We start from the raw sequence: 237,869 nt of genomic DNA, 5'->3' as shown, positions 1-237,869 counted from the left end.
TACTTCAACCACGCCCACAACGTTGTGGAGCCGGGCCTTCGGGCACCTAAAGGGGCAGTGGAGGTGCCTCCACACGCAGCTGAAGGTCGGGGTACTCAAAGTGCCCCAGGTGGTGGGCGCCTGTTTCATCCTCCACAATGTTGTGGAGGGAAAGGGGGATGCCTATGTCCCCGGGGGGAACCTCCAGCCAGCACCAGCTCCGACCAGCTGGGCACCACCCCCATCCACCAAGCCCACCAGGATGGCCACCACTTCGGGTTGGCCCTCAGGCAGGCCTTTGCCAACAGCCACCTCTGACCCGCATGCACACCCACATCCCACACACATCTGCCACCCACCGTCCCAGCCGCCCCCACTCCCACCAGCACCACATCCACACATCTGCCACCCACCACCCCTCTGAGGAGCACAGCACAGAGTGGTGAACATTAAAATAAACATTTATCTACACTATTCTTGATAACTATGTACAGGGAGTGGGAACCTAACTTGGGGGGGGTGCTCATTCTGGGGCAGGGGTCATGGGCCGTGAGCACCGTTGGCCCCTGGAGCCCCTGCCTCCTCAGGTGCGAGGTCCCTGGAGGGGAGGAGAGGGTGTGGGTAGCACTGACAGGTAATGCCAGAAAGTGCACCTGGTGGGGGCGGAGGGTGCGGGCTCAGTGAGGACAGGGGGTGGGGGCAGGCTCAGTGGGGGCAGAGGGTGCAGGGTCAGCGGGGGGAGCAGCCGGGGAGGCCAGGAGGTGGGCAACATTGGCCGTATGGTCCTGAAGGGTGTGGCCAATGCCCTTGAGTGTGGTCAGCTGCCTCTACCAGGCTGCCCTCCACCACTCCATCTTGGGCTGGGCGAGCTGCAGGTGCTGTTCAGCCATCTTGGCCTGACACTGGCTGGCTGGGTCCTCCTCGGCCCAGCAGGGAGCCCTCCAGCCACGGCCCCGACAGCATGCCACATGGGGTGGCATCCAGGCGCCTCCGAGGGCTGCGGGGGGTGGGGGGGACTCTCGGGGACAAGGGATGGTGCAGGGCTCTCCCGGCCCGTGGTTGGTGCGGCTGTGTGGAGAGGAAGACAGCATGTCAATAACGTGCCCCAGACGGAGGGGACCTGGCTGTGGCCCACCCACCCAAGTCTACCCCATGGGGCCCCCACCCCCAAAGGACACCGACCCCTCCAAGGGGCACCGACCCATCCCCCCCACAGGCTGGGCCTCCTGGCCTGGGGGGTGCATCCAGGGGTCTCTCATGCAGGTGGCCCTTCCCGGCCTGCGGTGTGCAGGCCCCAGGTGCTGCCTGGCACTGACCAGCCGCTGACCCTGTGCAGCTTGCAGCCCTGTCCACTGAGGGCGGGTGCTGGGCATCGTTGGTGAGCCACCGTGAGGTGCCGCATCCCATGTTGGGGCTGGCCTGTGTGCGGCCCGGGATCACTGGTCCTGTGTTGCGGGCGACTAGCTGTTCCATCTCTCCCGCCCTGTGGAGCAGGTGTGTGCCCCTCCATGTACGTACCAGAGGGTCCCTTGGTGACTTCCAGGGATGTCTGGCTCCCAGTCACCCAGCTGGAGGAGCGGGAGGGGAGGACGATGGTGAGGTCCCCCTCCTCACTTGACCACTCCGTGGTCCCCTTTCCCTCCTGGGTCCCTGGTCCAGGTTGCGCCTCCTCCTCCGGCTGCAGCTCCTCGGCCGAGGTGTCCAGGAGTGACGGGGGTGGGGAGATGTCCTGGGGCCCCAGGGTGCCCTGGAGCTCCCGGAAGAAGGGGCATGTGACTGGAGCTGCCCCAGAGCAGCCGGCCTGGTCCGTGGCCCGGGCATAGCCCTGCCACAGCTCCTTTACCTTGGAGTGTACCTGCTCCGCAGTACGCTCCGGGTGGCCCTTGGTCTGGAGGCCCTGCACCAGGCGGCCGAAGGCAGCAGCATTGCACTGCTTGACACCCATCTTGTGCAGGACCTCCTCCTCCTTCCACAGGCCGAGGAGGTCCCACAGCTCCTGCTCCATCCAGGAGGAGGCCCTTTTTTTTTCCTCCCCCTGGGAGCCCTGTGGGGGTTTGGAGGTGGGGGCCGTGAGGCTCGGGGGGTGGGGGGGAGCTGACTGCTGGCCATACTGTGGCGCTGGAGCGTGGGGCTGGAGCACTTACAGAGGCTGCTCCTAGCACACTCATGTTTCCTGCGTGCGTGCAGCTTTAAGGCAGCTGGGGGCAGGGACCATAGAGTCCTGCTGCTGCTGGCTGGAGCAGCCCCGCGCTCCAGCTGACTGGCGCCATGGCCGACCCGTATTTCAAAAAAGCAGACTGTGGAGCATCTACACGTGTACTCTTTAGATATAGTATTTCGAAAGGGGCGATTTTCCTGATCTGGGATCAGGGTTTGGATTTTGACGTCTGCGCCCCGTTCTTTCGATTTCCTTTTGAAAGATGGTTTTACACATGTGGATGCTGCTCCCACTCTTTTGAAAAAGGGCCACTTATTTCAATGTTTTGTTCACGTGTAGACACAGCTATTTTGTTTCACACTCTAGCTGAGGAAAACATCCGATTTTTGCTTTTAGAAATCTGTCTTCTACAACCAATTGTCCATTCCAACCATTTTAGTTGTACTCTATGTAATATTTTTCTGCATCAATGTGTACACAAAGACCTAGACTGTTAATAATTAAAGGTCATGTGGAGATAAATAATATGTATTCTTCAAAACAGGTTTTCACTTTCCTGAGTCTATCTTAGTATTACTTACAATTTAATTTACTTGCATACCCAGAAAAAAACATTTTATATAGCTGTTACTAAACCCGTAAAATCATTGACTTTCAGAGTCATAAAAAGGGGATTTATTGTACATTTCCTGTTGCAGGATAGATTGTGTTACAGCTCCCTCAGGCAGAGAAAACACAGGAGACTATTAACTTACTTTAATAATCTTGCAAGCTTCTCCTTGGACAACTTACAAATGGAAAGGAGTAAGAAAAGGTTCTTTTCATACAGTCTTTTTCCCAACAAATAATTTTTCATACTATTCATTAACAACCATCCTCTGCCTTCTTGGTCTTAGTGCATCACAGATTCAGATTTTTCTTATTAATTTTTCATCCGTCTACGTCCTTCTTAAAAAGACAAGATGAATATGATTTGTCCCAGAACTCCACAGCCTTTGTTACTGTTGAAGTTAATATTCTGGATTTGGAAACATGCCAGGTTACATTTAGCTCTACACGTAACTGACAAATATTGCAAAGACTCATTGACAGTGACAACAGTCCTGTGTACCAAGAGAGAGCAGAACTTGCTATTGAAGAGTCTACTGTAGCCTATTCTAGGTGAGGGCATACATACACACATGCACATATCCCATCAATGTCTAATTTGGCAGAGTGAAAAATGTGGGGTGCTCGTGGCCCTCCCAGATTTTGCACCCACTTATAGATTTATAGCTTCTTGATAAGGTTGCCGAGCTGTAACGCAGATTTTCAACATGGACACGGGGCTCTGTTTTGGTTAGCCTGTATAAATTGAGAGCAAGACTCTTTATGCAGTGTTTATGCTTTTTGTGGCATTTGGCCACACAGGGAAACTTCCACCAAAAATAAGCAGGTTGGCAAAGGGACACAACTCCTTTGACGACAGGCACACCTTTATCCCAAACACAGGTGCCAGAGATGCAGTAACTTATTATGTTTCAACATTGTTAAAGAATCGCTCCATTTTACAAGGGTAATGTATTAGTGCCTAGATTTTTTCAAGGTATTTAGGCAGTTCACTGCTGCTGTGCCTAATAACTTAAGAGTCTAAGTCTCATTTTCAAAAGTGATTTAGGTTCTTAGGTTCCTAAATCCCATTGACTGTTAATGAAATCTTGGCTTTAGTCCCCAAACTCTACTAAATCCCAGACCACATCAATATCTTAAACCGTTTTTAATTCCTTACATTGATAGAGAAGTTATTAAATTTGGATTCAGACACCATCCAAATTAAGAGTTATGATCCAAAACTCATGGATTTTTCTCCCACGGTTTTGTATCTCACTGCCTTTGCTTTAAAAAAGTTACATAATTCCATCTGTGTTATTGTAAATGGCAATTTGAAGGGAGTTAGGATGAAGCAAATTAAACTGGCCAAAATTCAGGGCAGACATTTTCTAATTTCATTCTTAGAAAGTGTATCATATATGAATAGTACATTTCCCAGTGAGAAAATTGCTGCCAAAATAGATATATTCACTTTACATCTTTGCAAACATGAGATCTAGAAACATGAGTGTCAGCTATTTTTGAGGCTGTGGTTAGCATTGGCTGTGTCTACACTACAAAAATAAATTTGAAGTTGCTTACTTCGAAGTACAACTTTGAAGTAAGCAACTTTGAAGTAGAGCATCTACACACAGCCTACTTCGAAGTTAAACTTCGAAAATAGGGCACCACTCCATTCCCGAGAATGGAGTAAGGACTTTGAAGTTGGACTCCCTACATTAGTAGTAGGCATCCTTCGATCCCAAGGGATCATGGGTTTGCGCCCCAGTTTGACTGATTTGAGCAGCGTCTTCTGTGGCTGTGCAATCCAATCTGGGAGTGGCAGTCCTTTCCACACTGTGAGCAGCAGTAGGCAGATGTCGCTCTGGTATCACGGGCATGGATCTTCCTGAGGGCTCTCCTGTCCTGCTTCCTTCACCAAGGTAGTTTCATACATAGCAAGAGCTTCCTTCACTCCCTGTTTCCAGGCATGCCTGTCTGAGGCGAGTGAATGCCAGGTGTTCACGCTGACAGAGAGAGCGCTGAGGTCAAGCTTGCATGTCTCCTTGTAGCGCAATTTAGGTCGCCCTTTCGGCCTCTTTCCAGATGCCAGTTTGCCAAAGAGGAGGTCCTTGGGTATTTGGCCATCCGTCATGCATGAGACATGGCCCAGCCAGCGCATACGCCTCTGTTTGAGAAGGGCGAACATGGAGGTGGTGCCTGCCCTCTCAAGCACTGCACTATTGGGGACCTTGTCCTGCCATGACATACCGAGTATGCGCCTAAGGCAGCGCATGTGGAATGTGTTGAGCCGCTGCTCTTGTTTTGAGCGCAAAGTCCATGTTTCACTGGCATACAGCAGTGTGCTCAAAACACAGGCTCTGTAGACCTGCACCTTGGTGTGTACAGTGAGCTTATTGTTAGAGCCATTATAATCAAAGAGGCTGACAAAGAGGGTTTTGTAGTCATCAAGAATTTTTCAGACTATGAACAGAAGATGACCAGGCAACTCTCCAACACCACATTCTACAGGCATCTTTCCTGTGATCCCACAGAGGAATACCAAAAGAAGCTACAACATCTGCTTAATAAACTCCCTGGTTCAGCTCAGGACCAAATTCACACAGACACACCCAGCCAGGAGTTTTCTATCTGCTATCAAAGATCCATAAACCTGTAAACTCTGGATGTCCTGTCATTTCAGGTACTGGCACCCTTATTACCAGACTATCATTCTATGTTGACTCTTCTCAACATCTATGCTACCAGCACTTGTAGCTATCTGAGACACCTCTGACTTCCTGAGGAAAGTACAGAATAATCGTAATCTTCCTGATTTTTATACTGTAGACACTAGCCTTGACACCATGGATATAGATGCTTTCTACACCAATACTTCACACAAGCCCTCAAGAAAACCATCCGTAATGATGCACATCTGGTGGTTGAACTATATGGCTTTGTCTTCACCCACAACTATTTCTGATTTGGGAACAATTTATACCAAGTCAGCAGCACTGCTATGGGCATCCACATGGCCCCACAATATGCCAACATTTTTATGGCTGACTAGAAAAAAGTTTCCTCAGCTCCTGTCTGCTAACACCACTTCTCTACTTGTGCTACCTCAATTACCTGTTCATCATATGGAGCAATGGTAAGGAGACTCTTGAAGAATTCCACAGAGATTTCAACATTTTGCACCCCACCATCTATCTCATCATTAATCATTCCACATGCTTTAACCTCCCTGGACACTTAATCAAGGATTTGAAAACAGCCATTCTCCTACAAAAGGGTTTTACCACATGATTACAAAGGCGGACATCTGAATTGGAATTCATTTGCAAGTTTGACACATTTAACCTTGGGCTTAACAGAGATCTCAACTATATTACACATTACAAAGGCAATTTCCCCATCTCTGATATTCGTGGGAATGGCAGACATCCCATAATTTACTTCTTCCACTGGTCCTATTAGTGACATGTGACTTTTCCCCCAACCCTTTCCTGCCCCCACTTTCTTCTTCCCCAGCTCACTGTATAAACTCTGGATTTTTATTCTCTGCTCCAAATCTGAAGAAGTGGGTCTTACCCATGAAAGCTCATAAGTAAATTTGTTAGTCTTTAAGATGCTACAGAATGGTTTGATTTTTCCTCAGGGAGAAAAAGATACTTGCCACAATGATTAACACAGGATGAAACAATTTGTTTTAAGAAAGCAATCAAAGTTTAAAATACAGAGTTAATTAACAAAGTTAAAAATCAGCTTGTGTCATTTCAATAAATCCAGACAGATAAAAGCCAACCAATGGATTAGAATTCACACAGATCTGCAAGATATCAAAGGGTCACATTAGTGAAGTGGCATTCCACATGTTTAATTGTCGTCATGAGTTGGGAAGCTGAGGCAGTACCAGAGAGCAACAGTAAGTCGGCTGTGGTAACATCTACACTACAAAAATAACTTTGAAGTGCAACTTGGAAGTAGAGTGTCTGCACACAAAAAGCACCTCTCTTACTTTGAAGTCGGCTCCCCCTCTACTTCGAAGTAAAGCGTCTACACACAACAACCCTGACTTCGAAGTAAGGGGCCAGGAAATTATGCAGGCAGGGGGTTGTATGGCTGACAAGCCCTTCCGGGCTTCCAGACAGCTGCCCCTTAAAGGGCCCCTCCCAACACCCCCACTCTGGGGAAAAGTGCCAGAGAGCCTGCCTGCTCCCACCCTCCCTGAGGACGATGTCCTTTCCACCCTGGCCAGCCTGATGGCCATGCTGCTCACCCTGCTCTTCCACCAGTGCAGCTAGGTTGCCCGCATGGGACCCAATTGCCCAGCCCTGGCCGCGGCCCTGCTGCCCCTGTCCCTGCCCCGGGCCTCCCTGATCTCGCGCCAATGGGCCTTTGGCACCAGCAGCAAGTGGTGGGACTGCCTGGTGGTGGGGGACTGGGATGATGAAAGGTGGCTGAGGAACTTTTGCATGACCCACCAGACATTCGAGGACCTCTGCCACTGGCTCACCCCAGTCCTCCAATCTTGTGGAGGGCTGACAAGAGCCCTTCATCCAGGGCTGGGCTGCGGACCCAGGGGCCAGGTACGAACATCCGCCCACTGCCCCCTTCCAAGAGGCCCAGAGAGATGGGGTCGGGGTCGGTAAGCCTTGTGCCAGGCCTTTATGCAGGACCTGCCCTGACCCTCCAAGCCCCACAGGCCCCACACTCCCCCATATCTCACATTCCACCACCAAATGCACCTCCTCCCACTCCCCCTGCCACTCTACCACCACACACCAGGGTCTTGGGGTTAGGGCGGGAACAATAAACTTTACTTTGAGGAATACATGTAACTGAAAAACAAAACAGAACGTGTTAAACTATTTACAATGTATGGGGGGAATGGGTCACAGAGGAGAGGCAGGGGCTGGGTGGGGGGACTGAACTTGGGAGGTGGGGGCTGGGATGGGAGAAGGCTCAGTTGCCCAGGGTGGGGGTCTGGGAGCCACAGCAGCCATGGCTGCCCCTACCATCCCAGGTCCAGGGCCCCCTGCAGGGCTGCAACAGGGCCAAGACCACTAGGAGGTAGGGGTGGGTGGTGGTGCCTCCGCAGGGGACGGGCTCAGCCTCCACAGGGTGTGTGTGTAGCGGCACTGGGGCTGGGCCAGATGCGCCTGCCCCAGCCAGCAGCCACCAAGGCAGCTCGATGTGGGTGGCCAGAGACAGGTCCGCCATGTGGTGGGTGGCTGTGGGGAGGGCAGCTGCAGGCTAGGCTGGTGAGGGGGTGGGAGGTTGTGTGAGGCAGGTGGCCAAGGCCCAGGCCACAGCATCCAGGCTACCAGCCAGCTGCACCCACACCTCCTGCTCCATCATCACACAGTCATGGAGCACCCTGGTAATCTCCTGCACAACTGCCCTGTTGCTGGCCGCCCCCTCATCCCTCCAGCATCGTCCCTGTGAGGCCCAGCTGCAGCCGCAGGGGGATGCAGACTGGGGTGATGGGGTGGCCTCCCCAGCCCCGAGGCTGCAGCCTGCTCCAATAGGCTGGAGTGGCTGCTCGACGATGGACCTGTGAAGACAGAAGGGGACAGGGGGGTTGCCCGTGTGTGCTGGGTCCCAAACCCAGGGGGGCAGGACTCCTGCTCTGCTGGCCCCCACTTCTCTCCTCTACTACCTGATGGGGGAAGGGGAGAGAACATGGCCATCCCCAGGCATGTGGGCTATGGGGCTGTTCTAGGAGGGCCCCGGCCCCAGCCCTTATGACATCCCGCTTGCCCCATAGGTACCAGCTGCAATCTCCTCAGGCTCGGGCAAGACTCAGCTTGATAAGGTTTGGCTGGGTGTCCTGGAGGGGAGGGTGATGACTAGGGTCCTGTTGCTGTCATCATTGCCCTTAGTCTCAGTGGGCTGGTGCCCACATGGAGGACTGGTGGTGCTGGATGGGCCCACCTCCTCATTGCTGTCCATGGAGCAGGGGATGGGGACCAGCGGTGTTGACAGGGTGTTCCAGGGTAGCCGCCTCCCTCAGCCCAAGGAGCTTGTGCAGCTGCCAGTGTCCCTAGCTTTCACCTATGCCTACCTCAGTGCTTTCACCTAGATCTGAACGCTGCTGCCAGTGCAATCGGGGTGGCCTCGGGTGGCAAGCTCACTGGCCAGCCAGTCGAAGGCCTCGGTATTCCAGTGGCAGGCACCAGTTTGCTGAAGGACCTCCTCCTCCTCCCCCCAAAGAGCAAGGAGGTCCTTCAGCTCCGCCTTGGTCCAGGAGGGCCCCCTCCTGGCAGGGCCCTTGCCCGGGCACAGTGAGCCCTCAGAATCATCATCATGGGCTCCTGGGTGGACAGGGGGTCTGGTCCTGGTGTGCTGCCATGGTGGGGAGGGGGTGTGGAGGCTGGGTGGGTGCATCGAGCAGGGGAAGTCTGAGTGGGAGCTTGTGCTGCCCCTGCTTGTGGCACTCTCTCAGTTCCCTGGCAACCCCAGGCAGGAAGCTGCTTTCTCTTAGGTGGCCAGCAGGGACCATAGAGCCCTGCCTGGGCTGGTCAGAGTGTCTCCATCCTCTGGGGGGCGGGAGGAGCACACCTCCATGGCAGACCCCTTACTTTGAAGTAAGTTTGTAGTGTAGATGCAGCCTGTGTGTTTTAAAGTAAGATAAACTCAGTAATCTCAAATGACCTGTTTTAAAGATCTGAGATTATGTTTAAAAAATTGCTATAGCAGATGCCTTTCCCAAACTGTTCTGAAAAGGCTTTAAGTACCTCACGATAAAGTGTCTGACAAATCAACACTGAGGGGATTTGCAAAAGCACCTGCACGAGTTCAAGGCTGAAATAACTATGCTTACAATGTTTTCGAAAATGCTGCCTCAAAAGGCAATGGAAGCCTTCCCCTGCGCTTGTCCTCCCGAGGTTCCAGGCCAAAGGATTACCCTCCCGTCACAGTCTAGGGTGTTTTCTCTTTAGAGAGCTACCCTCCACGTCCTTTGCATTTGGGTAGGGTAATGCACCATCTGCCTCAGTGGCTGCCTCTTTAGCAGGAAAAGGGTGTATTTTAGCTAACACATGATGACCAACATAGGTTAAAACTCCAGGCTAGATAAGGGAAGATGTGGTGAAGGTATACCTGTGGCTCCCATTACCACTAGCTAACATATTAAAATTAAAACTTGCCTTGGTTACATTGGGATTTCAACATGTCAGCTAGCACATGTCAAAGTACACCTTGTACCCAAGTGTAGTGAAGGTTAGAGAGTCTTGCAAAGCTTACTCAACCCTTTATCAACCTCTGCTTGCTAACAGAATAGGGATTTTAAGGCAAAGGAGGACAGCGCATATGGTTACGTCTTACCCAACATTTCCATATACACCCTCCGTAGAAATCATTTCAAACTAAATCCAAAAAACAACACACACTTCAGGCCATTACAAATTAAGACTTATTTCCCACCAATGGCAGGACCAAATTCTGCCCTCATTTGGCTCCAGCAGTGCCCCATTATCAGAGTAGCATTGTATGACAGATCAAACCAATTTCTAAAATCAGCTTTCAGGGTATAGTATAATCCTGAAAAATGTTACAAACCTGCCAAGTGCCACCAACTTGAACGGGAATTGACAGCTCAGCACTCAGAGGCTTGTGTCTGAATATGAGAACGTAGAGTTCATGACTATTCGATAAATATTTGTTTTCTGAAGTTACCCATCAGATCCTTTGCACTGGGACGGAGGGTCAGTGGACCGAGGAGTATGCTTTTGTGTTCACTTATTATCAGAAATGGTTAGGGAGAGCAGTCTCAGATATGGTCAGCCTTTCAATCTTGGACTAATAATTGCCACCTTGCTGGGTTTGTGATGCACTGAAGAAGTGTGGTGAGAGAGGGGTGCCGACAGTCAAAGAGAAGCTGCAAACACCAGAACGTTGCTCTCTGGAGCTCAGATGTCGGCCAGTCTAATCCACGAAGCAAGCTTGTTACCTTCCGTAAATAAATATAATGTTCAATAATGTTATGTCTGTCTGCAGCTGGCCGGTGTGTAGAAGAGCCACAAGAAAGGGTGTTGCCAAACAGGTCTGACTTCCCAGCAGTAAAATCCGGCTATCTGTGGTTGAACTGGAGAAGGGATATATATATGCAGCAGTCAGGACTAGAGAATGTTAGGATTTAAAATATCACCAACCCAGATAAGGTACCAAAATGACCAGTAGAGAATGGGCTAATTAACATGAAAGCAACCTTTAAACATGCAAAACACTTGTTTTCCTCCACACTGATCAAAATTAAAGTTGAACACAGCAGATTCTTGAGCAGATTTTGACAGCAAAGCTCAAGACATACAGTGTTCCCTCATTTCTTCCATCCATAGTGGGGAAAAAGGTTTTTTTTTTTATGTGCACCGTCAGTACACACACATGCTGCCAGCTGCGGGAGTTGGGGGCATTCTGCTAATCATGGTTTTAGCAGCACTCTCTCAGTTTCTACATTTTCTTTTATTTTTCTCTTTAGAAGTTCATTGTCCCCTATAGGTGCAATTGGTGTTGATATGCACCAGAAATACAATTTTTGTATTGTAAGATCAGTGGCATTCAGCTGAGGTTTCCTGTGTTCTTCAAATTCCTTCCTCTGAAGATTTTGTAAGTTTTCTACACCATCTGCAGAGTTCCACACAAAGCTAAATATTAAAAAGTCTTCACATGGAAGGATTAAGGGTCCGTATTTAATCAACTGAGAACTGCAAACCAATGTACAAGATCAGTGTTAAAAATGTGCTAAGGATACAGTAAGATTTTAACTGTAATTTTACATTAAAAATAATTCACCAACATGTAATACAGTCTAGTGTTTATTGTATGTTATGGAAGGTACACTTGAATTTCAAAAATTTAAAACATATAAAAAGTGATTAAGGGCTAACATTTTTATCAACACCCGATAAATGTGTAAGAATGTTTATTATACAGCAGGGTACAATGGTAGTGTTAATGCCAACAGGGCACCATGGAAATTAGTCTAAAAATTTTCCCACTTAACTTTATACAAACACCACCACTTGCTGTTGTTTAGGAATATTGGGAGAGGATTGCTGTCTAAGGATAAGCACTCCTATAACATTTTAATGTTATACAGTATCATAGTGTTCAGTGAATGTTTCAAAATTAAGGGAAGTAGAAATGCTGTAATTACTTCACAGAAATGCACATCCAATTCTGGTTTTCAATAAGAACAACAGGTACAGATTATAACTTTCCCTATATGAAATAATTTACACACAGATGAAAACTATAACACTATCTAAAATAATCACTAAATACATTTTTCATCTTTGAAATAAACAATTATGGTTTTGCATGATCAAATATCAAAAACATATAGCAGAAGTAGTGTTTCTCTTTTAAAGGTAACCAATACTCTAAAAATAAAAAAGGAGTATTTTCCATGAATTAGCAACCTAAAATCAACCAAGCTCAAATTGTAGTACAACCATATTAAGAAACCACTAATCAGAAATACAACCTTATAGAAGAAAGTTTATAATCCACAAAACTGTTTGTCAGGCCATAAAGTAAAATAACTCCACAGTTTACAGGTAAAATTGAGGCAACGTAAATTCGTGCTATGTCTTCATTAAGTAGATATTTATGCAGAGGATGTGACACTTTGTTTGTAGACAGCATGGTATGCATTTCTCAGCAGGACATAAGGGAAACAAGACTCCAGAAGATCCATTGTCAGGAATGGTGACTCCTGCACAATCTGAAAAATATCAAAAATGTATCAAAATTCTCTAATGTACAAAAATAAACGATCAGTTGAGACTCATCCAGAGCCTGCACCACATCAGCATTCATATTTCTTAGTCTGAAAAGTGAAAAGGTAAATACTGTAGTATGTTCATCCCATAAAGTCCTTTCAAGCATAAAATTTAATCAAACAGATACAAAGCTTTTCAATGTTAGCTGCAAATATTTCAAACGGGCTTGTGACACTAAAAGGAATGCTGAGAGCAGACTCTCTCATGAGCTGTCCTCTCAATTTAAATTTTCACGAATTTAATGTGACATCAGTATAAAGTTGTATCCAGCAATCAGTCGTGAAAATTACTTAAATACTGAAACAGCCTTGTCTAGCATTTCAAGGCAACACAAAGAAAGAATACTCAGTAGTAAATACATATGTGGAGTGATAGGAGAAAAAAGTTAAAAGAATGTCAGTTCTTAATATCATTCATATCTATCAGTTCTTAATCCTGTTATGTCAAAAAGTGTTTCTATTGGTTGATGAGTTACAACAGCAAGGGTATCTATCAAAAAGGCCATTGATGTTAGGAATAAAGACATGAGAACTTACCATGTCTAGCAGTAAATAAACAGATTCTCTGTTCCTTGTAGTAGTTTTGTCTGTCTCCTGACCAATTTTCAATAGACTAGATGATGCAAGCTACAAAAAAATTTTAAAATGTCAGATTTTGTGCTCTACTTTAAGTTGGTCTTTTTTTTTTTGCTCCTTTTTTTAATTTAACTGATAAATAATCTCCCTAAACCCTGCAGTTATTAGCGTAACATAATACACAAGGGAAAAGAAATACCATGACTATATTACAAGCACACTTTCTGCGCATTATGTTTAGCTCTGCTAGGCATATGTCTTTTTGGTAGAAAACAAAGGGGCTTCTAATTAGCACTGTTTCACAAGAACATTTGAGGTGAGAAAAAAAGGTTATTTGTTGCACAAAATTTATGGGCGAAATCCTCACTTTCATGAAGTCATTAGGAGTTTTGACACTGACAAATGTCTCCATCCAATATGTATGCAAGTTTATGTCCTTTTCTGGCATGATTAATAAATAAATAATTAATGATTAATTTATCATTCCATATCCTGGGTCACGTGATGGAGAGGAAAACAGTATCAAAAGTAGTATCTAATACTACAAATAATTAATGAAATGTATATTTTATTATTTCACCCAATTGTTTGTTGAAGTATAGGCAAATCAAACTACTCATTTTAGCAACAAAGGCCCAGGTACCACAGAAATGAAAGCACCTGCTTAAATCTTTGCAAGATCTGGGCCACAAGGTTCAATAAATTATGTTGAAAATAAATGAATTAAGTTTATGTCTGTATTTTGCCTTTCATGAAGATGAGGTTGTTCACCTTCCTGAAGCAGACTTTTCAGCCTATATTTCATGACAATGAAGCAGCAGTCCCCCTATTTCTTACCTGCTTACAAATCTAAGTTTCTGTGTTGGGAATTTTCACTTTAAGGAAAAAAATAAGTCTATTTTTAATCTAAGATGACAGTATTCCCATTTCAAAAGACCGTTTAGAACATTCCCATGCTTAATTTCAAGGTGTAAGAACACTTATTTTATCTTATCCATTCCTTTATCACAAGATAATTATTTTCCATAGTATATATTCCTGGGTTCCAGGCCTCTTTAGGCTAACCATGAAAAAAATCTTGCAAGATAAGAAACTGGAGGACAGTAAGGTCAGTGACTATTATAATTTACAGTCTCAGCACTCTTAACAATGGCATACTGTTTTTGATTACATGATCATAAAATAAATTTTTGCACAAAAATATTTTTAAATTACATGAACTGCATTGGTTTCCTCTGCTTGTCAAGCCTACACAAAACTTGACATGATCATTCTTCTTTTCATCTTTTGCTCCCTGCATTTGTGGCAGACAGTATCAACTCATGATGTCAGAGGGTTAAGATGTTTTTTATTCCCACAAAGTAACCACAAGTGAGAGATCTTTTGCAAAAAGTACTGTTCACTGTAACTCTCTAACTGCAACGACAGATTCCTGCTTTCCCAAATTCACACAAAAATACACTTAACATACCCAAGTAAGGTTGTGAACTCTGTCTATATTTCATAAAGTCAATGATCCAAAAAGATTTAAAAAAGTCAATACCACTATTTTTGAATATTTACATCAGACTATATTCGTGGCAGTTTGTCATTTTAATATTAAGGACCTCTGAAGTACTGAGAGCCAATTTTTAAACTGAATTTCTGTTTTAAAAACATAATGAAGTGTGCTAAAACTCGTAACAAATCCGTAACCATGACCATAGATTTATTTATGCGATAAGTTACAAAGATCATATTCTTAAGCAGGTTAGTGTTGTAAACAGCTTTCTGAGCATGATAGTGAGGTTGTTCTGGATTAATTTGAATATACTAAGCTAAAATATCATATATCACAGGTCTGATCTGGATTTCCAGTTCCCCCCAATGGCACTAGTAAATCTCATGCACAAGTTTTCTTGGCTGTCTAGAGCTTTATAATCCATCAAAGGGTTACTGAACAAACAAATAAAATTCAATGTCAGAAGTACAATCCAAAAGATACAACAAGTTAGGGTTATTTGTTATGACTAACATAATAAACTGAAAATATATCTGGTGGAAAATCTCAGTGCTTCACAAGGATATAACCACTGATTTCACATACACTATATATAAATCCCTCCAATCTTGCATAGCTAAGTCTAGGAGATCATGGAGAGTTTAACACTTATGCATGTTACATGTGCATTTTACGTACACATAAATATTACACTATAAAATTGCTGAGAGTTTCAGGCTCAAGCTTAGCCTTCATATCAACTGACCAAGGTTCAACCACCTCTTGTAAACATCTTACATTTAATCTTTACCTAAGTCGTTGCACTATTTATTTTCATTTGTATTCTGTATATCAAAATTAAGACAATTTATGAGTTTAAATAAGTGAAAATAAAATAAAATTATACTTATCCACTCGACACAAAGTTTAATAAAAATGTTCAATCTTCAAGAAATACTTGTGATTAACAGAGCTGGATAATAAACTGCTCTGTTTTTTTTTTTTTGGTTTGGCCAACAAATTGAAAAAGTCAGAAAGATAACTTGTTTTGATTCCAGAAACATTTGACATTTGTCAGCAAATTGGAAAAGCCCATTTCTGGGTCAGCAACATATATGCACATCCTGTAATAATCTTTGGCCCAGAAGTTAGGGCTGTTGCCAAGACACAGAACACCTAGGGATTGAATTACTGTTCTGGAACAGGTTGCTCAATCACTCCTGTGGAAACTGTTCAATCTGTAAAAAATTTTATTAGTCATTGGCCCAAAGAGAGTATGATGATGATTCTAGTCCAATTACTCAGGCATTTGGTTCGAAGGTAAGAGATTTAAATCCCTCTTCTGAATCAGGCAAAAAGGTGGTTAGGATGCTCACCAGACTGCAAGAAATATGATTTGAAGTCTCTGCTCCAGAATGCAGTCAAACGTAGGTGTCTCAGATCTCAGTACCCTGGGTGCTTGACTAAAGATCATAAAGGAGGTCGGGGGGAGGGGTTATTTACACACCCTCAAACCTCCCCCCTGCCCACCTGCTGAGTCCGAACAACCTTTTTCCAGACAGTACTATTGGGTTGAACTAGCAAATGGTTTCAGACTGCCCAAAGGGATATTTTACCCAAAAATTTTCACCCAGCTTCAATGATTAGCTTGTTGAAGATTTTAATGGTTAACACTGTGCATGTAAAAGCTAACTCTTCTGACTTGCAACAGAGACTGAGTTTTGGTTTTCAGGCTGATTTTTGTAGCAACCAACTCTGGCTATCAAATTGTACGTACAGCCAAAAATTCTTTAAGGCGGTCTTCAATGCTTCCCTTGTGGATGGTAAATAAAGCTGCAGCAATCTGATTGATAGCTTTTGCCAGGCAATGTATGTTGTTGCAGTGCCCTAAACAAAACACAGATATATTATTACTTTAGCAACACTTCTCAAAACCAAATGATTCTTTGAATGTTTTAGCTGACAGGAACGGGACACATAGCTGGAACAGGGTCAAAGTTTTGCAGTGAACTAACTTGAAATGTACTAGTAATTGTGGTGAGTGCTTTGGGCCTGACAGCCACATTCAATGAAGAGCTTATAAGAGAACAGGTTTAGAATTAATACAATGAAACATATTTTACTCTGATATTGCAGGTAAGCCACACATGGCACGTTATCACAACAAAGGGTGCTATTATACAGAACTTGCAAGGGTCATTAAAAATCACAAGGTGAGAGGATTTCAGTATTGTATAGATTGAACATGAGATCGTATAGACAGTGAAAAATTCAAATCCCCTCCCTGTCAAAGGCTATGGCTACCCCCATGCTTAGTAAAAACCCCAGACATTCATGGAATGAAGGGAACTGAAGTGTCTGCAAAAATAAAATATTTTGTAATTAGCTGGTCATGTACACACAAGAGTCTTTCAGGTTCAATGAGCACAGACGTATTCACGGTCCATGTGATAGCTGGAGGACAAAAAAAAGAGATCTCTTGACTGATGCAGGGGAAAGACCGCCACTCGGGATTGGGATTTCACACACAAGTGGAAAAGGAGACCAGTCCAGGATAGGGTGTAAAAAAGCCTGTCCTCAAAAAACCAGTCAGGAACCCTCAGGGTTCTTTCTGCTCTGATGGGTAAGCACCAGTAACAGCTTTCGGAATGAACAGTTTGCATGTCAAACTCAAGAGGGATTTCCTCTTCTTTGGCTGGAAGTGAGTGAGTGAATAGGTGGCGTGGTAAAGACAAAGACCAGAAAGGAGATTTTGACTGTGAAATTAGCATGAATGATCTCTGGCTCTATCAGTGGGAGGCTAGTCCAAGTTTTCAGGAAAAACTAATCTCTGGCAATTAGTTTGAGATTTGACTAACTGTCAAGATCTCAGTCTTCTGCTAGCAGGAGCAAATATGAAGTTCACTTTGGGCCTGGCTCTGTGCCAGGAAACACAGAAGCAGCCCTGGGTCGTGGATAAACAAATGGGAGGTACTCAGACATGGCTGCAATATCCATTTTAATGTTTCCCTCTTGGGAATGGAAACCACAACTTTTTTTGATTACCATAGCCAGGATATTGCCAGAACTTAAGGACACTAAAAGGAACACAGCAAATAAGAATGGCCATACTGGATCTTTGGTCTGACCCATCTAGCGCAGTATCCTGTCTTTCAACAGTGGTCAATGCCAGGTGTCTGCGGAGGAATGGACAGAATTGGTAATTATCAAGTGACCTCTCTCCTGCCATCCATTCCCAGTTTCTGGCAAACAGAAGCTAGCAACATCATCCCCACCCATCGTCACTAGTAGCCACCAATGGACTTATTCTTCATGAATTCATCTAGTTTGGGGGTCTGCAATCTGCAGCTCTTTAAGGACTTCTTTGTGGCTCCTAATGCTATAATTGCGAAGTGAAAAAAGAAACCCTTCTGATTATTTTCAACAAACAGTGAACATGTAAAAGCCCCAAAATGAACAACTTATATCTAAACAGCAAACAATGTGTGATCTGAAAACACTGGTTAACTCCTCTCTAGCATTCTCCAGAAAGAGACACGGTTTGGAGTGAAAGTCAGGAAGACAGTGCTACAAACACACAAAGTGTGAGGAAAGAGAATATGTAAAAAACTTGCGAATGTCCTGCAGTAAACATGTATTGCATTACAAATTGTTGTGTGCATGCTATCCTTAAAATAGGGGTTACAAAGAGTCTGCTTTGACATTATCTACTAATGGCCGTCTTGTATTCCCATGCATTGCAGCTCTGGAATTATTGAGGTTTTTACTGAATTGGAAAAAATGGCTCTTCTCACTCTTTTGGTTGCTGACTCTTGATCTAGTTCTTTTTGAACCCCATTATAGTTTTGCCTTTCACAACATCCTCTAGCAAGGAGTCCCAGGGGTTGACTGTGCACTGTGTGAAGAAACACTTCCCTTTGTGTGTTTGCAACCCACTGTCTATTCATTTCATTTGGTGGACCCCACCCTCCAGTTCTGGTGTCAGGAGAAGTAAATAGCACTTCCTTCTCTACACCAGTCATGATTTTGTAGACCTCAGTCATATCTGACCTATTCAACTTTTTCAAGCTGAAACGTCACAATCTCTCCCTATACCCCAATAATCTTTTGTGGGCAAAGGCCCGCTTCGTCAGATATTTTCTGTTGTTAAGATTATCCCATAATGATTCCCAGCATTCAGTTTGCTTTTTGGACAGCTGCTGCACATTGAGTGGATGCTTTCAGAGAACTGTGTACAGTGACTCCCAGATCTCTGAGTGTTAAGAGCTAATTTAGACCTCATCATTCTATTTGTATAGTTGGGATTATGTTTTCCAATGTACACTACTCTTTGCACTTATCAACATTAAATTTCATCTGCCAAGCAACCAGTATTGAGACACTCCTTTGTAGCTCTAAGCAGTCTGCTTGGAACTTAACCATCTCGACCAGTTTTGCAAATTTTGCCACATCACTGTTTACCCTTATTTCCAGATTTATGAAAATGAGATCGAGAGGTTGAATATAGCTGTAGTTTACACCCTGAAGAATGTCATCTGGTTTTGGATTGTAAAACACAGACGGGTATGAAATGATAGAAGGGGAAAAAAAGCACCTAAAAATTACTGCACCCCACTTTTACCTTTGACTAACTCACGTAGTGATTCAAGAAAAGGAAGCCCAAGGCAGAAGATGGAGACATATTCCCTCTTGTCAAGGATTGCTTCTGGATCAGAGGTTTGCTCCTGCGAGGGTCCTCCCCCAACAAAAAAATTTTTTTTTGGTTCTGTCACAAGACTGAGGCACCCACCTGAGGCCACAGCAAATTTGATGTTTACCATTCTGATCTTGTACAGTCTCAAGATAGTATTTTTTGCTTTCTAAGTAGGACCGCTTGAGTTTGGGAAAGGTCATGCATTTACAGCTTTCCCCTTTTTAAGGAGCTCCCCTAGGGGCCATCAGCGTTGCCTGACTCCTTGCCAGTGTTGCTTTCAGGCTCCAGTTGCAAGAGAAAGCAGCAAGAGAAGGTATTTTCTAGTGTAATTTCTCAAAATGTATATAAGTTCTGTTCTTGAACAAAAGTGATCAAAAATACACATGCCACCCCTCTTACAAAGACCCCATATAGGATAGTCAGTCACCATGATTCAATTCCCATCTCTGGTTCTTGGTCTGTCTTGTCTCTTTTAGCATACTTTCTGTTCCTCTCTTGCCTGTGCCCTGAACACTGTATCTGGGAAAAGTTCCTAGCCCTTACTGGTTTTGAAAAAAACTTCCCAAAATGGAACATAATGCACTTTTGGCTTTCAAAATGCGCTGACAGTCTGAAGCTATAGCTTTGAGGGTTATGAACCATTCATCCCATTCACCTAAGTAAGATGTTGACATATAAATTCATCATTAGGCTACATTTAATTTCTGTTAATTACAGCTAATCCCAGAAAAAACATATATATGTGCAGAACTGACACTACTTTACACTTACTATCTAAACATTACTATGCATACGTCTTGATAATTAAAGAAAATGTGTCCCCAACAAGGAAGTTAACACTGTTGAATGAAACGGAAAATTGAAATATGATTTCCACAAAAATGTGTGCGTAAACACTAATGCATGGCAATTGAAATCTTAGGGGTCTCCACACTTAATTGTTGTACTGCACAAGTGGCTAGTGAAATGCACAAAGATTTAAAACATTAGGATCTTGAGCACCTAAATTATTACATACTATATTCTCTTTTATTTGGTATTCAGAGCTTTAGAAATGTTGGCCTCTCTCATGCTGCTTCTGCTAAGCCTGTGGGAGGTGGGGAATGAAATGACGGACAAGCTAGAGAGCCTATGTAAATTAAGCTGTGTCTTGCACAGGATATAGAAAGGATTCTGTTAAAGACATAAAATCTGTGGGTCAAAGTCAATGGGCACAGATGCCACATATTTCTATCTGGACCTTAGTACACAGCCCCGAAGGCAGTACTCTGAACTGCCAAGAGGAGATTTGTGTGTGTGTTGCAGTAGTTTTGACAATCTTTTCTGTTGAACTTGGTTTTGTTTGAAAGAACTAAACATATTTTTGTGGATTACAAGCAAAGCATTTCCTTGAGGTATTTATCCAATGTGTTAATAATAGATTAAGAGTTACTAAAACAACACATATGCTAATCAATATAAATTCTTAGACTAATCAAAATAGAAAAGATATGTTAGGTCATGTGCTTCATGAGTTACACACATTAACTCCTAAAGTGCATATTCTAGAATTATGTCTAAAATTTCAGAAGGATTATATTCATTTTACTACATCACTGTTTCAAAACCAGATTAAGGTAAATAAATTTCCAAACAAGTTCCTCTTGGGAGTATAGATTCAATTGATAAAACAAATGTTGCCACACCAAAGAGCAAGCGTTTCAGGGGAAAAACATGGAAAAGATAACCAGGATGTTTTGACAAGAAAATATTCCTACAAAATGTAACAAGACTAAATTGTACCTTCAATGGCAGGGCTATACTGAGACATCACGTTACTGGCCAAAGTTGGCAAGGAGACTGCAACAAAGACCATGAGAAGGCAGGCTATTTTATATTCCTCTTCTGGACTAATATTTTCTGAAAAGAAGAAGAAGAAATTCCTTCAATTTAAAAATAAAAAGACGAGAATTTATTTTCAACTGCAAGGGGACAAGCATAGAAACTGTCTGGTTAAGTTTCAACAACCACCAAGAGCAGTCACACTATCAGGTTTCATGAAAGATTTTCTGGACAGTCTTGGCAAAAAGGGGCTCAGACTAGGCTGGAATTGTTCTGGTTTTCTTTTTGTCAGAATAAGGCAAAAGCAGTGTCCTTCCTTACTGTCACTGCTAAACTAATTCATTGAACTTTAAAAACTTTTGGCCAAATTCTGAGTTTTGTTGTACTGGTGTAAATCCAGTAACTTCAGTGAAGACAACAAAGCTACTCTAGGATTTATCCCAGGACAACAGAGGAGAAAGTCACCTTTTTTGGTTCTCTCATTACTCATGTCACGTTATCCAAAATATTGTTGCTGTCATCCTTCAATGAGATTATCAATTTCGAGTAGAGTTGTGAATTTCAGTACTTACCACACTACTGATGGACAGCACACATTGGCTAACTGATGATCAGAGCCCTGCACAGATACCAATTTTGTATTTGCAGTCCCATCTGCATCTGCAAAAATGATCTGCTGTGACAGGGTCAGGCCAGAGGGCTAGCTTACAAGGGAAGAGGGGCAGCTATATACAAAGTAGAGATGGCCTGGCTAATTAGGAGAAGCTTATTTCAGGGCAGCGGAGGAGCAGCTGATCTGTGGGAGCTGCTGAGAAGGGGCGGCTATAAATCAGTAAGGCACAACTGATCTCACTTGAGACTGCCACAGAACCTTTTAAAAAGCTTCTTTGCTTGAAGAAAGGAGAGGATGGCGGAAGAGGAAGTTGGAGTGAGGTGAAGAGACTATAACACATAAAGAGAGAGTCAGACAGCTGGTAAGAACACCAGCGTTGACAGAGACAGCAAGGGAGGTGAGGAGTTCTCACAGTGAACATTTGGGTTTCCTTCCCCAATGCCCCCGAGAGCTGCCACAGGCTCTCTGAGGGCATGGTGGGAAAAGGGTCCAGCTCAGTGCACCGGCAGGGGCGTGGCCTTTTGTGGAAGGTGTGACGCCTGGGGCATTCAGCACTCAGCAACACTAGGACCCCCACCCCACCAACTCCCTCCCAGCTGCACACAGCCGGAACTGCACTGACAACAAATCAAAAGGGGCCTGGAGCTCCAGCAGCTGCAACTGCTACTTTGGCAGTGGTAGCTGGAGTACCAGGCTATCTGGAAAGGCTGGCCATGTGGGCAACTGCCCCCTTTGTCATCACCCCTCCCCTCGCATGGGCAGGCCTGCCTTTCCCCCGGTAACCTCAGAGGTCAGCCGGTGACTGGGGAGGATTGTTTACCCATCCCAGGCAAAGCAGGGTGCACTTACCCCAGCACTCTTTCAGCCAAGGGACAAAAGTTCAAACCACAGGTAGTACGCTAATGATCTGCGGGACTGTGAGCCAAACAAAGTCTGCAGCCCAGGAGTGAGACTGACCCTGCCACACATGGGATCCACCCTGCCAGGGTGGGATCCTCTGCTGCTGTGAGACCCCACAACAGATCAACAGAAGGCAGATAAAGCTGCCCCTTTGAGAAGGAAGAAAAGCAAGATGGAGAACATAGCAAAGACACTTGTAAAAGCTACCGCAGTGCAGCAGGGTTATGCGACACATCATCCAGGACTGAGCCACCCTGCAGGAGCTGATAATACAGCTGAAAGCTCTGACTGCCCAGGCGTACAGCTCAGACTAGACTCAACCCCTGTGGGCCAGCAGTTACCTCCAGAAGATGACATGGCCATTCAAAGGACGGCCCTATGGAATGCTGTCTGAGTCCAGTGGACTTGCATCCTGGCCCAGTAGGCCTTTTTCAATATGCCCAAGGAGAGGGCTGCTGAGTGCACCCAACTGATGGCAGAGATCCTAGCCAGGTCCAGAGTGACAACCACCATCAGAGCCCAGAGTGCGCAAGAGTGGAAATACCAGGAGGGCAAAGCACTAAGGTCTCAACTATTTGACCTGATCCACTTAGCCCAACACACAGCCCGGAGAAGATTGTGGAAATCATCATCCTGGACCGGTATATCAGGGGGCTACCACCTGACATGAGATGATGGGTCAGCCAGAATGACCCCTCTTCACATGACAATACAGTGGCCGCCAAAGAGAGACATTTAATGGCTAAAGGTCTCTCGTGGCCCCTTGGGGAAGAAGTCAGGCAGCGTAAGAGGCTTGCCTCAGTCCAGGTTTTGCATGGGGAAAGGATATAGAAGAGCAGCCAGAGACCCTGAAAGGACTTGGGGACTGGGGGAAGGAAGGGTGGGGTAAGACTCAGTACCCCAAGAAGTAGGGGGATGCCCTATGCAGGGTATTAGCGCTAAACAGTGCGAAGACATAGGTCTGAATGGAGAAGAACCCATGCAATATGCCCTTAAGGACTTAAGGCACCCCTGTGGTCTGATAAAAATGGTAGGCACAATGACCCCCACATCAGTATACTTGACGCATTCAGATGAACAGCATAAAGATCACGGCACTGGTGGACTTGGGGAGTGCTGTCACATTGGTTTCAGGGCAGTTGATGGGGCAAAAATCAGACTTCCTGCACAAAGTGCACAGGAGTATCCTGGGTGCATGGAGATGTGGGCTATTACGCTGTTGTACAGACAGAAATCCGGGGGGGGGGGGGCCGGCGGGCGGGCAGGCGGGGAAAGCAGCAGAGGTAGTTGCAAGATTGTGATGGGCAGGACTTTCCCGGGTTTAGTGACCTACTGCCTCTGGACAAGATGAGAGTAGAATGGCTACTCCTGATCTGCCACAAGCTTGCCCAGGACCCACTTGCTGAGTCTGGGGAACCCTGGAAGTTGAGGCCTGAAAAGAGGGTAGTCAAGAGATTGGGCATGCGAATCCTGGTACAGAAACTAAGGCAGGCCCTGGCTGTGGGGGAGGCTGAGCTGATGGGGTGGGAAGGTGACAGAGGAGGTAGGGTGAGCATGAGGCTGGGCCCTACTCAGCAGGGCATCCTGGGATGGAAGAGGCAGAAGGCCCCTTTAAGCTCGGACATACAGGATCTTCGCTTGGAAATTCTGAACATGACCAGGACAATGACTCAGTATATCAAAGTATATCCAAGGAGGAAGCCACGGTAAATGGGGTTCCAGTAGAAGAAAGGATCAAGGTCCCTAAACCACACTACATGATCATGGGAGATCTACTGTGCTGAGTAGTGCAAGTTCAGGACCAGTTCTTGGTGCTTCAGAAACATTGGAGAGCCATGCTAGACCTGGCCCACAGCCATCTATTCAGAGGCCACCTAGGGGTTGATAAAACCCAGGACCTGGTCTTACAAAAGGTTCTTTTGGCCCAGGATGTACATGGAAGTCTGGTGATATTGTGCCTCCTGCCCCAAGTGCCTGGTACATGGGCCCTGACTGCATCTGTGCGCCCCTGCCCATTATTGAGCTCCCCTTTCAGTGGATAGCTAGGGAACTAGTTGGTTAACTAAAAAAATCAGTTTGGGGATACAAAAACATATCAGTGGTCCTGGAATATGCCACCCCAATACCTGGAGGTGGTATTCCTGTAGAATACCAATTCAAAGATGATAGCATGAGAGTTAATCCAGATTCTTCCAAGGGTGGGAATAATCAAGGAGATCCTAAAAGATCAAAGTATTCCCTCTGTCGCTATGTTGAAGAAGGGCTTGTGTGCACTGCTCCACATGCAGGCCATGAGGAGGTCAGTTTATCACCCACAGACAGATGGCCTCATTGAGTGGTTCAACTACACCCTGTAGTCTACAATCCCAAAGTTGGTGAGCTGGGACAGGAAAGACTGGGATACCCTACTCCCATAACTCGCATCTACCATCTGAGAAGTTCCTCAGGTGTCCAATGGATTTTCCAGTTTGAATTGTTGCATGGGCATAAACCCCAGGGAAGCTTAAAGCGTTGAGTACACCAGTGGAGGTGGGGTGTGCAGGGTAGGAGGCACCATTAAACCTACCAAAGAGGCCTGGGAAGAGCAGTCGAACCAAGGATGCATTATTATTGAGCATGTCCTCCAAATGAAGGACAGGATTGTTCAAGTTACTCCCATCATGAGACAGCTCCTTGAAAAGGCCCAAGAAGCTCAAAAAACTTACTACAACCATCAGACAATGGTCCAGAGGTTCCAGGTGGGAGATCAGGTGATGATACTGGTCCCAACAGCAGAAACCAAGCTCCTGGCCTGGTGGCAGGGACACTATAAAGTGGTTGAGGTCCTAGGAGAGGCAGATTACAAAGCATGACAACTAGACCACTGGAAACTGAAACAAATCTACCACATTGATCTGTTGAAACCCTGGGGGGACCAGGAAGTGCAACTAGCCACCCTGGAGATGGTGGCTCCAGAAGAAAGCTAATAGAAGCAGGTGGGGATCTCCCCAAACCAGCGGGCATAAATTCTCAACATGCTGAAGTGACAAGGATGTGTGTTCTTGACAAACTCTGGCAGGACCACCAGGGTTGAAAATTCATACCACAGACCCAGGAGTAAGAGTGAATGTAAGGCCACACCAGCTCCCAGAGGCAAAATGGGAGGAAGTCCAAAAGGAATGAAGATACTGGAGCTAGATACCACTGAAGAGTGTCACAATCAATGGTCCTGGCTGCTCCTCCTGGTGCTTAAGCCTGATGGCAGCCTCCAATTCTGTAGCTACTTCAGAAAGTTAAACAAGGTGTTCAAGTTTGACACATACCCCATGCCGCAAATAGATGAAATGATTGAGAAAGGCTTGGCTTCTATCCACCCTCAACCTGACTAAGGGGTACTGGAAGATTCCCTGGGCCAAGAAAACCAAAGAAAAGATGGCATTTTCCACACCAGATGGTTTAAATCAACACACTGTTCTCCCTTTCGGGTTACATGGGGCCCTTAAGACGTTCCAGCGACTTATGGATAAGTTACTGCATCCACACCCCCTACACATTGCAGCTTATCGCTATGTCATCATACATTGACCAGACTGGGGGGGACACCTAGAGAAGGCTGAGGCCATGTAGGACACGCTGCAGGAAGCTGGACTCACTGCAAACCCTGCAATAGGACTAGTGGGAGCCAAATATCTTCAATATATCATGGGAAGGGGTGTGGTGAGGCCCCAACTGGATAAGGTGGCACAATAAAGAACTGGTCCCAGCCAGTCCAAAAGAAGCAGGTCCAGGTGTTCTTGGGACTCGTGAGGTACTACCGGAGGTTTCTCCCTCACTTTGCTTCCAGGGTGTGTCCCCTGACAGGTGTAATGAAAGTCTGCAGTCCAGACATGATGAAACATACCCCTGTGGCAGAGGAGGCATTTGTCGACCTGAAAACAGCCCCTGCCTTTGAGAGTGAGCTTTGGCTACAAGCTGATGACTCTGAAGTCAGATTGGATGCCATACTATCCCAAATGGTCTGGGAGGAAGAGAATCTCATCCTGTACCTGAACCAGAAACTCCTCTCAAAGGAGTGAAATGATGCCATCACCGAGCAAGAATGCCTTGCAATGAAGTGGGCCATGGAGACCCTGAGATATTACCTCCTTGAACAGAAATTCACTCTCATTACAGACCATACACCCGTGCAGAGTATGCACCAGAACAAGGACAGGAACGCAAGAATAACATGGTGGCTTCCTGCCCTTACAATCATTTCAGGTAACGAAGGGCCTGAATCCAACATGGTGATACTGATGGCCTGTTGAGGATGCACTGCTTGCCAGCCCAAGTAGCCAAACCCCATAGTTTTCAGCAGGAAACAGGGATACGTGACAAGGTCAGGTCAGAGGGCTAGCTTAGAAAGGGGAAGCAGCAGCTCTAAACAAAGCAGAGATGGCCTGGCTAATTAGGAGAGAATTAGTTCAGAGCATGGAGGATCAGCTGACCTGTAGAAACAGCTGAGAAGGGGCTGCTATAAAGCAATTAAGGCCAATTAATACCATTTGAGGCTGCACAGGACCTTTTAAAAAAGCCTTCCGTACTGGGAGAAAGGGAGAAGAGCAGAAGAGGAAGTTGAAGTGAGGTGAGGAGACTATAAAAGATAAGGGGAGCACCAGAAAGCTGTTAAGAATGCCATCATTGCCAGAGAGAGCAGGGGAGGTGAGGAGTTCTCACACAGAGTGCTTGGGCTCCCTTCCCCTAGGTAACCTCAGGGGTTATTCGGTGGCTGGGGAGGACTGTTTACCCAACCCAGGCAGACCACCCTTTTAGCCAAACTCCGGCTAGGACACAGGGGACCCATACTGCAGTACCCAAATTATCTGTGGCACTGTGAACCGAGCCAGGATCTGGGGCCCAGGAGTGAGATTGACCTTGCCACACGGTGGAGACTCCCCTGAAAATGAAGTGCACATCTGCAAATCCGCAGAGTTCTAAATACAAAATTTGTATCCACATCTGCAAAAATGAGCCACAGATATCCACATCCGTATCCATGGATATGGATACAGATATCTGCAGACATGCAGGGCTCTAGCGATGACAGACATTTATACTATTCAACTGCTGAAACAGATGAGAATTAAAATACAAGATCTTAATGCAAAATGGAATGAATTAAAATAAAACGCTGTGCCCTGTTCACACCATTTAACTCTTTCACAGTTACCGGAATATGCTGTAGTGCAATCAAACCGTAGCAACTTGAGGGCCTCCATTTTGATTCAAACAACTTTGGAGGACCTCCTGCCCTGTCCCTCTTGCCCCATCACTCCCCTCCCTCTGTTACGCACTCTCACCCACCCTCACTGAGCCGGGACAGTGTGTGGGGTTTGGGGTGCAGGAGGGGGCTCTACACTGGGGCAGGATGTTGGAGGGGTTTGGGCTCCAGGAGGGGATTCTGGACTGTTGTAGGGGGTTGAGGTGCAGGAGGTAGTTAAGGCTCCCTGTGGTGCTTTGCATGGGTCCCAGGAAGCAGCTGCCAGGTCTCTGAGGTCCCTAGGCACACAGACTGCCAGGAAAGCTCTGCGCACGGCCCCTGCAGCTTCCATTAGTTACAGTTCCCAGGATGAGGGAGCTGAAGAGTCAACACTTGGGTGGAGGCAGTGGTTTGCGCATTGGCCGTGTAAACGCAGGGTTGTGAGTTCAGCCCTTGAGGGGGAACTGTCAAGGGTCGGGGGCAGGGATGGTCATAAGTGCTGTTGTGATTGCAAGGGATTGGACTCAATAACCTTTCAAGGTCCTATTAGATACGTATATATCTCCATGTTTCAAGTGTACAGAGCCTCTCTGGCTGCCCATACATTGATGGTCTACAAGGACCCGATAACCTCTTTCAGGAGTTGCTTAGAAGCAGGGCAGGCAGGGAGCCTGCCTTAGTCATGAGATTAGGGAGGGAGGGGAAGTTCATCATCAGGGCCATGGACCCCAACTTGAAAAACCCTGTTGTAGCTAGAACTATCAAGGGAAGAGATATCAGAATCAAACAAATGTCAAATAGTTTTACTAATGACATTTTAAATAGCCATTTGAGTAGTCTGAAGCAAACACATCATTTAATATTAAAATAACACTCATAATTAAAATTTGTTTACCCCAAAGCTACCTCTATCTGAGAAAATGGAAAATAACTTTAGGTAGGATCTCTAACAGTTCATGATCTGTAGATATCCAGCAAGTAGCAAGAACAAAGCAAAGAAGATATATTCATAGATGTGTTACACTATTTCCTCTGCTTCTTCTTCTGCATGGAATAATCAAAATGTCTGATAAAAAGGGAATAAAATTAATATCTGAAGTTCGTAAAGATATTTGGCCTTAATTTGTATACCTCTAAAACAATATTGTCAATAGTTTAAAAAATTGGAAAACTGAAAGGATTTGAAAGGCCCTTAAAAATGAATGATGTAAAATCTGAAGTCATTCTTCATATGCTTTCAAAAGCATAGTTTAAAAAGTTTTCTTTTGTTTGACTTCATGTTAATGTTTACATAAAACACCAGCTTCTATATTTCACAATACTGATCTATTAACTACTACTTAAAATTTGACATTTTAAACATTAACAGTTGAGAAGAGAGGATTTAACACTAACTGCATCAGAAAACAGACTATTTGCCTTCTGTTATCAACACACAACCCAATATTTTGCTCTCCTTAAATGAAACCAGTTTTTCCCAAAACTCCAAGCCTACATAGAAAATTCTTGAGTTTCAAAGGCAGCAAAAAGAGGCCTGACAATATACACGGCCCATCTGAGGCAATACAGAAGATCCAACTGTCCACCTTACAGCTCTTTGCCTACCAAGGAGAACATGTGCAAAAACATTTCTTGATTTTTTTTAAAACATCAAGAAGAGTCAGAGTACATTGCTAAATATATTTTCCAAATATGACATGACTTGTTACCTGATTTTTGGGATGATAGTGCCACAACCAAGGCAGGATCGATCTCACATGGCAGTCCGGCAGCAGATGAGAGCTCATATACGTTCATTGCCACCTGAAACACAGAATCAGTTATTACAAGATGAAAAACATCAAATGTTTTCTAAAAATCTCATTTCTGAACACATCTGTAATGAAATATTTACACTCCAGAGCTAGATAAAAAACAGTTACTCACCACTGTAACTGTCGGCTTTGAGATGTGTGGTTCACATCTATTTGAGTTAGGTGTGCGTGCACCATGTGTACAACTGTTGGAAAGTTTTACCCTAGCTGCTACCTGTCAGGTTGGCTGTGAAGCTGCTGAAGTGGTGTTTCTGCAGAGCCGTATATTTGACCCTGCTGAGGTGACTGCCCCTCAGTTCCTTCTTACAGCTCATGCTTGCTCGTTGGAACTGTGGCTAAGCCCATGTCTACATTACCTAGAAGATCGACCCAATCATACCTGGATTGATTGGTTTTTGCAGGGCTATTTGTTTTAGGCCCAGGTGGCTTTCACCAGGGAAACTCTGGACAGCTAGTACATGCAGCACACGCACACCTAACTCAACATATAGGAGTGAGTACCTGAAGAAAACTGGGGAATTTCTGAAATACAGTAAAGAGCCTTTGGGATTGTATTATGTCTAACTTACGCTGAACAGTAGGTTCAGTACTGGACATACTAGCAAATTATCATTTCTTGCTATCAAGTCAAAGATTTTGTAACTCTCCTCAACTGCCTCCCATAGAAACATCTTTACATCTCCCAACTGAAAGGAAAGATGCAGAAAGAGAACGTAAAGCTTGAACATATGTAACACACACACACACACACACACACACACAGAGCCAATTAACAACATATATTGCAGTGTTACGAACTCAATGCACATGAATGAGGAATAAGTTATTATAATATAAAGTTAGATGATGATTTTCCAAGTGACAAGGGATTTTGGGTGCCCAACCTAAGTTATCTTAAAGGATCCTCCTTTTCTGAGGATGGGTATTCAGAACTTTCAGAAAATTAGGTACACAAAATACACTAGATACTTTTGAAAAAAAAATAGCCTTAGAAATGTTTTACATCCTATATATAAACCAGCAGTTCATAACTTGTTTTTGTTGAAGACTCCCCTGTAGGGCAGATTATTAGGAAAACGCTCTGCTTCCATATTCCTTTACACCATGTTCTGAAACATTTTACTGTTTTCCCCATTAATTTTTTAATTTCTCACTCCCCCAATTCTTTAATACCCATTTAAAAGTAGATTTACTATCCTTCACACTTCTGATACAATAGCAAATTTTAAATCAAGGCCAAGACCTTAGTAAAATTAAAAAAAGGATTCAACTTTAATATGCATTATGAGACTATAAGGGTTAAATTTAGCATTTAAAAATGTTTTTCCTCAGAAAGACTAATTTTCATTCTTCTGGGGCATAAGCCAGGCAGTCTTCCTCTTTGAGCTACTCTGTAAATGCCCACTACTGAGTTCTTGGCATCCTAATTTGAAGCATCTGGTACTAGTTATAAACCATTTGACCAGATGGGCTTCTGGTCTGATCCAGTATGAAAGTTTCCAGCATCCCAGGAGAGTTTGCATATACTTATAAGAAACGCAGTGGCTTCATTTTCAGCTTTTTTTCAAAACTTCTGCAAGTAAAGGATCATACTCTCTCTTTATTGGTTTGTTCCTGTCTCATTCATCTACCTGTTTGAGCACCACTTCTTCTGATATTTCAACATATGGAATCACCTGAAGTTTGTTTCTTAAAATGAACAGGCATCTTTCAAACATACTTTGTGAAAGCCAATACAAAGAAATAATTTAGGTTTACTGCAATTTCCCTTATCTTTTTTTTTAATCGCCCACCTGCTCTCGCAGTTGAGTAGGCCAAACATTTTTCTCAGAGGCATCCTGCTTTTAATATGCTTAATACATTTCATATTATTTTATGTCTTTCAATATTTGTTCCTTTAATTCCTTTTAACCTTCCTCATTTTTAATCTTACATGTTACTTGCCAGAACAGTTAATGTTCCTTTTACCGTAGGGCTGGCTCTCCATTTTCTGACAAATTCCTCTGGGGATTGAATAACCTCTTGAGCTTTACCATAACCAATGTTATTTTTTTCTTGCCCTTTGCTCTTGTTTGTGGGTGAGTGTACATAACTTTTGATATTTCTATTGTAACCCACAATTTGTTTTAAACACTTCTAGTCTGTAAAGCTTGATATCACAAGATTTACTTAAGGTTTATCCAGATGTGTACAGTTTGAAGGCAAAATGTTGCACAATTTTTTTAATTACAAGCTAGATATTAATAAAGCACATGCATTGGAAAAGTTACCCTATAAAGTGTCCACCTTCAATAGTGCTCCTTAACAAATCTTAAACACACTTGAGCTGTAAAGCTTCTTCTCAATGACAACATTACTGTTTATCCTCAACTGATCCTAGTTGGTTAGATAAACAGGGAACTCATATAAATCATACTTTGTTACATTTTCTCTTTCCTACATCGAAACACAAAACAACTCCCAGTTTATTCTTTCCAGTGCTGAAACAGAGTTCAACATATAGTTTATCGAGTGCATCATTTGAAACACCTAGAAGATAATAAGCTTAAAAAGAAATAGCATGTTTAATTTTTCAGAAACAAATCATGCCAAACCAACCTAATCTCCTCCTTTCACAGGATTACTGTCCTGGTGAAGAGAGGCAGGGGAGAGGGATGACTATAGAAGGTAGGACAAGAAAAAAAATGGGCTTAATCTGCAGCAAAAGACATTTAGGTAAGACAGTAGGAAAATGTGCCAACTGTAATGGGTATTTAAGCTTTTGAGTAGACATCCAGAAGAGACTGTGGAATCCTCATAAATCAGTGGTCCCCAAATATTTCAGGATCATGCCCTCTCTTACCTCTGTTTGCACCCCCACCGCAGCAGGGCCATAGCTCCCGGTCTGAAGAGGAACAACGAGGGGTAAGGCATGTAGGGCCAGAAGGAGAGCTGGGCGGTACTCCCCACCATAGCTCCGCTGCACCACACACCCCCAAACAGTCTTTTGTATCTCCTCAGGGAGGCCCATACCAGTGGGGGAAACTCTGCCCATAACTGGAGGCTTTTAATAACTGGAGCTTTGCACATTCATGCCATTGGAGGTGATTCAGAAGTCCAAACTGAAGGTGGATATAGAGTTTTATTTAAACAGGGACTGGAAGATCATTTGTCTAAATTTGGCATTGTTTTTAGACTAGGGAGTAATCGGGAAAGCAGCAGCACAACTGGAACTGAGACTAGCAAAGAATGTGAAGGTAACAAGAAGGATTTCTACAGGCATGTTAACAATAAGAGGGTTATCAGGGAGGGTGTGGGGTCATTACTGGATGAGGGAGGCAACGTGGTGACAGATGATGTGGGAAAGGCTGAAGTACTCAATGGTTTTTTTGCCTTTGTCTTCACGGACACAATCAGTTCCTAGACTTTGGCTCTAGGCAATGCAGTATGGGAAGGAGGTGGGCAGCCCTTGGTGAGGAAAGAACAGGTTAAGAGCCATTTAGAAAAGCTGGATTCACACATATCCATGGGTCCAGATTTAATGCATCCAAGGGTACTGAGGGAACTGGCAAATGTCATTGCAGAGCTTTCGGCTTTTATCTTTCAAAACTCATGGAGCTTGGGAGAGGTCCCAGATGACTGGAAAAAGACAAATGTAGTGTCCATCTTTTAAAAACGAAAGAAGGACAATCCAGGGAACTATAGACCAGTCAGCCTTACCTCAAGCCCCAGAAAAATCATGGAGGGGCTCCTCAAGGAAACCAATTTTGAAGCACTTGGAAGAGGGGAAAGTGATCAAGACTAGTCAACATGGATTCACCAAGGGCAAATCATGCCTGACCAATCTGATTAGCTTCTATGATGAGGTAAGTGCTCTGTGGACATGGGGAAGTCAATGGATGTGATGTACCTTGTCTTTAGCAAAACTTTTGACACAGTCTCACACAACAGTCTTGACCATTAGTTAAGGACACATGGATGGGATACATGGACTGTAAGACGGACAGAAAGCTGACTAGATGGTGAGGCCCAATGGGTAGTGATCTATGGCTCTACGTCTGGCGGGCAGTTGGTTTCAAAACGGAGTGCTCCAAGGACTGATTCTAGTGCCAGTTTTGTGCAACATCTTCATTAATGACCTGGATGAGGGGATGGATTACACCCTCAGAAAATTTGCAGATTACACAAACCTAGGGTGAGAGTAGGGAGAGGGTCGAGAGGGACCTGGATAAATTGGAGGATTGGGCCAAAAGAAATCTGATGAGGTTCAACAAGGACAACTGCAGAATCCTGCACTTGGGACATAAAAATCCCAACTATTGTTACAGGCTGGGGACTGACTGGTTAAGTAGCAGTGCAGCAGAAAAGGACCTGGGGATTACAGTGGATAAGAGGCTAGATACGAGCCAGTGTGCCCTTTTAGCCAGGAAGTCTAATGCCATGTTGGGGTGCATTAGCAGAAGCATTTCCAGCAGATCTAGAGAAGTTGTTATTCCCTTCTATTCAGCATTGGTGAGGCCTCATCTGGAGCATTGCATCCAGTTCTGGGTCCCCCGGTACAGAAAGGATGTGGAAGCAATGGAGTGGGTTCAGTGGAGGGCAATGAAAATGATTAAAATGCTGAAGCACATGTAACCTATGAGGAGAGGCTGAGGGACTTGGGGTTATTTACTTTGCAGAAGAGAAGACTGAGGACCAATTTGATAGCAGCCTTCAACTTCCTGAGGCGGGCTAGAAAGAGGATGGAGTGAGGCTGTTCTCAGTAGTGATGGATGGCAGAACAAGCAGCAATGGTCTGAAGTTGGAGAGGAAGAGGTAGAGGTTGCATATTAGGAAAACTACTTCACCAGGAGCGTGGTGAAGCACTGGAATGCGTTTCCTACGGAGGTGGTGGCATCTTCATCCCTAGAGGTTGTTAAGTCCGGACTTCACAAAGTCCAGGCTGGGATGATTTAGTTAGAGTTGATCCTGCTTTAGGCAGGAGGCTGGACTAGATGAGCTCCTGAGGTCCCTTTGAGTCCTAGGATTCTATGATTCCATGGTGTGAGATTGATAGTGAGAAGCATACATATGAAATGATGACCCAGCTGCCACTTGCAAATGGAGAGCGTGAACAAGAAAAGCTGGAGAAGCTGCTTTGGATCTACTTGAATGACTCAGAGGTATCACATTAATTAACAGGAAAGACAACCAAATTCAATCAGATATCCAAGATGAGTTCCTTGGGCTTAGGATACTTGGCAGCCTTTCACTCTGTCCAGAAATGTGATGAAGGGTTTCACTGAACACCTAGAAGGCTTAGCTCAGTCAAGATAAAAAGCAGCCTTGCCTCACCTTTATGACCAACTTTGAGGAAAAAGGCTGACAAAAAGATCATTTTGCCAGTATCAAGACTGGAAACCATCTTAGTAAGAAAACCTGGTTGAGCATGAAGATAAACTTTGTGTAGAAAACAGTATATGGAGGATCTGATATCAATGCCCTCAATTCCCTCCAGTCTTGAGGCTAATGTAATAGCCATCAAAAATGACACCTTGCTAAAAGCAGGTTGCTAGAGAATCAAAGGGAAAAGTCATGGGATTTGCTAAAGCTATGTCTACACTCATCCCTCGTTTAACAAGTACTTGCTAAAACAAGGAACATACATACCTACCGTTATTCACTATGGCTAGGTCTACACTTACAGAAATCTTTGAAATAGCCATGCTAATGGCCATTTCGAAAAATAAGAATGAGAAGCTGAAATGCACATTCAGCGCCTCATTAGCATGCCACCGGTCACGGCACTTGGAAATTGACGCTTTTCACTCCCTTGCGACTCATCCAGATGGGGGTCCTTTTTGAAAAGACCCCCCTAACTTCAAAATCCCCTATCAGCAGATAGGAATAAGGGGATTTCAAAGTTAGCGGAGTCCTTTCGAAAAGGATCCCCATCTGGACGAGCCATGCGGGAGCAAAAAGTGGCAATTTCTAAGTGCCTCAGCCAGTGGCATGCTAATGAGGTGCTGAATATGCATTTCAATGCCTCATTAGTATTTTTTGAAATAGCCATTAGCATGGCTATTTTGAACATTTCTGTAAGTGCAGACATGGCCTATATGAGTGAACTACCCCTCGCTTATATGAGTGGGGTACCTGGCTGGGGGGCAGGGAGACCCACACACCCGCAGCTGGAGCCTTCTCCCTCCCTTTCCTCAGACATGCAGCTATCTGACAGCCCTGCGACTGAGGGAAGAGAGGGAGAAGGCTCTTAGCCTGGTTGCCTCCCCCGCACTGGTGGGAACGTGAAACTGACCAGCCATGAGCTGATCAGTTTCCCGGCCCCACAACCCAGGGGAGACTGGAATCAGCCTGCCCCTGGTTCCCAGCTGCTGCCACTCTGGGAGCCAAGAAACCGACCAGCCTGGTGGTTCCTGGCTCCCCTTCCTTTGCAGGAAAATTTGAGTTATCCAGGGGTTGCAGGAACAATGCCTGGGTACCTAGAGGGTTTATTGTATTAGTCCCCCTACCCGCCCCACAGACCTCACCCTCAGCCAGGTTTTAACCCCCCCATCCCAAACTGCCTCTGGCATTAGACCCCCCCAGCAGCCACAAACCACCCCCAGCCTTAGAGCCCCTCCAGCAGCTCCGAACTGCCCCCAGCATTAGACTCTCCCTGCAGCCCGAAACTGTCCCCAGCCTTACAACCCCACTGCTGCCCCAAACTTCCCCTAGTCTTAGAATCCCCCCCGCATCCCTCAACAGCCCCAGCCTTAGACACTTCTCCTCCTACAGTCTCTTCACCAGGGCTGCTATGCTGGGTGGCTCCCCCAGCCCTCCTGCTCCTAGCAATTAACTCAAGTGTTAAAGACAGCGCCTAGGCATAAGGAAATTGCTACCCCTAGTGATAGAGATAGCTGCCATCTCCAGCAGCTATCGCTATTGATAGATATCTGCCTGAGGCAGCAGTGTTAAGAAACTGCAAATGGCTTCTTTAACAGCCATGTGCAGCTGGGACTGCCCAACTGGTGACCTTCTAATGGGACCCCGTTTGGGTCCCGACCCATAGGTTGGGAATCCCTCTCTATATACATCCACTACATCCTATTTCTGGTGCCAAACTATTCAAATACATCAGAAAAGTACCTAAACTCGACTGTTTTATGTCGTTACAAGCATTTGGAACAAATTGGAGATTTTTACATGTATTTTAAGAGGATTTTAGTGTCACTCTTATGAGTTTTTGCCTATGAGCAGAAATTTGGGAACCAATTGTGCTCACATAGTGAGGGATGAGTGTACACTACAGCATAAAGTTTATTTTTAAGGCACTTTGCAGTGAAGACAGTTACACTGTAAAATCGAGCAAATTCCATTAAGTTGATTTTAAGGGGCACTAAGGCTGCCATTCTTCCGTCAACCCTCTGATGCAGTGAAATGCCAAGTTTGAATGTAAAAAGGGCGAATTAATGCTAGTGTAGAAACAGCGTTACTTCAAATCAATTTTATTCCCCTCCAGAGAAGGCCCATTGGTATCCCTCAATGCCCCTCAGGTGTTCATTCTAGCTGCTTTCACCTCTGCTGTTCTCCAGGTAGGTAACAGGAAGCCTGGGAATTTGAATCTATTTTCTTGCTGACCAGCATGGAGCGCACTTTAGGAGCTATCTGTCGTATTGCATCTAGCCATCATGACTTACTCAGGATTCTCCTGATCTGAGTTCTCAGGGTTGCAAAAGAGCTCCAGCATGGAGCATGGATCTCTTTTCAGTGTGGGTTGAAGAATCAGTGCTGAGCAGACTGCAAGCCAGCAAAGCAAATGGGGACATTTATGAGAAGACTTTGCGGGGCATGAACGAAAAGAGGTATGCCCGGGGCACTCAGCAATACCAGGTCAAAATAAAGGAGTTCCAACAGAATTACCAAATAGTGCAAGAAGCCAGTGGGTGATTTGGGTCATCTCTCAAGATGGGTCACTACTACAAGCAGCTCAATGCCATCCAACAATGCTCCCCGAGGCTAGCACAGATTCTTCATGAGACTCTCCTCATGTCTCCAGTAAGAGTCAAGAGAAGGAGCAAGATGCGGAGAAGGATGAAGAGGATACTAACAGTCAGCAGGCAGTTGAGGAAGCTGATCGTGCCTGGAGCCAATCCCTCATTGACACCTGATGTTTCAAGGTCCAGCAATGAGAGCTCTTCCAGTAAGTAATTTTTTTTCGAATGCTACAAGCAGGTTGCAGCTGGGTTGGGGAAAAGGTTTACATGTGTACAGCATGTTTTTTGAACTGCTACCAAGGGGTTGTGGGCTAGGCATGATAGATTTATGCCCCTTGGAACAGCTTAGAACATTTCTGGGAATAGAGCACTTACCCTTTTTGGAGAGTTCCATAAAGGTCTACGCCATGAACACTTATTTTTCGTGTGAGGTTTTTGTGGAGGCCTGATTTACTGTGGCTTCCATGATAACATACCTTGATACACCACTAATTAATGTGTATCAATGCACCACACAGCATTCTGGCAAATTTTCTAGCCCTGTACTCACACAGTATGAGCATATTTTCTTTTTCATTCTCTGTTATTCTTAGGAGACTGATATTTCTTTTGGCAACCTAGAAGCAGCATAGGAAGTTTCATTAGAGTTTGTCCCCTTAATATTATCACTCTGCTCCCTGGCCACGTAAATTTCCCAGGACTGCCCTGACACACCACAAGGCTGGCAGTCTCTCAGTCTCTAGACATCCACCCCCTGCGGGATGTCCTGGCTCTCCTCCATCCTGCCCGCCATGTGGCTGGTGGGCTTCAATGCCTCACCACCACGCAGCTGATGGGCTGTGCAGACCCTGCTCCCAGCCACTGGCATGTCCAGCACAGGCTTTCTATGCTTTAAGTGGGTTTTTCCCTTCACAGAATTTATGGGGATCCATCAAGGAAGTTTTTTTTCTGCACTTTACACTTTAAAGGGCTGATGTTCCCCGCTTCCCCTGCCAGCCCACCATGAGCTCCCAAAGAAATTTTTTCCGTGCTTTACAGTTTACAGGGATGAACACCGCCCAAGCCTGCCATGAGCCACCTAAAAGCTTTTTTTTCCCCCATGCTTTAAAGTTTACACAGCTTTGTTTCAACTACCCACCCTGCCATCTTTAAGCCAGAAAGATCTTACCATGTCCACAATGAAATGATCTGAATAATAACTTTTGTTCTACAGAGGTTGATTCATTGTTATCCTTAAGCCAAAAGAGGCCTTGGAAAAGAAAAGTTGCAGTGATTGTCGTTCAGAGATTCATTCATTCTATGAGTAAACACTTTGTGCCACATTTAAAAATTGTATCTAAAATTTTGACCTTCACTATCTTCAACAAGCCAGTGACAGAGAGAAGTGGAGGACCTTTGCTGCTGCCCTACATGCCCACAGGCGTAAAGGACAATGATGATGTACGTCTTCAACAGGCAGCGTTGAGTGGGAGAGGCAAGGTTGCTACAATGAGGCAAAAAAAGAGATCCAAACAGGACATCATCCTGCAACAGCTTGAGCAGGCAGACAAGGAACAAGCCAAAGCTGCCACTGACAGACGATGGACCCAGCAGAGAAGACAAACCATGCTCCAGTGCAGGAACAAGGACTTAGCAGAGCTCGACAGCTGTCAGGGAGCAAACTGATTATCTTGCATTCCATGCTGGAGCTGTAGAGGGACATCCACTACAGGACTCATTATGTGGCCTCCACACCCTGTTGCACAGCCCCATCTCGATATGACTCAACCCTCCCCCCTTGTTCAGGTCCTCAGATGCAGGAGGGAAGGGCAAGGACAAGTCTCATGCTCCACCCCATGACCCTCCCTCACTGCAAAAGGCTCACATTCCACCACACGTCAGGTTTTCCTTCTTTTTCCTACTCCTTAATCTCCCCCCCGACCCAAAATAAAAACAATCTTTTTGTGAAAACCTCAGTGTTGTTTATTGGTTCCCATGGAGTGCGGTGCAGTTAAAGGCACTTTCGTAAAGGTCAAGCACACATCTTTGTGGGGAGTGAAGGTGATATCACAATAGTTAAATGCAGCAGATTTACGTGGCTGTTTGCTTATTCATAAAGCTATTTTTCAAAGCCTCCCTGATTGCTGTTCCTTCTGCAGGTGAATTGGTGAATGTTCTTATGTCTGGCACAGCTGAGGGCATCTGCCTCTGCAACCCAGGCTGTAATGCAATTTTCCCCCTTGGATTCACAAATCTTATGGAGAATACAGCATGATGCAACCATGGTGGGGTGTTGGTTTGACAAAGGTCTAAACAGGTCAAAAGGCAACTGAATCTGGCTTTTATGAATCCAGAGGCACTCTACCTGGAGTTAAAATGCTCCTGGCTGTAGTCCAGGGCACCTGTGTACGGCTTCATGAGCCAAGGGAGCATAGGGTAAGCAGGGTCTCCCAGAATCACCATGGGCATCTCCATGTCACCAATCTTGATTTTCTGATCTGGTAAGAAAGCTCCAGGATGGACCTTTCTGCAGAGACCAGAGTTCCTAAAGATGTGCATGTCATGTACCCTTCCTTGCCATCCCACACAGATGTCAGTGAAATGTCTTTTGTGGTCCACTAACACCCACACCACCATGACGAAGTACTTCTTCTGGTTTATGTACTCTGTGGCCACTTGATCTGGGGGCTGGATGGGGGTGCACATTCCATCTATCAGCCCAGAGCAGTTAGGAAACCCCATAGCAGCAATGTTCCGCATATTTCCCAGAGTGGCGCTCTTCCACAGCATTTGGGCACTGATTGCCTTGGCCACCCGGAACATGGTAGCCCCCACTGTCCGGTATCTGTCAAACACTGCAAACTTCCGCAGAGCAATTGCTACTCACTTGTGAACTGTCAAAGCAGGTCTCATTCTGGTATTGCTGTGCTGCAGGGTGGGGGACAGCAAATCATAAAATTCCACAGAAGCGGCCTTGCACATGTGGAAGATCTGCAACCACTGCTGGTCATCCCAGACCTCCAAAACAATGCTGTCCCACTAGTGTGTGCTGGTTTCATGTCTCCGGAACTGACACTCCACTGAAAGCAATGCATCCAGGGCAGCCAGCAGCTCTGCATTCCTGTTCCCCAGTTCTTCAATATCATCTGAATCATCTGTATCCATCTCCTCCTCCCCCTAGCTTTGTCTAATTAAATACCGCACAACACTTCAGAAAGTGGTCATAACACACTGTGCAATGACGCTAAGCTGTTCAGAATCCAAGCCAGTGACCTGCAGCAGTGTGAGCCAGGGGCAGGCTTTGGGAAAATGGCAAAAAGAATGGTGCAAAATTCCTTGCAATGGCTGTTTGTTTTCCAAAGGCAGCGGGAGGGCTGGAAGAAGCACTGCACTCTGGGATGACGACACTGGACATCTACAAGAACTTGTGGCACTTTTTTCCATAAGCCACTGGCACAAAACCCCAGAATGCAACGGGGCAACAGGAACTGTGAGATAGGCAATGGAGACATGTTAAGTTGACTTTTTGGACATTTGTGGACACTCATCTTTGACTTCATAAATTCTAGTACTAAAAACTCAACTTCAATAAATTCTACTTTATTTCATAGTGTAGATATAGCCTCAGACTAAATTCAAGCTCCATGGGGGCATGAGATCCTGCACCTGCAGAAATAGTTTGGGGGAGAAACCAGAGGACTGCAACCATGAAGACTTCTGCACAGTAACAGAGGTAGCTGTGTTAGTCTGCATTCTATCAAAAACAAAAAGAAGTCATGTCGCAGTTTAACGACTGACAAAATAATTCATTAGGTGACGAGCTTTCATGGGACAGAGCTGAAGAAGTGGGTTTTGACTTCTGCACAGTTATAGTGAGGCCACGTAGTGAGCAACAGAGTAGGCCACATCAAGACCAGCCTGCAGAGGTGCTCTAGAAGCAACTTTTCCTCCTCCATCATTGCCTGAAATTCTTGCTTTCTGTATGCTATGAGCTTGGCCTTAAAGAGTTAAAATTGTATCACAGGACAAAATCATAGTGCTGCAAGAGAGTTTGCTGGTTCACGGTATAAAGCTGTGAACTTCCTAAAATATATAACTTCCTTCCAAACAAGTCCAGTTTCTTAGCCTCCTGGGGGTAGGAGATGACAAAGTTCAGGTGACCCTGCCCCTTTCTGTCATTGGCACCACTGGTGAGTCACGAGTGGTCATAGGGCTGCAGGAGAGCCATGGGCAAGATGCAGCCCCCATCCAATAGCATGGAGCTCACCATGAGCTGCAGGCCAAGCACCAGGCATAAAGGGGCTAGTGCTACTGCAGCAAGGGAGCTGCTAGTGCTTCTTCATAGCAGCTCAAACTATGGAGGTAGAACCCACTGAAGGGTGACTGACTGATTCAGGTACTTTTACACACTGTTTCATTTTACAATCTGATGCCTTTCAAAAACAGCAGTCTGCCTTCTGGTTGTCACATCTGGTGGAAAATATTTAATTCAGGGGTAGGGAACTTTTCTTGGGTTAGGGGCTATAGTCCAGGGTCACATACAAGTGAGAAGCAAAATCAAAAACAAACAGAATCCTCACTGATGTGGCCCTCAGCTGAGAAGAAATACGTTCCCCTCACACTTTCCCCTTGAATGGCCCAGGCTAGTAGATTTTGTGTGCTCGAGCCCCATGAGGGGATGGTAGGACGTTAGAGCTCCAGCATGGCTTCCTCAGTGAGGGGGGGAAGCCCTGAGTCTCAGGGGGCACGTCTAAATAAAGCCAGGGGCTGCATCCATCCCTCTTGGCCTTTCACAGTACACAGCAATTCTAAATATTTCCATCTGTAATAATTAAATTATCTATAGATAAGGAAAGCAAGAAAAATGCAGCTTGAGAACTTGTTAGAGTTAAAAGTCAATGATACAAACTTCTGAACTGGGCTTGTAACAAATGGATAAGTGAATGAATAGTTAAAACAACAAATCATGTCTGGTACTAGGGTACTTCTTTTGTATATCTTGATATGTGATATAGTAGATTTTGCTGTTTTGTTGTAGTTCTTATTGGTGCCTGGATGAAAGCCACAAAGCAAGCGAAGTAATATCTTTAATTAGACCAATCTCCTTGGCGAGAGAGGCACCTTTAGAACTCCTCAGAGCTCTTCTCCAGGTCTGTTAAGCTCAAAAGGGCTAATCTCTCACCAGCCAAAGCTGTTTCAAAATAAAAAAGATATTTTCTCACCCACCTTGTCTCTATGTGTTTGAACAGCATTAAAGCTGGAACTCCTTGCATCTCAACGTCATCTGTCATTAAAGATTATCAGACCTCACACCATAATTTCCCACAACTTTGAAAATTATAAAAATACAGAAAGCTTAAAACATATTACACAAAAGTTATAAAAAAAAAAAGTGCATGCCACTAAGCCTTTTTATGAGCCAGAATAGCAGGGATGAAACACTGCAGAGGGGATGGGGCAAAGCCTATAATTCCACTAAATTCATCTGAGTTTAAGTGCCTCATTGAAACTGCAAGTCACAACAATCACACCTCACCCTTACAGAGAATGAAGAAGGTTTGTAGGTTAAAATGGAGCAAAGAAAAATCCTTGCTCCTAAACTTGGTGCAGGAATAACACTGTTCTCAGAAATTTGTTGGGTTGGGGGCTTTAAGAAGGCCCCCCGACCTGAAAAATGTCAGCGTATGGATACATACAGCTTGTAGTGAGAACATACACAAAATCTGAGGGTTTGGCAAGGTCATCAAGTATTCAGTGGAAGGTAAATGTGTTTCAGCCATCCAGCCACACACCACCCACTGTGACTCATTTCCCCAGGGGTCTCCTGAGAGAGCTGATTTTGGTTACAGTTATCTCTTCTGCACCCACCCACATGCCTCACATTAGGAAAGCAGAAGCAGCAGCAGCCCCCCAACCACCTCAAAAAAGTGAGCAAAACTTCTAAGATAGTCACAGAAGCAGGAGGACAGAACCAACTGCTGGTAGTGGAGGAGCACAGTTAAAAAGTTCCTACCTCAAAACTCAAGTGTCATACCCCACTCCCCAGTTTGTAGCCCAGTCCTCGTCCTCAGCCCCCGGTGGAGCTTAGGAGACAAAGGGGGTGAGCGTAGACCCAGACCACCTCTACACTAACACACACCCAGATAGCAGGGTTACTCCAAACCGCAGCTGGCCAGCACAGCACAGGAGGGAAGCCTCCCTCCCCCAACGCCAAACACCAGCCAGCTGGAACTCCCTCCCTCCCTCTCCCACTCTCTCTCCTCCCCCCCGCCCCCAGCAACCTCATGCAACCACACTGAGCCTCTTTCAGCACAGCCTGTCCCACCCTCTTCCCATAGGGCTTCCACAGGGTCCCTCTGTCCCAGGGCACATGAGGAGCCCCTGCCCTGGGCACCCACTTTGCTGCTGCTTCCACCAGAACAGAGGAATTACCTGAGACAGAAAAAGTGCTGCAGCTGTTGTCCTCCCTCCTGGATTTCCCCTCCTACCTAACTGGCTCACCTGCAGGTAAAGTCACATGTGACTCTTCATATGAACTCCCCTCAGCACATCACCTTGGGCAACAGCCTTGCTCACTAGGGATGGTAGATACTGCAAAGAAACTGTTTGGACTTGTGTACACTAGCCCCCTCCTTAGAAGGGGGCATGTAAACCAGTCCAAGCGGAGAATAGCAATGAGGTGCTGTGCTGCATATGCAGCACCTTACTAACTTAATTCTCACCGCACAAACTTCCAAGTTGCAACCTCTGAAGCGCTGGCAAGCTGTGTAGCTGCAGGTATGTTGAAATACCCGCGCAACTTTGAAGTGCCCTTACTCCCAAAATATTTTGAATGAAGTGTTATTAAAAGGCTAATAAAAAAGGATCTTCTTCGGCAGGGTCATTGTGCTTGTTGGTTATTTTTTAAAAAAATTGTCACTGCCCGATGATTGGATAATGTGCATGTGCAGCTGTGCTTTAGGAAAGTGGAATACTGGCTTGTGGGGTGATGAAAGTAGCGAGTAACTAAATACTTTTGTAAATGGCAGGTGAGTAAAAAGTACAGTGTTTCTTAAAAAAAAAAAAATTAAGTGAAAGTAAAAGTTCCATGAAAATAAATTATTTGGATAAAGTAAAAATCCTGAAAAAAATGTACTCGGGCAGTTTACCAAACTATTTCACCTTAGTTACTTTACACCTCTGCATGAGAGTTAATTATTCCTGTTATAAAACAATGCAAGTACCTTTGGTCAAAATTACCCAGCTCCTTTTTACGTCTAGTTATAGTACCAGAGCTATCCCCTTGTTCTTCTACAATAAACTAGCATTAAAAGCAGGGATTTATCAGACATCACTATATCCTCCATAGCTCATACTTTAATTAACCTTATGTTGAACTCTTACCTTTTCATGGCTAAATAATCCTATCATTGGCTCTGCACTTGCACTCAAACTCCTGATAAACTGAAGCATTTTTTTAAGCTTTCCTCTAGGCCTTTTCAATTTCAGCTACATTTTTCAAGTGAAGACACCCAGCTGAAGCTATTTCTCCAAATGATACCATATCACTGGCCAAATATCACAATAGGCATGCTTTTTTAACCCATTGAATAGAACATTCTACTTGCTCTGATATTTCCCCAGTTTGTGGCTGCAATCTGCAAACTGATGACAACTTCACAAGTTCCTGCCAATTTTAAATTCAGTTTTCATAATGTGTTTATTCATTTACCTTTTGCTTCAATCCTATAACATGCTTAAATCCACAAAGAGGTTTTGCCTTTTAATAGCTAAAACAACGTAAGTGTCATCAATAAATTGCATCAATAAATCATTAACAAACAAGAATAGTCTTTTTTCTGTTGCTTAACCTACTTTAAACACATGACAAGACTTACTTTTTAACTGGTTGTTACATAGTTCCATAAAAGTCTTGTGTGACCATAGTTATCAAACACTTTAGAAAGTAGTCTAACTTATTATGTCTACTGGGTCACATTTACTTACTACTGCATAATATTTTTCAGAACATCAAGAGGTTAAAGGAACACAGTAGCCTAAATTCACAGTATGTTCTTTGTTTCTGGATTTTTCACATCAAGAGTTAATGTTTTTGCCCAATTAACATTTCTAGTAAACCATAAAAATGACTAGCGCCTTTCAAACAAAAACATTACCTTCATATCAGTTTCCCTTGGAATGTGATCCTTAAAGTCTTCAATTGAACTTACAAGGAAAGGAATGTGGTAGGATAAGACCTAAGAGACAGACAAATATGAAACTAGAAAATTCTTTCAATAAAAATTTTAGACACTAAATTATTACTGTTTTGTCATGAGCTGTCTTATGAATATCAAAGTTAATTAATCTGAGCAACTAAGAAGTAAATACATTCAAAATTGAGCTGTGCATTGACAAAGTGCAAAAGTGCTTTTAGACATTAGAAAACTAAATGCTGACATTGTCAAAACTGTCCTTCAAATTCTAACACTGGCAGCAAAATGGTTCTGAACAATACATAGTAAATTCTCTAAGTGCATATTTTATCTTGCAGAATTGGGAATTTTGAAATACGTATGTTTCTGTACATTCCCATTTTATGTTCATGGCAAATTATTTTAAGTTTAGTTTTATAAAACCCACGATATCTGAATACCAAGACATTTAAATACAATATTAACTCATTTTTTTAATTTATCACAATGCAGAATAAATTTAGTTATTTCTTACGTCTCTAAGTGCTTCCTGTGCCAATGAGCGAAAAGACAAGATTACGCCAATTATAGTCATCCTCTTCAGAACACTATCAACAGCTGAATTAGAAGAAAAATAGTGAACTAGAACAACGTTTCTCAAAATAGCCCTGGCTTGTGGGGGAGGGGGTAAGGTTGAGTGGGTCGTGAGATCAACGTTTTCCTTGCTTTCAGTGCTAGGCAGCTGACTAGGCACCCAGTTCTGAAGACACTGCTACTGCCAACACCACCACAGAAGTAAAGATGGCATGGTATAGTTACTTAGTTCTGTAGAGGTCTACACTGATACTGTGAAAGCTACATCTGGTACCAAAGGGGTAGAAGGTATCATCACAGATATTTACAATAGGCAGCCCAGCAGTAAATAAAGAACCTCTGACCTAGAATCTATCCCAAAATTAAAAAACAAGCCTTTTCAAACATTCTGCTGCAAATCAGTATGAATAGGAAAGGATATAATCAAGCTGAAAGTATCTGAAATTCTAAAGACATAAATCACACGAAAAAATGGTTACCACCCTTGTTAACTGTTGTCCTTTGAGATGTGTTGCTCACATCTATTTGAGTTAGAGGTGTACGTATGTGTGCACAGCTGTCAAAGTTTTTCCCTAGCAACTATAAGTCAGGTCAGCTGGGGAGTCTCCTGGAGCGGCACTGTTGCAGAGGCTTATATGTTGTCCTGTCGACCCGGCTCCCCCTCAGTTCCCCTCCAGTTCTTTCTTGCCTTCCATTCTGACAGTGGGGAAGGAGGACGGATTTCGAATAGATATGAACACCACATCTTGAAGAACAGTTACAATGGTGAGTAACAGTTTTGACTTCGAGTGCTTGCTTGTATCTATTCAAGTTAGGTGATTCAGAAGCCAAAACCCAGAAGGAGGGGGTCAGTCAATGCATGGCTGACTCAAGTTCAGTGGGCCCCAAAAGAGGCTGTGCAGCACTTCAGATGGAACACAAAAGCACGGTGGATATAAACATGCATACAAAGGACTATGTTGCAGCATGACAGATTTCCTGGAGACACACATGGACCATGAAAGCACAGCTGAATAGCAGTTGTGTAGAGTTGTTGTAACAGGCAGCAGGATAACCTTAGCGAGGTCATACCACCTCTGTGCATGGGACATGATCCAGAAAGAGATGTATTGCGACAAAAGCCCCTTCATGTGATCAGCAATAGCTACAAAGAGCTGTGAGGTCTTGCAGAAGCATTTGTTTTATGTAGAAGGCTGGAACTTGCCTCCTTTCGACAGAGCAGCTGCTGCTCCTGTTGGGAGCCAGGAGGTTTAGGGTAGAAAACAGGCAGGGAAATGTCCTGCTTAGTATGGAAGCCAGAAACCAGTTTCAGCAAGAAGTCTGGGTGAGTGTGGAGTTGGACCTTGTCCTTAGGGAACACCATGTATGGTGGCTCTGACACGAGGGCGTGGAGCTCAGACAGCCATTGGGCAGAGGTGATGCCACGGGAAAGGCGACTTTCCAGGAAAGGTAAAGGAGGAAATATATGACCATGGTTTCAAAGGTGGGGGAAAGTGCGGCATAAGTACCTGGAGCACCAGGTTAAAAAGTCCTAGGCTGGAAGTGGCCAATGAACCAGGAAGTGAAGGCAGTCCATGTGCTTGAGAAGGTGCCCCACAGTAGGCTGTGCAAAAATAGGTCACCTGCCCTCCCTGGGATGGAGGACCAAGACGGCCATATGGTGAGCCTCTGGGAAGGAAGAAACAAGGCTTTGGTGCTTCAGGAAAATAAGGTAGTGTAAACACCTGCAGTACAGAAATAGACAGGTATGAGGTTGTGCTGGCTGCAACAACAAGAGAAGTGCATCCACTTGGCCAGGTACAACCGTCGTGCAGACAGCTTGGGGCTGCGAAGATGGACTTGCCACACTGGTTCCAAGCATGCCTGCTCAACAGGGTTCAACCATGAGGTGAAGGGACCAGAGGTCTGGGCAGCGGAGGCGATTGCGGCTATTTATGAGGAGGTCTGGAAGCATGGAAATCAAATGGGCAGAAGCACGGAGAGCTACATCAGCAAGGGGTATCGGTACTGAGGAGTGCAGTCAGGGCTATGAAGATAATGTCTGCCTGGCTGCTACAAACCTTAAGAAGCACCATGTGCAAAAGGGGCAACAGAGGGAAGGCATAGAGCAGCCCCAGGGTCCATGGAACAAGGAATATATCCACTAAGGAGCCTGGGATAAGGAGGGTTTGGACTGGCCACAGCTGGCCCCAGACTGCTGGTGGTGAGATTTGCGACGAGCATAGTGGGGCCTGCGTTAGTAAAAATCTGAACCACCGCAGGGTTGAAATGGCTTGGACTGCAGCTGCAGTTTAAAAGGTTTCCATTGCGTAGCTGGGGTGAATATGCCCAGGGACTCTCCTAGTACTATGAAGGTGGTGATGCCTGAAGCGATAGCCCAGGCTGCCATGTCCCCCACGCCCAATGCCAGACCTTCTGGCTGATCAGGTGGAGTATGAGGGGTTGCTTCTAGAGGAGTGGAAGGATGAGGATCTGGAAGGGGGCACCTGGCATTAGCCTCAGGAACCTAAGAAGTAACCAAAGCATGCAATCAAGCAGGAGGTATAGTGCCTTGTACTATGCCTAGGGCACCTGGAACTGCCACTGGGAAGGAGGCCAGTGGGAAGTGCCTGAGCTCTGGTCCAGGTGGGGGTGTCTCCTTTGGATATGTCCAAAGCCCCTTGAAGGGAAGTAGCTATGGTCAAGCAAGAAGGCCATGGCAAGGCTGACCCTGCTGGAGCCATTGCTGGAGCTTGACCAGCATTCAGCTGAGAGCATGAGAGCCCATGAAACTGATGAGGTGAGCAAGACCAGTGAGAGTGGTGCTGGGATGAAGGCAGGGATGAAAGCCAGACCAGTGCCAAGCTGGAGACCAGCATCAAGAAATGGAGCAGTATACCATGATGAGAGAGCATGTGGGGAGCAGGAACAGCATTGAGCCAGGGACTGGTAACGAGAACAAGACCAGTGCTTAGGAAAAAGGTGGTGCCAAGGGTTGGTGCAGTGCTGAGATAGAAGACCAATGCCGAGATGGGGACCAGCACTGGGAGTGGGAACACTGAGAACACAAAAGCCTTGCACACAGTAAATGGATTCTGGAGTCTGAAGCTGAGTGTTGTCAAGAGGGAAGTAGGCCTGGTGAGGCATGGTACCAATCACTGCTGCTGGGGGTGGGGGCTGGAATGCGCAAGGGGCAGGGGCTTCAGTCTGCACCAAGGAGCTCATCATTTCAATAAGTCTCCACACCACTGAGTATGTATCAGGCGCAGATGGAGGGCCAATCGGCATGAGTTCATCATTGGGGGAATCCAGGAGGATGGGGCTCAGTGTGTGTGATGCTGTGGTATCAGGATCATGAGGCCTGAGCGCCAAGGTTGATGGAGCCAGTGCTGATGACTTAGGCACCTTGGAGGCGTGCCGGAGGCTTCGGGTGAGATGAGCCCTTTTTCAGTGCCGATCCCAGAGCAGAGGACAGTATGGTACACACTCAAGGAGGGAGTGCAGAGCTCTGTCACACAGTTTAAAGTGCTGACTCCACGAGCAGCTGTCGGAATGGAAAGTCACAGTCCTTGGGAGTCCAGGGCTTGAAACCCCTGCAGATATAACACTTATCTGGCTGATGAGCTTCACTCAAACAACAAAGGCAGGAGTCATGAAGGTTGCTCATTGGCATGGGCTTCAAGCAGTCATTGCACTGCTTAGGGCATTGGGACTTTTTCATGCCCCTTAACCCTCAAAGGGGAGAGGGTAGGAGGAGATCTTCCTTACCCCATGACTGCCTAACACTAGCTAGAAACAAAGGTTATGTTAAAGACTACTATTTAAACAAGAAAAGCTAGAGAGCTGTGGTGTAGCAACACGTACTTGATCACAACACGAACAGCTTCACACGGAGTAAGAAAGGACCTGGAGGTGAGTTGAGTCAGCAGGGCCCTACACAGTCTCTGCAGTGGCACCACTCCAAGAGGGTCCACAGCTGACTCAAATGGTAGTTGCTCGGGAAAAGCTTTCAAACAGTCATGCACACACACACCTAACTCAAACTGACGTGAGCAAGCACTTGAAGAACCAAATATACCTCACACTGTTTTTTGTATGGAGATAAGTGTATTTGGCAACAAATGTATATACTACTATTGACTGCTTCAAAAGAGAGGTAGCCGTGTTTTGCTGGTCTTTAAAGTGCTATGTTTCTGATGCTTTGTTTTACTTCAAAAGAGTGAGACTGTTTACATACAGATATCAATGTCTGGATACTAGCTCTCTTCTCTGCATAGTTTAAAATACTCCAGTTTAACATTTACTTTTAAATCCCCTTCCCTGATTTTCCTAAAGGACACAGCAATATACCATGATGGAAACAAATCTGAAACTCTGAAAACTCTTGCAAAACTCTTCAAGTTCTATGTTTCACACATGTACTTCTACATGCTTATAACCCTGAGGAATTATGGTTATCGTATTTGACAGCTGGATGACAATATCTGTTTTCATCCCACTATTCATGACTACCTCTATCCTTGGCAGAAATGCATCATATTTTGCACCTCCCTCCAATGGTGCTGGAACAATTTTTATAGAGAGGGTCCCAAGAGCCATTGAAACAAATTGCAAATCCTGTACATAATGGAAAACACTTCAAGTCAGGAGCTGTTTCAAGAACAACCTGGATAAGTTTTAAAATGTACTCAGTTCACACACATTATAACTAAGCTCTAGTGAACGTAATGTACACTTCAACACTTACATACATTTAAATCAAAGAGGATAGTTTTCAGTTTTATCTATGCAAACAAGCACAGGGACAAAATACCCACAAACAATATTTCTAGTTACCTACATGATAATCTTTTAAAGAGTGCTGCCATCTGGTCTGGCTTGTCAAAGCTGGTCCTCATTTGTGTCAGCACTTCAACATTCTCCACCACTAGTTTCTAAAGAGAAGCAAGACCTCAGGTCAGCTGTGGCTCTCAATATGTTAAATAGATAGGCGCATGCTTTAGGACATTTCACTCTGGCAAGCAGGAAATCAGCCTCATAGAATCCAGATGTTCCCACTATCTTTCTTCTGAAGGAACTACAGTATTATTCTGGGAAATCCTGTGTTCACCAAGGAATTATGAATGACTAAGAGTGGAAAAATTGGTGTAATTATTTTCAGAAGCATGTGCAATGTCACAAAATTAGTTGAATGGATGTAGAGTAAAATGTCACACAATAAACCATTTGAAAGACACTATACTAATTCTATTCAACTCCAATAATGTTCTTATCATTCACATCTCAGTTCCCCTCCTTCACCCCCATGGCCCACTCCCTTGCTTTTATTTTTTTTAATTAGATGTATGCTTTGGTAACTCTTCGATTGCAGTCAATTTAGGACTCCTCCTTAACTGGGAAAGCAGTGTTTTGATATTTTCACATTTTAGTCTAAAATGACTTTTTAAAAAAATAATTTTCTCCTCGTAAATAAATTCATTATTATGGATGAGTGCAGCTTTCCTAAGATTTTCTTTGACTCCCATCATGAAAATAAGTATTAAAGAAAAAGGAATATTAAATTATTTAAATCTATGCAATTCAGTCTCAAGCAATAAGTCAACTTTAAAAGAAGCCAGAATTCTTCTGCACGTCAAACACAGTTTGGCTGAAGTAATAGGTAAAGGAAGTGTTTTTCTTTAATCCTTAAATACATACACATAACCAGAGAGCTCTGTAACAAGTATGTAAAAATAATTATTCTCCAGATATATAACTTATGGGATCTGAAAGACTGTGAAGATGCATAACCATAGATATAAAGATGAACACTACGGATCCAATAGGGCGTGTTTTGTACCTCTTACTGAGGAACTTACCTTAAGCACTCCAACCACAAGCAAGAAATAGTTATTTCAGTCTTATGAAAACAAAAGCTATAGTGGAATGAATGATAATCCTTTTAGCTGCTTTTATCTTCAAAGACAAAATTGTCTTACATACTGATTGAGCTTCTTACGGACAGGCTAACCTCCTTGTAGCACTGTACACAACTAAAGGTACACCTACAACACAGGGAAGACCCTGCTGTGGTCACCCTTCTGGAGTTCAATTTAGCATGCCTAGTGGAGACATGCTACACTGAGTTTATAAGGCACCCCCAATCAATTGTGGTACTCCTGACCCCCCTTTAGGAGTAAGGGAAGTCAATGGGAGCACAGGGAGATGGTAAGGAACCCTACATTAATGTTTGTCAAGCTTAGCTACATAGTTAATGTAGCTGAAATTGCAGACCTGAATTCAACCTTCCTCTGTAATGCAGACCTGCCTTAAGGGGAGGAAAGATAATGCCCACTGCTTTCTAGAAATCATTTTGTAATGATTTCAGAGACTGTTTGGTGCTTTATGTCCCTGATAATACTGCCAAACCTGGAACATACAAGGAAGATAGGACACGAAAACAGGAAGATGGAGGAAGGGACATTCAGACTTATCATCAGCCTATGTCCAGCATCACCAGAGATCTAAAACACCATCAAGGTGGGAAGAGTGAGTCTGAGATGGAGCCCAAAATGGCTACTTAACTGTCCACAAGCAGTAGCTACTTCAGTTGCTTTCATGTAGTCCACCTCACTGCCCATTACTAACAGCAATGGTTCCAATGCCCTGAGCCATTGCCTGCCTACTCTACTCCCCAAGCCTTGCATCATGAAGACAGGAGAAAAGGGTGAAGAGGAAATAAATAAGTACCCTTCCACACACAAGCTGAAGGGGGAGAGCAAAGGATACACACTAAGCGCTGCCTTAGCTACTTCTAGCTGAAATCTTTGCAGATATCTCCACTACTAGCCCCATCAAAGCTACACTTTGGTTAGCGAGTTGAGCATTTTTTCTTTATTTTGCTACTAAATATGATACTATTATGAAGGCTGAGGAAAAACTAGAATAGACCCTGAGAAACCCCATCATTAGTAGCCTCAGAACACCTCTCATAACTACCAGCTCAACCACTTGAAAAAGAGAAGTTACCTGTAGTAACGATGGTTCTTCGAGATGTGTCCCCGTGGGTGCTCCACAATAGGTGTTGGGCTCGCCCGGCGCCGCAGATCGGAATTCTTCCAACAGTTTCTATTGGATCGTGCATGCGCCAACGCGCACCGCTCCCTTGCGCGCCCCCGGCCATGTGCACGATCCGGTCCCTGCCAGTTCCTTGACCAACTGCCTCGGATGCTCCTGAAAAACATCAGACAGAGATTCCGAAGCGGGGAGGATGGGCGGGTGGTGGAGCACCCACGGGGACACATCTCGAAGAACCATCGTTACTACAGGTGAGTAACTTCTCTTTCTTCTTCGAGAGGTCCCCGTGGGTGCTCCACAATAGGTGGCTACCCAGCAGTAACCCAAGTAAGGAGGTGGGTAATCAATTCATGTGCAGCTTGCCCCTGAGAGGACTGCTGTCGACAGACAGGTATCCTCCTCGAATACCCGCTGTAGGGCATAACGCTTGGCGAAGGTGTCGTAGGATGGCCAGGTCGCCGCTCTACATATGTCTTTTAACGCGATGCCCTTGAAGAAGGATGTTGACGACGCCACCTCCCTGGTGAAGTGAGCCCTAGGCAGGGCCAGCAAAAGGGTCTTTCGAAGCTCGTAGCACATTTTTATACAGGACACGATGTGGTTTGAAATTCTCTGTGAAGAGAGGCCTTCCCCTTTTGACCTAGGAGCGAGAGACACTAGAAGCCTGTCCATTTTCTGAAATGACTTAGTTCTGTCTATGTAGAAGGCCAACGCCCTTCTCACATCTAGGAGATGTAGGCGCGCCTCCTTGCTGGCGCTGTGAGCCTTCGGGTAAAAACTATTGGTTCGTTAAGATGGAACTCCGAAGAAACTTTTCGAATGAAGGCTGGGTGTAACTGTAAGGTTACCGCCCCCTTTGAGAATACTGTGCAGGGTGGGGTTGCCATCACTGCTGCGAGCTCGCTCACCCTGTGGGCTGACGTAATCGCAAGGAGGAAGGTTGTTTCATCGTAAGGAGTCGGAGGGGTACTGTGGCTAATGGTTCGAAGGGTGGTCCTGATAGCGTACTGAACACCAAGTCCAAACTCCACGATGGTGGAAGCGGTTTTCGAGGAGGGTACAGGTTTACCAGCCCCTTCAAGAACCTTGTGACGATAGGGTGAGCGAATACAGTGGGCCCTTCCTCTGTATGCCGAAAAGCTGATATAGGAGCAAGGTGGACCTTTAGCGAGGATAGAGAAAGCCTGTCTCGTCTGAGGTCCAATAGGTATTCTAGTATTACGGTTATAGGAACGTCAAGGGGAGCTAACTGCTTGGCGGAACACCAGGCTGTAAATCGAGTCCATTTCTGTTCATAAGTCCTCCTGGTGGAGGTCCTTCGGCTACACTCCAGGACTTGTACTCCCTCCGTACACGTGCTCTCTAAGGCGCTGAGACATGGATTAACCATGCTTGTAGACGCAGACCCTGAGGGTGTGGGTGAACTATGGACCCCTGAGCCTGCATTAGTAAGTCCGGTGCCACCGGTAGGGGAAGTGGTGGGCAATCTGACATGCGCAGAAGCAAGGGAAACCATTGTTGCCGGTCCCAAGTTGAGACTATGAGTATCATGCGAGCTCTCTCCCTTCTGGCTTTCTACAGAACCTTGTGGATAAGCGTTGTGGGGGGAAACGCGTAAAGTAGAGGGCCCTTCCATGAAATCATGAATGCGTCCCCCAGGGACCCCCGCCCTATTCCTGCTCTGGAGCAGCACTGGGGACACTTCTTGTTGTACTGGGTGGCAAACAAATCGACTTGGGGAAACCCCCATGTACGAACTATGCGCCGTAGCAGGTCGGAGCGGATCTGCCATTCACGCATGAGTGCGAAGCGCCTGCTCAGCTGATCTGCCTTCACGTTGTGAGCGCCCAGCAAGTACGAGGCTTTCAACGTTATGTTGTTGGCGATGCACCAGTTCCACAATCGGACTGCTTCCATACATAGCGCACGGGATCATGCCGCTCCTTGTCGATTGATGTAGAACATAGTGGAGGTATTGTCGGTATTGATCCCGACTACTTTGCCATGCAGGTAATCTCGAAAATGTCTGCACGCGTTGAACACTGCTCTGAGCTCCAGTATGTTTATGTGCAGTGTCTGTTCCGCAAGGGACCATGGCCCTTGCATCACCTTGCTGCCCATGTGCGCTCCCCATCCTATGTGGGAGGCGTCGGTGGTAAGAAAAATAGAAATTTGTGGTTGGTGAAAAGGCACCCCCACTAGCAGATTCTCGGGGTTTTCCCACCACGCTAAGGATCTGCGCACCTCTGTCGTGGGTGACACCACCTTGTGGACAGAGTGGGATGCCGGTTTGTAAACACTCGCCAGCCAATGCTGCAGGCTTCGCATGTGTAACCTGGCATTCTGTACCACAAACGTCGCTGCCACCATGTGGCCCAACAGCTGTAGGCATGTTAGGACCAGCACCGTGGGACTGTATGTCATGACTTACACCAGTGAGCTGATGGCACAGAAGCGGGCGTTGGGCAGGTATACTCTTGCTGTGATAGAGTTTGTGTGTGCCCCTATGAACTCTATATCTTGTGTGGGTTCGGTCTTTGACTTTGCGAGGTTGATAACTAGGCCCGGCAAAGACCTCTGCCTTTGAGGCCCCTTTCAGCAGGCAGTCATCCAGATATGGGAAAATAAACACCCCCTGTCTGTGCAGGTAGGCTGATACCACTGCCAGGGTTTTGGTAAAAACTCTGGGAGCCAAGGATAGGCCGAATGGAAGAACCCTGTACTGGAAATGTTCCCTGCCGACCGTGAAGCAGAGGAAGCGTCTGTGTGCTGGGCAGATTGTTATATGAAAGTAAGCATCTTGTAAGTCGAGGGCTGCAAACCAGTCTCCATCGTCCAGTGCCGTAAGTATGGTGGCAACTGTGATCATCCGAAAGCGTTGCTTGCGCAAGTAACGGTTGAGGCCCCGTAGATCCAAGATCGGCCTCCAGCCTCCTGTTTTCTTCTCTGTTAGGAAGTAGCATGAATAAAAACCTTTCCCCTGGAATTGCTCCAGCACTCCTTCCACCGCCCCTATGAACATAAGGTGATCCACCTCCTGCTTGAGCCTCGCCTCGTGCGCAGCGTCTCTGAGATGAGGCCTGGCGGGAGGCTTCGTCGGTGGAAGTGACTGGAAGGGGATCGTGTAACCCGTGGCTATAATCTCAAGCACCCATCTGTCCATGGTGATCTTTTGCCATTGGGAGCGGAACGGTTTGAGGCGATGATGGAACATGAGATGAGAGTGGCATTGAGCGATGGTGTTGATAGTGCAGCCCCCGACATACCCGTCAAACTTGTTGTCTTTGGGCCTGCCCCGAGGGCGTACGGCTTTGTTGAGAACGTCGCCTGGGAGTTCTGTACTGCTGCTGATGGCGCCCTTGGTCGTAGCCTCGCTGATATTGAGCATGCTGTGGTTGGTAAGCGTAGCGTCTTTGCTGAGGATAAAATTTCTTCTTCTTGTATGGGGGAGTATAAATGCCCAAGGTTCTAAGTGTGGCCCTCAAGTCCTTGCTGGAGTGGAGGACCGAGTCGGTTGAGTCCGCAAACAGCTTTTGTTTATCAAAGGGAAGATCCACGATCTTCACCTGCAGGTCCCTGGGGATACCAGACGTCTGGAGCCAGGATTCCCTACGCATGACCACTGCTGTAGCCGTTGAACGTGCCGCTGTGTCCGCCACGTCCAGGGCAATTTGGACTTCCGTCCGCGACGCTGCATAGCCCTCTTGAACAAGTGCCTTTAACACTGGCTTCTTGTCTTCCGGGAGTGAATCCATGAGGGGAGTAAGTCTGGAGTAATTGTCAAAGTTGTGGTTTGATAGGTGTGCCACGTAATTTGCCATTCTCAATAATAGGGTAGAGGAGGAATATACCTTCCTGCCAAACAGCTCTAGCTTCTTAGCATCTTTATCCGATCCCCCCGATTTGTACTGAGACGCCTTCGACCTCTGCTGGGACGATTCGACCACCAAAGAATTTGGTTGTGGGTGACTAAAGAGGAACTCCATGCCCTTGGCTGGGACGAAGTACTTCTTATCCGCTCTCTTGTTCGTAGGTGGAATAGAGGCCGGGGTCTGCCATATGTTAGTGGCTGACTCCATAATGGCTTCGTCCAGCGGGATAGTGATTTTGGATGAAGCCGGGGGTCTCAAATTTTTCAGGAGTTTATGATGCTTCTCCTGCACCTCTGCTATTTGAATGTCCTGCAGAAAGCTACTCTTTTGAACAGTTCCTGGAATTGTTTAAGGTCATCCGGGGGGGGGGGGGGGAGGGGGGAGAGAGACATCCCCGGGGGCGATGGCCTCATCTGGGGAGGATGAGGAGGAACCACTGGGGTAAACCTCCCTCAAATCCTCTGGTTCCCGTGGTCGATGATATACTTGCTCCCTGGAGGATTGTGAAGGAAGGTCCTGGGATTCTGGACCTAACTCCCCCTGAGACAACTGTGTTCCCGTCCCAGAGCGAGTGTGTACACAGGGGTACTGAAAAGCAGGGGAGGACCTGCCCCTGGATCTAGACCTGCGGTGTCTGTGTTCAGCATGATGAGGACGACCATAGCAGCATGGGCAAGGGCCCGGTGATGGAGACCTGGACCACGATCGGAGAGTGTACCCGTGATGTCTGGGAGAGTGGGACCTCCGCGACGACATAGATAGTAGTGAAGCTGGTTTGTGATAGTACTCAAGGGGATCCGTGCCCAGAAATGGTGAAGGTGGCCCAAGCCACGGCGAAATTGGTTGGAGCAACGGAGAGGGAGGTCCTAGATAAGCCGGTGGAGTCACAGCCCGCCGGTGTGGCGTGTGTATCTCGGGGGGAGGGCTAGGTGATAAGGGCAGCACAGCCCTGTCTGGAGATGGACTGCAGTGCCAAGCTTTTGCTTTTGCCTTGCCCCTCCCCTGCGGGGTGGGCGCCGCCCCTTCCCATGCTGGGGATCTCGACCCCATTGTCAGCGCTGCGCTTGGCACAGTCAGCTGCAGTGCCGCGCGGGTAGCTTCCTCCGGCACCGGTAGTCTCCGTGCCAGGTGCCCCTGCGCCATGGGTGCCGCGGGGGCCGGTGCTGCCTGAGTCAGCACCGCCGATTCCGGCGCTTGCCTCGCTGGTGCTCACGGTGCCTTGCGTGCTGTCTGTTGTGTAATCAGAGGCTCAGCCTCTGGCACATGCGCTGCTGCGCTGCCGCTTTCATGAGCTCACGGCTGGGGACTCTGCGTTCCGCTCGTCCCGCCCGCTGGGCCCGCCGGCAAGGATCAAGCCAGGGAGAGTTTCCTCCTCTTCTGCACCGAGGGGGTCAAAGAGGCTGCCTTCCTCTTATGCAACCCAGAGGGCCCTTCTGCGTGAGGCTTCTCCGGTGGTTCCGGCTGGAGAGCTTTATCAAACAAGAGCATTTTGAGCCTCATCTCTCTGTCTTTCCCAGCCCTGGCTGTAAGCTTAGCACAGTGAGAACACTTCTGGATAACGTGTGATTCCCCCAGGCAGCGAATGCATTCACTATGCCCATCGGAGGCCGGCATAGCTTCGCAGCATGACTCACACTTCTTAAACCCCGAGGAGGCTATCACGGTGAGTCTTTACTGTTAACAGGGTACGTAGCCCATAATCAGTGCCTTTTTACCCCAAATAATCACCAGCCTGCGGGGCAGCGGACGGCTTAACTAGCCTTCTTGTCCATCCCTCTCTCCTTCGTTCCTCTTCTTTCTGCTAGCTGATAGTCTCTCTCTCTCTCTCTCTTTTTTTTTTTTTAAGTGACAAAACAAACAAAGTACACGTAAAAACAACTCTTATCTGACTCTGGCTTTAGCCTGAGCGGATTCCGTCTGCAGCCAATGGCGGTTGAGAAGGAACTGGCGGGGACCGGATTGCGCACATGGCCGGGGGCGCGCAAGGGAGCGGTGCGCGTCGGCGCATGCGTGATCCAATAGAAACTGCTGGAAGAATTCCAATCTGCGGCGCCGGGCAAGCCCGACACCTATTGTGGAGCACCCACGGGGACCACTCGAAGAAGAAGTTGCTTTGTGGCTGTATGAATGTATTTTCTGACACACAGCTACACGAACTTTGAGGAACTGTTAAAAGAGGATGCTACCCAGTGGGACAATGTTCATAAATGACTACTGTTCATGATTCATGAGCTATCTGGCTCATGTAATGAGACTGTTGCATCATTCCCATTAACTAATGGATAGTTATTTAAATAACAACAACCATTCACTATTAAGCACTGCTTGCCACCTAGAAAGCCTCAGAGAAGGTTTATCTACGCTATATATGACTATATATATCCTAGATATGTGGAACTCTGACAAGGTGTACCAACCCCGCACTAGCCAGAGGAGGTGGGGCCCAGGCTTGCTGGGTGGAAAAGGCTTGTCCCCTGTAGCGCTGCAAGGCACGCTCCAACTACAGCCGCAGTATAAAGGTCAAGGAGGCCAGTCAGTTGGGGCTGGCCACCAGGGCACAAAGAGCTCCTGATACAGTTTGGGAGCAACACCACAGGTGGAGCTGCCACTGCCCGAGCAGCTGCAGTAACTGCAGCAGTGGCAGCAGCTCAGAGTGACACAGCCAGAGCCGGGACAGCATGTCATGTATGGAATGGGGTAGGAAGGAGCCCAAGGGAGGGGAGGTGTCCAGAGCGCACAGCATGTTGTGGTGGCAATCCTCAATGAGCTGGTGGTTGGGGAAAGACATCCACCACGAACAGGGCTCTGAGCTGAGCTCAGTGGAGAGGAATGGCCCAAGCTCCCCTACCCCTACCTGTAACCCAAGGAAGGGGGAACACTGACCTGCCAAGGTGTAGCCAGACAGAGTCTCCCCCTTACAAGCCAGCTAGCTCGTTGCCCCCCCCCACCGAGAAGCACACAGGGCACGGAAACGGCTGCTGACAGCACAGTCTTTGATGCCCTCATTGAGGCCCAGATATGCTAACTTATCGTGACCCTGAGAAGCAGAAAGTACAGCTAGAAGGCTAACAGGCCAGACTGTCAACATGAGGGGGGGGACCCTCAAGAAATCACCCCAGCTGGCATTGATCAATATGATGCACACACACAATCACCCAGAAGGGGACGTGCCCCGCCCGCACAAAAGAATGTCCTGTACTCCTAAATTGTTTATCTCTTGTCTTACAAGTGCAAACTAAGTAGAAATGCCCTTGTAACAAACTGGGGTCACAAAGACAGACCAGTATGATCTGGCACCATAGATAAGAAAGAGAATACGTAACCCAAAAGGGGTATAAAAGATGGGTCCAGCAGAACTCTAACTTTGAGTGCATCTCCACCAACTACCTACTGGTCAGGTCAGGTGATTGCCTCCCGAGGTCCACAGCTAGGGACACCCAACCTCGTATTCGTCTTTCCGCGGAACTGAGTGACCGATCCGGCTTGGCTACGCTGGTATCGAGAGACGCAGAGAGGGTAAGATACACCCATGCTAGGTCTCTGACTTTTTTTTGTGCACAGCTAAAGAATTAGAGCTCTGTAACTAGTATCAAGATATCATTGTGTTAGATGGTAACAGATATCTTTGTATTGGATTGTAACGTAACTTGTTAACACCTGTACTTTGCTAGCATATAAGAAGTAAACAATAGCCTTTTGTAACCGCACGCTTATAACTGTAGCTTAATAAACTTGTAACTAGTTAAGATCCAAGCCTAACTATTTTGTTAACCCTTTTGTTACTGCAACACAGCCGGCACAAGAAAAGAACTTTAACCGTTTGGTTACTACAGCCTGGCCGTGGGTGAGAGAGAGCTAGCAGGTCCCTGCTCTAACAGTAAAAAACTGGGTTGCTTAGGACCCAGGGGAATCCGTCAGCCTGTCTTGGCTGCTTGCAGCGACGAGCTCTCTGCTCTTGTGGTTTTAAACTTGGATGATAACAGGGGCATAGTTGGTACCTCACCGCACATTACCTGGCCACCGGCTAACACAAGGTCAACTAGGTTGCCGAGGCCTGACGAGGCCACCAGGCCTGGGAATATTGACTAGGCCACTTGGCATGTGAATACCGATTAGGCTGCAGAGGCCTGACCAGGCTGCTGGGCCTGACTGAATGGACACAGACTAGGCAATGGAGGCCTGAGGACAACGTGAAAACCCTCGGAAGAGGCCTGGGACTGGGGGCCCTGCTGCAGGAATCGATGTATCTAAGATTGACTTATCTGGCCATCCTCACTGAGGGAGGTCAATGGGAGAAACTCTCCTGTTGACCTCCCTTTCTCCTTGCAATAATGAGACATACAGGGGTTGACTGTCGACCCAATAGTTCAATAATGCACATCCTCGCTAGTCACACATAATCGAATCCCAGAAGTTTGACCCTGCGCCAGCTGATCTCCTGGTAAGTTTAGATGCACCTTCAGTGTAAAGGTCAACAATTTGAATCGGCATTAAGAAAGCTTGCAATCTTTCTGCATAACTTCGTATTTTACAAGAGTAGCATACATCAGTGGTTCCCAACCCTTTCAGTAACATGGCAAACTTCAATGAGACAATTCCACAGCATACTCACTTTCTTCAGCCAAACTGATTGCTCATAAATGTCATATTTATTCACATTTACTGTGTTTACAGTCTTACTGTAAAGGTATGCAACACAGTAGCACATACAATGAGCTAAACAAGGATCAAGTGCATTAATGTTTCAAATCCATCACAGAATACAGTCTTAGACAGTGAACACACATTTTCAAAATCTGCTCCACACCATGCGAGGGATGTGAGTAAATGAGTAAACACTGAAAGCAGGCTCCCCTCCCCACCCCCATTTAAACCACGTCCCATCTCCAACAGGCTCCCACCTTCCTTCCCTCCCCCTTGCCACAGCAGGAAATGAGGTTTGCTCCCCACCAGCTCATTCGCACTGGAAAGCAGCATTTCAGCTGCCTCCCGGCATGACCGTGGTCCTGCAGGGTCAGCATTTCCCCTCAGGGTGGTTTTGCTAAGGGCCACTACAGGAGGGAAACTGCATCAGCTGGGACTCAGGCAGTCTTGCTGCTTGAGCCCCAGCTGGTGCAGGGCTGTCAATCTCTCCCCCTCCTGCAGTTGTTCTGCAAAGCGTTACAGGGAGGGGAAGCTGATGAAATTTCACAGCACACTTGGACAGTCCTTGCAGCACACTGGTTGAAAACCATTGGCATACACACTGCCAATTCAATATCACTGAAATTCATGATTATTAATGAAAATGAAAGAGAAAAACGTATGTGTACACACTTTAAAAGGATTGTCAGATTCTAAAAGAATTTTTATCAAGAACAAATGTCATTGGAAATCAAAAATTCTTAAGGTTTAAGCCAGGCGTGTCCAACCCACGGCCTGCGGGCCGCATCCGGCCCTGGACAGCTAGTAATGTGGCCCCACAAGATCGTCAACTTTTAACATTATTATGTCATTTATATACTTTAACTATATTATATATTTTATATGTGGCCCAAGACAATTCCTCTTCACTCAATGAGGCCCAGGCAAGCCAAAAGGTTGGACACCCATGGTTTAAGCTATTCGTTTTTTAAAAACAGTAAGCCAGAGTCTATTACCACACAGTCTTTTCCAAACAAATGGAAACACACCACATTAACTGGTTTAAAAAAAATGAAAATGACTAAATATGGCTACTTAACTTATTATATTATTAGAAAGGTCAGTCATATGAACAGCATAAGTTTTTATAGCCCACAATCTATTGGCATAACCAGTCCACTGCCTAGCAAAAATATCAGAATAGTATTAGATACTTAAGAGTGTTCACCCACAAAAAGTTCGTAGAAATACGCATTACATGTACTTTTTCACTAGCAGGATTAAGGTTTGTGAATTTGGATGCATATATAGGAAACTTTCCATTTACAGTTTTGTGTATTTCCATTCAACTTTTTCAGAGTGCCACACCAGATGTATTGCTTTTGTATCAACAGTGTACATACCTTGCCATTTTAATGGGTGCACTCCTTTCTCCTCTTTGCTAGGGCGCAAGAGCACCAATCACCCACAATCTTGGCAGCTGTGGTGGCTGCACATGGAAGCCTGCCTGCCCCAGACCTGTCCATTCCACCTGCTTGCCCACCCCTTTTATGGGAGCACACAGCCACCACCCCACACTTTACCCAAGGGCTGTGGAGGCTGTTAACGCTCCTGGAGAGGAATGAAAGATAGAGGGAGAGTTGGAGTGCAAGGCCACCAAGCATTTACTCCTGCAGCAGCAGCTCCTGAACCACAGGGTTGGACCTGGATCCCTGCTCTGGGCATAACAAGGCACACGGATTTGCAGTGTTACTCAGATTTGACATGGCAGCCTGGCCCAGACCTAGGGAACAGGTTCTGCCACTGCAGGGTTTTTATGGATACATCTACTCAGGAACCCTGGCTAGCCCTTGCCTTGTATACTCAAATGGCAATAATGAATTGTACTACTGGTCTTAGCAGTCAGTTGGAAAGCACTGTAATAATGAAATTTCAAACTATTCAAATCCTTGAGAACGACTTGCATTTGAGATGGTATTTCAATTACCTGAACAAGTCTGAGAATCTGCTTTAAAGGAAAATCAAACCAAAATAGATAATTGTCAAAAAATTAGAGCTAAAAATAAAACAAAAAATAAAGCCTACTTGAAATAAAATGCAATCAAAATGAGCATGATAAATAAACATAGTAGCTGGCTCTTAAAGTTAATTTAAAGGAAACATCTTTTAGAAATGTGGTGTTTTGGACATAGTCCAACCATTGAGAGAATATAATACAGAGATGTGTTCAAGAGTACTGTATGTTCACAGATGACTGATACGCATGAGAATCAACAGCCATCTGTTTTCAGTTTTGGTGTGGTATGGTAATACTCAGTGCATGACATCTAAACCATAGCTCTTGGGCACTATAAATAAAATGTGCATAGGGAAAAATATCAAAATATAATTACCTTAAGTTCAGCAACCTGTGAGGAAATGTGCCACATAAGGCTTTCACTTAGGAACTTCATGCCATATGGTCCTAGCAATTCAGAGAGAGCCCTCATTTCTAAGGAAGAAAAAACAATTGACTTTAAGCTGACATTTATTTTGCAGTGATTTAACAACAGTAATACATCTCGCAATATCATCATTCTATTAGAGCAATCTCAAAGTTAGATATAAAGTAAAGCTTAAGTTACAACAACATTAAGGTAACCAAGTTTACCGCCTGCATTTACTTATAACAAATCACATATACATAGTTAGTAATTGTTTCAACAAGAACAGGAAAAAATTGGGTACTTGCCTCCCTTGGGTAGCAAAATAGAAAACCAGCAAGGAGAGAAAACATGAGAAAAGCAAATTATTCTGTATTATAGAAGATTTCTTTAAAAAACAGGATTTTATTCCACAATCTCTCTAAAACTCGATCTTAAGCAAATGGGAAACAACCAGACTTCAGAGGGAATACTTAGACACGTTACAGATAGTTCACCTGATATGTCAGAGTATTCTTCAGCATTAAATGTCAATTCATTTTCTGTGGGCAAGTTCACAAATGCCTTCATTGCTGGGAAATATGCTATATGTCCATTGCTGACTTGCCTTAGCAAGGTTTCCAAATACCTTAGCAGAACCAAAAAAAAGTAAAAATGTTAGTTCAGTGAGAACGATACGCTTAACACTAAATAAGTTTCACTATTCTTCAAGAGGAAAGAGAAGAGTGGGGAGGAGTGTGTCAACCTCATGGCTGCGGTACTGCCCATCAGGACTACTGCACAGCAGCCGCGGAGATGGGGTAGAAACTCCAGACAGGAGAGGCAAACAGCCCAGAGCTTGTGCATGTAGTACCAGTCCCCTGGATCCAGACAGGTGATGATGGTGCCCAGAGACACCATGCAAAATTTGTGGGACACAACAAACTTGTTGAGTTGCTGGAGGTCCAGGATGTGTCACAGCCTGTCATTTGCCTTTGGGACAAGGAAGTACTGGGAAAAGAACCCCCGGGCCCTGTATTTGGGGTGGGAGGGGGACACCTCTGCCACTACCCCCAGGTTCAGAAGGACTACAACTCCTAGAGCAGCTGCTCATGAGAAGAGTCCCTGAAGCGGGACAGGCAGGGGGTTAGACTGGGATGGAAAGGGATGGCCTATCCAGAAGAGAGAGTCCTGAAGACCCACTGGTATGATGCAATGGCCAAGCAGGCTGGGAGGAAGGGACAGAGACTGTTGCAAAATGGTAGGGTAGGATCCAGAGGTGCAAATACTTCAGTTTTGAATGCACTAAAAGGAGTGTTTGGAGGAGGACTTGGACTGGCCATGACTGGCCCTGGCTTGTGAGAGGGAGGCTTGCGGCAAGAGTAGTGCACCTTGCTTTGGAAGAACTCCAAGCATCCACGTGGTTGAAAGAACTTGGACTACTGTTGGTGTTGCTGTGCCTGGGTTGGGTCAACAGACTCAGCAACTTCCTCCACGGGGAGGTTGAGGTTGGTGTCCCATGATAAAGAAGCACTCTGAAGTCTGTGGACAGAGGCACCAAGACCAAAGCACCTGCTAACACCTCATCTGGAGAGGAGCTGGAAGATGCCAACAGAAGCATCACTGGTGCCAGGTGCCACCTCATGAGGAGGGAAAGGATGAAACTCTCAATTTGGGGTGCTAACAGTAACCTCAGGGGTAGCTGTTGCATGTGACCGAGCAGAGGCCATGGTGCTCTGCAATTTGTGATACACCCATGCCATCCAAAAAGACCACTGGGAAGGAGGCCATTGGGAAGGACTGGAGTTCAGTTCCAGGCCAGGAGGGTCCAGTGCCAGGGAGTGAAGGAGAGGCCAAACGGGAAGGCCAAAGTGGTCTTGCGGGACTGATGAGGCAAGTGAGAGCAGTGAGGAGAGTGGGACCAGTACACAGATGAAGGGTGCAAAGGGCCAGACTGGTGACAAGGAGAGCAGTGTTGTGCAACAGAGTGGTACCACGATGGGAAAGGAAGAGGACAGGCTGACCAGCACAGGGACAGGGACAGGGACCAGTGCCAGAAGTGAGACTGGTGCCCACAGCCTTGTCGAGAACTAGCACAAAGTTAAGAGCAGGAACGGCATTGAGAGCAGAATCAGTGCCAGTAAGGACAGTGGCAGCAAGAACAGAACTGGTGCTGAGACAAGGACCAGCATTGAGAGTGGGACAGCGTAGGGAACTGGACCAGTGCTGAGATGGGGACCTGCACTGAGAGCGAGATCCGTGCAGGGAGTTGGAATGCCAGGGAGGCAAGGCCTTGCACACTGCAGAGGGCAGACGTCGAGAGCCCAACCCATGAGCGTTTTGATAAGGGGAGCCAGATGGGAGTAGGGAACATGACTGAATTCCAGAGTGGAAATGGAGTCAAGGCACTTCATCAGCTGCCGCAAGACAAAGCTGATAAGAATGAATTCTGGAGCCCAAACATGAGTGTTGAGGAGAGGGCATTGGGATTGATGAGGCACAGCATCACGCATCAGTGCAGGAGGCAGAATGTGCCGAAGAGGCAGAAATGGATGTACCTGTGATGGAGATCCTGGATTGTGAATGGGCCACTATTGAATGGGATGGAGGAGGCTTTAAGTGTGATTAGCACACCAAATTGGACCAGTGACACCTCAGAGAGCTGTGCTGGGACTCAGAGCAGGCTTGAGACTTTGGGCAGTAGGGCGATAGTGCCTGAACAGGCATAGTCAGAAGCGCAATAATTGCTGAGAGGCAGGGCCTCTACACACTACAGCTCATCATTTCCATGAGTCCCTTATGAATTGGGTGTCGATGAAGAATCAACAGGAACTGGATCCCCTCTGGGTAAGTCCAGGAGGATGGGGTTTGTTACGCATGACACCGGGGCATCAGGTGCATCTGGTACCTTCTGCACCAATGAAACTATGTTGGTGCCAGAAACTTGTACCTCTTGGACGTGTACATTGGAGTGGGAGAGGTGATGTGCTGGAGCTTTCAGGCAAGTCAAGGCCCTTCTGGATACCGAGGATGGTGTGCTGCATGCCAATTATGGAGGTGTGGAGCCTTGCTGTAGCGGTTGGAGTGCCAGCTCCATGAGGAGCTGTCAGAACTGAAAGTCAGGCTCCTTTGGAGTCTGGGGCTTGAAACTCCTGAAGATATGTCACCTGAAGAAATGGTTTGATGAGCTTCACCCAAACAATGAAGATGGAAGGGTTGCTCACCGGCACGGACTTTAAGCAGTCACAGCATTGCTTAAAGCTCTGGGATACGTTCATTCCCTTAACCTCCTGAGGAGAACATGGCGGAGAAGAAAGACCTCTCTTACCCCAAGCACTACCTAACACAAACTGAACTAAAAACAATGGTTATGCTAAATACAATTATTTACAACTTACAACAGAGAAATAGGGAACTGTGGCATAGCAACAGGTACTTAAGTCAAACAAAAGGAACAGCTTCATGGTAAAAAAGGAACTGAGGTGTGTGTGGGGAGGGTGCTGGGTTGGCTGGGTCATATATAGGCTTCACATAGGCACCACTCCAGGGGGTTCCCCAGCTGACCCAACTGGTAGTTTCTAGAGGAAAAACTTCACGACAACTGTGCACGTGCATGCGTACACCTAACTCAAACAGATATGAGGAAGCACTCTAAGAAGAGCCAGAAAAATTTCACCTTCAGTGAATTTTTAAAACTTTTTAACAGCTATTGGGAAAAACAGCAAACCTGTCTTATTTGATATTTGCAAGTGTTAATGCCATACACAATTATAATTTCCTGGTGCAGGCTATTTGGTTTAATTTGATTTTAAGTGGATTTAGACAAACAAAAAAAGTCACAATAGATGTCCATACACTAAGTTCTTACCAATTTGTGTACAGACTGGTAATAGTTGGCTCCCCGTGACTATCCAAATGCTGGGTTTGCTGAAGAAGAACATTATTAAATACTCTAGTGATATCAATCTGCACATAGTTTTCAATTGACTGGAGTACTGTCATGTAGGCTCTTACACTTGTTAACAGCTCTGAAGGTTTTGCTATCTCTTGCGTTGCTTGATTATACATAGTCATTCCAACAATTGACCTTTTAAAGAGAAAAGTGTTACCTTTGTATATTAATTAAGAAATAGTACATTCTTCTAAGTCTTTATAAAGGATAGTGTATTCAAACTCTTAGCTGAATACTTCAGTGAGATTTAAAACAGAATAGCACATTTCAGAAACAGAAGTCAACAGAAATGCTGTACTCAAAATGCACACAAAATATTTTGGAAATTATAAACACAAACACTTAGGGAATAGGAAGAAACTCAGAGAACCATGCTCTATCACCAAGTGAATGACCACGACCAAAAAAAGTGTAAACCACAAGCAACGTGGTCAAGAAAACACTTTAAAAGGCTCCTAAAATACATTTGCAAGAGAGAAACTAGCTGTAATTATCACATAAACACATACTTAGGCTTAAAAGGAATCATCAGCCACTTAGCCTATATCCATTCTCAGGAGTACCATTTAGAACAAACTCTTTGTGAAAAGTTGTTACAATTTGTGTCCATTTCTATATATTTTAAAAGGGTTTAAAATAAAGTATATCATTAAAATAAACACAAAAGGAAATTTAAGTAACAACCCAATTTAAAATACAAGAATTAACTCATGCTGGGGCCTCAGATTAGTTTATGATGCAATATGCATGCACTGTAAAATAAAGACAACTTAGCAAGTTGAACAATTTAATTTCATGAATCAAAACAATGTATTAGTTTAGAAACAGAGTCCTATTAAATAATCAAATCAAGAGCAGGATTATTCTCAAGATTAGAGCACCTCTATAATTTGTTGAAATTAATTTTAATAGCCTCATTTAATGGATTTTCTACTACTGCTCTTGCAAAAATATTACCATATCTCACTGGTAGGAAGTTTTCCTGATCCTAATATTTTTAATGGATTAAAAGATACTTCTGCATGAGAAAGTGACAGCCTACTATGCTATCTTCAGCTGTATTAGTTAGCACTGACTATTTTTTTCCTAAGCATTTGTCAGTGGACTCTGCATATGCGTTTCTTGGTTAAACGATTTTAACTACAGAAGTGCTTTTTATATCCTACTTAATTCTGAAAAATACATGACTCTAAATAGCACCTTCCATCCACGGATATTAGAATGCTATATATAAGCCAAGTAATCTGTATTAAGGATACAATTCTGCCCTTCAATTCCATGAGTTTCCAGATTTCTCTGACACTTTCTGGGGCAGGTCTGGAGCATCTATCAGCTCCAGGGCCACTGTAAGAGCATAAAGGGGCAGGGGGATGGGCAGTACACTTGAACTGTTAACTGTAAATTCACGTGCTTTTATGAATTTTGGTTTATTCCCTGAAACCTGACCATGGATTCTTTATTAAAAATACCTATGCTAAAATCATCTTCTTAATAGTTATCCCTAATTTGCAGATAGAGAAACTGATGTAAAACTTGATTTTTCCAAAATTCAATGATACTAGGCATGAACTGTCCATCAGTCTGATTCACAGTCCCATGATGCACCCTCAGCACCACTGTACATTTACGCTCCAATCTTGAAAGATGCTGAGCATTCCGCACTCCCACTGACTTTAGTGGGCATAAATTATGCTCAGCACTTAATGGACTAGGCTTTTATAGAGTAAATATTTACTGTATAATGCAGCAGAGTAAGTGCTGTTACAGAATAAAGCTGCCATATAGCAATATAAGCAAACATTCAACCATGAAAAAAATATATATGCTTAAAGTAGTAAAAATTAGCATGTTTATCTTCAAACAAAGATAAAACTGCAGGGCTTTGCAAGAAACACCACTTAAAATCAGAACCAAAAAAATTAAGACATTGCAGTCTTCAAACAGCACATCCCATGGCTAGCTTGGAGAGGTCATGCTCAAAACCATCAGTCAGCATTTTTGTGAATTTGCTACTCATAAGGCAAAAAATAAAAATACAGAGAAAAATGGGGGGGTTTAGGGTCTTAAACCCAGAACGACTTGATGAAAAGTTAACCATTTTTGCCCTATGTCATCAGCTCATCCCAGTGTATCAAAAGAACACTCTGGACAGTATCTTGATCAGCAGAGGTCCTCTAAAACCTTTTGTCAAATACAGAACACACAGTTAGAATCTCTACCAAAGCTGGCAACCCGCATGATGAAAAGGGATGGCTTTTACAATGAGACATTCTCACCAGATTCTACCTTTTGTTACCCCACCCCCACCGCCATGCAAAGAAAAACCAAGCCGAGAATCTACCTAGTAGCAAGTGCACTAAGCAACCACTACACAAGCCCCCAGCACTTTTTAAACAAAATGTCTGAAGGTTTCCTGGGCTCCTTGGCAGGTCTTGAGTTCATATTTATAAGCACCCCTTCTCCAAATACTGGTAAAATCCAACATCGGAAACAAGGTTCAGCACTGCATGGATGTGGTAGTGTGAAGAGAATCCCTGTACTATTAGGATTTGTAGTCATGAGCTCCCATGAAGAATATGGAACAGGAAACCCAATGTGGGAGGTAAGCAACGGAAATATATTTTCATATATTTTGTTTTAAATTCACTTTAGATTTCTAACATTTTGTATGCCAACATACGTAGTCTAATGGATTTGGAAATTTAATTCTTAGAAGTCACTATCTTAGAGCATTATAGTTCACCTTTAAAAGTGGTTTTGGGAAACAGATACACAGTATTTTTAATGTTAGAATAAAAATGTAACTCTTTTCCTTGAAGTAATTTTGCACTCTTACTTGGTAAAACGAATTTCCAGGTGAGATGTTAAATACTCCCTTGGGGTAAATGTATGTTCCCAGACAACCATGTTTGGTACGTAATTGATGGAGAAGCACAGCTCGGAAAGTGCAGTGTGCAGTTTGTCCAGGCTTTAAGAAAAATGGACACAAATTACATAAGAAATTACAGAAGTATTTCAAACAAACGTAAGTAGACATCATTAGTGGGAGTGCTGCTGACAATTTTTATTTAAGTAAGGTCAACAAATTCCACCCTTTGAAAACAAGTTAAAAGGTTGCAGTGACTGTGGAGGCAGATTTTCACAGTTAGTTAATTTAAACACCAGATTTAGGGATAAAAGAAAGGTTCAGCTGCAAAAAGCTGCAGCTGTGTGTTGCTCTATACTGCACAGAAGATAAAGATCTTGCACAACTCAACAAAATGAAAAATTTCCTTAGGGGATTTCTTAACATATTTTGGTCCCTAACAAATCACCTCAAGAAACTATGGCCATGTCTACACTAGCCCAAAACTTCGAAATGGCCATGCAAATGGCCATTTCAAAGTTTACTAATGAAGCACTGAAATACACATTCAGCGTCTCATTAGCATGCCGGCAACTGTGACACTTCGAAATTGATGCAGCTCGTCCAGAGGGGTTCCTTTTTGAAAGGACCCCGGCAACTTCGAAATCCCCTTATTCCTATCTGCTGTTACGGCAATTCGAAGTGCCACGGCTGCCGGCATGCTAATGAGACGCTGAATATGCATTTCAGTGCTTCATTAGTGAACTCTGAAATGGCCATTTCAAAGTTTTGGGAGAGGTAGACGTAGCCTATATGTTATAATCCTGATATTAAGTTATTAAAATTCTTAACACTAAAAACAACAAGAAGTCTCGTGGCACCTTATAAACTAACAAATGTTTTGGAGCATAAGCTTTCGTGGGCAAAGACCTGCTTCGTCAGATGCATCTGAAGAAGTGGGTCTTTGCCCACAAAAACTTATGCTCCAAAATATCTATCAGTCTATGAGGTGCCACAAGACTTCTTGTTGTTTTTGAAGATACAGACTAACTCAGCTAATCATCTGATACTTAAAATTAACACTAATTTAATAAACTAAGTAAGTCTTCTCCCTCAGCCCCCCCTCAAATGCTAGCCATCTGATGCTCCACTTTTGTTACTATGGCAACAAGCTTTCCTTCACAAAATGCTCACAAATACTCAGCACTTCCAACTGAAATGGAAAGTCCTATTACTTCCTTTCCCCCTCATCCTGGTATTTTTGTCCCCTTACCACACACATACTTCTCTTGCTGTGTTCCTACCCATTGCTTTTCTCTCCTGTTATTCACAAGCTCCAAGAGCACCTTCCATTTGTCTCCAAACTCAGTCTCATCTTTCAGAATTATGGGAGGGGAAATAGCTTTCAACCCCTTATGGCAGCACAAACTTCTGTGACATGGGGGCCCAAAGGATGGAAGGAGATTAATGAGCTACACAGACGTCTTTGCTCACTTTATTTAGCTCTTCAGTAAATCAGGACATCTAATGGTAGTCTAGAGGAAATATGCAACTAACACTGCTTTCCTGCCTCACAGGATAGCCAAAATCCTGAGTAGGGCAGAACAGCCAGGTGAGACCATGTTACTGAAGAGAGAGAATGCTGATGGGGCAGATGTAAGTCCAAGACCCACCTTCTCCACACAGCCATTGGGTTTGGGGGACAGACAGAAAGGTAAACATCCTTTTTATATACATGGCTTCAAATTTACTCAGATCATTCTAAAATTGCATTATTACTGGTCCTAAAATTAACCATGTACATCAACAAAAAGAAAATATCACTGTTTACACAAACTGACTGGGGAGAACATAAGAGGAAGAAGAAGAAGAAACAGTAAGAGAAAGTGCTCACTTGGTCACTACCAATCTGTTTTTCCTCATGCTTTCTACTCCTGGTTTCTCCCTCTCTGGTTCCCCTTTTTTTCCGGTCTGTTTTTTTGACTTTTTGTTCACTGCTTGACTGATTGTTTTGGCACAATGCTTTGGCAGCAGCTAAAAAGGATGAAAAAAGTCTTAGCTGATATTAAATTCAAAATTGTGTTTCAGGCAGAGTTTTCATCACAAAGCAGCACCCACTTTATATGTTGAGCATACAATCCTGGTTTAGGAAAGTTCTCCATCCCATCCTGATCCATTTTTAAGATACATCCAAAAGAAAAACTGGTTAATTAGGAATAAATCCATGCAAATGAACTCAGAGTGACTGAACACTTAGAGAAATAAATAACTGAGTAACTTGATAATATGAAAAAAAAGCTGTATCCACCAAGAGGTGGGCAACTAATTCATTTACATCCTATAGCATTTCGGGAAAAAAATTCAGGTGGCATCAAACAAAGTGAAAATTAAAAAAACCCAATAAATACAAAAGTCAACAAAAACTCATTTATATTGAACATTTTATTTTGTTTGAGCTGGATTAGATTCACAAAACAGTAGAGAGAGGACGTTGAGGACTCCACTTGACAATCTATAGCAAAGAGTATAGCCTACTCATCCAAGTTTAACCCATGTTAATTCTCTCCCTCTGAATGATTAGACAAGGTCTCTAAATTTTGGACTGCAGTCTCTGCGTAGAGTGACATATGTCCCAGAAAAATGTATGTTTTGATTATCAAAGTCATGAATAGTTTTGGGTTGATCTACTCTTTACTTCCCAGTGAATAAAGTACTAGTCAAAAAATTTCACCAAACTTAATTTATATAGGCTCTGTAGATTTCTCAGATATATCATGAACTATCAATCCATATTACATAAATAGAAGGCAGTGCACATATACATATAATGAAGTGAATTTTCAAGACACCTGGCAGAAAAGTTTAAGTTGCAACCAAACTAATATAGCATAAACTTATCCTAGAAGATTTCAAAACCAAGTATTTGTTATTTCCTTTTCATTTTACTTGCTGAAGCTCTCTAATCCAGCAACATCCATAACCCGGCATGATTTTATTGAGCTGGACAACCATTTATGTATGTGGTCAAGTTTCCCATGATCCCATAAACTTTGGTTTCATTCACCAGTCCTGGCTGTCAGTGATCTGTGCTGTTATTTACCTGCAAGTAGCCCCTAAATGTCTTCTAAGAGCCCAGTAAGCAGTGAAAGTTTTGGTAATGTACTATTAACCACCCATGGTCTGGCAAATTCTTTCATCCAGCACTGGTAAGGTCTCAAAGGTGCTAGATTAGAAAGGTTCTACCTGTATTTGGCAGTGATGGGAAACCCTCTTCACCAAAGTGCCAGCCTCACCTTTTCCACATTAATCACCTCTTCCTAATAAAATCTTTGAACAAATCATCTCTTCTCTTTTTCTATACTTCCTAAATATAGCCCATCAAAATTACATGCCAAATTCTGATGCTCCCACTCTTAAGAGTGATCTCCTTCCCCAATCAACAACCTAACAATACTTAAACTTGCCCCTGATCTTGGCACCTTAAGCCCATATTATACACAAAAGCTATAATCCTGGTCTCAAGTCCAGTGAATTACTCAAAGCTTAAACAGATATGCATTCAAAGATATGTGTTGCCAGTAATCTTTGGAAATGAAGGAGTGGTATGGCTTTAGTGTTAATTACCCCACTATGTCCTCTTCCTAATAGTGATTTTAAATAACAAAATTCCTTCTCATTACCTATTCCTGCTTTAGGCAGGGGGCTGGACTACACGACCTCCTGAGGTCCCTTCCAGCCCTAGAATCTGCGATTCCATGATTACCTCCCAATCCTTCACCGAGACCCATCTTTGGAAGACACTTCTACAAGTTTTACTTAGTAACACTTCCTCTTTTTCCTCTATCACCACAATGAATGAAGAACATAAACAGCCCTTTAAGCAACTCCAGTACTATTGTGACAGTGTAAGCCCCCTTTTTCATAACTTACAGTATATAAACTCACAAAACAACCAAATTAACAGCCATGAAAAAAAAACATCATAGACCATGAAATCTGGCCTTTTGTGTACTTTAATTCTAGGCTATATATACTTCACAGGAGGAAACCAGAATTTCGCAAACTGGGGATTCCACCCAGGGTTCCCTGTAAGCAGACAGAGTGCCCACCACATCCACAGCTGGCAGTATGTGTTTCTACTGGTGGTGCACATCAGCATGTCTCAGTGCACAGAACAAATTTATTCTGCACAAGGATGGTAATAAAAAGAGGGGATACTGGTCCAAATCTAGAAGGGGATTGGCAAGGTTATTGTGGGGGACTCATGGTGCTGCTACCCCTTACTTGTGCTGTGTGGCTGGAGAGCAGCAGTTGCTATCTAAGCCCCCAGCTCTGAAGGAACCACCAAGCCATCAGCAGCAGAGAAGTAAGGGTGGCAATATCATCCCATGCCAACCTTACTTCTGCAATGCTTCCTTCACAGCTGGACAGTCAGAGAGCGGTGGCTGCTGCTTAAGAGCCAGCTCTGAAAGGTACAGTCAGTATTAACGATAGCAACAGCATACTATGACACCTTACTTCTGCAATACTGTTGTTGGTGGCGCTGCCTTCTCAGCTTGGTTGCCAACTAGCAGTTCCTGTTCTCTGGGTGCCCAGCTCCAAAGGGAGCACCACTACCAGTAGCAGCACAGAAATAAGGGAAACAATAGCATGACCTTGTGTCCAGGGAGCTGAGCTAACAGGAGCAGCTAACAGGGAATTTTGCATGAGAGTTTAGAGAGGGAGTTTTGCAGGGTTTTACATTTGGCACTCTTTAAAACTTCTCAAACTAAAACAAAAACTACCTGATTTAAATAAAAACTCTATCAAGAATTTAATTCTCTGTAGGAGGAAATGCAGTCACTGCAGAGTGAGGGTTTTCCCATTTATTGCACCCAATGCACCATATATGATTACCCGCCTTATGGCCCTCGGAGACTGCTTTTGGGCTTTGGAGGCCAGGGTGGCTGAATTGGAGGAGTTAAGGGAAGCAAAGAGGTATGCAGATAAGGCTTTCTGGGGCACTGTACAACTGCCCCACCTCCATTCAGACAGCCCTTGTGTTGTTGAGGAGAGTGAAAGTCTCAGGGAAGAACATTCATCCCATAGTTGGGATCTGCCTTCCAGATCATGCTGTGGTAACCTCTGCCACTGAGGCTACCTCTCCATGGGAGGGAACTCCAGTCACCAGGAAAATGCAGGTGCTAGTAATGAGGGATTTGATCACTAGAAACATAGATAGCTGGGGTTTGCGATGACTGGGAGAACAGCGCAGTGACTTGCCTGTCTGGTGCGAAGGTTGAAGATCACTCAAGACACCTAGACAGACTTATATGTAGTGCTGGGGTCGAGGTTGTGATACATGTAGATACCAATGATAATGGGAAAGGTAGGTGAGAGGTTCTGTATGCCAAACTTAGGCTGTTAGGAAAGAGATTGAAACCCAGGACCTCTATGGTAGCATTCTCTGAAATGCTTCCAGTTCCCTGGGCAGGATCAGGTAGGTAGGCAGAACTTCAGAGTCTCAATGCCTGAATGAGATGGTGTAGGGAGAAGGAGTTTAGATTCATTAGGAACTGGGAAAACTTTTGGGAAAGAATGGGCTCCATCTAAACCACCTAAACTAAAATGAAACCAGGCTGTTGACACTTAACATTAAACAGTTTGTAAACCAGTTTTTAAACTAATGGCTGGGGGAAAGACAATGGGTGCAGAGGAGCACATGGATTGGACAGAGGCATCTCTTATGGAAGAGCCTGTAAACAGGGATACTCTATGGTTTACTAAGGAGAAAAGTATTGAAGATGATAAAATATGAGTAAAATCAGATGAGAAACAATCAATTGAAAAAGAATCTAATACACCTGGAAAAGGAAGACAGATAAATAGTGACAAATTTTTAAAGTGCTTCCTACACAAATGCCGAAGTCTAGATAATAAGATGAGTGAACTAGAGTGCCTTGTATTAAAAGAGGATATTGATGTTGCTGTAACTCGGCCAAAAACAAACAAAGAACCTTAGTCGGTTTGGCTATATTCAGCCTGGTCAGTGGTAAGGTGCAGTAAAAGCTGGGCGCTGAGTCATGATGCCTCCACGGAGCAGACTCTTGGGGCACCCGTACCCGGCCATTGGCAGACAGCATCACAGAAACTTGGTGGAACAAGCACAATCAATGGAATACAGTCATACCAGGGTACAAGACATATTGGAAGAAGAACTAGTCATGCTGGTGGGGGAGTGGCACTATAAATAAAAGAAAATGTAGAATCAAATGGAATACAACTTTTAGATGAACCAAAATGTTCCACAGAATATGGACAGAAATTCCATGCGCAAATAAGAATACAGCAGCAGGGATATACTATCTACCACCTGACCAGGATAGTGACAGCGACTATTAAATGCTAAGGGAGATTAGAGAGGATATCAGAATACCAAAGCTAAGTGATTGGGCAACAAAATGGCAAATGAAATTTAATGTTGTAAAGTAATGCACATTCAGAAAAATAATCCCAACTATACATACAAAATGATGGGGAGTAGTTTAGCTATAACCACTCGAGAGAGATCTTGGAGTCAATGTGGATAGTACTCTGAAAACATCCACTCAATGTGCTGCAGCAGCCAAAAAAGGCACACATAATACTAGGAATCATTAAAAAAGGGATAGCGAATAAGACAGGGAATATCTTATCACCTCTATATAAATCCACGGTAGACCCATATCTTGAATATTGCATACAAATGTGGTCACCTCCTCTCAAAAAAGATATATTGGCACTGGAAAAGATTCAGAAAAGGGCAACAAAAATGAATGGGGGTTTGGAATGAGCTCTATATGAAAAAAGGTTTAGAAGACTGGGAACTTTTCAGTTTAGAAAAAAGGAGAATGGGGGGGGATACAATAGAGGTATATAAAATCATGACTGGTGTGAAAAGAACTAGAGATCAGATTAAATTAATGGGTAGCAGGTTTCAAACCAACAAAAGGAAGTTCTTCTTCACACAGCACAAGATAGGCCTGTAGAACTCCTTGCCAGAAGAGGTTGGGAAGACCAAGACTGACAGGGTTCAAAAAAGACGTAGATAAATTAATGGAGGTTAGGTCCATCAATGGATATTAGCCAGGACAGGTAGGAATGGTGTCGCTAGCCTCTGTTTGTCGAGCATGGAAATTGATGTCAGGAGAGGGAATACTTTCATGATTACCTAGTCTGTTCACTCCATCAGGATACTGGGCTAGATGAACCTTTGGTTTGACCCAGTAAGATTGTTCTTATGTCCTCCGACAATAACCTTGCAAACTCCTCACAGTTCTCTTTTGGGGTAGGATCCTTACAATTACAACACAAATTTCAGATTTAAATATCTGAAATAATTATATTTATAATTTTTAAAATCCTATAGCCATGAAATTGATCAAAATAGATTATGAGGTTGGTAGGGCTACCTATTTATGAATACCCTATAAATACTGCTGAGTTGCCTATACTAAATACTACCCTATAAATACTGCCGAGTGCCTACAAATATATAAGTAAAAGTGAAGAAACAGGATTTTAATCCAATTTAACCATAGTGGCCTAATTCAATATTTAAGCATTATTGTACTGTCTCAAATGAATAAAGCCTATTTATAACAAAAAATTAATTCTTACCTGGTCACTCAGTGTACACTGTTCTGTGCAGATATCTGTGATAAGATTTCGAGCCTGCTTAGCCATTTCATCCAAAAACATGTTACACAAGGAAAGACTGCGATCTCCAATATGATGTCGCTATTAAAAAAGGAAAAAACAGAAATGATTTTCCAAATTTTGCTACTCCCGCAATATACCTGCAACAAACCTATGTACTGCAGACTGGGGAATTAGGACAAAATTCTTGGTCTTTTAGCTCCAAAACTTAAACTTCCAGCACTGAGCTAAGGGAGATATTACTTCACTGCAGCAGTAGAGAAGGTCACTCACCTGCAGTAACTGACCTTCTTTCAGATGGGCATCCCTGTGGGTACTCCACGTAAGGTGTTCTGGTGCCCTCCACTTAGAGAGTCAGAAGATTTTTAGCAGTGGTACCCCCAGTCACAGCACATGCAAGGTATGTAGCAGCTGTTAAGCATCATTTGTTGCCTGCCATCCCTCAGTTCCTTCTCTACAATGGGCAGAAGTTGGAATCTGAAGTACGGGGGAGGAGGAATGGATTGTGGAGCACCCGCAGGGACACCCATCTCGAAGGTCAGTTACTACAGGTGAGTAACCTCCTCTTCTCTTCGAGAAAGTGTGTGCTAGCAAATACATGTTTCTCTATCACATAGTGCTTTGTAATGCATCTACTGATGTCCTCCTTGCTGCTTTACACGTCTTCTAATGGAATGCTTTGCAGAAAGGCCCAGAAAGCAGCAGTAGCTCTGGTGGTGTGTGTCCATGCTTTCTGCAGTACACTTATGTTGTCTAAGTCACAGCAAAGTTCTATACATTGTGGTATCCATTTGGAGAGACATTGTTTCAAGATGGCTTATCCCATAATGCTTATCTGCAAGCATTTGGAAGGTGGTAAGGTGCTAGGGAACAGCCAGCATGGTTTTGTTAAAGACAGATCGTGTCAAACCAATCTAATAGCTTTCTTTGATAGAATAACGAGTCTTGTGGATAAGGGAGAAGCGGTGGATGTGGTATACCTAGACTTCAGTAAAGCATTTGACATGGTGTGACATAATATAGTTATCAATAAACTATGCAAATACAACTTAGATGGGGCTACTATAAGGTGGGTGAACAACTGGCTGGATAACCGTACCCAGAGATTAGTTATTAAATGGTTTTCAATCCGGCTGGAAAATTATAACTAGTGGGGTTCCGCAGGGGTCTGTTTTGGGACCGGTTCTGTTCAATATCTTCATTAACGATTTAGATATTGACATAGAAAGTACACTTATAAAGTTTGCAGATGATACCAAGCCGGGAGGGGTTGCAACTTCTTTGGAGAATAGGGTCATAATTCAAAAGGATCTGGATAAACTGGAGAAATGGGCTGAGGTAAACAGGATGAAGTTTAATAAGGACAAATGCAAAGTGCTCCACTTAGGAAGAAACAATCAGTGTCACACATACAGAATGGGAAAGGACTGCCTAGGAATGAGTACAGCAGAAAGGGATCTGGGGGTTATAGTGGACCACAAGCTAAATATGAGTCAACAGTGTGATGCTGTTGCAAAAAAGGCAAACATAATTCTAGGATGTATTAACAGGTGTGTTGTGAACAAGACACGAGAAGTCATTCTCCCGCTCTACTCTGCACTGGTTAGGCCTCAGCTGGAGTAGTGTGTCCAGTTTTGGGCACCGCAGTTCCGGAAGGATGTGGAGAAATTGGAGAGGGTCCAGAGGAGAGCAACGAGAATGATCAAAAGGTCTAAAGAACGTGACCTATGAAGAAAGGCTGAAAGAATTGGGCTTGTTTAGTTTGGAAAAGAGAAGATTGAGGGGGGACATGATAGCAGTTTTCAGGTATTTAAAAGGGTGTCATAAGGCAGAGGGAGGGAACTTGCTCTTCCTTGCCTCTGAGGATAGAGCAAGAGGCAATGGACTGAAATTGCAGCAGGGGAGGTTCACGTTGGACATTAGGAAAAAGTTCCTAACTGTCAGGGTGATCAAACACTGGAACGAATTGCCAAGGGAGTTGGTAGAATCTCCATCACTGGAGCTATTTAAGAAGAGGTTAGATAGAAGGCTTTCAGGGATGGTCTCGAAAGTGCTTGGTCCTGCCATGAGGGCAGGGGGCTGGACTCAATGGCCTCTCAAGGTCCCTTCCAGTCCTACTCTTCTATGATTCTATAAAGCCCTCTGTGATGGAGACAAAGCATCTTGGAGACATAAAGTGAACTATTGTTCTTTGCAGATAAAATGCCAGTGACCTTCTGACATCCAACTTGTGGAGTCTGACGTGTTCAACATTTGCATGTCGCTTTGGGAAAAACATGGGTAAATATGTAGGTTGGTTAATATAGAACAATTATGTGATTTTAGGCAGAAAAATGGGATGTGGTCTTAAGGTGACAATGTCTTTTTGCAATAGTGTATACGGTGGGTTGGCCATGAGGGCTGCCAATTTTCCTACCCTTCTGGCTGTAGTTATGGCCATTAAAAATGAGGTTTTCATAGAACGGTGTAATAATGAACACTTGGCCATCATTTAAAAAGGTTTTCCCATTAGTGTGAGGAGGACCATGTTTAAGTCCCATGCTGAAGGGGGCGGTTTTATAGGTGGGAATGTATTATTGAGACTTCTTATAAACCTTTTCATGGTAGCCTCTGCAAAGACCGTGCACCCATCTATCTTGATGTGACATGCAGCAATAGCAGCAAGGTATACTTTCATGGATGTATTTGTCAATCCATGCAACTTGAGTTGCAAAATATAGTCTAAACTTTTTGGTACAGTAGTGGAAAATGGAGGAATGGATTGTTGCAAACACCATGACTGGAAGCATGACCATTTTTAATAAGTTTTTCTTGTGCTAGGCTTTCTACTGTTAACATTGCTTGAATTTGTTGTGAACAATGCAACTCCATTTGTGTTCGCTGTGAAGAAGCCAGGCTGTTTGATGGAGCATCTTGAGTTGGATATGACAAAGTTTCCCGTTGTTCCACGCAAAATGTAGTGGACTGCAAGGAAGGCAAACTGGAGAGTTTAGGCAACACTGAGAGTTGTGTTAGGAATGCACACCAGGTTTACTGATGCCATAAGGGTGCTATATCCAGTTGTATTTTGCAGATTACTTTGTGTAACAATGGGATGGGTGAGAATATGTAAAGGAGGGGTGAGTCCCACTTTATGGAGAAGACATTCCTACTCTGGAGCAATTCCTGGGACACTTTGCATTGGCCTCTGTTGCAAACAGGTCTATAGCAAGGAAACCCCACTGATGGAATATGGTATGTAAAATGTGTGCTTGTAGCTCCCATTTGTGATTTTGGTGAAAACAACTGCTGAAAGTATCTGAGATAATGTTTTGTTTTGTTGGGAGATAGATGACTGAAATGCATATGTAGTAGTTTATGCTCCAGTCCCACAGTAGTGTTGCCTCTGTGCATAACTAGTGAGATCAAGCACTAACTTAGCTGTTGATATAGTACATGCATGCTATGTTGTCTGTGAACATTTTGACAGCTTTGTGGTGGATCAGTGGTTGAAGTCCTGACTGGCTCTGCATACCACCCTGAATTTTAGGATTTTTACGGTAGTTGTGCCTCTTGTGAAGTCCAACAATCCTGAATTGAGTATTGAGCCATGTTGGCTCCCCATCCTTCAAGAGAGGCTTCTGTTGTAAATGAAAGTTCAGTGTTGAGCTGCTGAATGGGGATGCCTGTGGCTATGTTGATTGGTTGTAGCCACTACTGAAGGGTGGATATTATAATAAGAGGCATACTTAATCTTTTGTTTATAGGATATTTGTGAGGCCAGATTGCTGTACGCAGCCAGGCCTGCAAAGGTCGCATCTTTAATCATGCATATTTTATGATGAAGTTTGCGGTGGACATGTGCCCTAGCAGCTGGACTCATTGTGTTGCTGTGACCTGGGGCAGAGGTCTACAATCTGCAACTCTTTAAGGACTTCTTTGTGGCCTCTGATGCTATACTTGCAAAGTGGTGGGAAAAAAAAAACCCTCCTAATTATTTTTGATAAATGGTGAACATCAAAAGCCCAACAATGAACAACTCAACTGTAAATAGTGATCACCAAATGTTGGATAATTCTCCCTTTATATGTGCAGTGCATTGCGGGATATGATACTGTATCTGTGTTTTGATTATGCAGCTAATAAAGTCTTGTTCACATGCATTGCAACTCGAATTACTATTTTGTTTTTTTTTTTTACACTGAATTTGAAAAAAAATGGCTCTTCCTGCTACTTTATTTTGATTGCCAGCCTCTGGCCTGAGGGCTCTGTATGATTGTTGTAATAAACTGTTCCAATGTTGTGATTCAGGGTGGTGATAATTTCACTGTGACTCAGGTTGTGTCTAAGCAAGCTCCTATGAAGCTGAATTACGGAGAGGACGGCAAATTGGATTTTTGAAAGTTGATTTGAAACCCAAAGTTCATCACAAAGTTTACTGTAGTTTGAGTTGTGGCAGTTGCCTGTGTGAAGATGCTGCTATGAAACAATCGTATAGGTGAGAGAATATTTTGATACCCCATTTGTGCAGATGTGCTGCGGAGATTGCAAATGTTTTCATTAAGACTCCGGGAGCTCAAGTGAGTCCAAAGGGGAGGACACAATATTGGTAATGTTTGCAGCCTAGAGTAAATCGTGGTAATCTGAAATGGGTTGGATGTATGGGTATGTGAAAGTAATGGCAGCTAATCTCCCTTTTGTAGTAAAGGAATAATGATAATCAGTGTTATCATTTTTAACTGCTTGTGTTTGATGCAAGTTGGCATAAATCCAAAATAGGTCTCCAATCATGGTTTTCTTTGGAGTGAGAAAATATCTGGAGTAAAAGCCTTTGCCCTTGTATTGGTGAGGCACTTCTTCTACGGTTTCTGTGGGAAGGAGATGGGCTATCTCCTGCTGTAATAGAATCTCATGTGAAGGGTTCCTAAAGAGGGATAGGGAAGGGGTGGATCAGGGTTTGGAAACTGCTGGTATCGCTCATCTCCTTGTCATTACCATTGACCTCACAGTCCAACTTAGCCCTCAGATCAGTTCCAGGCATACCACTTTTCGCTCAGAGCCATCACATACCAGCAATATCCCCTTGCCATGTACACTGGATAAACTGGACAGTTCCTACATCAAAGAATGAATGGATGTAAACTAGACATCAGGAGTTGGAATACACGCAAACCTGTAGGGAAACACTTTAACCTGACTGCACAGACACTGTCGGTACTGACCATGATCAGACCTTCTGTGCCAGCAATTCCAGGTGCATTAGTGAAAACCCTTCTTTCACTAGTAACATTAACTTTGAAACACCTATAGTACCATGCATTACATATTATATAGTATATTAAATATTAATTTTTCAAACTGGTAATTGTGAGCAAATTGTACAATTCATGCACTAAATTTAAGTTTTGTGTTTGCTGGTTATAGTTAAAATTTCAGCAACTACTGGAGAGTAGACAGCTACTGACTCTACTGATACTATAAATTCTTCTGAAAGACACTTGCTTTAAATGGAAATTTTCCTGGAGACTTTTTTGTAGTTTTCCAATGTAAATAAAGTGTGGAACTGTTCAATGCTGAGTACATTTAAATAAAGGAAATCCAAACCACACATATTCAAATACATCTCATATGCAAGTGTTGGCAGATTAGTTCAGAGCAATGCTAAGAAATACTTTTCCTGCCACCAAAGAGGGGCAGACTCATTCCTGATGCAGTTCTAAAGTCAATGACATTATACTGGCTGTACTAAAAGATATATTATTTCATTGTAGCTTGAAAATGTAAAGAATTCTATGAGAATCATCCTTGCTCTAACAAATCTCAGTTTATTTAAGTAGCATTATTCACTTGCTTTTCATAAGTCATAACTCAAGTCATAGTGTAACTGCCCACAGGCAATCTTGAACATGGGACCTCTGAAGCTTCATGCAGGCACCTCTACAGCTAGAGCTGAAGGAAGGCCAGCTGGCTCTCAGCTCAGGCTGTAGAGGACACTTTCGCTCTCTCTCTGTGAAGTGGTGTAGGTCCCAATGCAGGTGACAGTTAACCACACACAAGTGTGTGGCATGTAATAGCATAATGAATGCTTGCATAATACTACAGTTTAGACTCTAACGTCTAACTTACAAACACTTTTAAGAGGAATTGTCAGAATACAAAGTACAGTTTGTTCTTTCCCTTTTCATTAGACACAAGCCATTTATAAGAACAATATAGGTTGAACCTTTCTAGTCTGGCACTCTCTGGACCAACATCATCCATAATTTGGCATGATTTTAGTTAGCAGACTTCCACTTGACATTGGTGTGGCCAAGTTTCCCGTGGTCCCATAATGTTTGTTTATAGTCAACAGCAGAGCTTTTTTGTAAATAAATAAAATATAAAGAGGAGCTGGTACTCAGCTGGCTCCCTGCCCCTCCTGCCCCCAGCCAATCCCATGACTGAGGGCACTGAGGTGCTGGTATCAGCACAAAAAAAGCACAGTCTCTCAGTGTTCTGCATAGTTATTTAGCTGTTATTTACCCTAAATGTCTTCTAAGAGCCCAGTAAAGCAGTGGAAGTGTCGGTAATACTGCTAGACAATACTGACCACCTTTGGTCTGGCAAATTCGCTCATTCAGCACTATACAAATGATATACCATGCATGAAACAGATTAACCCTCCTCATATCAACCCATTCCTGTCTCCACAAAATGGCTAGCTTTATTTATTTTCCCAAACACTGAAGACAGCTAAGAGAACTGAGCAGAAGCTGATAGGGCACTTGATTAGTAGTGAAGAGAGACATATTACTCCAGATTCCACGGTTAACCTACTCAGCAATTGGAGGTATGTCGTTTAACTCCTGTGCCTTATTTTCCCTTTCTTTGAAACAGAAGGAACAACGCTTACGTACCTTGGTGAAGCAGGTCAAGATCTATAAGTGCAAGACTTGCATAACTGCTCATCATTCATAAATGTACCTCTGATCAATATCTGTTGTGTTTGTTTTATTCCCTCAGTCTGAATTTCTACAAATTGATCTCATGGTGTAAAGTATGCAACATTCCAGTCATACACCACTGCTGTGTAGTTTTAAGTGGTAATTAGTTGAACACATTTTAAACCAAGCACCATAGTTAGTTAAAAATCACACAACACACACGGGAATTATTTAGAAATTACCTCTTCTGGACAGAGCTCATGGGTACAGCTCATAAAATGAGTGCAAAGCAGAGGGAATGCAATTGAATATCTCGACTGAGAGGGCAGCTCTAAACACTGCTGAAACATCTTCTCAAAAGCACGACTATAAAAACTGTTGAGAAACAGGAGTTAAAGTTTAATATTGACGTAATATGATAGCTACATTTCAAAAAATACTGAAAACAAAAATAGTTCATCTGATAGGTAAGAATGTGAACGTATGTGCACACCTTTAGCTATCAAAAATTTCATTGCAATGTTTTACAGCTGTATATTCAGCCTGTAATTTTCAGCTAATGAGACACTGTATAATTTGAAATGCCGCAAACAGCTTTTTTTTTGTTCCTAGATGGTGTGACCCTGTATTTGGCCATACTGAAATGTTACTTACATATTCCCAGTTTACCAAGCAATCTTGCTCATTCTGTATCAGCAACTTCTTCTCTGTATTTATTACTCCACAGCAAGTGTCATCTGAAAACTATCTGCAGTGGGTTTTTTAATTCTCCCAGGTCATAGTTAAAACTACTGAACAGGGCCAAAAATGATTCCTGAGAAACCCCATTAGAAAAACACGTTCATTGAATCCCTGCTGCAATTACATTTTGTGACTTTGCTAGCCAGTTTTTAACCCATTCAAATCTGTTATGTTGATTGTGAGCAACCTGAGTACACATCATATCAAAATTGCTATAAAACTTATTCAATGGTCTCTATAAGGCACCAAAAATTATTTTATTTCTAACACTGATGCTCTTGTTCAATTTCTATTGCCACTTTAATGTGGACATGTTCCGTCAAATAAAATATCTTGGTTAATGAATTGATTCAAAGCATGTAATAGTCTAATTTGCTCCTCAAGGAATTTACTTAACAAACGTAGTTAAAAAAGCTTTCATTCAGCACAAAAATCAAGATACTGAGATAACATTAAGCAAGGCACATGAAAAAAAAGAAATTGTATATACCTAAGCTAAGAGTTTTGGCAGCAAACTCATCTATGAAGATAAAGACAGTCTAGTTTTCACAACTGAAACCTAATGAAGGAATTTGGAAGACTTGAATATTAAAAATTGATTATTATACCCATCATGGGCTTGGGTGTCCTCTGGGGCCCTCCGCCCTAATCAGTAGCAAACACCCCTGCAGTCAGGGTTGTGAGGCCTAACAGCCAAAGTCAGTAGCAAATGCCCCTGCAGTCAGGCCTACCCTAGGGCCTTGCTTGCTTCTCCTGGTTCAGTGGGGATTCCAACTGCAACACCTGAGACAACCAGGAGGAAGGTACCACTTCCTCCTCTCTTCTAGGTCCCTTCCTACCCTGGTATCTGTGGTCAACAGTTGCAGGCTGCTGAGGTCTCTGGGTGCAACTGGGAAACAGACCCTCTGATCCTGTGGACCAACAGGGTCTCCCCACCATGCTACCCATGATGATGTAGCAGGGGCCTCTACCTGTGAGCCATTGCCGTCAGCCATCTCCCTGACTGAGCAGGGTTACTGCCTTTTACAGCTGCCTTCCAAGAGGACCATGTGCAGTACATGTAGCTTTTTCAGCACATAGGGGTGTGCCAGCCCATCCAGTGCAGGACTGGTATGCCTCATCACAACAACCTGTTTATGAAGGCCTCAATGGGCAACAAGGGAGGTGAATAGCATTGTCAAAAATGTCAACTTGTTTGAGTCACTGACAACTCATGAGCCAAGGATCTTGAATAACTACAGATCAATGCACTAGTGAATAAAGCACAAAATTGGGTTAGAGTTGGTGACTGCTACAGACTGCAAAGCAAACAGGATGACCAGCTACTCAAAGTACCTATGGATAATGTATATGAACAAAAGCTGCAGCACCACTGGGGTCTTCAATATCAGTAAATATGCTGGCAGTCTTGGACTGAAATGTCCTTGGAATTTCTAAAATATTATAGATTATAATTTTAGAACTCAAAAAGAGTTGCATCCAATCTTGGGGAATATCCATAGTCATTGCTATGCTGTAATCTGGCTACCCCTGGTGATGGCAGCATTGTAGACAAGGTGATTTGGACTTCAGTTCAGGCTAGCAAGCAGAAGCCAAAACTGCCAGCAATCCCAGTTACCTACCTTGGTTGCTAGCCCATGCTCTAACACATTACATGGCATCTATACTGTTCCAATTACCCATGCTAACTAGATAAAAATATTAGATAGTAATCACGACCGTTGAAGCCTTGACAAAGGCTGGGGGAAAGTTAAATAATGAAGATTTTACCTCACAGATACAGAGAGATCTGGGCAACTTAGTAAGATGTGTACAAATAAATGTGTTTTACATATGGCCAAAGGTAGGATTATACATCTAGGAAAAAAAGAATGTAGGCCATATTTACAGCATGGGGGATGCGATCCTGGGAAACAATGGCTCTGAAAGAGATTTGTGCATTGTGGTGGATAATCAACAGAACAAGAACTCCCAGTCTTGTCCTATGACCAGGAAGACTAATGTGTACTATGACCCACAGATGGATGAAACAGGTAATACTGGGGTGGTTATACTACAACTATATTTGACACTGGTACAACTTCTACTATAATACAACATTCAGATCCAACGTTCACAATTTTAAAACTATGCTGAAAAAACTGAACAGATTTCAGAAGAGAGCCATGACAATGCTTAAAGGGTTGGAAAACATGTCTGACAATAACACAATCAGGGTATGTCCACACTGCAAATTAAGGCATGATTGCACCAAATTAAACAATCATGCACACATGGCAGCATGGACTCGCTTCCCTAGTACAAGCTTGCCAGGGAGCCTTCATGCATACACTGGTTGTTAACCTATGCTGCCATGTCTACACTGTTCTTCTTACTGACGTGATCTAGATTTAAGATAATACGCCTACTCGTGTCAAAATCACACCTCCACTTACAGTGCAGACATAGCCTCAAGGAGCTCCACCAATGTACTTTACCAACATAATCTTAAAAGATGTTATGATCCAAGTCTTTTACAAGGGACGGAAATTTGATAATAAAGGGCTTTTGAATTTAGCAGACAAAGGTAGGAGATACAACCGCTTAAAGATAAAGCTGAACAAATTCAAACTAGAAATCGTCACACACGTGTTTAATAGTGAGGGCAGTTAACCAATGGAACAATGTTGGTTGTACTGTATTCTCCACCAAAGGATATTTAAAATCTAGATTAGATGATTTTTCTTAAAGATATGTTCTCGTTCAAGCACAATTAACTATATGGCTTGAAACAGATTAATTCACAGTAGTCCTATTGCCTGTGTTATGCAGAACATTGGACTAGAGGTCCTTCTAGCCCTTAAAATCTATCATGCATTTCTTATGTAACTTTTGCTATTGAACCAAGGCTTTGTTTCAACTTCACTTTTCATTCTCGTCATTTTTGCCTTTTTTCTTTTGAAGGGGGATGACAAGATAAACACTGAATGTACATATTTCTGATCAACATTCTGCTAATAAAGGCATTTCTGAATGACATCTATGGTTTGAAATACCAGTTCCAGTTTTGGACACCTGATCCTATATATTTACCAGGGAATTGACTGCAGTCTGATTTTAGGCAGCTTTTCTTGTTTTCCCTTTCTTTTGTGCGCTTCACTCCAGATTTGTCCCAGTTAGCTCTCCTTCTCCCAGTGACTCTGTAGGGTAAAACTGAGTCCTGAAGTTGAAACTGTGAAGGCCGGATTTAAAGTAAGTTATGTCTCCCATAATACAAAAGCAAGCTCTGATGCTAAATTATGATACATTATAAATTATATTTCACCTAACTGGTGAAAATCTTTTCTAACTTCTATAATACTGTCCTGAAAAAAGGATTTTGCTTTTTAATATGATCAAGTATTACGGGGATAAATATAGCTTACTTTTTTGGGGGAGACTTTTTATTTTTGCTTGCACTAATTTTATATATTTGAATATATTTATTAGCCAAGATCCTCATGATACATGCACTGTGAATCTATATGTAAATAAAGTAGTCATTGCCTTCTTATCAGCTTTGTTTGAGAAATTTAGACATTGAAGGGTAAACTACAGATCAGCTAGGCAAATCACGGATAACCACATAGACTGCACACTATCCATGAATCAACTATGATCCCTTCTATACGGATTTTCAATGAGGAACACATTGCTGGGTTGTCCTATATGTTTAAAAACGGCTTGTTTCAAAGGTATACAATAACCAAAGCTATAAAGAAATGTGTAGACTCATATTGATGACATACCAAAATATAGAAAGGTCTGATGTTTCCACCAACATCTCCACCAAGGAATCTACCATTTTTGTGTGGAAAATAATTGTATTCATCATCTTTCCAAGCTCTCTGTGGTCTGCAAGGCTAAGTGACGCTTTAGACACACTGGTGTAGGCCTGTAAGAACGTAACAGAATAAGGACAGTAATTAAACAGTAAAGCTTCTTACATCTATAACTCAGATAAGATGGACATGCAGAAGTTATTAATGCTTCTTTAAACTTGTCTTCAGCCCAATATAATTTTAAGAAGTGGTAGAACTACATATATGACACGTGTTATAAAATTATCAAAGCTTAGAATAAACCCCCATCTTCGCCCCACCTCATTTCCTTAAAATTTAGAACTTAATCAAATTTCCATATTAAGCTCTTGCCATTGTTTCCTGTTTGAAAGCATGCTGAAGGCTGCTGAAGGTCGGGTGTGTGTTCTGGCGCTCGGGGAGGGGGATCCAGCTGGGGTAGGTTAAGTCTACTGGGCTGGCGGGGAGGGGAGGCAGGGGTTAGGCTGGCACAGGGCCAGTGGTGAGGTGGCCAGTGGGAGAGAGGGGGATGTCAGACTGCCCTGTGCCTGCGGGGCCAGTTGGTGGGGGAGTGTCAGGCTGCCGCAGGGCCAGTGGAGGTGCAGGGGGGGGTCAGACTGCTGCGGGGCCAGTGGAGGTGGGGGGGCAGGCTGCCTCCTATCCTCGGAGGGCAAGGAGAACAGTTTTTCCATCCCCATTCTTGTAACACTGTTTAAGGTACCTATAAAACGTTATGTCCCCTCTCAGTCTTCTCTCTTCTCAACTAAACAAGCCCATTTCTTTCAGTCTTCCCTCATAGCTCATGTCCTCTAGACCTTTAATCATTCTTGTTGCTCTTCTCTCAACCTTCTCCGATTTCTCCAAATCCCTCTTAAAATGTGGTGCCCAAAACTGGACACTATATTCAGATTGAGTCCTAATCAGTGCAGAGTAAAGTGGAAGAATGATTTCTCATGTCTTGCTCATGACACTCCTGTTAATGCATCCCAGAATCATGTTTGCTTGTTTTTGCAACACAGCGTCAAACTGTTGATTCATATTTAGCTTGTGGTCCAATATGAATCCTAGATCCCCTTCTGCAGTACTCCGTGCTAGACAGTCACTTCTCATTCTGTATATGTGAAACTGATTATTCCTTCCTAAGTGGAGTAGTTTGCATTTGTCCCTATTATACTTCATCCTACATACTTCAAACCATTTCTCCCGCTTGTCCAGAACATTTTGAATTATGGCACTATCTTCTGAAGCAGTTGCAACCCCTCCCAGCTTGGAATCATCTGCAAATTTACTAAGAATATTCTGTGTGCTAATATCTAAATCTTTGATGAAGATATTGAACAGAACCAGTCCCCAAACAGACCCCTGCAGAACCCTACTTGTTATACTCTTCCAGCCTGATTGTGAACTGTTACTTACTACCCTCTGAAAATGGTTATCCAATCAGTTAGGCACCCACTTTATAGTAGCCCCATCTAATTTGTATTTGTCCTGTTTATTGATAAGAAGATCAAGTGACATTGTATCAAATGACTTACTAAAGTCTAGGTATACCTCATCCACCACATCTCCTATCAAAGAAAGCTAACAGACTGGTTTGATATGATTTGTTTTTTTACAAATCCATACTGGTTGTTACCTATCACCTTACTTTCTTCCAGATGTTTGCAGATGAATTCCTTAATTACTTGCTCCGTTATCTTTCCTCACGCAGAAGTTACACTTACTGGTCTATAATTCCCTAGGTTGCTCTTATTCCTCTTTTTATAGATGGGCACTATATTTGCCCTTTTCCAGTCCTCTGGAATCTCCCTGGCCTTCCATGACTTTTCAAAGACAATAGCTAAAGGCTCAGATACCTCCTCTATCACCACATCTAACTATCCCTTCCTACTAGCATTCACTATGTTAGGCATTCCTTCATCAGATGTCCTGGTGAAGACCAAAACAAAGAAGCCATTAAACACCTCTGCCATTTCCAAGTTTTCTGATACTGTTTCTCACTCCACACTGAGCAATGGGCCTATCCTGCCCTTGAGCCTTCCTCTAGCTTCTAATATATTTATAGAATATCTTCTTGTTACCCTTTATGTCTCTAGCTAGTCTGAGCTTGTTTTGTGCCTTTGTCTTTCTACTGATGCCTCTGCTTACATGTATTGTTCGCTCATATTTATCCTTTATAATGTATCCTAATTTCCATTCTTTTATATGACTCCTTTTTGATTTTGAGATCATGCAAGATCTCCTGGCTTTTACCATACTTTCTCTCTTTCCTATGCAGCGGCTGTTGGGCTCTGAATAACTGCCAGCTGTCTTCAGTTGTTCTTCCTCTTCCTCCCCATGGGAGCTTACCTACCAGTTCCCTGAGCGTCATGATTCTGCCTCCCTGAAATCCATTGTCTCTATTTTGTTGTTCTCCTTTCTACCGTTCCTTAGTAACAACAGAGAGGTAGCTGTATAAGTCTGTACTCCAACAAAACAAAGCAGCAGAAATGTAGCACTTTAAAGACTAACAAAATGATTTATTCGGTAATGACCCAGTAGGTCTGTCCCATGAGCTCATCACTGAATAACTCATTTTGTTAGTCTTTGCAGTGCTACATTTCCACTGCTTTCTATGACTTCATGGTCACTTTCTCCCAAGCTGCCTTCCACTTCCAAATTCTCAACCAGTTCCTCCATTTTTGTTAAAATAAAATTGAGAACTGACTTCCCTGAAGTAGCTTTTCCCACCTTCTGAAATAAAAGCCTGTCCTCAATGCAGTCCAAGAACTTACTGGAGTTTGCAATGGAGAGAAGGTGTACCCCACACTGAACCAGGTGAGAGCTATTGGGTGTGTTTCCTAGGTCATTTGCTTGGATTTGAATTTCAGTTACTCTTTGATTTTCAGTTAACTGTGGGAGAAAATGAGGGAGAGGCTTGTTTGCTAGGCTGACTGAATTTGAATTTCAGTTTGCTTGGCTGATTGTCTGAATTTGAATTTCAGTTACTGTTTTGATTTCAGTTACTTGTGGGTGAGTTTGTTTGCTAGGCTAACGGTTTGACTTTCAGTTACTGATTGAGCTCAAGTTATCAGAGAGGTAGCCGTGTTAGTCTGTAGCTTCGAGAACAACAAAAAGTCTTGTGGCACCTTATAGACTAACAGATATTTTGGAGCATAAGCTTTTGTGGGCAAAGACCTGCTTCATCAGATGCATGAGCGGGGGTAGGGTGGGTGGTTTCAGAGGGTATTTAAAGAGTGGGGCCCCAGTAAAGGGGGAGGGCCAGAGCTGACAAGGTCTATTCAACCAGGTAGAAATGACCCGGTATCAACAGTACTTATCAAAAGAGGAAAAAACAAGTCAGCTCAGACAGGGGGATGTGAACCTTTGTCAGAGTCTAATGGGGAGTGGTCCATGGGTTTTCGGTATAGGGTGGTATTTATGTGACCGTTGCTTATCTGCACTTATGCTCCAAAATATCTGTTAGTCTATAAGGTGCCACAAGACTTTTTGTGATTGAGCTCATTTGTTGTGGCAGTTAGTGAGCCTCACCCCCTGTGACTTACCAGGGGTAGGAGGGACCAAGGAGAGAAGGATTTAAAAGCCAGAGGCCAAGCAACCAGCAGGAGTGTGACCAGGTGGGCTGCTAACAGGAGAGTCTGTGAGGGAATTTGTAAGAGGGAGACCGAGGGAGTCCTACTATGGTTAGGAAGACTCAAAACTCCTGTGCCAGCACTGCTCCTGTCTCCTCCTGCTGTGCCTGTAGCCAGACAGATCACCTGACCGTGGCCTCTACCCAGATCCATTTATTCTACACCACAAAGGTAAATGGTGTGGTTTTGCAGAGACTGTGGCTCGTATTTCCCTCTTACTGAAATCCAGGCTGAGGGAAACCTCCAATGTGAAAGATACCTGCTTGTGGAATCTCTGTCATGAGAGAGCTGCAGGAGGAAATGGCGAGGCTGATGGTACCCTGTCATTTAATGCACTAAAGGTTAAGAGATAAGATTAGAAGATTTAATACCTCAGATTTGGTTATAGTTTTCTGATCAGGTGCAGAACGGGTTTTTAAAAAAGTGGTTTCAGTTGTATAAAGCCTCCACTCAACCAGTACAATGAAGATGTAAATTCTGAAAGATTTCTTTTGTAGCAGCTGCTAAATCTATAAAAAGAACTGCAAAATAGTGAGAAATGGTTTATAGAGACCATAGATACGCAAGAAATCCTGGATGTTCCTTTGTAAAAGAAACTGCTTTCTCTGAGGCGAGCTTTCCTTTGCGTGAGTGAGGGAATTGTGAATGTGGCTGTGTACATGCAATGGAATCAATCCCTGAAGCCAGCCTGTCTGGACAACCAGCTGCCAGCAGCATCTTGATGTCCAGAGAATAATAGGAGCTGAGCCCTGCAAAGGAACCCACCCAATAAAGAGAAAGAGGCCCCACCACAAAAGATCAAAATCCCATCTGCTGTTAGCTGATGACTCACGGTCACATTGGAAACCACATCCCCTGCTTTGTGGAACACTGCCAAAGCCGCAGCGTGCACCACGACAGTGCTGAGGGCTAGACTTGGCTCATGAAGGTGCAGCAGGTAGTCGAGGTGTGAGGAGGCATAGGATGGTGTGCGCCCAACCACCAAGAAAACCTTTTCCATTTGTAGAGGTACGATTTGTGAGTGGACTCCCATCTGCTGTTAATGAGAACCTGTTTCCTCTCTCAGAACATACGATTTTGGAATCCTGGAGCCATGGAGGAGCCACACATGAAGATGCAGCCTGAGTGGATCAGGGTAAAGGGTGTGGCTGAAGTCCTGAGACAGAAAGTTGCAACAGGGAGGAAAGGGATATGGATCCACTACTGACAGCTTATTAGTATACCAAGTTTGTCTCGGCTGTGCTGGGGTTATAAGGAGGACGTGAGCCTGACCCAGTCTGGCCTTGATCAGAAGCTTGTGAATCAAGGGAAGGGGAGGAAACATGTACAGGAGGGGCACATCCCATTTGATGGAGAAAGCATCCCCAAGAGAGTGATTCCCCAGACCTGCTCGGGAGCAATACTGGTGACAACTTCTGTTGACTCAGGTCACAAACAGATCTATGCAAGGCTGGCCCCAAAGCATGAACATATAATTGAGGGCCACGATGCTTATCTACCACTCATGGTCATTGCTGAATGAGCAACTGAGGCGTCTGCAGTCATGTTCGGCACCCCATGGAGGTATGTAGCTACTGGAGTGACGCGGTGCTGAAGGCACCACGTCCACAGTTTTACGGCTTCCGTACACAGGGATGGAGACCAAACCCCACCCGGCTGGTTGATGTAGTGCATGAAGGCGATGTTGCCTGCCAAGTTATTGACTGTCCTGCATACAAAGAGCCATCAGAAATGTTGGCAAGCGTGGCAGACCATCCTGAGCACCAACAGATTTATGCAGAGTGCTTGTTTGGTGAAGGACCATAAGGGAACCAAGATGGGCCCCTCACCCCATAAAGGAGGCATCCACAGAAAGGGTAACAGAAGGAGGTGGTTGATGGAAATGCACTCCAGTTAAAACATTGTCTGGATATGTCCACCACTGGACGGACGTGAGAATGTGTGGCAGAATAGCTACTGACTTCGACAGTGGGTCCTGCCCGGGGCATAGCACATGGCCAGCCAGGATTGGAGGCACCACATGTGAAGTCTGGCCAGCTTGACCACATATGTGGTGGCCACCATGTGTCCCAGAAACTTTAGGCAAATGCACACCATGACAGTGGGGACAGCCACACCACCAGAATGAGATCATAAAAAGCTTGGAATCTGTGAAGAGTGAGAGTGGTCCTGGCTGTGAGTGTGTTTATGTGGACCTCGATAAATTCTAGAGTCTGAGGGGAATAAAGCAGGGACTTCCTGTGGTTTATGTGAAAGCTGAGGCTGAGCAGAAGGTCCATGGTAACTGGGACCTGCTAAGTGCCTCCAGAAACAAAGGCTCCTTTATGATGCAATCGTCCAGGTAAGGGAAGATAATGACCACAAAACGCTGCAGGTAAACAGCTACCACTGCCAGAGTCTTGGAGAACACCCTGGGTGTGGTTCAATGCCCAAACAGAAGGACCCGGTATCGGTAATGGTGGGACCCCACCATAAAATGTAGGAAGTGTCTGTGTGCCAGATGGATTGTGTATGAAAATAGGTCTTGTAGGTCAAGAGCCAAGAGCCAGTCATCTTTAACCAGTGCTAGAATAATGGTTGCAAGAGTTACCATCTTAAAATGTCGATATTTATTGAGCCTCAGGAGATCAAGGATAGGCCTCCAGTTCCTGTTCTTCTTCTGAGTTCGGACATACATGGAGTAGAACCCCCTGCCTGAAACTCTCGTGGGTCCAGCTCGACAGCACCCAGACACAGGTGCTGCACATCTTGATCAAGCAGATTCTCCTGAAAAGGGTCACTCAAGAGGGACAGGTGACGTGTGGCCGGTAGGGAGAATATAAGTAAATGGTGTAGAATACCCAGGGGCCACTCGTTCTAGGACTAAATTGTCTGCAGTAATGGCAGCCCAGTGGTGGAAAAAGGGGCAGAGGCGTGGTGGAACTGTTGGCACCCAGGTTGTGAGGTGGCCGTAGTGGGAAGATCTCTTGAGCTCTCGACCAAACCCTCAACACTGCTGCTTAGGCTGAGACGCCATGGACTGCTGGTGCAGCTGACGATGAGGTTTGTGCTGCTGGGGTCTGTGCCTCTATTGGGTGGGTTGCTGTTGCTGAAGCTGTTGTTGGAACTGCCTTACAATACCGAACATGCACAGCATTGTATGAGAGTCCTTCATGGAATGCAGGACTTCGTCAGTTTTCTTGGCAAATAGGTGACATTTGTCAAGTAGATCCTCCACCTTCCCCTGAAGGTCTCTGGGGACCCCTGTGGGTTGCAGCCATGAAGTGTGTCATGACCACCCCAAAGGCCACCACTCTAGCCACCATGTCTGCCATGTTCATAGCGGACTGGAGTATCATATGGCAATTGTGTGCCCTCCTGGATAACCTTCAGGAGAACCAGCCACTGCTGAAGTTTTGAGTGGTTTGAATGATCATAGTCAGCCAGCATGTCCACATAGTTGGCTGCCCAAAGGAGCAAGGTCACTGATACTTTATGCTCTGTAATGTCCCTTTTTTTGCTGGATTTGTCTCGAGAGGTGGAGTGAAACGATTTAGACTAGCTGCAAACCATATTGACCACGAACAAGTTGGGCTGTGGATGAGTGAACAAGAAGTCCATGTCCTTGGAGACAACAAAATACTTCTCGTCTGCCATTTTGTTACTGAGAGTGATGGATTCTGGGGTATACCAGATTGGGTCTGTGGCATCTGTAATGGACTCATCCACGGGCAGTGCAATTGTCAAGGACATGGGCGGCTGCAGAGTGCAGAGAAGTCTATACTCTTTGACTTGCACCTCCTGCAGGTCTTCTCCTGAGCCAATGCCACCCATTTGAACAGCTCTTGAAAGGTCCCAGTCATCTACTGGGGGATGCTACATGAAGATCATCCCATCATCAGGGGGACAAGGAAGAGTGGTGGGCCAGAGACTTCTCCTCTCCCTTAGACACGGAGTCTTCTGCCGCTGACTGCTGTCACCGAGGATATGTTGCCCATGTTGTGGGCTGCAGGGAAATAAGATGGCCCCTGAACATGGTTCATGGGGCCAGCAGAGGATGAGACTGATGCAACTTCAACTCCCAGAGGCCAATGTGAAGCAGGTTCCTGAGGGTATGGGTAACAGTGTGCAAACCATAGTGGTGGCAGGAGTGGGTATGGCTAGTGTTGGAGGCTTAGCCTCCCAGCTGGAGTGAGTGGGACTAAAGTGCAGTGATGAGAAGACACTCCACTGATCGGAACTGCCCTCCCCCCATTCACCAACCACCCTGGGGTAGACAGTCTGGCACCCAAGCCACAGGAAAACCCCCAGCGTCTTGATGAGCATGGGGATGCAGGCAGTGCATGGGACTGCAGCACAGCAAACATGATGATGCCAAAACTGGTGCCATGTGTGGCTTAGGTGGTGTGTCTGCACAGTGCATTTTCTGATGCCATGCTGGGGTCCAGTGCTACGGACGTGGGGGAAACGGCCTGGTGCCACTTTAGTGACTTGTCCAGTGCCACACCTCAGCCCTGGACTTGAGTGGTGCAGAGTCTGGTACTGTCTGTGAGCGGTGCAGGGACTTGAAACAGTGTGGCTTGTATTCTGTCTCCAACACTGAGGACAGAGTCTTAGTTTTCGATGACTGCTTGTGTCCAGGTATAGAGGAGGATGTGGCCAGTGGTGCTGATGGTATCAGAGGCACTGAATGTTGGTGGCTTGGCTCTAAAAGCACCCATTTTAATGGTGCCAGCTTGGACAGCATCAGGGGCATTGAAGAGGCCTTTTCGAATGGAGAGACCTGTGAAGACTGAACTGGAGGCCAGGAACGCTCTGAAGGGATACTCACTTTAGCTGTTGGGGTGCTGGCCACGGTAGAGGGATGCGCAGAGTCTGTACCTCACCTCTGGTGTTGGTTTAGCAGCAGAGGACTGCTCAGTGGCTGGAGGGATTTTTTGTAAAGATAAATTTTCAGCCTATTGCCTTGATCCATTTTGGCCCTTACCATGAGGCTGGAGCAATGGGTGCAGGTTTGAGTCTGATGACCCTCACTCAAACACTTCCTCCAATGGCCGTGCGTCATGTATGAAGGTATGGCTTCCCTGCATGTTGTGCATCACCTGAAGCCTGGGGAGTCCAGTACAGAAAACTATTCTAAAGCTGTCTACTTTTTTTTTGGCGGGTAAATAGCATGCAATAACTTGGATGTGTAACTACAAGGAAGAACAATAACTAAAACTAACTCTTGGCTTCAGAGAGAGAAAGAAGCTCCGTCTGCTGCCAAGGATGACAGAGAATGAACTGAGGGGCCTGTGCCATGCGTGTGTCAGATCGCATGAGGAGATGCTACTGTGCATGTGCAGGGCAGGAAACACTAGCTATAGAAAAATCTCTGAGCAGCAGTGTGAGGATGCACCAACACCCAGAGTGGAGCACACACAGGGACACTACTCAAAGAACCACTGAAACAAACACAGAACATGACAATGTATTTATAGTCACTTCTGAGGCATAAGCCCATTTTAAGCTTCCCTTACGTTTTACTAATGTGAAAGCCACTAAGATGATATTAGATATACCATGTATACTGTTCATCTCAAATGTAATTCAACTGGCTATAATACAGTTATGTATTGGTAAGGGGTAATTCTAGCTGGCCAAACTACAGCATGACTGAGGTATTTAGAGACTTGAGCATTTATTTATTAATTCCTAGTTAAAACCCCCACGATTTCCTCTATGATCTAAACTAAACTCAAAGCTAGAGCAGATATTTACTGCCTGGAAGTGGCTTACTCCATTTATGAAAACCTATGAATGAGTTGTGACAAAATAAAAATAAAATAACTTTTGTCTAGCCAATCTTGAAAAAACTGATTATACCACTGTATAATTCAACTTAAGGTGATCATATCGAAACGTGAATCTAATGTACAATAGAGATAGTTCTCGACTTACAAACGGGAACATTCCGAACACCTGGTCGTAACTTGGAAACACCCTTATACTGGAATCCCTCAAGGTATGCAAGGGTTGCGTTCCTTGCATACCTTGAATTTCATGTAAGTTGGAGGCGGCTTGGGTTGGGGATCTGGGTGGGGGCAGGGAGGTTAAGTCTGCAGTGGGTTAGGGTGGCAGGGAGGTGGGAGGGTGCATTGAGCTAGAGCTTGCAGGGAGCTGGACCTGGACAGCACGGGGTTAAAAGCCCAGTTAGGCAGTTGGAGCTGCGGGACCGGTGGGTAGGGGGGTTGGAGCTGGAGCCCCAGGCACAGGTTGAAGCTGGAGCCCTGCGTGCCAAGGAGTGTGACCTGGGGCCACGAGGGATTGGGGGAGTTGAACAGGGTGAACCGGGGCGGGGAGGTTAGCTGGAGGCCTACGTGCACCGGCAGCTGATAGCCCATCACGTGCTGGACGGGGGGGCCGGTCACATAGGCATGGTGAGGTTGAGCCAGGCAGAGGAGGGACTGAACAGGTCTGAACCAGGGCAGAGGTGGGTTGAGCAGGCAGTGGGATAGAGCCCCTGTGAATGCCACAGGCAGCAGCTGACAGCCAGTGCCCCAAGCACAGGGCGGGGGGTGAGTTGGGGCCGTGGGAGGGAGGAGTTGAGTGGAGGGGGATTGGAGCCCCGCCAGGGGCTGGGAGCTGGAGCCCCAGACACAGGTTGAAGGTGGAGCCCCATGCATGGGGGGTGAGCTGGGGCTGTTGGGGAGGGGTTGCACTGGGGCCAAGTGCTTGAGCGGAGGGCAGGTTGGAGCCCTGCAGGTGCTGAGCCAGCCCCATGTGGAGGGTAATCTGGGGCCACACGGTGGTTGGGTGGGTTGGGTCCGGGCCACACGGGGGTTGGAGGGGAGCCCTAGGTGTGTGGCTAGAGCCCCCCACTGGGGGAGGTGAGCTGGGGCGAGCGGAGGGGGTGAGCTGGAGGTTGGTCATAAGTCAATGTGTTTGTAAGTCAGGGACTGCCTGTAGTTTTCTCATGTAGCAATATGTTACATTAGAATGTAAAGTAATGCACTGTGTGGTGCGTTCAGGTTTCAGCGTATAGTATCGGGTTCAGTATACTTGATTTCTAAACCATGTTAACACTATTGGGTATTTACAAAGACATGCACAAAACATAAAACGATGAAAATAAAAGAGGTCAGTGGATAGCTACTTAAATGGTGTGTTGGTATCGCTCTGTCAGGCCTGACAATGGGAGCAGGCGAGGGAGGTGGGGCTGGAGAGCAAAGGTGACAGTGGCCTGGGGCCTAGAGCTCTGCCCACCACCACTGCTACTTCAACAGCAGCAATGGCCTGAGCACTGGGCCCCTCTGAAGTGCCCAGTGCTGCTCCACCACGTGCATGGCTCTGAGGGAAGAAGAGTGGGGCCCAGCACCATGATTCGAGCAGTGCTGAAGACTGACTGCCCTCGCCCCCACCCCACTTCTGCCCTTGGCACCACACCTACCAGGGGCACAGAGCCAAGGCCCCACTCCCAGCGGCTGTCATCCCACTGATAGTTGTCCTCCTTTCATTTACCTACCCCTCACTTGTGAGATAAACATAGTTAAACAGGCAGTACATAATTTTAAGACACAAATGCACACAGCATGCATGCAAAAAATACACATTTAAAATTTACCTGTAATCTAAACCAATCTAATCTCATTCCTCTGAAGTCAAACACTTCCCCGTCTTCCACTGCATCAGAAAAAAATAAGTGTAAATAAACAGTAAATATGAGAACAAAAATTCACTGACATTTTTGAAGGCTTATTTTAATACCAATCATGTTAACGATCACCTTCTTTAGGAGAATAAGATTAGATTTGCTGTCATAATTCATTAAAAATTATTCCAGTTCATTTTATAGGATCATGGGAAGAAAATTACCTCTGAATAGATTAAGCATTTTTCTGTATCAGTTAAGAAAAAAACTTTAAATAAAAAGGTGGAATTACTACAAAAATAAACAGCAGTTCTCTCAAAGCCACACGAACAAAGGCTTGTGTGTCTGTTTTGAGACAGATAAACAGAGATGTCCCTTCCATAGAATGGACTGGGACAGCCAGCACAGACCCTGTGCTTTTGGGGACTCCATGTTGGCCTCCCTACCTGTCTCATGGATGGGACGGATGGGGGATGGTTACCTGGGGCCGAAGCAGGGGTCACCTCCCCCCACCACTACACTCACCACACAGGCAGTGGGAGCAGCAGCCTGTTCTGCCCTGCTGCACCTCACTTCTCCGCAGCAGGGGAAGGGGAAGACTCTCCAGTTCCTGACACTTGCAGAGAAGTGAGGTGCACGCCTCTGCTGTGCCTAGCCCTCAGCTCCATGTAATCCCCAGGCCTCATTGCCTGTGGGGAGACTAAGTGAGCAGACGGGGGGCAGAGCAAGAAAGGGGCACAGCCTACAGTGCAGGGGAGGATTGACTCAGGCCATGTGCCTGAGGCTCTGGGCAGGGGTGGTTGCCCCAGGCCTTGCTCTACCTCAGGACAGCCGTGATGATAAGGACCACATGACAGCTTTGAAGACCTCTTCCTCAGAGCCTAAGAGGTGAGATTGCTTCTCAGGGAATGGGCTCTGTCCCTTCAGCATAAGAAAAGCAACAACAGAATATTCTGCAACCCTAGATGTTGTGCACCAACTTCGGTAACTGAAGATTGCACTGAACAACTCCCTTTGGTAAACAGCATGCCTGCCGACAATCTAATCTGACATACCATAACATGACAATTCCTTAACATGCCCTTTGGATGGACAATAAAGATGACACTACCAACTGTGCATTTACACAGAGAAGACAAAGCAACTTTTAATGCTTTCAGTGCTCTATTATCTCATCATTTTTCTTCTTTGTCTTGAATTTAAATCACTTTGATGCTGTGTTGCAACATTCCAAATTCTGTTCACTGAAATCGGTGGAATCCACAACAAAACGTACGTGCAGTAGAGATGAAAGTGCATTCTATGTGACAAATGTTTCACTTCTGCTCAAGATCCCATTCTTTCCTATTTACAGCTGAGCGTCAGCAACAGCAATGGGAAACTTACTTCAATACTGATTTCTGAAAATTAAAGATCAGGATTCCTTCCATTAACTTTCCCATTGCTCAATGCACACTGATTTATCAAGCAGATGGGACTATACACTATAACAGAAAGCAAACATGATGAAGGGGGAAGTAGAATAGTGGTTATCGTATACAATAGGATTAAGAGAAAATATATCTTAAATTTACCCAAGTTACTTTCAACAACTGACCTTAAAACACCAAAAGGCCTAAGCTTCAAGATAATAGGAAGATAGTGGGGACAGTTCCAATTGACTTTTGCTTGAGCTCTTCATTTGAACTGACTTACCTTGTTTCACACTCAGGGATGTCATAGTGTTTACAAAAGAGGACATGATGATCGACTCATCTTCAGGGCACACTGAAAGATTCTGTAACAATGAAAACATGTCAGGGGCTTCACAGAAACAATACCAAGTGGACAATCAAGTCCACAAATTTCACAAATACACACTGGACTGAGAGTCTTTTAAAAAAAATTTTTTTAAAAGTAGTTAACTTTTAAAAACCAGACAGCAAAATCTCTTTGCAGACCAGATACAAGTTGTTCTGTAACCAGTGAACTTTGTCAAACTGTCATTAGCCACTGATGAGTGGGGAAAAAAAAATCAATCCCTATGTAAAGGCAAATAGATGTAAGCTATACTTGAAACTATGCACTGTTATTGTGAGTATTCTAGGTAAAGCCCAGACACTTTCCAGTCCAGTAATTCATGAAATACACATTCTTCTGTTCCTAGTATTCTGCCAGTCTAGATGTACACCTGACTTCTCTGAATGCAAAAGTGAGACCAGGCAAATTGTATGACAAACTTTTAAACATATAAACATCATACTAGCCAACTACCTTGATTCCCAATATACCCCACTTTGACGAAGATTTCAACACCTAATAGTTCATAAACCAATAGTTAGAGAACAATGTTTTATAAGAGGGGTTTTCAGCCTAAAAAATGTTGACTGCCAATGACTTATATCATTTGAAAGCTGTGAAATGAAGTTTTCAGACTGTATAACAAGTATTACTTCACAGAGACAACAGTTCTTGTAAACATTCAAATCACATTGCAATGGAAGACTTCAAAAGCAAAACAGTTATATTAGACAATCTGGGTTATGGTCAATATTCTTGGGTTTTCCATTGGACCTGGAGTTTCAAAGACATGGAATTTGACCACTTAATCACCTCAACCTATCACTGTATTCTGGAACTCTTTTGGTTCTAGAAGACAAACTGAAGTTAGCTTCATCTCTCTACCAGCTATTATTTTCATTTCTTCACTTCAGATGAACCTTCATGGTTTCAACTATGTATATTTGTACAACTAATCAAAAGACATTTACTGGGTCCAGGAAATTATCTTTCAGGGGTTATTGATGCCAAATTAAGAAAAACATAATTTATATCATTTTCTAGTGCATGTAGCTGTGAAGAAATAAAAACGAGTACAATTTTTTAGTTATGTATTTTCCAGATAATAGATAAGGATGATCTGATGAAAGGTGGAAAATATATAACCAGACAGTTAATTGCTAGAAGCAATTAAATCATTCCAAATCAGGAACTTAATATCAAAACTTTAAAATGTAAACAACTGCAAAGGTTTATTTTATTGTTATACAGTATCAAGTTCAACATTTGAAAGCATACAATGCATTCCATATAATTATTTAAATCTATAAGGCAATATATCCTAACAGTCTAATTAAATAATGACTGGAATCATGAGGAATGAAGTATAGATTAACAAAATGTGAGCTCCATCTAGTGGTCACACAAGAGTAAAATCTGAAGAAATTAGAGATTACTATTCCATAGCTTAAAAAACAACAAGCCATCGCGTGGCACTTTAGAAATCAACACATTTACTGGACACAGCTTTCGTGGGTAAAATCCACTTCATCAGATCAGTAGGAGTGGAAACTACAGAATCCAGGGTGTATATAGCAGCAAAATACAAAAGACACTTACCTCTCATTAGTAGGAAGCATATTAGATTGGAGGAGACTCATTCATAGCATGAGATGTAGAACTGTGATTATCAAAGGTGGGAAAATTGCCCTTGTAATGCATTAACCAGTTAAGATATTTTTTCAAGCCTAAATTGGTGTTAAATTTATAAATGAATTCCACCTTGGATGTCTCCCTATGTAATCAGCTGATAAAATTCTTTTGTAGGAGAATGGCTACTTTTAAATCCATTATTGAAGTCCAGGAGGTTTAAAACGTTCCCCTACAAGTTTATGTTGGATTCCGTAACTTCCACTCCAACTCATCCAATAAAGTGTGTTTTACCAGTGTTTTTTGTTTGTTTGTTTTTTTTTTTTTTTTAAAGAGGAACAAGTATTCAGCCAGCACCTCATCCCCCACCCTCTCAGCCAATTGTATGGCTGGGACAGCCAAGATGCCAGTACTCAGTAGCGGCACAAAAAAAACCACTGCTTATGACCCCATAAATTTGTTAGTCTCCAAGGTACTACAGGACTGCTTGGTGTTTTTAAAGTTACAGATTAACACAGCTACCCCTCTGGTACTTTCTTCCAGGCTTTTGTGATCCTGATTTGGCTAATACTGGTATTAATCATACTAATTTCCAACTTCACTGAGCTTTAAAAACAAAACTAATCTTCATTTGTTACACCAGTTCTAGTCCTGCAAGATATTTTATACAAACCCAAAACTTGTCTGCTTTGCCTATTGTCTTAGAAATGTATTTTGTGGAAAGTTACAGCATATTTAATACTATCAAAAAGAGACAGAGTCCTGACTCACCACAGTCACGTAGTGAAGTCTCAGAGGGGTAGCCAACTTAGTCTGTATCTTCAAAAACGAAAAGGAGTCCTATGGCACCTTATAGACTAAAGAGAAGTTACTCACCTGTAGTAACGATGGTTCTTCGAGATGTGTCCCTGTGGGTGCTCCACAATTGGTGTTGGGCTCGCCCGGCGCCGCAAATCGGAAATCTTCTAGCAGTTTCTCCTGGATCGCACATGAGCCGGTGCGCGCCGCCCCCCTGCGCGCCCCTGGCCGCGTGCACGATCCGGTCCCCGCCAGTTCCTTGACCAACCGCCTCAGATGCTCCTGGAAAACACTAGACAGAGATCCGAAGCGGGGAGGATGGGCGGGTGGTGCAGCACCCACGGGGACACATCTCGAAGAACCATCATTACTACAGGTGAGTAACCTCTCTTTCTTCTTCGAGTGGTCCCCGTGGGTGCTCCACAATAGGTGACAACCCAGCAGTAACCCAAGTAAGGAAGTGGGTAATCGGTTTATGTGCAGCTTGCCCCCGAGAGGGCTGCTGTCGACAGACGGGTATCCTCTTGGAATACCCAAGGCAGGGCATAATGCTTGGCGAAGGTGTCATATGATGACCAGGTCGCCGCTCTACAGATGTCTGTTAACGCAATGCCCTTGAAGAAGGCTGTTGACGCCGCCACCGCCCTAGTGGAGTGAGCCCTGGGTGGGGCCAGCAAAGGAGTCTTTCGAAGATCGAAGCACGTTTTTATACAGGATACAATGTGCTTTGAGATTCTTCGTGAAGAGAGACCTTCTCCCTTTGACCCGGGAGCAAGAGAGACTAGAAGCCTGTCCGTTTTCCGGAAGGACTTAGTTCTGTCTGTGTAGAAGGCCAACGCCCTCCTCACCTCTAGGAGATGCAGGCGTGCCTCCTTGCCGGAGCTGTGAAGCTTCGGGTAAAACGAGGGTAAAACTATTGGGTCGTTAAGATTGGACTCCGAAGAGACTTTTGGAACAAAGGCTAGGTGCAGCCTTAAGGTTACCACCTCCTTTGAGAATACTGTGCAGTGCGGCGTTGCCATCACTGCCGCGAGCTCACTCACCTTGTGGGCTGACGTAGTTGCAAGGAGAAAGGTTGTTTTTCTCGTAAGGAGACGTAGGGGAACTGTGGCTAATGGTGCAAAAGGTGGACCCAATAGCGTGCTGAGCACCAAGTCCAAATTCCACGATGGTGGAAGCGGTTTCTGAGGGGGGGTGCAGGTTTACCAGCCCCTTCAAGGACCTGGTAACAATAGGATGAGCAAATACCATGGGCCCTTCCTCTGTATGCCAAAAGGTTGATATAGCGGCGAGGTGGACCTTTAGCGAGGATAGAGAAAAACCCGCCTCTCTTGAGGTCCAATAAGTATTCTAGTATTACAGGTATAGGGACGTCAAGGGGAGCTAACTGCTTGGCAGAACACCAGGCTGTGAATCGAGTCCATCTCTGCTTGCAAGTCCTCCTGGTGGAGGTCTTTCAGCTACATTCCAGGACTTGTTGTGCTCCCTCCGTACATGTGCTCTTTAAGGAGCTGAGCAATGGATTAGCCATGCTTGTAGGTGCAGACCCTGAGGGTGCGGGTGCACTATGGACCCTTGAGCCCACGTGAGTAAGTCCGGCGCCACCGGCAGAGGGAGCGGTGGGCGGTCCGACATGCGCAGAAGCAAGGGAAAACATTGCTGCCTATCCCAAGCGGGGCTATGAGTATCATGCGAGCTCTCTCCCCTGTGGCTATGTGCAAGACCTTGCGGATAAGTGCTGCGGGGGAAACGCGTAAAGTAGGGAGCCCTTCCATGAAAACATGAATGCGTCCCCCAGGGATCCCCGCCCCACTCCTGGCCTGGAGCAGTACTGAGGACATTTTTTTTTTTTTTTTTTTTTGTACTGGGTGGCAAACAAATCGATCTGGGGAAACCCCCATGTACGAAAAATGTGCTGTAGCAGATCGGAGCGGATCTGCCATTCGTGCATGATTGCGCAGCGCCTGCTCGGCTGATCTGCATTCACGTTGTGAGCGCCCGGCAAGTGAGAGGCTTTCAACATTATGTTGTTGGCGATGCACCGATCCCACGATCGGAGTGCTTCCGCACATGGGGCACGGGATCATGCTCCTCCTTGTCGATTGATGTAGAACATAATGGAGGTATTGTCGGTATTGAATCCCGACTACTTTGCCAGTTAGGTAATCTCGAAAATGTTTGTAGGCATTGAACACTGCTCTGAGCTCCAGTATGGGTATGTGCAGTGACTGTTCCGCAGGGGACCATAGCCCTTGCGTTACCTTGTCGCCGATGTGCGTTCCCCATCCCATGTGGGAGGCGTCGGTGGTAAGAAAAATAGAAATTTGTGGTTGGTGAAAAGGCACCCCCACTAGCAGTTTCTCGGGGTTTTCCCACCACGCTAGGGGTCTGCGCACCTCTGTTGTGGGCGACACCACCCTGTGGACAGCGTGGGATGCCGGTTTGTAAACGCTCACCAGCCAATGCTACAGGCTTGACATGTGCAACCTGGCATTCTATACCACAAACGTCACTGCCGCCATATGGCCCAGCAGCTGTAGGCACATTAAGACCGGCACCATGGGGCTGTATGTGATGACTTTCACCAGCGAACTGATTGCGCGGAAGCGGGCGTTGGGTAGGTACACCCTTGCTGTACACCCTTTCTGCGTGCCCCTAAACTCTATATGTTGTGTGGGTTAGGACTTTGACTTTGCGAGGTTGATGACTAGACCCAGCGAAGAAATGTGTCCACTGTGACACGTATCATGCGTGAGACCTCTGCCTTCGAGGTCCCCTTTCAGCAGGCAGTCGCCCAGATCTGGGAAAAATAAACACCCCCGTCCATGCAAGTAGGCTGACACCACTGCCAGGGTTTTGGTGAAGACTCTGGGGGCGGAGGAGAGGCCAATGGAAGAACCCTGTGCTGGAAGTGCTCCTGGCCGACCGTGAAGCGGAGGAAGCGTCTGTGTGCCGGGTGGATTGTTATATGAAAGTAAGCATCTTGTAAGTCGACTGCTGCAACCCAGTCTCCATCGTCCAGTGCCGTGAGTATCAAAGCAACTGTGATCATCCGAAACCGTTGCTTGCGCAAGTAACGGTTGAGGCCCCGAAGATCTAAGATGGGCCTCCAGTGTCCTGTTTTCTTCTCTGGCAGGAAGTAGCGTGAATAAAAACCTTCCCCTGGAATTATTCCGGCACTCTTTCCACCGCCCTTATGAACATAAGGTGAGTCACCTTCTGCTTAAGCCTCGCCTCGTGGCAGCGTCCCTGAGGTGAGGCCTGGTGGGAGGCTTCGTCGGTGGAAGCGACTGGGAGGGGATCGCGTAACCCGTGGCTATGATCTCCAGCACCCATATGTCTGTGATGATCTTTTGCCATTGGGAGTGGAACGGTCTGAGGCGATGATGGAATATGAGATGAGAGTGGCATTGAGCGAGGGTATTGATAGTGCAGCCCCCGACATACCCATCAAACTTGTTGCCTTTGAGGCCTGACCTGAGGGCGTACGGCTTTGTTGAGAACGTCGCCTAGGAGTTCTGTACTGTTGCCGCTATTGATAGCGCCCTTGGCCGTAGCCCCGTTGATATTGAGCACGCTGTGGTTGTAAGCGTAGCGTCTTTGCTGAGGATAAAATTTTTCCCCTCCTGTATGGGGGAGTATAAATGTCCGAGGTTCTAAGTGTAGCTCTCGACTCCTTACTGGAGTGAGGGACCGAGTCGGTTGAGTCTGGTTGTGTATCAAAGGGAAGGTCCACGATCTTCGCCTGTAGGTCCCTCGAGATACCCGACGTCTGGGGCCAGGATTCTCTATGCATGACCACTGCTGTAGCCGTTGAACGTGCCGCCGTGTCCAGGGCAATCTGGGCTCCCGTCCGCGATGCTGCGTAGCCCTCTTGAACAATCGCCTTTAACACCGGCTTTTTGTTTTCCGGAAGTGAATCCATGAGGGGAGTAAGCCCGGAGTAAGTATCAAAATTATGGTTTGCTAGGTGTGCCCATAATTTGCCATTCTCAATCGCAGGATAGGAGAGGAATGTACCTTCCTGCCAAACAGCTCTAGCTTCTTAGCATCTTTGTCCGATCCCCCGATTTGTACTGAGAAGCCTTTGACCTCTGCTGGGACAACCCGACCACCAAAGAATTTGGTTGTGGGTGACTGAAGAGGAACTCCATGCCCTTTGTCGGGACGAAGTATTTCTTATCCACTCTCTCATTCGTAGGCGGAACAGAGGCCGGAGTCTGCCATATAGTAATGGCTGACTCCAGAATGGCTTCGTCCAGCAGAATAGCAATTTTGGATGATGCCGGGGGTCTCAAATTTTTCAGGAGTTTGTGATGTTTCTCCCGCACCTCTGCCGTTGGAATGTCATGCGTGAAAGCCACCCTTTTAAACAGCTCCTGAAACTGTTTAAGGTCATCCAGGGGAGAGACCTTCCCGGTCGCCATGGCCTCGTCTGGGGAGGATGAGGAGGAACCCCTAAGGTAAACCTCCCTCAAACCCTCGGGTTCCCGCGGGCGAAGACACACTTGTTCGCTGGAGGATTGTGAAGGAAAGTCTCGGGGTTCTAAAATTAACTCCCCTTGAGACAACTGTGTTTCCGTCCCCGATCGGGAGCGCCCATGGGGGTACTAAGTGGCCGGGGGGGAGGGGGACCTGCCCCTGGGTGCAGGCCTGTGGTTTGTCTGAGTCCAGCATGATAAGGACAACCATGGCAGCATGGGCAAGGGTCCAGAGATGGAGACCTGGACCACTCACGGGGTGTGTACCCCCGATGTCTGGGAGAGCGAGACCTCCGCGACGACACCGATAGAGGTGCAACTGGCTTGTGATAGTACTCCAGGGGATCCAATCCCAGAAAATGGTGAAGGTGGCCCAAGCCATGATGACATTGGTTGGAGGAACGGAGAAGGTGGTTTTTGTTTTTTTTTTCCCCCTTGATGGGCCGGTGGAGCGTGTGTATCATGGGGGAGGGCTTGGTGCTAACAGCAGCGCAGCCCTGTCCAGAGATGGACTGCAGTGCCGGGTTTTTGATGTTGCCTTGCCCCTCCGCTGCGGGGCCGGCACTGCCCTCTCCCCTGCCGGGAATCTCGGCCCCACTGTTAGTGCCGTGCTCGGCACCGTCAGCTGCGGTGCTGCACAGGTATCCCCCTCCGGTGCCTCCAGGCTCCGTGCCTGGCACCCCTGCACCGCTGGTGCTGTGGGGGTCTGTGCCGCCTGTGACGGTGCCACCGCCTGAGTATGTGGCCGGTAGCTGTGTGCTCTGCTCGTCCTGCTCGCTGCAGGTGCACGGCAAGGATCGAGCCAGGGAGAGTTCCCTCCGTTTCTGCACTGAGGCGGGGTCAGAGTACAGTGAGAACGCGGCTGGGTAGCCTGTAATTCCCCCAGGTGTCGGATGCCTTCGCTATGCCCCACGGAGGCCGGCATAGCTTCACGGCATGACTCACGCTGTGTAAAACCTGAAGAGGCCATTGTGGTGAGTCCTTTATTGTTAAGAGGGTACTTAGCACTTAATCCGTGCCTTTCCACGCCAAAGAGTGATCACCGGCCTGCGGCAGCGGGCGGCCTAATGGCCTTCACGTCCGCTCTTTTCTTCTTTGCTCTTCTCTTTTTCCTTTTTTTGCTGGTGTTCTCTTTGTCTTTGCTTTCTCTCTCTCTTTTTTTTTTTTTCTTTTTTTTGTTTAATAACCAAAAAACAACAAATCACACGTGGAAAAAAACCCCTAAGTAATCTGACTCTGGCCTTAGCCTGAGTGGATTCCATATGCAGCTGATGGCGGTTGAGAAGGAACTGGCGGGGACCGGATCATGCACGCGGCCGGGGGCGTGCAGGGGGGCGGCGCGCGCCGGCGCATGCGCGATCCAGGAGAAACTGTTAGAAGATTTCCGATCTGCGGCGCTGGGCGAGCCCGACGCCTATTGTGGAGCACCCACGGGGGACCACTCGAAGAAGAACAGATATTTTGGAACATAAGCTTTCATGGGCAATGACCTGCTTCGTCACTCATGCATCTGATGAAGTGGGTCTTTGCCCTCAAAAGCTTATGCTCCGAAATATCTGTTAGTCTGTAAGGTGCCACAGGACTTCTTCTCATTTTTGAAGATACCAGGCAAAGGTGCCTTACAGGCAGGAGATATGACACTGGTGAAGAACCACATCTCCAGTCAGTTACTTGTACTTCAACAAACTCTTCTGGAGCAGATGAGGGAATCTGAGGCACTACCTCAAAGCACTGCACCTCTTTACTCCTGCTCTTCCACGAGCCAGTGAAGACAGATTTTATTTGGAATATGATATGCTCTATGACATGATTTCCCAAATTGTGGGGAGTGTCCCCCTGGGGGGCATAAGGCAACCCAGCCCCTGCCCCCACCAGAAGAAAGAACTAGACTTTGCTACTGGCTCTCAGCCCCTGCCATTTTACATGGGTGACCTGGTGCAGCTGCTATAAAAATTGAGCCTCTGGTAAAGACCCACATGAAGCTAGCTGCCTTCTGCAAAGATGAGTGAGTGTAGGTTGTGGGAGGGCTGAGGGTGCCTGGCTCGGGTGAGGGGGATAGGGATGGAGTAAAAAGTGTGGGCTGGTGGTACCTGGCTTTGTGGGATGGGAGAGGCTCGGGCAGGTGGCTTGTGGGGCTTATGGGGCTCAGCTGGCCGGCTGGCTTGTGGGAATCAAAGTGCTTGGGCAGCTGGACCCAGCATCGCAAGGTTCAGGTGGCTCAGGCTGCCAGCTGGCCCTGGCAGCGCAGGGCTCAGGCAGGTGTGGGGGCAGGTGGCTCCAGCAGCACAGGGTTCAAGCGGTCTGGACTGGCAGGCAGATGGCTGGCCCCAGCAACATGAGGCTTGGGTGGCTCAGGATGACAAGTGGGCAGCTGGCCCTGGCAGGGTGAGCAGCTCAGGCAGCTGGCCCATGATTTAGGCTGGTAGGCAGGCAGCTTGTCCCAGCAGCGCAGGGCTCAGGCAGCCAGTGGGATGGCAGGTGGCTGGCCCAGGTGGCTAGCAGATGGGTGGGTGGCTGGCCCCACCAGCAAGGGGCTTCGGTGGGTGGCTGTTGTGGTCAATGCTGGTGCCTGGCATGGGGCTCAGTCAGCTGGGCAGATGGAGCTTCATGAGGCACCTTCAAGGGGCCAAGAAAAACTATTTATGCTTATTTTTAATTTTAAACAACATTTTTATATCAAGTTTGTGTTTATTTTAAGTTACAAATTGAATTTTTTGTTGTTAAAAGGGGGTTTTGGATGATGGTAAAGAGGCGGCGAGGGGCATGAGGGTTTCCTCACAAATCAATAGTGAGGCATGATGCCAAAAAGTTTGGGAACCATTGCTGTATGATGTCAAATGTGGAGAACTTCAACCTAACAAGGGATGGGCACTATCACATCCAATAGGGATGATAACCAGACCTATCTCAGATAGTAAGATGTCACTGGCATCCTGGAACACCTCTCTCTGCAGACTGGCCAGGTTTCTCAGCTATGAAACCATGTGTGATGCGCGTAAAAAATCTTCCCTATGAATTTGCAGAAGTATCCATGCACATCATTATCCATCAGCACAGTACAAGGGTTGTCTCTTGTGTACATAAAGAGCAACTTAGTAAGCAGAAGTATTGCAAAGAGGTCCATATACCGAAGAGGCCGTGAAGCCACGCCAGGCAGGAATCACCAGAGTTTGTGAGCATGTTCTTGTTTGCTGTCAGAAAATTTCTCTCAAAACATTTGTAGTAACATTTTTAGTACATAAAATTTCCCAACACAGAAAACAATGTCTCTGCTTGCTCTCTGAAGTAAAACACTGATATGACACTCAGAACCCATGGACCTTAATGGGAGTTTTGCTGTTGATATCAATGGGCCAGGATTTCATTCCATTTGAAGTGGAAACATTTTACAATATGAGGTCTATTAAGAGTCCAAAAAACATACCACATCCTTTCTGGGGACAGTTTTGTGACAAGTGCTTCTTAGAGAAACTGAGGCTACATCCACACTACGGTGTAAACTCGATATTATTAAAATCAATTTTATAACGCTAACTTTTATGAATTTGACTATCCTCACCTCCCTAAAAAGTTCCCACAAAGTCAACTTATTGTTGCCCCACACTAAATGGCCAAACATTGACTGTTGCAGCAATGCATTTTGGGAACCTATCCAACAGTTCCCTCAGCCCTGCAGTATTCTGGGGTTTTTGCTGGCGCAGTATGGAGGGAAAAAATGCCCTGGAAGTGGTTGTGAGTATGTGATATCATCTTCCCACATTGCATTGCCCTCATTTCCCTCCCGTGGAAAGCTATTTAGTATCAATGACCCCTGAAAGATAATTTTTTCAGAATGAAAGAAGAAAAAGTAGGAAATCCCAGGCAAAGGCAAACCAAATAGGCTGGCTTCAGAAGGTGTAGTGTGCCAGGCAGGGGACTGTCATACTGCCCTGGGATCACCCAGGTGACTATGCCATTTCAACCGGCACTCCAGCCACTATCCCCACCCTTGAAACTAGAAACATCCTCCCTGAAAATATACAGGAACAGATTACTGCTTGGGGAAAGAGCAGGATAGTGAAGTCAAGGAAAGTGTAAACCTTCACAGCTAAAGCCAACTCCCTCAGGCAGGGGAAAGAATACAATTTGTGATGCAGGATTTCTGGCTTCCCACTTCACTATACAGACTTGTCCAACATGGGGTGGGGAGCTCACCAAATTTTCACATGCCAGAATGACTCTGTGCCCTGGGTTCACCCAGGTGTCCGTGTCATCTCAATCGCCCTTCTAGCCATTTTTCCCCCTGATAGAAAGCACCCCTGCCCAGGCACAAGAATCTGATAAGCCAACTAGTGCTCCACGCATGGGATTACCATACTGTCCTGAAGGTTTATCCAGGTGACCATCATCTCAACTGGCCCTCCTGCCCCTTTTCTCCCACCCTGAAAGCACCCCAGCTTCTGAAAATATTTCAGGGACAGATTACTGCTTGTGATATCCAGCCCGCCAACGTTCTATAAGGGGTGTCATGGGGTGTGTGGGGGAATTGGCTGAAGCGCCAGCTGAGAGGGTCTCTTCAGTGTTGCTGGTGCAGGGGGGCCAGCCCTGATTATCTGTGACTCTGGGGATCAGCCCCCTACCCCCCACATTCTAGAAGGTGTGTCATGGGGGTGCAGGATATCACAAGCTGTAATCTGTTACCTGTCAACACCTTGCCCCCAAAATATTTGCCACAGAAGGAAAGACTTTCCCCTCTGCAACAGCAAGCCCTCGAAAATCTTTCCCACCTTTGGAGCCCTCATTGCAGGCAAAACAGGACATGGTGTTGTCTGGCAGCATGGTCTGTGCTGCACTGCAGGCACATGCTTTTATTGGGTCAGCGGCTAGCCACATAATGTGGTTGGGCACAGGATAGACCCCCCACTGAATGGTGCCTATGGGGAGGGGACAGGAGCTGCCCCTGTACAAATGTGACCTGCAGAAAAGAAATTTCCTCCGCCTCTCATACAAGCATGAGCCCCACAGCCTAGTTGCCCCTGTGGGGCAGTGGGGCAAGGGCCACTGCCAATGCTGGGGAAAAAAAAAATCTCAGCTTCTCCTGCTGTATCCTGTGCAGGGAAGAAGCCATCACTCCATATTGGGGCTATTTTTTCATGCCTAGATGCAATGGCTGCGCTGATAAGAGAGAAAGAAGTTTCTCAGCCTCTCTTACAAGCATGACCCCCCTGCTTAGCCACCACAGGCTTTCTGGTGCCGAATTCAAATTCGTGGGCTTCCGGTTATGTACTTCCTGTGCATCTGGAGAGCAACAGAGATGGAAATGGCCAGAGCAGACAACCATGGGCCATTGTGGGATACACAGGGGACACCTCTGGAGGCTAATAAAGTCAATTTAAAGCCATGGCATTTCCATAATAGCCTTAGTTTGAACTTTTAAATTGAACATCATGCTACATTAACTCGCTTTGCAGGTGTAATATTGATCTTATCGCTCCCTAAAATCGATCTAATGATATTTACAGTGAAGACAGTGATATTGTAAAGTCGAGCTAACTGCCTTAAAATTGGCCTCATAATGTAGTGTAGACATAGCTTAACTGGCATAAGAGCTGAATCCCTCTGCATGAGCTTTCCACCTCATAGTGTGTGCTTTCATGTTTACCACAACTGTGAAGCCTTTCCCCACTTCTGTAAATGACTCTCAAGCTAACACAAAAGCATAATAATGCTAGGGCCTTGCTCAACCCCTTTTTCCGAAAAAAATAAATAAAACCTCAGACCTCTCACTAGTCATCATCGTTCTCGTCTCTTTTGGTAGGAGAAGTGAACTTGAGAAGATTTATGGCAAAGCAACTTTTGACAATACCTACAGTCCTCAGATTTTCTTGACATTGGCCTCAAAGTGAGAGATTAAACCAGCATAATTTGTCAGCTTCCTACTGACAATGGACAAGAGCCAGGAGTTCATAGAGATTTTATTAAGTCTGTTCACTGTCTTGATACTCCTGAGCATGAAATGTTGCTGGCATGGTTATGGTACCTATCAGTGGATGGATGGAGTGCTTCTGGAGTCAGTCCTGAAGTTAATGTTGACCAACAGGTTCATCTATCCCAACAGGAGGCTTATCAGAGGTGACATCTCTGCCCTCCTACTTAGAATGTTTGTGAAGTAGCATGGGGTCAAGATGGTTCCATTCTGTTGATAAACTACATTTCATAACTATACTCAGGGCAGCAATTGAGGGCAATGTGCTGCTTCCCTAAGACACTATAAACAAGAAATATCACAAAGCAAAAAGGCTATCTACATCTAATCAATTCATCCCTCTGAATTCTAATCAAAGGCAACTTAGTATTACTAGAGGCATCACACCTCATTGCTCTAGCCAGACAAATATATTTGAACATTTTGAAGTGAGATTAGAAGCAATAAGGCACAAAAGAATGTTATTCCTGAGGAAAACAATTAAGGGAAACGTTGAAAGATGCTGAAAACACATCTGAAAAATCAGAAGCATCTGCATAGTCTAGATCCTGACAACTCTTTTTTTCCACACTGATAGAAGCAGGAATGTGCCATGGACTGGTGATGTGGTTTTACGACTCTGAAGCTATAGCATTTCTTGCCAGTGAGCTGGTAAAAGAACACAGCCAGAAGTCTTAATCTATTTCAATTTGTATCTTTCCCTGAATATAGATTTTTTCCACTGAATGCAACAGGTAATTTTAGAAGTTTCTTTTTCCTTAGCATTAAGAAGGTATTTAAAAATGAAAGGGGATCCATAACCTAATTTTTGTTTTATTTCACAGTAAGTATTATTTAAGCAGTACAAGTGCAACAAAATTCTGTACAGATGAGATACCTTTCTAGACAGCACATCAGAGACAACTTTAAACAAGTTTTTTGCAAACTTGCACATTATGTTTACAAAAAAAAATAGATGTCCCCTTACCTGCACAAGTTCATTTAAGACCACCGCATCAAAACCAGAGAGATACTGCACATAATATCTCTGCATCACTGGTCCATATTTTCGCACATGAGCCCTGAGCTCTTCCATGTAGAATATCAGTTCAGCTATGTGCCTTAGAAAGCAAAGAAGGGAAAAAAGTATAAAAACATATCCCTCTTGAAAGAAGTCAAGAGAGAGCCCTGTTTCACTCTAGTGAAAACTTGTTTACAAATGATTTAGAATAGTTTATTAGCTTTAATCTTTTACGGCTTTCTTTTTCAAAAATCTTAATTTTAGTGGAGACTTTCACTGAGAAGGGAGAACAAAGAAAATACTGGTTTTACTTTGTAGATCTGAGCTTCTGTAAGGAAGAAAACCAACAGGACAAAGGGTGAAAAACATGATGCCCTGGCCACAAAGTAATGCTTTTAGCCCTAACTACTGTCTAGAGAAACTCTCCTCTACCACTTGCACGCTACTTAATTTACTAATCAAATTAACTTGTGAAATACGACTTCAGCACAAAGACGACACTTCCACATTGAGACTCCTCCCTACTAAAAGAAATCAGTTTACAAGGTAAGATCAAATTTTCCTTATCTGCTCTGTGCTCACTTATCTGGAAACAGGCTATGACAAGCAGTGCCCACAATAGGTGATATAATACAAAGAACGAAGGAGCAGCAGTATTCAGGTTGGTCTACACTTGAAATGTTATGACAACACCATAGCGCCACTGTTGCACATCAGTGTAGAGAAATGAGAGGGATTCTCACATCTGCATAATTAGTTCACCTCCCTAAGAGGCAGTAAGTAACTCAATTGAAAAATTCTTCTGTTAACCTAGAATGGGTAGATGACATAGTAGATTGGTGCGGAGCTAGTCTACAGAAACTAAGGCACTCTGCACTGGACTGGGAAAGATGGAAGGAAATAGCGAGGAAGGCATCAGACACCAAGGGCCACTGCTCCCATGATGGTGGTTGTTGTCGTCTCCCATGGAAGGTCAAATTGTCTTATCTGCCACTCAAGGGTAGGGAACACCACTAAATGATGCAGTTGCACAGACAATTTTTTTGGCATAGACCTGATTTTAAATTATGACCCCCCCACTACTCTGTAAAAAACCGATCCATTAAAGTTCTAAACATCCACTTAATTTCAAATGAAATCGTGAACTGAGTGCCAGGCAGTTACTTTATAGATTTAAACCATGGAGATTTTCTGGTCTACCCAAAAGGCAGTGATTTTTCTGCTGGAAGCTGTCTGGACACCCAATAGAAGCTTCTTCAATACATATGAAGAGATCCTCTGCTAGGATATAAAGCTGTTTCCTCATGCTTGGAGCTACTGAACAGAATAAAAACTGACTTGCCAAAGTAACTAGAATTTTAAGGTCCTAATATAAAACTTCAACAAGACAACCTATGTTATGACACACAAAAGATGAAAACAAGGTATGTTAATAGTAATTTGTCTGATTTTAAGAGATCTACAGTCCATACTGCAAATAAAGCTAGGGATTATCCACCTGTCACCTTACTGAGAGAGCATTAGGAAACTCCCAATATTCCTGTCCAAGGTAATGATCATAAGGAATGGTTCCCTAAAACAAGTAGACGGACACCAAGATTTGAGAAGAGGAACATAAATCCACCCAGTACTCTAGTCTCCATACAAGAATTACACGGACCTCATGGCATATGCTCCACTGCCCTTAGACCTAGATAGTAAAGGGCTAGACACACAGGACAGCACCCACAGAAAGGCTTCTGGTGGCTCCTCAAACACTGAGGGCCAAGGGAGACACATTTTGCATACCAAAGATGGCACAGGATTAAGCTTCCGCCCTCCAGGGTAATTTTTCCTAGGATAGGCAGTCAGTTTAATGTGAATTTCTCTCGGTATTAGTATTGAAGGGATCTGACAGCCAATAATATCATTAAGCTTTTCTTTTCACAAACCAGGCATTTACATGTAGTTTTTCTAGTATTCTATGGACTTGACGTCTAAGATTTGCTGGAGGAAACGTCTTAAGGTTAACAATTAATGGGCACCAGCATGGTGCTTTTAAGATCAGATCTTGTCTCATTTTCTCTCTCTCAAAACCTATGGAACCAAGTGAATGGGATATATCAGCTGACTTGCCTCAGTGACCTGAGAATAGATAACTGGTTGAATCACCTGCTTGTTTATATATGGCATTTTGTACAATCAGACTTATCTGATTTACCACTAGTCATTTGAACGTCTCCATAAGATTGGGGTATTGATATTTTTACAATACTAAAGTTTACATCTATAAGGAAAAGTATAAGATGCTTGTTTACACAAACTAAGACTAGTCAAAAATTTTCCATGTGAACTGTTGCCATCATCAACTGGGTTTCTGACTAACCTTTTTCACGAAAAGCTCAGGTTTCTGCACAAAGTTTTACACTGAAAAAACAGTTACTCGCTATTACATCTGTTGCTGTTAGAGATGTGTTGCTCATATCTTTCGAGTTAGGTGTGTATGAGTGCATGTGCATGGCAGTCAAAGTCTTCCCTAGCAACTACCAGTCAGGGAGGCCCCTGGAGTGGTGCCTCTGTGAAGCCTATATATGACCCAGCCGTCCACTCTGACAGTGGAGAAGGAGAATGGGTTTTGAATAGATATGAGCAACAGATCTCAAAGAACAACTGTTACAACGGCGAGTATCCGTTTTTCTTCAAGTTTTTGCCGATATCTATTCAATGTAGGTAATTCCCAAGCTAAACCCAGGAAAAGGGTTCAGCGTTATTGTGTGCCTCAAGCCAGGACAGCAGGCCTGAAGGCTGTATCTTGTCTAGATTGCTGCCAAATTGCACAGGGAGACATGAAGGAATGCACAGAGGACCATGCAGCAGCACAACGATCTCCTGGAGAGAGACATGCACCAGGAAGGTGGACAAGGATGCCTGTGCTCACATAGAATGCGTAGCCGCAGGTGGTGGAAAGGCTTTTGCAAGGGCACAACACACCCTAATACAGGACATGGTCCAAGAGGAAGTGCACCACGATGACAGTAGGAGTCCCTTCATGTGCACAGTGATGGCCACGAAGAGCTGTGGTCTTATGGAAGGGCTTAGTCTGGTTAATATGCAAGGAAACACCCATCTTGCATCAAGGGAGTGCAGCTGTTGTTCTTGCTTGGAGCTTTGAGACTTCAGATAGAGCAGAGACAGGAAAATGCCCTGACCAACATGGAACCTGGAGACCACTTTTGTCAAGAACACCAGATGAGGGCAGAGTTGGACTTTGTCCTTATGGAACACCATGTACAGGGGGCTCAGACACGAGGACCTGGAGCTTTGACACCTTACTGGCAGAGGTGATAGCCACCAGGAAGGCCATATTCTAGGGCAGGTAGGAGGAAAGAACAAGTGGCCAGCAGTTCTGAAGGGGGACCCATCAAACACCCCAAGGAACAGGTAGGGTACAGGTCATGACCGGCCAGTGAACCAGCAGGCAAAGTCAGTCCGGGCTCCTTGAGAAAGCACCCCATCATGGGGTATGCAAACATGGAGCAACCACTGCACCCAGGACAGAAGGCTGAAGTGACAGCCAGGTGCACCTTGCTGGATGAAGAAGCAAGGCTTTGCTGCTTCAAGGAAATGAGGTAGTCTAAGACCTGCAGGACGGAGGTAGAGGCACGAGATTGCACTGAATGCACTAGCAGGAGAAGCTCTTCTATTTGGCCAGGAAAGACCTTCACATAGATGGTTTGTGACTGCTGAGGAGGACCCACTGCACTGGACACAAAAAAGCCTATTTGGCAGGTGTCAACCAAGAAGTCACCAGGCCATAAGATGAAGAGACTGGCAGTCTGGATGGCAGACATGACTGTGGTTCTGCATAAGGACTGATGAGATGAGCAAAAACAGGGAAGAGAGATGGGTACTGGGCTGAAGGACGTTGGTGACCTGGACTGGTGCCACGAAGAACACTATTAAGCAGAGTGACACCACAGCAAGACAGAAAGGGAGAAGTTGAAATGAGTACTAGAACAGGGACTGGTGCCGAGAGGTATCACAGCATGGAGAACAGGACTGGAGTCAAGAATGTGACTGGTGCCAAGGAGGAGAAGAGGATCATGATCAGCCTGGAGAGCGAAACTAGTGCTAGAACGGAGACTGGCATTGAGAATAGGACTGATGGGGGATGGAGAACTGCATCAAAAGCAAGATCTGCACAGGGAGTGGAAATGCAAAAAAGCTGAGGCATTTGGCACCAAATAAGATGGACATCAAAACTCCAACCCACAAAGGTCATGATGAGAGAAGCCAGATTGGTGCAGGGAACAGGACCAAGTCCCCAAGCAGGAATGTGGTTGAGGTGCAACCTGCAGACAGAGTCTGGAACTGAAGGACAAGTGTCAAGGAGATGGCATCGGGACCGGCAAGGCATGGGTGCCAAGCATCAGAGTAGGAGGTGGAGCATTCTGAAGATCCAGAAGTGGATGTACCTTCAGTGGAGGCCCTGGACAGCGAACGGGCTCGCGTTGAGAGGATCAGAGATGAGACCATAAAAGCATCCAGCACTACAAGTCAGAACAGTGACACCTCAGACAGATGTGACAAGACTCAGAGCATGCACGAGGAGTCAGGTGACCAAGCAATGGCACCTGGACAGGCACAATAAGTAGTTCAGGCTTACCCTGGGATCCTTGCTGGGGCAGAGGATCTAGTATGTGGTGGGGAAACTCATTTCTATGAATCCCTGGGACACCTGGTAAGTATCAGGCATTGACAAAGGACCAATGGGCACTGGATCACCTCGAGGTGAGTCCAAGAGGTCAGGGTTCTGTGCGTGTGACACAGGGCATCAGGATCTTGGACCTGTGACCGTCTGGTACCTTCTGTGCCAAGGACAGCTCTGTCAGTGGAGTTGCTGCTGACAACTTGAGTCCCCTGGAAGAGCACACCAGAGAGCAAGAACAGTGCTGTGCTGCAGTTTTGGGAGAGTGGAACCCCTTCTTGGAAGAGCCAAAGACGGTATGCTCCATACTGAAGAGGGAAGTGCAGACCCTTGCTGTCGCACCTGGAGTGCCGACTCCATGAGGAGTTGCCGGAGCTGAAAGTCATGCTCCTTATGAGTCGGGGGCTTCAAACTCCTGCAGATACAGCACTTATCTGTTTAATGAGCCACATCCAAACAGTAGAGGCAGGAGCTGAGAGGGTCGTCCTAGGATTTTTTTCATTCCTGTAATCCCCAGAAGGGAAAGGGAAGGAGAAGGGGAGAGACCTTCCCTACCCAACCAACAGCAAAGACTAACCGAATCAAAAACAATGGTTATGCTAAACACAGGTGTCTACAACTATTTACACAGAAAGAGCTAGGGAGCTGCTGCATAAAAACAAGTACTTCACCACACAATAAAACAGCCACCGGGGGTGGTAAGAAGAGAACAGAGGGGTGCTGGGTCATTTACAGGCTTTGCATCAGCTCCACTGCAGGGAGCTCCTCAACTGACCCAAGTGGTAGTTGCTAGGGGAAACCTTCCAACAGCTATGCACATGTGCACACATAACTTGAATAGATATAAGCAAGCACTCGAAGAAGAATCATAGAATCACATAACACTGGAACTGGAAGAATTTCAAGTTTCAGTACTTTAATGAAAAAGTTGAAATTTTCCCATTCTCTTGAACAGCCTTAAGTTATCCATATTCACACTATGACTCCTGTACAAGCAATCTTACATTTTCCCTGTTAATTCTTTATACAGATTTAAATTGCCACACTAAATGTTGTTAACCTACTTATCTATGAAGTCATCTGCACTCTTCTTAGGCATGTTATCTGCATGGCGAAGAAGCCAAATAATTTCATCACGAGCAAAAGATAATGCCATAAATACAAAAAGTGCCTGAAAAAGGAAAAAAAAGTTATTTTGTGCATAGCCATTTTTCCAAGACACACACAAAATTTGGCCTGTTGTAAAACGACAGAAAGAAAATGTAGTAGACTACACACCCGTCAAAAAATAATTACTGCAATTACCTTGGGACCTAGCAAGCCTGGCTGATCAGACAGGACAGTAGCTAGCTCTTTCAGTGCAGATCGTAAAAACTTGCGTCTTTCCCTATGCATTGAGCCACTGTATTAAAAACAAAGATCGACATTCATTATTCATCAATACCTAATATTACTCACTGTATAATTGGTCTGGGAAAGATTTAATTAAAATATAACTGTCAATCTCATTATCTGTAGTTCATATTTCACAAAATTCAAAGAAAATTCAATAACTGAAAACACAAATCAGGTTAAAAACATCACCATTACGAACATATTAGATAAATACAAAATTTTAAAACAATCTATTCTTCACAACTCTTTTCAATTTGCATTTCAACTCAAATGACTAGCCAATTACTTTGGATTCTCATGCACCCCTATACTGTGTAGATTTAAAAAAATATTGGAATAAATACATAAAATAAAAAAATTGTCATTTGGAAATTTGAGCATTTAGTTTCTTAAATAAACCTAAATTTGGTGCATAAACTAACTCATTGTTTCCCTTGGTGATGTATTATTCATAAAACCTTTCAAATCTTCTTTGACGATAAACACAACAACTTGGTATGCAGAATACAGCTGATTACAGTACTATTGAACTTCATGAATTACACGAATACTTGTTACACATTATCCTAATGAAAACACCCCACCAGAGCGTTGTTCTTCATGAAAAGAGTAGCAGGACATTTTCAGGTGGGTCTTAAAATGCAAATGTTGGTCTTAAAATGGGGGAAAAAAGTTGATTTTTAGAAGTCTAATATTTCTTTAAAAGGCAAACCTGTAGATGACTATAAGGATAACCAGTGAACTAGTCTTAAGTATAATAGGCTATCTATCTATCTTAACGGCTAGGGGGAACACTGAATTATTGTATAACCAGGAGTTGAGATAAATGGAGGTGTTATTTTGAGGTAGATTTTAGCTGCAGAGTGGGAAGCAGAAAAGGTCTAAGCACAGCTAGGAGTGGCAGGCTCAGGAATTACTCAGGAGTACTGCTTCACTCAACTGGCCTCTGAGTTATGAGCCAATGAACAGAAGAACTCTGTCCCTCCCTCCTTCCCTTACATATTCCCCTCTGCCTTGTGTAACTCCAGGACCTTGGGCTGTCTCTGATCACCTGTGGCTGGACACGGATCCACAGTGACAATTCTGCAATTGAGAGTCTCCCCCTTTGTTCTGGTCATTAGGAGGATTGTCCCACCTGTAAGGTTTCATGAGGTATTTCTCAAAGAGAGGAGGGAGATATAAAATAAGAGACAACAACAGACAATGACCTACAATGACAATGACTTCTCCATCTCTATTCATAGCAGCAAAGCTGAGACACAAAGAACCATCACTGAACTGGGGGGAGCGGTCTTAACTCGAAGGCTTTCCAGCCAGTCTGGACTGCTGAAAGTTTTAATTACAAGTTTTGATTTCAAATCTTATCTAGTTTGCTAAAATTCTTTGATAGGATAACGAGCCTTGTGGACACGGGAGAAGCGGTAGATGTGGTATACCTAGACTTTAGTAAAGCATTTGATATGGTCTCACATGATATTCTTATCAAAAAACTAGGCAAATACAATTTAGATGAGGCTACTATAAGGTGGGTGCAGATTTCCAAGACCAGCATCTGATGAAGTGAGTCTGTGCTCACGAAAGCTCACGCTCAAAACTTTTCTGTTAGTCTATAAGGTGCCACAGGACCCTTCGTTGATGTGACAACAGGCATCTTCTACGTCGAGAGCTGAGAGTCAATCATTTCTGTCCAGTGCTGAAATAATGGCTGTGAGAGTCCAACTGATGAGGACTGGACGTTGCCACTCAGGTAAGGAGGGGACCAACTCCTGCAGCTTGGAGTAGTTTAGGTGGTCATATCTGGCCAGCCTGGCTGTATAGTTCACAGACGGCAGGACAAATATGCTGGAAGAATAAACTTTGCGCCCCATCATGTCCCATTTCTTACTTGTCTTGTCCCGTTTCTCACTTGTCCTGCAGAGTGTAACAAAAGGATTTGGTTTTGTTACAGATGACATCCACCACTAATTAATTTGGTTGCACATGGGTAAACAACCTCCGCATCCTTAGCCGCCACAAAATTATCATTTGCTGGCCCTCTTGTTAGTGGGAGGAATGGATGCCGGTGTCTGCCAGATGACATTTGTAGGGTCCATTATGGCCTTGTCCATGGGCATCACAACTCTGGAGGAGGAGGGAGGCTGCAGGTTACTGAGAAGTCTGTACTCTTTGACCAGCACCTCCTGGAGGTCCTTCTCCTGGGCCTGGGCCACTCACCGAAATAGCTCCTGGAAAGCCTGTGAGTTGTTTGTCGTGGGAGGCAAAACCGAGAGCACTGCGTCATCTGGTGAAGAGGAATAGTGTAGTGGTCACCTATCATCACCCTCCGAAATGGAATCCTCAGCCCCAGAATGCTGTGATGGTGGGTACGTCACCAACGTGGTGGGCTGTAGCAATAGGGGGTGGTCCCTGGACACTGTGGATGACGACAGCAGAACATGGAAGCGAGGTGAGAGCACCTGCCAAGGTGACCATCGAGAAGCTGGTTCTTGCGGATACAGATGGTGTGTAAACCACAGTGGGAGCAGCTGTGGGTAAGCCATGGTAGATGACACGTGGTCCCAGTTGGAGTGAATGGGGCTGTAGTGCTGTGATGAATTGACATTCCTTCGGTCAGAACTGCCCACTTCTGGGGTGGGCTGTTTGGCTCCTGAACCATGCAGTGAGGATGGGGGCAGCACATGGGAAAAATGGTGCAGCAAGCTGAGTGGTGCCAAGGCTGGCGCCCTTGGCGACAAATCTTCATGGAGCCACTTAGATACTGTGCTGTGCTCCAGTCCCAGGGTCTCTGGCGAAGCAGTGTCTCTGTCTCTCTTTGGTGCCTTCTCCGGTGCCCAGCGAGAGTGGGATGGTGCCTCAGCCCTGGACTTGCACAGTGCGGAGTCTGGTGCCTTCCATGGGAGTGTGGAGACTTGGAGCAGTGCCACTTGTGCTCCGTGTCCATCACCAAGGGTGGGGTTTTAGTTCTCAAGCACCTCTTATGCCCAGGAATACAGGGGGCCAAAGCCAGCTATGTCAATGGCATCAGAGGCACTGAATATTGGTGGCTTGGCTCCAAGTGTGCCCACTTTAGCAGTGCAGGCTTTGACAGTGCCGGGGACATCGCAGCAGTCTTTTCAACTAGCACAGCCTGTGAGGAGGTGGCTGGAGGCCAGCAATGTGCCAGAGAAGGGCCTGCCTTTGTGGAAGGAATGCCAACCTAAACAGAGGGATGCGCAGAGTCTGGACCCTTGGTTTCCTGTGCCCCTTTTTTTGGTGGAGGGCTGCTCTAGTGGTTGAAGGGATTTTTATAGATAAGTCTTGAGCCTGTCTTGAGCCCCCTCAGCACCACCAGCGCTCGCCATGAGTCTGGAGCACTCGGTGCAGGACTGGGTTTTGTGGCCCTCCCCCAGACACTTGATGCAGGAAGCATGGCCACCAGAGGCCAGCATGACTTCTCTGCATGTTGCACATCGTTTGGAGCCCAGCATGGTGATGACACAGCAACCGATTCTAACACTAAGTAAGCTGTTGTTTTTTTAACTTGAACATTAAACAGGAGAAATAATTTAGGTAATAGTAGAAGAAATGATATCTAGTGACCCCATACAGTCAAACTATAGCGGTGCTCCTGTGTCAGCGTCAAATGTATAATGTTTAGTTTAATGTTTAATGTTTAATTCAAAAATTAAAACATCATATTCCATATTTGGTTTGCAAATGTTTTCTGCTTGGCAAAGACTGACGAAATGAACATAAATCTATATTTTGATCCAATTTAGTATGATTCCCATAAACTCATTCTGAATGCAGGAAAACTGCATGGGTAAAAATGTCAAATACTTTGTTCAAAGAGCACTTACATGTTTGCTTGTTTGTTTTAAACAGCACAGCAGGAAATACCTCTCTCAAGCAAGGGAAGGAAAACAATGCCAAGACCAATAAGCATATTATGATAGCAAACTATCATTAACTCAGTATAAGGTTCCATTAAAATGCACTCATGCGATTAAATTTATTACCGTTGTTGCTTTTGAGCTTTTAAAAAAGCAAGCAGAACTCAAATTTTAAAATTCACATTATGTGTGGTTTATATAAGTTACTTACACGTGTGATACAGCGGCTTCTTTGCATTCTCTTATGTCATTAATACGTTTGTTGTAGCTGTAAGTAGAAACCCAGTTAATGTCAACAAGTATTGAAAACAACTTTAGTAAGCGCGAGGGCTCTATGCTCTCCAGAGCATCACAGAAAAGGGAATCTGACGTTAACAAACAGCCCCATGGACAAAGACTACCTTGCTCTGTTTAATGAGTTTCTCGTGTTTGTACGTATTTTGTATTTATCTTGATTATCTGAGAAACCAGACCTATAAAAATCATTAATGTACTGTGATGCCTCCTTCCTCAATGTGAAATACTGAATTTCAGTACATCGTAACCTCCATACTCTAGGTTCCCTAGCCTGGGCACACCTATGATACAGAGAAGTAACCTGCTCTGTGTGCATCCACTCCCACCCAGCTGGGGGAAATGGCAGCACACAGAGCAGCTTCCCCTGAGGATGTTCTCCCCACAAGTAGCATGCAGTGAGGGGGAGAGGTTGGTGCCTGGGAGTGATGGGGGACATGGAGCCACATGTGTCCCCAAGAGCAGGGCACCACAAAAGCACCTCACCTTCATACTCCTGCATGCCCATATCCCACAGTGCCACTCCCTGCTCCCATCCCCACAAAATCTTTAATGCATCATAACCTGGTTCCCAGGATTGCTGAATTAAAAAGGAGGCTGATGTTGCAAAAACTGTTGCAGACAGCTGTCCTTTTCAAGATAACGAGATTCCTATCCTTCCTCCTCCCAAAATACATCCTGTTTATCAATATGAATAGGGCACAGTGATCATGACTCTGACATTGTTTCAAAACCCATACAATACAGTTAGATCAGCTGTCAAATCATTTCTGAATTGACAGGAAAATAAAGAAGGCCCTATTCAAATAAGAATCCTTCACTTCATACACTGAAAAGAAGCAGTTTATGGTATAAGCAAAGGTTATGGCTACTCCACAGAGTTTACAACAGTGCAGCTGCCCTGAGGCTAGTGCAGACTCTTTAAGTAAACAAGAGAAAGATTTCCTGTTGACTCATGTTAGCAGAAGCAGCTACATGGCTATGTCTAACTTACAGGAATTTGTCAACAGTTCTTCCAACAAAATTTCTGTCGATGTACTGCAGACAAACTGCCAAGTGGATCGCAAGTTAGCGAAACAGCCGTCTATCAGCAAAATGGCCAATCAGAAGCACAGCAGGAAGGGCTGTCCAGTGTCCCAGAAGCCCTGTCTGTCGACAGAATGCCGCCCAGAATGCCCAGACCGGCTTTCTCTGTTGACACATTCCTCATGTGGAGCAGGGTACAGCTGTCGTCCTAAGTACTGTGTTCTGTCGACTTACTGTTGAAAGAATGCTTGGGAATCTGGACACCCCATGGGTTTTATTGACAAAATGGCTGTTTTGCTTACAAAATCCGTTAGCATAGACAGCCTACCAGAAGCAGAGGCTTTCCCACTGATATAGGTGCTGGTGTGGACAGTGCTAAGTTGGTGTAAATTACATTGCTGCAGTGGGTGGCTTACTGACCTAATCGGCAGAGTGGGCATAGCCTAAATGTCAAATACTGAAAATGCACATGCAGAACTTCCATTTAAAAGCCAGGTGCAAAGTCTTCTAAGCACATGTTCAAGCAATGGTAAACAAACAAAATCCCAAGAACAAACTGTGCAGCTTTGATACAGTCCACTGGAGATATATGTACAAGGACTAAAAGAAGCTCATAAATGGGTGCCCTATTTAGGAACTAAAGCACAGTGGGGTTTTGTTTGGTTTTGCATTTCTAATTATCGCAAAAAGACGAGTACCCTTGGGCAAAATAATGATGGAACAAACTCAAATGTATCAAAAACTATGAAAGCATGCAATTAAGTCTTCTCTGCAAGTACCAATTTTTATACAAAACATCTCTGTAGTTCACTGTATTTTCAGTACTACACAGAGGATCTCAAGATACACATGACATTCCAAAAATGAGGGATAAGAAAAACACACTGGGGGGGCGGGAAGGGGGGGAAATGTTTCTGTTTCAAGACCTTCCAACCACTGAACAGCTCACCTTTGCAAAACTGTCATGAACATTTACAAGCTCCACATAAAAAAAGTTTGTTTTTTTTACCATAATAGTGATAATGAAACAATCTTGAGGATTTAAACACCTACCTCCCCTCCAACATTTCCACATTCTAAAAAGCACTAATCACAACTGTTATATAATTCGCCTACTGACAGCACAGGGCTAGAATAATCGTTCCTAACTCCATTAAAAGCAATTAGGACAGTTTGCTAAAATAATACATTCATTAAAACACCATACCCTCTTATGTTCACAAACAAGTCTTCTGCAGCTTTGTGAATATGGAAAACTTCATCTCGAAACAGAGACAGGCAAGAACTGCTTTGAAGGGCGAGTTTCCAAAGGTTCAAAGCTGTAGCATCACTATTCAGGATTCCATGGCACAAAATAAACCCAACTTCAAAAGAAAAACCAAAAGGGATATAAAATATCATGGAGCAGAAATGCACACACAACATAAAAACCTGAACTACTGAATGGACTACTGTGGGCAACTACCCACAAGAGTGCATTACCTAACAAATAAATCTATGTCTTCAGGGTGTTATAAGTCTGCTTGTTACTTGTGATGCTACAGATTAACTGGGCTACCCCTCTGACTCTGCCAAACCAACAGATACACACGCAATTGAATGTGTGACACTATCCCTGCCAGCTCAGGACAGAGCAGAAAGACTAGTGGGTCTTACTCACAAAAGCTCATTACCTAATATATTTGTTAGTCTCTAAGGAGCTACAAGACCACTTCCATTTACATGCTAACTGAAATCAAAAAGAGTGTCATCAGGTACTGTAGCGACATCAGGACAACTCACTTATGTGAATGGTTTAGTTCAAAGGAAAGGTTAATGGTATTGTTTTCACTCAGCTGTAACCTGTTGATTGCCATCTCATGTTTTGTACAGCTGTGTAACCAATTAACCCAATCAGAAGAGTTTAGATAAACTTCACTTAAGGTAACAGAAGTTTGTTCTTCACTGTTACAGGTTCCACATCCACCATTAAGCCTGGTGGGGACCTCACGGTCCTGGACAAGAGAATTTGCTGAACCAGGGACGATTCCCTACCAAGACCTCCAAGCTGCCAACCCCCACCCCTGCCACTAGGCTGCTCCCCTACTGTCAGCTGTTGCCTGGGGCCTGGCCTTTGACTGCTGCCAAGCTATCACCCACACCCCAGGGATGCCGCAGAAGCTGGCTTCAGCCATGCTGGGAACACAGCTCTAGCCCTGCACGACTGCCCCTGCAGAACTGCCAGAGGAAGCTGGACCTGGATCCACAGGGCTGTGAGGCAAAGCCACCTCTGGCCCTGGGAGCAGAGTGGGGGCTGCCGCCAGCCTTGTGGGGCTTTTGGTGCACGCCAGCCCCAGTCCTGTGCACCTGCCCACACCCGGGGGGGTTTCCTTTGGAACACAGGCTCCATTGCAGCTTCTCATCCCCCATGGCTGCCAGAGAATGCAGACAACACCCTCCTGCCCAGCTCTCTGGTCTAACAACATCCCCCTTCGTGCCCAAAGAGGGATGTTGCTGGACCACCGAATACCAGATTTAGGAGATCCAACCTATATTAATATTTCCGTTTAACTCCCTGTAACTAAAATTACTCTTTAAAGAAACCTTTTGAAATGTTAATGAAGGACTTAATGTGGGGAAGTATAGCTCAGTGGTTAGACCATAGGCCTTGTAAACCCATTGTTGAGAGTTCAATCCTTGAAAAGACCAGTTAGAAATTGGGGCAAATAGATTAAAAAAATCTGTCAGGGATGGTGACTGGTCCTGCCAAGAGAACAGGGGACTGGACTCGATGACTTCTCGAGATCCCTTCCAGTTCTATGAGATATGTATATCATCATCATATATTTTAAACAGGAAATGCTCATTTGAAAAGACAGAGAATGAACAAAAAACACTTGACTCGGCAAAACGATTCTCCATTTTTTGGACCACTTGGATTCTAAAAGAGTGCAAAATCTGGAGAAGACAATTCCCAGATCCATTCTGCATACTCCAGAGAGCTTTGGGAAACTAGTAGATTACCTAATTGCTGATATCATTGTGTATTTATACACTTTGACTCCCTCGTTAATGTAGTGTGCCTGCTTTCAACTATCAATAACCAGTCTCTTTTCTTAACTATTAAATCTGAAGTTAGTTTACAAAAGAATTGGCTCCCAGCATTGTCTTTGGTGAGATCCAGAGTACCAAACAGATATGTAGAAAGTGACTGATCCTTCAGGATTGAGCGTAACCTGATGTAATTTTTGGTTTATGTGACCATTACCACAAAGTTCAGTGTGTCTGGGCAGCAAGAGAGGCTGGAGACTAACAGAACTCTCTACAACTCCCTGATGAGACTGCTACAGTATTCAAGGAATTCACCTTTGTTACTGGTTTGGTAAAATCTAATTGCAGAATACATCACCAGGCTAGGGTGTGTGCCCTGCTTTGTCAATCTGACCTGAGATCAATACTCACTCACAGTTGTCACCTTGTCTAGAGTAGCTCACTAAACATTTTCCAACACAGCAATGAATGATCAAAAAAATCACCGATATAAATGAATTAGTGGCACTGCTTAATTTATCACTAATATAACAAACAAGTTTACAGGTACAAACTTAAATAGTCAACATTGAAATATAAAATATGCTCAAAACTGATTTTCAACATACAAAAACATGATTTACTAAACAAATGCAAGACTCTCCAGTGTCTAGTTATACCACATGCTACAAAATACAGAATGCTGTAGTAAATGGGCAGTCAGTAGTAGCAAAACAAAAAGAAAAGCACAACCTCAAAGATGTACTTACAAATAATCCATTTTTCCATTGCATCCAGAGAGAGGTATTCACATGGCATCTGTATGGAAGAACAATTTGCAATATACCAAATATACACAGTGGAAAAAAAAAATTCTAATGAATACATTTTATAGAACATGAGGTAGGATTTTAAATATAAATACAACAAACATACTTTTTTTTCCCTGCCTCAGAAAGCCTGTCTGGACATATTATCCTAATATCAAAAACAAAGATGACTGCTTCGGTTCATCATATTACTTTCAATTTAGCTGATCCTTAAACATCAATAAAGTCTTTTTACTTTAGAGATACTGAACTGTCTTCAGGCACGAAGCACCTACTGAATCTAAAATCAGTTCCTAATTCTTGATAAGTGCTGTATACAGTCACGTGTCTCTCCAGTCTCTTAAGCAAAATAACCTGGTTTTGAAAACTTTTTATAATCTCAAAAAGCACTATCATTTAGAAAATTAAACTTCCAATGCACAAGGCAATGCAAAAAATTAACCAAAGCAATGCAGAGCCTTTTAAAAATAGCTCACTAATAAGTTAAGATTTTCTGAAGGGACTAGTGACTTCGAATGACTATTTTTGAGTGCCCAATTTGGTACCCTATAACGGGGTGATATTCAGAAGTGCTAAATGTTCACCCCAAAACCAGTGGCATCCAAAGTTACTGATCCCTGGGGGAAAAAAATCTTGAGCCTGATGTTGTTTTCCCAAGAACCCCCTAGATACTACTCTATTCCAGCACCCTGAGGACCCAACCACAGTAGGTCAATATTGTCTAGCAGATTACAGTTTACTGGGCTCTTTAAAGATATATATACACAAGTCCCTCTCCTGCCCTCCCCATCCAATAAAATCCAAAATATTTTCATTTAGAGGGCAACTACCAACAATTGGGAATGGAGGTATGCGAGAAGACAAAGGAAGACTTATGATTAAATAGGTAACTAATTCCATTTGGCACAACAAGTTTAATTTTTCAAATATTAGCAAACTGATTAGCAAAAATAGCTCAGAAGAGCTGAATTCTTGTCAGCAACTTAGAGAGAGGTTGAACCTCTCGTCTGGCACCCTCAGGACCTGACCAGTGCTGGACAACAGAATTTGCTGGACCACAGGAGGTCATATTGTCTAGCAGCATTACCAACACTTCAACTACTTACTGGGCTCTCAGAAGACATTTAGAGGTAAATTACAGCTAAACAACAGCACAGAACACTAGAGCTAGGACTGGTGGCTGTAAACAAACTTTATGGGACCATGGAAAACATGGCTCCACCCATAAGTGGTTGTCCAGCTATTTAAAATCATGTTGGATTACGGAGTTTGCTGGACAAGAGTTCTGGATTAGAGAGGTTCAATCTGTAGTTAAATTCAATAATATATAATCCCATATAAAATATATACACAATAAAATTATTTTACAGAAAAACTTATTTAATATTTCTGTATCACTCAAGGTAAAATGTCATACTGTGTCCGACTGTGCAGGATTAAGCATTGTACTTGGGGCACTGATTAGGCTTAATAGTTGTGCATTTCGCCACTGGTCAGCTGACAAATTTCTTCGGGGATAGACCATCTGAAGTGAAATTAGAGCATCTGAAAGAGACTGGGAAGTAAAAACAGTGCTTAGTTATAAGAACTCTTTAAGACCCAATGTTTTGTTTTTTAATTGAGCAAATATCCAAGATATTCATTGTATGTCTTCTTCTACAGTCATAATATTGGATTGTTTCAAACTATTCCACCTCATTAGCACAGTATTCTGTTCTAATAGCGATCAGCTGCTATCTTCAACAGCTTGAACAGCTAATGATATTAAGCAATCATGAAACTGTTGCTATTTTCAGTTACCAGCTGTTCAAGCTAAGAAGGATATTAAAGCCTTGATTTACACTTGCATAAAAACTAATTAACCACTAACAATTTGAAATTTTACATACATACCTGCACAACTGTCTACTAAAATATTTATATAGCTCAACACTTTATTAAAGCTTGACCTGAAAAGCCTGTTTCCAGTCACATTAAAGAAATGATGTACAGGTTTTTTAAGTAATGGAAAACTAGAACGTGGTTTTAAAATAGAAGGAATTAGGGTAGGTGATATTAAAGTAAAACGAAAATGTAAGAAAACACAGGATTTTTATTTTATATATAAATCACGAGTGAACAAAAATGAAATTGGACTCAGGTTGTTTATTAGTTCACCTATACAGGCAGGCACTCTTCTTTGAGAGGTCACCCCTGGAGCAGAAGCAAACACCATTAAGATCATCCCTAACAGATGTTTATCTAATCTGCTCTTAACTCCAACAACAAAGATGCCACAACTTCCATACGCAATTTATTCCAGTTCTTAACCATCTTGACTGTTAGGAAGTTTTTCGTAATGTCCAATCTAAGCCTCTCTTGCTGCAATTTAAGCCTACTGCTGCTTCTCCTGTCATTGGAATAATTTCTCTCTTCTCCTTGTAACACCCTTTTAGGTTCTTGAAAGCTGTTATGTCCCCTCTTTTTCCTTTTTTCCAAACTAAACAAACCAAATTCTTTCAGTCTTCCCTCTTAGATCATGTTTTCTTTGTTCATTTTTGTTGCTCTCCACTAGACCTTCTCCAATTTCTCCACATCTTTCCTGAAATGTAGTGCCCATAACTGGACACAATACTCTAGTTTAGGAATCAGCGCATAATAGAGCAGAACAATTACCTCTCACATCTTGCATACAACATTGCTATAAGGAAAACCAATTACTTGTCTTATCCATAGATTAAACTCACTTTTTCCATCTAGCCTAAAAATCAGTTATAAGTACTACAGGGCTGAGTCTTACTGCGTGTACATATGTATGAAAGCAGCACACTGGGGACCTGAATCTGACAGAGAGGCTCTATACTACAAATGAATAGAAAGTTATGCATCTGTTACATACTCAAGAATCATAACCAGTTTTGTTTTACTTTCTTTTCTTGGTGGACAGAAGAGTGATTTGTCAAAGTTTATAAAAACTGTCTCTCTTCTGCTCATGTACCTGCTAAATCAATACTTTAATTCCCTAAAGATATTTTAATAGTAGTCTTATAACCTGTAAATTTGTTTTTACATACATGCTTCTTTCAACCAGCAGTGACCATGAATATGTGACAACAATTCAAACATACTTTGCTGTGAGGCACGAATTCCTCCATCATCTTCTTTAAAGGATTCTCATAATCCACAATCATCTGTCCAAGGCGTGGATACTCTCTATCACTAAAAAGCACAACAAATATAAATTTACCTACTGCAGACAAAATGAGGTGAAAAATTGTCTTTTAAAATGTACAGTGGATTTTTACCTTGCTCCATGTGTCATTTCATGAGCATAATTGTACAATCCAATAATTGCCTTCCTTTCCTCAATACGAGACAGCAATATCATTAGTGTTGTGTAGGTTATGATCAAATCAAGGTAGTTCTTCGTTAAATCAAAGTTTACAGTCTAGAGACAAAGTACAAATGGTTACAGTTTTCCTTCCCTTCTGAAGGCCTTCAGTAACAGAAGTACTAAAATACATATGTTTTGGTAAAAAAATCCTAAATCATACTCAAGCATTATTAGTACTTAATTCATGTGGATTTTTATGCCATAATTGTCTTTATTTTTCATGAACACTTACGCACAAGCTTAATGTAAGCACTTAAATTAGTGGGACAATTCAAATCCTTGAAGATAAACAAACCTTGGCAGCATTTGAATGTTAGTGAATATTTGTTAAATGCTGTGTAAAAGATTAAAAACTGGAAAATAATTTTGCTCTGAAATTAGAAAGCAATCAAAACATGAATACATTTTGTCTGACAGTTTATAAATTCTGTCGCATTTTAAAAGATGGCCTGCAAAGGACAAAAATTGGGCTTGTCTCACCATTTTAATTCTTAATGAGGTATGAAAGTCTCATGAAAGGGTTCATCTGTGCTTCGTTACTTTATGAACGCACATTTGCCAGACCTAACAGACAAATGACTAACGAACTAGTGAAGTGAGAACAATGGAAGCACAAAGAATGAAACCCAAAATTAACAACCTAAAAATGGCTATACTGGATCAGACCAATGGTTCATCTAGCCCAGTATGCCATTTTCTGCCAGCAATCAGTGCTAAACGCATTAGAGGGAATGAACAGTACATGGCAATTCCAAGTTATCCATCCCTTGTCACACAGTCGCAGCTTCCAAGAGTTGGTGGTTCAGGGTCATCCAGAGTATAGGTTTATGCCCCTGACCTAAGAGACAGCAACGGACCCATCCCCCAATAACTCATCTAATTCTTTCTCGAACACAGTTGTACTTCAGGCATTCACAACATGCCCAGTCAAGAAGTTCCACAGGTTGACTGCACTGTGTGAAGATATAGTTCCTTGTATTTGTTTTAAACCTGCATCTTAATTTTATCAGGTGATCCCAGTTCCTGTATTGCTTGAATGGGTAAATAACACTTCCCTATTTAGTTTCTCTGTATCAGTCATGATTTTACAGCGCCCTGCCCCATGCCATCCCCTCCACTCTACCTTCTCTTTTGAGATGAACAGTCCCACTCCTTTCAGTCTGTCCACACCCTTAATTATTTGTGCTGGTCTTCTCTGTATCTTTTGGCACCAAGTTATGGGTATATCACAGATTGATATAGTAACATTATTATATTTTCTGTCATATTATCTATCCTAACGTTTCTTAATATTGTTAGCTTTTTCGACCACTCCTGAACATTGAAAGAGAAGTTACTCACCGTAGTAACGACGGTTCTTTGAGATGTGTCCCCGTGGGTGCTCCACAATAGGTGTCGGGCTTGCCCCGGCGCCGCAGATCGGAAACTTTCCAACAGTTTCTCCCGGACCGCACATGCGCCGGCGCGCGCCGCTCCCCTGTGCGTCCCCGGCCACGTGCGCGATCCGGTCCCCGCCATTTCCTTGACCAACCGCCTCGGATGCTCCTGAAAAACACTAAACAGAGATCCGAAGCGGGGAGGATGGGCGGGTAGTGGAGCACCCACGGGGACACATCTCGAAGAGCCATCGTTACTATGTTGAGTAACTTCTCTTTCTTCATCGAGTGTCCCCGTGGGTGCTCCACAATAGGTGACTACCCAGCAGTAACCCAAGTAAGGAGGTGGGTAATCGGTTTATGTGCAGCTTGCCCCCGAGAGGACTGCTGTCGAGAGGCGGGTATCCTCTTGGAACACCCGATGTAGGGCATAATGCTTGGCGAAGGTGTCCTAGGATGACCAGGTCACCGCTCTACAGATATCTTTGAACGCGATGCCCTTGAAAAAGGCTGCTGACGCCACAACCGCCCTGGTGGAGTGAGCCCTAGGCGGGGCCAGCAAAGGAGTTTTTCGAAGTTCGTAGCACATTTTTATACATGACACAATGTGCTTCGAGATTCACTGTGAAGAGAGACCCTCTCCTTTAGACCTGAGAGCGAGAGAGACTAGAAGTCTGTCCGTTTTCCAGAAGGACTTAGTTCTATCTATGTAGAAGGCCAACGCCCTCCTCACATCCAGGAGATGTAGGCGTGCCTCCTTGCTGGAGCTGTGAGGCTTCGGGTAAAACGAGGGTAAAACTATGGGTTCGTTAAGGTGGAACTCTGAAGAAACTTTCGGAACAAAGGCTGGGTGCAGCCGTAAAGTTACCGCCTCCTTTGAGAATACTGTGCAGGGCGGCGTTGCCATAACTGCTGCGAGCTGACGTAATTGCAAGAAGGAAGGTTGTTTTTATCGTAAGGAGACATAGGGGAACTGTGGCTAAGGGTTCAAAGGGTGGGTCCGTTAGCGCGCTGAGCACCAGGTCCAAGTTCCACGATGGTGGAAGCGGTTTCCGAGGGGGTACAGGATTACCAGCCCCTTCAGGAACCTGATAACAATAGGATGGGCAAATACCGTGGGCCCCTCCTCTTCATGCCGAAAAGCAAATATAGCGGCGAGGTGGACCTTTAGCGAGGATAGGGAAAGCCCGCCCCTCTTGAGGTCCAATAAGTATTCTAGTATTACCAGTATAGGAACGTCGAGGGGAGCTAACTGCTTGGCAGAACACCATGCAGTGAATCGAGTCCACTTCTGCTTGTAGGTCTTCCTGGTGGAGGTCCTTCGGCTGCTCTCCAGGACTTGCTGTACTCCCTCCGTACATGTGCTCTCTAGGGAGCTAAGCCATGGATTAGCCATGCTTGTAGGCGCAGGCCTTGAGGGTGTGGGTGCACTATGGAACCCTGGGCCTGCGTGAATAGGTCTGGCGCCACCGGAAGGGGGAGCAGTGGGCGGTCCGACATGCGCAGAAGCAAGGGGAACCATTGCTGTCGATCCCACGTTGGGACTACTAGAATCATGAGGGCTCTCTCCCTACTGGCTTTCTGCAACACCTTGTGGATGAGCACTGTGGGGGGAAAACGAGTAAAGTAGGGGGCCCTTCCATGAAATCGCGAATGTGTCCCCCAGCGACCCCTGCCCCAATCCTGCCCTGGAGCAGTACTGGGGGCACTTCTTGTGCTGAGCGGCAAACAGATCTATCTGAGGAAACCCCCATGTGTGAAAGATTGGTCGTAGCAGATTGGAATGAATTCGTGCGTGAGTGCAAAGCGCCTGTTCAGCTGGTCTGCTTTCACGTTGTGAGCGCCCAGCAAATACGAGGCTTTCAACGTTATATTGTTGGCGATGCACCAGTTCCACAGCCGGACTGCTTCCACACATAGGGCACAGAATCGAGCGCCTCCTTGTCGATTTATATAAAACATGGTGGAGGTATTGTCTGTATTGATCCCAACTACTTTGCCTTGTATGTGGTCTCGAAAGTGTTTGCAGGCATTGAACACTGCTCTGAGCTCCAGTATATTTATGTGCAGTGACTGTTCCGTATGGGACCATAGTCCTTGCGTCACTTTGTCGCCGATGTGAGCTCCCCATCCTATGTGGGAAGCGTCTGTAGTAAGAAAAATAGAGATTTGTGGTTGGTGAAAGGGTACCCCTGTCAGCATATTCTTGGGGTTTACCCACCACTGCAGGGATCTGCACACCTCTGTCGTGGGTGACACCACCCTGCGGACAGTGTGGGATGCCAGCTTGTAGACGCTCGCCAGCCAACGTTGCAGGCTGCGCATATGCAATCTGGCATTGTGGAAGTTAAGATGTAACATTGTACATAAAAGAGTTACATTGTAAAAAGAAATTAAATCACACTATGATACAGTGTTACTTCTGAGCTCAAGAAGGGAAGTTATGTTCATACTGTGTGTAGGAATGTAGGGTGGGTTTGGATGGAGCCAGGTGTGCCTGGGAAAGCAGAAACCGGAGCAGTAGGTGCTAGACAGTAATTAAGGTAACCAGGGAGTCATTGGCAGGGGATTGCTAAGGGTGATATGGAAATGAAGGAATGTAACTGGTCTCAGGGACTATATGGGGTGGGTGTGCATCTGCTTTTTTCCTTTGTCTATTAACTTGCCTTCTTGATCTGTATAAATTAAGAGACCTGAGCCCTGGGAGGGGACTCACTTTTCTAAATGTATTAGCAGAGCAGCTTTGCTAATAAACAGAGTGGTCTGACAAATTGTGAGTCTTGAGTCTAACTTTGACAATTTGGAGGTCCCACTGAGATGGCAAGCGTCTTCGCTGAGGCTGTGTGATCCCTGACTGCCTTGCAGGACGACCGTGGCAGCCGGCGCCTGAACATTTAGTCCAAGCGGTCCTCCATGAGACAGAAAGGTGCACAACCGCAGCGCAGTCTATGCCATCGAACCTGTTGGTTCGCACTCTGTTCTGGTAGGGGTCCCGGGATCTAACTTCTGGAATCTGGTCCTGATCAGGTAATTATTCTTTCTGGGTTTTGACCGGTCTGAGGACTGTCCTGTCTCTGTGTCTATCCGTCCTCCCTGTGGTGTGTTTGAGTCTGGGTGCCATCTCCGTCCAGGGACTGGCCGACCAAGGGGTTCCCATCCCCGTGGTCTGAATAAGTGAAATCTGCACAATTGCAGCCGCACCACACCTTGGGTATAACCCCTGGTGCGAAAGCAAGGGCAATTGAGGCAGCAGCCTGTGGGCTCCTTTCTGTGTGTTGCACTAGCCCGAATTTCCTTCTTGTGTGAGTGCTGTGTGAAGTCCTCCTGGATGGGTAATCAGAAGTCTAAGGCAGAACAGTTCCCTAAGGGAACTCCGGCTTATTTTATGTATTTTAGGAGGGGTCCAGACTCTTCCAGGTTTCTTGAGAAATGGTCTAAACTGACCCTGGAGAACCCCAAATTGCAGTGGCCGCTGTTAGGTTCTTGGGACAAGGACTGAGTGAACGCCTTAAAAGACAAACTCGTCCTCCCAAAAAAAAAAAACTAAATTGGCAAAAGGAGAGGTAGACTGCTTCATGCAGTGGTGAGAAGAGGCAAATCATAGGTGGACTGAATCAAAACTCACCTCTCTTAGAAATTCTAATGATAAATTAAAAGCCCAAGTAAATGCAGTCTCTCCCACCACCAGTCTGAGCGCTCCCCTTTACCCAGTCCTGTGTAATGATCCGGATCAAATCCAACCCCCACCATACTCCTGCTCGAGTAAAAAAAAAAAAAAAAAAAAAAAAAAAGGGGGGGTCGGGGCGGGGCGGAGAAAAGCCTTCAGTAACTACAGGTAAGAGCAATGATGAGAATGAGGAAAATATCCTCATTGGCCTCACAGCCCTGCAAAGTATTATGAAAAGACAACCCAAAGCAGACTGCAAAAATTCTCTTGATCTCCCTACCTGGAAAAGAGAATCTGATGGGAGGTTTAAAAAAAAAAGAATTCTAATAAAAATGTTGTGGCACCGTTACGAGTCCTTAAGGTGGAAGGAAGTGAGCCCATATGGAATTATAAGCCCTGGACCCGTACGGAACTTTTGTCTATAGTTAGAGGTTTTCCCAAGCCACAGGAAAATCCTATCAAATTTGCTGAGGAGTTTGTGTTAATCTGTGAAACCTATGAACCCTCCAAAACAGACCTCCTCCAACTGTGTAAACTGTTAGCCTCTACCAGTCAGTATGAAACATGGTTGACTGCCGCAGACTGGCCAGCTGAGGCACGCCATTCAGCCATGAAAAATACTGACCCAGTTCGAATTACTGTAGACAAATACTGTCTCAGTACCCTTTAAATCCTGAAGCAGAGGCTGGTATTGCTCCAGTTATAACCGCATTGAAAGAACAAGGAATTATTGTTCCCTGTTCCAGCCCCTGTAACACCCCTATCCTCCCAGTTCGAAAGGCTGATGGTAAATCGTGGCGGTTTGTTTAGGATCTTCGACCCATTAACCGTATTGTCATACCTACTTTTCCAGTAGTCCCTAAGCCCGCCACAATATTGGCTTCTATTCCACCAGATGCAACCCATTTTACTGTTGTGGATTTGTGTTCTGCTTTCTTCTCTGTCCCGGTTCACACTGAATCCCTTGTCCTCCGTTCTCCTCTCACTCTCATGGTTCCTGTTTTAGGAATGACCAAGGTCGCCTCCTTGCAGGATATGCTGTGGTATCCCTCTCTAAAACTATAGAAGCTGCGCCTTTACCTTCTGTAACTTCAGCCCGGGTAGCTGAACTGGTTGCCCTAACCTGTGCTTGCTTCCTGGCTGAGGGGCACTCTGCCACCATTTACACTGACTCTTGATATGCTTTTGGGGTTGTACATGACTTTGGCACCCTCTGGCAGGCTCGAGGTTTCCTTACCTCTGCTGGTACCCCTATCAAGAATGGCCCCAACATTGCCGCTCTCCTGTATGCAGTTTTACTCCCACCTGCTTTAGCCATTGTTAAGTGTATTGGCCACTCAGCTGCAGACACTGAGGTGGCTAAAGGAAATGCACTTGCTGATGTTGCTGCAAAACATGCTGCCACTATGGAACCTTTGCTAGACGCGTTTCTTGGTTCCCTCTCTGTCTCCGTATCACCACCGTCCCTTTCTGATCTCGCCCAGCTCCAGGACTCTGCCCCAGAAGCAGAGAAAGACTCCTGGAGTGCCCAGGGTTGCTCTCTACATCCTGATTCCCTTTGGCGCTCGCCTACTGGTGCCCTCGTAGCCCCTCTTTCACTCTACCCATCTCTGGCCGCCCTGCTACACGGTGCTTCTCCTGTCGGAAAGGAGGGGATGGTCTCTGCTATGACTAAGGCAGGATGGTGGGCTCCCCATTTCAGCTCTTTTGCAACCCGCCACTGCGCTGCCTGTACTACTTGCCAAAGCTACAATGTAGGCAAGTCTGTAAGAGTAACACAAGGGTTTCGAGGTCTGCCTCAAGCACCTTTCTTACACTGGCAACTTGACTTTGTTCAAATGCCTAAGTGTCAGAAATATGAATTCATTTTAGTTATGGTATGTCTGTTTTCGGGTTGGACTGAAGCTTTTCCCTGCCGCAAAGCTGATTCATTGTCTGTTGCCAAATGCTTGTTAAACCATATTATCCCTACCAAGGGAATTCCTGCTACTCTGTCTAGTGACCAGGGAACACATTTTACTGAAAAAAAAAAAATTTTGTTCAGCATCTGGACCGGGTATTACATGTCACTCACCTATTGCACTGTCCCTACCATCCACAGAGTGCAGGTGCAGTTGAAAGGCGAAATGGTGTGCTAAAAAATAAGCTTGCAAAAAAATTTGTGACTCTACAGGGTTAAACTGGCCAGCAGCTTTACCACTGGCCCTTATGGAAATTCGATCATCCCCATCTCAACGGCACAAATTAACTCCATTTGAAATCATCATGGGATGCCCTCTGTGAACAATGGCTACCACTACCCCAGTCCCAGACCTAAACCTGACTCACAGCACACTCCTTCAGTATTGCAAGGGATTAATGCAAGCTGTGAGTCACATCCATTCACAGGTACAAGCAGCCTGGCCAACGAAACCCACCTTCGAAAGCACGCCTTGAAACCCCAGTGGAAGGGTCCATACCAGGTATTGCTCATTACCCAGACAGCTGTAAAGCTATCCGGCATCGCAGCATGGATACATGCTTCACAGTGTAAAAAAGCACCATCCCCAGTGGACCAAGCACCACCGCAGAACCACGCAGAGCCAATTTTGGCTCCAGAAAAAGACGTAGAGGAACAGCCTGCAATACCTTACAACCTACGCCCCCGTAAGGGTTGCCAGAAGCAGACAGTAAGCAAACAGCAGGACCCGAAAAGAAGCAGTAGTGAGCCTAGCACCTGCTGCCTGGTGGACATAAAACCGTGACTGCGGTTCCCTCGAGAGAGGTTGTCAGAACCAGAAAGGGTCCTGCCTTCAACATGTGTCCCTGGTGGAGCCGAATCCTCAGCTACTGGTTTCTTCAAGTCTGGGGAGTCCGAAGTGACAATGACAATTCTTTTATTCAGCAACAAGTGTGGATAGCCCAGACTCTCAATATCTCTAATTGCTGGGTCTGCAGCCACATCCCGACGTGGAAAAGAAATGACACTTGGGGATTGATGAGAACAAATGTTCCTAAATTTATAAGTGTGGTGAAGGGAAAGGCCACTGGTGCTGGGTGTGTAATGGGACAGGGCTGAATTTAGGGAGGAGCAGCTGTGTCCAATATATTGTGTCCCATGGTGTATGGGACTATTCAAATAAGATTGGAGAATGGCAAACCGGTTATGGGGATATGAATTTTTTCTCAACCTGGGATCAGACCGGAAAAATCAATCTCTTGCTCCCCCTATAGCCTCCTTGAAAAAAAAAACACCACAATCTTCCAATGTCATGCAAATGTTACTTCTTTCCGCAAGGAAGGTCATCCTGTGCCCTTTGGGGGATATTATTCCTCTTTCGTGGATACCTCTCTCTCAAAAGGGTGCAGCTAACCCTTCCCAGCTTTAATAGGACATCATCGGGTCTGTGGGAGAAATGCTTATACCATGTTACCAGCTAACTGGTCAGGTATTTGTTATCCTGCTCAGCTTTTCCCGCAATTCCGTGTGCTTCAATATATTCCTGATAATACTAACTATGTAATAAATCGCGCTAGCCACTTGGAGCAGATTGCATACCTTCCCCACAAAGAGCCAAGTTCCTTGTGGAAATGGCTAAGGGTTTATTCCATTTCTCTAGCCTAGGAAACTGGTTGTTTCAAGGATTTCTGACTATCTTATTTGGAATTTTCATGATTTTTGTATGTTTCCAATTAATCTCTTATTATATCCAAAGCTGTGCAAGGCACACCATCCAACAGGTTACCCCTAACCAGAGTGCCAATCTGATGGTTTTAAATATCACCAATGAGAGGAATAAAAAAGAACGGTTAATGTATGAAACCCGGTAATTGTTGGTCATAGGCGTAGCTTGACCAAAAGGAGGGATTGTGGAAGTATAAGATGTGACATTGTACATAAAAGAGTTACATTGTAAAAAGAAATTAAATCACACTATGATACAATGTTACTTCTGAGCTCAAGAAGGGAAGTTATGTTCATACTGTGTGTAGGAATGTAGGGTGGGTTTGGATGGAGCCAGGTGTGCCTGGGAAAGCAGAAACTGGAGCAGTAGGTGCTAGACAGTAATTAATTAAGGTAACCAGGGAGTCATTGGCAGGGGATTGCTAAGGGTGATATGGAAATGAAGGTACGTAACTGGTCTCAGGGACTGTATGGGGTGGGTGTGTGTCTGTTTTTTTCCTTTTTTTTTCCTTTGTCTATTAACTTGCCTTCTTAACCTGTATAAATTAAGAGACCTGAGCCCTGTGAGGGGACTCACTTTTCTAAATGTATTAGCAGAGCAGATTTGCCAATAAACAGAGTGGTCTGACAAACTGTGAGTCTTGAGTCTAACTTTGACAGCGTTCTGCACCACAAACGTTGCTGCCGCCATGTGGCCTAGCAGCTGCAAGCACGTTAAGACTGGCACCGTGGGGCTGTATGTAATGACTTGCACCAGCAAACTGATGGCGCGAAAGCGGGCGTCGGGTAGATACATCCTTGCTGTAATAGAGTTTATACGTGCCCCTGTGAACTCTATGTCTTGTGTGGGATCGGTCTTGGACTTCGCGAGGTTGGTGACCAGGCCCAGTGAAGAAAACGTGTCTGCTGTTACGCGTATCATGCGTAGTACCTCTGCCTTCGAGGCCCCTTTCAGTAGGCAGTCGTCCAGATATGGGAATATAAATACCCCTTGTCTGTGCAGGTAGGCTGACACCACTGCCAGGGTTTTGGTAAAGACTCTGGGGGCCGAGGAGAGGCCGAACGGAAGAATCTTGTATTGGAAATGCTCCTTGCTGACCATAAAACGGAGAAAGCGTCTGTGTGCCGGGTGGATCGTTATATGAAAATACGCATCTTGTAAGTCAAGGGCTGCAAACCAAGCTCCATCGTCCAGCGCTGAGAGTATAGAGGCGACTGTCATCATCTGAAAACGTTGTTTGCGCAAGTACCGGTTGAGGCCCCGAAGATCTAAGATGGGCCTCCAGCCTCCTGTTTTCTTCTCTGTAAGGAAGTATCGTGAATAAAAACCTTTCCCCTGGAATCACTCTGGCACTCTTTCCACTGCCCCTATGAACATAAGGTGGTCCACCTCCTGTTTGAGTCTCGCCTCGTGGGAAGCATCCCTGAGGTGGGGCCTGGGCGGAGGTTTCGGCCGTGGGAGCGACTGGAAGGGGATCGCGTAACCCGTGGCTATGATCTCCAGTACCCATTTGTCTGTGGTGATCTTTTGCCATTGGGGGTGGAACGGTTGGAGGCGATGATGGAACATTAGCTGGGGATGGCATCGCGCGATAGTAGTGATAGTGCAGCCCTCGACCTGCCCGTCAAACTTGTTGCCTTTGGGCCTGCCCCGAGGACGCACGGCTTTGTTGGGAACGTCGCCTAGGAGTTCTATACTGTTGCTGCTGTTGATGTCGCCCTTGGTCGTAGCCCCATTGGTACTGAGCACGCTGTGGTTGGTACGGGTATCATCTTTGCTGAGGGTAATACTTTTTCTTCCTGTATGGAGGGGTATAAATACCCAGGGTTCTGAGTGTAGCTCTTGAGTCCTTACTGGAGTGAAGGACCGAATCAGTTGAATCTGCAAACAACTTCTGCGTGTCAAAGGGGAGATCAACAATCTTCGCCTGCAGATCCCTCAGGATACCCGATGTCTGAAGTCAGGATTCCCTGCGCATGACCACTGCTGTAGCTGTTGAGTGTGCCGCCGTGTCTGCCACGTCCAGGGCGATCTGGACTCCTGTCCTCGAAGCTGCATAGCCCTCTTGCACAATCACCTTCAGCACCGGCTTCTTATCTTCCGGAAGCGAATCCATGAGAGAAGTAAGCCTGGAGTAATTGTCGAAATTATGGTTCGCTAGATGTGCAGCATAATTTGCCACTCTCAACAGCAGGGTGGAGGAGGAGTATACCTTTCTGCCGAACAGCTCTAGCTTCTTGCCATCTCTGTCCGTACCCCCCGCTTTGTACTGGGAAGTCTTTGATCTCTGCTGAGACAATTCTACCACCAATGAATTTGGTTGTGGGTGACTAAAAAGGAACTCCATGCCCTTCGCCGGGACAAAGTATTTCTTATCCACTCTTTTGTTTGTAGGTGGAGTGGAAGCCGGGGTCTGCCATATGGTGGTGGCTGACTCCATGATGGCTTCGTCGAGCAGGATAGCGATTTTGGATGAAGCCGGGGGTCTCAGATTTTTGAGGAGTTTGTGATGCTTCTCCTGTACCTCTGTCGTTTGGATGCCTTGCATGAAAGCCACCCTTTTAAACAGCTCCTGAAACTGTTTGAGGTTGTCCAGTGGAGCAACGTCCCCAGGGACAGTAGCCTAGTCGGGGGAGGACAAGGAGGAACCACTAGGGTAAGCCTCCTTCGAACTCTCAGGATCTTGCGGTCGATGGTACACCCGCTCGCTAGAGGCTTGCGAAGGAAAGTCTCGGGGTTCCAAAATCAACTCCCCTTGAGACAGCTGTGTTTCCGTCCGCATACGAGAGTGTCCATGGGGGTATTGGACGGTCGGGGGGGACCTGCCCCTAGATGCATGCCTGGGGTGTCTGTGCCCAGCATGGTAAGAGCGACCATGGCAGCACGGGCACGGTTCCTGGGATGGAGACCTGGACCACTTTTGGGGTGTGTACCCCCGGTGTCTGAGAGAGCAAGATCTCCGCGATGATTCAGACAGTGGTGAAACTGGTTTGTGATAGTACTCCAAGGGATCCAATCCCAGAAAAGGTGAAGGTGGCCCAAGCCATGGTGATGCTGGTTGGAGGAATGGAAAAGGAGGCTCTGGGTAGGCTGGAGGAGACCCATGTCTTCTGGGTGGCGTGCGCAGCATAAGGGGAGAGCTTGTTGCGGGTAGCATTGCAGCCCTGTCCGGAGAAGGGCTGTGGTGCCGGGTTTTTGCTCTTGCCTTACCCCTCCCCCCTGCGGGGCTGGCACCGCCCCCTCCCATGCCGGGGATCTCGGCCCCGCTGTCGGCGCCGCGCTCGGCACGCTCAGCTGCGGTGCCGTGCGGATAACGTCCTCCGGTGCCTGCAGGCTGCGTGCCTGTTGGCCCTGCACCGCTGGCGCCCCGGGGGTCGGTGCCGCTTGTGGCGGTGCCGCCAGTTCCGGCGCTTGCCTGGCCGCCGCTCTGGGAGCTGCGCATGCCGGCTGTTTAGTAATCGGAGGCTCAGCCTCTGCCACGTGCGCTGCTGCGCTGGTGCTTGTTTGGATCTGCGGCTGGGGGCTGTGTGCTGCACCCGTCCCGCTCGCTGCGACTGCTGGCAGGAATCGGGCTGGAGAGAGCTTCCTCCGTTTCTGCACCAAGGGAGTGAGGGAAGCCGCCTTCCTTTTATGGAGCCCGGGGGTCCCTCCGATTGAAGCCTCTCCGGCACGTCGGGCTGGAGGGCCTTATCAAACAACAGCATTTTCAGCCACATTTCTCTGTCTTTTCTGGCCCTGGCTGTGAGCTTTGCACAACGGGAACACTTCTGGGTAACGTGTGATTCCCCCAGGCACCTAATGCATTGACTATGCCCATGGGAGGCCAACATAGCTTCGCGGCAGGACTCACACTTTTTGAATCCTGAAGAGGACATCGCTGTGAGTCTTTGAGTTGTTAATAGGGTACTTAGCACTAGATTTGTGCCTGTTCCCCTTTCGCGGACTGCAGCCCGCCGCGGCCGGAGGCCTACTGGCCTTCACGTCCCCGCGTCTTCTCCGCTCCTCTCTCTCTTTACTAAATCTTTATATGGTTTTTTTTTTTTCTTCTGCAAGAAAAAAACCAACAGTTTACACTAAAAAAAACTCTAACCAAGCTGACTCTGGCCGTAGCCTGAGCGGATTCCGTCTGCAGCCGATGGCGGTTGAGAAGGAACTGGCGGGGACTGGATCGCGCACGTGGCCGGGGACGTGCAGGGGAGAGGCGCGCGCCGGCGCATGCGCGGTCCGGGAGAAACTGCTGGAAAGTTTCCGATCTGCAGCGCCGGGGCGAGCCCGACACCTATTGTGGAGCACCCACGGGGACACTCAATGAAGAACAGATATTTACAGAAAAGAGCCACAATTCCTTCAAGATCTCTCAAGTAGTAATATGTTATATATTCCCTTCCCGCCCCACTCCCACCATGTGCATTAATTTGTGCTGACTAACCATGAATATTCTGTCCCATTTTGTTCTCCAATCACCTAGTTTATGAAGTTACCAGGATATCTCACAAGTCAATTTTGGATTAATTATCTTGAATAATATTCTGTATCATCTGAAAATTGCGCTAAATAAAACACTATTCACCCTCTTTCCCATGTCATTCACAAGTATGTTGAACAGCACAGAAGCAGAGATCCTTGAGAGAACCTGTTATTTCTTACCATTGTGAGAACTGATTGTATGTATTACTACCCTTCGTTTTCTATCTTTTAATAAGTTACAAATCCGTGAATGTACCTTCCAGCTTATTCCACGACTGCTTACTTTGCTGAAGTGCCTTTGTAGAGAGATCTTGACAAAGGCTTTCTGAAAATCCAAGTAGGGTATACTGATTGGATCACCCTTATTCTCAAGCTGGCTGATACCCTCAGAGATTTCTAACTGATTGGGGAAGCAGGACTTCCCTTTACAAAGCCATAAGAAAAAGTTGAAAGTGAAATGGGTGTTCGGATACAGCCTTTTCTACACTGAAATGTTAAGTTCTAAAGTAACTACACAGGTCTACATAAAGAGATGAGCAAATAAAAAAACAGCATGTACAACAGAAGCACTTCTGTTTTCTGAACATCAAGTAGCTCCAACCCTTCAGCTGACACTTATCCAAGTATTACTCCAAGTATTCTGAAGTTGAAGAATCAGTGCGATAAGAATATGCAGCTGTGTATCATCAGTGGCTGACAATGCTGTAGCCAAGGTCCAAAAATATCTTGTTAAAAAGCAAGCTAGTTTTTAATACCTTGGTAATTAAATTATGGGAATAATATAGAGCCACAATTTAAAATTAGATTAGCCTAACTCATTCATATAGTAGCCAATATTCATTAAAACCATGCCATAAAAAATTATTTTTGGGAGTGTATCAATTTTCCACCTCTAACTATTCAAAAGCACCACATTAAAATTCTACAAAGTTTGTTATACTTCTAAATGTATGAAAAAGATGAAGGATGCAGTAACACAGAATGCAAAAATATTACTCTTTTTAGATACAGTTAACATTTTTAGCTTCTAATGGTATTTGAAAGCTCACTAAACTTTTTTTTTTTTTAAATCAAACTTACAATATCAAAGAAGACTTGGCAAACATCAATGGTATTCAGCAGCTCACAAACATGGTCCTTACAGAAGAAAAAATATTTTAGTTGCAAGCGTGAACAATTATGTGTGTATATAGCCAAAGAAAGAGAATATTCCGATACTACAAAACACAAAACTAGAAAAGCAGTTATTTCATCATAACCTATATAATACCACAAAAATATAATTTACCGGAGCCTTATTTGCTATGACTCCTGAACTACTGCAAAAATCGATTCTAATAGTCAACTGAGATACACTTGCCAGGCCATACCTTAAATTCCATAACATCAACAAATGTGAAGTAATACAAAGCCAGATTCTTCAGAATCTCCGATTTTTCCTTCTGCAGTTGAGCAAGCTGTTGCTGCAAAAGAAACACAAATGCATGTATGCTGTTCTCATGAGATCACTAAAAAACAGCTAGAAAAAATGACAGCAATGAAATACCTGTGAGGCTCAGGTAAACTACAAGGCTTGCTAAGCAAGAAAATGTATGTTTTTTCTGAAGTTGAGGTTCTTTTGCATTCATTTGGCATTTTTATTTAGACATATAGTAGTATAAAACACTAAAGACTGACCACTTTAATAGCCACTTGCTATCATCAGTTTTAGGATTAAAGCTTAAAATTAGTGCACATTAGTACTGAAGACATTATTTAGGGCAGCTAGACACAAAACCAGGAAATGTTAAGAAAGCAGTGTTTTATCATATGTGTAATTAGCAAAGGCACAACAGTACATGAACACAAAGCAGTATGACAAAAATAATGACAGATTATTTGAGGTGGGAGAAAATGTGGCAGAATTTACAAGTATTTCTACTGAAAAAACAATCTGCGTTTAAATTCTGAACTTACCAAAAAGAATATCCAGGCAAAGCCACGTTAAGCATGCAAAATAAAATGTAGATACAAACATAAAATACAGTAATGGTTCTTTGACCAGTTCCATATAAACTCAATACATTAAAACAAAAGCAACAAAAGAAACAAAGAAATGAAGAAAAAAAAAAAGCAAACCACTAGCATTAGACACTGGAGGAAAAATGGAAGAGGCAAATGTGAATACAAAGGTATAAATATAACAACATATGCTTTTTTACCAATTGAAGCAATAACAGCTGGTTGTATTTTGGGAGAGTATTTTTCACTGATTTGCAGACTAGCCCAAGTTAACTCTAGCAATAATCACAAAAATTAAGAAACTGTAGCTTAACAAGTATAACAAAAAAAAACTTGACAATTACTTAGTGGATGCATCGTTCACTGGTATTACTGCCTCTCACAATATTCAGGGACCACTTATTTAACTATTATGACATCAGAATTCTAATTCATCATAGTTTAAGTTGTGACTTGAATTTTAAATAAACCAAATGAATTTTATCAAAACAAAAAGCAGTCAAGTAGCACTTTAAAGACTTACTTGACTGCTTTTTGTTTTGATAGTATATAGACTAGCACGGCTCCCTCTCTGTTATTATTCAAATGAATTTTGAGACTCAAAATGAAAAATATACTAAATAATCCATAAAATTAGAAAATAAAGACTACTTAAATTACCTTTCAAAGTAACACATCCCCTATATTTCCCTAGGTAGTATACACCAATGTTTAAGACGGGAAGAGAAGGCATTTCAAGACTGGATAATACATCTTGAATTCATATAGAAAATGAGAACACAACACCCTCCCTATTTTCATTTGATGAGCACCTTGTGTAGCCAAACTAGGGAAAGCATCTATTCATTCCACAAGTGCGTACTCCAGTCCACTGACTCACATGCATCCATTGTATGATACTGACTCTCATATATTTGACAACTTATTATTAAACTTGATGGCACTGCACCAAGATAAGTCTTTCCTCCACATTTGAAAGTGAGGCAATGATCATTAGCTGTAAGACTCCCATTACTAACCAGCAGGACTTAATCCACCCTTCTTAATATCAACTACTTTGAGGACTAATGCTCCAATCCTGAAACAGGTTTGTGCACACTTTAACGTAAGCCATGTGTTTTCTGGCATGAAAATACAACAGTGCCACAATAGTGCCATGTGGAAGCCTGTTCTCATTTTTAAAGGCACATTGTCAACAAGAAGCAATCAGCATTATCTCCTGCAAATGTAAACAAACTTGCTTCTCCTAGTGACTGGCTTAAAAAAAAAAAGGACTGGTTGGATTTGTAGGTTCAAAGGTTTTACATTGTTTTCTTTTTGAATGCAGGTTTTTTCTGCTTAATTCTTCATTCACAAATTCAACTTTCCTGATAGAGAGTGCACTACAGTACTTGTTTTAGATGAACTGAAAAACACTATTTCTTTTATTTTTTACAATGCAAGTAACCAAAAATATAAAATTGCAAAATGAGGTCCAGGCCACAAAGTTTATGCCCAAATAAATGTGTTAAGTCTTTAAGTGCCACAGCTTGTTTTTTTAAAAGCATACAAATGAACCAAAATGCCCCCATGGAGCCCCACCCCAGGATTGGGCCAGGGCCAGGGCCAGGGCCAGGGCCAGGGCATCCCCAATCAGAGCATGGGGCCCACACCCCTGCTGTCATGAAACTTGAAAGTAGGTGAGTCAGAGATGGGAGTGGGTGGTGTGCTGAGACAGGAACATGCCTGCCTACTCCATGGATATACCTACGACTGGTTTACCCTTCCAAACTGCTGCCTCCCCTCCCCCTGACCCTGTGCCCCATCCTCATATCTTCATCTCACCGAAGTGGCTGGCTGCCTTGGCTCTCCATCAGTCACTGGGATTTGTTCCATCAAAACTGGTACCAAATGAACTGCTCAGTTGCAGGCTGCTGAGAGTGTCACACATATCTAGTCAATGGGCCATTGCTTCCCTGGGAGCCCCTGAGTCCGGGGTTACCTCAGATCATTTCTGATAGGACCAGCTGTTCTCCAGATTAAGTTAGCATGGGGTCCATCTCAGAGTGGGAGGGTTCTCCTAGGTGCCAGATGCTCAGCTGGGTCCCCTAAGAGAGCAACCACCCTTCTTCACCCTCACTTCTATGGCAGATTCTGGACAGAGTGGATTAAATCTGGGATGGCCAAGGTGGCGTAAGGAAGTTCTGAATGACACTGGCAAGTGCCCTCTGCCATCTGCGTATCTGAATGCGGAAAAGACTGGGCCATTGGCAGCTCTGCCCCCAGCCAGTGGGGCTGCCGGCCAGACTGGTGGAGCCTCCAGCCCATAGAAACCTCTGTGGCTGGGGCTCCCTGGTTCAGCAACATGCATAGTCCTGCCGGACCCGAGAATCCAGGATAAGAGTTCCAACTTGTATTTAAATCCCATATATTTTTAGATATTTAAAAAACCCAGCTGGACAGAGATTTAAGGACCAAAACATAAAGCTCTGCATTTTAATGTTTTAATGAATCTTTTAAGTAGGACTATTACTGACTTTAAAAGGTATCACTGGCACTTGGCCCCTACACAGAGTCCAAAAGGTCAAATTTCTGCACACTACCTCCAAAAGGTTGCTGACTCTTCTGCTAGACAATACTGACCTCCCATGGGTTCAGCAAATTCTCATGTTCAGCACCAGTTAGGTCCCAAGAGTGCTGGACAAGAGAGGTACTGTGAAAAGCAAGTAAGAGTACAGCTGGAGGTGCTATGTAGAGGGGAAAAAAACTAGTTACTGGAAAGTCCCTCCTGCTTTTTTGCAAGTCTGTTACATTCAACATACATAATTCCTTCTTCATAATTGCTCTGTGTTTTCATAGAAGCAGTTTTACCCCAACATTGGTTTTGTTTCAGTAGCAAATAAAGATATTTAATATGCCATGGAGCCCTTTGGGATGCTCTTGGCTAGATTTAAAGTGAGATACTGAAAAACATAAGACGTTGAGAAATACGTACTCTGAATTGCTCAGAACAGAGTGATGATAACGATCAGTTTAATTTCCAAACCCAAACTTTGAAAACAACTAAATAAACGTGATAGCTTACTGAGTCTTCATCATTTACTTGGGTTTTCAGTGCTCAGGAATGTCGGTGTAGTTCTTTCTACACTTGTGCAACAAAATTTTTCCACTAATGTCATAGCAGCTGTTGAAGAGCAGTTTAAGTGCCATCCTCAGTGCAAGTTTAGTATTTTGCAAAGGTATTTCATCTTCACAAACTTATAATGCTAATTTAGGAAGCTCTGAGTATTTCTGCTTCTAGGTTGGAGAGCAGAAACAATATGACTGTGGCCACACTTGGCCAAAACTTCGAAATGGCCATTTCGAAGACTAGTAATGAGGTGCTGAATTGAATATTCAGTGCCTCATCAGCATTAGGACACCTCCAGCTGCGGCACTTTGAAAGTGCCGCTTTCAAAAGCACACAGCTCGGCGTGGCTACACGGGGGTCCTTTCGAAAGGACCCCGCTCCTTTCGAAATCCCCTTATTCCTGAAGCGGGGTCCTTTTGAAAACGACCCCCGTGTAGCTGCGTTGAGCCGCGCGCTTTGGAAAGAGGCACTTTCAAAGTTCCGCAGACAGTAGCGTCCTAATGTTGATGAGGCGCTGAATATTCAATCCACCACCTCATTAGTAATCTTCTAAATGGCCATTTGCATGGCCATTTTGAAGTTTTGGCCAAGTGTGGCCACAGCCCATAAGTTTAATACTATGGAAGGAACAATTTCAATTACAGGTGATAATCATAAAGTCTTAACTGAAGCACTACAGAATACACTATATTTCAAAATAGGTCAAATATATAAAAAAAGAGTATTTTTGACAAACTAAGATAATGTACATAGTAAGCTATACTGCGGCTCAATACTCAGAAGAGAAATGCTAGGTTTTAGTACACACATTAACACAAAAGATTGAGGAAAAAACAAGGACACACACGTTACCCCAAAGTCTTCAACTACTCTACAATCATTTCGGAGGACGAGCTTTGAAGTAGTGAACAGCCACTGGCATGAACTTCAGTGCTATCAAAAATCAGACCAAAGCTGAAAGCTTTTAAAAGCCGCACCCCTAGTTCTTGAACATCTATTTACTTTTTGATCGTTCAGTTAAACCAGGGGTGCGACATTTTGTAAGGGGGCACAGTGTGATCGGCTCGGCCCCCTCCAGCTTCCACTGTGTCGCCAAGGGTACTTCCCTCCCTCCCTCCCACCGCTGGGCCAATCATGGAGAGGGGACAGGTGCATCCATGGCACCTGCTCCACTGTTGGACTGAGGCAGCTGGTTCCTGGTGGCAGGGGCCAGGCTGGCTAGGGTAGGGTGTCCCAGCACTCGAGCTTCCCCCATGGAAACACAGCTGGCTTGGCCCTGCAGTGCTTCACCCCCTCCCCCCTGGGAGGAGCCACCGCTCACCCAGCGCTTGAGCCCCGGGGCCAGTGCCCACCTCCACCTGCCCAGCTAAGCAGCTTGCCCACCCTGGGCCAGACTGAAGGAGAGGGGGAGCAAAGGACCTGAGACAAGTGGCAGGGGCAGCCAGTGACCTAGCACCCCTCCCACTTTGGGGCACCCCTAAAACCTCCCAAGAACCCCCTCCCAAGCATCTCACCCCTTTCGGAGCCCCCACCACCACATCTCTTCCTGCAGGCCTCCCACAGGTTCGGGGGGGAGGCTGGCTAACTGCAGGGCCAAAAAGGGGAGCACAACCTAAAAAGTTTGCTCACCCCTGAATTAGACATCTGATGGAGTATTTGCACTCTACTATTATAGAGCTCTGTCCTACACCACTTTTTTTGTGACTGTGCTGCAACTTTGCATACTGAATGACTGACTAGTCATAAGAAAACATTTTCCCACCCTCTTTTTTTTGCCCACATCAAGCAACTGACTAAAAAGGGACAAAATTTCAACTCTTCCTCTCCAAAATACTCTGATAGGGCACTAGATCAGCGGGACTGCTCCTGAGTCTCAGTAGTCAAATTAACAGATCTGAAAACCAGAAAGGATCATGATGATTATCTACTTCAACCTCATTAGCAAGAGGTTACAGAACTTCACCCAGTAATTTCTGCTTGAAGTCACCTAGAAACCCTTGTCATGAACCAGATTTCCAACTTGCTGGGTCCTGTATAAACACATAACAGAGTGTTCCTGCCCCCAAAGAACTTACAATCTAACCATAAGACCAGGCGTGTCCAACCTGCGGCCCGCAGGCCGCATGCGGCCCTGGACAGCTAGTAATGCAGCCCCACAAGATCATAAACTTTTAACATTATTATGTGATTTATATACATTAGCTATATTATATATTTTGTACACGGCCCAAGACTATCTTCACTCAATGTGGCCCAGGCAAGCCAAAAGGTTGGACACCCATGCATAAGACAAAAGACTGAGAAGACATCTCTACTACTGTGGGTTCGAAGCACTGCAGTCAATCCACTGGAGTTTGATTTTGCTGCATCAGTGAAGACACAGCAAAATCACTCTCTCTGGGTTTGGACATCAACCCTCATGCTCCATGCTATCACGTGGGATAAGGACGTAGGTGTGAGCCCAAAGTGTCCTGATCTGCACTAAGGAATAGCGATACATTGAGTGATACATTGAGTCTAGCTATGCTAATGCTGTAACTAGAATTGCGCATCTGGGATCAACTTTGTTCCCTAGTGTAGACCAAACCTGATAAAGACAGAAAGGTGAGAGTACAAGGAACCAATGAGAAAATACTGGTCAGCACAAGAGAGTAAACACGCAAAAAAAAAGAACCATTTTCCAGTTTTTTTATTGACACGTAAAAAGGAGAGTTTTAAGGAGTGTGTTCAAAAACAGTAACGTAACTTAGCTGATGTTTACAGGCACTTCAAGCATGGGAGGCAACATTAAAGTACTTGTTTGAAGTTTTAACCAGTGGGTTATGGAGGCCAACATGAACCTATTTGAGGCATGAGGCAATATTCTGATAGGGAATCAGAAATGACTGGTAAAGTTAGCTATGAAAGGCCATGAAAATCAATAAAAGCAGCTTATGTTTGGTATAAAAGAAAAGGGGAAGCCAGAGAAGGGATGCAAAGAAAGGGCTGATAATGTCAAAACACTGGAAGGTGTATCTTAAAAATATCAGTCTTAATTCGAAGACTTCAGGTGAGGAAGAATCCACCACATATTGGCTATGTCTGCACTAGCCAAAAACTTCTAAATGGCCATGCAAATGACCATTTTGAAGTTTACTAATGAAGCGCTGAAACACATATCCAGCGCCTCATTAGCATGTGGGCGGCCGTGGCACTTTGAAATTGATGCGGCTCGCCACCGCACGGCTCGTCCAGACAAGGCTCCTTTTCGAAAGGACCCCGCCTACTTCGAAGTCCCAGGAATCAGGGGACTTCAAAGTAGGCGGGGTCCTTTTGAAAAGGAGCCCCGTCTGGACGAGCCGCGCGGCGGCAAGCCTCATCAATTTCAAAGTGCCGCAGCCGCCCGCATGCTAATGAGGTGCTGAATATGTATTTCAGCGCTTCATTAGCAAACTTCAAAATGGTCATTTGCATGGCCATTTCGAAGTTTTTGGCTTGTGCAGACACAGCCATTGAGTACACTGTATCAATGTTTAATTAACTTCACATTAAGTGTTTGTGCCTCTCTCTAGTTTCAATTTGTCTAGCTTTAGCTCTCAAGTATTGCAACTTGCTATGCCTCTTTTTGCTACGATAAGCAGCCATCTACTAACAGAAATCCCTCCCATGTAAGTGTGACAGGGTATGACCAACACAGGCATATAATTAAGATTATTCTATTAACTTTTTAAATGTTATGTGCGCTTACTGCACATCAGACTGAATTCCAACTGCATGGGGTTACGTTACTCAACAACTATCAGTGGGAGGCAATTATAGCAAACCCTGAGACTAATGTAATGAAGTACCACCATGTGAGGATTTGTACATATATTAGATGAGACTGAGGGGGCAAAAGAAAAGCCTTTGATATAAGGGACCAGCCTAAATTGTCTGAGCGGGGTCTGAAAACTGACATGGATCTTTATCCAAGAGCACATATCCTGCTCAAGCGTCTGAAGAACTTTAATATCTACCAAAGCCCCTTTAGATGGAAGACAGGTGACCTCTGAAAGCTTATTATATGTTTTCACCTTGTTTTATGATACTATTTCCTTGCACAGCAGCATATGTTTGCAGTGGAAGATTCCAAACCTCTGAAGTTCTCCCCCCCACAGCTGACCTAAAAGATCTATTCAACCAAACCTGTTCAGGAACTGTGAAATTAGCAGGGATAAAGTGAAATTAATGTTTTAGACATGTTTCTGGAGGCTTGAATAGTTCAAATTACAGTGTTGGACTATGCTATGTAGTTGTAGCCATGCAAGACCCGGGGTACCAGAGAGAAGGTATCGTTTACTGGACCACAGTGCCTGGAGTGTTCACATCTGAGTGCATATCCCAGAGCAGACTGTCAAAAAACAGGGCAAGTGCCCCAACCTCCGGTGATACATTCCATAATCAGATTTCTCTGAGCCAATGACAAATATGAACTCTTGGATCACTGTAACAGTCATACCACAGAATCACAGTTCCCTTAGATTATCCAATCTATCTTGACATCCAGGCAAGCAGGATTTAGTGATGAATGGTCATTTACCCTTCTTGGCAGTCACTCGATAACAAGTAGGTTGTCACCATGTCACCCTCCTATTTGTGAGTCCGTTGATGGCTGATCAGCCCAATTCTAGAGCCACAGATCTTACCACAGAAGAGGCAGGTGTTGGTGGCTTTTGGAGGGACGTGAGGCAGTTTTTGACGATCTTTTCCTCTTTTCCACCTCTCCTCATCTTCACTGTGGCAGGCCCTCTCAAACTGTGCCACCCCCCCATGGATTACTATTTACACTACAAATCACAGAACATTCAATTGTGCCTCTCACTAACAGAATTTAGCCTAATAAAAGATCTCTCACTCACTTTGTGTCTCTGATGTTGGACTATAAAATAAAAAAGGACATTTTGATGCTGTACAAATGAAGTCAGGACTTGATTTTTAAAACTTAAGTCCAAAATATTTTCAAAATTATCTCTGGGTAGTCATCCTTCCTTTTCCCCTTCACAAATCTCTTCCCTACTTGTGCTGGTCTACCATACAACAGATGACAGAAAGGTGAAAAATATTATGACAAAACCACAGAAATTGGTAGATGGGACTCCACAAAGACAGAAACAAACTAGATGTAAGTCACTTTAAAAAAACCCAAAACAAACAAAAACTAAAATTTCAGAAGTTGATGAAATCCCTTTAAATACCCCTCTGTACTCAAAACAGACATTGCATAAAATCAGGTGGCAAACAACTGCCAGTGAAGTCAGGATGGATGTGAACACAACACCATTAAGTGAGCCAAGAGTTAAACAGAATATAAACCTGATGAGTTAGTGTAACATTTAAGTGCAACAAGAAACGTATATACAAACTATGCTGAAATAAATATCAGATGTACCAATGAACTCGCTATTCAACTGTAATGACATAACGAACACTATAAACATATCCTTCTCCAAACAGTGGCTGCCAACCTAGGTAACTGGCATCTATGCAGAAATTAGTTCAGGTATCTAAGACTAATTTTTTCTTCTTCTTCGCACTGTAGAGGAATAGCATTCTATGTCATGGGTGGTTGTAGGATTACTATCACATCACTTTAATTTGCAGCAAATTCCCTTCTATGAGGGAAGTGCTATATCAATGTACTTTATCAATTCCAATACAATACAGGAAGGTTCAAACTTATGAACAGGCTGTCCCTCAAGCACTTGTTTGTAAGTTGGTTGTTTGGATCTCTGAACGCTATTCACCCACAGCAACAAGCTTATAAATGGTAGTCAGGTTCCCAGGCTAGCCCACAAAAGTAAATTTAATTCAATGCAGATGAAATTCTGTATATTTGCAATGACAAATATTAGAAATAGTTTTTTTTATTTAACCTTGAATGCTGGTGCTCAGGTCATCTGGTCATTATATGGTCATTATATGCCTGGTCACCAGGTTAGTCAGCACATCCCAGTGTTTTCCATAAAATGTGGAATTAACATATCTGGATGCCTGATCTCTGTTTCTTTGTCCAGCCCATGTCACCTGACTGGGGAGGTGATAACACTTTTCATTGTGAAGCTCAGCACTAAAACATTTCTAATACAGATATAGCGCTAATAGCTATAGCTTTACAAACATGGCACAAACATACAAGTAGCATATACAGATCTAGTGCATTACTAGCTTTCATCAGACACCACACTTAGTCCACCTGGCACAAGATTTTATGTGAACTTAGTACAGTGATCACAGAAATGGCTTTATACTTATTGTAAAAATCTAACAACTTCACACACTGCTCCTCTGGAGTCCTCCAGCTAACACTTGTGCTGTTTGCCACCACCTGTGCTTCCTGCCTGCTCCCCTGAGGCCAGGGCCATCCTTACCCATTTGAAGACGACAGCTACACAAAGCAATCGAAAATTTGGGACATCACTGCATCTTAATGGTCACCCATCTCTTCCTATCCCTGTTCTGTGGCTCTGCTTCCTACAGAGAAGATCCAATCAACTTCAAAATGAAAAACCCTGCCAGGACTATTAGCAGAACACTGAACCTTTGAAAGAGCCACACAAGAAGCAATGAAGCCATTGTAACAGGTGTTTGCCCCAGATATAAATATTGTCAGTGTTTGAATTTACCGTGTCAGTCTACAGGGCCTTATTAATTTTTAGAGCAAATTTTAAATTATGTTGAAGATTATAAAAATCACATTTCTAAAGAGTCATTGCCCGCTTCCTCCCTCAACCCCCATGCTGCCATTGGGGTAACAGTTTAATAGTATTAAGTAGGCTCCCATAAAGCCTAAGGATGTCCATGCAGATGAGCTTTTGTTTGCCTGTGCAAATTCGTAAGTCAGATGTTTGTATCTAGAGGAGTGCCTGTAATAATTTGTCACTGCAGTCTCCACAAGCCTGTCCAACCATCAGAGACACAGACTATTTAGTTACATGTCTGAGGAAGAAATTATATGCTCCAAATCAAGATCCTGGAAAAGGAGTTTTATCCCATGACCTTTCCTGATCTAATGGCTACTTATGTAACACAATGACAAGCCCTCTGAGAAAGAGGATTTCTCAGATGTGAGAGAAGAAACACTCCAGAGAAAAGAGGGAAAGAGGAACAAGTTTTTGTTTGTAAACTTAATGTTAAGCCTTTTAAAAGGGAACATCAGGAATCCAGGGAACTACAGACGTGTTCTCAGTGCCTGGAAAAATCATGGAGGAGATCCTCAAGGAATCCATTTTGAAGCATTCAGAAGACAGCAAAGTGATCAGGAATAGTCAATACGGATTCACCAAAGGCCTGACCAACCTGATTGCCTTCTGTGATGAAGTAACTGGCTATGTGGACATGGAGGAGGAAGTGGAGGTGATATACCTGGGGTTTAGTGAAGCTTTTGACAGTCTCTCACAGTATTTTTGCCAGCAAGTTAAAGTAGTATGGATTGGATAAATGGACCGTAAGATGCACAGAGAGCTGATTAGATCAGACTCAAAGGGTTGTGATCAATGGCTCGATGTCTGGTGGGCCATCGGCATCAAATGGAGTTCCCTAAGGGTTGGTGCTTGGATGTAGATGCATTGGAGAGAGTCCAGCGAAGGACAATAAAAATGATTTGGGGGCTGTAGCACATGATTTATGACGAGAGATTGAGGGATTTAGGCTTATTTAGTCAATGGAAGAGAAGAGCGAGAGGTGATTTGATAGTAGCCTTCAACTACTTGAAGGGGGATTACAAAGAGGATGGAGAGAGGTTGTTTTCAATTATGACAGATAACAGAATGAGGAGGAATGCAGTGGGAGAGGTCTAGGTTGGCTATTAGGAAAAACTCTCTCACCAGGAGGGTGGTGAAGCACTGGGATGTGTTACCTAGAGGTGGTGGAATCTTCATCCCTAGCGGTTTTACAGTACTGGCTTAAAGCCCTGACTGTGATAATTCAGTTGAACATGGTGCTGCTTTGAGTTGGGGGGTTGGACTTGATGAGCTCCTGAGGTCTCTTCCAACTCTACAATTCTAAGATGATTAAGACAGAAATTGCTTCTTTCCTGAAGAGCAGCCTGCCCCAGCCTCTACGATGTTATGGGTGAGTACAGATTATTGGACTGTTTCCTTATGACCAGGAAACCTTTTTTTTGAAAATCAAGAACAGAAACCAACAACCAAACTAACTTTTTTTCCCTTTTTTTTTTTTTCAGGGGGGTGGGGGTGAGGGGTGGAACCTGCCAGCATGTGAGGCAGTTAGGATAGGTAGCAGCTAGGTTAGTCACTCATTCTAAACCCACTCTTTAAAAATTATACAATATTAGAACTCTCAGTATATATGCTAAAATACTAGAAAAATTTCACTATTTTCAACATTTCCCTTTAAGTATCGTGTGTCCTTCAGATCATCTCAGTGGTAAACCTGAAAAGAAAATGATTGGCTGAAGTGACACGTTATTCAGGTAAATGTTTTGTACAAGAAAGAGGTGCTTATTAAAAGTATCTGTAACTCAGCGGTTCAATTAACATAATGGTTACTTGGTAACTATTTACAGTCCAACTGATCTATATCATAATTATATGATAAAAAATGAGAGCGTAACCAGATTCAGTAAGTGTGCTGTAATACTTCTGTATTATATTTGATTATGTAAGCAAGTAGCTTTTAAGTGATAAAACTTGGGGGATATTGAAAACAAAACAGACTCTTCAAAGAGTTGTGAGCTGAAGACTACCACTGGAAGAGAAATCAGTGGTGGTCACAAAGGAAGTGTGACAACTTTTGAGAATTTTGCATCTATTGTTTAAAAAATAAAAAAAGAGGGCCTGTTCAAGACATGGGGTCTTGACTGATTAACAACACAGTATAGAACACAAATGATTTACAACAGAGCAGTCAGCATGGTGAAATCCTATTTACTTAAGTCAGTGTTTTTAACAGGTTTTAGAAACCACTATCAACAGTTTTAAATTACTGAATTAATTTCAATGGTAAGGACTCTAAAAATTAAATTAATTTTAACGCTTAACCAACACATCTAGCAACTACCAGGTTTAAAAAGATAAAAAAATAGCAACACTGGTAGAACCCATGCATGCTACTCCTCTAACTACCCTTGCCCCCAATAATACACACACACAATACCATCAAAACAAAAAAGCAGTCCTGTAGCACTTTAAAGACTAACAAAATAATTAAAATCATTAAAAATTAAAATTAAAGCGCTACAGGACTGCTTTTTTGTTTTGATAGATTACAGACTAACACAGCTATCTCTCTGGTACTATTCAACAATCCCATCAGGACGGCAAGTGACCATTCAGTCTGAAAGTCTCTTCTTGCTTATCCTTGAATTTCAGATGATTTCACCCTGTGACTCTAGTAATCCATGTCCCCTCTACTGTGCTACATAAGCAGGGTAAAAGCAGAGTGGCAGCAGAAGTAAGCTATGAAATTTTGCCTTCTGGGAGGTTAGGTGTGCCAAGAACAACGCCCAAGAGGGTGGGACAGATACTAACTACATTTTCCAGTCATGCAAGCTTGCTGCAAAGACATATACTCCCTGCCATTCAAAGTCATAGAAACCTTTGAAATTACAAAAGTATTTCTATTGTTGGCATTTCTAATGCTTCAATTTAAAATACTGTATAGCAGTTTACCACTACGCTGTTCAGTTCATTAAGTTACTGGCTAAGATCTCGATGTGTACTGAAATAAGGACACTTTTCTATAAATAACTCTCCAACATATGTAGCCAATAGGAAACAACTTCCCAGTACTATTACATACTTTAATATCCATTCAGTGTCCTCAATTTGAAAGAAAGAGAAAGATGTGACTACATACAAAGATCTCCCTTATGGAATTCAGCAGAACAGCATGGAAACCTGTATCCACTACCTACAATCAAAGGCAGAATTAAAAGATATATCCTTGGAGGTAGGAAGATCATTCTGATCCCACCTATATTTCACAGGGACTTGAGGAGCAGTTGCCAAAAGAAACCTAAGTTCAGTAGGTTTTCTTTCTAACATCATCAGTGTGGTGGCAGGCTTTCAACCAGCGCAGAGGAAGTAAAGAGGGCAGGAAAAGATAAAGCCATACACTGTTATACTTTTTAAGTGTAAAAATATAGGGGTTAACTAAAAAGAACCCTCAGTCCCCTCATTTAAAAATTGAAGTCTAAGCCCTTTGAAAAATCTGACCCAAAACAACCTATGGTAGAATTCTGCTAACGACATCAGTATACCTCAGTCTACTCCAGGGAACTTTTAAAACGTCCAATTTCAGTCTAGACCTAGGAAACCAGAAATACTGAATTTTATTCAACCAGAAAATGGCATTAGTCATGATTGGCAGCTTGATAAACAGCAGCAGTTAAAGATAAACTCTTTCATACCCAGCAGCCCTGGGTTCGGGATGTTGCTGGCTGGTCAAATATTCTCAGTAATAGAGAGGTATGCCTAGCAATGCATAACACTAAAGAAAAACAAGATTAGATATTAAGAAACAAACAAATATATGCAGAAAACTTTATTTACCAACATCAGTAGTATTGCACACTGTAAACTTACAAAGAAACACAGCAAAGACACTATATTTACTTTACAGTACTTATGGAAAACATAACTAATATTTACTTATGGTTAAAATGCCAGTTATTTGAGAGTTCCTGATAACAGAATGCCAGATACGAAAAAGTTTACTGTAGATAAGTGTGTTGATAAAGAAAGAGACTACTATCAGAGAGGTAGCCGAGTGAGTCTGTATCTTCAGAAACAACAGGAAGTCCTGTGGCACCTTATAGACTAACAGATATTTTGGAGCATACGCATTCGTGGGCAAAGATCTGCTTCGTCAGATGCATGAGTAGGGGGGCGGGTTTCAGAGGAGGATTTAAAGAGGGAGTCTCAATAAAGGGGAGGGCCAGAGCTGATCAGTCTATTCATCGGGGGGATGTGGTCAATTACCAGTTGCTAATGTGGAGGTGTGAACAACAAGCACAGAGAAACTACTTTTGTAATGGGCCAACTACTCCCAGTCTCTGTTCAATCCTTGGCTAATGGAGTCAAATTTGGAAATGAGTTGCAGCTCTGAAATTTCTCCTTGCAGTTTATTTTCAAAAATTCCCCCCCCCCCCAGGACTGCTACTTTTAAATCCGTTACTGAGTGTCCACGGAGATTGAACTGTTCTCCTACAGGTTTTTGTATGTTACCATTCTTGATGTCTGATTTATACCCATTTGTTCTTTCATGCAGAGACTGTCCAGTTTGGCCAATGTAAACTGCAGTGGGGCATTGCTGGCACATTATGGCATATATTATGTTAGCAGATGAAAGAGTCCTTGATGGTGTGGTTGATGTTAGGTCCTGTGATATTACTGGTGTAGATATGTGAGCAGAGTTGGCAGGAAGGTTTGTTGCAGGGAGTGGTTCCAGGTTTAGAGTTACTGTGTTGTGGTCTAAAGTTGCTGGTGAGAATAGTCAGAGTAGTTATTAATGGTTCTCAGTCCTGCTGGAAAGGTATAACAAGTGGGGCTCCACAGGGGTATGTACTGGGACCAGTTCTGTTCAATATCTTCATCAACAATTTAGATATTGGCACAGAAAGTACGTTTATTAAGTTTGCAGATACCAACAAGCTAGGAGGGGTTGCAACTGCTTTGGAGGATAGGGTCAAAATTCAAAATGATCTGGACAAACTGGAGAACTGGTCTGACATAAACAGGAGGAAGTTTAATAAAGACAAATGCAAAGTGCTCCACTTAGGAAGGAACAATCAATTTCATACATACAGAATGGGAAGCGACTGTCTAGGAAGGAATATGGCTGAAAGGGATCTAGGGGTCATAGTGGACCACAAGTTAAATATGAGTCAACAGTGTGATGCTGCTGCAAAAAAAGCAAACATGATTCTGGGATGTATTAACAGGTGTGTTGTGAACAAGACATGCAAAGTCATTCTTCCACTCTACTCTGCACTGGTTAGGCCTCAGTTGGAGTATTGTATCCAGTTCTGGGTGCCGCATTTCAAGAAAGATGTGGAGAAACTGGAAAGGGTCCAGAAAAGAGCAACAAGAATGATTAAAGGTCTAGAGAACATGATCTATGAAGAAAGGCTGAAAGAACTGGGCTTTTTTAGTTTGAAGAAAAAGAAGATCAAGGGGGAACATGATAGTGGTTTTTAGGTATCTAAATGGGCATCATAAGGAGGAGGGAGCAAACTTGCTCTTCTTGGCCTCTGAGGATAGCAGCAGCAGCAGCAATGGGATTAAACTGCAGCAAGGGAGGTTTAGGTTGGACATTAGGAAAAAGTTCCTAAATATCAGGGTGGTCAAACACTGAAATAAATTGCCTAGGGAAGTTGTGGAATCTCCATCTCTGGAGATATTTAAGAACAGGTTAGATAAATGTCTATCAGAGATGGTCTAGACAGTACTTGGTCCTGCCATGAGGGCAGGGGGCTGGACTCAATGACCTCTCAAGGTCCCTTCCGGTCCTAGCATTCTATGATTCTATGAGTGGTTTAAGGTTGGCAGGCCATCTGTAGGCAAGGACAGGTCTTCCTCTCAAGGTCTCTGAGAGTGAAGGACTGCTGTCCAGGATGGGTTGCATGTCTGGCTCTGTCAATCTTTTTCTTCACTTCCTTAGGTTGGCATTGTAGTTTCAGGAAAGATTGGTAAAGGTCTTGTAGATGTTTGTCTCTGTCTGAGGTACTGGAGCAAATGTGGTTCTACCTTAGTGCCTGGCTGTACACCATGGATCGTGTAGTGTGCCCTGGATGGAAGCTGGAGGCATGTAGGTAAGCACAGTGGTCTGTAGGTTTATGGTACAGGGTGGTATTTATGTTACCATCACTTATTTGCACAATAATGTCCAGGCAGTGGATCTCTTGAATGGACTTGTCCAGGCTGAGGTTGATGGCGGGGAGCAAACTGTTGAAATCATGGTGAAACTCTTCAAGAGCCTCCTTCTCATGGGTCCAGGTGATGATGATGTCATCAACGTAGCACAAGTAGAGGAGGGGCACTAGGGGATGAGAAATGAGGAAGCGTTGTTCCAAGTCAGCCATAAAAATGTTGGCATACTGTGGGGCCATGTGGGTGCCCATAGCAGTACCACTGATATGAACGTATAAATTGTCTTCAAATCTGAAACAGTTATGGGTGAAGACAAAGTCACAAAGTTCCATCGCCATGTGCGCCTCAGACTCGTCAGGCATATGTTCCTAACAGCTTGAAGTCCATCCATCTTCATGTGGGATACTGTGACACCAGACATCTGATGAAGCGGGTCTTTGCCCATGAAAGCTGATGCTCCAAAATATCTGTTAGTCTATAAGGTGCCACAGGACTTCTTGTTGTTCTTGAAAATACAGACTAACACAGCTACCTCTCTGATACCTGTGACATCAGATAGCATTACTTCAATGCACACTAATAAAAATCATAATGTCTAGATCCCAGTTCCACATGCATGGCTTTGGCGAGGTACAGTAGACTCTTGAGTTATGCAAGAGTTCCATTCCACGCACCCTCGCATAACCCAGATTTCACGTAAATGGGGTTCCGGACTTTTCCCTGGCAGAACACACATCCTGCAGCCAGGGATGCAGTAGAAAGGTAAGTCCTAGGCTGAGGGAGCATCTGGGGAGAGTTAAACCTGGTGGTGGGTTGGGGCCATGAGAGGCAGGCAGGAGGGCTAAGCCTGGGGTGGGTTAGGACTGCAGGATGTCAAGAGGTGGAGTTGAGCTGGAGCTGAGAGGGGGGGGGTGAGGAGCTGGGCCAGCGGGGGTTTGAACCAGAGCAGGGGTGTTGAACTAGAGCCACACAGGGTGGGGTGGGGTGGGGTGTGTTGAACCAGGGTGGGAGGATGGAAATGGGTCTGCACACATGGGGTTAAACAGAAGCTGCACGTGAGGGATGGTGAGCCTGAGCCAGAGCCACACACAGGTGGTGAGCCAGCAGCGGGGTTGAACCAGGGCTGGGAAGGCTAAGCCGGAGCCGAGCCTGAGGGATGGTGAGCTAGAGCCAGAGGCCAGGGTTGGGGTGAGAAGGAGCTATGTGCAGGTGGTGAGCGAAGCTGGGTCGGGGGGGGCTGAGCCAGGGCCATGCGGAGCTGGGGAGGTTGAGCCAGGGCTGGAGGGAGAGCGAGTTAAGCACCACTGGAAATTGCACGTTTCCAGGGTTTGTTGTAGGAATCGGGGGTCAGTCATATAAGAGTGGGGCTGCGTACTCTGAGACCCTACTGTACCATAATTCCTGCTGGAAGTTCACTAACTGGGCAGTCACTTGAAGCTTGTCCCCAGCAGAATATTTCACCTATATTTTCACCAGGAAATTAATGTCAGACAGGCTAGCCCAACCATCCACTACTAGAGTTTATAATATACCATTGTAGCAAAAATGTATATTGTAGTTAGTATTTATTATCAGACTAACTGTGATGTATAATGATTTGCTTAGAAGTTCTGCAGCTTCTATTACTCTCTCATGTTTAGCTAATATTTACTGTAAGGCCTTGCTCCCTGTTAGCATTACAAATTAAGTTGCAACCCCCTGTCTGCAACACAAACTAAGCTGTGTATTCTAGTAATTATTGATCTCATCATCTGAAACACTATATAATTATTTGGTGTGAGCAGAGGATGCATGTGAGTAAAAGCCATCACAGATGCCCAGGTGATCAAGAAGTTGAGGAAACTTAGATGGTAACAGGAAACATGCTTTGTTTCTTAAGGCTGAATTAAATTAGTAACTTCAAATCACCATCAAAGAATAACTCTGAAAAACACAGATTTACACCTCCTAATGCTAGATGACTGCAGCATGACACCGCAAAACTCAGACTCAAATGAGAACAAGTAGTGATGTGGCACCTTATAGACACTAAGATATTTTGGAGCATAAGCTTTCGTGAGCAAAGACCCACATGTATGTGATGAAGCAGGTCTTTGCCATGAAAGCTTGTGCTCAAAAATATCTGTTAGTCTTTTAGGTGCCACAGGACTTCTTGTTGTTCTCTAAGATACAGACTCAAATGGAAACAAACATATACGAAGGGAAGCACTTGCCATGGGACTCTGGGTTCGGTACTTCAAGCCAAGCCTCAAAGGAGTCTCAGAGGAACCCCGACTCCTCACTCAGCCTGCCTTGCCTGGCCAGTAAGACCGACTTGAGCCATCATGGACTGGTAACTATGCACCATCTGCAGGATGTGTGTATGGCTGTAAGTATGTCTGTGTATGTGTCTGTCTTTATAAAGCATATGCTAACTGCTTTCCTACTGCATCCTCAATAAATGTGGCATATTGCCTTTGCCCTGGAAAAAAAATCCCATGTGCTTGTTATAAGCATACCATCGTTACTGTCAATCTTAAAAGGAACATCAACTAGATGATCTGAAATATTTAAAAATAACTTGAGACTACTCTTGTTACATGCATTTCAGACTCCCTCTCCCAACTAAGGTTTCATAATCATATTTCCCTATTTGTAATATTTTTGTTGCTATTTAAAATGACAACAGGAATCTCAGCAGAAAGGCAAAACCTTAAAAGACTACTTAAAAGTGCTATTAAATTCATAAAATGTAGGAGAAAAATAATTCTCAGTAATCATTTGTATAGTCTTCTGTATGTAAAAAGATGAAAAATGTTCAACGAAAAGAACAATTTTAAAATTGGTGTGTCCTTTTTAGACATATGCCTGATGAGCATTAGATTTTTAAGCAGATTAACAATAGCTTCCAAATGTAACCCAAGTCTGTCCAAGGATTTTGACTCATGCCTATATCTGAGTTCCAAGTAGATGTCAGCTTGGGTAAAAAACAAAGAATATTGCCTGCTCAGCTCCTAAGTATCTTCCACCACCCCTTTCTGTGACCTCTCAAATAAATATCATTGCAAGGGAAGGTACAGCTGTATCCCTCTTTGCCTCAGCCTTGCTATTCACATCAATAGTCTTGCAAAATGTGCCTTAGCGGAAAGATGAAAAAAATTTCAGACACACTAGAATAAAATCTTTTCCTAATCACCCTCACTCAGCTGAGGACACGAAAGGTTACGTTGCTTAACCTTTTTTACCATTTCCCATACTTTCTTTTTGTGAACGTGAAACATTGAGGTGGAGTGCTGAAATTTGACCTTTTGACCTCTGTGTACTGTCCAAGTGCTGGTAATAATTCTCTAAATACTCCCGCTTACAACAGCTTCACTAATAAGTAAATAAATAAATAAAGATGCAGTGCTCTACAGTTTTGTGCAGGGGTACGCCACAGTGTAGCACTGGAGAGTCAGGCTCTGCTCACCTTCAGAACACTTTAGCCTAAAATCACTGAAAAGGGCTGGGGAGGGACTCTCCCTATTTGCCTCCTGGGTTTTGGCTGGGGCCGGGGCCAAGAGTTTTTTTTTTTTTTTTTTTTTTTAAATGAAATCTCATGTAGCTTTTCATACAAGGTTTTTGTTTTAAGAATGGAAAAAAATTAACAGGTCTCCTGGTCCAAGCAGTGACACTTAAAGAATACCCGCTTGCAAGAGTCTCCCCTTAGTCACATGCCTGAGGCAGGCAAATGCAACAGAGCCCAGTTTTCCCGCCCAGTGGTTTGGGGAGCCAGAGAATGACTGGAGCACAGAGAGAGTTGATTTCCACCCCTGTTGGGTGGGGCACAGGATACACATGAAGCCTCCAGGCCCCTGCTTCCAAACAAGTGCAAGGAGCCCACTCCCCCGGGGGTGCAGGCTGAATGAGGGGAAGACCCAGCCACTCAACTCCTTCTGCACTGGCTGCAAGCTGCCATCAGCCCAGCCCTTGGCCACAAGAGCACTCTGCTTCCTGCAGGGATTAAGACACACACGCACTCACACAAACTAGGAAAAACCTGTTATTCCTGGACCGGCATCAGTCAGCGGCAGCCGCACAAGCTACCTGGGATGTTCTCACACCACCAAGATGGAGACGTTGCGGCCAGGCTCGCACCCGCCAGACCCAAAGTGCAAGAAAGCACTTACAGGGAGCTCTCCCCGGCGAAAGCAAAGCAGAGGAGAGGAGAGCAAAGCAGCCATGCTAGAGGGGCCTAGACACCTAGCAAGGGAGGGGGACGCACTAGCAGCTGCAACAGAGGATTTGTGGGTGCAACCCCACTCACCCTTTGGGAAGGCGAAATAATTTGCTGCAGGCTGGGATGTCTAGTTTTTTTCCTTGTTACAGGCCCCTCCCCCCTCAAAAAAGCCAGACCCCAGTGCTCCTCCTTCCCCTCCACTGCAGGGGAGCCCCATGTTGCAGGTGAACCACCTACCGGGGGTTCTTGCTGGCCACAGTCTGGAGGTGGGGTGAGCCCAGGCTGCTCACTTTGTGCCACACATCTGCACCTGGGCTTGGGCCTGAGAGGACAGAACTAGGGCCGGGGGTTGTATGCTGAGGGGGGAGGGGCTGCATGTGGGGAACCAGGGGACCACAGGCCCTGGGCAGGAAGAAGTCATGACAGGGGAGGCAGCATATATCTGAGGGACACACAGGACCCATGCCTGATGCTCCACCAGGAGATTTGGAGGGGGCTCAAGATGGGGAGGGTGGAAGCCCCGCCCATGCATGACCTTCCACCCTCCCCAGCTCCCTGCAGTCAAAGCTTCAGCAAAGCATCAGATGCAGGCCCTAGGCCCCTGCATGCAGCCCCTCCCCTACAGCACACAACTCCCAACCTGAGTGCCAATAAAAATCGGCTTGCGTGCCACTCTGGGGATGCATACCAGGGTTTGCCGACTCAGATCTAGAATTATCCTGGAAGAGGCACAGGGTATCTGGTAATTTGGTTCTGCAGAAAAGAAAACCAATTGCAACACTTTCTTTTTTTAACCTACACAGTACTGGAGTAATTGTCAATTGCTTCTCATTCTAACTGTAGTAAACATGAAGCAGCTAACCCATACCAAAATAAGGGTTTAACACTTAATGATAGTATGAATTGTTCAACTCAGCATGCCAAAGGTTGAGGGAAGTGGCAGGAAATCATGAGGTTAAAGAAATTTAAGAACAAAAATGCAAACAATGTCAACAGTCAAGCTGAACAATAAAGTTTTCAAGACATTCTAATCAAATAAAATTGTATTTAGTGAATTGTAAGAGCAGAACAGACTTTTTCAAGGCTGCTAACTTTATCAGACTTTTGTCATGACAACAATTCAAGTCAGATTCCAGGACTTCCAGCAGCTCTTCAGAAGCCTTATCCATTCATTTATGACACCAAAAAACAACCAAGGTACTTCAGACACTATTCCAGGGGTCTCAACCTCATAGCCCAGGGGCTACATGCAGCCTGAGCAGTTCCACAATCTGGCCCACACATGGTGCTGGCATGCGAGACCCAGCAGCCCTGAGGTAGGGGTACAAGCACCCCCAAATCAAGCCCCACCTTTTCCCACCCCCGCTCTGCCCTTTTGCCCTCATCACACCCTTTCCCTCAAGTCCCCTCTGCTGGTGGATGTGGCCTCAGGGATTACTGGGAGGCCTGGCGCAGGGGGTCAGGCCCCCTGCACTCATTGCAGTGGCAGGGGCTGCTGAAAAGCAGAACAATGTTACAGTCTCTGCTTTGGTCCACCATCATCTCCCAGACCAGACCAGTTGCTCTGCTTCCTCAGCAGATTGGGCCAGAAGATGTGGGTGGACGGGGGAAAGGAGGGAACACATGGAGACCCTTTCTCCCACAGAGCCTGCCAGAGAGGGGTGCCCACTGGGAGGATTTGAGGACTTGCACTGGCCATAAGGTAACTTGAGTTTGAGACCCCTGCAGTATGCCATTAAAAACACAGAAAGGCAGACTAACTTGAGTTGCAACATTCTTACTCTATCCTTGATTTCTATACATTCCTCCATATGTGCTGTATTAAGAAGTGATTGCAGCACTTTACATTTGAGCTAATAATTTAGACAGATTTTAATTCTCAGATCCACTTCATGCTGCAAGTGAAGAAAGAGCAGCAACTGAAGGATGAATAAAAGAAGTAGTGATAACAAAATAAAGTTACTGGCTGACCATGAAAAATATCCAAATGTGTTTCCTCTTACTGATCTTAATTCTATGTCTCAAACAAAAGACATGGAAAGATCTTTTTTCTCATTGCATAAGAAAACACCCACAAGTGAGTACTTCTCAGGTACCATCTTCCTAAGCTTCTTATATATAGACTCTCAGTAAGATTCAAATTGTATGTTGAGCAAGTACTAACTCCTAGCAAATGTTCAAGAACACTTTTTGGAAGTTCAAAAAATCATCATCAGCCATGATTTGTTGACTGAAAGAGGTGGATTAATGCCCATGTCTCCATAATGGAACAGACTCTTGAGTTGCTTCCTATATTTCAAGGATTTCAAAGATCTAGATTTCTGTACCTAAGGCACATTTATGAAGGGGGCTGCAGCACAGTTTACTGCACCAAGATGGCCAGAGTCACAATATTTGAACTTTCAAGGAAGAGGACACTAATACAACCTGATTTGATAGATACTGATACATATACACTCCCTCTCAGGGGTATCTTCTTTCTTGACAGTTCAAATATGGTAACCCTAAAAAACGGTGGATAAAATCATGAATTTTAAGATTTCCATGCTCCTATTCATCCAGCTCAGCATCAACTGTGTATTTCTAGTACTCTTCAGCCAACATGGTTAAAATTTCACACATACAGGCTGAACCCCTTTAGTCTGGCACTCTCTTGTCCAGCAAAATCCATAACCTGGTATGATTTTAGTTAGCCAGATGGATGTGGCCAAGTTTCCCTTGGTCTTAAAGGTGGTTTACAGTCACCAGTCCTGGCTCTCAGTGTTCTGTTTTGTTATTTAGCTTTAATTTATCCCTAACTGTCTAAGACCCCAGCAAGCAATGGAAACATTGGTAGTGCTGCTAGACAACATTGTCCTCCTGTAGTCCGGCAAATTCTCTCATTTGGCACTGGTCAGGTCCCAAGGGTGCCAGACAAGAGAGGTTCAACCTGTGTTATGATGGGTACTGAAAAAGAAAAGTAAGTAAAAGATTAATATCTAACGACAGAAAAAGTGGCAGTCCTTATTAGCTATTGGACTTAAATTCTTAAGTTTTACTGAAAAATATGTTATTTATTTTGAATTAAGGATGCCTTTTACATTTGGAGAATAAAGCATGCTACAAAAATTGTGTGCTTCAAGATTAAGCTATATTTGTTTAACCACACTTGTTTTTAATTTGAATTACAGGAAAATGGCTGGGTGGGTATGGGTCTGTGGCCTGCAACGTACAGAAAGGCAGACATAGGAGATGATTATCACGGTCTGGCCTTGAAATTTACAAATATAAAATGGTTAAGCAAAACACCATTGAACACTACTAAAGGGATAGCAGTTAAGTGATCATAATATATATAACAAGAGTTTCTACCAGCTTTTCACAGAGACTTGGATTTTTTCAGTTTCATGCACAGCAGTCACCATTGCTCAGCGCAATGCAGCCTGACCTTTCAGTTAGCTACAGTTTTAGATTGTGAAAACAAAACTATCAGCATGAACTGATGATTTTCTGACTATACATGAACTTGCTCATCTGGCAACTTCATCCGCTGACAGACAATAGCTGAATTGAACTCAAAGGTCCAGATGCATTGTACTGAGCAGCAGTAATTCCTATGCTTGAAACTAGAAAAATCCAAGAGTCTATGAAAAGTTGGTAGGAATTTGCTATGTGTGTTATGACCACATAACTGTTGCCCCTCTAGGAATGCTCAATAGTTTTACTTAAGGACATCTGTGTGCCAGTGAATTACTTGTCCTTTGCAGGTCTTTGAACATCTGCTTCCTTAGCAGAGAACCTCATTGGCGTGCTCGCCTACTCTAACGTCCATTGGCTCTTGAGTTGGGAGGAGAGGGAGACAGGAAGAGGAGAAAGGGAAATCTGGCTCCCTCCAACTTCCTACTGAGTCAGACTTTTTAAATTTTGAAGAGGTTTCACTTGTAAACACTCTCTCTTCCCTCCTCTCCCACCCACCCCTTAAAAATAAGGGACGCATTGCATCCGCCAGAGAGACCTGATTTTGGCCTCCTTAAGTTCATTTCTTTGTGGTAAAAACCTTCTTTTCACACCTCTGAACTTTCCGCTTACGGGCTTAGAAAATCAATTTAAATGTTTAACCCTCCATAAAATCCAATCCAAATATACCCAGGTAAGAGAATCTAAAGATGATATTTGCTTTTCACTGAAGTTCACTTATTGCACTCAATATCTAGAAATGTGCAGTTTTATTTTTAATAGGAGCTGAGCTGTAATACAAAGTTGAGAATTATAGAGGTTTCACTGGACCTGGTTTAAGAAAAGTGTAGTAATCGTTACTTTCCATGCAAGTTTAAGAAGTTTTCATATAAGGTAGTGAAAAATTCTATACATGAAGATAAGCAACATTAAGAATTGTAAATAATGCCCAAATTCAAGAATACAGAGGAATACATTGCTGTGCTCAAAAAAAGTTTCCTTACTTAAAAAGAAAATGAACTTTTTAGGTTTTTGTTGGCTTTGTTAGAGACACTACAATAAACCCTTGAGATACATGCATCCAAGTTAGGTATGTCTGAGGTTAACGCGACTGCCAACCCTAACAGTGGGGAACCGCTCCTGTCAGGGCAGCAGCCATGAGTCAGGCTGCTGCCTGACAGAAATGGAAAAACTGCTCCTATCAGGGGAGGCAGCCTGACTCTTGCCACCCGACAGGAGCAGTTTCCTGCTCCCAATGGCTGGTTTTCCAGAGTGGCAACCAGGTGGCCACCTGGCTCCCCTCTGCTTGCAGAGCTGGGAAACTGACCTGGGCAGCGGCCTTGGTCAGCTTCCTGGCTCTAAGGAGTGGAGAGAAGCTAGGAGTCAGGCTGCCCCTGGTTCCTGGCTCCCTTCCACTGGCTGGAGTCAGGAAACTGATCATCGCTGCTGCCCTGGTCAGTTTCCTGGGTCCTGCAAGCAGCGGACAAAAAGGAAACCAGGCTGCGCCCTGGTTCCTGGCTCCCCGCCACTCTGGGAGCCAGGAAACGGAGCAGTCCTGGTGACCCAGTCAGTTTCCCAGCTTCTGCAAGCCCAGGGGAGCCATGAACCAGATGGCACCCTGACTTGTGCAAAAATTAGAGTTACACTAGGGTTCCAATAACACAACCCCCACATAACTCAAAGGTTTCCTGTACTTGACACCAATAGAAGCAACTGTTAACACCAATACCCACCTAAGGAAGTGAGGAAATAGATTAATAGAGCCAGACAGGTACCCAGAATCCACCTGCTACAAGACAGCCCTAGCAAGGAAAACACGAGAACACCACTGACCATCACATACAGCCCCCATCTAAGGCCTCTCCAGAGCATCATCAGTGATCTGCAACCCATCCTGAACAATGATCTTTCACTCTCACAGACCTTGGGAGGCAGGCCAGTCCTCACCTACAGTCTGCCAACCTTAAACAAATCCTCACTAGCCAGTACAAATCACAAACCAGGGACTCTAGGCCTGGAACCAGCCCCTGCAACAGTCCTCACTGCCAACTCTGCTCACAGATCTATACCAGTGACATCATCACAGGACCCAACACCAACTATACCATCAGGGGCTCCTTTACCTGCACATCTACTAATATAATATATGCCATCATGTGCCAGCAATGCCTCACTGCAATCTACATTGGCCAAACTGGACAGTCTCGCCGTAAAAGAATAAATGGACATAAATCAGACATCAGGAACAGTAATGTACAGAAGCCTGTTGGAGAACATTTCAATCTCCCTGGACACTCAGTGGCACATTTAAGGGTGACAGTCCTGAAACAAAAAAATTTCAAAAATGAAATGGAGAGAGAAATCTCTGAGCTGCAACTTATTTGCAAATTTGACTCCATTAACCACAGATTAAACAGAGACTGGGAGTGGCTCGCAGCTTACAAAAACAGCTTCTCAGCCCGGGGTGTTAACAGCTCCCTATTGGACTCTGACAAAGATTCACATCCCCCTGTCTGATCTGACTTGTTTTTAACTCCCTTGATAAGTTCTGTTGATACTGGGCCATTTCCACCTTGCTGAATAGACCTTGTCAGCTCTGGCCCTCCCTCTAACTGGGACCCCACTCTTTAAATACCCCTCTGAAACCACCCCCCCGCCCGCTCGTGCATCTGATGAAGAGCCCACAAAAGCTTATGCTCGAAAATATCTGTTAGTCTATAAGGTGCCACAAGACTTCTTGTTGTTCTCCTTAACACAATGAAAATAAGTACTAAATGTAACCAATGAAACTGCAGAAATTGGTGAATGCCCAACATAAGCATAAATAATTGTCTTGAAAATGGGAATTCTGAAGCAGTCATGCAAATCATTGCATGCACAGACATGCAAACCCACTACCTACCTCCCTTTCCACTTTGGGAAAGAAAAACACACATGTAAGGAAATCTTCCCCTTCACTTTTCAATTCTAAGCAGTAACAGATAAACCAGTGTATGCAGCTCTTTCTGCTCCAAACAGAAATCACAATAGTCATATGCAAAGTCTCTCTAAAAGGTTACTATCTAACATCAGTAATCAAACATTCATCAGCAAGCTCACTGCGGCTGCATCTACACTAACAAGCTCTTTCAAAAGATTTTTCGAAAGCAGGGTGGTCTTTCAAAAGAGCCCATGGAGCATCTACACATAAAAAGCGTTCTCTCAAAATTAAAATGAAAGAATTTGGTGCTCGTTTTGAAGTCACTCTTCCTTTCCCATTTTAGGCACAGCGCTCCCTTTCAAAAGCTTCTTTTGAATGAAAGTGAGTGAAGAAGCTCCAGAGGGCCCTTCTTTCGAAAGAAGAGTCTTCATTCTCGATCCCTGGCCCATTCTTTTGAAAGAGCGGAGGCTATCTGGATGCTACCTTTCGAAAGAGCAGGTCACTCTTTTTTGTGTGTGGGCGCAGTCTTTCAAAAGAAGTTCTTTTGGAAGAGATCTTCCATAAGAGCTTCTTTTAAAAGATCTCTGTAATGTAGACATAGCCTGTATGTAAAGGCAAAGGGGAAGACCTCTTCCCTTGAAAGAAAGTTGGGGTGCCTGCTAGTGCGCTCAATAGGGATTTCTACTGTGCGCTGAAGGATCTTTAGGTTACACAGGAGCTCCCCATACATATTCTACTAGTACGGATATCTGTGGAAAACAACTAAATTGTCTTAACTCCCAGTTCCCTTCATTGTCCCAGTGGCCAATCATCAGTAATGTGAAGTCCTGGAACCAGGGTCTTTGTTTTGGTTATTGAAAAAATAAATAAAAATAAAAAGGCAGTGCCAGGGTGCCAGCAAAAAAAAAAGCACTACTTATAACTATCTCCAGTTAAGACAACCTGGAAACAGCAGTTTCTACAGCCAGAATAAACCAAGAAGCAAGATTAATCCCCTGCCTTAGACTGAAAATACCTTAAAATAAATAGGACAGAGATTAATTAAAACAGGAAGAAGCACGTCTACTGCAATAAAAAATAAACACAGAAATACAGGTTAATATATTCCTGTTATTCCATGATGAGACAAAAGCATTGTCACACCAAATGGACCAGCAGTTCATCTAGTAACTTGTGTCCAACACTCCTCAGCGACAAGTCCTTTAGAAGGACATGTAAACAGAGCCCCACTAATCCATAGGTATGGGCATCCACAGCTCATTTTTGCAGACTCATATATTGCATCTAGAACCCTGCAATTTGCAGACATCCACAGGTATCTGCAGATGTCAAGAGGATATCCGCAGCTCTTTTTTATGGATCCAGAAACTAATTTTGTATATGCTCAGGGCTCTACATGCAAAACCCCTATAACGCAGAATTATGAAGCAAATACAAATGGTATTTAAAGTAAATTGGCTATTCAACATAATAATTTGGGTACTTACATTGTTGTTTCGTGTTTCTACAGCAGGGAACTTTCTGACAATGAATTTGACAGCAGATTCCAGGTTTTTGTCGATAAGATATGACGGCTTTGCTTTTGGGTCTCCACATGCCTATTAAAAGAAGGAAAGTAAACTAAAACACTTTCATTCACCTTGCTAACGTTAAGTAACTGTAGCAAGTCAGCAATCAGAAACTAGAAAGACTTATTTTTAGTGAGCAGGTGATAAAATGAGTAGGCAAAGTGCAGGGATTGTCACAGCTGGAGTATGCAATGGGAGACAGTACAGAGATGCTCTTCTACTGAAAAAAATGCACAGAAGTTTCAAAGCAGTTAGTGCAGAACAGCAGTGAGGGGGAAGCTTAATCCTAAAAGAAGAAAAAAAAAAAAGGATATTTTACTTCTATTCATAGTTTGAGGTAGGGCTGTGTTCATCTGAAGCTAATAAACTGTTGGAAAATTCAATCATATCTGTAGAGGAGAGTGCAGGGCATATTAAATTATTAGTGTATCCTATGTGAAGAAAAATCAACAATTTATTTATTCTTTAATTGTATTCTATACAACAGTTCTCCCTCCTGCAATTAATCTACCAGTATTAATTTCATCTACAGTAAAAGACTATTTTCAAAAGTGAGGAATATGTTAAATCTGTTCTAATTGTAAATTAAATGTTAATTGTTCCCCTGGTTCTAAGCAGAATTACAGTATTGAGAACAGCTGTACTTTAAAAACAGCACTTTAAACAATTATATAAAATGAAATAATACATGGTTCTTAAGTGAAAATGTTAACTCTGAAGTAACTCATGTGGAACATGAGCAGTACAGAGTTCTCTGGGCAACCAACTAATCAACTATCCATATCAGATGAGGATGATTCTTGCAAACCTAAGTGACTATTTCTTCAGAAACTATTTATAAACTTCAGTGACCAAAACTGGACAGAAATCACTAAGCAATACTGTACTGTTTAAGTGCATGAGAAGTGTAATTAAATGATTGCCAATCCATAAAACAAATATTGTGTTCAGATGGTACATCCATTCAAATATATGCAGCTTCATATACCCCACAGGGATTTATTTAACATCAGTGTCTCATGCAAACTAAATCACATGCTGTGTGCTTCTACACAAGAGAGAGACCTAGAATGACAGCTCACTTAACTTTTCTATATTTGATTTCTATGGCTGTTGTGAAATATAAAGACAGAAGTCATGGAGTATGAGACTGATCTGAAAGCGGGCAAGCGGGCAGAGGGAAGGTGAAAAGCTTTGCAAACCTTCCAAACTTGTCCTTGCTGGGAAAGCATTGTAACAAAGAGAGAAAAAATTACAAGTAAACAAAATATTCTCAAAGTCTGGCAACATTACTTTTAAATTAATTAATTCACTTATTCATCAAATTAAGGTTATGGCTATATTTAACATATTTTCTACTGACTGCCATTCTAAATACATACAAGCTATTACACTTTAATATTACTATTTGACTACTGCACAACAATGTTCTGAATGCAATACATAGTGCATCATGTCAGTTCCCCTCATATTCTTTCCCAACCAAGTTTGGGGAGGAGTAAGATTAGCAAGAAACAATACATAGCACTATAAAAAACAAGAGAGACTGTGAAATTTTACGTACCTGAAAAAGAAATGGTAGCCCAAAAATTAAAACAAAAACAAAAACATAGTATCAATCTAAAACTCCTGCTCACATTACAAAGTTGCTAGAAAACCATAAACTATGCCAATACATCTACACCTGAGCACTGCAGCTACTAGTTTTCCAGATGATAAAAAAAGGCAGTATTAACCTTTCTGAAACTGTCACATCGAACACGCTACAGTGCTACAAAAAGTAGTTACAATAAAGCTAAGAAAGCAATTGCCGATATTTTAAACTAGGAACAGAAATTTGTACAAGAACTACATGTTGACATTTATGTAATCCTAAAATGCAATCAGTCCATACTGTATACCCACTTCATTTCTATAGTTATTTTACCATTTTCAATTGTGAAAGTTACTGTATTACTGTTGATAAGTGTCAAAGTAAAAACCCTCCAGCTTTCAACTTCTCAGACACAAAACCTTAGAGATGCAAACGAACCAACGACAACATCTCTGTAAAGTCATCTCCATCTAATTTATGAGTTCTACTCATTTCATATTCACATTCCTTCTTCTTTGAGAGGACCAGAGACTAAGAACCTTTTCCTCAGCAAGTGAATGAGCTCTCCATCCCCAAATTCTAAAACGTACAATACTAATGACAATTTTAAATTTGACTTCATATAAGACACTTGTAATCACTTTACTCAGTGCTGTAACCTGAAAGTAACCTCAGAATTTCTCCCTGTGCATAAAGTACAGCTTGACTACATAATTCAAGGCTTTATCCAAAGCCAATTCCAGTTAACATCGGAACTCCCACTTAGACCCACAGGTTTTGGACCATACCATTAGCCTTTAAAAATATTGGTTGGATCCTTGAGGCAAAGAAGAGCAAATATTTTGTAATTCTGCTATCAAGGATTATAGATAGTTCACAATGAGAAAATGACTTACAAGCTTTTTGGAAACTTTTTTTTAGAATGTTCAAGATTAAATCTGTGATCAGATACTCAAAAAGACCCTTTAAATCAGAACAATTCCTTTGAGAACTAACAACAAATTTTTGAAGGTCTTCAAATTAAAAATTTGGTATCCCTTCTTCCCAGAAGACTGCCTTTACTTTTTGCAGAGAAGTACATGGGATGCTGTAGTGAGGATAAGTCACAATCTGTGCTATTCAGAAAAGGGTAGAACACAGTAGCTTTCAGAGCATTTTGCCTACATCACCAGTTTGCTTACCACTTCAATGCATAATTAAGCATTTTATTTCCTCCATCCTTCCCTTTCTCTACGGCCATTGGGGAGAGGGCAGCTAACCTGGGGTCCAGGTTAGAAGGCCGGTTGCCTTGTTTCCACCACCCCACCCCACCCTGCAATATCCCAGGGATCTGCCTGACTGTGGCCCTCTCCAGCTAAGAGTTTCATCAATTCATTTGCCAGTACGCTGACTGATATGACTACTCCCTAAGGCCTAGTACACAAAGGGCACCCATCTAGTGACTTTATCAACAGCACTTCCTAAGGAGCCTACTGGAAGGAAAGGAAAAGCATCAGGGAACATTTTTAAGTCAGCAGGTGGGGAAGCAGCTCCTATTTTACACAGGAAATAAGAGTAGAAGCAGATGCATTGGCCAGAGGTATTGGCAAAGAAAGGATCAATGCCAGCCACCAGTTCAGTCTAGACCTGTGGTAGACCACTGCTGTGCCCGGAGAACTGTCCAAGTGTGCCGTGAAATTTGGTCAATTTCCCCTCAAGGTGGCTCTTTGCAGAGCCACCCTGAGGGAAAATGCCAACACTGTAGGACTCCATTTGCACAGGGAGACAGCTGAAACGTTGCTTCCCTGCCTGAACAAGCTGTTGGGGAGCCAGCCCGTACTTCCAGCTGTGGCAAGGAGGAGGGAGGGAACCCACTGGAGCTGGGACATGGTTTAAATGCTGCGTTCTGGTCCAACAGCTGGCAGAGAGGGGGACTTGCTTTCAATGGTTACTCCTTTACCCTAGCATAGTGTCAAGCAAATTTTGAAAATGTGTCTGTGCTCACTGTCTAAGAGCATATTCTGTGGTGGATTTGAAACATCAATGCATTTGATCCTTGTTTAGCTTGTTGTATGCACTGTTAGGTTGCATACCTCTAATAAGACTGCAACCACAGTAAATGTAAGTAATATGTAGTTTATGAGCTATCGATTCAGCTGAAAAAATGGGGTGTGCCCTGGAATTGTCTGTCTCATTGAAGTGTGCCATCTTCCTGAAAAGGTTGTGAACCACTCGCCTAGAAAACCTCCAAGCATCAGTGAAGTTAGCATGTAGGTGAACTCAACTGATACTTCGACTTAGACACAAGCTGTGTGGACTGTGTTCTGACTAGGAAGATGCACTAGCTTCTTTAGTACTAACTCTTTCCCCATAGAGTTAGAGCTTTCAGGAAGCTTATAGGGAGAGCCGCCTTTTCCTGTCCACATGAACGATTTTTTCTTAACTGGGACTTAGCAGGTTCATCAGCCTCCCTGTGCTGGATTCCTGGAATGAGGTAGCATGGAGAATATCCTATTGCTCTCAGCATTGCTCAGCAAGCAGCAATGCAAGATGTAAAGCTATATTTAAGTTACTCTGGGCCTGTTCTACATTTCACAGGTTCTTGTTCTAAAGTCCCCATCACTAAGGCATCCCAAAACAGTCATGTTCCTCCTAATTAAAACAAAGCAACACAGTTAATTTCTGGAAAGAAAATAGAAACAAAGCCTAAATTTTAACAAGTGTACTAGAAGTGTGTGTAGGACTACTCAGATTTAGCAAGCCATTTCTGGAGAGCAGCCACATTTCAGAAGATCATATGAAAAGCAGGCAAAAACTATGGAATCTTCAAATGGCCTTCCACAATACAGCTATATTCATGGTGTCATGTGTATAATTTTTAAATTTAAATACCGTCCACTAGCACAAGTCCACTACTGTCCGTTATTAACCATTTTTGCATATACTATTTCTTATTCTTACGATGTGAGAAACAGGTACTATTTTCTTGTAATATGAGAGAGGTTCAAGTCATTAAGTTTCATAATGAAAACTGAGTTCTAGCTGAACCATTACACAGAGATCTCAACCAGGAGGGAAAGCAGCTAGAAAAAACACAAAACTCCTATTTTCCCCAAATCATCTTGAAATTGAAACCTCTTCAAAATCAGAGCACCCATTTAACATTCCAGAACTTAGGGCTACCTACATTAATCCATCTGTTTAGATGACCAGAAGTGTCTGGTAAGATCTACAAGATGAATAGAAATATAGACCCAATTAATCCAAGTTTTGTTTACCAATACATCTCCCAGAAGATATAAAAAGTAACCAATACTGTGATATCTTGGATTTGTGTATTCCTGGAACTGAAGCTTTTATGTAAACTGGATCAAAAACTAATGTTCATGTGTTCAGGGAAATGCAATGCAGCACACTAAAGGAGTGCATCAATGCTGAAAGCATCAGAATCCTTATCTCTATCATATACCCTCCCTTCTTTTCCTATATATCACAGTTATTGCACAGTAAATGATCTACTAATGCTGCTTCCTTCTTTCATTCAGAAATGGTTTTCACTCAATGACACAACCACCACCTCTTCCACTGAGGAAAAAGGTACTGGCCTTTCCACAGTTCCCAGCTCCCTGTTGGCAGACAGAGCTAGGGATCATGCTCAGTTACCAAGCCAGCCACTGTTGCACGAGCACATTTTACGTCCATTTGTGTGACACCACATGCAGCTTCATATTTGTACCCTTCCCACACCAGACTTCTCACCACACTCCCAGGGTGCCCCAAAGACCGTATCTACACAGCTCGTGCCCAGAACATTCACTCCACTAACCACCAAAAAAGTATGAAACTGAGCGAAAGTATGCTAGCATCCCATGATGGTTTTATTGAGGAACCGGTTGCAGAAGTAACAGTATACTGTGACCTGGGTGGGATAGCAAAAAGAGAAAAGACAGCAATGATTAAAGTTGCCCATAGAATAAAAGCCCACATAAATGATGGGTGTTGTATGTTACATAATATAAATGCAGTGAAAAGAACCAAACAACCTCTTTTTTCCCCATTGCAGCAACCAGGAATGCTACAGTGCAGCATATGATCAGTCACTCTTAGCTCCCTAGCATTCACCTCTTTGGTGACGAACTAAAGAAGCAACATTAATTAATACATCTCAGTTTGAGTAAGGGTTAGTTTGCCTACAGATAATCTCAACACCACACAGCCTTCCCCTCGCCCCACAGCTCCTCAAAAAAGGGAAACTAAATACAATTGCACAAAAGTTATAAAATGGATAAAAACTGGAGAAACAGAAGTAAACAGGAAGTGAAAAAAGTGAATACTAATTTACTCACTACTCAAGCGCCCCCAGCTCTGTTGGCATCTAAAGTCCCTCTGCACCTACACTTCTACCATTAAAGTTCCTGGGTGCCTAAGCTTTGTATATAGCTCAAACCTAAATCCTTGCATGATCCTCAAACAAGGAATTCCCCACTCAAATAATAAACTATACATAAGTGATTGTATTTGTAGTGACAGCAAAATACTTGCCATCCACTGAAGGTATCTTGAACTGTAAGAACTTTAGTCTAACTTGTTACAAAATCACTCACATAAACAGCCCTGTGTTTAAAATTTTGTAAAAATGATAAAATGATAGAAATGCTTAACCACGTGAAAGTAAAGAGTTGGACTGACACAGCTGTTAGTGTCTAACAGCTGGCACGCACATCACTGCATACCTGTGAACACTATCGAGGAGGACAGAGCTGCTCAGTATCGAAAGCTACACTGAAAGAAAGAGTGAAAAAAGAGCAGAAAGGAAGACTCATCACATGGAGAACTGCAGTTTGTGAATGTAGAGAAAAATCAGACTGGGAATTCATCAAAACTATTAGTGCGAGACATGACAAGAGGAGTTCATATCTCAAGTATATATGAGAAAGGGAAGACAACAAATAGGAAGATACTGAGAACATATAGAAAAGATAAGAAAATAGTAAATGATCCACCACAGAAAAATTACATTAACAGGTCTGGTTCTGAAAAGGTGGTACAGTATTGGAAAACATCTACACGGCTTTCCACAATTTAGGTTCGTAACTTACATTAGATTTCTGTGACATTCCCCAAAATGAAAAACTAATCGACCCAATGCTAATTACCAGTTACCCTAATGAGATGTAGGAACTCCAGAGCCAATGTTTTCCACTGTGTGACAACTAAATTTGCCATACAAGTTAATCATAAGTAAGTGTTCTTTCAGTGTAAGACTTACAATGCATAAAAATATGGTTCACACCAAAACTTCTCTATTTGACCCTAAGTTGCACATATATGTGTAAGTGGGCTGAAAGTGACTAATGTAATAGTTAGCCAAAAAGATAATTCAGAGATAGTTACATCATCACCTCTGAAATTTCATTAGTTATTTGTCAGTTACTTGACCTCCACTTGCCATTTGTTTAAATCAAATATGTATTAATTCGGGATGTTAAAGAGCAAGTGATCTGGTAATTGAGTAATTGCCAAAATTTCTGTCAGTTACTCAGTTAAACCACCTCCCCACCCTGCTGCTCTGCATTGAAAAGGCTGAGCCACACACAGGGTAGTTCAGCTTCTGTTGCTGCCCTAAGTTTGGGCTCTTCCTTGCTTCCCCACCTTTCTGTATTTAACTTTTAAAGCTAAGCCAGCCTGTGTGCCAGCTCAGCCTTTTAAATGCAGAGCGGCAGTGGGGGAAACTGGAGCTTACAAAAAGTGGAAACTTGGACAGATGTCTAGGGAGGTATATAAACGTATAGCTCGAGAATGTAGGGCAGTTATCAGGAAGGCGAAAGCACAACTGGAATTGCAATTCGCAAGGAATGTAAAGGATAACAAGAAAAGTTTCTACAGGCATGTTAACAAGAAGGTGATCAGCAAGGGTGTGGGGCCCCTACCGGATGAGAGAGGTAACCCAGTGACAGATGATGTAGAGAAAGCTGCAGTACTTAATGCTTTCTTTGCCTCTGTCTTCACAGACAAGGACAGCTCCCGGACTAATGCGATAAGTGATGCATTGTGGGATGAAGGTGGACAGCCTTCGGTGGGGAAAGAACAGGTTAGAGCTATCTAAAAAAGCTAAATGTACATAAATCCATGGGCCTGGACCTAATTCATTCGAGGGTTCTGAGGGAGTTGGCATATGTTGTTGACGAGCCCTTGGCTGTTATCTTTGAAAAGTCGTGGAGATCAGGAGAGATCCCGGATGATTGGAAAAAGGCAAATGCAGTACCCATCTTTAAAAAAGGGAAGAAGGATGATCCAGGGAACTATAGGCCGGTCAGTATTACATGAGTCCCTGGAAAAAATCATGGAGGGGCTCCTCAAGGAAGTCATTTTGAGGCACTTGGAGGAGGGGAGAGTGATCAGGAATAGTCAGCATGGATTCATGAAGGGCAAATCATGCCTGACCAATCTGATTAGTTTCTATGATGAGATATCTGGCTCTGTGGATGGGGAAAATCAAGGGATGTGATTTATTTTGACTTTAGCAAAGCTTTTGATATGGTCTCCCACAATATTCTTGTCAGCAAGTTAAAGGAATGTGGATTGGATAAATGGACGGTAAGAGGGATAGAAAGCTGGCTAGAAGGTTGGGCCTAGTGGGTAGTGATCAACGGCTCAATGTCAGGATGGCGGTTGGTTTCTAGTGGAGTGCCCCAAGGTTCGGTTCTGGGTCCTGTTCTGTTCAACATATTTACCAATGAACTGGATGAGGGGTTGGATTGCATCCTCTGCAAGTTTGCGGATGACACTAAACTAGGGGGAGAGGTAGATATGCTGGAGGGTAGGGACAGGGTCCAGACTGACAGACAAATTGGAAGACTGGGCTGCAAGAAATCTGATGAGGTTCAATAAGGGCAAGTGCAGAGTCCTGCACTTGGGCCATAAGAATCCCAAGCATTGTTACAGGCTGGGGTCCAACTAGCTTGGTAGTACTTCTGCAGAAAAGGACCTGGGAGTTATAGTGGATGAGAAGCTGGACGTGAGTCAACAGTGCGCCGTTGTAGCCAAGAAAGCTAATGGCATATTAGGTTGCATCAAGAGGAGCGCTGCCAGTAGTTCCAGAAAAGTGATTGTTCCTCTTTATTTGGCTTTGGTGAGGCCGCATCTGGAGTACTGTGTCCAGTTCTGGGCCCCCATTTATAGGAAGGATGTGGCTACACTCGAGAGGGTCCAGCAGAGGGCGACCAAACTAATTAGTGGGCTGGAGCATATGACTTATGAAGAAAGGTTGAGGGAATTGGGACTGTTGAGTCTGCAGAAGAGAAGACTGAGGGGGGACTTGGTAACAGCCTTCAACTTACTGAAGGGAGGTTGCAAAGAGGCTGGAGAGAGGCTGTTCACAGTGGTCACAGATGGCAGAACACGGAACAATGGTCTGAAATTGTGGTTGGGAAGGTCCAGGTTGAACATTAGGAAAAACTTTTTCACTAGGAGGGTGGTGAAGCATTGGAATGGTCTACCCATGGTAGTGGTGGAGTCTCCATCCCTGGAGGTGTTTAAGTCTCGCCTTGACAAAGCCCTGGCTGTGCTGATCTGATGGGTTTGGTCCTGCTTAGAGCAGGGGGCTGGACTTGATGGCTTTTTTAAGTCTCTTCCAACTCGATTGTTCTATGATGCTATGCCTGAGCCTGGTGAGTGCAAGGATAGAAGCTGAACCAGCCACTCCCTATTTACGGGGGGTGGGAGCTGCAAGTAACCAGTAGCACTAACTGATAAGCAGATCCTTATCAGTTAGTCATGTAACTGGATGCTCTATTACTTCCCTATTACTAATATCTAATTTTTTAAAAAAGGCAAAATCCTTGTGGGAAAGGAGGGAAGAAAACTGCAGCTATTCTACTGAAAAGCTATAATGGAAGTTGAACATATAAATAAACTCTTTACACTTTAAATGAATAGACCAAGATTAAAAGTGATTGCTTTAACATCTCTGGTGAACGCTGCCACACCTGACTCATTCTGTTAAATTTTCCATACTGTGTAGCGGTCTACAATTTATCAATCAATGGGTCTGTCTACTGAAAAGCTGGTATGAATGAGGGCTTTCACACAAGAACTAAACAAGCTGCTGTGAAAAGTAGTCTTAGTGCATGGACAAACTTTCTCACCACAAAGTTCTGAATGTTTTAATGTATAAGAGCTTTGACAAACTTCCTCCTACAGTAGCACGTGCTTAATTCTGTATCACAGAAGCTCCTTGAGTTAGTTGTATCACATATAATGAAAAGGTCCAACCAACCTATAAATATAGCCATGTCATGGGACTCTATTACACAGTTATCCCAGCTAAAAAACTTTTGGCATGGAGCAAACCCCTCCATTCTCTATTTAGATCAGGTGTATAAGACCAAGCTTTGGACTATCTTAAGCCACTGCGAGCCCTGCCATGAGGATAGGCATCACGCATGTGACGTTTTGTTACCACAGCTTAACAGTCTCAGACAGGTTCAAATGTTTAAAATCTATTTCCTGAAAACTATTATTAAATCCAACATACATTATTTCTTGTGCAGCAATTGAAGCCCAATCTAATGTCTTCTAGGCCTACAGCAAGACAGAGCATGTGTTTCCAAGACAAAACTGCTGACATCAGTGGCATTTTGGTATCGGAAATGCCTAAAGAAAAGCAACATTTCACACTTAATTCTAAATCTAATATAGCTCAAAATTAAAACCTAATACATTTTCTAAGGTCAGATCGCAAAAGTTTTAATGTTAGCAGTATCCAAACTGCTTAAACAGAAAAAGATGATCCTACTAATTAAATATGAGGGCAGTGAGAAGAATCAATGGTGGGCTTTACAGTGATTTAGTAATTTCTGCAGCATCACGTGACAGACTAAATAATGAATACGTAATCTGCAGTTTTCAAGTAACACGATTTCTAAGTTCTCCTCAATATTTCTAAAACCCACGGCTGACGCAGAATACTAAAATGAATCCTGCATCACTGCTTGCGGCAGTCCTACCCCAGACTTGCCATTCCTGTTCCCAGACTCCATCCCTGCCCCAAGGATAGTTTTTAAGGCAGTCTTACACAGCTGTCTTCTGTAGTACCTATGCCAAAGATCAGCAATCCCCAGCACAGAAGCTGATTTTCATCAGCACTCAAGGTGGGAGCTCAGCTCTGCCCCTTCCCCGTGCACCCCAGCCATGCAGCCGGAAGCTTGCTCAACGCCATGCTGCAGATGCGCGTTGTGTAGCACACCAGGGCAGCCTGCCAGAAGTTACAAGGAGCTGCCACCACCTGAGTTATAGGGGGGCAAAGGGGCCTCTGGAGTGGCTGCCACAGATGGGGGTACACTACAGCAGTTCCAGATGCGCATGCTCTCTGGGAAGAGGAGAGAAGTTTACTGTCTGACTGGAGGTGGCTGGGGGCAAATTCCCCATGCTTCTGCAGGGCACTGGATGCTCTGCTGGGCTGGCACTCATGGAGAGGTGAGCAGGAGCAGATTCCCCTCAACTGACTCCCATACACTGAGCCCATTCACACTTTATGGAAGGTAGCAGGCACCCCCAGCCATCTTCTTCCTGGCTCCGTGTGCTCCCCACTCCCTATTTCCAGCTACCTTTATACTCAGGGACAGACTCACCAACAAGAAGGTCGCCTCTTCTCAGAGATACATGAATCTATCCGTAGCCCTTCGAGATCTGTAATGATTACTCACTACTAAAATGATGGGAAGGAACACAATAAGAGAGAGAAAGTGCAGAGGCAGTACATCCAAATTCAGAAACAAGACTGGTTCCAAAATCAAGAAGGGCTGAGAGCACTGTGCAATCACCATCCTTCAGAAACCCACTCTTGGTACAGATCAGACAAAACAGACATCCCACTAGCAACACATTATCACCTTCTCACTCCACCATACACCACTTTACTAACCACTCTTCAGACTATCCTAAGAACATAAGAATGGCCATACTGGGTCAGACCAAAGGTCCATCCAGCCCAGTATCCCGTCTGCCGACAATGGCCAATGCCAGGTGCCCCAGAGAAGGAGAACAGAAGACAATGATCAAGTGATTTATCTCCTGCCATCCATCTCCTGCCCTTGTACTGAAGGCTATAGCACCATACTTTACCCCTGGCTAATAGCCATTTATGGACCTAACCTGCAAAAATTTATCGAGCTCTTTTTTAAACCCTAATAGAGTCCTGGCCTTCACAGCCTCCTCCGGCAAGGAGTTCCACAGGTTGACTGTGCGCTGTGTGAAGAAAAATTTCCTTTTATTAGTTTTGAACCTACTACCCATCAATTTCATTTGGTGTCCCCTAGTTCTTGTGTTATGGGAAAAGGTAAATAATTTTTCTATATTCACTTCCTCCACACCATTCATAATTTTATATACCTCTATCATATCGCCCCTCAATCGCCTCTTTTCCAGAGTGAAAAGTCCCAGTCTCTCTAGCCTCTCCCCATATGGGACCCGTTCCAAACCCCTAATCATCTTAGTCGCCCTTTTCTGAACCTTTTCTAATGCCAATATATCTTTTTTGAGGTGAGGAGACCACATCTGCACACAGCACTCAAGATGTGGGCGTACCATAGTTTTATATAGGGGAAGTATGATATCTTTTGTCTTATTATCTATCCCTTTTTTAATAATTCCTAACATCCTATTTGCTTTACTAATTGCCGCTGCACACTGCGTGGATGTCTTCAGAGAACTATCCACTATAACTCCGAGATCCCTTTCCTGATCTACCGTAGCTAAATTTAAGCCCATCATGTTGTATGTGTAATTTGGGTTATTTTTTCCAATGTGCATTACCTTACACTTACCCACATTAAATTTCATTTGCCATTTTGCTGCCCAATCACTCAGTTTGCTGAGATCTTTTTGTAGTGCTTCACAAACCCTTTTGGTTTTGACTGTCCTGAACAACTTGGTGTCATCTGCAAACTTTGCCACCTCACTGCTTACCTCATTTTCTAGATCATTGATGAACAAGTTGAACAGGATCGGTCCCAGGACTGACCCCTGGGGAACACCACTAGTTATCCCCCTCCATTGTGAAAATTTGCCATTTATTCCAACCCTTTGTTTTCTGTCTTTTAACCAATTCCCGATCCATGAAAGGATCTTTCCTCCTATCCCATGACCGCCTAATTTACATAAAAGCCTTTGGTGTGGGACCGTGTCAAAGGCTTTCTGGAAATCTAGGTATATTATGTCCACTGGGTGCCCCTTGTCCGCATGTTTATTAACCCCTTCAAAGAATTCTAATAGATTAGTTAGACACGACTTCCCCCTGCAGAAACCATGCTGACTTTTGCCCAACAATTCGTGCTCTTCTACGTGCCTTGCAATTTTATTCTTTACTATTGTTTCTACTAATTTGCCTGGTACTGATGTTAGACTTATCGGTCTATAATTGCCAGGGTCTCCTCTGGAGCCTTTTTTAAATATTGGCGTTATATTGGCCGTCTTCCAGTCATTGGGTACCGAAGCGGATTTAAAGGTTATCCATGCTGTATGCCACTGGTAGGCAACCTACCCATGAGGGTTCCACCTATGGCCTGTGCAACCCATCCGCCCTGCTCCACCACTTGCCTCTCCCACACTTCAGGGCTGGAGCCCTGCATTTCCTACTCTTCTCCTCTGTTCCAGCACCTCCAGAGCTCCATGCATCTGCTCATTCACTCTCGGTCCCTGCTCCTTCCCCTCCAAGCTCTGGGAGGGACGGGAAGCAGAGAGGAGGAGTGGGGATGGAACACCAATCATTGGATTCATGGTACTCCAAAAGTGCTGGGAGACGAGGGGTGTAGGAAGTGTGGGACTCCAATGCCCGAGAGGTGTGGGAAAAGGGAGCAGACAGGGGATAAGCGAGCTGCAGGCAGAACCCCAGTGGGCCACAGATTGCCTAGCAACACTGCCAATCATGCAGCCCACTCAGACAAAGGAAGGCATCTCATGAGGTCCATTCATGAGTTTTGGTTGCCTATGACTAGTCTGTCCTCTGACCATTGGGGGTAGGTGAATAAAGAACCTTTCACACTTCTCTTGGTACCATTCCTTACTTCATTTTATTCTTGGCCCCAGATCACTGTTGCAAATCAGAATGTTGGTGGCAGTAGTGAACCTGATGAGGATCACACCAGTTTAACTTTCCTGCTAAAGAGAACTATAAGCAGAGGAAGATAGATCACTTCAGTGCCACAGGATTGGAGGAACAGAGTAACAGACATGATGTCTTGGCATCAGAGAATGGAAAGAAGAATAGAGTAATGGATCTGACAGCTGCTGCTTCTGTGCAAACTCATTTAAGAGCATTAATATTTCCAAGTAAGTCATCACCCGTTCACTTGCACAGTATTCCAACAAGAGGACCATTACCATGAAAAATGAATGATAATCAAGCTTTGTGTAAAGCACATGCTATGTTATATCCAAAAACACTGACAAACCTGCGGCCTTCTTTGTTTACTAATGTGTATGATACTCATCATAGATCTCATCAGATCAATTTGCTAAATAATGAATTTCATACTGTTATTTCAAAAACCAATATAATGGTAGGAAGTTTCTGCAAACAGGAACCAAAGAGTCATTAACAATGTTAAGGAGCAAAAAGATATGTTTGGATGAAAACATGAAGTACCAACTCAGCCTTTAACCATTCCTAAGAACTTCTACAATTACTTCAAAGCTAAAATTTTACTTAATCAGGCAAAAAACTTCTTAACCATCTTTTAACATCCTTATTTTTTAAACAACAATTACAGCATTTTTTCAGTCAGTCTTATCGCTTGATCTACTATCACTTCCTCTTCTAAAAACCATCTTAACCATTTCCGTTAACCGCAGTACCACATATTGACTAGTAACTTCTAGTAATTTGAGTTCCCAATTTTCCTCTTGAATATTTAAAGGGAGTTTCAAAACTAAAATCACTAAGATTCTTTCCTCCTGAAGAGATCCCTGAAAATTCAGCAAGTTTGAGGTTAGTTTCAGACACTGTCTCATCTTGGGGAGAACTCTGAGGTCATAAAATGCCCAAGATTCATGAGAACCCTTACAGCACACCTTAGCTCTGGGCCGAAGGCCTCCATTCTCAAATAGTTTGCTCAGACATCATGTTGCCATTCAGTTACAACAGCGATGAATGCAGTTTAAAAGAAAAACAACTTAGGTAGAAAAACAAGCAACTAGATAATCTCCCACACAGATTTCCATCTGTGACTCTACCAGCTTTGCAATGGAATACATAACAAACCTGAACTACCTACAGACACCTCCAAAACTATATAATTGTTGAACATGGGACATCTGAAGCCATGACTGGAATCTCTCTTCCCTAAAAGTGCATCAGCACTGGGAATTTGGGATGCAATGGACAGCTAAGCACTTTTACCATATGTCACCTGGAGCAGATGCAATGTTAGATGCTTGAAGGGCAAGCGCCGTAACTCTGAAAGTGACAAGCAGACACAGAACCACTAACATACCAGCAGGGATGCAGTGGGGAAGAGAGGAGTGGCAATCCAAATGTCAGAGATGAGAGGAAGAAGGGGCTAGCCAGCAGCAGGCAGGGCCAGACTCCCTGGGTGTCTGGAGGGCAAGCACTCCCCTGCATGCATCAGCATAGGATGTGAAGTTACACAGTCCCAGATGAACCGGCTCTGCTGGCACATCACATGGAGGAGGGGGCAAGACTGCTCCCATATTCACTGGCAAAAAGCAGAGCAATGCAGCTGGGAGCAGAGCAAGCTGGAGCTGTGTTGCTCTGCTTGCCCCATCACTGCCGGTGAACAGGGGGAGGGGAGATCCTCATTGTCAGTGCCAAATCCCCAGCCCCACTAATCCTCTGGGGCCCCATCGGCTGGCGAAAGAAGGGAGGGAAGAGCAGGGGCAGAGCTGTCCTGGACATTTTCCAGGTTACATCCCCCCATGTCTTCCTCCACCAGTCACTCCTGTAAGTCACTGCCAATAACTAAAGCCAGGTCTACATTTAACACTTTTGCTTGCATAGGTTTACCAGTTTGGGGTTAACTCTTTTTTACAAGACCAACATACGCATATGGGCAAAAGCCTTATGAGAGACATTTACTGTAGCATAACAGTGCTTCTACCTCTACTATGTATTTCACTTGCCAAACCAGCATAAGCTATACTGGCAAAAGATCACTGCCAGTACAACTGTGTCTACACTAGAAGAGTTTTTACCAGACACCCAAAGCTGTCTCCTATCCCTAGGTTGGTTTGGCCCCACATTTAGGGAGGTTCCAAGGTGTCTGCCTCAATCAACTTATGGATGAGAAGAGGGCTTAGGATAGCTCGTCTCATGGTAGCAGCACAGACCATGGCAGTAGTCACCTCATTCTGCTGTGGTAAGTGGAGCACAGTGAGCTGGGATATGGACAGCAAGACAGAGCACAGCAGGCTGGCAGGTCACTCCAGCTCTTGCTACCAGGCAGGGGAGGAGGGGGTCGGGGAAAGCCCTGCTGCCACCTCACAGCAGGCCCCTGCTGTACTCCCTGACTCATATCACTCAGAGGAGGGGACTTTGGTCAAGGGGTGCAAATGGGGATGAAGCAGAGGTGGGGCTTGGGCCAAGAGCTGGAATAGGGGAAGAGGCAGGACGTAGTCTGTGGCATGGAGGGTTGGAGGAATTGCCCTGCACCCTGCTAGGAACAGGCACAACTATTCCTATACCTGAAAGGTTTTAGATTTCACAGAAGTATAGACAAAGATTTAACAAGTATCTCAAAGTCATTTTTCTTGAACACAAGTTTTCCTCATTTTATTAGAACCTCATATTGGTATCTATATACAGCTATTCTATCAAACTGAAGTGGCAGAGAAAGCACCCTAGTTGCCTTCCATACCTACATAAAACCTGTAGGCTGAGAGCACCATGGAGGCCTTGTTTGTACAAGAATTTTGCACCTGTTTAGTCACCCTTAGTTAAACCACTGCAAAGCTGCTCATAAAGCTGATAAACTGTAAGTACTATGTAAGCATGTCCTTTTTGCACCAATTTAACTAAATCAATGAAAAAACAGCTTAAACAAAATTCATACAAGTTTGCACATTGACACGCCCTTAAAATCTCAGGTTACAAATCTATTAGAGACCCATCATAACTTCTAAAGTAAAAAATGCTACCTACAATTTGAAAGCTATTGACAAGAAGTGTGTTGCAGCTCATAGTTGACCCAGCAATGGCTCCAGTCAGGCACGCAATATCTGTTGAATCCTTCAGTGTGATCAGTGTGGTTCTTTTTCATGCATCAACTCAGAAACATTTAAAACAGCCAGGGCAAAATCTGAGGGCACGGAAGTACAAACACATAGAATGCCTTGTGGAACTTAAGCCCCCAATCCTGAAAACAGCTGAGACTACAAAGATCTAAAAGGAAGTGCCTTCGAACTAGGCCTTCTAGAATTTCAACTGTATCCATTAGACACCAGGAAGTTCTACCTCTCTTTATTCTGAAACTACTGAAGAAAAATATTCAGAATAAACTCACTAAGAACTCAATTCACCCAACAGCTGACTTACAAATGATCACTACCCAGTCTAGGAACACAAGAAACCTGAACTCAAAATGAAACCAGACTGGGAAGGATTTTCAAGTTTAGCCGAAGAGGGAGCGGTGATTTTTTTCCCCGAGATGAATAATCATCATGTATGTTCACTTCCTGCTCCTCTGAACCATTTCCCTTTCCTTTATTTGTGTTACAAAGGTAAAGCCAACATGGTGCTACTATTGTTACCCGCAATGAGGACCCAAAACCATCTGTTACAACTGGAACCAGGAGCCACCTTTCTAAACAATCCCCTGCCTCAAACTCACTAGGATTAGAGCCTGCTACTTGGGAGACCTTTTCCTGGAGGTAGCAAGGAGCTGGGCTGCCAACTTGTGCCCTGACTCAGGAGCCAACCCCCGGCAGGGACATTCCCGCTTCACGCCGCGCCCACAAAGAACAGTCAGGTCGTGCCTTGGGGCCGGCGGCTCAGCGCCCGCTTCCCCGGGGATTATGGAGCCTCGCGCGGGAGAAGGCCCCCGCTCGGAGACCCACAGGACAGTCCCATCGGCCTCCGAGCAGGCGCGGCCCTGGGAGCCGAGAGGTCTCCGCCCCACAGCGGTCTCGCCCCCACCCAGGCCGCCGCCAGACTTCAAGTTTCCCGGCGCGGCTCCGCTTTCCCTGTAGGAAGCCCGAGCCCGCAGCCGCCGCCCAGCGCCGCCGCCGCGGCCAAGCCTGTGCGGGGCCCGACGGTCTGCGAGGAGCGGCTGCGCCCCGGCCCCGCTGCTAGGCCGCGGTGGAGCCGCCAGGGTGCCCCTGAGACGCAGACACAGGCGGGAGGCGGCGAGGGCGCCAGGGCCCCCAGCGAGCGCGGCGGCCGAGAGCCCCGGCCGGCTCCCGCGCATCCCGCCCCCGCCGCGGGGCCCCGCACCTTCTTGATGTTGTAGAGCCGGGTGAGCATGCCCACGCCGCGGTCGTTCAGGATGGTCAGTTTCTCCGCCAGCTTCTGCTGGCCGGGCTGCAGCACCGAGCGCGACATCCTCCCGCCGCCGCCGCCGCCGCCGCCGCCTTCTGGCCGGCCCGGCCCAGCTCACAGCGCCGCCATCGCCGCGGCCCCGCACCGGCCTCGCTCGCAGGCTCAGCTAGGCGTGGCGGCGGCTCTCCCCACTGCCCACAAGCCAGCCGGGCCCAACGCTGCCTCCGCATCACATGACGCGCCGCTCGCTGCCGCCCCCTGCGGCCGGCACAGGGAGAGCGGCCGCCTGAGCGGGGCGGGGTTGGCTACGCTCGGGTGGCCGCAGTCCTGCGCCCGCGGTGTGCCGCCGCCGAGTGCCAGCCGGGCAGCGGCCGGGCGCGGTTCCCCTGCCTCCCTCGGGGGCACCTGTTGGAGCGCCTCGCGTGCTCTGCCCGCGGGCCCTCCGCGGCGCCGCTCCACAACAGCCACAGTGTGTGAATCATCTCCCCTCTCCCCAGGCGAGTGGCACGCAACGGCGAGCTCGTGGGGGGCGGCTGTCGTGGGCCGCATTGCCTAGGCCTAGCAACTGCCTCTTGTTTAAGAACAAAAGCTGAGAGTTTCACGTCCCCCGGGTCTAGAGCCGCCATGCCAACTGCTGCTACCAGCCCTGAGCCATAGGCCACTACCACATTCAAGTGCATGAGAAACACCTCCTGGATTATGAAACCCGATCTGCCCTTATGAGATGTGGCCTTTTGTGTGCGTTGGCCCTTTAATACAAGGATCTCTCAGGCAATGTTCCCTCTTATTTTCCATCCATGTGTGGAATAAATTTTGTTATGAGTGCCTGGGCATGTGTAGTTGTGCATCCCTAGGAGAAACATGCTGCCTGCAGAGAGTGGCTGTGGGCACTCTTCTATCAGCAGGGCGGCATTTCAGTCCCTCCTGCGCTCCCAAGTGCTCGGCCTATGTCTACGCTACGAAATAGTGTTGAATTTGTTGACATGGGTGTTTTAGCACTAGGTTTTATAAAGTCGAAGATGAGTGTCCACAAATATCTGGAAAATCAACAGTGTGCGTCTCCATTGCCTTACCTACGTTCAACTGCATCAGCAGTGTATTGTGTGTACCTATCCCACAGTGCTTGTTGCATTCTGGCATTTTGTGCTAGTGGCTTTGGGGGAATGCACCGCACATGCCTGTGGGTGTCTGAAGTCATCATATCAGAGCGCAATGCCCTTACTCCCCCTGCAGTTAGAAAACAAAGGGCCAGTTCAAGGAATTTCATGCCATCTTTCAGGACGTTTCCCTAAAGCCTGCCCATGGCTCATGTCGCTGCATGGCACGAGCATGGATCCTTAACATCTCAGAGTCCTTGCAAAATGTGCTATGGCCACTTCCCGAAGAGTAGTGCAATATTTTATTAGACAAAGCCAGTGGGAGGATGAGATGGATGTGGATGATTTGGATGACAATATTGAAGAACTGAAAACAAATTCAGAGCTGCTGGACGCATTGCTTGCAGGGTAGCACAGGTTCTGGAGATGTGAAACCAGCACACACTGGTGGGACCACATTATTTTGGAGGTCTGGAACAACTGGCAGAGGCTGCAGAATTTCCGCAGCTACTAGTCAGTGGGTAGTCAATTTGGGATGGGTCAGTCTATACTGGAGGTCATGTTGTGCAGGTAGCCAATGTAATCTGGGACCGTCTGATGCAGAAGACCATGACTCCGGGAAATGTGCAGCACATAGTGGACAGCTTTGCTGCAATAGGGTTTCCTAACTGCAGTGGGGTGATAGATGGAATGCACATCCCCATCCTGGCCCCGGACCAGCTGGCCTCAGAGTACATAAACTCCAAGGGGTACTTCTGCATGGGGTTGCAGGTGTTGGTGGATCACAAAGGTCATTCCACTGACATCTATGTCAGATGATCAGGGAAGGTACACAATGTGCACGTCATTAGAAATTCTGATTGGTAGAGAAATGGAACATTCTTCCCAGACCAGAAAATCAAGATGGTGATATGGAAATGCCCATAGTGATCCTGGGTGACCCTGCCTTGCATCTGCTTCCTTGGCTTATGAAGGCATACATAGTCACCCTGGACCACAGTCAGGAGCACTTCAACTACAGGCTGAGCCCGTGCAGAATGGCAGTGGAATGTGCATTTGACCATTTAAAAGGCAGATTCAGGTGCCTTCTGACCCGTTTGGACCTTTACCCAACCAACATTCCCACCGTGGTGGTAGCATGCTGTATTCTTCATAAAATTTACAAATCAAAGGAGAAAAGTTTCATGTCATCATGAGTTGCAGAGGCAGATGCCTGGGGTAGTGCTTATACACAGCTAGACACCAATGCACCTGCAGAAGCAATGACAATCAAGGAGGCTTTGAAAGATAGTTTTTTGTATGAGCAGACAGCCACATGAATCTGCTGTATTTAACTACCACCTTCACCCTGCACAGTGATGTGTGCTTGACCTTTATGAAGGCATCTTTTTTATAGGGGTGGGGGTTAAGGAGTAGGAAAGAAAAAGATGGGAATCTTGGCGTTGTGTGGTGGAATGTGAGCCTGTTGCAGAACGGAGAGGTCCAGGTGTGAAGAAAGAGGTTGTCCTTGCCCTCCCCTCCCACATTCAGGGACCTCAATAAGTGGGGGTTGAGTCATATTGTGGGGAGGCCAGGCAATAGGGTGTGGAGAATGCATAATGGGTCCTGTGGTGGGTGTCCCTCTATAGTTCCAGCCTGGAATGCAGGATCTCAGTTTGCTCCCTGTCTGCCATCAGGAGCTGTTCTGAGTCTTTGTTCCTGCACTGGAGCACAGTTTGCTGCCACTGCTGGGTCCACCTTCTGTCAGTGGCAGCTTTGGCTCTCTCCCTGTCTGCCTTATCAAGTTGCTGCAGAATGAGGTCCTGCTTGGATCTTTCCTTTCACCTCATCACAGTGACCTTGCACACTCACACTGCCTATTGAAGACAGCAAAGGTCAAAATTTAGATACAGTTTTTAAATTTAAGTGCTTACCCATAGAATGGATAGGTCTCTGTTTGACAATCTTTTCAACTTCTGTTTTCCAAGGCCACTTTTGGCTTCTTTAAGGTGGACAATGAATCAATCTCTGCAGAACAGAAGCTATTAGTTATCCACACCATTTCATTTTGGACATGTAAGATCTTGTTGGCTTAAGGATGATGCAGGGCAGGGTCTGCACAGCCTAGCAGCCATGTGGCAGGGGGAGGGTTTCGAGTCTGCTGAAGACATGGTAGGTTGAGGGAGGGGGGTCTTACCTGTGAACTGTAAACCATGTAAAAAAACTTTCTCAGCAGCACCTCAGAAATGGTAGGGGAAAAGCCACTTGATGCAGGGAAAGCCTGCACTGGGCATGCCAGTGTCAGGGAGCAGGGTCCACACAGCCCTGCAGCCATGTGGTTGAGGGGAGGGATTGCACACACTGCTTGCACTCTTAATCAGAGATTTTGATCAGTTGTGTCTGCAAAACTGTGCCATACATGCTCCAGTACAAGAGTACATCGCAGGAGTAGGGAAGCTTTTTTGTGTCAGTGTAGGAGTCCGGAGCTAGGGCAGTGCCTGTAGCTCCGGATGGGACCGCAGCCACACCGGCGGTCCTGGGAGGCCCAGCCCTTGGCTCAGGGTGGTAGAACAACAAAAGGGTTACAAGACAGGCCCAGCCCTTCCTTCAGGGCAGGCACCAGTTCACAGTTTATAGTACAGGCCCGGCCCAGCCCTCAGTTTGGGGCAGGGCAGCAGTTCACAGTTTTAGGGTACAAGCCCGGCCCAGCCCTCAGTTTGGGGCTGGGCAGCAGCACAAGGGTTTGGAGCACAAGCCCAGCAAGGGCTTACCCTGTGAAGGAGGGGGGTAGGGGGTTGCAGGCCCTCCCACTCCACTGCGACCCGGCCCGGGGCCCATTGGGTCGCTTACACACGACCACGGCATTGGGGATCCAGGCCGCAACACATCGCCATGGGTTCTGGTGCAGCGTTCCCCGGGCCATTTCCTACCTCCACCTCCGTTGGGGGAAGGTCCCAATCCATCTGGTCAGGGGGTCCCGCGTGGTTGGCTTCCTCCAAATCATCTACCTTTGAGGGTTCCAGCCAGTCGGTCATGTCCACATCATTGGGGTAGTCCGGCAGCGGTAGCACGGTGGGCCCGAGGCAATTCTGGGCCTGGGGGCTGCAGGGGCCCGCCAGAGCTCTGGGGCAGGCCGCTCCTGGGGCCTCGGGGTCGCTAGCCCTGTCGGGCTGGCAAGGCCCGGGGTTTCCTCCAAGGCGGGGGGTCTCCACTGGCGCGAGGGTCCTGGCAGGTCTGGGAAGTCCGGGTAGTCCCCCTGGGGCATCTGGATCCGTGGTTGCTCTGGGCTGCTGGGGGCTTGCTCCTCTGGCCTGGCCAGGCGGCGGCGGGCCCTCTGCCCCTGGCACCGGGGAGCTCGCGCAGGCCCTCCCTCCCTGCCTGGAGGCCCAAGCTTTAATTGGTCCTGAGCCCCGCCCCTGGCCCTTCTGGCTCTAGGCCCCACCCTTGGAGGGGCGGGCCACTGGTGTTCTGGCTCCGGGCCCGCCCACCAGGGCTTCTGCACAGCCTCCTCTGCCTCTGAGTCAGTGGGAGGCCACGGTGGCTCACTACAGTCAGGAACCACTGACACATAAAAAAATCTGTTGGAGACCACACACAAGGGAGAAGTAACTTTAAAAAATCTCACTGACATGGCCCCCAAATGAGAAGCAGATAAGAAGACACTCTTCTCGCTCCCCTCACAGTGTAGCCCCATGGCAGTGGGGTGGAGGAGGGCTCAGGGCTTAACTCTTCTGGGTATCCGGAGCTAGATTTTGTTGCCCCCCAGGCTCTGGTGTTCAGCCAAAAATGAAGTGTTCAGTATGTGGGAGGGGATTGCTGGAGACTGTGCCAGGGATGGGGTGTGAGATCTAGGCAAGTGATAAGTTGCAGGAATGAGATGGGGCTGGAGATACAGGGTCAGGTTGGGAGGCACGGTGCGGGAGTGGGATGGGGCATGGAGAGTCTGGACAGGAGTCAGGATGCAGGAGCAGGCTGGGGTGGAGGGGCTGAGTGGGAGAGAGGGAGCAGGAGTGGGGTGTGGGCATGGGGTCTGTGTGGGAAGGAGGGTGCAGGAGTGGGGTGGTGATGCAGGGTGTGGGTGCAGTTAAGATGCAGGAATGGTTGGGGTAGGGGTTCAGGCTCTGAGAGGAGCTAGGTGCAGGGGTGGGCTGTGAATGGGGATCCAAGAACAGGCTGGGAGTAGGTTCTGGGCAAGCGAGGGGGTGCATGAAGGTGATGGGGGAATTTATCTGGTGCAGTTCTCTGGAGCCAGACGTGGCTGTGTGCCCCCACTGCTCTCATTGGCCATGATTCCAGCCAATGGGAGCAGCAGAGAAAAAGCCTCCAGGCCAGTGCTTCCACCCCGCAGCTGGGTGTGCACGTGTGGGGCAGGGGGAAATAGCAGTGCACAGAGCCACTTCCTCCCCCTACCACCGTCAGACAGAGCCTGTGAGCTGGATTCAGCCCCAGCTTACTTTGATCCAGGACACCAGGGCTACGTCTACACGTGCACCCAACTTCGAAATAGCTTATTTCGATGTTGCGACATCGAAATAGGCTATTTCGATGAATAACGTCTACACGTCCTCCAGGGCTGGCAACGTCGATGTTCAACTTCGACGTTGCTCAGCCCAACATCGAAATAGGCACAGCGAGGGAACGTCTACACGCCAAAGTAGCACACATCGAAATAAGGGAGCCAGGCACAGCTGCAGACAGGGTCACGGGGCGGACTCAACAGCAAGTCGCTCCCTTAAAGGGCCCCTCCCAGACACACTTTCATTAAACAGTGCAAGATACACAGAGCCAACAACTAGTTGCAGACCCTGTATATGCAGCATGGACCCCCAGCTGCAGCAGCAGCAGCCAGAAGCCCTGGGCTAAGGGCTGCTGCCCACGGTGACCACAGAGCCCCGCAAGGGCTGGAGAGAGAGTATCTCTCAACCCCCCAGCTGATGGCCGCCATGGAGGACCCCGCTATTTCGATGTTGCGGGACGCGGATCGTCTACACGTCCCTACTTCGATGTTGAACGTCGAAGTAGGGCGCTATTCCCATCCCCTCATGGGGTTAGCGACTTCGACGTCTCGCCGCCTAACGTCGATTTCAACTTCGAAATAGCGCCCAACACGTGTAGACGTGACGGGCGCTATTTCGAAGTTACTGCCGCTACTTCGAAGTAGCGTGCACGTGTAGACGCAGCTCAGGAGTCTTGGGGATCCCCAACCCCACCCACAGAGCTTCACCAGCCAGATCCAGACAAGACAGCCCGTAAGCCATAGGTTCACCACTACTAGTATACGGGGAGTGGTGGATGTACTGTTTTTCCAATTCTTTCTCAGTCTCAAAGTCTAGAGACAAGGTGTCAAAAGCAGAGGGAGAGGAGAACAGATAGTGGAGTATCCATAACAGGGGTGAGAAATGATTTTTTTCATTCAGGAGTCAGGGACCCACAGCTGGGACCACATACAATTAAAATGAAAAAAAAAAAAAAACAACAAAGAAAACCTCACTACATTCAACTAAGGCTACAGGGCTTGCCCTAGTGCATCCAGCTGTCATTCGTGCTCCACCCTGGCATGGGCAGCTTAGGAATGGAGACTTGCTGCAAGCTGAATCAAGTTAAACAGGGGCCATATCTGGCCCACAGGCCACAGGTTCTTCACTCCTAATCCACAAGAACAAAATACCTCAGAAAATTCATTATTATACTGGTAAGTAAACTCTCATTTGAGTTATTGCCCCTGTGTGGGGGTGCTCCAAGCAGTATTTAATTAAGGATAATGCTGGGAAGTTGGGTTCAGTTAAGATCTGAGAATAGCCTCCACAAGCGTGGCCCAGAGAGAGAGGGCAACAGAAAGGAGGAAGGAGGCAATGAGCAGGGGAGAGAGGAAGTTGTGCCAGACAGCCCTTCACCATAGACCTGGAACAAGTCCCCTCCATGATGGGTCCCCGCCACCATGGGGGACACCTCTGCTATGTTTTTCCCCTCCCATGTCCATTTACATGCCGCCTTTCTTTGGATTTTTTTTGTTTACATTACTTTTATTGTACATTGAATCCCTGCACGCAGCCATCCATTTTTCACTACCACAGGACACCCAGCCAAGGCACCTGGTGGCTCCCCTGCTTTGCAGACCTCCCTTTCCCTGAAAAGTGGACAAATGTTTATAGCTTACCATGTCCACAAAGCAATGTGCTAGATAAGTGATGGCAAGTGATGTATTGTGAAATACACACTTAGAATCACATCCTTATTAACCCATGAGTGTCCTTCAAAAGTAAAGTGGGAACCTTCAGAAAGGTCCAAACATGTCAATAAACGTCTGTACCTCGCTTTTAAATGGCCAAGGACACATTCCACCACCATTCTGCACCTGCTGAATATGTGATTAAGGTTTTCCTTGCTGAGATCCAGAGCTCTTGTGTAGGATTTCATAAGCCAGGGGAGCAGAGGGTAAGCAGGGTCACCCAATATTACAATAGGCATCTCCACATCGCCAATCTTGATTTTGCAGTCAGGGAAAAAACTCCCATCCAGGAGCTTTCAGTACAGTCCCAAATTTTGGAATATGTGCGCATTGTGACCAGCCACATTGATGTCAGTAAAATGACCTTTGTGATCTGCCAACCCCTGGATCACCATGGAGAAGTACCCCTTTCAGTTTATATACTCTGAGGCCAGGTGGGCCAGGGCCATGATAGGGAAGTGCATGCCATCTATTGCCCCCTTGCAGTTAGGAAACCCCTGGGCAGCAAAGTCATCCACTATGGCCTGTACATCTCCCAGGGTCACAGTCTTCCTGAGGAGATGCCAACAGATTGCATGGGGCCACCTCCATCACCACAGATCCCACTGTAGATCTGCCCACCTCACACTGATTTGCCACTGACCAGCAACTGTCAAGCCACGGTGAGATTGCCACTCACCTGTAAATTGTCAAAGCTGGCCTCATTCTTGTTTTGCTGCACTTCAGGGTAGGCACTAGCATATCACAAAGTTCCATAAAAGTGAATGTGCGAATGCAAATGTTCTGCACTCACTGACAGTCATCCTGGGACTCCAAAACAATGTGGTCCCATCAGTGTATGCTGGTCTAATGAGTCCAAAACTGCCGCTCCACTGTCTATGGTGCATTCATGCCAGCCAGCAGCTGTGAGTTCTTGGACCACAGTTGAGAGATTTGTTCTTCCAAACCGTCCTCAGAGAATCATAGAATAACATAGCTGGAAGGGACCTCAAGAGGTCATTGAATCCAGCCCCCTGCCCCAAGCAGGATCAACCCCAACTAAATCATCCCAGCCATGACTATGTCACGCTTGGACTTAAAAAACTCTAGAGACGGAGATTCTACCATCTTCCTAGGCAACGCATTCCAGTGTTACGCCACCCTCCTGGTGAAGTAGTTTTTCCTAATATCCAACCTACTCCTCTCCTTCTGTAACTTCAGACCATCACCCCTTGTTCTGCCATCTGTCACCACTGAGAACAGTTTCTGGCCATCCCTTTTAGAGCACCCCTTCAGGAAGTTGAAGGCTGCTATTAAATCAACTCTCAACCTTCTCTTCTGCAAACTAAATAAGCCCAGATCCCTCAGCCTCGCCTCATAGGTCATGTGCTCGAGCCCCTTAATCATTTTCATTGCCCTCTGCTGAACCTGCTGCAGCAAATCCACATCCTTTCTATATTGGGGGGCCCAAAGCTGGACGCAATATTCCAGATGTGGCCTCACCAGTGCCGAATAGAGGGGAACAACCACTTCTCTAGATGTGCTCGAAATGCTCCTCCTAATGCACTTCAATATGGCATTGGCCTTCTTGGCTACAAGGACACACTGTTGACTCACATCCAGGCTTTCATCCACCATAATCCCTAGGTCCCTTTCCGCTGTACTGCTGCTTAGCAAATCAGTCCCCAACCTATAACAATGCTTGGGATTCTTCCATTCCAGGTGCAGGACTCTACACTTCTCCTTGTTGAACCACATCAGAATTCTTTTGGCCCAATCCTCCAATTTATCCAGGTCACTCTGGATCCTATTTCTACCCTCCAACATATCTACTTCTCCCCCTAGCTTAGTGTCATCTGCAAACTTGTTGATGGTGCATTCCAGTCCCTTGTCCAGGTCATTAATAAAGATACTGAACAACACCGGCCCCAGAACCAAGCCTTGGGTCACACCACTTGAAACCAACCACCATCCAGATATTGAGCCATTCATCCCTACCCCCTGAGCCTGACCCTCTAGCCAGCTTTCTGTCCACCTTACAGTCCATTTATCCAATCTATACTTCCCAAACTTATGGGCAAGAATATTGTGGGAAACTAAGTCAAACTACACAACATCCACCAACTTCCCCATGTTCACAGAGCTACTTACCCCATCACAGAAGCCAGTTGGATTGATCAGGCATGACTTGCCCTGGTGAAACCATCTTGACTACTCTTGATCATTTTCCCCTCTTCCAAGTGCTTCAAAATGGATAACTTCAGGATTCCCTCCATGATTTTTTCAGGGACTGAGGTAAAGCTGACCTGTCTATAGTTCCATGGATTCTCTTTTTTTTCTTTTTTGAAGATAGGCACTATATTTGGCTTTTTCCAGTTATCTGGGACCTCTCCTGATTGCCATGAGTTTTCAAAGGTAATAGCCAAAGGCTCTGCAGTGACATCTGCCAATTCACTCAGTGCCCTTGGATGCATTAAATCCAAACCCATGGATTTGTGTGTAACCCTTCTATTAATGCCAGGTGCCTGCCAGAAGGGCTGGGTTCAGCTCCTAGGGGTTTCCTGTCAAGGATACAACCAACTGGCTCAAGCTCCCACGCAGTGGCCTGGGACAATCTCACCCCACTTGCTGGATGCCTGTAAGGCAGTTCTCCCCACCCCTCACAAGCACAGAGTCTAAGATAGAAACAACTTATTTAATGACAATAACCTACCCCAAGTTTACTGTGACTGACGCAGTACCCCTTTAACAAGATACCATCCCCATAAGCTATAGAACTAAGTCTCTTGCTGGGGCTCTTGGCCTTTACCCCCCTCCCCACAGTCACAGGTTGTACCTCTCATGGTGCAGTCCCGGACCCAGAGCCCACAGATACATCACCAGGGCAGCACTAGCTGTCCACTTCTCTGCAGCATCCCACTGACTGCTACCTTCTGGCTACTCCTCCTACCAGTCACGCTGTCCATCCATCTGTCTACTGCTCCCTTACCAACCACCTACCAGTCACACTATCCACCCCTCCTCCTACCAGCCACCCACTGGTTACCATTGCCCCCCCCACACCTCCTACCAGCCACCCACCAGGGAAGTCACCCTGAGGGAGAACCCTGTGGTTTTAGCTCTGTACAGCTTCAGCTGCTACTCTGTGATTTTAGCTCTTAATATCACCAGCCTGGAGTTTCATGAAAACCCTAGCATTCAGCTCTATCTGTCAACAAGTGGGAAGGGCTTGTCAAACCAGGCTTATAGCTATATAACCAAGGCATAGACAAAACCAACACACTCAACTAATGCCCCTTCCTACCTTACAATGCTTTAAACCAGGGAGCCCTGTGCTATCAATGTCTTATGCAGCTATGGCGACTGTCCTGTACCCGACAACAACCCAGAAAATTGGTGAGATCCCGCAACTCCCACACTGAGTGTCAGCGTAAATTGTGATTTTACAATGTGTTTACAATAGACAAAATCTCATGGCTTACTTACTACCCACTAGCCTTTGCCTGAAAGGTATCACACATGCACATCTTTGCATTCTCATGCAAATGATCTCTGGGAGACACATTCCTCCCAGCCTTCAGCAGCACTGCGTTCTCCTGCTCCCCATTCCCCACACTACCAAAGACAGGGGAACTGCTGCTGCCCCCCACTTGAGCAGCCCACCTCCTCATCCAGCAGCTGCTGCATCCTCACCCCCCAGGAAAGGTAAAGGGCTTCTGAAAGCGGCGGTTGGGCCCCCTCCACAGGCCTCTTCCTGTGGAGTGGCCTGGGAGGGGTGAGTTTGGGCATAGCCAGGGGTGGGGTGTTAGGGTGTGCCCCTGCCCCACCCCTGCATCCACCCTCCCCCTTACTGCCCCCCCACCCACACCCAGCTGCCGCTGGGGGCCCCTCCTCCACCTAGGCCCCCTTCTAACCAGCTGCCCCTTCCTTCTCCGCCTGGTTTCTTGAAAGCTCTGCAGCAGCTGCCGTGGGCGCCCCCCCCTCAGGCGCATGTGGGCACCCCCAGGTTGATTGTGCCCACGCCCCCCTCCCACTCCTTTATTTTTCACTTCACCCAAGCGCCTGAGCCCCACCCCCCACCACCACACACGCATAAACTTTAATCCCTCACATCCCAGTGCAGAAAAGGAGCCATTTTACCATCTTGTGCTGGGAGTAACGGCCATCTTGGGTTTCACCTTCCCCTGACCTCACTGCCCTTGCTCTGCCCTTCCCCCATCTGACTGGGTCCTCAGCCCGGCCGGTGGGGGAGGGGCAGCCACGCCTCCACCCTTCTTTCCACTCCACTCTCCTCCCCTCACCCGCTCTCTCTTAAAGGCCCCCACGCCCTACAAACTTCCCCCATCTTACAAACCCACCACCATGACCCCCACACCCGCCGGAGGGTCATCCAGTGACCCCCTCCTCCCCTCGTCTTCCACTGTCACCCCTCCCACCCCCGAAACGGCGGCCCACTCATCCAGGGCCGCCCAAGACTCTGCCGCCATGTCGGCTGAGGGCGCGGGCGCAGGCTCCGGGGCTCCCACCACCTCCGCCGCGGCGTCCTCCAGCAACCTGGCCCCGAACCCACCCCCCCAAAAGGGCAGGAAGGGCCAGGGGAAAAGGAAGGGCAAGAGCCCCGCCCGGAAGGCTAAACCCCCCATGGCGGGGACTCTCCCCCCGGCTGCCCAAGCACTCGCTGCAGCCTCCCCTTCTCCCCCTCCCCCTGCTCCCTCCACCACCCCTGGGGGCCCCGACATCTCGGCCCCCAGGTCGTATGCCCAGGCGGCGGCCGCCGCCCTGCACCCTGCTCCTTCCGCCTCCGCCAGGACTACCATCCCCGACGGTCGTGGCCCCTTCCCCGCGCTCACCAGGAGGCACGGGGTCCGCTGCCTCCTGGTGGCTGCCTCGCCCCACGTGGAAACCTACGTGCGGGCGTTGGCACGGGTGGTGGGGTCCGCGGCCGTGGTGGCGGCCTCCCGGATGTTCGGGAAGATCGTCTTCTTCCTGGCTTCGGAGGCCGCCGCCCAGGAGGCGGTGGAGAGGGGCCTGGCGGTTGGGGGCGTGCACGTGCCCCTGGAGCCGCTGGAAGACCTGGGCGTGCAGGTGGTGTTCTCGTCCGTCCCGCCCTTCCTTCCCAACGCCGCCCTTCTGCCTTTCCTCACCGCCCTGGGCCGGCCTTTGACGGTCCTGAGTCCCCTCCCCCTAGGCTGCAAAGACCCCGCCCTCCGGCACGTGCTCTCATTCCGCCGGCAGACCCGAGTCCAACTGCCGCCGGCGGCAGCACAGGGCAGGGTGGCCCAGGAGAGGACTAAACTGGTGCCCTATCAACGGGCCCAGTACCGGGTCTTCTACACCCTGGGGGAGGCCCGGTGCTTTGGGTGCCGGGCGGCAGGGCATGTCTGGAGGGATTGCCCCCTGGCCCGGCACGAAGAAGAGGAGCCCGGGACCTCCTCTGACCCGGGGAGCGTCAGCCACGAGACCGGCGGCGCCCCGACCGCAACAGGCCCTGGGACCGCCCCTCCTCTTTTAGGCCCGGATGGATCCATCGCCTCTCAGGCGTCGGAGGGTGCCCGGCAGCATAGTGCCGGGCGAGAAGAAGCGGGCGCCGGCGCCCGAGCGGGCACAAAAGCCGGGCCCGTGGAGCAGAGGGAGGCAGGGCTGGCGGCAGGACCAAAAGAGGGCCCACCCCAGGGCGGGTCGCCCCTCTCCCTCACCACCCCACCCCCCTCCTCCCTCCCTCCCTCCTTGTCGGCCCTATCCCCTGGCCCCTCCTCCTCTACTGCCCAGCCCGCCTCCTCGGAGGGCTGGGTATTGGTGAGGGGGAAAAGGAAAAAAGGGGGTGCGCACGTCCGGCACCCCACCCCGCCGGAGGACAGGGTGGAGGAGCCGCGCAAGGCACCCAAGAGATCCGCCAGTCCCGCTCCACCCGCCGAACCCCCGGCTACCAACCATCTGCCGGGGGCGACGGAGGTTGCCGCTGTGGCGGCCGAGGAGATTAACACCCCCTCGGCCCCGGAGCCAGAGCCAAAAGAGGCTGAGACGGCCCTCCCTGTGCCCACACCCTCCTCCGACACCCCTCCGGCCGCTACCCAGGCGGCTGTAATGGAGCGCCCGGAGGAGGTGGCTCCTGGCCTCGCCCTCCTCTCGCAGGAGGTCGAGGCCCTGGGCCTCACCCCGGTGGCCCTGGACATGGAAGGCCTGCTATTAGAGGCCTGTGGGCCGCCTATGGACTCTCCCCCACCCCTCCCACTTTCCCCCACCCCTCCCACCAGCGATCCCTCAATTGCCACCTCCTTCTGCCCTGAGCTGTCCCAAGGGGCAACCCCTCCCTCAACTAGGGACGACCCCCCAGCGGAGGTCGGCCAGCCCCCAGACGCCCCAGGGGAATTAGGGCTCCCCTTGCACCCCCCCTTCGTCCCCACAACTGAAAACCCCGATACCCTCTCCCCCGACCTGCCGGCGCCTCCTGCTGAGAGTGCCAGCACCTCAACCTCTCCCCTGCCATTGCCTGAGGAAGCCCCCCTCCTGGAGACCCCCTTGGCCCGTATTTCCGCCCTTGCTCCCACCTTGGCCTCACTGCTTGCCACCCCCGCCATACCCCTTCCCGGCCAATGCCCCGCTCCAGAACCCGCAATCCCCCCCACTCTAAACCCTCCCCTTCCTCCTCCCCCCCACTCCCTCCTTTCCCTCCCCCCCATGACCCCTCTCTTCCCCCACTGATCTCTACCTCCCCTGACCCCATCCCTCCCCCTCCTTTTTACCCCTGCCCACTCATACCTGCCCCCGAGGTCGTAACCCCTCGGGAGGCCCCTCTTGCACTGCCCTCTCCCAGCACTTCCGGGGCTGCTGTCCCTCCGCCGCCCTCATCCCTCCCAAACTCAGGCCCCAGTCCCTACCCCAACCTCTTCTCTGGCCGGGGGGCCCAAAAGAACGCGAGGCCGACGGGTTCTCAAGACCTCGAGACCTCGGCACCCCACGCGCTGGCGGGTGAGATGCGCCAGTTCTTGGAGGACATTCGCAGCTCCAAGAACAAGGTTACTCTCGCCCTCCAGCGCTGGGGAGACTTTCATTCTGCCCTGGAGTCCACGAGGGCCCTTCTGAGGGAGGGCAAGGGGACCGGGAAGAGGGACACCGCGGTCTACCAACGGGCCCGTGGCTTCCGTGACGCCCTCGTCACCTTTGGCGTGGCTCACGGCTTGCTGCATGGCCCCACGGGAACCGCCGGTGCTCCCTCTGGTGAGGATCCTCCCCAGCCCTCCAAATGGCGCAGTTCATCTTTGCCACACTAAATGTCAGGGGCTGCGGGTCGGGTCTCCGCAGGTGCCGAGTGCTCTCCTTCCTCTGAGAGGGCGGGTACTCGGTCACCTTTCTACAGGAGACCCACACTACTCCGGCCGCCGAAGCCAAGTGGCGGCTGGAGTGGGGAGACGGGGTCCACTTTAGTCACCTCTCGGCCCAGCGGGCCGGGGTAGCGATCCTGTTCTCCCCAGACCTGCAGCCCGAGGTGCTGGGGAGCGTCGAGGTCGTGCCAGGCCGCCTGCTGTATCTCCAGGTGCGGGTGGAGGGGCTGCCTCTTCACCTTGTCAACATCTACGCCCCGACACTCGGCCCGGAGAGAACCCCCTTCTTCCGGCAGGCGGCGGCCTTCCTCGACACCATCGATCCTCGCGAGTGCCTGGTCCTCGGCAGGGATTTCAACTGCACCCTCGAGGAGCGGGACCGCACAGGGACCGAGAAGTGCCAGGCCGCTGCGGACGTCCTCAGGGAGCTCATTAACCGTAGCTCCCTGGTGGACGTCTGGCGCAGCCACCACCTGGACAAGGACGCCGGTTTCACCTACGTCCGGGTGGTGGGCCATAAATCTGCACACTCCCGGTTGGACCACATTTACATCTCGCGGCACCATCTCTCCCAGGCCCACGCCTCTAGCGTATGGCCGGCCCCCTTCTCGGACCACCATCTGGTGGCCGTGAAGGCTTCCCTCTCGCCGGGGAAGCGGGGGTCGGCCTACTGGCATTTTAACAACAGCCTGCTGGAGGACGTGGGCTTCGTGGCATCCTTCCGGGAGTTCTGGCTGGCCTGGCGCGAGCAGCGGCACGCCTTTCCCTCGGTACGGCGGTGGTGGGACCTGGGAAAGGTGCGCGCGCGGCTCTTCTGCCGCGACTATACTCGGGGGGCCAGCCGGCGGTGGGATGCGTTGATAGGGCAGCTTGAACGGGAGGTCCTTGAGCTGGAGAGGCGTCTAGCCGCCAGCCCTGGAGATCCATCCCTCTGCGGCACGTACCAGGAGAAGCGGGACGAGCTCAGGACCCTCGACGCCCATCGGGCACAGGGGGCCTTGGTGAGGTCGCGAATCCAACTCCTGCGGGAGATGGACCGCGGCTCCCGCTTCTTCTACGCCCTGGAGAAAAAGAGGGGCGCCCAAAAACATATCCCCTGCCTTCTGGCAGAGGATGGCACCCCTCTTACGGATCCGGTGGAGATGCGCGAGAGGGCTCGCGCCTTCTACGCCGCCCTTTTCTCCCCGGATCCGACCGACGCCGACGCCCGCAGGGCGCTCTGGGACCAACTCCCGTCGGTCAGCACGGGCGACCGGGACTGGCTGGAGCTTCCTCTCACTCTGGCCGAGCTCTCGGAAGCCCTCCGTCTCATGCCCACCAATAAATCCCCGGGCATGGACGGGCTGACCGTGGAGTTTTACTGCGTGTTTTGGGACGTCTTCGGCCCAGACCTGCTCGGCGTCTGGGCCGAGGCCCTGCAAAGCGGGGTGCTCCCCCTCTCGTGCAGGCGTGCAGTCCTCAGCCTGCTACCCAAGAAGGGGGACCCCCGCGACCTCAAGAACTGGCGTCCCATCTCGCTCCTCAGCACGGACTACAAGATCATTGCCAAAGCCATCTCCCGTCGCTTGGGATCCGTGCTGCAGGACGTGGTCCACCTCGACCAGACCTACACCGTCCCGGGCCGCACCATCCTGCATAATTTGTCCCTGGTCCGGGATCTCTTAGAGCTTGGGTGTAGGGATGGCCTGTCGTTCGCCCTCCTGTCCCTGGACCAGGAGAAGGCGTTCAACAGGGTGGACGACGGGTATCTCCTGGGCACCCTGCAGGCCTTCGGCTTCGGACCCCGCTTCGTCGGGTTTCTCCGAGTGCTGTACGCTGCCTCGGAGTGCATGGTCAAGCTCAACTGGACCCTGACTGCTCCGGTCAGCTTCGGACGGGGAGTAAGACAAGGCTGCCCGCTCTCAGGACAGCTGTACGCCCTGGCCATCGAGCCCTTCCTCTGCCTCCTTCGGCGAAGGTTGACGGGGTTGGCGCTTCCAGAGGCAGGGCTGCGGCTAGTCCTGTCGGCGTACGCCAACGACGTGCTCCTCGTGGTCCAGGACCCGGGAGACCTGGCGCGTCTGGAGGCTTGCCAAGCTATCTACTCGGCAGCCTCCTCCGCCCGGGTCAACTGGGTCAAGAGCTCTGGCCTGGTGGTCGGGACCGGATGGCAGACGAGCCGCCTCCCACCGCACTTCAGGCCATCCGGTGGAGCGCGGGTCCGCTGCTCTATCTAGGCGTCTTTCTCTCCGCCACGCATCCCTCTCCACCGGAAAACTGGCAAGGCCTAGAGAGCAGGGTCGCTGAGCGGTTGCGGAGGTGCACAGGGCTACTCCAGTGTCTCTCCCTCCGAGGGAGAGCGCTGGTGCTGAACCAACTCGTCCTGTCCATGCTCTGGCACCACCTCAGCACCCTGGTCCCACCCCCCGGGTTCCTGGACCAGCTCCAGAGGTGAATCCTGGAGTTCTTCTGGCCAGGACTGCACTGGGTCTCTGCAGGGGTACTCCATCTCCCCCCGGAGGAGGGGGGACAGGGCCTGAACTGCACGCGCACTCAGGTCCATGTCTTCCGCCTCCGGGCCCTGCAGAGGCTTCTCAACACCAACAGTGCAGATAGTCCGGCGTGGAGCACGCTGGCGCACGCTTTCCTCCGCCATTACCGAGGGCTCCGGTGCGACCGGCAGCTCCTCTATTTATCCTGCAGAGACCGTCCGCGAGGCCTCTCGGAGCTGCCGGCCTTCTACCAGGACCTCCTCCGCACTTGGCGGCTGCTCGCAGCCTCCAGGTCCTTAGGGGCCACCGTGTGAGAAGACCTCCTCGCGGAGCCCCTGTTACACAACCCCCACCTTCGTGTGCAGGCGGCGGAGTCTCGCACGGTGCGCCGGAGGCTGGTCCTAGGTGGAATCACCAGGGTTGGAGACCTCCTGGACTACGAGCGGGGGGACTGGATGGAGGCCCCGGCGCTCGCCCGGCGCATGGGGCTGTCCGACCTTCGCTCCCCCCGTCTCGTACTCCGGGAGGTGAAGGCTGCCCTGCCCTCCACCGCTCACAGTTACCTCGGCCGGGTCCTGCGAGAGGGTGCACCCCGCCCCCCTCCCACTCCTAGCCCTCCGGACCTCTCCGTGGGCCCCCGGCTTCGCCATCCTGCCCACCCCCCTCCCCCGCAATCACTTCAGCCGGCTGCACACTTTCCAGCCGGTCCCCTTCCGAACCGTGCCTCGACACCTTCTGTACGCGCTCGTGCTTGACACGCTCCACTTCCCCACCCTCGTGTCCCGCCCCGATCACAAATGGCGGGACCTCTTGCCGTCATCGGAGGGTGGGGAGCCCCGGTGGGCCGGCCTCTACTCCACCTTGGTCCCGCGGCCCGCCGGGGACATCAGCTGGAGAATCCTCCACGGAGCGGTGAGCACGGGCGTGTACCTGGCACGGTTCACCCCCATCCCGGACACCTGTACCTTTTGCGGCACGAGGGAGAACCTGGCGCACATCTACATCGAGTGCGCCAGGCTGCAGCCCCTCTGCCGGCTCCTCCAGAACCTCCTCTTGAGGTTCTGGCTGCACTTCTCCCCACACCTTCTCATCCTGTCACACCCTATCCGTGGCCCCACAAAGTCGCAGGTCCTCCTCGTCAGCCTCCTCCTGGCCACGGCCAAAATGGCCATTTACAAAACCAGGGAGAGGAGGCTGGCGGGGGGGTGACCTGCGACTGTGGGGCCTACTCCCGTTCCTCCCTCCGCTCACGAATCCGAGCAGAGTTACTCTGGGCGGCGTCCACCAACTCCCTGGATGCCTTTGAGGAACGGTGGGCGCTGTCCGGGGTCCTCTGCTCGGTGTCCCCCTCTGGCTCCCTCACTTTAAACCTTTGACCCTCACTCCCGCTCCTGGTTTTTTTCTTTCGTTGTCCCCCATATTTACTTGGAACCAGGCTGTTTTTAATGGGTCCCCTCTCATTGTGAGAGGGGCCTTGTAGCCATGGGCAGGCTATGCCTGCCCACTCCCCCGGCATCCAATAGGTACATGTGTATGTCTAGCTTTTCTAAATAGCCCCTTACCTGTTCTTTCCCCACTGAGAGCGACCCAGCTCCTTCCCATATTGCATTGCCTAGTGCAGTACTCTGAGAGCTGACCTTGTCCGTGAAGACAGAGACCAAAAAAGCATTGTGTATTTCAGCTTTTCCCATATGTGTAATGAGGTTACCTCTCTCATCCAGTAATGGCATCACACCCTCCTTGAACACCCTATTGTGGTTAACATGTGTGTAAAAACCCCTCTTGTTACCCTCTACATTCCTTGCTAGCTGCAGTTCCAACTGTGCTTTTGCCTTGCATTCTTCAACAATATAGTTATACTCCTCCTTAGTCATCTGTCCAAGTTTCCATTTCTTATATGCATCCTTTCTGAGTTTAAGCTCACCAAGGATTTCCCTGGTAAGCTGAGCTGGTTGTCTACCATAACTGCTTTTCTTACTGTGCATTATGTTCCTGTACCTTCAATAAGGCTTCTTTAAAATACTGTCAGTTCTCAATACCTTTCCCCTTCGTATTAGCTTTCCAGGGGATCCTGCCCATCAGTTTTATGAGGGAATGAAAGTCTGCTGTTCTGAAATCAAGGGTCTGTATTTTACTGCTCACCTTCCTTCCTTTTGTCAGGATCCTGAACTTCACCATCTCATGATCACTGCAGTCCTGGTTGCCACCCACTTCTAATTCTCTTCGTAGTTCTTCCCTATTTGTGAGCAGCAGGTCTAGCTGCATATGACCACTGGTTGGCCCCTGTTTTGGAAACTTCTCTTAGTTGTCTGAAGAAATATTCATCTACCTGATCTGGTCCTCTATAGTAGACACCAACCACAATATCACCTCTGTTGCTTCTGCCTCTAAGCTTAACCCAAAGACTCTCAAATGGCTTTTCTCCCTCCTTATGCAAGAGTTCTGGAGCTCTGAGCAATCATATTGCTCTGCTACATACAGTGCCATGCCTCCTTCTTTTCTCTCCTGCCTGTCCTTCCTGAACAGTTTATACCTTTCCATGTCACAGCTCCAGTTATGTGAATCATCCCACCAAGTCTCCATTATTCCATTCACCTCATACTCCTTTGACTCTGTTAGGGTCTCTAATTCTTCCTGTTTGTTTCCCAGGCTTCTTGCATTTGTGCACAAACACCCTCGATAACTAGTTGATTGGCCTACTTTCTCCTTCTGAACCAGGGATCCTCCTTTGTTGTACCTTCCTCCTTCCCCACTTACCTCACGGCCAGTGTCACCATCTCCCAACCAATCTAGTTTAAAGCCCTCCTCATTAAGTTTGCAAGTCTGCCCACAAAGATGCTCTTCCCTCTCTTGGTCAGGAAGACCCCGTCTCTTCCTAGCAATCCTTGTTCCCAAAACAGAATCCCATGGTTGAAGAAACCAAATCCCTCTCTCCAAGATCACCTGCGGAGCCATGCATTTACTACCATGATTCAACTATCTGTACCTGGACTCCTTACTTCAACAGGGAGGATGGACGAGAACACCACTGCCCTGGGTGTTAATAGCTCCCCATTAGACTCTGACAAAGCATTCCATATTCCTTGATCTTTCTTCACAAAGTTACGTAATCTGTGGTGATCTGCTCAAGGTTTTTCTTTGCTGTGTCGTTAGTTCCTACATGGAGAAATAGGAAAGACTAATAATCTACAAGGTTGAGGATTTTTGGAAGACTCTCACATCCTGGATTCTAGTTCCTAGTAAGCAGCAAACTTCCCGATATTCCAGGTCTTGACAGCAGATGGATGACTCCGTTCCTCTTAGGATGGAGTCCCCAGTCACTACCATCTGTCTTCTTTTTGGGGTGGTGGTCATAGAACCTCCATCCCTAGCACTGGTATCAGAGAGGTAGCCATGTTAGTCTGTAGCTTTGAGAACAACAAGAAGTCTTGGGGCACCTTATAGACTAACAGATATTTTCGAGCATAAGCTGTCGTGGGCAAAGACCCGCTTCATCAGATGCATGGGGCGGTGTGGTTTCAGAGGGGTATTTAAAGAGTGGGGTCCCAGTAAAAGGGAGGGCCAGAGCTGACAAGGTCTATTCAGCAAGGTGGAAATGACCCAGTATCAATAGTACTTACCAAAAAAGTTAAAAACAAGTCAGATCAGACAAGGGGATGTGAGCCTTTGTCAGAGTCCAATAGGGAGCTATTAACACCCAGGGCAGAGAAGCTGTTTTTGTAAGCTGCGAGCCACCCCCAGTCTCTGTTTAATCCTTGGTTGATGGAATCAAATTTGCAAATAAATTGCAGCTCAGAGATTTCTCTCTCCATTTGATTTTTGAAATTTCTTTGTTTCAGGACTGTCACCCTTAAATCTGCAACTGAGTGTCCAGGGAGATTGAGTGTTCACCCACAGGCTTCTGTACATTACTGTTCCTGATGTCTGATTTATGTCCATTTATTCTTTTACGGCGAGACTGTCCAGTTTGGCCAATGTAAGTTGCAATGAGGCATTGCTGGCACATGATGGCATATATTATATTAGTAGACGTGCAGGTAAAGGAGCCCCTGATGGTATGGTTGATGTCAGGTCCTCACATATCTACACCAGTGACCTCACCACAAGATCTAACATCAGCCATACCATCAGGTTGACTCCATTAACCAAGGATTAAACAGAGACTGGGAGTGGCTCACATCTTACAATAACAGCTTCTCTGCCCTGGGTGTTAATAGCTCCCCATTAGACTCTGACAAAGACTCACATCCCGCTGTCTGATCTGACTTGTTTTTTTCCTCTTTTGATAAGTACTATTCATACTGGTCCATTTCCACCTTGCTGAATAGACCTTGTCAGCTCTGGCCCTCCCTTTTACTGGGACCCCACTCTTTAAATACCCCTCTGAAACCACCCCCCCACTCATGCATCTGCTGAAGTGGGTCTTTGCCCACGTAAGCTTATGCACGAAAATATCTTTTAGCCTGTAAGGTGCCACAAGACTTCTTGTTGTTCTCATCCCTATGACTACGCACCCTATTCCTTCCAGTCGGTGGGGCGTTCTGATCCTTTCCATGAGAGGTCTCTGCTGCAGCATTCCGTACCATAGCACTCATGCAGACAGCCTGAAAGTGATTGTTACCTCCAGTGGAGTTGGAAATACCTGAATTGGCGTCTTCTCCTGGAGGTTACATGCTTCCTTTTTTCTGCCTGTAGTTGAAGAGCTTCCTTGGTAGGGACATAAACCAAGGGAACAAGGGGTAAGCAGGGTCACCAAGAATTACTATGCGCATGCCACTAATGTGGATTTTCTGGTATGGGCAGAAAGTACCACTCTGGAGCCTTCTAAAGATTTGCACATCATACACCCTTTCCGACCACCCCACGTTGATATTGGTGAAATAACCTTTGTGATCCACCAATGCCTGCAACATAACAGAGAAGTAGCCCTTGCAGTTAATGTACTCTGAGGCATGGGGGTCCGGTGCCAGGATGGAGATATGCATTCCCTCTGTGGCCCTACCGCACTTAGGGAACCCCATGTCAGCAAATCCATCCACTACATCCTGTACATTCCCCAGAGTCACTGTCTTGTAACAACAAGTCCTGTGGCACCTTATAGACTAAGATATTTTGGTGCATAAGCTTTCGTGGCCAAAGACCTGCTTCATCAGATGCATAAGTGGGGGTGGGCGCGTTCAGAGGAGTATTTAAAGAGTAGGGTCCCAGTAAAAGGGAGGGCTAGAGCTGGCAAGGTCTATTCAGCCAGGGTGGAAATGACCCGTTATCAGTAGTATAGATCAAGAGAGGAGAAAAAACAAGGCAGATCACTCAGAGGGCATGTGGCCCATTGCCAGATTGTAATGTGGAGGTGTGAACTTCCATCACAGAGAAATTCTAAACCTGGAACCAATCCCTGCCACAAACATCGCTGCCAACTCTGCTCACATCTACACCAGCGATTATCATCACAGGACCTAACATCAACCATATCATCAGGGGCTCCTTTACCTGCGCATCTACTAATATAATATATGCCATCATGTGCCAGCAATGCCCCACTGCAATTTACATTGGCCAAACTGGACAGTCTCTACATAAAATAATAAATGGGCATAAATCAAACATCAGGAACTGCCACATATGCAAACTTGTAGAACACGTCTATCTCCCTGGGCACTCAGTAACAGATTTAAATGTAGCAGTCCTACAACAAAAAAATTTTAAAAATCAAAGGGAGAGAGAAATCTCTGAGCTGCAATTCATTTGCAAAGTTGACTCCATTAACCAGATTAAGCAGAGACTGGGAGTGGCTGGCCCCTTACAAAAACAGTTTCTCTGTGATGGAAGTTCACTGGGCCACATGCCCCCTGAGCGATCTGACTTGTTTTTTTTCTCCTCTCTTGACCTATACTACTGATATTGGGCCATTTTCACCCTGACTGAATAGACCTTGTCAGCTCTGGCCCTCACTTTAACTGGGACCCCCACTCTTTTTTTGGGGGGGGGGCATACTCCTCTGAACCCCTGCCCCATGCATTTGATGAAGCGGGTCTTTGCCCACGAAAGCTTATGCTCCGAAATATCTGTTAAGTCTTTCAAGTGCTATAGGACTTCTTGTTGTTCTCAAAGATACAGACTAACCCAGCTACCTCTGTGATACTTGTCTTTTGCAGGAGAAGGTATCCACAGCCCCAGTGTTTCATGTATATTAATAATGTTATCTAGTCCTTGGAAAATTCCTTCTTACTATCCAGCTATTTTTTCTACTAATAGATTTTATTCTGCTTATAATAAAAGACCTAATTTAAATGTTAGATAACCTCTCATTTTCAGGAATCATCACCAAAGGCATTGGCCACATCCCGTATTTTCTTTAAAAATATTGAAAATACTACACCTTTAAAATCTGTAATGCTATAGAAGCTGTGCATGATCAATGGTAAGGTTAAGCTTCCTTTTAAATATATTTTAATAAAGATATAGGATATATGCTTTATCATTTTTATCTGTTACCTGTTTGTAGGAAAGCTATAACAGCAGGGGAGGGAAAGGATAACACCAGCAAAACCAAAACCAATTTTATCTTAAATCAGTTTTGCAGAAATAACAGTTTTGAAGACTGATTTTTGATGGGGTTTTGGCAGAAATTTTCACAGCATACTGTATAATGGCATTTGATGTTGAAAGAAGAAAACCACCAGTTTTACTCTCTGAGGAGGAAATGATAATTACTATCTAATTATACTATTGTAACCCTTCTATTAATGCCAGGTGCCTGCCAGAAGGGCCAGGTTCAGCTCCTACGGGGTTCCTGTCAAGGAATACAACCAACCGGCTCGAACCCCCACCCAGTGGCCTGGGACAATCTCACCCCACTTGCTGGGTGCCTGTAAGGCAGTTTTCCACCCCCTCCTCACAAGCACAGAGTCTAAGATAGAAACAGCTTATTTAATGACCATAACCTACCACAAGTTTACAGTGACAGATGCAGTATATCTTAGCAAAGGAGAGACAAACACATTGAACAAGATACCATCCCCATGCGCTATAGAACCAAGTCTCTTGCCGGGGTTCTTGGCCTTTACCCCACACACCGTTACAGGGTGTACCTCTCATGGTGCAATCCCAGACCCAGAGCCCACAGATACATCACCAGAATGGTACTAGCTGTCCACTTGTCTGCAGCATCCCACTGACTGCCACCTGCTGGCAGCTACTCCTACCAGCCACCTGCCAGTCATGCCGCTCACCAGCATCTGCTGGGGATCACCCTGAGGCAGATCTGCATGGCCTTAGCAGCTGCTCCATGGCTTCAACTCTGTGTGACCTCACCAGCTACTCTGTGATTTCAGCTCTTGATATCTCCAGGGTGGAGTTTCATGAAAACCCTAGTAGCCAGCTCTACCTTTCAACAAGTGGGGAGGAGTAATCAGACCAGGCTTACAGCTATAGGCAGGGCCAAAGAATTCAGCAAGATAACTCAACTAGTATTCCTCCCCTCCTACCTTACAGTGCTTTAAACCAGGGAGCCCTGTGTAATCAAAGTCTTTTGCCGCTATGGCAACTGCCCTGTCCCCGACAGCAACCCAGAGCACTGGTGAGACCCCACACTGAGTGTCAGCATAAATTGTGATTTTACAACAATGTGTTTACAATAGACAAAATCTCATGGCTTACTTGCTACCCATTAGGCTTTGCCTGAATGGTATCACACATGCACACCTTTTGCATTCTCATGCAAATGATCTCTGGGAGACACGTTCCTCCCAGCCTTCAGCAGCATTGCATGCCTGCTACCACATTCCTTACACTATGTACCCAAAAAATTTTCAAATATAATAAGCAAAGACTTTCAGGCATTTAGACTGCTGTTGTTGTTATAACTGGGAGGTCACTACCCGTGTGTGTCTGTGTCATGGTGAAATTCAGACCAGACGCTCTTGTAGTGCGTCTCACTAAGGCAAACCTCTTTGGCTTCAGTGCTTCCTGAGTCTGACCTCCCCTGTTACACCCCTGTTTCACACCATTAGTCCACCTGAATAGGCCATGTACCCCCAAATTCACAGTCACAGCAATGACTTTAATCTAGTGCTGTAGAACAGAAGGATTTATTAGTAATCTGTTAACACAAGAGTAGAAAAGTTCTTGTCAGCACAGAAAGTTGGAACATTCAGCAAATTACATCTTGGAGGGAATACAGAGCCCAGAGCTCTCTTCTGAATCCAGGAAACTGACTAGCCTTCAGTAGCCTACCTTAAGAGTGTGCCTATGTTACCGAATTTTGTCAAGGAAATCAATTTTGACATGCAGAAGTTGTCAAAAAATTCACCAACACATGGTTACACTTTCTCCATCTGTGAACAGACTGTGTCCACATCTGTAGCTTCCCCCATCAACAATGGGAGAAATCCTCTGGTGACACTATCTGCCATAAGGTGTTGTGGAACCTCAGAACAGAGTGCAGGACATCTTGGGATGATGCAAAACATACCATTAGGCGCTGGTTTGTCAGGGCTCCCAGTGTACGTTTGCATCCTTTTTCTAACAGCCGTTCTCTGCTATTCATTCCAGCATCTGCAGTGACAAAGAACAGATCTCTCACGTGCTCTGTTGTGAGGAATGGTAGCAGAGATCCTCCTGACAGAGAAAGAAGACTCAGACAAATCTGACAGCATGCGTTATTTGGACAGTGGCAACCTGTCATTGCCTTTGGCACTAATGGAGCAGCTGTACAGGGTAGACCCATAGCTCCTGGCATAGGGAAACCAGCACTGATTGGTGAGGTCGCATCATCATACAGGTGTGGGATGAAGATCAGTGACTACAGAACTTTAGGGTGTGTAATGCAACCTTCCTGGAACTGTGTGCTAAGCTGGCCCCTGAACTGCAGCACAAGAACTCAGAATGAGAGCTGCCCTCTTGTAGAGAAGTGTGTGGAAACTGCTGTGTGCAAACTGGCGACTTGTGATTGCTACTGGTCAGTTGCAGATCAGTTCGGAGTGGGGAAATCTACCATTGGAGCTGTACTGCTGCAAGTGTCCAGGGAAATAAATCACATTCTTCTGCAGAGGACCGTGACTCCTGGAAATGTGTATAGTAGCTGGTTTTTCAGACATGGGATTTTCCAGCTGAGGCTGGGGCTTAGATGACACACATATTCTGATTTTAGCATCAGCCCACCTTGCCACCAAATAAATCAACAGGAAGGGACACTTCTTCCTGATGCTGCAGATGGTTGTGGCTCACCAGGGCTGATTCAAGTCATCAATGTGAGGAGGTCTGGAAAGGTGCATGACACTGAAGTTGAATTTTACACATGACAAATCAGCACTTTTTGGTGTCAGGAAATATCTTGAGTCTTAATAAGTAAAATGGATTGAAATTTATGCCCAGGAAGCCTAAGGGAAAACAATGCCACAATACACCTCTGAATTAGTGCAGCCAACTTGAAAAAGTGAAATTATTTATAAAAACTTCAGAGTCTCAATGTGTGGATGAGCCGATGGTGTAGGGAAGAGGGGTTTAGATTTATTAGGAACTGGGGACACTTTTGGGGTAGGGGGAGCCTATACAGGAATGATGGGCTCCTCCTAAATCAAGGTGGATCCAGACTGCTGGCATTAAACATTAAAAAGGTCATAGAGCAGTTTTTAAACTAAGAGGTGGGGGAAAGCTGATTGGTGCGGGGGAGCACGTGGATCGGACGGAGACTTCTCTTACACGAGGCTCCACAGATAGGGATTCTCTAGAAGTTAGTCAGATAGGGAATGTGGGAAATAATATATGGGCAAGATCAGATGTGAAACAATCGCATATAAAAAAATCCAAGGCGTCTGTCCAAGGCGGACATATAAATAGTGGTAGTTTTTTAAAGTGCTTTTACACTAATGCTAGGAGTCTATCTAATAAGATAGGTGAACTGGAGTACCTCATATCAAAGGAGGAAGTTGACATAATAGGCATCACAGAAACATGGTGGAATGAGGACAATCAGTGGGACACTATCATACCAGGATACAAATTATATCAGAAAGACAGAACAGGTTGTGCGGGTGGCGGAGTGGTACTATTCTCGATCTAGTCCTGACTGGAATGCAGGATCTGGTCCAAAAGGTAACTGTTACTGGACCGCTTGGAAACAGTGACTACAATATAATAACTTTTAATATTTCTGTGTTGGGAAGAACACCACAGCGGTCAAACACTCTGGCATTTAATTTCAAAAAGGGGAATTACACTAAAATGAGGAAGCTAGTTAAACAGAAACTAAAAGGTAGAGTAACTAAACTAAAATCCCTGGAAGCTGCATGTAAACTGTTTAAAGACACCATACTAGAGGCCCAACTTAAATGTATACCCCAAATAAAAAAACACAGGAAGAGACCTAACAAAGAAACACCATGGCTTAACAGCCATGTTAAAAAGGCAGTGAGAGAGAAAAGGGCAGCTTTTAAAAAGTGGAAGTCAAATCCTAGTGAGGAAAATAGAAAGGAACATAAACACTCCCAAATTAAGTGTCATAAGCCATGTCTACACGTGCACGCTACTTCGAAGTAGCGGCACCAACTTCGAAATAGCGCCCGTCACGGCTACACGCGCCGGGCGCTATTTCGAAGTTAACTTCGACGTTAGGCGGCGAGACATCGAAGTCGCTAACCCCATGAGGGGATAGGAATAGCGCCCTATTTTGACGTTCAACGTCGAAGTAGGGACCATGTAGTCGTTGCGCGTCCCGCAACTTCGAAATAGCGGGGTCCACCATGGCGGCCATCAGCTGAGGGGTTGAGAGATGCTCTCTCTCCAGCCCCTGCGGGGCTCTATGGTCACCGTGGGCAGCAGCCCTTAGCCCAGGGCTTCTGGCTGCTGCTGCGGCAGCTGGGGATCCATGCTGCAGGCGCAGGGTCTGCAACCAGTTGTCGGCTCTGTGTATCTTGTGTTGTTTAGTGCAACTGTGTCTGGGAGGGGTCCTTTAAGGGAGCGGCTTGCTGTTGAGTCCGCCCTGTGACCCTGTCTGCAGCTGTGCCTGGCACCCTTATTTCGATGTGTGCTACTTTGGCGTGTAGACGTTCCCTCGCAGCGCCTATTTCGATGTGGTGCCACGCAACATCGAAGTTGAACATCGACGTTGCCAGCCCTGGAGGACATGTAGACGTTATTCATCGAAATAGCCTATTTCGATGTTGCTACATCAAAATAAGCTATTTCGATGTTGGCTTCACGTGTAGACGTAGCCATAATGTAGTAAGAAAAGCCAAAAAAGATTTTGAGGAACAGCTAGCCAAAAATTCAAAAAACGATAGTAAAATGTTTTTTAAATACACTAGAAGCAGGAAGCCCGCTAAAAAAGCAGTGGGGCCCTTGGACGATAAAGATATAAAAGGAGCGATCAAGGAAGACAGTGCCATTGCGGAGCAATTAAATGATTTCTTTGCTTCAGTCTTCACGGCTGAGGATGTTACAGAGGTTCCTAAATCTGAGCCAGCCTTTTTAGGTGACAAATCTGAGGAACTCTCCCAGACTGAAGTGACATTAGAGGAGGTTTTGGAGTTAATTGATAAGCTGAATAGTAACAAGTCTCCAGGACCAGACGGTATTCACCCAAGGGTTCTGAAAGAACTCAAATGTGAAATTGCGGAGTTATTAACAGTGGTTTGTAACCTATCCTTTAAATCCACTTCGGTACCCAATGACTGGAAGATGGCCAATATAACGCCAATATTTAAAAAAGGCTCCAGAGGAGACCCTGGCAATTATAGACCGATAAGTCTAACATCAGTACCAGGCAAATTAGTAGAAACAATAGTAAAGAATAAAATTGCAAGGCATGTAGAAGAGCACGAATTGTTGGGCAAAAGTCAGCATGGTTTCTGCAGAGGGAAGTCGTGTCTAACTAATCTATTAGAATTCTTTGAAGGGGTTAATAAACATGCGGACAAGGGGCACCCAGTGGACATAATATACCTAGATTTCCAGAAAGCCTTTGACACGGTCCCACACCAAAGGCTTTTATGTAAATTAGGCGGTCATGGGATAGGAGGAAAGATCCTTTCATGGATCGGGAATTGGTTAAAAGACAGAAAACAAAGGGTTGGAATAAATGGCAAATTTTCACAATGGAGGGGGATAACTAGTGGTGTTCCCCAGGGGTCAGTCCTGGGACCGATCCTGTTCAACTTGTTCATCAATGATCTAGAAAAGAGGTAAGCAGTGAGGTGGCAAAGTTTGCAGATGACACCAAGTTGTTCAGGACAGTCAAAACCAAAAGGGATTGTGAAGAACTACAAAAAGATCTCAGCAAACTGAGTGATTGGGCAGCAAAATGGCAAATGAAATTTAATGTGGGTAAGTGTAAGGTAATGCACATTGGAAAAAAATAACCCAAATTACACGTACAACATGATGGGCTCAAATTTAGCTACGGTAGATCAGGAAAGGGATCTCGGAGTTATAGTGGATAGTTCTCTGAAGACATCCACGCAGTGTGCAGCGGCAATTAGTAAAGCAAATAGGATGTTAGGAATTATTAAAAAAGGGATAGATAATAAGACAAAAGATATCATACTTCCCCTATATAAAACTATGGTACGCCCACATCTTGAGTGCTGTGTGCAGATGTGGTCTCCTCACCTCAAAAAAGATATATTGGCATTAGAAAAGGTTCAGAAAAGGGCGACTAAGATGATTAGGGGTTTGGAACGGGTCCCATATGGGGAGAGGCTAGAGAGACTGGGACTTTTCACTCTGGAAAAGAGGCGATTGAGGGGCGATATGATAGAGGTATATAAAATTATGAATGGTGTGGAGGAAGTGAATATAGAAAAATTATTTACCTTTTCCCATAACACAAGAACTAGGGGACACCAAATGAAATTGATGGGTAGTAGGTTCAAAACTAATAAAAGGAAATTTTTCTTCACACAGCGCACAGTCAACCTGTGGAACTCCTTGCCGGAGGAGGCTGTGAAGGCCAGGACTCTATTAGGGTTTAAAAAAGAGCTCGATAAATTTTTGCAGGTTAGGTCCATAAATGGCTATTAGCCAGGGGTAAAGTATGGTGCCCTAGCCTTCAGTACAAGGGCAGGAGATGGATGGCAGGAGATAAATCACTTGATCATTGTCTTCTGTTCTCCTTCTCTGGGGCACCTGGCATTGGCCACTGTCGGCAGACGGGATACTGGGCTGGATGGACCTTTGGTCTGACCCAGTATGGCCATTCTTACGTTCTTATCTTTATAGATGTCCCATGCCCCATCTCTCAATTTGCTAGGAGAATATGAACCTTCTGTCAGGTACATGAAACAGGAGAGCTGTTTAACTGTGTAAAGCAGTATTACACAACTTAAAACAGGAAGGCTGTGTCTACACTAGCTCCCTACTTCAAAGGGGGTAAGTAGGGTGTCAGGAATCTATTAATGAAGTGCTGTGGTGCATATGGAGCACATCATTAAGCAAATTCTCCCTCCCCGCCCCTCCACAGCAACTCTGAAGTGTTAAACTTCGAAGTGCCAGCTCGCATGTAGCCGCAGCTCACCCACTGGTACTTCACAGTCCCCAGGAGCACTTCCAAGTCCCTTTACTCCTCAAAATTTTGAGAAGTAAAGGGATTTTGAAGTTGCCCAGGCACTTGGAAGCACCGGTGGGTGAGCTGAGGCTAGACACAAGCTGGCACTTCTAACACTTCGGAGTTGCTGCAAAGGCGGGTGGGGGGGCGGTGATTTGCTTAATAAAGTGCTGCACATGCACCACAGCGCTTCATTAGTAATCTCCCGACACCCTACTTACCATGCTCCTTTTGAAGTAGGGAGCTAGTGTAGACAAGCCCAAAGTGGAGAGAATACTGTTTCAACTACAAAAGTAAAACCTATATCCCATTCAACTGGATGTGTATGTGTAAATGTTTGCGTGTCTGTGAAGGTGGGCAGGGTAGGAGTGGTAGGTACAAGGACTAGGAATAGCCTGAAGCTAAACATGGTTAGGAAAACAGGGCTAACATATCACAGAATCACAGAATCATAAGCTGGAAGGGACCTCAGGAGGTCATCTAGTCCAACCCCCTGCTTCAAGCAGGATCAGCCCTCACGAAGTCATCCCAGCCAGGACCTTGTCCAGCCGGGACTTAAAAACCTCAAGGGATGGAGAATCCACCACCCCTCTAGGCAACGCAGTCCAAAGCTTCACCACCCGCCTGGTGAAGTAGTTGTTCCTAATATCCAGCCTACACCTCTCTCTCTTTAACTTCAGACCATTACTTCTTGTTCTGCCATCTGACACCACTGAGAACAGTTTCTCACCCTCCTCTTTAGAGCTCCCCTTCAGGAAGTTGAAGGTTGCTATTAAATCACTCCTAAGTTTCTCTTATGTAAACTAAACAAGCCCAGATCCCTCAACCTGTCCTCATAGGTCTTGTGCTCCAGCCCCTCAATCATTTTTGTTGCCCTCTGCTGAACCTGCTCCAGCAAATCCACATCCTTTTTATATGGGGGGTGGGGGGGCCCAAAACTGGACACAATATTCCAGCTGTGGCCTCACCAGTGCCAAATAGAGGGGAACAACCACTTCTTTAGATCTCCTTGAAATACTCCTCCTAATGCACCCTAGTATGCCATTAGCCTTCTTGGCTACAAGGGCACACTGTTTATTCATATCCAGCCCTTCATCCACCATAACCCCTATGTCCCTTTCCATCACACAGCTGCTGAGCCAGTCGGTCCCCAGCCTAGAACAATGCTTGGGATTCTTCCGCCCCCACGTGCAGGACTCAACACTTCTCCTTGTTGAACTGCATCAGATTTCTTTTGGCCCCATACTCCACTTTATCCAGGTCACTCTGGATTCTCTCTCCACCCTCCAATGTATCTACCTCTCCCCCTAGTTTTGTGTCATCTGCAGTCTGGCTGAGGATGCAATCCAGTCCCTCATCCAGGTCATTAGTAAAGATATTGAACAACACCAGCCCAAGAACTGAGCCTTGCGGCACGCCACTTGAAACCAACCACCATCCAGATATTGAGCCATTGACTACTACTCTTGGGCCCAGCCATCAAGCCAGCTTTCTATCCATTTTATAGTCCAAGGATCTATCCTTAACATCCATAACTCCTGTTAAAAAGTACTACAAGTAATAATTATAAGAGGTCAGGACCTCAGCTGTATGTCATTAGACATCCCATAGGTAAGATATCATCTACAGCAACACAGTTTCACACCTTCTTCATCAGCACTGTGTTGGAGAGGACATCTACTAAGTCTCCAGAGCTGCTTTCTGTAGCATCCCATTCAAGTGTTGCCAGATTCAAGCTTACTATAGCCTTATTGAAGTTGATGTGCTCCACTCAGCGCAGGGGACTGTGGTAGAAGAGCCAATTACAGGCTCAGGTCCTTAATAGTAAAGCTCTATTACTGGCTCTTTCTCTATTATTCAGTCTACAGTTGATCAGTACTGTGAACAAAGACAAACATGAAACTGATTTCAAGGGAATTTTAAACAATTGTATTCTACTCTAAGTTTTTATTTTATTAAGAGCTACTTCTTAATAATCCTAACGTAATTTTTGCTTATTTTTTCATGCTTTATTATTTTCCCTCAAACATAATAGTTTGGGTAAAATGAAAAAAAAGCTAGTTCACCAAGCACAGGTTTCGGGGGGAGAGGGGGGTTTCTAATGCATCATCCTTTTTAGTCAAGCACTGAGATAACTGTTCTCCCCGCTAAGCTTCAGAAATGTTGCTACTGTTAATCAAACTACTGTAATTGTACTGCAGGGAGACTGAGTTTCTAATTTTAAAAAGTGCTGATATTCTAGTGGTTTATTCCCTGGAGAAAATTCTGTGATTGCATACACTAGCATCTTAAGTAAAGCACTAGACACTGAAGAACTAAATTTAATACTGCTTACATAAATTTAACTGAAGGGTTGATTTTTACGCATCTTAATTTTTTTTTCAATTTAAACAAAATTCACGTTTGCATAAAAAGCAGCATGAGAAATAGTAATACCTATTTCATGATGTTTTAAAAAGAAACTAAAATAATTACTTATGAGATATATGTCAATTATGTTTTTAACTGTTCGCAATGGATGAACTCCTGAAATTGATTTTTTCTGCTGGCTTTTGAGTTTTCAGAAATCTTGCATCTTTAGCCTTACAGTTTGTAAAGTTCATACAGAACTGATGACCGCAGGTATAACAATGTGAAAAACAGTGGGTATTATTTATACTACTTTGGGTGTTAAACGATGGAACCCTGGTCTCATAGCATATGTCACTCGTGATCAAATTCTTAATTTAGAACAAAGAGTCTTCTTTTACGTAGATTATTTGTCCGTGGTGTTCAAACTCTATGAAGAGCGTGAATCAGCTGATTCATGACACTACAAATGTGCTGGGTGGGAGAAGGAGGAGTAGGTAAGTGTAGGGCTCCAGTGCCCCAATGTGCAAGGGGCTTGGGGGGCAGGGCAGAAAGGGGATGCACAGGTTGCCCACAAGTGAAACCCTATGGGTGGCTTGTGGCCTGCAGGCCACTGGATTTCAACCTTGCAGCTCGCCGAGAGGAAGGAGGGACACTCTTGAGGCCCATAAATTAGTCTTGGTTGCACATTGTTGCTGTAGTGTCATCATAAGGATTGAGCATGATTTATTGATGTTAGAGGTCTTATATATAAATGAATCATAGAATCCTAAGGCTGGAAGGAACCTCAGGAGGTCAAGTCCATCCCCCTGCCTTAAGCAGGACCGACCATACCTAAATCATCCTAGCCGGGACTTTGTCAACCCAGGACTTAAAAACCGCTGAGGGTGGAGATTCCAGCACTTCTGTAGGTAAAGCATTCCAGTGCTGCACCACCCTCCTAAGGTGCAGCTACATGTGCACAAAACATCAAAATAAGCATCCCTTTTTCAAAAGAGCAGGAGCTGTGGCCACATGTGTAACGCTGTCTCTCAAAAGGAAATCGAAAGAACGGGGCACAGATGTCAAAATCCGAACTTGGATCCCAGATCAGGAGGATCGGTCCCTTTTGAAATACTAAATCTAAAGAGTACATGTGTAGACGCTCCACAGTCCACTTTATCGAAATACAGGTCTGTCATGGTATGAGGAGGGGGACCTCACAATCATCCTCCCCTCCTGCTCCTCCAGCTGGGAGACAGGAAGGTGGACATCCTCAGACGTTGCTCAGAGACCCTCCGGTATGTACATGGAGGGGCACACACCTGCTCCACAGGGTGGGGGCGATGGAACGGCTAGTCGTCTGCACACAGGACCAGTGGTCCCGGGCCGCACACAGGCCAGCCCCCACATGGGATGTGGCACTCTGCAGTGGCTCACCAATGATGCCCAGAACCAGCCGTCGGTGGACAGCGGCACAAGCTGCACAGGGGCAGCGGCCGGTCAGTGCTGGAGAGCACCTGGGGCCTGCACACGGCAGGTTGGGAAGGGCCACCTGCATGAGAGACCCCTGGATGCACCTCCAGGCCAGAAGGCCCAGCCCATGGGGGGCCAGGTCAGTGCCCTGGGGGGGTCAGTGTCCTTTGGGGGGTGGGGGCCCCATGGGGTGGGCACGGGTGGGTGGGCCACAGCCAGGTCCCCTCCGTCCAGGGCACATTACTGACATGCTGTCTTCCTCTCCACACAGCCGCACCAACCATGGGCCAGGAGAGCCCTGCGCCATCCCTCATCCCTGAAAGCCCCCCTGCAGCCCTTGGAGGCGCCCAGATACCACCCCAGGCAGCGCGCCATTAGGGCTGTGGCTGGAGGGCCCCACGGTGGTCCAAGGAGGGCCCAGCCAGCCAGCGCCAGGACGAGGCAGCCAAGCAGCACCAGCGGCTCACCCAGGCCAAGATGGAGTGGTGGAGGGCATCCTGGGAGAGGCTGGTGACCACCTTGGAGGGCATTGCCCATGCCCTCCGGGACCATGCAGCACCTCCCCGGCAGCTGACCCCGCTAAGCCTGCCCCCCCACCTCCCCTGAGCCTGCCCCCTTTGCCCCCACCATACCCACACCCTCTGCCCCTGCTGAGCCTGCCCCTGCATCCTTGCTGAGCCTGCACCCCCTGCCCCTGCTGAACCCGCACCCTCCACCCCCACCAGGCCCACTCTCCGACATTACCTGCCAGTGCTCCCCGCACCCTCTCTTCCCCGCCGGGGACCCCGCATCCAGGGGGGCAGGGGCTCCAGGGGCCAACAGGGCTTGTGGCCCACCACCCCTGCCCCAGAATGAGTGCCCTGCCCCCCCCCAAGTTAAGTTCCCCCTGCCCCCTCCAAGTTAGGTTCCCACCCCCTGTACATAGTTAACAAGAATAGTGTAGATAAATGTTTATTTTAATGTTCACCACTCTGTGCTGTGCTCCTCAGGGGGATGGTGGCTGGTGGATGTTTGGGTGCGGTGCTGGTGGGAGTGGGAGCGGCTGGGACGGTGGGTGGCAGATGTGCATGGGATGTGGGTGTGCATGCAGGTCAGAGGTGGCCGTTGGCAAAGGCCTTCCTGAGGGCCTCCCTGTTGTGGTGACTGTCCCAGTGGGCCTGGCGGATGGGGGCGATGCCCGGCTGCTCATAGTCGGCGCCAGCCGGAGGGCCCCCCCTGGGGACATAGGCATCTCCTTTTACCTCCAGAACATTGTGGAAGACGCAGCAGGCGCCCACCACCTGGGGCATGTTAAGGACCCCGACCTCCACCTGCGTGCGAGGGCACCTTCACCGCCCCTTTAGGCACCCGAAGGCCCGCTCCATGACATTGCAGGCATGGTTGACGCACTGATTGAATGCCTCCCGGGGGGGTTGAGATGTCCCACGTACGGCCTCATGAGCCACAGCTGCAGGGGGTATGCCACATCTGCCACCATGCAGAGTGGCATGGTGACGTCCTCCACCACTGGGATCTCCCGCTGGGGGATGAAGGTGATGGCCCCCATGCGCTGGCAGAGGCTGGAGTTCCGGAAGACCCAGGCATTGTGCATGTGGCCAGCCCAGTCCACATAGATGTCGGTGAACTGGCCCCTCACATCCACCAGGGCCTGGAGCGCCACCGAAAGGTAGCCCTTCCTGTTGACGTACTGGCTGGTGCTGTGTGGTGGGGCGCGGATGGGGATGCATGTGCCATCCAAAGCACTGATGCAGTTCGGAAAGCCCAGGTCCTGGAAGCTGGTGATGGTGTTGTCCACATCCCCCAGGCGGACAACCCTATGGAGCAGCATCATGTTGATGGCTCTGATGCCCTGCAGTGGGGGGAGGGGAACACATGCTCTAATGCAGGTGTGGCGGCTGGCTCCCCACTGCCTCAGGTCCATCCTGCCCCCCTCCCATCCGGCCCCTTGCAGTGGTGGGTTCCCCTCGCCCCAGCCCCACAGCCCACCCATGGGGGACGCTTGACCCAGCCCCACCTTACCTCCATAAGTACAGCCCCGATGGTGGCCTGGCCCACCCCAAACTGCTGTCCCATGGAGCAGTAGGAGTCCAAGGTGGCAAGCTTCCAGATGGCAATCACAACCCGCTTCTCCAGGGTGAGGGCTGGCCTCATGCAGGTGTCCTGGTGCTGGAGTGCAGGGGCAGATCTCCTCAAAGGTCTGCCTCAACATGTGGAAGTTCTGCAGCTACCTTTCCTCGCCCCACTCCCCCAGCACCAGGAGCTCCCACCAGTCGGTGCTGCTGGGTGGGCCCAGAGGCATCGGGGCACCTTGGAGGGGTACCCGGTGGTGCCCCGGGTGGGGGAGCCCCACGACCCCAGGGGGACCGCCCAGCCACCTGATGAGATCGGGTGCAGCTGCGGCAATGGCGCACAGCACAGCCAGCAAGGTGTCCATAATGAAGGTGTCCTCCTGCAGGAGCTGTCGCTGTGCCTCCATCGTGAGCACAGGTGGGCTCTGCCAGGCTGGGAAAGGCTGGGCAGCACTCGGCTTGTGCGGAGGAGAGGATGGAGAGAGGGGCCCTTTAAAGGGGGTGGCTGGCTGCAGCCCTGGAAGGGCTTGTCAGCCATGGGACCCCATCCACGGCATTTCCTGCCTCCCTTCTTTCGAAAGAAGGCTTGGAGCCGTGTGGACGCTCTCTTTCGAAAGACCGCAGCAGCACTTCGAAAGAGTGGATCAAAATGCAGATAATGGCAGCGGGTGCTCCCTTTCGACGGCCACTATTTTGACCGCTGAACTTCGATTTTCACCCTTTCGAAAGGGTACTTATGTGTAGACCCAGCTCTAGCGAAACTGATTTCCTAATATAAAACCTGATGTACATATTGGATGCCGGGGGAGTGGGCAGGCGTAGCCTGCCCACGGCTACAAGGCCCCTCTCACGATGAGGGGGGACCCATTAAAAACAGCCCGGTTCCAAGTAAATATGGGGGACAACGAAAGAAAAACCAGGAGCGGGAGTGAGGGTCAAAGGTTTAAAATGAGAGAGCCAGAGGGGGACACCGAGCAGAGGACCCCGGACAGCGCCCACCGTTCCTCAAAGGCGTCCAGGGAGTTGGTGGACGCCGCCCAGAGGAACTCTGCTCGGATTCGTGAGCGGAGGGAGGAACGGAAGTAGGCCCCACAGTCGCAGGTCACCCCCCCTGCCAGCCTCCTCTCCCTGGTTTTGTAAATGGCCATTTTGGCCGTGGCCAGGAGGAGGCTGACGAGGAGGTCCCGCGACTTTGTGGGGCCACGGATAGGGTGTGAGAGGATGAGAAGGTGTGGGGAGAAGTGCAGCCAGAACCTCAAGAGGAGGTTCTGGAGGAGCCGGAAGAGGGGCTGCAGCCTGGCGCACTCGATGTAGATGTGCGCCAGGTTCTCCCTCGTGCCGCAAAAGGTACAGGTGTCCGGGATGGGGGTGAACCGCGCCAGGTACACGCCCGTGCTCACCACTCCGTGGAGGATTCTCCAGCTGATGTCCCCGGCGGGCCGCGGGACCAAGGTGGAGTAGAGGCCGGCCCACCGGGGCTCCCCACCCTCCGATGATGGCAAGAGGTCCCGCCATTTGTGATCGGGGCGGGACACGAGGGTGGGGAAGTGGAGCGTGTGAAGCACGAGCGCGTACAGAAGGTGTGGAGGCGCGGTTCGGAAGGGGACCGGGTGGAAAGTGTGCAGCCGGCTGAGGTGATGGGGGGGAGGGGGGCGGGCAGGATCGCGAAGCCGGGGGCCCACGAAGAGGTCCGGAGGGCTAGGAGTGGGAGGGGGACGGGGTGCACCCTCTCGCAGGACCCGGCCGAGGTAACTGTGAGCGGTGGAGGGCAGGGCAGCCTTCACCTCCCGGAGTACGAGACGGGGGGAGCGTAGGTTGGAGAGCCCCATGCGCCGGGCGAGCGCCGGGGACTCCATCCAGTCCCCCCGCTCGTAGTCCAGGAGGTCTCCGACCCTGGTGATTCCACCTAGGACCAGCCTCCGGCGCACCGTGCGAGGCTCCGCCGCCTGCACACGAAGGTGGGGGTTGTGTAGCAGGGGCTCCGCGAGGAGGTCTTCTCCCACGGTGGGCCCTAAGGACCTGGAGGCTGCGAGCAGCCGCCAAGTGTGGAGGAGGTCCTGGTAGAAGGCCGGCAGCTCCGAGAGGCCTCGCGGACGGTCTCTGCAGGATAAATAGAGGAGCTGCCGGTTGCATCGGAGCCCTCGGTAATGGCGGAGGAAAGCGTGCGCCAGCGTGCTCCACGCCGGACTATCTGCACTGTTGGTGTTGAGAAGCCTCTGCAGGGCCCGGAGGCGGAAGACATGGACCTGAGTGCGTGTGCAGGTCAGGCCCTGTCCCCCCTCCTCCGGGGGGAGATGGAGTACCCCTGCAGGGACCCAGTGCAGTCCTGGCCAGAAGAACTCCAGGATTGACCTCTGGAGCTGGTCCAGGAACCCGGGGGGTGGGACCAGGGTGCTGAGGCGGTGCCAGAGCATGGACAGGACTAGTTGGTTCAACACCAGCGCTCTCCCTCGGAGGGAGAGACACTGGAGTAGCCCTGTCCACCTCCGCAACCGCTCAGCGACCCTGCTCTCTAGGCCTTGCCAGTTTTCCGGCGGAGAGGGATGCGTGGCGGAGAGAAAGACGCCTAGATAGAGCAGCGGACCCGCGCTCCACCGGATGGCCTGAAGCGCGGGTGGGAGGCGGTTCGTCTGCCATCCGGTCCCGACCACCAGGCCAGAGCTCTTGACCCAGTTGACCCGGGCGGAGGAGGCTGCCGAGTAGATAGCTTGGCAGGCCTCCAGACGTGCCGGGTCTCCCGGGTCCTGGACCACGAGGAGCACGTCGGCGGCGTACGCCGACAGGACTAGCCGCAGCCCTGCCTCTGGAAGCGCCAACCCCGTCAACCTTCGCCGAAGGAGGCAGAGGAAGGGCTCGATGGCCAGAGCGTACAGCTGTCCTGAGAGCGGGCAGCCTTGTCGTACTCCCCGTCCGAAGCTGACCGGAGCGGTCAGGGTCCAGTTGAGCTTGACCATGCACTCCGAGGCAGCGTACAGCACCCGGAGAAACCCGACGAAGCGGGGTCCGAAGCCGAAGGCCTGCAGGGTGCCCAGGAGATACCCGTGGTCCACCCTGTCGAACGCCTTCTCCTGGTCCCGGGACAGGAGGGCGAACGACAGGCCGTCCCTACACCCAAGCTCTAAGAGATCCCGGACCAGGGACAAATTATGCAGGATGGTGCGGCCCGGGACGGTGTAGGTCAGGTTGGGGTGGACCACGTCCTGCAGCACGGACCCCAAGCGACGGGAGATGGCTTTGGCAATGATCTTGTAGTCCGTGCTGAGGAGCGAGATGGGACGCCAGTTCTTGAGGTCGCGGGGGTCCCCCTTCTTGGGTAGCAGGCTGAGGACTGCGCGCCTGCACGAGAGGGGGAGCACCCCGCTTTGCAGGGCCTCGACCCAGACGCCGAGCAGGTCTGGGCCGAGGACGTCCCAAAACACGCGGTAAAACTCCACGGTCAGCCCGTCCATGCCCGGGGATTTTTTGGAGGGCATGAGACGGAGGGCTTCCGAGAGCTCGGCCAGAGTGAGAGGAAGCTCCAGCCGGTCCCGGTCGCCCGTGCTGACCGACGGGAGTTGGTCCCAGAGCGCCCTGCGGGCGTCGGTGTCGGTCGGATCCGGGGAGAAAAGGGCGGCGTAGAAGGCGCGAGCCCTCTCGCGCATCTCCACCGGATCCGTAAGAGGGGTGCCATCCTCCGCCAGAAGGCAGGGGATATGTTTTTGGGCGCCCCTCTTTTTCTCCAGGGCTTAGAAGAAGCGGGAGCCGCGGTCCATCTCCCGCAGGAGTTGGATTCGCGACCTCACCAAGGCCCCCTGTGCCCGATGGGCGTCGAGGGTCCTGAGCTCGTCCCGCTTCTCCTGGTACGTGCCACAGAGGGATGGATCTCTGGGGCTGGTGGCTAGACGCCTCTCCAGCTCAAGGACCTCCCGTTCCAGCTGCCCTATCAACGCATCCCGCCGCCGGCTGGCCCCCCGAGTATAGTCGCGGCAGAAGAACCGCGCGCGCACCTTTCCCAGGTCCCACCACCGCCGTGCTGAGGGAAAGGCGTGCCGCTGCTCGCGCCAGGCCAGCCAGAACTCCCGGAAGGACGCCACGAAGCCCACGTCCTCCAGCAGGCTGTTGTTAAAATGCCAGTAGGCCGACCCCCGCTTCCCCGGCGAGAGGGAAGCCTTCACGGCCACCAGATGGTGGTCCGAGAAGGGGGCAGGCCGTACGCTGGAGGCGTGGGCGTGGGAGAGATGGTGCCGCGAGATGTAAATGCGGTCCAACCGGGAGTGTACAGGTTTATGGCCCACCACCCGGACGTAGGTGAAACCGGCGTCCTCGTCCAGGTGGTGGCTGCGCCAGACGTCCACCAGGGAGCGACGGTTAATGAGCTCCCTGAGGACGTCTGCAGCGGCCTGGCACTTCTCGGTCCCCGTGCGGTCCCGCTCCTCGAGGGTGCAGTTGAAATCCCCGCCGAGGACCAGGCACTCGCGAGGATCGATGGTGTCGAGGAAGGCTGCCGCCTGCCGGAAG

The 237,869-nt window shown here is 46.1% G+C and overlaps 1 protein-coding gene across 1 annotated transcript; it reads right to left on the bottom strand.

The window, feature by feature from the left end:
• Positions 1-11,519: 11,519 nt before the first annotated feature.
• NCKAP1 (NCK associated protein 1) lies at positions 11,520-197,128 on the bottom strand. Its single transcript, XM_075000608.1, has 31 exons — positions 196,835-197,128; positions 178,734-178,844; positions 150,106-150,198; positions 149,816-149,872; positions 135,472-135,614; positions 135,295-135,385; positions 133,605-133,742; positions 132,128-132,176; positions 129,556-129,712; positions 127,240-127,296; positions 123,067-123,163; positions 122,826-122,932; positions 117,042-117,174; positions 103,118-103,199; positions 101,396-101,454; positions 90,131-90,276; positions 85,865-85,997; positions 78,682-78,801; positions 72,938-73,077; positions 71,035-71,166; positions 68,115-68,333; positions 64,765-64,895; positions 64,238-64,335; positions 51,134-51,227; positions 46,256-46,338; positions 45,703-45,783; positions 29,511-29,604; positions 21,032-21,148; positions 16,334-16,443; positions 13,038-13,127; positions 11,520-12,443 (listed from the first exon to the last, which is right to left on the bottom strand). Exons 1-31 carry the CDS (start codon positions 196,940-196,942, stop codon positions 12,327-12,329), a joined length of 3,387 nt encoding a protein of 1,128 aa, XP_074856709.1. The 5' UTR covers positions 196,943-197,128; the 3' UTR covers positions 11,520-12,326.
• Positions 197,129-237,869: the final 40,741 nt, after the last annotated feature.

This window comes from Carettochelys insculpta, chromosome 8 (assembly GCF_033958435.1).
Source record: "Carettochelys insculpta isolate YL-2023 chromosome 8, ASM3395843v1, whole genome shotgun sequence".
Lineage (NCBI taxonomy): Eukaryota > Metazoa > Chordata > Testudines > Carettochelyidae > Carettochelys > Carettochelys insculpta.
This window is presented reverse-complemented; position numbering and strand designations above follow the sequence as displayed.

Excerpts from the sequence above, each read along its gene's own strand:
- NCKAP1 (XM_075000608.1), bottom strand. The coding sequence starts at position 196,942 with ATGTCGCGCTCGGTGCTGCAGCCCGGCCAGCAGAAGCTGGCGGAGAAA. Across the intron at positions 117,175-122,825 it reads GCAGATGACTTCATAGATAA|GCACATAGCTGAACTGATAT; the intron begins GTAGGTTAACAA and ends TTGCTTTCTAAG. Across the intron at positions 12,444-13,037 it reads TTTATTTACTGCTAGACATG|ATTGTGCAGGAGTCACCATT; the intron begins GTAAGTTCTCAT and ends GATATTTTTCAG.